The sequence below is a fragment of the Leucoraja erinacea genome, chromosome 33 (assembly GCF_028641065.1).
Source record: "Leucoraja erinacea ecotype New England chromosome 33, Leri_hhj_1, whole genome shotgun sequence".
In the NCBI taxonomy this organism is placed as follows: Eukaryota; Metazoa; Chordata; class Chondrichthyes; order Rajiformes; family Rajidae; genus Leucoraja; species Leucoraja erinaceus.
Window position 1 is genome coordinate 1259513 of NC_073409.1, and position 285488 is coordinate 1545000.

Here is a 285488-nt window from a genome sequence, read left to right on the forward strand (position 1 = left end):
TACAGTGACATTGGAACCAAATGGATGAATGTTTAGACATTGCATTCTCTCTTTCTTTCCTAAAATCACATCTTTCTGATCAATTATGCGGGAAGGAACTGTAGATGCTGGTTTGCTGATGCACCAAAGATAGTCAAGTCAAGTCAAGTCAAGTTTATTTGATAGACACAAAATGCTGGGGTAACTCAGTGGGACAGGCAGCATCTCTGGAGAGAAGGAATGCGTGCGTTTCTGGTCGAGACCCTTCATCAGACTGAGAGGCAGGGGACAGGAAAACTAGAGATATGGAAGGGTAAGGTGTGAAAATGACAGAGCTGGCTAGGAGGACGTTACATAACCTCTGCTGCCTCAAACGCAAGAAGATGATGATAGATCAAAGCAGACGATGATCAAGGAAATGTTCCTCGTTGGCTGTGGGGAAGGTGACAACGAGGTGTACAGTCAGTAATATTGAATCAGGAGGATAGTGAAACTAGTCGGGGAACTAGGATGGGGGAGCGATGGAGAGAGAGGGAAAGCAAGGGTCACTTGAAGTTAGAGAAATCAATATTCATACCGCTGGGTCACAATAGATCAATATGTATTTGATCCATAATGTTCCCAATATTTTTATCACCAATTTCATTTTATTCATCAAGTGACAATACAATTTATACATGTATAAAGATTTAATACATACATGTGCATATAAATGTGTATTTTATATGTACACACAAATACATGTATTTATATATTAGATCTGAAGAAGGATCCCGACCCAAAAAGTCACCCATCCTTTTTGCTCCAGAGATGCTGCCAGCCCCACTGTTACTGCAGACTTTGTGTCTACCTTTGGTATAAACCAGCATTTTTTGTTTCTACAGACTGAATACAATTTGTTGACTAACAATGAATCATCTGTAAATATTTTAACACTTGAGAGAGTTGCTCCTGATAACTTCCATGATGTTTTATGGTTTACAAACTATTGAGAAACACTTTAAAGTTTTTTGTAACGACTGCTTGGTAATGGAGGACTTAGAATGCAAACTCTGGCATACACAAGTCTTTCATAGGCATGAATATTTGTACATGAATATTTTAGTATGAATATTTTTTAGTGAGGACCCGAGGTGTAGAAATATTTCATGAACTGAAGCTGACAGACTAACATTGTGTTCATATGCTGGGCCCTTCTTACGGATTGCATTTTTGTTTCTGAACATGAACATTTCTTCATTTATTAAGAGCAAGAAATGTATTGAAGCTGTGGAAAATGCACACCTTTATGAAATTTCCAATAACAATAATGTCAGTAAATGATAGATGGACACAGAATGCTGGAGTAACTCAGCGGGACAGGCAGCATCTTTGGAGAGAAGGAATGGGTGATGTTTCGGGTCGAGACCCTTCTTCAATAAATGGTACGTTTCTACATGAGATACAAAGCTGGTTCGAGGAGCATGCTGTACAATATCTCAGCGTTATAGACTGCCCTTTAGATACAAACCTATTTATTCTGGCAAAGGCTCATTGACTTGAAATGTTAACTCTATTTCTCTTCCCACAGATGCGGTCTGGCCTGCCATGTGTTTCCAGCATTTTCTGTTTATAAGCTGCTAGTAGCAATTACATTCTGGACTAACCAGGGGATTGAGCACATGTATGGTGATATTCTGACTGAGCTGTGAGCAAAACAAGTATTTCGCTGGATCTTGCTTGGGTAGGAGATTGCGACCTTCACGTGGTCCACCCTGTTTTGACGAATGCAATCAACCCAGCATGCACCATCAAATAAGATCAAATAGAACAGGTTGTCCTACAACTTTAGGCTGTGCACGCCACACACAAGAAGAAGACTGTACCTTGGTACCCGTGATAATGAAGAGACCATTATCTATTCACCACCTAAGAGCAACAGTGATGTGTGTGTGCAGATCAGTGTTGGTGTAGGTCAGTATATGTACAGGAATGTGTACAGGTGTGTGTGTGTACAGGTGTATACAGGTGTGTTTATAGGTATGTATGTACAGGTGTATGTAATGGTGTGTGTGGGTGTTCAGGCATGTACAGGTGTGTGTGTGTGTGTGTACAGGTGTGTTTATAGGTATGTATGTACAGGTGTATGTAATGGTGTGTGTGTGTTCAGGCATGTACAGGTGTGTGTGTGTATGTGTATGTAAAGGTATGTATGTACAGGTGTACGTAAAGGTGTGTGTGTGTTCAGGCATGTACAGGTATGTGTGTGTGTGTACAGGTGTGCACCCTGCTTCAAATAAAGTTGAGGTAACGTTAGCAGGAAATAAAACACCTGTAAGCATTAAAATCACAGCTCAAATTCAATCTCAAAATAAAATTGTACTTTAAATGTCGGTTTACTGTGCTGGTGGCGTTTAGACAATAGACAATAGATGCAGGAGTAGGCCATTCGGCCCTTCGAGCCAGCACCGCCATTCAATGTGATCATGGCTGATCATCCCCAATCAGTACCCCGTTCCTGCCTTCTCCCCATATCCCCTGACTCCGCTATTTTCAAGAGCCCTATGTAGCTCTCTCTTGAAAGCATCCAGAGAGCCGGCCTCCACCGCCCTCCTGAGGCAGAGAATTCCACAGACTCACAACTCTCTGTGAGAAAAAGTATTTCCTTGTCTCCGTTCTAAATGGCTTACTCCTTATTCTTAAACTGTGGCCCCTGGTGTATGTAAAGGTGTCAGGCTAACTGGTCTATGATTCTGTTTTCTCTCTCACGCATTTCTTAAAAAGTGGGATAACATTAGCTACCCTCCATTCCACAGGAACTGATCTTGAGTCAATAGAACATTGGAAAATTATCACCAATGCATCCACAATTTCTAGAGCCACTTCCTTAAGTACCCTGGGATGCAGACCATCAGGCTCTGGGGATTTATTAGCCTTCAGTCCCATCAGTCTATCCTTCCTAATGTGGATTTCCTTCAGTTCCTCTTTCACCCCAGATCCTCTGGCCACTACTATATCAGGAAGTTCAGGGACGGTCCGTGTCTGAAGGGTTTCGGCCCGAAACGTTGCCTATTTCCTTCGCTCCATAGATGCTGCTGCACCCGCTGAGTTTCTCCAGCTTTTTTTTTTTTTTTTGTGTACCTACTATATCAGGAAGATTGTTTGTGTCCTCCTTAGTGAAGACGGATCCAAAGTACCTGTTCAACTCACCTGCCATTTCCTTGTTCCCCATAATAAATCCACCTTTTTCGGTCTTCAAGGGTCCAACTTTGGTCTTAACTAATTTTTTCCACTTCACATACACAAAGAAGCTTTAACTATCCTGCTTTATATTCTTGGCTACCTTACCTTCGTCTTTTCTTCCCGTATTGTCTTTTTGGTTATCTTGTGTTGTCCTTTAAACATTACCCAATCCTCTTGCTTCCCGCTCGTCTTTGCTACGTTGTCCTTCTTCGCTCCTTTAATTTTTATATTCATTTCATTTGGTGAGCCTCCCTGGACTTTTATGATTCATTTAAGGCGAATATCTCTGTTATCTTTGTTTGGAGGCGCACTTGTATCTCTGGAGCTCTCCTGGTGCGGGCGGGGGGAGTATTTGTGGGACTGGGAGCTGCTGCGGGAGAGACATTGTCCGGGGGGAGGAGATGCGGCGGTCGGGACTCAGCCCCGGTGCCGGAGGAGAGCGGGTGGGGTCGATGGAGTGGCGGAGCTCCACGCCTTACTGGCGGGGCTATGAGTCGTCGGAGCCCGTGTCAGCCAGCAACCCGGCCCGTGTCAGCCCCAACCCGGCCCGTGTCAGCCCCAGTCCGGCCCGCGTTAGCCCCAGTCCGGCCCGCATCAGCCCCAGTCCGGCCCGCATTAGCCCCAGTCCGGCCCGCATTAGCCCCAGTCCGGCCCGCATCAGCCGGCTGCAGGAGATGCAGCAGCTGCGGGCACTGAATGACCGCCTGGCCGCCTGCATCGGGCACAGTTGCGGGCTGGAGACGGAGCGGCGGGAGTTGCGGCGGCGACTGGCCCACAGCGCCGAGCGGGAGGGAACCCGCAGCCTCCTGGAGCAGCAGCTGGCGGACTGGCGGGGACAGCGCGAAGCCGCGGCTGCGGAGCGGGCCCGTATACAGCTGGAACTGGGCAGCGTGCGGGAGGAGAACCGCCTGCTGCGGGACAGGTAGCACACACTGTGGGACAGGTAGCACACACTGTGGGACAGGTAGCACACACTGTGGGACAGGTAGCACACACTGTGGGACAGGTAGCACACACTGTGGGACAGGTAGCACACACTGTGGGACAGGTAGCACACACTGTGGGACAGGTAGCACACACTGTGGGACAGGTAGCACACACTGTGGGACAGGTAGCACACACTGTGGGACAGGTAGCACACACTGTGGGACAGGTAGCACACACTGTGCGACAGGTAGCACACACTGTGGCACAGGTAGCACACACTGTGGGACAGTGGGACAGGTAGCACACACTGTGGGACAGGTAGCACACACTGTGGGACAGGTAGCACACACTGTGGGACAGGTAGCACACACTGTGGGACAGGTAGCACACACTGTGGGACAGGTAGCACACACTGTGGGACAGGTAGCACACACTGTGGGACAGGTAGCACACACTGTGGGACAGGTAGCACACACTGTGGGACAGGTAGCACACACTGCGGGACAGGTAGCACACACTGTGGGCTAGGTAGCACACAGCTCAGGGACAGGTAGCACACACTGTGGGACAGGTAGCACACACTGTGGGACAGGTAGCACACACTGTGGGACAGGTAGCACACACTGTGGGACAGGTAGCACACACTGTGGGACAGGTAGCACACACTGTGGGACAGGTAGCACACACTGTGGGACAGGTAGCACACACTGTGGGACAGGTAGCACACACTGTGGGACAGGTAGCACACACTGTGGGACAGGTAGCACACACTGTGGGACAGGTAGCACACACCGCGGGCCAGGTAGCACACACTGTGGGCCAGGTAGCACACACTGCGGGCCAGGTACCGCGGCCGGAGGTAGCCCACTGTGGGACACACACACTGTGGGACAGGTGTCTCACACACTGCCACTCCACACACTGTGGGAGTCCACTCTCCACCACTGTGGGATAGCACACAGTCTAGCCCACACTGTGGGACAGGTAGCACACACTGTGGGACCACACTGGTGGGACCCACACTCTGGGACCCCCTGTGGGATCCCCCAACCCTGTGGGACAGGTCTCTCCCCCATCCCAATCCTGCCTCCAACCCCCTAAATCCTCTCCCCAAATCCCATCCCCCCGACCTCTCTCCAACTTCCCTTCTCCCATTTCCTATCCCCCCCATAAATCCCAACTCCCCCACCCAATCCCATTATCCCCATCCCTTCCACTCCCATTTTCCCCATGATCCCATTTCCTCACTCCACTTGTTTTCACATGAAATTAAAAAAATTGAGTAGATATCTAATTGTGGATCAATGATGGTGAGATCTTGGTCTTGTGAACTAATCAAACGTTATATTGAGATTCAGTTCAGTTTATTGTCATGTGTACCGAGGTACAGTGAAAAGCTTTTGTTGCATGCTAACCAGTCAATGGAGAGACAATCCATGTTTACAATCGACCAGCCACAGTGTACAGGTGCATGATGAAGGGAATGACGGGATAATGTCTAGTGCAAGATAAAGCCAGTAAAGTCCGATCAAAGAAATTCCGAGGATCTCCGATGAGATAGATAGAAGCTCGGGACAGCTCTCTAGCTGTTGGTAGGACCATTGACCCTTAAGTGACATCAGGGGACATCATGTTGAAGAAGGAACTGCAGATGCTGGAAAATCGCTGGTAGACAAAAGTGCTGGAGAAACTCTCCAACTCTCAAACTGAAGGAAATAGGCAACGTTTCGGGCTGAAGAAGGGTTTCGGCCCGAAACGTTGCCTATTTCCTTCGCTCCATAGATGCTGCTGCGCCCGCTGAGTTTCTCCAGCACTTTTGTCTACTGTCAGCAGACATCATGTTCCACAGAAGGGCAGGGGAGGTAAGATTTAGTGTAAAATAAGTTGCTGTGTTTGTTAACTCCTTTTCAGAAACTAATAATTATCTTTAAGGTATAGCAAATATTCGTCTGAATGCCTTATCAAGTAGAAAATTTTATCGGATGTTGCCTAGCGGAGAATTATCTGTACAACTATATTGGTCTGTGGTCTTTCACACAGAGAGTACAAATCTATGTTGGTCTGCCGCAGAAGGTCTTTTCACCACAGTTCATTGGCTGGTGATCTAAGAGGAAATCTGTGGCCCTTGCCACAGAAGGTAGTTGGAGAGAAGGCCACAGTTGATTGGATGATCAGCCATGATTATTGAGGCGGGGCAGGCTCGAAGGGCCGAATGGCCCTACTCCTGCACCTGGCTTTTTTTAAAGGGATCAGGGGGTTTATGGAAGGAAGCACAGAACCAAAGTGCCTATACTGAGTTTCATGATCAGCAACTTGATCATATTGAGAATAAGAAAAAGAAGTGATAGCGGTAGCAGATGCTCGATAGGGCCGAAAAACGAGCCTACTCCTGCACCATTATTTATAGTCTTGACTAAATCCCGAAGTTTCTTTTTTACAATGTGTTCAGGATTCCAAAAAACGACGATCCCATCATGAATTGGTCTGATCCTATGTTTCTAGGTGTGATCAGGACCTGATCCCATCACGACCTGACTACTCTCTATCTTAATGGAGAACCCCGGACTATCTGTAATCGGATTTTACTGGACTTTATCTTGTACTAAACGTTATTCCCTTTATCTTGGATCCATCCACTGTGGACAGTTTGATTTTAATCATTTTTCCGCTGACTGACAATAGACAATAGGTGCCGTAGTAGGCCCGGCCCTTCGAGCCCGCACCTCCAGTCAATGTGATCATGACTGGTTAGCAGGCAACAAAAAGCTTTTCACTGTACCTTGGTACACGTGACAATAATAAGCTAAACTGAAATTTGGCTTGTGTAAGTTTAATAATTGGGTCATGAAAAATGTATTTATGAATAGAATGGGTGGTGGTTTTTCTTGGATGCTAAGATGTGAGTGGTTTTGCACATTAGCCAGGACCATAATGAATTAAGTTGTACATGGTCCTTTCAAAACATGGTTTTAAATGGCATTCCCCCCTTTGGTTTATTTTCTTAAAACTTCCAAACACCCGCCAATTCCATAAATGATCAGTCGCCTTCATATGCAATTTCTTACTAATGTTCTAATTATCACTTGTCAAAGCTACAGTATTTTTTCTAGAAATGTATGTTGATTTATAGCATGCTCTGCAGAGAATATTGTGTTCTTCTTTCAATTACACCTCACTATTTCACCTCTCACTTGTTGAAGAACTGACAGTGTTTTCTCTGAATATCTTCAAGGCTAACACACATTTGCCATCTGTTTTGCATTGAGCGTGTTAAGATCTTTGCTGTCAAAAATAACTTGGATCATGTGAAGATTGAGTTATTGTTTTCCATGGAATAAATCCACTGTCATTAATACAGTGTTAGTTACAGTTGGAAAACTGAACGTAATGAAACATTGTATTATAATGTAATAAAGAGGAACCTTAGATACTGGTTTGTACCAAAGATAGGCACAACATTCTGGAGTAACTCAGCAGGTCAGGCAGCATCACTGAAGAAGGGTCTTGACCCAAAATGTCACCTATCCATTTTCTCCAGAGATGCTGCCTGACCCGCAGAAACTCTGGTGAAAAAGGATGGGTGAATTCCGTCTGAATTCTTCAGACTGAAGAAGGGTCCCGACCCGAAACGTCACCCATCCTTTTTCTCCAGAAATGATGCCCTTCTCGCTGAGTTACTCCAGCCCTTTGTGTTTATCAGTAAAAAAATCTGTTCTTATAAAGCCAATCTTAAAGCTGCTCTTGACAAAGTAGTTTCTTGTATTTCATTTAAACTGGTTGCAGACTTTTTGTGCATATTCATCACAAGGGTAACCTAGCTCGGACAAAACTCTGATTATTAATAACCACTTTCTGCTATTTGCACATCAGTTTATTCATGTGTGTATATATTTATATTATGGTATATGGACACATTTTGTAGTAAATGCCTACTATTTTCTGTGTGCTTAAGCAAAGCAAGAATTTCATTGTCCTATACAGGGCCACATGACAATAAACTCACTTGAACTTGAACTTGAGTGATAATGACACTGACATTAATGATTATACAAATCACCAAAGTCTATCGAGTTATAAAGTAAATTGCTGTTGGCAGTAATATCATTTTTTCAGAGCAAATTACCTTTGTCTTGGACGTAGAGATTTTTGTTGTGATTTTTATAAACAAACTTTTATTTCTTCTCATCTCTGGTTACCGTTTAAACTTGCAGTAAGTCAGTGACTTGCAGCAGGAGTGAAGTTTATCTTCAAGCTTGGTTTAAGGATACAGCTCGGAAACAGCCCCTTTGGCCCACCAAGCCCACACCGACCAGTGATCCCCGCACACTAACATTGCCCTATAAGGGAGTGTAGGCTATAACTAACTTACCATTGCAGTTTCCACTCCAGAGTCCAGTTCATCTCAGTGCACTCCTTGGCTCACAGCTGCCACGTGCAGATGTGCAAATACAGAGGTTGAGCTCTTAAGTCATCGTCAACTTCCTCACCAATCCGTACAAAAACATGGACTTTTCAGAAAACATCTGGAAGGCACAGGTCTTCCAAATGCAGCCAGATGTGTTTTTTCTCATATTCAGCCAGAGATCGTGTTTTATGTAGAGTTGCTGCCTCACAGCGCCCAAGACCTGGGTTCGATCCTGACTACGGGTGCTGTCTGTACGGAGTTTGTACGTTCTCATAAGGTCATAAGGGATAGGAGTAGACTGAGGCCATTTGGCCCATCGGCCCATCAAGTCTACTCCGCCATTCATACTCCGCCTAACCCCATTCTCCTACCTCCTCCCCATAACTTCACACCTGTACTAATCAAGAATCTATCTATCTCCCCGTGACCTGCGTGGGGGTCACTCTGGGACCATGTAGGTGTTTTCTCTCACATTTGCAGGTGAATTGGCTTCTGTACATTACCCTGCGAGTGTTGGATAGAACATTTAGACAGACTGATTCCTGGGATGTCAGGACTGTCTTATGAAGAAAGACTGGATAGACTTGGTTTATACTCTCTAGAATTTAGAAGATTGAGAGGGGATCTTATAGAAACTTACAAAATTCTTAAGGGGTTGGACAGGCTAGATGCAGGAAGATTGTTCCCGATGTTGGGGAAGTCCAGGACTAGGGGTCACAGCTTTAGGATAAAGGGGAAATCCTTTAAAACCGAGATGAGAAGAACTTTTTTCACGCAGAGAGTTATGAATCTCTGGAACTCTCTGCCACAGAGGGTAGTTGAGGCCAGTTCATTGGCTATATTTAAGAGGGAGTTAGATGTGGCCCTTGTGGCTAAGGGGATCAGGGGGTATGGAGAGAAGGCAGGTACGGGATACTGAGTTGGATGATAGGCGTGATCATATTGAATGGTGGTGCAGGCTCGAAGGGCCGAATGGCCTACTCCTGCACCTAATTTCTATGTTTCTATTTATACCAAGCCAATTTCCCTACAACCTGGATGTCTTTGGATTGTGGGAGGAAAGTGAAGGTCTTGAATAAAACAAACACACAGGTCACGGGGAACGTACAAACTCCATACAGACAAGCACTCGTAGTCGGGATCAAACCTGGGTCTCTGGCGCTGTGAGGCAGAAGTTCGCCCGCTACGCCACCGTGCCGCCCTGATGTAGAGTTGCTGAATGTGGAAAGACTTTATTATTTGTGAGGTTGTTGCTGTAACTATTTGTTTTTTCTAGACATCTTTCAATTTCACATCTGGTTTTTATTTTTAAAAACCTCATTTCATTAATGGTTTAAATGGCTTCGTACACGGGCAACTAATTCAGCTATATTTTTTAAATATTTGATTATCTTTGGTTTGAAATAACAGATTTGTTTTAGTAATTGTAACACGCTGTCTATGTGGTCCAGCAGTTTGTTTTCTGAAGCCAACATGTCTCCGCAGTGTAACAAGTTCAGGAAAGTTGGTGGCATTGTAAATATAATCAGAGGAATTTATAATGTGGAAGGAATGCTTACAGGAAACATTTGCATGATAAATTAATCTAGATATCACTGGCTGGTCCCATATTTGCCAAATCATCAGCATAGTTGCTGCTAGGATCTTGCTCTCAGTTTAACTATAAACACCAGAAGTATAAATTGAAACTTAATACATCTCGTGAATGTTCATAAATTAATCTCCAGTCTCTCATTCGGGACTTGGTCATTGGCAGCATTGTCTCTTCAGAACGCTTGATTCAGCCATTGAGTTGGAAAGAACACCAGGCATTTTGTAGTTGTTGGCGTAAGAAGCTATGGGGCATTTAGTGTCAATGTAAAGATTTTAAAATAGCTTCACACAGATACATTTTGCAGGTTAAAACTATTTACTTATAATATATTACTAGACTAAGTGGGACCCGTTGGGTCCCATGTTCACACGGGAGGGCTGGTCCCCCAACGCAATATTCTACCTCTCCACCAATTCCAATGGCCAGTGGGGGGGGGGGCTTTCTGGGGCGCTAGTATGGGTGTTGTGGGCCGAAGGGACTGTTTTCCAGAGGGCTAGTATGGACATTGTGGGCCGAATGGATTCTTGGGCTGGCAGCTCAGTCACTCAGGCCTGGTGGGCTGGCAGCTCAGAATCTGCCAGAAACTCTGCCCACAATAGGTGAGAGACTCTGTGGGACATTTCGAGGCGACTCAAGACCCATCTTCAAAACAAAGTCTGTTCTTTGTGTTAGCCCTTTTATAAATGAACACACAAAATGAACTGCAGATGCTGGTTCACACACACACACACATTATATATCTTCTTCTTGCGTATGGCTTGCACAGCTTAAAGTTGTAGGACAACTTGTTCTATTTGATCTTATTTGATTGTGCACGCCAGGTTGATTGCATTCGTTGAAACAGGGCGGACCACATGAAGGTTACAATCTCCCACCCCAACATTATACATAAACATTGCCCAAAGTCTATGTCGATCGGAACTCATTTGGAAGTGACAGTGTTCAATAGCCTGATCGCTGTAGGGAAGAAGAAGCCATTTGCCTTCTTCCCAATGGCAGAAGTGAATGGGCGCAGGGCCAGGGTGGTGTGGCCCAGAATGTTGAGGTATTGCTGCCTCAACAACTGGTCTATTGGTGTTTAGTGAGGTTCTACTTTCAGCAGTGCAGGGCAGGGTACCATCAGGAGCTGCCAGAGCAGAAGCGTGGAATTATGAGAAGGGATTGTATAAACTGGAAAAGAAGAGGGAGCAGGCTTCAGCTGTAGTTTCAATTACTGCTGCCTGCTGTTTTATTTTAATCAAATTGTGAAGAGCCCTTTGCTTCAAATGCTTTTGCCACAGACCCTTCCAAAAGCAGCATGTGTGTTTTCATATCAAATTAATTTTTAAAGAGTGTCCGATATCTAGTTTGAGTGGGGAAAGTTGAAGTGAAAATCAAATAAACTGAAAGTAATATTATATTCTTTCAGAACTGCAGCAAAGAAGTCTGAGTTGGAATCTGCTTTAACCCTGTTGAGAGACCGTGAATTGGCGCTGAATTACAACAAGACACAGCTAACCACATCACTGGGTGAGAAGAGGCATTTGGAGAGTGAACTGCTCGAAGTCCAAGCTCAGCTGGCTAATGTAGGCACTCTATGTCGGCCACAATCGTCCCCATCCTTGTCACAAGGAACGAACACTCAGAGCGGCGTGTCTTTTCTATTTTAACCTAGGCTAATGCAATCGTCCATGACACCAAAACACAGCTGCAGGATGAAATGTTACGGAGATGTGAGTTGGAAAACAAAACGCAAGCATTGCAGGTGCAGTTAGATTTCCAGAAAAGTCTCCACGAGAAGGTATGTACTGAAATCACGGGGAATCCCAAATACGTCATAGTGCAGAGATGGTAGAACAAATAGCGCAGGGAACAAGCTCTTTAGACCACAGTGTGGGTGGCACACATCATGCCGTTCAACTAATCTCCTCGACACCTGATCCATATCCCTCCATTCCTTGCATATCCATGTGACCGTCTAAAACCATCTTGTCTGGCACAGCAGGAGAGTTGTTGCTTTATAGCACCAGAGACCCCGGTTCAATCCTGACCAAAGGTGCTGTCTGTACGGAGTTTGCACGTTCTCCCTGTGACTGCGTGGGTTTTCTCCGGGTGCACCGGCTCCCTTCCATATTCCAAAGCGTGCAATTTTGTAGGTTAATTGGCTTCTGTCAATTGTACATTGTCCCTAGTGTGTGTAGGACAGTGTTAGTGTGTGGGGATCGCTGGTATGGTCTGATTTCTTCTGTTTGAAATACATTGAAAGAAAGGCATTGACCACAATAAACTATCTGAGAATCTTGCAGAAAACAGTAGAATGTGTTGGTGAAATATTGAACTTTATAATTGTAACCTGTGCCAATACGCAGAGATGGACTTGATGTCCTTCCCAAATAATTGTGTTAGATGTGAGCGGCACATCGAACACAATAATGAGGTGTGATTATCCTTCAATGCACAGGATTCATTTATAATTTAAAGCATGTAATACCCAGAAGGTTATGCCGAGTGTTGAAAGAAATGACTTCAGTGGAATGTAGTTCTCTTTACCCAGAGCCCAGAACAGCTGAGATGCTGCGTGATTTCCACAGCCGATAGACGGAATGACACATCCCACTGGGAGGCCTGCGTTCTTGTCACATTGGTCGCTCTTTAGTGTGGTTTAGTTTAGAGATACGGCGTGGAAACAGGCCCTTCGGCCCCACCGAGTCCATGCCGACCAGCGATCACACACACGCACACACACTACAAACACACACACGTACACACACACACACACACACAAACACACACACACAAACACACACACACACCACACACACACCAAACACACACACACACACACACACACACACACACACACACACACACACACACACACACACACACACGCACAAACACACACACACACACACACACCCCCACACACACCACCCACACACACACACACACACACACACACACACACACACACACACACACACCACACACACACACACACACACACACACACACACACACACACACACACACACACACACACACACACACACACACACACACACACACACACACACACACACACACACACACACACACACACACACGCACACACACACACACACACACACACACACACACCACACGCACGTACGCGCACACACACACACACACACACACACACACACACGCCCATGCACACACACACACACACACACACACACACCCACACACACACACACACACACACACACACAGACAAATAGTCAGTGTAATCTTCTCAGTAAATAATCCTTCTGACCATATTAAACATTGGTAGGACTGTATATTAGAAGAAAATTATTAGTCAAGGGAAATGTTCTCCCATGAGCGACAGACACTGGTGGGACTATAATGTTTTAAACAAATGCTGAATGAATACTCTACGTTCCTTTGTTGAGAGGTAGAGGTTAGGATACCATTAGTACAAGCAAGCATCAATGTCTACTGGGGGAGGTTACATACAAATAAGATTGTGTGTGATTATTAACCTTTATCTCCTCATTAACCCTTTCAAAACCAGTGCCCGTCCTGCCAGGGCCACCTTCAGGACCCCTCTCAGTGTCAGAGACCCAGGTTCGATCCTGACTACGGGTGCTGTCTGTGCGGAGTTTGAACGTTCTCCACGTGACCTGCGTACAATCCGTACAGACAGCCCTCGTTAGTCAGGATCGACCCTGGGTCCCTGGCATGGTGAGGCAGCAACTCTAATGCTGCCCCACCGTTGTGGTTTTATGCTCAGTTTAAATATGTACATCCCGCAGTTGAATTAACCAGCTGATTGGCTAATTTGTGACGTTTGCAGGAAATGACTGAAGTCAAGAGAAAGCACGAGGTGAGACGTGAAGAAACTGAGATTGTCCGTCAGGTGGAAAATGAGAGGCAGCTGAGCGAAGTTCTTCAGAAACTGAGGGGAGATCAGTCTGAGCAAATCAAACAGTACAGGGAACAACTGGAGAGAAGCTTCCACACCAAGGTAAAGTACCGTCCCAAAATGTGTGAAGATGGACACAAAATGCTGGAGTAACTCAGCGGGACAGGCTCTGCATCCCTGGAGAGAAGGAATGGGTGATGTTTCAGGTCGAGACTCTTCTCCAGACTGAGAGTCAGGGGAGAGGGAGATATTGGCCAGCATAGAGTGGATGTGGGGAGGATGTTTCCACCAGTGGGAGTCTTGGACCAGAGGGCACAGCTCGGAATAAAAGGACTTACCTTTGGAAAGGAGATGAGGAGGGTGGTGAATCTGTGGAATTCAATTGATATTTTTAAAGCATTGATAGATTATTGATTAGCACAGATGTCAAGGGTTATGGAGGGGGGGCAGGAGAATGGGGTTAGGAGGGAAAGATTGATCAGCCATGATTGAATGGCACAGTAGACTTGATGGGCTGAATGGCCTAATTCTGCTCTTATAACTTATGATGGTATAAATGATTGCCTTGTGATTTTCACTGGGGTGACGCCAGCATGGTAACATATAAACAATTAGACAGAAGTTTCCAGAGAATTTATACCATGCATAAATATAGAACAGTGAGTGCAGCTTTGCCAGGGACTATCACTTGGTCACCGGCTGTATCTGAAACTCAACACCCTGCCTCTCTCTACAAGGGATGATCATTGTCAACGTTATAATACATTTTAAAAATAGCTTTTTATGTTGGGAACTCTCTCTATCGCGGGGCCACCCTGAGCACCTTCCCCAAATTCCTCAGGCAAGGTTGCTCATCCTGCCTTGATCGGGGCTCATGGTGTTTATGGAGTCAGGGTGGCGGGGCTGCAGGGAACTGCAGATGCTGGAATCTTGACCAAGATAAACACACAGTGCTTGAGGATTAAAAACAGGTCAGGCAACGTTCAACATTTGTACAACCGAATGGACAAGGTTCATAGCAAGGAACTGGTACCATTTTGGAGAAACACCTTTCAAAATAGGGTGATAAAAGTTATGGTGCCTGGAAGGTGCTGCCAGGGGTGGTAACGGCCCTGTTATAACCCTGTCACTTTAGGGATTACAGAATTATGATAATTTTTTTTTTTTTTTATTTTTTAAATGATACTGCCTGTAAGGGAAATTCATTTCGTTGTCTCAAATTGAGACAATGACAATAAATTTGAATACAATACAAGAATACAATACAATATTATGAAATAATCAAATTTATCACCTGGTTACATCTCCGGGCTTATAATCACTGGAATTTAGAAGGATGAGAGGAGATCTCATAGGAACATATAAAATTGGACAGGCTAAATGCAGGAAAAATGTTCCCGATGTTGTGGGAGTCCACAACCAGGGGTCACAGTTTAAGAATAAGGGGTAGGCCATGTAGGACTGAGATGAGGGAAAAAAATTTCACCCGGAGAGTTGTGAATCTGTGGAATTCTCTGCCACAGAAGGCAGTGGAGGCCAATTCATTGGATGTTTTCAAGAGAGAGTTAGATTTAGCTCTTAGGGCTAACGGAATCAATGGATATGGGGAGAAAGCAGGAACAGGGTACTGATTTTGGATGATCAACGATGATCATATTGAATGGTGGTGCTAGCTCGAAGGGCCGAATGGCCTACTCCTGCACCTATTCTCTTTGTTACCATATTTCTATTGTTAGACAGGATTGTTTTTAATTTATTTAAAGGCTTTAAATGGATGAAGATCCATTTGGAGTAAGATTAATGTTAGTGCCGCAGTGTTTTTCTTGTTGAGTCCACACACTAGGTAACAAGTTGTTCAGCCAGAGTTGAACACACATCTCGGCATCTGCATACAATGGTGTCTGTCTTGTGCTTCTTGTGTGTGGTGGTGGTGGAAAGATTGGTGAAAACAGGGCCGCGACGTGAATGCTTTATACTCGACCCCGCCACTTTGTTAACTATTGTGGTTTGAAGATGGAGTGTCAGAGTCCGTTTAAAATTAAGATGAAGATTAATTTTCTGTGTTTTATGCCGTTAAATAATATGCTGAGATACTCTGTCTCTCCTGTCTATACGCCTCCCAGAACATATTGTCAATACTGGGGAGAGGTATTTGGTCGTATTTCAAGACTTTGTGCTGCTACTACTGTGCAGATCCACTTGCCTCATGCACTTAGGATTTCCATGTGGAAAGTTTGGCCGCTGTGTAATCCTCTCGTCTCGATCTGCGGTTTCCCACAATGGAAAGGAATTTATTTGGCACTCATCCACCAAGACTTGCATACCATAAGGATGAAGTTTTAAAAATTAATATGAAAGAAAAATGAGGAGCCCAGTACTTTCCAAGATCATTGTCTTGTATGCAACGTCACTTGATATCAATAATACAAAATCCTAGAAAAATGTTAATGCCTATAGTACCGTGAGCCATGGTCATTTATATGGTTGCTGAACTGATAATAAGGTGCTATTCTTAGCTCTTTCTGTCAGTTTAGCTATAATACTTAGTTGATTTATTTGGATCAGTTCTTTGGTGTGAACCATTGATCAGAATTATCTGGGCAACAAGAGGATGGCACGGTGGCGCAGCGGTAGACTTGCTGGTTTACAGCGCCAGAGACCCGGGTTCAATCCTGACTACGGGTGCTGTCTGTATGGAGTTTGTACGTTCTCAAATTGTAAATTGTCCCGAGTGTGTGTAGGATAATGTTAGTATGCAGGGATCGCTGGTCGGTGCGGACTCGATATGTGTTTTCACACTGTATCTCTAAACTAAACTCAGTTAAACACTGAAGATAGACACAAAATGCTGGAGTAACTCAGCGGGAAAGGCAGCATCTCTGGTGAGAAGGAATGGGTGACGTTTCGGGTCGAGATTCTTCTTCAGACCGATCCTTCTCCATCTGAAGACGAGTCTTGACCCGAAACGTCACCCGTTCCTTCTCGCCAGAGATGCTGCCTGTCCCACTGAGTTACTCCAGCATTTCGGTTTAAAGCAGCATCTGCAGTTCCTTCCCACTCAACTAAACATTGGAACACAGCTCATCAGGTTCAGGTATTTGACAACTTTCAGACATGTAAATTTCTCTAATACCTTTTTTAAACAAATTTGTGCTAATTCTTTTCAGCTGCTCACACATTCTTTTACCTGCTGCCCTCCGTTATTTTTCCTGAGTCTTGTATTAAGACAGACATAAAATATTTGTCTAATTTCTCAGCCATTTCCTTGTTCCCCAGAATAATCCCTCCTGTATGTCTGTCCGGGATATATATTAGCTGTCGTTAACCTTTATCCTTTCTGCATATCTACAGATGTTTGCTCATATACGGTGGGCCGAACGGCCTGTTTCCCTGCTGTATCTCTAAACTAAACTAAACGATTGTCTGTCCTCCTCTCTCTCTGTGACAGCTGGAAACTGCGCTGTTGTCTGCAGCCAAGGACAGTGACTTTGCCAGTGCTGCTAAGGAAGAAGCAGCAGAAGCTAAAGTGAGAACCCAGAGCCTGGTGTCTGAGCTCCAGCACTGCAGACGTCAGGTAACGTCTCCATTCATCTAACGGGGCTCATTCAAATGCTGCAAGTGTTCACTATCGGGGGCTGAAATCCAACCTCAGTCACGTGCACACAGTGTACAAGCGGAGGGAAGCGCAGGAAAATAAAGACGATGGAATATTGAGCAAAAAAAACTCAGCAGGTCAGGCAGCATTTGTGCAGGGAATGGACTCGAGTGTGGCATAACGGGAGGGTTGCTTCCTTTGATTTGTGTTCGATCCTGACTACGGGTGCTGTCTGTGTGGAGTTTGTACGTTCTCCCTGTGACCACGTGGGTTTTCTCCAGGAGCTCCGGTTTCCTCATCGTCCCAAAGACGTGCGAGTTTGTAGGTTAATTGGCCTCTGTAAATTGTCTCTATTGTGTCAGATGGTCGACACAGAGTCGGTGGGCCAAAGGGCCTAATTCTACCCTGTATATAGAAACATAGAAACATAGAAATTTGGTGCAGGAGTAGGCCATTCGGCCCTTCGAGCCTGCACCGCCATTCAATATGATCATGGCTGATCATCCAACTCAGTATCCCGTACCTGCCTTCTCTCCATACCCCCTGATCCCCTTAGCCACAAGGGCCACATCTAACTCTCTCTTAAATATAGCCAATGAACTGGCCTCAACTACCCTCTGTGGCAGAGAGTTCCAGAGATTCACCACTCTCTGCGTGAAAAAAGTTCTTCTCATCTCGGTTTTAAAGGATTTCCCCTTTATCCTTAAGCTGTGACCCCTTGTCCTGGACTTCCCTAACATCGGGAACAATCTTCCTGCATCTAGCCTGTCCAACCCCTTAAGAATTTTGTAAGTTTCTATAAGATCCCCTCTCAATCTCCTAAATTCTAGAGAGTATAATTTAGATATATCTAAACTAAACTAATGTGAAACTCCTGACGTTTCAGATTTCTGAGCTGAAGGCGAGTGTTCAGGACCGGGAGATGGTGTTGGATCGTGAGCGGGCCACTTGGCAGCAGAGAATGGTGGCCAAGGAAGAGGTGATTGGGGAAATACGCAAGAAGGCACAGGAGAAACTGGAGGAATACGAGCAACTGCTCGACGTGAAACTGGCCTTGGACCTGGAAATTAATGCTTACAGGAAGATGCTGGAGGGCGAGGAACAAAGGTATGTTTTGTAGAAATGAGGAATGCAGGCGATGCTTTAGCAAGGAAAGGCACAGAGTGCTGGAGTAACTCAGCGGGTCAGGCAGCATCTGTGGGGAACATGGATAGGTGACGTTTCACAGAGTGCTGGAGTAACTCAGCGGGTGCAGCAGCATCTATGGAGCTAAGGAAATAGGCAACGTTTCGGGCCGAAACCCGGAAGGGTTTCGGCCCGAAACGTTGCCTATTTCCAGAAGGATTTCGGCCCGAAACGTTGCCTATTTCCTTAACTCCATAGATGTTGCTGCACCATAACTCAGCGGGTCAGGCAGCATCTGTGGAGAACATGGATAGGTGACGTTTCACAGAGTGCTGGAGTAACTCAGCGGGTCAGGCAGAATCTGTGGAGAACATGGATAGGTGACGTTTCACAGAGTGCTGGAGTAACTCAGCGGGTGCAGGCAGCATCTGTGGAGCTAAGGAAATAGGTAACGTTTCGGGCCGAAACCCGGAAGGGTTTCGGCCCGAAATGTTGCCTATTTCCAGAAGGGTTTCGGCCTGAAACGTTGCCTATTTCCTTAACTCCATAGATGCTGCTGCACCATAACTCAGCGGGTCAGGCAGCATCTGTGGAGAACATGGATAGGTGACGTTTCACAGAGTGCTGGAGTAACTCAGCGGGTCAGGCAGCATCTGTGGAGAACATGGATAGGTGACGTTTCACAGAGTGCTGGAGTAACTCAGCGGGTCAGGCAGCATCTGTGGAGAACAGGATAGGTGACGTTCCAGGTCAGGACACGTCTACTGACTAAATGCAGTGAAGGAGTGGGGGGAAGAGAGATTGAAGAGTTATGTATGTTATGCTTTATTTGACTGCAACAAAGTTTTGCCACGATAATCTATCTTCACTTGAATAAATTTAATGGTCACTACTTTTCTCCATTGTCATGCCCCTCCTCTCTCCCAGCTTTCTTAGTCCCCCCCACACCCACAATCAGTCCCGACCTGAAACGTCACCTATCCATGTTCTCCACAGATGCTGCATGACCCGCTGAGTTACTCGAGCACTTTGCACCTTTGTTGTAAAGCAACATCTGCAGTTCCTCGTTTCCACTTTCTGCATTACATAGAAACATAGAAATTAGGTGAAGGAGTAGGCCATTCGGCCCTTCGAGCCTGCACCGCCATTCAATATGATCATGGCTGATCATCCAACTCAGTATCCCGTACCTGCCTTCTCTCCATACCCTCTGATCCCCTTAGCCACAAGGGCCACATCTAACTCCCTCTTAAATATAGCCAATGAACTGGCCTCGACTACCCTCTGTGGCAGAGAGTTCCAGAGATTCACCACTCTCTGTGTGAAAAAAGTTCTTCTCATCTCGGTTTTAAAGGATTTCCCCCTTATCCTTAAGCTGTGACCCCTTGTCCTGGACTTCCCCAACATCAGGAGCAATCTTCCTGCATCTAGCCTGTCCAACCCCTTAAGAATTTTGTAAGTTTCTATAAAATCCCCTCTCAATCTCCTAAATTCTAGAGAGTATAAACCGAGTCTATCCAGTCTTTCTTCATAAGACAGTCCTGACATCCCAGGAATCAGTCTGGTGAACCGTCTCTGCACTCCCTCTATGGCAATAATGTCCTTCCTAACATGCTGTCCCATCTTTGGCTCTTTCAGAGTTTTTGTTTGTAGGGCCTGGTTCCACGCTGTATCCCTAAAACTAAAGACTATTTTTTGTGGTCAATATATAAAATTGATCTCAAGTCGGTGCTGAGGGTGAGTTGAGGATGATTATGAATAATTTTAAAGCAAAGAAGAAAAGGTTTGGAAAGTATTAAACCGTATATGGTGGCCCAAACCAACACATGAGATGTGTGCGGGGTGATCTAGCATGGATAAGCAGCCTTTGGTGTCTATCTTCAGTGTAAACCAGCATCTGCAGTTCCTTCTAACACGGCTCAATATGCAACCGGTGGAGTGCGGAATTGTTCTGCTTGCATGCAGCATGAGAGATGCATGACGTGTATCTGCTTCTTTCCCACATGCCAGGCTTGACTTGACTCCACGCTCTTTGGTGCAGAGCGTGGTAGCTTTACCGAGCCACGTCTCCACCCCGTGTGGGAAGAAAAGAAAGTTGTTTGAAACGGAGATTGCTGCCTATAATTATGAAAAAAGGGAACACACACATTCGAAAGCAAAGGTCATTTTGGATGAAATTGACAATGAAGGAAAATTTGTCAAATTAAGGAATATTTCCAATAAGGTAAAGGTCTTTCATTGTTCCCGCAAACTACACATGTGCCCCATAACATCACCCTTCTCTGTACTAGAGACTCATCCTTGTAGTTCATGACTGTAGCTTTGTAGCGCCAGAGACCCGGGTTCGATCCTGACTGTGGGTGCTGTCTGTACAGAGTTTGTACGGGCTTTATACCGCGGGATTTCCCACACTCCGAAGACGTACAGGTTTGCTGATTAAGTGGCTTGGTATAAGTGTAAAATTGTGTGCGTAGGATAATGTTAATGTGCGGGGATCGCTGGTCAGGGCGTATACAATGGGCCAAAGGGCCTGTTTCCGTGCTGTATCTCTAAACTAAACTAAAAAGTTTGCTTCTGATTGAATTGATAGATTGATTGAAGGATTGATTTATTGAAAGATACAGCCTAGAAACAGGCCCATTGACCCATGAGTCCATGCCAACCACAAATCCTCCATTCACACATCCATTCTATGTTATCCCACTCTTACATCCACTCCCTAAGCACTAGGGCCAATTAACCTCCAAACCTGCATGTCTTTGAGTTCTGGGAGGAATCCAGAGAAAACCCACGCAGGTCACAGGGAGAACGTGCAAACTCTGCACAGACAGCACCCGAGATCAGGATCGATAACCGGGGTCTCTGGCGCTGTGAGTCCGCAACTATACCACTGCTTCACCCTGAATGATGAGTAAATGTGCAGCGGTGAAGAAATAAATCATCTTAATGTTGACCATCGAATGTAATATTTATAACTATCTATTTCTATAATCTAATTTGTCTCCGACCTGTTGAAATTCTTATTTTTGTCTTTGCTATCTCTTGGAGTTTTAATTTATTTTATTGTTATGTGTACTGAGGTGGATTGAAAAGCTTTTGTTGCCTGCTCAGTGGAAAGATTATACAGGTACATGATTACAATCAAACCATCCACAATGTATAGATACAGTATGGAATAACGTTGAGTGCCAGATACATTCCAGAAGTGTCCAACCAAAGATTGTCAGTCCAAAGGTCTCCAATGAGGTAGATAGTAGTTCTAGTTGTTGGTCGGATGGGCTTAGTTCCTTAGTGCACCTGCTGATTTTTTTTTTTTCTGACCATGTTCTAAAATGCATCAATATAGGTTTTTGGAAAGCTAATGTGTAAATGCAGGGAGTAGAGATATGGATCATGTACTGACACATCAGACCTGTGTAACTTGGTGTACGGCACACACATTGTGGGCTGAAGGTCCCGTTGCTGTGCCTTACTGTTCCATGTTGTGTGTATGTTGAGTGAGACCTGTTCTCCGGCCACCCCTATGCTCATTGACGAGGTCCATAACTAATACCATCTGAAACGTGGCCCATTTATAAAGCAACTAATGGTGATTAATGTTCTGCCAAATGCACAATTTGTAGGGTGGATTTCAGGAATACGGAATGTACTTGAGTGATGAGTTGGCCAATTTTTCTTTAAATTCTTGCTCATTACTTAATTCTTGGCCGTGCATGATGTCTCGGTCTATAATGGAATAGAAATCATTCTTTAAGCATGGCCAGATCAAGCACTTGTGTCATCTTACAAAGAGCAAAAATCAGCGCAAATGCAAATGTGTTTATTGTTCAATCTCCAAAGTAGGTCCATTTAGTCCACGGCAATCCTGCTCTCTGCCCCGTGTGTACATTGCCGTTCTTTGTTGAAGATCAGTGCTGTTTTGCACAAACACTGTATAGTGCTTGCTCCTCATAGTGCAGGTCTCTGTATGGAAGTAAGTAAATATGGAACCAGAATACGTCTAAACCAGACGTCTAAAACTAAAACGCCGGAGATCTTCAGCTGGTCAGACGGCGTCTTCTGTAGAGGGAAAGAGGGTTATTGTTTTAGGCTTGGTTCTGATGTCTGATCTGATGATTATTTCCAGCATTTTCTGTTTTTACTGGGGCATGCTTGTGTCTGGCGGTGAAGTAAGGTTAGGATTGGGTTTTCCTTGAGTATAGACACAAAAAGCTGGAGTAACTCAGCGGGTCAGACAGCATCTCTGGAGAAAAGGAATGAGCGATGTTTTGGATTGAGACCCTTCTTCAGACTTTGTCGATGATATATTGTAGGATAAAGAGTTGTAACAAACATTGCTTACTTCCCTTAATGACCTTCTCATCTACGACCAAATTAAATATTTGAGATGGACATTGCTCACAAACCAGACAGTAGGAACATTTTCAGGACGAGAATGTCTGAAGAAGGGTCTCAACCTGAAACGTCACATATTCCTTTTCTCCAGAGATGCTGTCTGACCCGCTGAGTTACTCCAGCTTTTTGTGTCTATCTTCAGTGAAAACCAGCATCTGCAGTTCCTTCCCACACATTGGGTTTTCCATGTTCATTTACCCCCTTGTCTCTCATTCATTCTCAGTGTTAAAGTAAGGTAAGTCAACTTGGATTGGGTGTGGCTATTGTGGCTATTGAGTTTGGATGCTAGCTAAGTTTGGACAGTCACCCTGTTTCTGCAAGGACTTCCATGGAGCTCCAGTTTCCTCTCATATCTCAAAGACAGGCTGGTTGTTAGGTAGATAACCTGGATAACTGACTGCTGTAAATGATCCCTCGTGTTAGTAAGTGACAGGACAATCAGGCTGGAGTTGATGGGCTCGTGACACTGAACAATTCAAAGGAGATGAAAGAGGAAGTGGAGGGGGAGAGGATAGGGATGATGGTCCACCAAGGCCTACTGGACTTTCCAGTTACCTTGGGTTTTAACTCCCATTCCCATTCCCAACTTGACCTTTCTGTCCTGGGCCTCCTCCATTGCCAGAGAGAGGACACACATAAATTGGAAGAATAGCATCTGTTGTCAACACAAATTTGTCCTGGACCCTTCTTTAGATGCGACTTCAGTCTGAAGAAAGATCCCAACCCCAAATGTCACCTATCCATGTTCTCCACAGATGCTGCCTGACCCGCTGAGTTATGGTGCAGCAGCATCTATGGAGCGAAGGAAATAGGCAACGTTTCGGGCCGAAACCCTTCTGGAAATAGGCAACGTTTCAGGCTGAAACCCGGAAGGGTTTCGGCCCGAAACGTTACCTATTTCCTTAGCTCCATAGATGCTGCTGCACCCGCTGAGTTACTCCAGCACTCTGTGAAACGTCACCTATCCATGTTCTCCACAGATGCTGCCTGACCCGCTGAGTTACTCCAGCACTCTGTGAAACGTCACCTATCCATGTTCTCCACAGATGCTGCCTGACCAGCTGAGTTACTCCAGCACTCCGTGAAACGTCACCTATCCATGTTCTCCACAGATGCTGCCTGACCCACTGAGTCTAGTTTAGTTTAGAGATACAGTGGCGAAATAGGCCCTTCAACCCATGAAATTGGCTCCGAATAGCGATCCCTGTACGCTAGCACTATCCTACACACACTCGGGACAATTTACACTTTTACCGAAGCCATTTAACCTACAAACCTGTACGTCTTTGGAGTGTGGAAGGAAACCGGAGCACCCGGAGAAAACGCAGCCACAGGGAGAACGTGCAAACTCCGTACAGACAGCACCCGTAGACGGGATCGAACCCAGGCCTGTGGCGCTCTGAGGCAGCAACTCTACCGCTGCGCCACCACGCCGATCTATTTGATAAAATTTGTTACTTTTTAAATACTTGACAAATAATTTGCTTCTTATATTTGTAGGATCAACCATTAAAAGGGTGGATAATAAGGAGAAAATTTAAAGATTTGACACAGATTGTGTACAGATTCCCTGCACATTTTACCCTTAAAGCCAAACAAAATGTGACTGTAAGTACGCACATGGAAATTGAGTAATTTAGAAATTTAGAAATTGAGTAATTTCATAAGGTCATAAGTGATAGGAACTGAATTAGGCCATTCAGCCCATCAAGTCTGCTCTGCCATTCAATCACGGCTGATCTATCTCCCCTCCTAACCCCATTCTCCTGCCTTCTCCCCACCTTTACTAATCTAATCAATTTGTGCTGATCAATTTGTGCATGATCCAATGATCGACAAGCAACTTACAAACTTACTACAACAGGAAGTTATAAAACCTTTGTTCCCAAACAGCACCTTTTGTGTTTAAATCCTTTTAGCGTTCGGCCATATCTTCCATCACTTATCCATTAGCCATCACTCCCTCCCCTTCACTTCCACCACATCCCTGTGTAAAGATAAATAACTATGGCCATGAATGCAATCATAGTTTGTACATGTTGTCCCGTCAACCCCACAGAGTTGCCTTGAATGAGCCCTGGATGTAATATTGGAAAAGCTGCCAGCTGAACAACTAATAGGACACAGAGTGCTGGAGTAACTCAGTGGGTCAGGCCATGAATGCAATCATAGTTTGTACATGTTGTCCCGTCAACCCAATAGAGAGCCCTGGATGTAATATTGGAAAAGCTGCCAGCTGAACAACTAATAGGACACAGAGTGCTGGAGTAACTCAGCGGGTCAGGTAGCATCTGTGGAGAACATGGATAGGTGACGTTTCACAGAGTGCTGGAGTAACTCAGCGGGTCAGGTAGCATCTGTGGATAGAACAGAGTGGATAGGGGACGTTGTGGAGACAGATAGTGACTGAGTGCTGGAGTAACTCAGCGGGTCAGGCAGCATCAGGGAGAACATGGATAGGTGACGTTTCACAGAGTGCTGGAGTAACTCAGCGGGTCAGGCAGCATCTGTGGAGAACATGGATAGGTGACATTTGGGGTTGGGACCTTTCTTCAGACTGAAGTCGCATCTGAAGAAGGGTCCCGACCTGAAACGTTACCCATCCATATTCTCCAGAGAAGCTGCCTGACCCGCTGAGTTACTCCAGCATATTGTGCATATATAGATATATATTTTATATTATATCACTTGCCAGTATTTGTCCTGTCTCCACCTCTTTTCCAGTTTTCTTCCCTTTACTATAATCAGTGTGAAGTAGGATCCTGACCCAAAACATCACCAATCCATTCCTACCAACTTACAAAATTCTTAAGGGGTTGGACAGGCTAGATGCAGGAAGATTGTTCCCGATGTTGGGGAAGTCCAGGACAAGGGGTCACAGCTTAAGGATAAGGTGGAAATCCTTTAAAACCGAGATGAGAAAAACTTTTTTCACACAGAGAGCGGTGAATCTCTGGAACTCTCTGCCACAGAGGGTAGTTGAGGCCAGTTAATTGGCTATATTTAAGAGGGAGTTAGATGTGGCCCTTGTGGCTAAGGGGATCAGAGGGTATGGAGAGAAGGCAGGTACGGGATACTGAGTTGGATGATCAGTCATGATCATAATGAATGGCGGTGCAGGCTCGAAGGGCCGAATGGCCTACTCCTGCACCTAATTTCTATGTTTCTATACCACAGTTGCTGAGTTCCTCCAGCACTCTGTGTTTTACTCAAGATTCCAGCATCTGCAGTTCCTTGCGGCCCATTGTAATATATTTTGTGTGCCGAGTCTTGATGAAACATCATTGAATGTAACTATGATCTTGTCCAGATCTGGGCTGCAAATCACGATGGTGCCTCGAGCTCTTCAGTAGACTTGGTGTGTAAGGAACAGAGATCGTGGGGAAGTGGAGATGTGAGACTGGTCCTTCTCAACGCCACTGGAGTGGTGAGTCCACAAACTGTCCCACTGCATGTTGATGTAAATGCCAGATATTAATATGTGCGCTGTAACTAAACAGTAACTCAGTTGACATCTACTATACTGTCACGTGTACCGAGGTACAGTGAAAAGCTTTTGTTGCGTACTATCCAACCCATTTATTACAATCAACCCATTTACAATGTATAGATACATGATAGGGGAAGGGAAGGCCAACAACGTCTGATCAAGGGTTGTCCAAGGGTCCAATAAGGTAGATAGTAAGTAGTCCATCTTAAGTACTGAGAGTTGTGCTGTCCCATTTTAAAGCCCACTTTGTCAATCACTAAATTTAGTGTGGCATAACACTCACTGAGTGTCCCAACAGACTTATCATTTTTGTTGGCATTTTAATGGGGGTCATAAAATGTTTGACAGACTCCTTTACAAATGTAATTGCTGTAGTGAAGTGCGTGAAGGTTTTGTTGAGGACATATCAATGCAGTTGTCCTGAGTCAATTCTTTAACAAATGTTCTTCTTGGTTCCTGTTTTGTTTTTTTACTGGTGGTGAGATTGTGAGGGACTCGGTGTAACTTTGAGGTAGTTGTTACACGAGGCATTAATCATACTGGAGAAATCTAGTCAAAAGTTTCATGTGAAAAAGCTACTTTTAATCAGCACGCTATCTCACAGCTTGTTAAAAGGAGAAGCCCGAGATATCATCAGGCATTTATTTTGGTGTGGGATGTGGGAAGGAGATATCTTTTACCAAGTATGAACAAGAAGTTGTCTGTGGAATTCTCTGCCTCAGTGGAGGCTGGTTCTCTGGATGCTTTCAAAGAGAAAGCTAGATAGGGCTCTTAAAAATCAGGGGATATGGGGAGAAGGCAGGAACGGGGCACTGATTGGGGATGATCAGCCACGATCACATTGAATGGCGGTGCTGGCTCGAGGGGCCGAATGGCCTACTCCTGCACCTATTGTCTATTGTCTATAAGTTCTTGCTTTCCAAAATGCTGGAAACTAATGTCTAAAGCAGCTGGAAAATAACAATTGAATTTGTGCAGAAGGTACAGTTTACATCATGTTACTATTTTCTAAAAATTGCCATAATTGATTGACTTAGTTTAAAATAAACCCTGGTAAATTCGACCTGACTTAGTTGGATATTCAAAGCAATAATGCCTCGTTTGAAGAGATAGATGAGTTTTTACCTTCTGTAGAACAGAGGAAGGCTATTAATTTGAATCTTGAATCCTGCAATATTTTCTGGTTGGTTTTTGTGTACCATTTTTGTGTTCCACATTTAACACACGACATGCACAATTTTTTTCCATATATTTATGAATTGGTTAAGCATACTGAAGCACATGACAGCAACACTGTCAAATACAATTCAAGTAGTATTTGAATTCAAGTACACTACTTGTATCAAGTAGACTATTAGGTCAACTGACCAGAGAGGTTGCTCAAGAAAGTAAGTTTTGATACAAAATCATTTTGCTGGGGCCAAGTTTAATGTTTATTGGATAACTTGTACAAGAAGCCTGTTTTATTTACTAGGGTCATTAAGTCATGGAAAAAAATATTTGTTAAGGTTGCGAATTTCTACAAAGAGAAACAAATGTTTGAGAAGTTATGCAGTTCCTAATATGTAATTCCTTTGCATAATTTGATGTCTGAGAATAAATATTGTGGTGTATGAATGAATTGCTCAAGGCCAGAGTTAAATATTTTAAACTAAAATTACGTTATAAATCTGCCGTGACAGGCAGCTATCGATGGAAATAAGCCTCCCGTCCACCTATGAATATGAAACAGAGGAATTCCTGTAGAATAATTTAACAAAATGGTGAAATCAGCATAATAACATATTGAGGGAGCCCCATCAGTCTTGTCATGGTTCTGATGATTGCAAGGATTTTGGCCGAGGATCCCTTTTGCAACTAACGCTGATGTTGATTCTACAGGAGATGTCTACTTGGACTGCCGTGCAAATGCCTGGAACATTGGATGGGAAATCTAGGGACGAGGGGTCTGATGGTCCTGTTGAGGGCACAAGTGGACTTGAATATAGTGCAACGGTATGAATATTCAAAACCTCATCACGTGTTGGAAAAAATGCACGCCTAAAGCGCCCTGAGAATATATTTCTATGCAAACCAAATGGAATAATGCGTCGAATGCGTGTGCAAAATAGATTAGTTATCAACCACCATTTTAGTGTCTAATGCAATGGAAACAAGCAATTGATCCAAAACATTATTTCTATTTGGGAGTAAAACTGAGCAATAAATAGACTTGGCATCACAAGGTGTTTGTGTCATTTGCACAGAGTTAGTCTTCAAGTCAACTTCCCAGGGCAAATGACTGCATTGTGGGGGGGTGGGGGGGGCGGTGACCAGTGGCTGCGATAGATGCAGAGGTTTACTAGATTGGTGCCAAGAAGAGGAATTTCAACGGGAGAGACTGGAAACGGAGCTGTACAAAATCATGAAGTGTTTTAATAATGCAAAGTTTCCATCTCGACTACGGGTGCTGTCTGTACGGAGTTTGTACGTTCTCCCCGTGAACTGCATGGGTTTTCTCCGGGTGCACCGGTTTCCCTGGCTTCTGTAAATTGTCACTAGTGTGTAGAATGGATAGATAGTAGCACCTTCCAGAATAAAATAAAGAAATATAGGAAGATTGGATCAATCTGCAGGGGGAAAGGTGGATTCTCAGATACCACTTGTGATCACCATCTCGTCTTGGACTTCACATGGAGCGCGGGACCGATGTTACGACACCTGTCTCCCAACCCTGACCTAAGGGCAAACTCAGCAAGCAGCTCAATAAAGGACACAGTGCTGGAGTAACTCAGCGGGTCAGGCAGCATCTGTGGAGAACATGGATAGGTGACGTTTCACAGAGTGCTGGAATAACTCAGCAGGTCAGGCAGCATCTGTGGAGAACATGGATAGGTGACGTTTCACAGAGTGCTGGAGTAACTCAGTGGGTCAAGCAGCATCTGTGGAGAACATGGATAGGTGACGTTTCACAGAGTGCTGGAGTAACCCAGCGGGTCAGGCAGCATCTGTGGAGAACATGGATAGGTGACGTTTCACAGAGTGCTGGAGTACCTCAGCGGGTCAGGCTGCATCTGTGGAGAACATGGATAGGTGACGTTTCACAGAGTGCTGGAGTAACTCAGTGGGTCAGGCAGCATCTGTGGAGAACATGGATAGGTGACGTTTCACAGAGTGCTGGAGTAACTCAGCGGGTCAGGCTGCATCTGTGGAGAACATGGATAGGTGACGTTTCACAGAGTGCTGGAGTAACTCAGTGGGTCAGGCTGCATCTCTGGAGAACATGGATAGGTCACGTTTCACAGAGTGCTGGAGTAACTCAGTGGGTCAGGCAGCATCTCTGGAGAACATGGATAGATGATGTTTTGTGTCGAGACCCTTCTTCAAACTCCTTCAGTTACTCCAGCGTTTTGCTGCCTGACCCACTGAGTTACTCCAGCATTTTGCATCTCTGCTTGGTAAACCGGCATCTGCAGTTCCTTGTTTCCGCAAGAGTGCTTCCACCCAGTGCTGTAAGCCGCCCAAGTTGAATCTGAAATTCTTGAAAGGTTGAGAGTTTTTTTATTTTTGCAGCAGCAGCAACAGATCCATGACAGGGGGGGGGGGGGGGGGGGGGGGGGGGGGGGGGGGGGGGGGTGAAAGTCTGCTTTCATTCCATGGATTTCTTGTTTCTACTGAAGCTTGACTACTTGGCTTGGAAGTCACACTCTCACCTTTGATCGAGAAGGTAGGTGAGGTGTGAACAACTGCAGCAGTGATTAAACAAGGAAGCTGATCTGGTGTATGAGCACATTGTACATTATTTCTGGCAAGCCTGCCGGGGCTGCAATCACTGGTGGAAATAATACAAATGGTGGAGAGAAGACATGGTTCCATAATGAGTAACGCTAACTAGTAACAAATGATGGATTTGCGTTGCCTGATGTCCTGTTCACCAGTTGTATAAACATCCTATTCAATAGATTCTGCCACATTTCCATGTTTAGACTATGATTTAGGTGAAGGAGTTTATTCAGAAATCTGATTTCATTTTGTAATAGTTTATATAACATGGCCCATTTCTTCTCCTGTCTGAGGACAACAGTGGTTTTTTATTTGATTTGTCTCCCTTTCAGTTTTACTTCTGATGATCTTGGCAGAGAGCAAGCTGCCATTCTGGACTCCAGCTGTATTCATCTCCTGCATGTTTGCTGGCTGTTCAGGCACCTAGACTCCAACAGGTCTCTGTTGTGTCTTCCCAATGATCAAAGTGGCTTGTAGCCCGGACTTCCAGACTCTGAAGGGAGCCAAGGAGCCTAGTGTACATGTGAATGACACAGGTTGACTGCCGTTTATATCATGTTTGAGATGTCCTTTTCACACCTTCCCCTTCCATATCTCTAGACTCCCTCTCCCCTGACTCTCAGTCTGAAGAAGGGTCTCGACATGAAACGTCACCCAATCCTTCTCTCCAGAGATGTTGTCTGACCCACAGAGTTACTCCAGCTTTTTGTATCTATCTTTGTTTTAGACCAACATCAGCTGTTCCTTCCTACACATGTTGTCTGACCCACTGAGTCACTCCAGCATTTTGTGTCTTCGCCGTAAACCAGCATCTGCAATTCCTTCCTACCCATGGAGACAGGCTTTATTGTCTTTGATCTTAGTACATTCACTGTGATTCGCCATGATCACATTGAATGGCGGTGCTGGTTCGCAGGGCCGAATTGACCAACTCCTGCACCTATTGTCTATTGTCCATTGTCATTCCTTCCAGGATCTCTAAACTCATCCTCTCTCCTCTTCATTCCACCCACATGTCTAGCCCATCCTTGTTGCCATTCAAGGCTTGTATTGATGTTCTGCCCTCTCTGTGGGCCTGCCTGGGTTCAGGTCAGCCGGAGGTCCAGTCTCTTTAGTTGAGATGTTCAAGATCTGGCCCAGGCTTGCAAAAATATATAGTCGCTGTTTAAAATGATGTGGGAGATTTTCCCGGTCTCCTTGCCAACATTCCACGGGAGTGAACATTCCTAAAATTGTCACCTGGACATTTCTCATTGGCGTTTGCGAAACCTTGGCTTCAGCAATCGCCTGCATTACGACATTTCAAAAGTATTTCCTTGGTCTTGGAGCACTGGTGAAATCCTGAATATTTGAAAGCCACAACTTAAATGGAAACTAAAACGTCAGTAAGCCTCCTGTTCTTTGCACTGTTCTGCATTGTGGGCACTTTTACAACTCATCATCTGTGTGGTTTTGGTTAAAAACAAACTTCCCATGAGTAGAATTGTTCTGGCGGAGGAGGAGGCCATTCAGCCCATCGAGTCCATGGCAGCTCCTCATAGTGCAGACTTACTTGGGAGATTGCAACCTTCACGTGGTCCGCCCTGTTTCGACTAATGCAATCAACTCGGCGTGCACAAACCGGAAGATCAAATAGAACAAGTTGTCCTACAACTTTAGGCTGTGCAAACGCCACGTGAAAGAAGACGACTGTCCCCTCCAGCTCTGCCAGAGATTCTCATTCCCAAGCCCATCTGGTTCATTTGTGGGAAAGCCCCGATTGATACAAATACCACCACTCCTGGCTAGCGAACAGGTCAACACTGGTCTCTGATGTTAAAAATAACTCTTTAGCTCAGCCAACTAAAGCTTTTTATTATTTGTACCTCGTGACAATAAACTACACTGAACTGGTCCTTGAATCATCAATAGGAACATCTTCCCTGCATTCGGATAGTTTAAATAAGTCCAAGTATTTATGGTTAGAATGAAAGACCACCTTTTAATCAGCTTAAATAATCACAGTGTTTTGAGATAAGAAGAAGGCCAGCATTTATAAATTTGTTACATTTGTGGTAAATATGATTTCAGTTACTCATCTTTCTTTGTATTAAAGGAATCTTCCACACTGTTCTGAGCCAAATCTGTTATCATCATTTCTTCCACATTGATTCTAATTCTCTGATAAGATCATCCCAGCCAAGATCATCTCTTGCCACGGCACTGCTTAATCATAATCATAATCAACCTTTATTGTCATCTTGCAAGCAACAGTTGTACAGTGCAAAATGAAAAGACGTTTCCCAGTGAATAGCGGAGCATCGCACGTGAAATTTAAAACATTTCACACATAATAACACTAAAAACAATCCAGTCCCTGATGGAACAGTATAAATAGTTAAAAGCAGATAAAAACACAATGTTAAAATACAATAAACCACTCATAAAAAATGTCCGGGGCAGCTGATTTGAGTGGCCAGTGCCAGTTATTAAAGTGTCCGTGCCAGCCGCAGAATCAAGTGACTGTGAGTACAGAGTGACTGTTTAGCAGCCTCACAGCCTGTGGTAGGAAGCTGTTTAGCAGTCTTGTAGTCCGGGCTTTGTTGCTGCGATATCTCTTGCCTGATGGCAGGAGATCCAGGTGTATGTGGAGGGGGTGCAGTTTGTCCTTAGCAATTCTCTGAGCTTTTTTCAGACAGCGGCTCTGGAACAGTTCTTGTACCGAGGGTAGGGAGACGCCAATGATCCTCTCTGCTTATTAATAAAGCTACAAAATCTCTCTTTATTTTTGCCTGTTCTCTCTAAATATGAACTCTCTTTGAGTGAGGCAGCATCTGTGGAGAAGAGGAGTAGGTCGAGACCCTGCTCCTTTTCTCCACAGATGCTGCCTCACCTGCTGAGTTTCTCCAGCATTTTTTGTCTACTTTCAATTTTTCCAGCATCTGCAGTTCTTTCTTAAACTTCCGTTGAGTAGTCTCTTTGGCAAGGAAATGGGAGCCATGAGGGGAAATACAGGAAGATTAAAACACAGCAATTGGAAGGCGAGAAAAATAGGAAGCAAAATGAATACAAGCAAAGACGTGGCAAGATGCATCTTCTAAACGCTTGGAGCATTCGCAACAAGCTGGAATAACTACTGACATACACAAAGGGCAATAGTTTGACAAAATGACCATAGCAGAAATATGGTTGAGAGTGGGCACAGCTGGGAGAGGGGGACTCGATGAAAGGTAGTTTAGATAGAATGGGCAAAAATGAGAAAGGAAAATTTGTAGCATTAACAATAAAGAGGGGGGGGGGGGGGGGGGGGGGGGGAATGCAGTGGTAAGAAATAATCTTGGCTAGGATGATCTTATCGTAGAATTAGAATCAATTTGGATCTGAAGAAATAGCACATGGCCAAACCACTCAGGAATTACATAAAAACATAGAATATAGGTGCAGGAGTAGGTCATTCGGCCCTTCGAACCAGCACCACCATTCAATGTGATCATGGCTGATCATCCAGAATCAGAAACCTGTTCCTGTTTTCTCCCCATATCCCTTGATTCCGTTAGCCCCAAGAGCTAATTATAACTCTCTCTTGAAAACACCCAGTGAATTGGCCTCCACTGAATCCTGTGGCAGAGAATTCCACAGATTCACAACTCTCTGGGTGAAAAAGGTTTTCCTCATCTCAGCCCTAAATGGCCGACCCCTTATTCTTGAACTGTGACCCCCTGGTTCTGGACTCTCAATTATTTTGGGGATATCAAACAGTTGTAATATTGGGCATGGCAAAGATCAGGTAATTGGAAATCAGTGGGACCATGAATATGGTATTGATGGGGGAAAGATGTGGACTGAACACTTTAAATGAACAACAATGAAAATATGAATGTTGAATATAATATATGAATATTGAAAATAATAAGTTTTAAAATCAATATATTGAGGAACAAAGCAGGAAAAAGGCAATAATTCTGTTTAACACAATAAGAATGGCAAAATAGAATTTCATTTACCTATATAATTCCATCAGAAACTGGAGTCTTAATCCTAAATAAAATAAACCACATGGAGATGAAGGAAGAGGAGGTGGTGAGTGACAGTGGAAATGGATTGAACTATTTGACAGTTGGCAGCATCTTAAGAAATAATGCATCAATTGCAAAAACAAACTTCCCCAAATGAGTTAAAGATGGTATTAAATGAAAGGAAGAGGTTGATAGAATTGCCTGAAATGTTTGCAATTCTGAGTAATGGGAGCACGTTGGAACTCAGCGAAGAGGGACCAAGAGTTTGATCTTGGTAGAATATGGGAGTTCATTGGACAGACGTTGGTGGGTGGTGCAGCGGTAGAGTTGCTGCCTCACAACGCCAGAGGCCCGGGTTCCATCCTGACTACAGGTGCTGTCTGTACGGAGTTTGCAGGTTCTCCCCATGACTTGTATACTCTGGAGTTTAGAAGGATGAGAGGGCATCTTATTGAAACATATAAGATTATTAAGGGTTTGGACACGCTAGAGGCAGGAAACATGTTCCGGATGTTGGGGGAGTCCAGAATCAGGGGCCACAGTTTAAGAATAAGGGGTAAGCCATTTAGAACGGAGACAAGGAAACACTTTTTCACACAGAGAGTTGTGAGTCTGTGGAATTCTCTGCCTCAGAGGGCGGTGGAGGCCTGTTCTCTGGATACTTTCAAGAGAGAGCTAGATAGGGCTCTTAAAGATAGCGGAGTCAGGGGATATGGGGAGAAGGCAGGAACGGGGTACTGATTGGGGATGATCAGCCATGATCACATTGAATGGCGATGCTGGCTCGAAGGGCCAAGTGGCCTACTCCTGCACCTATTGTCTATTGTGACTGTGTGGGCTTTCTCCGGGTGCTCCGGTTTCCTCCCACACTCCAAAGACATGCGGGCTTGTTGGTAAAACAGTAAATTGTCCCTAGTGTGTTAGAATCTTGCTCGTGTGCGGGGTGATGGCACGGACTCGGTGGGCCGAAGAGCCTGTTTGTATGCTGTACCTCTAAAACTAAATTAAAGTAAACCATTGAATGACAACGCTCTACTTGGTTTCCAGAGTCATGCTGGGAATGAAGACTCGGGGTGCACCATAATGTGACGTCAGAGAAGAATCCTCCAGCAGATGAACATAATAGTGACAAGTTCACTTTAATGATTATTGACTGACTTGGAATGCTGAAATATTCCTTACAGCAGAAATGCATTTGAATTTAAAAACTGCTTATTACAAGTCGCACTTTAAGTGAAATAATCATATCATCAGATGGTTTTTGTTGATTCCACGCCCTACAATGGTAAATAGCCACTGTTCTTCATGCACCTTTTGAAAATGCATGGACTCAGTAATTGAAGGTAGACACAAAATGCTGGAGTAACTCAGCGGGACAGGCAGCATCTCTGGAGAGAAGGAATGGGCCGAGACCTTCCCCGAAACGTCACACTTTCCTTCTCTCCAGAGATGCTGCCTGTCCTGCTGGGTTACTCCAGAATTTTGTGTCTATCTTCAGTTTAAATCAGCATCTGCAGTTCCTTCCAACATGACTCAGTAGTTGAGTTAGCTAGGGTGTGAATAAAAATGAAGGTTTCACATTCTACTTAAAATAAAATCTATTTAATTTATACTTCAATTACTAATTTTGAAGAGGTCTTGTTTATTTATGAAGATAACAGCAGTGTGTTTTGGATACCTTGATTTGAAACTTCATAAATCCAATGTTGGTTCAATTACATTGAAAACTTGGAATGGAATCAACTCTACACCAATCTAAATTATTTCTGATTAATATAAACTGTCAATCTTTTCATTTCGAAAACGAGAGAAATTGATATTTCCAAATAACTCCGCGTCAGTGTGATGTCCTCTGTAAAGAGCTCACTGCCCCATGGAATTTGTTGAAACACTGCAGTTTTCTTTACTTAATTCATTTAGGCATCTGTGTAAATAAATATGATATATGTGTATTAAAATGTTAATTGCTTTGGCAGAAACATGATAAACTCTGGAGAAATTATGCAGAAACTCTCAACATTTAATAGAAGTGTCCTTTAAAAGTGTTGTCCCACTATTTTACATTTGTTTCAGATATTTAGAAATTGTTTTAGATGTGTACAGCTCATTCGAAGATAAACACAAAATGCTGGAGTAACTCAGTGGGTACATGTAGCATCTCTGAGACGGGGGAATTAGGGTCCAGACCCTTCAATCAGTCTGAAGAAAGGCCTCAACACGAAACGTTACCCATTCCTTCTAACCAGAGATGTTGCCTGTCCCGCTGAGTTACTCCAGCATTTTGTGCCTGTCTTCAGTGCAAACTGGCATCTGCAATCCCTTCCAACACAGTCCTGTGCAATTCATTCTTTTGTTAAAATTATTTATCTCATGTTAAAGTCAAGATTTATTAAATTGCGATTATTTTTTTCCAATGTCGTTTTTTTTTCAGATATCAATGCTAGAATGAGAACTTGGGCTGTGGGGCTAACAAACACTGTATGGTAGGTAGTGTAAACCCCTTGTGAAGTCTCCTTCTGAAATCCATTCCATTGAGGTAGATTTTGGAGACAGACACACTTCAGTAAAGCTCCACTTAGCTTGTTACAATGGGAATAAATGTGTAAACGCTAGTGTTTTAATTTTCACCCTGTTCTCACGTTGGTCTGCTCATCTGCTAACTATTACCGACCAAAATCTCAAACTTTTTTACTTCTTTTTCCCCCCCTCCCAATGATGTGTCTGGGTTGTACGAATTCATTTTTACTGCTGTTCTGATTTAAGGTTAGAATCTAATATTTCGATGCACCTATTGTTCCTGCGAATAAATCATGTAAATTGCATTTTTAAAGTCTATTCACCTAGCGACAACTCATGAATAAATGCAGACTTGAAACGTAAAGTAACGGTTGTATCTGTTACCCTGTGCACGCACATCATGTTAGCCGGCGTATACACGTACCTCAAAATTAGTGGGGAGAAATCAACTGAGTTGCTTCGACAACTTTGTTGATCATTGCCAATCTGAGGGGATATGGTTTTTTTTCTTTCTTGCTTGATCTCAATCACCAATTTAGCACAACCACTTTAGAATTGTGTGCCAAGCTCGAACGAGAGACGTATTCCACAGAGAACTGAAAGGTACAGCACAGGAACAGGCCCTTCGGCTCACGATGTCTGCGTTACATATACTGCCAAGGTACACAAATCTCCTCTGCCTCCACACAGTCCATGTCTCCCCTTTCCCTGCATCTTGCCATAATTAGATTCATGTATTTTCTACAGGCCCAACATTTCTCATGGATCATTGTCAATACTGACTGCCAGAGTAGAATCTAAACTTAATAACAAGTCATTGTTCAAAATATTTCATAACTCAACAGCATGTTATTCACTCTCTTAAAGGGGAACCACGGTTCTGAAAAACCGGCTAATTGTTTTTTTTTTTAGTTTCGTGATACAGTGTGGAAAGAGGCCCTTCGGCCCACTGAGTCCATGCCAACCAGTAATCACCTGTCCACCAGCTCTATCCTACACACTAGGGACAATTTACAGAAGCTAATTATATTGCAAACCTGCACGTCTTTGGAATGTGGGAGGAAACCGGAGCACCCGGAGAAAACCCACGCAGGTCACAGGGAGAACGTGCAAACCCCGTACAGACAGCGCCCGTAGTCGGGATCGAACCCGGGTCTCCAGCGCTGCATTCGCTGTAAAGCAGCAACTCTACCGCTGCGCTACTGTGACGGCCCACATTTTATCCCTATGTTTGACTAGGTTTCTTGTTTGAAGATTCAAGGTCTTCTGATTAAACCAGGGTTACTGTCTTCCTAGTGGGTTTAAGATCAGAAAACAATTCTTAGTTTAAATGTCATCTATTTTTCTTTTTTTTTTCTCGCTTCCTTGCAATATTTTTTTAATTGTCAACCGGTCATTTGACCCCTGACCTCTCCACTCCCTCCCCTACAAGGATGCCCTTGGATTAAAAGATAATGAACAGAAAATAACTTCCTCACAGTCACACACGTACTCACACACATACACACACGTGTATATATATATACTCACGCACCCACACACACATGTACATACACACTCACATGCATGTACACACACTTGTACATGCACACACACACGTACTCACACACGCACACACGTGTATATATATATATACTCACTTACCCACACACGCACATACACACATACACATGCACACACGTGTATATATATACTCACGCACCCACACACACACGTACATACATACACACTCACACACACTTGTACATACACTCACACGCACGTACACACACAGGTACATACACACTCATATGCACATACACATATGTACATATACACTCACGCACCCACACACACATACGAGCTCACATGCATGCACACACACACGTACATACACAATCACGCACGTACACACATATACATACACTCACACGCATGCACACCCGAACATACATGCACACACACGTACATACACACACACACACACACACACACACACACACACACACACACACACACACACACACACACATACAAACACATAAACACACACTGCTGGAATTCAGAAAACTGTCCTTTAGCTATTAAAGTAAATTTACTGAAAAAACACGTCTGTTTATTGTGCAAAGGAAATAAAAAGCACCAACTTTTCCCAATAAAAGCCTATTTCTATAGAACACAGGAACAGCCCCACAATGTCCATGCCAAACATGGGGCCAAGTACAACCACCCTCCTCTGCCGCAAGTGCTGCAAGTTCCACCAACCACACATATCCATGTGTCTGTTTAAAAGCCACAAATGACACTGTGATCTTCATATGCTAAACCACTCATATTTTATTCATTACTCGCAGGTCTCAGACACACCAAGGCCATCCACATTTGTCCAGCCTCTCCTTAAAGCTCATAGCTTCTACTCCATAGAAGGAAACAGTGAATGGAGGATGGTTATATAGAGATGATGGGCATTGGTTCAAACTCATTCATTCATAACTTGGTTGGTTGATTGATGGGGGAATTGCTTTAGTGCCTCCTGTTGGGGAACGTTCAATGGGGCAAGTATTTACACAGAGGGTGGGGTGGGGGGGCATGGAACACACTGCCAGTGGTGGTGGATGATAGTGGGGCAAAAGACTTGTACCTGAGGTGGAGCGGGGTCTAAAAGATTGGTCCCTCAACACCTCCAGATAAAGGCACAGCAGTGGACTTATTAGGAGAGATACCTGGATCGTGAGCTGTACCATAAAGTAAGATCACGTATGGCATGGCAGCTGCATGCTGCGGACAGGAAAGCACTACAACGGGTGGTGAAAACCGCGCAGCACATCAACGTGTGCCCGCTGCCAGGATGCCTCTCCACCGAAAAACGGGGTCTGAGACAGGCTGGGAAGATCATCAAAGACCCCTCACACCCCAACCATGGACTGTTTGCCCTCCTCCCATCAGGGAGGCGGTACAGGAGCCTCAGGTCACGTACCAGCAGGATGAGGAAAAGCTTCTATAACAACACAATCACACTGCTGAACTCGGAGTCCCGACGATAGATTTCTCTGGTCCCTCCGTCCCCCTTTGTTTAATCATTCTGTATTTCCTGATTATTCTGTATCTTCTCTCTTTCTATTTGGGGGTTTTCTTGTTTTTTTTCTCTTCAAGTAAAACTACAACGGCCTGTCGCAAAATTGCATTTCGTTGTAATGATACTTGTATTTGTGCGATGACATTAAAGTTGAATTGAATTGAATTGAATTGAATTGAATTGAATTGGAGGAATAGAGAGATATGGATCATGAGCAGGTAAATAAGATCAGTTTGGCATGGCTTCATGTGTAGGAAAGAACTGCAGACGCTGGTTTAAATGGAAGGTAGACACAAAATGCTGGAGTAACTCAGCGGGTGAGACAGTATCTCTGGAGAGAAGGAATGGGCGACATTTCAGGTCAAGACCCTTCAGTCTGATTGGGGGGGATGGGGCACCAGTAAACAGTGGTGCAGTAGAGTTGCTGCTTCACAGCTTCAGAGACCCGGGTTCCACTACGACCATGGGCGCTGTCTGCGCGGAGCCTGCACGTTCTCTCCATGACCTGCGTGGGTTTTCCCCAGAGATGCTGCCTGACCCATTGAGTCACTCTAGGGCTTTTGGGAAAGGAGGGGGGAGGGGAGAGAGGGGAGAGAGGGGAGGGAGAGGGGAGAGAGGGGAGGGGAGAGAAGAGGGCATACATTAAATTACTTTTAATGTCGGAAAGCCTACAGTTTATCCCTATGATCTAAACCTGCACCATGTCAGCTATAGATGGAATATTTGGATTCAAGAATTTGTTTTCCAGTCTAAACATTGACTTGAATTTGAAAATTTCACTCTTTAAATTCCCGTGCTATTAAAAATAACTGTATTTCACACTTTCCACTTAAAATTCACAAAATATTGAGCTGTTCCACATTTATTTTATTCTTTAACAAGGGTATCAATTTCAACATCTGTACTCAAAATTTTAACAGGCAGTAAAATCAACATGTTTATTATTTTATCAAACTGTTGCACTCGAAAAAAACTGAAACCAAAATTACAATGAAAGATTAAACATTGTGTTAGATGTTCTCTCAGTTTATATTAAAATAATATTTTGAGCCTCTGTATGATTTATCAAACTAAGTATAGTTAGGGTTTTTAATTTTTGTGGTGATATTTACCAATGTTTTTTCTCGTTGTTTACAAGTGTCGTACTTTGCAATAACGCCGTGGTTTAGTGGCATTCTGACCATTGCTAAACCTACAACAGATAATGAATCAAATGCAGCAAGATTCACCTTAAACAGATGCCGTCTAACAGAGAGAGAGTTGCGAGTGGTCATTTTAATTCCCACTATGAGAAAGAAGCTTTTATACCTGACAGCTCAGGTAATTAGCCCTGACAAGTAGCACAAGAACTCTCAAGAAGGACAACTGAACAAAAGGTAGAAAGAAGTATTAGTTTACCACCAGTTTTAATATTCATCTTTGTTTGTTTGCTTGCTGTTATATGATAATGCTGAATAGTCTGCAGTCAGGTGGCAGAATATTTAAGAAGGAGCAGTATTCATGAAAAGGTCATGGTATTTAATTGCTTGTTCAACCTTATTAACCCATTTTTGCATTATTATTTGCTGTAACTTGGAAGATTGGTCCCTCTTCCAGCTGCAGAAGATTCAAGACAGTTCCTTCTGAAGTCAGACAATGGTCTCTTTGGAAACAATAATGCTTGTGTTTGGGGCTAAAAGGTTCGGACGGTTGTTCACCACCACTTGTGAACGTGGAATTAGCAATTTAACTTTCTGATTGGTCCGCCTCCACTCCTTCAACAGCCGCATGTGATATCGGAACGAAGCCTGCAGACAAAATAAAGATGGTGAGATTGCAAGTTAACATATAACATATATAACAATTACAGCACGGAAACAGGCCATCTCGGCCCTACAAGTCCGTGCCAAACAACTTTTTTCCCTTAGTCCCACCTGCCTGCACTCATACCATAACCCTCCATTCCCTTCTCATCCATATGCCTATCCAATTTATTTTTAAATGATACCAACGAGCCTGCCTCCACCACTTCCACTGGAAGCTCATTCCACACAGCTACCACTCTCTGAGTAAAGAAGTTCCCCCTCATTTTACCCCTAAACATCTGTCCCTTAATTCTGAAGTCATGTCCTCTTGTTTGAATCTTCCCTATTCTCAAAGGGAAAAAGCTTGTCCACATCAACTCTGTCTATCCCTCTCATCATTTTAAAGACCTCTATCAAGTCCCCCCTTAACCTTCTGCGCTCCAGAGAATAAAGACCTAACTTATTCAACCTATCTCTGTAACTTAGTTGTTGAAACCCAGGTAACATTCTAGTAAATCTCCTCTGTACTCTCTCTATTTTGTTGACATCCTTCCTATAATTAGGCGACCAAACCTGTACACCATACTCCAGATTTGGTCTCACCAATGCCTTGTACAATTTTAACATTACATCCCAACTTCTATACTCAACAAGTTTGCCGCTTGTTATCTGCATATTATCTGTTTACTGGACCTCTGTCAACTTCCACTTTGCAACTTTCCTTTAGTTTGAGATATACAGTGTGGAAACAGGCCATTCGGCCCACTCTGCCCCTGCCATCACCCGTACACTCGTTCCACCCTACACACAATTTACAGAAGCCAATTAACCTACAAACCTGCACGACTTTGCGAGTGTGGGAGGAAACTGAAGCGCCCGGAGAAAACCCACGGTGAGAACGTACAAACTCCGTACAGACAGCGCCCGTAGTCAGGATCGCACCAAGGTCACTGGCGCTGTAAGGCAGTAACTCTACCGCTGCGCCACTGTGCTGCCTCTAAAACTTAAGTCAAACTTGGTATTTGAAAATCGCTGTAAGATTGGCCAATGCTTTCCTCCAAACTAGATCTCATCTCATGTCAATGAGAGGTGGTGAAAGATGGTGATTTTGACAAAGACAATATGAGAATGCAACTACAGATTTTATAACTGGTGGCACAATAGCGGCTATGGTAGAGTTGCTGCCTCACCGCGCCAGTGACCTGGGTTCGATCCCGACCTCGGGTTCTGTCTGTGTGGAGTTTGCACGTTCTCCCTGTGACCCTGTGGGTTTTCTCTGGGTGACCTCCCCCACCTCAAAGATGTGCGGATTTATAAATTAATTGGCCCTCTATAAATTGCAAGGTGTGGATGAAAAAGTGGAATAACATAGAACTAGTGTGAATGGGTGATCGCTGGTCGGCATGGACTCGGTGGGCTGAAGGGCCTGTTCCTATGCTATATCTCTATACAGGTCCACCACTGATTTTCCGGCACTCTTGGTTCCAGAGCCTTGACCGCAGGGGGTCAAATTCCACCGGCCGATCAGCCGCAGAAGTCCCGATGAGGTGCAGATTCGCCCAGTCTCAGGGACACGTTCCCGGAGAGACTTCCAGGGGGGGAATTTTGTCCGGTTTAAAGGAGGTGCCGGAAAATCAGTGGTGGACGTGGACACCAAATGAAATACATTTGGCAAGTGTACAGGTGCAACTTGCGTACATACCGTTGTCCAGAGAATGTAAATGGTGATTAGCACAGCAGAAAGAATGAGAAGTCCCACTGCTTCTATACTGCTGTTGAAGTAAAAATGGTCAACGGTTCCATGGACACAGAGCCAGCCCGACAAAGTGGCTAATGGTGTGATGAAGAGAAAACAGATGATATCTCCACACAGCATCTTCCTCTTGTGTTGTAGTGCAGGGTCCTTCAGCCACTGGAAAACACACACACACACACAAGCAGGTTAAAGCATTTCAATAAAGTCACCAAGTGCTGGAGTAACTCAGTGGGTCAGGCAGCATCTGTGGAGAACATGGATAGGTGACGTTTCACAGAGTGCTGGAGTAACTCAGCGGGTGCAGCAGCATCTATGGAGCTAAGGAAATAGGTAACGTTTCGGGCTGAAACCCGGAAGGGTTTCGGCCCGAAACGTTGCCTATTTCCAGAAGGGTTTTCGGCCCGAAACGTTGCCTATTTCCTTAGCTCCATAGATGCTGCTGCACCATAACTCAGTGGGTCAGGCAGCATCTCTGGAGCACATGGATAGGTGACGTTTCACAGAGTGCTGGAGTAACTCTGTGGGTCAGGCAGCATCTGTGGAGAACATGGATAGGTGACGTTTCACAGAGTGCTGGAGTAACTCAGTGGGTCAGGCAGCATCTCTGGAGAACATGGATAGGTGACGTTTCGGTTCGAGACCCTTCTTCAGAATCAAAAGAGTCAAAACGTCACCCATTCCTTTTCTCCAGAGATGCTGCCTGTCCCGCTGAGTTACTCCAGCATTTTGTGTCTATCTTCGGTGTAAACCAGCATCTGCAGCTACTACCTATGCTAAGTATCTCTCGAGACATGGACCATGTGGATCAGGTCCCTTTTGCAGACCGCACAGTGATTGGTGTAGAGCTGCCAGAGACGCGGGTTTGATCCTGATCTCAGATGCTGTCTGTGTGGAGTTTACACGTTCTCCCTGTGGCCGTGTGGGTTTCCTCTGGGTGCTCCGATTTCCTCCCGTATGGGTTTGCAGGTTAATTGGCCTGGTATAAATGTAAATCGTCCTTAGTGTGTGTAGGATAGTGTTAAAGCCCTGTCCCACAGTACGAGTTCATTCCAAGAGCTCTCCCGAGTTTAAAAAAATTCAAACTCGTGGTAAGCACGGAAAATGAACGTAGCGGGTACGTCGGAGCTCAGGGACGTCTCTTAGCGCTAACGAACGCGGGAAGACTCGCTAACGGCAGGTAAGCACGGGAAGACTCGTGAAGATTTTTCACCGTGTTGAAAAATGTCCACGAGAGCCCCGAGTACCGACGAGTGGCCATTACCGTAAATCGCCGAGTTGGAATCAGGGCAAACTCGGGAGAACTCTTGGAATGAACTCGTACCGTGGGACAGGGGTTTAAATGTGCGGGGATCGCTGGTCGGCACGGATGCGGTGGGCCGAAGGGCCTGTTTCCGCGATGTATCTAAACCAAACTAATGTAAACAGATAGCAGTGCCTGAGCCACTGATTGGGATAATCATGTGGTGGAGATTAGGTCACAGTCTTGAGCTGGATCATGTGAATCCCAGGTCAACCACCTCTACACTGGGATTACACTCACCTGCTGCCAGGAGATTCAACTGGCATGTGATAGTGGGATCGATGTTGTATCTCAAAACACAGAACCCTTTCCAGTCTGAAGAGTGGTCTCGACCCGAAATATCACCTATCCACGTCCTCCAGAGACGCTGCCTGTCCTGCTGAGTTACTCCAGCACTTTGTGTCTATCTTCAGTTTAAACGCATCTGCAGTTCCTTCCTACACATCTGTGGTATTTTTCTTTGCTGACTTGACACACAGTGAGTGGACACTACACCACGTGTGAGGCTTTACCTATGATATGCTACCATGTGATAGAATTTTATTTATCCCAGGAGGGAAATTGATACCTTTGTGTGAAGATGCTTAGGTAGCAATTCTCTCACGATTGAAGCTGGAGTGTTCATCTCCCTCAGTCGGGGCTACAGTGTGTGTATTACCTCTAAGAGTGGTCTTGACATCCGTTCCAGAGTAAACTCGAAGTGGCATAGTTCACAGTGACTGGAGCACGATGCAGCCAGCCACTGCTCCAGGCAGCTGCGGTGAACAGTGCCCAAAGTCCCTGAACATTCACACGGAGAGAGCAGGCACTCCTTGTCGCCAGGGTCATGGCAAATTCTGCAGATGGGAATATCACTGTGCAGAATTAAAAAGAAAAAGGCTCATAGTCATACAGTGTGGAAACAGGCCCTTATGCCCAACTTGCCCACACCGACCAACATGTCCCATCTACACTTGTCCCACCCGCCTGCGTTTGGCCCATAGCCCTCAAAACCTTCCTATCCATGTACCTGTCCAAATGTTTCTTAACTACCTGCCTCAACTACCTCCTCTGGCAGCTCGCTCCATACACCCACCACCCTCTGTGTAAAACTATTACCCCTCAGGTTCCTATTAAATATTTCCCCCCTCAACTTAAACCCATGTCCTCTTGTTCTCGATTCCCTTGCTCTGGGCAAGGGACTCTGTGGGTCTACACTTCTCACCCCTCTTCAAGTAAAATCAATGGCTTACATTTTACGGGCATCTGCCTAGAACATTGAATACCTTGCACTGACCATGTACAAAGTAGGTGTGGTGAATTGAAAGCCAATTTGACAAGCCAACCTCTCATCCGCTGACTGGAAAGAACAGTAATTAAATTGAGGTGTAAAACAAGGTGGGCACCAGGGCTGGTTTAGGATTCTGGTGCGAATAATTTGTTGGCACCACTCGGACATGAGGCGTAATGGGCCTGTTCCACTTGCCGATTGTTTAGGCAACTGTCGCGACTGTCATAGACGTAGCAGGTCGCCGACCTACATCATCCTGGCGACAACCTACCACAGCCCCTACGTCAGGAGAAGTCACGCTACGCTCAATGGCGTCAAACCCACTGTCGCCAAAAAATTTTCAACGTTGAAAATTTAATGGCGACCAGAAAGACGCTCTGACTTTTTGCGCGACTGAGGAGCCAACTCCCCGCGACCACCCGCGAACATGTGGCGACAAACTAGTTGCCTGTAGTTGCCTAAAAAATCGCCTTAGTGGGACAGGTCCATAAGAACCGATGGGAAGATGAAGGGGTTTATAAAAAACTGACTTAAAATGTGTTGTTGAATGGGCTCGCCCCGCCTTACCTCTCTGAGCTGCTCCACCCATACGCTCCTGCCCGGTGCCTCAGGTCAGCTGGTCAGCTGCTCCTGGAGGTACCAAGGTCTAAGCGGAAGCTCAGAGGGGATAGAGCCTTCTCTGTTGCTGCTCCGGCACTCTGGAACACCTTGCCGCTGCACATCAGACAGGCCCCTTCACTGTCCATCTTCAAATCCAATCTAAAAACTCTTTTTTATTCTCTGGCTTTCGACACTGGCTGAGACATTGCTCCTGTTTTTAGTGCTTTTAATGTCTTTTAATTGTTACTGTTTTATAGTCCTTTGTTTTACGGTTTTTAATGGTTTGTAATAACTTCTTGTCCATGAGTTCTCATGTACAGCACTTTGTGGCAACTGCAGTTGTTTAAAGTGCTTCATAAATACAGTTATTATTATTATTATTATTATTACATGATGGAAGCCGACATCAAGGGGATATTTTAGAAATACATTTAAAATATTTGTTTCCACCAACAGCTGGCGACACTTGTGGACTGCCCATGCTACAGGCAAAACAAAAGCATTTCACTGTACCTCGATACATATGACAATAAAGTCACTTTCATTCATTGATTCATTCAAAATGTTGCAGACTGGCCAAAAGGACTTTAAATATCTGCACAACATTCCTGAGGAGGGATGGATTATCTGAACCATTGTGCAGGAAGGAACTGCAGATGCTGGTTTAAACCGAAGATAGATACAAAATGCTGGAGTAACTCAGTGGAACAGGCAGCATCTCTGGAGAGAGGGAATGGGTGACTTTTCGGGGTCAAGACCCTTCTTCAGACCTTTCATACCGTCTGAAGAAGGGTCTGGACCCGAAACATCATCCATTCCTTCTCTCCAGAGATGCTGCCTGTCCCACTGAGTTACTCCAGCTTTTTGTATCCATCTAAGGCATTGTGGCAACATTGAACCTTGTGTACAAGACAAACTGGAAATTATTTGGGGATTTAAGTTCAGATGACCTGGTGAATTAAGTTAAAGCTGCCGATTAGAAGGATCCAAACAAAAGGTCACGGTAAATGTAGAAACGAAGAACTGCAGATGCTGGTTTCAGTGGGCTGCAGGGCCTGTTTCCACGCTGTATCCCGAAACTAAACAAAATTAAACTCGTTATTCCCTTATCCTGTATCTGTACACTGCAAGTGGCTAGATTGTAATCATGTACAGTCTTTCCGCTGACTGGATAGCACGCAACAAAAAGCTTTTCCCTGTCCCTCGGTACACGGGACAATAAAACTCACCTAGATTAGAAACATAGAAACATAGAAATTAGGTGCAAGAGTAGGCCATTCGGCCCTTCGAGCCTGCACGCCATTCAATATGATCATGGCTGATCATCCAACTCAGTATCCTGTACCTGCCTTCTCTCCATACCCCCTGATCCCCTTAGCCACAAGGGCCACATCTAACTCCCTCTTAAATATAGCCAATGAACTGGCCTCAACTACCCTCTGTGGCAGAGAGTTCCAGAGATTCACCACTCTCTGCGTGAAAAAAGTTCTTCTCATCTCGGTTTTAAAGGATTTCCCCTTTATCCTTAAGCTGTGACCCCTTGTCCTGGACTTCCCTAACATCGGGAACAATCTTCCTGCATCTAGCCTGTCCAACCCCTTAAAAATTTTGTAAGTTTCTAACCAAGATTAAACCAAGTTCTCTGATTGTTAGGAACACAAACATTGTCTGTGCGATTTGTACAGCTTTAGATGACATAATAATCTCGATCATTCTTACTACATGCGGAGAGTATTTGATGACTATACAAACTAACCTGGACGTGCTGCTGGTTCTGAGAATGGATGATGAAGGCTGGCCATTGCTGTATGTCACCTCCATCACATACTGCTGTTTTGATGCATTCTCTGGCAACTCGTCGGCAGAAGCAGCAATTGCTGCATTGTTGCACGCATTGTTCAAAGGATTCTCTGCAGCGGCCTGCAAGTTATCAATCTTCATGGCAACCATGCCAGCATCATGTTGTCAAATTAATATTTATGCACTCATATTCCAAATGTAGACCGTGTGAAGTCATCAACACAGCATCCACCTTACAGGAGGGGAAAAACAGAAATAACTTGTTTAGTGGATTCTAAATGTGTAATTTGAACCATACTACTAAATAAAACAGCATTTTCAACATTATTTCAGCACATTTCATAGGTTCTAGCATCAGAATTAGGCCATTCGGCCCATCAAGTCTACTCCGCCATTCAATCATGGTTGATCTATCTTTCCCTCTCAACCCCATTCTCCTGCCTTCTCCCCATAACCCCTGACACCCGCACTAATCAAGAACCTATCTATCTGGGATGGATGAGTTTAGTTTAGTTTAGCTTGTTTAGTTTCAGTTCAGTTTAGTTTATTGTCACGTGTACCGAGGTACAGTGAAAAGCTTTTTTGTTGCGTGCTAACCAGTCAGGGAAAAGACAATACAAGTTACAATCGAGCCGTCCACAGTGTACAGATACTGGATAAAGGGAATAATGTTGAATGCAGGATGAAGTCTAGTGCAGTCCAACTAAATATAATTCAAAGGTCTCCAGCGACGTGGGTGGGAGGTCACGACTGCTCTCTAGCTGGTGAGAGGACGGTTCAGTTGCCCGTCCCTGAATCTAGAGGTATGTGCTTTCAAACCCCTGTACCTCTTGCACATTGGGCTCTCCAAACCGCGGAGTGTGTTTGACCGTGCCGCGCTGGAATTTGGATCATCCTAACGAGAGGGCCTGTACATCCGGCCGTCTGTAGCAGCGATTACAGAGTGTTTAAGGCCCCGACCACGGATGAACGGGGGAGGAGAACTGACTGAACTTTGTTGGCTTCCACCACAGTGAGGAATGCTGTGGTGGATGTTTGTGTTGAACTCTATTGTGTATCGTGTGCTCATTTTTAAAGTGTATCGCTGCTGGCAAATTCATTTCACTGCCCCTTCGTTGGTGCATTGGATGAATAAATTTGACTTTGACCTTTTGACTTTGACATGAGAGGGGAGAAGAGGGAGTGACCGGGGCGAGACTGGTCCTTGTGTTCATAAGTTCATAAATTACAGGAGCTGAATTAGGCCATTCGGCCCTTCAAGTCTACTCCGCCATTCAATCATGCTTGATCTATCTTTCCCCCTTCACCATCATTCTCGTGCCTTGGCCTCAGAACCCCTGGCGCCTGTACTACTCATGGGTGTTGGTCTGAAGAGCCTGTTTCCATGCTGCATGATTCCTATGTATTTATGAAGCTAATCTGCCTCCTATTTATAGTAATGCCCTGATCCTAGCGACAGTCAATAGAAATGTGCTGCGAGATTTGTAGGAAGGAACTGCAGATGCTGGTTTGAACCAGAGATAGACACAAAATGCTGGAGTAACTCAGCGGGACAGGCAGCATCTGTGGAGAGAAGGAATGGGTGACGTTTCGGGTCGAGACCCTTCTTCAATCTGACGCCGGGGGAGAGATAGATACATAGATAAGCAAGTATAAAGGTGTGAAAACAGGGCAAAGGGAATGGAGATCCAGGACAATGTAGAATAAGTAAGTAAGTTTATTGGCCAAGTATTCACATACAAGGGATTTGCCTTGGTGCTCCGCCCACAAGTAACAACATGACATACAGTGACAGTTACGAATGACTCAGAAAACACTAAACATTAATAATAATAAAATATTATTATAGATCATTGTTAGTTGGGAGAAGGTTACAAAAAAGCAAACAGATAGAATGTAGTCGGAGACAGTAAGACTGGTCGGAGAACTGGGAAGGGGGAGGGATGGAGAGAGAAGGAAAGACAGGGTTACTCGAAGTTAGAGAAGTCAATATTCATACCACTGGGGTGTAAACTACCCAAGCGAAATATGAGGTGCTGTTCCTCCAATTTGTGCTGGGCCTCCCTCACTGTGACAATGGAGGAGGCCCAGGATAGAAAGGTCAGATTGGGAATGGGAGGGGGAGTTAAAATGCTGAGCAACTGTGAGATCAGGTAGGTTAATGCGGACTGAGCGGAGGTGTTCAGCAAAACAATCGCCAAGCCTGCGCTTGGTCTGGCCGATGTATATTGCTGATATTTGTGCTTGGTTTCTGAAGGGTAGATGCAGCATGACTGAGCAGATGTGTTTCATTCTCCTCGATTCAGGACCAGTTGAATCATCCTACCTCAACCAGAGAGCAGTGCTGAACTATCTACCTCATTGGTCACCCTCGGACTATGCTCGATCGGACTTGCACTAAACGTTATTTCTCTATCATCTGTACACTGTGAATGGCTCGATTGTAATCATGTATTGTCTTTCTGCTGACTGGTTAGCACGCAACAAAAAGCTTTTCACTGTACCTCGGTACACGGGACAATAAACTAAACTGAACTGAATTCTCCTCAAATGAGTTCCAATCAGTTCCCTGTTGTGGGTAGGTGTCAAAGTGCCAACCAAATGTTTGGTGATTCAGTCTGAAAATTACACTTGCATTTGTAAATGGACTGATTAATATTAAAGTGAAATCCTTGTGACATTTGTGGAGCCTGGAGACATGATTTTGAAAGCACTGGAGAGAGAGCTTGTGCATTACACCCCCAGCTCCCAACTTCAGAAAGGAGTTCTGAACAAGTCCAAAGAAGGGTCTCGACCCGAAACTTTCTCTCCAGAGATGCTGCCTGTGCCGCTGAGCTACTCCAGCTTCTTGTGTCTACCTACACACAGGATAAACATCCTCACTAAAAATGGTTCAAATACAAGAGGGTGCAACAATCATCAAATGTAATAGAAAACACACAGACCTCTGAAGCACCTTATAAAATAATCCAAAACTCTGTTTCTCCACACGCAACCCAACAATATTCCGAGGCACTTTAGTGAGGGATGTACTGTCATTTCTAAATCTAAATGAGCTGGATCTTTGTCCGGGAGTTAGAACATCATCTGGTCAATACACCAGCGACAGACAGACAGACAGACAGACAGACAGACAGACAGACAGACAGAGAGAGAGAGAGAGAGAGAGAGAGAGACACACACACAGAGTGACAGGTAGGCAGACAGCCGGAGAGAAAGACAGACAGACAGATAGACAGAGAGAGACACACACACACACAGGGGGAGAGAGAGACACACAGACAGAGAGAGAGACAGAGAGAGATAGACAGAGAGAGAGAAGACAGACAGAGAGAGAGACAGATAGACAGAGAGAGAGAGAGAGAGAGAGACAGACATGTGAATGTGCGCCGGTTGTGGTCGGCGCGTTTACAAATGAAGGCTTTCATCTTGAACCTTACCTGTTGCAACAGGATAGTTCCCCCGCTGTGGACGCTGTTTATTCAGTAACCGGCTGCAATCAGCATCGATGTCCACATGAGCCCAGGTCCAATGTCGGCTCCTTGATGTGTTAAATCTCGCCTTTCCCGTTGGTCCCGGGGCCCCGCGGCCGCTGTGTCTGTCTCGCTGCAACTTTGCTGACAATGTCTGCCTCTCCCGGGCTGCCGTCTGTCTGGGTGTCTGTCTGTCTGTCTACTGTCAGCCCCACACACACCAGCTGCGGGAATAATCCAATGATGTACAGAACAGCAACACAACAGATCAATGTGTGACACAGCTGGCTGTAAACAGCAGATAGAGGCAAACACTGTGTCATGTACCTGCTGCCAATGTTGTCCAGCCCACGCCGAGATAAAGGCCCGGGGAAAATAGAAACTGGGTCAGGATAAGTGTCACTGGTACAACCCTCCCCTCTGTCCTGACGTCTGATGCTTACACTCGCCTCGCTCAGTGCTGGCCTTGCTTGCAGCATGGGGCTGGGAGCAGTGTCGCTGCCTTCCCATTGCAAAGCCCCAGGTCTCCCACACCCACAAACCTCACACTCACAGCTTTCCACACCTGCCCTTCTGAATGGACACAACACACTGGAGCAACTCAGCGGGACAGGCAGCATCTCAGATTCAGATTCAGATTCAATTTTAATTGTCATTGTCAGTGTACAGTACAGAGACAACAAAATGCATTTAGCATCTCTGGACAGAAGGGGTGGCTGACGTTTCGGGTCGAGACCCTTCCTTCTTCAGACTGAGAGTCAGGGGAGATACAGAGATAAGGAAGCGTGAGGTGTGAGAACGAGACATCAAAGTGGATTGAAGATTCCAGGAATAGGAGGAGGTAACAACAAATATAATCTGGGACAGTCAGGCTGGTGGGAGAACTGGGAAGGGGGAGGGATGGAGAGAGAGAGGGAAAACAAGGGGTTACTTGAAGTTAGAGAAGTTAATATTGATACCGCTGGGGTGTAAGATGGACAAGGGTCTCAGTTCAGTTTAGTTTATTGTCACGTGTCCCGAGGTACAGTGAAAAGCTTTTTGTTGTGTGTTATCCATCTCTGTACATTCACCATCTATATCTCTCGTTTCCCTTTCCCCTGACTCTCAGTCTGAAGAAGGGTCTCAACACAAAACGTCACCCATTCCTTCTCTCCGCAGATGCTGCCTGACCCGCTGAGTTACTCCAGCACTGTGTGAAACGTCACCTATCCATGTTCTCCACAGATGCTGCCTGACCCGCTGAGTTACTCCAGCACTCTGTGAAACGTCACCTATCCATGTTCTCCACAGATGCTGCCTGACCCGCTGAGTTACTCCAGCACTCTGTGAAACGTCCCCTATCCATGTTCTCCACAGATGCTGCCTGACCCGCTGAGTTACTCCAGCACTCTGTGAAACGTCACCTTCCTTTAACGTTCAGTGTTTTCATTTTTGTCATGTTTTTTTTGGTGTAAGTTTAGTTTATTGTCACGAGTACAGAGGTGGCGTGAAAAACCTTCTGTGGCGAGCTATCCAGTCAGCTGAAAGACTATACAAGTTACAATCAAGACGTCCACAGTGGACAGATACAGGATAAAGGGAATAACGTTCAGTAAAGTACCTTAAGTCCGATTAAAGATAGTCCGAGGATCTCCAATCAGGTAGATAGGAGATCAGGACCGCTGTCTAGTTGGTGATGGAATGGTTCAGTTGCCTAGTAACAGCACTACTGTGCTGACTATATATAGAAGATAGAACAGTACAAGTATGTAGGTTAATTAGCTCCTGTAAATTGTCCCTAGTGTGTGCGATAGAACTAGTGTACGGGTGAGTGCTGGTTGGCGCGGACTCGGTGGACACGAGGGCCTGTTTACGCCCTGTATCCACAGGGGCCGGGAACGCATTGCCAGGGGTGGTGGTTGAGGCAGAGATGATAGTGGCGTTTAAGAGTGGAAGTGTACAGAAATAGTGGGATATGGATCATATGCAGGCAGATGAGATCAGTTCAGTTAGGCATCATGTTGGGCACAAACATTGTGGACTGAATAATAATTCCTGTGTTGTACTCTCCTATGTCCAAAGTTGCTGTAAGCGATTCATCCCCAATCATTGAACCTTACTGAGCAATGCAAGGCCTAGATGTGGAGAGGATGTTTCCACTAGTGGGAGAGTCTAGGACCAGAGAGAACAGCCTCCGAATAAAAGGATGTACCTTTAGAAAGGAGGAGGAAATACTTTAGCCATTGGGAACATGTTTCCTGCCCCTAGTTTGTCCAAACACTTAATACACTTATATGTTTCAATAAGATATCCTCTCATCCTTCTAAACTCCAATGGTAGATCTGTAACTCCATCCGATTCCCCCAGTTCCATTGTGATGATGTGCAGCCTGCCTCATTACATCATGGACACTGGATGCCAATGATCCCATTATCTGATGGGTGACAGCAGAATGGGGAAGGTTACCCAACACCACACACTACTAAATTAATCATGTGTATATATATATATCACCGTCCACACTCCAGAAATAAACAGGATCACTTCACAGCCAATAAATCGTTTACGGTTCACAGTTTTCTTTAGAGAGACAGCGTGGAAAGAAGTTCCTTGACCCACTGAGTCCACGCTGACCATGGATCACCTGATCAAATGATGTCACCCCATTATCACACACTGGGTACACAATAGCAGGCGATTTACAGAAGGTTAACCTACAAACCCCACGGCCTACAGAATTAAGGGACAGAAGTTTATATAATATGAGGGGGAACTTCTTTACCAGAGATAAACAGGTGTGGAATGAGCAGCCAATGGAATGGTGGAGGCAGGTTCATTGGTATCATTTAAAGAGACAGCGTGGATAGAATATCCTTGACCCAGGGAGTTGGAGGGTTATGGTATGAGTGCAGGCAGCTGGGACTAAGGGGAAAAAAAAAAAAATTGTTCGGCATGGACTTGTAGGGCCGAGATGGCCTGTTTCCGTGCTGTAATTGTTATATGGTTATATGGTTATGTGGGAGGAAACCGGAGCACCCGGAGGAAACTTGTGAAATCACAGGGAGAACGTGCAAACTCCGCACAGACAGTACCCGAGGTCAGGATGGAACCCGGGTCTCTGGTGCTCTTACACACTTGCATCAGTCAAGTTATACAGAGGAGGAAGTTCAGCATGTCCCCAACAACTCTCACCAACTTCTTCAGATGTGCCGGAGTAAGCATTTTATTGGGATGCATCAGTTTGGGAACAGCTCCATCCTAGACCGTGAGAAATCACAGCAAATTGTAGATGCAGCCCAGACCATCACACAAACCAATCTCCCTTCCATTGACTCCATCTACACCTCATGCTGCCTCGGCAAGGCCAGCAGCATCATCAAGGACCAGTCGCACCCCGGCCATTCCCTCTTCTCCCCTCTCCCATCAGGCAAGAGGGACAGAATCAGGCAACTGAACCATCCTATAAACAACTAGGGAGCAGTCCTGAGCTCCAATCTACCTCATTGGAGATCCTTGAACTATCTTTAATCAGACTTTACCTTGCACTAAATGTAATTCTCTTTATCCTGTATCTGTACACAGTGGACGGCTCGATTGTAATCATGTATAGTCTTTCCGCTGACTGGTTAGCACGCAATAGCTTTTGACTGTGCCACAGTACACGTGACAATAAACTAATCTGAACTGTTTCAATGCTGGTACACAAAAATGCTGGAGAAACTCAGCGGGTGCAGCAGCATCTATGGAGCGAAGGAAATAGGCGACGTTTCGGGCCAAAACCCTTCTTCAGACTGATGGGGGGTGGGGGGGGAGAAGGAAGGAAAAAGGGAGGAGGAGGAGCCCGAGGGCAGGGGGGATGGAAGGGTGGGAGGAGACAGCTCGAGGGTTAAGGAAGGGGAGGAGACAGCAAGGGCTAGCAAAATTGGGAGAATTCAACGTTCATGCCAACCGGGCGCAAGCAACCCAGGCGGAATATGAGGTGCTGTTTCAATGCTGTATCTCTAAACTAAACACAATTAAACTAAACTAAACTATCTTCTTCCACTGAAGTGTCTGCACGGACTTGGGGCTAATTTTAAGCTAAAACTGCCTGACTCTGGGATTAGTGCGTTAAACCTTGCCTTTAAATGCCACAGTGCTCAAAATAAAACAGAGTTGTCACGAATATTTCAACCTGATAATCATGAGTTGAGATATTAATAGTAGATCTCTGTGCTGATGCGGTGATCCCGGGGGGCGGGGTGAAGGGGTGCCTCGATGTGCGTCTGTCTCAGCGTCACCCACAGGCCTCTGTTGCCATGGCACCCGATCACATTATGTCAGACACATCTGAGTTCCGTGTCAGAATTCTCTCCCCAAAGCTTGCCTTGTTCAGCCCGAGCCACAGTATCATGGTCACAAACTGCTTGAGTGATTTTTAAACATTCATGGCAGATATTCGAAAAAAATGTGAATGTTCTATAAATTAGTTTAGTTTCCTTCAGAGATTCGGCCTGGAAACAGGCCCTTCGGCCCATCAAGTCCGCCCCAACCAGCAATCACCCCGTGCACCAGTCCTATCCTACACACTAGGGACAATTTATAGAACGCAATGAACCCACAAACCTGCAAATCTTCAGAATGTGGGAGAGAATCAGGGCACCCGGAGAAAACCCATGGAGAAAACGTGCACACTCCGTACAGACAGCACCCATAGTCAGGATCGAACCCGGGTCTCTGGCGCTGTAAGACAGCAACTCTACCGCTGCACCACAACCCAAATTAAATACCTGGAGTGATACAGCATGGACACAGGCCCTTTGGCCCAACTCGCTCTTGCCTACCAAGGTGCCCCTTCTGCACTAGTCCCACCTGCCAGCATTGGTCCATACCTCTCTACACCTTTCTTATCCACGTACATGCCCACATATCTGAGGCAATGAATCCCAAAGATTCACCACCGTCAAGAATCTATCAATCTCCGCCTTAAAAATACTTGCCCTCTGCAGCATAGGCTCACTCAAAGAGTCGCCCCAGTCTGGTGCCACCTTGCAACTTTCAACTCACTGACCAATCTAATCTTGGCCGAAGGAGATATGAAACTTTGTATTCCCCTACTATAAAGTGTAGGGTCCAGTTGGCACGGTGGCGCAGCGGTAGAGTTGCTGCCTCGCAGTGCCAGAGACCCGGGTTCGATCCTGACTGCGCTGTCTGGACTGAGTTTGTGCGTTCTACCTGTGACTGCGTGGGTTTTCTCCGGGCGCTCCGGCTTCATCCCACACTCCCAACACGTTGGTCTGCACCAGCGAGCGTTCCTTGACCACCGCACGGTCTGGTGACACGGCGACCATTGTAGCCCCTGGGGACAGCGCTCCCTTCACCGCTACCGACAGGGCGCAAGCTGGGAGTGGCAGCGGCAGCTCTGTCCGCTACATCTGAGATCCGTTGTAAAGGGGCACGTTAAAAGAAGAGCTGTTAATCCCATCACTTTATCTCACTTCAAGAAGCAAATGATTTAAATTTTCCTTTGGCATTGATGATTAACCAACAATATGTGTAGTTTAACACACAATGCTGGAGTAACTCAGCGGGACAGGCAGCATCTCTGGAGTCTGAAGAAGGGTCTTGACCCGAATATTCACTTAGTCCTTCTCTCCAGAGATGCTGCCTGACTTGCTGAGTTACTCCAGCTTTTTGTGTCTATCTCTCTGGAGAACATGGATGGGTGATGTTTCAGAATGAGACCCTTCTTCAGACCTGAAAGACTAAAATGACTTGGTTTTGGAAGAGGTATCCAATTTACTGGGGAGCTGGATAGGGAATATTACAAATTTAGTATATGGCATGATAAAATCCAGACACTTCTTCAACTTATGTAGTATTAAATAACACAGAGAATGTTGTGGTGGCTCTAACCCAGCTAACTGTCTTCCTAATAGCAGAAAAAATTAATGTAATCCAATTGGCTACAATATCAGAATGAGCTAATGTTGATAGAAATATATAATGAAAAAAAATGAAAGGCCCAGTGTACATATTATAAAGCATTCCATTCTTCACAAGGTGTCTAGTTTCCTGCCAAAAATACTGAACAAGTCTCAACATCTAATTACTGTCCTGAGCGCTGGGGTGAAGTTCCCATTGAACACACGATCCCAACATTGTTCTCCTGAAACTGATTTTCAGGACCATAGCAACATAGAAAATAGGTGCAGGAGTAGGCCATTCGGCCCATTCGAGCCAGCACCGCCATTCAATATGATTATGGCTGATAATCCATAATCAGTACCCCGTTCCTGCTTTCTCCCCATCTCCCTTGATTCTGTTAGCCCTAAGAGCTAAATCTAACCCTCTCTAGAATACATCCAGTGAATTGGCCTCCACTGTCTTCTGTGGCAGAGAATTCCACAGATTCACAACTCTCGGGGTGAAAATGTTTTTCCTCATCTCAGTCCTAAATTGACCACCCCTTATTCTTAAACTGTGACCCCTGGTTCTGGACTCCCCCAACACTGCAGCATTTTTAGTAAATATTAGTTTAGTTTAGAGATACAGCGCAGAAACAGGCCCTTCGGCCCACCGAGTCCGCACTGACCAGCCATCTCCGCACTTTAACACTATCCTACAGACACTGGGGACAATTTTTACATTTACCAGGCCAACTAATGTACAAACCTGTACGTCTTTGGAGTGTGGGAGGAAACCGAAGGTCTCGGAGAAAACCCACGCAGGTCACGGGGAGAAGGTACAAACTCCGTATAGACAGCACCCGTTGTCGGGATCGAACCCCGGACCCGAGTCTCTGGCGCTGTGAGGCAGCAACTCTACCGCCGCGCCACCGTGCCACCTAATCTTTTACAGAGTAATACATCAAAAGACATTGGGAATGAGATTGAGATAACTAAAATCTGAAAGAATACCTAGGTTTATTGTTTTGCATGTTTGAACTATCCCTGAAAGAATACAAAACCCTTATTTTATTTGAACCATATGAGTTGGGTTTTTTTGCAAAGGAATACATGCCAAGCAAAAAACACAAGTAAAACAATATATATTTTGTAGAATCAGAAAATTAGAAAACACATTTACTTTGCTCAGATGATGCACTGCTCAAGCCAAGAAATTTTCAAGAAAATTCAAGAATGATTATATGTAACTCAGAGCACCTGGAAATGGAAAAAATAAGCCTCTTCTATTACTGTCTGCTCTGTTCTCAAGCAAAAGAGTTCAATGGTTCTTTTATAATCACATGTGCCAAGGTACAGTGAAATTTGTTTTTTGCACACAGATCAGTAAGATTATTGCCATACATAAGTACAATCCCCAGTTAAGTACAGAAAACAGCCCACTGGGTCCGCACACAAGTGTCGCCAGGTTTTGGGGCCATTTTCAAAGTCAAAGTTTTGATTCAAAAATCAAGAGCTTGGAAAAATAAAAACCCATGAGTTGCAGAGATTTATTTTATACTCGACCGAGTGGGAGCCGTTGGGCCCTGCTTCCTCAACGCAATATTCCACCACTCACCCGTTTCCCCCAACACAATATTCCACCACTCACCCATAGCCCCGACGGGAGGCCTGGTCCCCCAATGCAATCCGTGCCCTGACATAAGTTCCACGACTTCCCTGCCTCTCCCCAGCACTGGACTTTAAAAAAACAAATCAATTTGCACTTCTCCTGCCTCCCCCAACGCTTCCAATTTCAAGCTCCTCCACTTCCCCTGGCCCCTCCCCGTCCTGTTCAATCACTTCCTGCCAGGACCAGAATAAATGTTCTATGATGGCAACATTGTTGTAAATGTCGGGTAGAGGACTGTGAGATCCCATTGTGACGTCATAGCTATAATTGCCAGCACTGAAGTGTTGAAGTGATTATCAAAGTGGATTTAGTAAATTTAAAAATGTGATAACTTGTGAAATATAACATCAATCAGAACCAAACTTGATACCAACAACCACAGGTCAATGGTGAGTAAGGTGGTGGAAAAAGTGTTGCGCTATTGTGTACCGTTTTGGCATAGTTCCATGAGATTGTACACACACAGACAGACAGACCTCCAAACAAGATGAGAGTTTTAGTTATAGATAGATAAATGAATGGGGTATTTACATTAATGAGTCGAAAAAACAAATAAACAAGGTAAGAATGAAGCTGGGAAAAATGGACCTTTCCCACTTCATTACTGGTATTGCCTCAACACCATCGAAGGGATCTACAATAAGATGTTTCAGATACAACAGGCAGCAAAGACCCACACCATCCTGGCCACGCTCTCATCTCACTGTTACCATCGGGAGCAGATACAGGAGCCTGAGAACCGTGATCGCCAGGTTCAAGAACAGCTTCTTCCCAACTACCACCAGGCCTTGAACTAATGTCCATGACCCAACCTCAGCACAAACCACCATGGACTTTACACCATTCAACTTGTCCATCATACTTTGGCTTGCACTGCCATTGCCTGAATATAGACACAAATAACTGGAGTATCTCAGCGGGACAGGCAGCATCTCTGGAAGGAAGGAATAGGTGACGTTTTGGGTCTAGACACTTTATCAGACTGTCTTTGCTTGGTTTGTTGGAACACTGATCCACCACCAGGGGTCAATGTCTCAAAGGCCTGCTGTAACTATTGTCTAAAATAATTCACCGCTGGAATTGTCCAAGTGCTTAATTCTAGTGCTGCTCTGTTGAAGAATTGTCACTGAGTAGACATTAATATATTATCACTGTACCTACTGCTGAATGATTCTGGCTCCTAGAACAGTTTCAGGGAAACGAGATAGAGCTTTTTATAGAAAGAATTTTTATAGAATCTTATAGAAACTTACAAAATTCTTAAGGGGTTGGACAGGCTAGATGCAGGAAGATTGTTCCCGATGTTGGGGAAGTCCAGAACAAGGGGTCACAGTTTAAGGTTAAGGGGGAAATCTTTTAGGACCGAGATGAAGAAAACATTTTTCACACAGAGAGTGGTGAATCCCTGGAATTCTCTGCCACAGAAGGTAGTTGAGGCCACAGTTCGTTGGCTATATTTAAGAGGGAGTTAGATGTGGCCCTTGTGGCTAAAGGGATCAGGGGGTATGGAGAGAAGGCAGGTACGGGATACTGAGTTGGATGATCAGCCATGATCATATTGAATGGCGGTGCAGGCTCGAAGGGCCGAATGGCCTACTAATGCACCTATTTTCTATGTTTTTTGTCTATGAATTCCTATTTGTTATATTTATAGATTATATGTTTAGTTTAGTTTTGGGATATAATTTGGAAATAAGGAGAGGGTGGTCAGGTTTTGGAATTCTCTATCCTGAAGGTCTGTAGAGGCTCGACTATTCATTCAAGAGTCAGATCGATAGATTAGTGATATTCAAGATATCGAGAGAGCGGGGGAGTGAAGGAGAATGTTGTTTCAGTAAAACGATCAGTTCTGAGTTTGTTGAATAAGGGAACAGACTCAACCATTGAAAAACCTGTTCCTGTTCCTCTCCTCCTCTCCCCGCACACTTCCCTCGACTCCCCACGCCACCCTGCTCCTCTCCCCTTCACCACCTGATCTATATGCTCATCACACACCTCCCCCGGGTTCGGTGGGCTTGTTTCCGCGCTGTATCTCTAAACTCCAGCTCCTATGTTCTTACTCTTAAAGCTGAACCCTAAGATTTAGAGCCAGCCTCTTGTTGAATGGGTGGGGGAGCAGATCAATATATCTATTGGGGAGGCTTGATCAAGAAGTTGGTGCCATGCATCCTCTGGTGGCCACTTGCAGAACTGCAGCTCAGTGTCCATATATTGATCAGCCAGCCTGTGCCTTTCTGAAGCATGGCACTGGTGTGGGACGTCGGGTTGGTGCTCTTTGTTTGAGGAAATGGATGGGTGACGTTTCGGGCGAGACCCTTCTTCAGTCTGAGAGTGAGGGGAGGAGGGAAACTAGAGATAAGGAAGGGTAAGATGTGAAAAGGACATATCAAATCAGGCATTGTTCAAGGAACTGTAGATTGGTTCATGGGGAAGGTAACAATGAGGCATTCAAACAGTAAAATTAGTCAGGAGGATGGTGAAACTAATCGGAGAACTAGGGTGGGGGAGGGACGGAGATGAGGGGAAAAGTAAATGGGCTGTCCCACTGTACGAGGTAATTCTGGAGTTCTCCCGAGTTTCCCCTGATTCGAACTCGGAGAATGACGGTAATAGCCGCTCGTAGGTACTCAGGGCTCTCGTGGACATTTTTTACTGTGCTGAAAAAAACTTCACGAGTTACCGCGTTTCCCGAGTACCTGCCGTTAGCGTTACGAACCGCTACGAGACATCCACGAGCACCGACGTACTTGCTACGTACATTCTACGTACTTACCATGAGTTTGATTTTTTTTTTTCCAAACTCGGGGGAGCTCTTCAATTACCTCGTACAGTGAGGCAGGTCCCTTAAGGGTTACTTGAAGTTAGAGAAATATAAAGAGGGTACATAAGATAGGGTACAGAAATATAAATAGGGTACAGCTTCCAAAATACTATTACCCTGCTCAACTCACAGGCCCAACGCTAGCAATCTTTTATACCCTTTTATCTGTATGGGGAAGTCCAGAACAAGAGGTCACAGTTTAAGGATAAGGGGGAAATCTTTTAGGACCAAGATGAGGAAAACATTTTTTTTCACACACAGAGAGTGGTGAATCTGTGGAATTCTCTGCCACAGAAGGTAGTTGAGGCCAGTTCATTGGCTATATTTAAGAGGGAGTTACATGTGGCCCTTGTGGCTAAAGGGATCAGGGGGTATGGAGAGAAGGCAGGGATGGGATACTAATTTGGATGATCAGCCATGATCATATTGAATGGCGGTGCAGGCTCGAAGGGCCAAATGGCCTACTCCTGCACCCATTTTCTATGTTTCTATATATTTATCTGCCCATGTACTAGATTAATTTACCCACATTGTACATATTGTTTTAACCAGTATTTTATTACTTTGCACTCTGATTAGATGCTAAACTGCATTTCGTTGTAGCTGTACTCGTATTTGTGCAATGACTATAAAGTTGAATCTAATCTTGAGTTCTAAAGTTCTAAAGAATCTAAAGTTGAACAAAGACTGGATAGACTTGGTTTATACTCTCTAGAATTTAGGAGATTGAGAGGGGATCTTATAGAAACTTACAAAATTCTTAAGGGGTTGGACAGGCTAGATGCAGGAAGATTGCTCCCGATGTTGGGGAAGTCCAGGACAAGGGGTCGGTCACAGCTTAAGGATAAGGGGGAAATCCTTTAAAACCGAGATGAGAAGAACTTTTTTCACACAGAGAGTGGTGAATCTCTGGAACTCTCTGCCACAGAGGGTAGTTGAGGCCACAGTTCATTGGCTATATTTAAGAGGGAGTTAGATGTGGCCCTTGTGGCTAAGGGGATCAGGGGGTATGGAGAGAAGGCAGGGATGGGATACTGAGTTGGATGATCAGCCATGATCATATTGAATGGTGGTGCAGGCTCGAAGGGCCGAATGGCCTACTCCTGCACCTAATTTCTATGTTTCTAATCTAAAAAAGATGCAAACATATCATTGATAATGGTGTCCAACAATGAGAGCTAACACGGGTTAAATTGCAGTTTTTACACACATTTATTATGGCATCTGTGCAAAACAATAAATTACACTGCCAAATAAAATGGCTCAAGAACAGGTCAGAATCTTAAAACGTTAATAACAGTTCATTATAACCACAATAATTAAACTGTATCAAGAATATTCTTATTACAGCTAAATAGAAATTTTCCCCGCACTGTAAAACAGCAACAAAAGATTCAGAGCGCAAGTTAAAGTTAAATAGTTACAGCCGTATACTTAGAAACTGTGTTTAAGAAGGAACTGCAGATGCTGGAAAAATCGAAGGTAGACAAAAGTGCTGGAGAAACTCAGTGGGTGCAGCAGCATCTATGGAGCGAAGGAAATAGGCACGAAACCCAAAGGGTTTCGACCCGAAACGTTACCTATTTCCTTTGGGTTTCGGCCCGAAACGTTGCCTATTTCCTTCGCTCCATAGATGCTGCTGCACCCGCTGAGTTTCTCCAGCACTTTTGTCCACTTATGCCCCTGTCCCACTTAGGAAACCTGAATGGAAACCTCTGGAGACTTTGCGCCACACCCAAGGTTTCCGTGCTGTTCCCGGAGGTTGCAGGAGGTTGCAGGTAGTGGAAGCAGGTAGGGAGACTGACGAAAACCTCCGGGAACCGCACGGAAACCTTGGGTGGGGCGCAAAGTCTCCAGAGGTTTCCATTCAGGTTTCCCAAGTGGGACAGGGGCATTAGAAACTGCTGGCAGAAATAGGTAAGATTTGCAATTACTCTTGTAGCAAAAAGACATAAACATCTTCAGTACAAATGGAACATGTAAAAAAATAAATAGACAAATAGAAGACGTACAAAAAGTCAATCGAAGAGCAAGGCTTTCACGGAATGCCACACTGATGAAATGTCTGTGTCCTGTATCCGGGCATTTACAAAACTGGGTCGGTTTCACTGTGGCAATGGGACAATCACTTGCACATAATTAATGGGGAAGAAACCGGATTCGCCGCTCGACATGCCCTCAAACCAGTTTTCATCAATCTGATTTGTAAGAGTGATGATGTCACCTTCCTTGAATCCAAGTTCTCCTTCATTCTCAGGGTCAAAGTCATAGACAGCTTTACAGCAGGGCTGGTCCACTTGTGTCGAGGAAGCTGTGTGCAATAGAGAAGAACGTTAGTTACTTCCTGCGTCAAGGTTATCTAGAATTATGAGAGGCAGAAACGTGGTAGACAGTCAGAATCTTTTTCCTCGGGTGGGAATTCAATTCAATTCAATTCAACTTTAATGTCATCACACAAATACAAGTATCAGTTCGACGAAATGCAGTTTTGCGTCATCGTATTTGTACATAAAGGGCACAAAATATAAGAGGCAGAGGGAATAATCAAAATACTTAATGGGGGTTTGTGGGACCAGAGAAATTTTCGTCGGGACTACGACACAGCAACATTGTGTGTCACACACACAACATTTCCCACTGGGATGGGGCCTGGAACGCATTGCCTGTAAAGGGTAGCTGGGAGGCAGATAGGTTAATGTGGGTTTGCGAGGCTAGTTTTTTTAGGCACACACACAGTGCACGGGCAACGGAGGCTGGTTCCACACACACACACACACGCCGTCAGCGATGGCAGCCTCGCCTACGGTCTGTCTGTCTTTTCTGTTATATTTGGTGTTTTAAAAAGTTTGGGTCAATGTTCTCTGGGTTGTTTTATGTGGGGGTGGTGGGGGGGAGTGGGTCTTGGGCCATAGCCTTGCCCTTTACAATACGATACGATAGACCTTTATTTATCCCAGGAGGGAAATTAATCATTAGTGATGGACATTTCAATCTCTTACCTTGCCGGAGATGCGATTGTTTCCCGGATCGTATCTCCGGTCGTTCTGCAGCCGAACATGATGGAGCTGGCGGCCTTGCACGGAACTGACTTTGAGCCCCACCGCGGCGCTGTAGACTTGCCATCAGAGCCTGCGACCCCTTGCCTGGGATCAACGCTAAATCCACGGCCTGCGGATTTCAAATCGAGAAGCTCGCAGTCTCGGGTAGAGACTGATGTCGGGAAGCTCCAAAGCTGCAGGAGGTTCGACTAGCCCCGACCCGGGGTCCGATCGCCCGGCACAGGGGAGCTAAGATCCCCCCTGATGCGGGGGAACAGGCCCTTCGGCCCAACTTGCCCACACCGGCCAATATGGCCCAGTTACACTGGTCACAGAGTGAGACAGGGTGGGAACAGGCCCTTCTGCCCAACCTGCCCACACCAGCCAACATGTCCCAGCTACACTAGTCCCACCTGCCTGCATTTGGTCCATATCCCTCCAAACCTGTCATATCCATGTACCTATCTAACTGTTCATCTAAGGCAGTGGCTCACATCTTTGTTGGCATATGTACACGCATACACAAACAAAATACTGTATGTGGTATGTTTCTTTGTTAGGTTCCCAAACATGGGCTCAACAAATGGATCTGTTATTTATGACCTCTTCATGTCCCCTGGTAAAGCCCCAAATGACCCCCCCGACGCCCAGGTTAAGAACCATTGGTCTAAGGGTGGGGAGGGTTTTTGGGGAGAGGAGGTGGTGGTGATTTTCAAACATGCTGAAAAGAGGAGTGCATCACACACACACACACACACACACTGGTTTAGGAAAGCTACTCACAATGTGAACAGGTACGCCTTAACCTGCGTACAATCCTGAATGGGGAAGGTTTAGCTAAATTATAACCGAAAGGGAAACAAGGACTGACACCTGCAGGCTAGTGCAGGTACTCCATGAACCAACGCACAAGCTAAACATGCAACCATGGCGAACTAAATAAAAGTACAAGTCCAAAATATACATTATATTAACATTAAGACCATCAATTGGTGATATAATAGTATAGAATATCAGAAATTCTGATGGTCTTTTCAGGATCAGATCTGCAGGTTTTATACAGGTGATTCTGGAAAATTATTGAGATTTTTCCATGTATATTACTGTATATACATCACTTTTAGTTTGGAGATGCAGCATGGAAACAGGCCCTTCTGCCCACTGGGTCCATGCTGACCAGTGATCACCCGTACACCACACCTGCCCACTCTACACCCGGGACTATTTATAGAAGCCAATTAACCTACAAACGCACACGTCTTTGGGATGTGGGAGGAAACCGGAGCACCCGGAGAAAACCCACGCGGTCACAGGGAGAACGTGCAAACTCCGCACAGACAGCACCTGTAGTCAGGATCGAACCCGGGTCTCTGGCGCTGTGAGGCAGCAACTCTACAGGTGCCGCCCATTTTTGGTTTTGTGCTACCTCCATTTTACTCTGACCAAAGACCACTGAAGTTTGCGTATAATTCTACAAGTTTCATTCTAATATTCACGTAAGTATTCTTACCAGATGACTTGAAGGAGGAATTGTACGAAAGACCATTGAGTTGTGGGTTGTCGATAGGTTCAAAGGATGAGGCAACTGCAGGCTTAGGTTTGAAGTCACGTTTCGGACGGCTGCAGACTATGCTGATCCTTTAAGAAAAACATACAAGGGTTTTATGATCGGCCTGACTTCTGACTTAGCTTAGAATAGCACCCTTCCACCAATCCCCTGTCTTTTGCGGGTGTCAGTTCTAGATCCACACCATCAAGTCACTATGCATCTTCATCTGCTGAATCAGCCTAACATGAGGGACTTTGCCGAATGCCTTAACAAAGCCCTGTAGGCAACGTTTACCGCCCTTCTCCATCAATCAACTTGTCATCTCCTCAAAAAGACAAAGCCACTCTGACACTCCAGTGTCATCATCTTTGACACCCTTCCTAATCAGGAACCCATCAATCTGTGTTTTATACATACCCTGTGAAGAAAAGAACTGCAGATGCTGGTTTAAATCGAAGTTAAAGGGTCTCGACCCGAAACGTCACCCATTCCTTGTCTCCAGAGATGCTGCCTGGCCCACTGAGTTACTCCAGTATTTTGTGTATATCTTCTATTACAATTACCTGATGCCTTGGCCTCCACAGCTGCCTGTAGCAATGAATTTCACAGATTCTCCACCCTCTGGCTAAAGAAATTCCTCTTCATCTCCTTTCTGAACGTACGTCCTTTTATTTTGAGGCTGTGCTCTCTGGTTCTAGACTCTCCCCAGTTTATCTCTTTTGTATTCTTGTCTCACCGGTTAATTTCAAAATGCCCATGGAGCAGACTTGAATCCTAGACCCCAGCGCCCGGCCACCCCCCGTCCCGTGATTACATGCATGCACGGTTTGGAACTGCACCTGCTCTGTAGTGTTTCATGAAGCTGCTCCAGGATTGTAGTGGATTCTTTGTGGTAACTCAGAGTGGCTTCCACTAGAGCAAGGAGCTGACTGATTTGCTCTACCTGTAGGTAAAAGGAAATTTCTTTAGCAAGATGACTAGTCTAAACAATATTTAAAGCATGTCTGTGGTTAAATTTGGAAGGGAGTGAGTAAGGATACTGACAGAGATTTGCTTCCTAAAAGCTTTTTAGTCGCAGCCTTTATTGCACTCAGGAATTCAGTACAAATTAAATCACAGGACTAGTTTGCAGCCAAACAATCTGCATATCGCTCACCTGCAGGTGCAACATATTCCAATTTCTCTTGATCTATGCAAGCTGCAATTCAAAATAGCCAAAAAACAGGCTTTTTAAACAAAAAAATTGCAAAGAAATTGATGTATTGTCTAAAATATATTTAATCTTGACTTGTCATTTTATGTATTAAAAATCTATATATGATAATCCTTAGTTCAAAAATAATTCTTGACAGAAATTATCAGTCCTTAGCACTAAATCTTCTTGCCTTTGCTGAAATACGTTCTGACTTTATTCTGCGTGCGTTAAGGGCCTGTCCCACGAGCATGCGACCTGCAAGCGGCGAGCGCGACCAAACCGAAGCGGGGGCCGCGCGGAGGTCGAGTGAGTGACGTGAAGTTCGAGCGAAGTCCGCAGGAATTTCGCGCGTGCCCGTCGAGGCGGCTGCGGGCCGGCAGGCTGTTGCCGCGCGGAATTTTTGAACACGGTCAGTGTTTCGGAGCCCCGCGCGATGTCGGGACCAGCTCCGCACAACTCCATACGGCTCCGGCGATCGAAGTGGGACTGGCCCCGTGAGACCGTACGGCTCAAGCGACCACGTTAGGTCGCGCTCGCCGCATGCAGTCGCATGCTGGTGGGACAGGCCCTTAAGATTAAGAGACTGAGTTAAATATGGGTGCAATTTATGGGCTTTGGGTTGGTCGGGGGAATGAGTTCTGATTAGCCAAGCACTCACGTCATTTTCCAGAAAGTTGAACATGCTGATCTCAGCGAGTTCCTTGGACTCCTCAAACTTGTCCACCGCTTGTCTGATCTCCTCATCGGGAATTTTACCGTGCCGTTTCTTTTTGTAATCGTAATCTAGGCGGCGGCCCTCCAGCTTTCTTAAATGATGCTTCGTCAAGACAAGAACACGTTAAGTAGGAATCCTCCATTTGTTGAATAATATATACTTAGACAAAATGTTTCAACTTGGACATGCTCATTGGATTCATTGTTGAGAAGTGGAACAATATTTTCCATTCCATGTTCTCTTCTATTCCAATGAAAGGTTATTGATCTGAAACATCATTTGTTTTTCGCTCGATAAAGATCTTTCCTGACCTACTGAGCATTTCATCGTGTCGTACAGCACAACAAAGGCCCTTAGCCCATCTTGTCTAGCATGCCCCATCTAAGGTAGTCTCATTTCACACATTTGGCCCAAATCTTTCCTATCCACGTAACTGTCAAATTGTCTTTCATATGTTGACATTTTTGCCTGCCTCAACTACCTCCTCTAGCAGCTCATTCCATACCCCCTCCAGAGTTCACAGGTTTGTAAGTTATAGGGGCCGAATTAGGCCATTCAGCCCATCAAGTCTACTCTGCTATTCAATGGTGGTTGATCTATCTTTCCTTCTCATCCCATTCTCCTGCCTTCTCCCCATAATCCTTGACACTGGAGACATGACACCTGAGTGGAAAAGTTGCCTCTCAGGTTCCCGTTGAATCTTTTCCCTCTCACCTTAAACCAACGTCTTCTGGTTCTTGAGTAAAATACACTGAGCATTCACCGTATAAATTCTCCTCGTGATTTTAGACACCTCTATAAGATCACCCCTCACCATCATGCCCTCCAAGAAATAAAGTCCTAGCCTGCTCAACCTCTCCCTGTATCACAGACTCTCGAGTCCTGGCAACATCCTCATAAACCTGCTTTTGCATTTCCAACATGTTCTGTTTCATTTCAGATTTGTAACATGTGCAGTTTTTTTTGTCTGGGTTAGTCCTGTCTGTGCCGGTTTTTTTTTGTGTCTAAACTCGGAGATTGTTTGGCAGCCACAAAGCTTTGGTGAACATGGTTTGATCCTCAGGTAATGATTGTGTGGGATTTAATAGTCCCTGTAATCTCGGACTGAACTCTAACACTAAAGGGCCTGTCCCACCTGGTGATTTTTTTCAGCGACTGCTGGCATCATCGACTGATGTATCAGGTCACCGAAACATTCGCGGAGTGATGACGTTTGACGTGCGGTGATTTTTCAAGTGTCGCAACTTATCTTTTGTCGCGGCTGGACTTTGAAATGTTCAAAATCGTTTGGCGACATTGATATGATGCTGGCAGTCGCCGAAAAAATCCCCAAGTGGGACAGGCCCTTTAATGGAAACCCAATGCATTATGCTCCCACATCACATCACAAATTCCTCCCAGTATATATGTGGCAAGGAATTCAAAGTGCATGAGAGACAGAATATGAGGGAATGAATGAATGATACTTTATACTTTAATGTATTTTTTTATAAGTTAAACTGAATATGCTGCAGGTCTATTAGACTTTAGAGATATAGCGCAGAAACATGCCCTGCTTGGACATGATAGATCATTTGGACTTTCCCTGTCCACTCTTTGGCAACTCAGACCGGGTTCGATCCCAACTACGGGCGCTGTCTGTACGGAGTTTGCACGTTCTTCCCGTGACCTGCGTGGGTTTTCTCAGAGATCTTCGGTTTCCTCCCACACTCCAAAGACGTGCAGGTTTGTAGTTAATTGGTTTGTAGGTTAATTGGCTTGGTATAATTGTAAATAATCCCTCGTGTGTGTGTGTGTGGGGAAATCGCTGGTCGGTGCGGACTCGGTGGGCTAAAGGACATGTTTACTCACTGTAGCTGTAAACTATAGAAAGTAAAAAACAGCATTTATGTTCGTGGGGAAAGATACTCACTCCAATTTCTTTTAAGTCTTTTTCTTGTAAAATTTGCAGCGGATCAATAAAATTCTGCTTTACGTCGATATCTAGGGAATCCTTCACTTCCCCCATTTGTTTCAGCGCTTCACCAACATCGACCAGAGCCGGCCCTTGAAAAATCACACACGGAACACAATCAGCATGCACAGAGGGGTTTATACAGACCACCCTTCAGAGAGAGGCTAAACGCAAATTGGAGGAACTGCATCTCATATTTCGCTTGGGGCAGCTTACAGCCCAGTGGTATGAATATTGATTTCTCTCTCTTCAAGTAACCCCGGCATTCCCTCTCTCTCTATCCCTCTCCCACCCAAGTTGCACCAGCTTCTCGTTTTCACCCAACAAACAGCCTGTTTCGTTTATCATCGTTATTTTCTGCATATCTTTCATTCAATCTCCCCACATCACCGTCTATATATCTCGTTTGCCTTATCCCTAACCAGTCTGAAGAACTGTCGAAACGAAACGTCACCCATTCCTTCTCTCCAGAGATTCTGCCTGTCCCACTGAGTTACTCCAGTATTTTGTGTCTATCTTCAAATTCATTCATTGTATTGTCTGAATACAATAATCATGAAAGTATTTTCATTGTAAAAACTCAAATTATACGCACTAGATCACAATTGGAAAAATGGTGGTAAAAATGAATTGAGAATCTTCTCTATATTGCAGGAAAATTTGAACTGTATAAACTCATTGAAGTCATTTAGATCACGCCTAAAGCAAAAGTGAAATGCAGGTTGTTTAGGAAGGAATTACCTTCCCCTAGCTAACAATCGATATATTTTCCTTTGATGTCTTGTTTTCACACCTCATCCTTCCATATCTCTAGTCTCCCTTTACCCTGACTCTCAGTCTGAAGAAGGGTCTCGACCCAAAACATTACCAATTCCTTCCCTCCAGAGTTGCTGCCTGTCCCGCTGAGTTACTCCAGCATTCTGCGTCTATCTTCGGTGAAATGCAGGTGGATTGATTTAAATTTGAATCACATTATCAACTTAACTAGAATTAAAATGAAATGAAAAAGAAAAATATATATCGCACAAAACGTTACCAATCTACGCACCAAAATTGGAATCATCTCCGAGGTCCTTTCCATTTCTCAGCATACATTCTCCCAACAAGCCTTCAGGCTGCGGGTAGCCCGTGGTTTTAACTTGTCCTCGGATCTTTGACACAGTGTTGAGCATCCCTAACTTGGCTCTGTAGGCTTCCAGATGACATGATGCATTTAAAATACTTCAATGTACACACACACACATATGTATGTATACACACACACATACACGCACACACATATATGTATATACACACATATATGTATACACACACACACACACATATATGTATACACACACACATATATGTATACACACACATATATGTATACACACACACATATATGTATACACACATATATATGTATACATGTATACACACATATATGTATACACACACACACACACACACACACATATATATACACACACACACATACATATATGTACACACACACACATATATGTATACACACACACACACACATATGTATATACACACACATATATGTATACACACACACATATATGCACACACACATATATGCACACACACACACCCATATATATGTATATACACAAATATATGTATACACACACACATGTATGTATACACACACAAACACATATGTATGTACACACACACATACACACACATACACGTATATATACACACACACATATATATATACACACACACACACACATATATATACACACACACACACATATATGTATACACACACAAACACACACACACACACACACACACACACACACAATTATGAGAGCCACAGCCAGACATGAACACAGTTTTTATCCACGAGTAGTTGCTCTACTCAACAGCCAAAACCCTGTAGCCTCCCTTTGATCTGGTATTTTGTTGGTTCACATTCTTGATCAATGGCGTTTTATCATTAATGTTTTATTATTATTAATGTTTAGTGCTTTCTGAGTCATTCGTAACTGTCACTGTATGTCATGTTGTCACTTGTGGGTGGAGCACCAAGGCAAATTCCTTGTATGTGAATACTTGGCCAATAAACGTACTTACTTGCATAGTGTAGACAATCAGAACCTTTATCCCAGGATGGACATACGCAACTCTAGATGGCACAGTTATAAGGTGCCTTTGTGAGGCCTTTGACAGTGGCGAGGTCAGTACCTCTACATTAATGGAACCTAGCAAAGGTTGGCATCTTTTGCCTTCAATATGCCTTGTTCTCTAGCATTAACAAAAGTCCTGGTCTCACTGAAAAGCATATAAACTAGAAATGGCAATGGAAAGTGAGATGCCGTTCATGGCACAGTTTCATACCTGGATTCGGTTGCAAGTACTCAGTTGTTTTAGACAGAACATCAGCCACAGCTTTACTCGTAGCGTCTATTTTCTTAAATAAGAAAGAAAAAAGTGGTTATTAAACTAAAATAAACACTATATCCTCAAGAAGGGTCTCAACCCGAAACGTCATCCCATTCCTTCTCTCCAGAGATGCTGCCTGTCCCGCTGAGGTACTCCAGCTTTTTGTGTCTATCTTTGGTTTAAACCAGCATCTGGCAGTTCCTTCCTACTCAAAATTGGCCTGACTGTTCTAGTGAAGTGCTTTGGACATTTCTCTTGACTAAAGGCGATATAGTGCAAGATGTTGCTAATGTTGGTTTAGGGTGGAGGGGGAAAGATTTAATGGGAACCTGATGTTTACATTGAGGGGGGGGGGGGGGGGGGGGGGGGGTGGGACACGATGATTTAATAAAGAACCTGAGGGGAACTTTTTCCTTACACAAAGGGTGGTTGGTATATGGAATGAGCTGCCAGAGTAGGTGATCATGTTGGCCGGTGTGGGCAAGTTGGGCTGAAGGGCCTGTTTCCACACTGTATAACTCTGTGTCTTTATTTGGAAATTAAATTGCACTGCACAATTTGGTAACAAGTATTTAAATAAATATATAATAATAACCTTCCACCTTCTGGAACTGAAAATAATTTAGTCTGTTCTTAAATATAAAAACAAGGTATTTATAAATGAAAAATGAGCTAAATCTAACTCTCACTTGATCATTGGTCGGTGCGGACTCGATGGGCAGAAGGGCCTGTTTCCGTGTTTTATTTCTATAACTTGCTAATCCTTTGTCTCAAACCTGGTGTGTGCCATGGTTAATCACGGGCCTGAAGTATTTTATTGAACCATTTGCCAGAATCTTTTCACAGCAGTTCGTTCACATACCCGTTCCATCTCCACAAAATCATTGTCTAGTTTTGTTCCTTCAGCTCCACCCATTTTCTCGCTGACAAACTGCAAGACAAAGCGTTAAAACCAACGTCACATTCCGACAAGACGTACTTGAATGCAACTAAAACTCATTGTTGAACATAGGCTGGCAACATTTTTCTTTTCACATATTCTGTTGTGCTGAGGCAAGTTAGAATTTCATTGTTCTGTTTCCAGACGCATGATAATAAAATACTCTTGAATCTGTTAACAAATAAATGCTTACTACAAGCAGATATTAATACATTAGGAATGTGCAGGAAGGTGGAGTAACTCAGCAGGGCAGGCAGCATCTCCGGAGAGAAGGAATCGGTGACGTAGAAGGGACTCGACCCGAAACGTCACCCATTCCTTCTCTCCAGAGTTGCTGCCTGTCCCGCTGAGTTACTCCAGCTTTTTGTCCCTATCTTTAATACAGAAGGAAAATCCCTACTAACAAGGAGGAATGGTCGACCTGTAACCAGCTCCAGAAACCTTGGGAAGAGAAGCTGCCAGAAGCAATTACAGATTATTATCAAAATGTCACTCTCCACTGGTCCAATTTTCCCAAAGCTAGTCAACGCTGGTCTTCAACATAGTTGAAGGAGGTCTTCAACATGACACTTTTACAAACTCTCCTAAACTCGCCAATTAGGTCGCCGCAGTAAGACAGGATCTTAACTGAAGCCAATTCTGAAGAAGGGTTTTGGCCCGAAACGTTGCCTATTTCCTTCGCTCCATAGATGTTGCTGCACCCGCTGAGTTTCTCCAGCATTTTTGTCTACCTTCGATTTTCCAGCATCTGCAGTTCCATCTTAAATAATTTCAATATTCCTGGCCAGGGAGGTTTTTATGCTTGAGTTGGGAAAAGCTGATTCTAAAACCACAGGGCTAATTCCCTTGCTGGTAATCTTCCCAAATGACAATACTGAACCACTTTTGGCAACCAAATATCTTGCAGCCACGCATTTACAGAACGGATCCAGTTGCAGCAAGACCAGGGTTAGCCAGGCTGCAGTTAGTTAGTCCAAGTGTTCCTGCCATCTGGCCAGCCTGGTTCACTCCTTGAGCCAACACAAAGGTTCAACAGTGGGCCATCTTGTCACTTGGACATGCAACAACATCTGCAGATGCTCTGCTCGAGATCACACAAGGATATGGTTCAATTGGGTGACCTGACTGTAACCGGAACACCTTATTTCTGTCTCCTTTCCCGTCACAACCTTCCACAAGCAAAGACTCGACCCCTTGCGTGAAATATTGGCGAGGCCACGCTGGGCGTATTGTGTCACCCTGCTATAGGAAAGATGTTTTCTTTAGAATATTCTTGTTTAGAATCAAGGGGAGGTCATTTAAGACTGAGGTGAGAAAAAACATTTTCACCCAGAGAGTTGTGAATTTATGGAATTCCCTGCCACAGAGGGCAGTGGAGGCCAAGTCACTGGATGGATTTAAGAGAGAGTTAGATAGAGCTCTAGGGACTAGTGGAGTCAAGGATATATGGGGAGAAGGCAGGCACAGGTTATTGATTGGGGATGATCAGCCATGATCACAATGAATGGCGATGCTGGCTCGAAGGGCCGAATGGCCTCTTCCTGCACCTATTTTCTATGTTTCTATGTTGTCAAGCTGGAAATGGTGGTGAGACGATTTATAAGGATGTTACCAGGACTTGAGGGCCTGAGCTATGGGGAGAGGTTGAGCAGGCTGGGACTCTATTCCCAGGATTGCGTTTTTGAAGTTGCACTCAAAGTCTCCTCTCATTCTTCTAAACTGCAGCAGACACGTGCTTAGCTTGGGCTAAGTTACAGAAGCCAATTTGACTATAAACCTGAACGTTTTGGAGCATGGAGGGGGAAGCCAGACCACCTGGAGAAAACCCACGCGGGTCACGGGAAGCACATACAACCTTCGTACAGACAGCACCCGTAGTCAGGATCGAACCCGGGTCTCTGGCGCCGTGAGGCAGCAGCTCTACCACTGCGCTACCGTGCCGCCCCAGGAGTTACGCTCATGATTCCAACTATTGACTTTGGATATCGTGCCTGAGAAGGATTTGCTTGTCATTGGCGGAGTAGTGGCGACTGTTACCACACACTCTGTTGACACTAGGGTTACTTCATTCATCATCCCTTGTTTTTAGAGAAGAAAAATGCACCATTTGAAATGAAAAGGCCAGCTTGTCTGTGGTGAGGTATTTCACGCTGATTTGAGAAGTCGGAGAATGAATCAACTGCAGCTGCCTTGGCAGTGGGAAGAGATGCCAGGACCAAAGTCAGGATCAATCAATTCTGGTGGGGAATCTTTGATATTCTTTTGTTTCATGCAAGTTCAGCATTTTTAAATGTTCCCTGGAACAGAGCTGAGATTTTATTAGAACCAGAAGAAGAGGTTCTGGCAGGGAGCAGACACCTTGAAGATGGTATTGCAGCGCAGCGGGTGTCGTGCTACCGAGTGCTATTAATCGGCAACTCCCGGTGAACGAGATGGAGAGAGAGAAAATGTCAGAGCTACTCCAAGTGTCCGTGTGGAGTCTCACAAATACTGACGAGAATAATGAAATTATCTCCCTCACAGGAGTTACCTTTTTCTTTCTTAAAATTCCATCTTTCTGATCAATTGTGTAGGAAAGAAATGTAGTTGCTGGATTACGCCTGAGATAGACACAAAATGCTGATTAACACCATCCTGGATAACACTATCTGTGGAGAACATGGATAGGTGACGTTTCACAGAGTGCTGGAGTAACTCAGCGGGGCAGGCAGCATCTGTGGAGAACATGGATAGGTGACGTTTCACAGAGTGCTGGAGTAACTCAACGGGTGCAGCAGCATCTATGGAGCTAAGGAAATAGGTAACGTTTCGGGCCGAAACCCGGAAGGGTTTCGGCCCGAAACGTTGCCTATTTCCAGAAGGGTTTCGGCCCGAAACGTTGCCCATTTCCTTCACTCCATAGATGCTGCTGCACCATAACTCAGCGGGTCAGGCAGCATCTCTGGAGAACATGGATAGGTGACGTTTCACAGAGTGCTGGAGTAACTCAGTGGGTCAGGCAGCATCTGTGGAGAACATGGATAGCTGATGTTTCACAGAGTGCTGGAGTAACTCAGCGGGTCAGGCAGCATCTGTGGAGAACATGGATAGGTGACCTTTCACAGAGTGCTGGAATAACTCAGCAGGTCAGGCAGCATCTGTGGAGAACATGGATAGGTGATGTTTCACAGAGTGCTGGAGTAACTCAGCGGGTCAGGCAGCATCTGTGGAGAACATGGATAGGTGACGTTTCACAGAGTGCTGGAGTAACTCAGCGGGTCAGGCAGCATCTCTGGGGAACATGGATAGGTGATGTTTCGGGTCGGGACCCTTCTTCAGACTGCAGATCTTTTCGATGCTGCCTGAGTTAGTCTGGCACATCACGTGTACCGAGGTACAGTGAAAAGCTTTCATTGCGTGCTCTCCAGTCAGCGGAAAGACAATACATGATTACCACCGAGCCATTCACAGCGTTTAAGAGTGTGGAGCGATTGTAATATGTGATTGGAGATCTGCATCTGTGGCTAGCACGCAAATAGTCGCGGGGTTGGGCATCATGTGGGAAGCAAGATGAGTAATGGGGAGGGCAGGACAATGGGGTTGAGAGGGAAAGATAGATCAGCTATGGTTCAATGGCGGAGTGGACGATGGGCCGAATGGCCAAATTCTGCTCCTAGAACTTATGAACAAGGAGGGACCCAGCAGGAGAGGACACCTAGAACAAAGAGGAGCCAACATGACTCTAACGAGTAATTTTGTAACGTGGTCTGTGCCTGAAACATGGCGACTCTTTCTGTACGCTGAGTACTGTCCGCAAACACATAGACTCTCACTGTACCGAGGTACATGTGACTATAATGTGTCATCGGATCATCATCTCTGTCATGAAATGGCTAAACAACTGATCTCTCTATTTGACTGAAAATTAAAATAATGTTTAAATGAAGATTGCTTTGTTCGTTAACATTGTCTGTGATTAATCCCTGCCCATGTCAATGCTTTTTTTGTATTTCTATCAATGAGTCATCATTTGCTTTTTCTTTTAAAAACTGACACAGCGAAATATTGTTAACTCCTTGTTTCAATTCAGTACGTTTGGCCTTCGTTGATAAGGCATCTGGATATGCAACAACCTTCCTTGGAATTGGAACCCATGATAAGAAGCAGAATAAAGCTTGTGTGTGGGAAGGAACTGCAGATGCTGGTTTAAACCAAAGATAGACACAAAATGCTGGAGTCACTCAGCGGGTCAGGCAGCATCTCTGGGGAGATGGAATGGGTGACGTTTCGGGTCGAGACCCTTCTTCAGACTGAGAGTCGGGGAAGGAGAAACGAGGGATATATATAGAGAGAGATATAGAACAAATAAATGAAAGGTATGCTGTCTGGAATAAAGAACGTTAGTTATGCAATGTCCAATCATGCCGTTCAACAACTTGAAACCTACATGTCTAAATGTATACACACACACATATATGTATACACACACACACACATATGTATACACACACACATATATATATACACACATATATGTATACACACACACACACATATATGTATACACACACACACATATGTATATACACACACATATATGTATACACACACATATATGTATACACACACACACACATATATGTATACACACACACATATATGTATACACACACACATATATGTATACACACACACACATATATGTATACACACACACATATGTATACACACACACATATGTATACACACACACACATATGTATACACACACACATATATGTATACACACACACATATATGTATACACACACACACATATATGTATATACACACACACATACACACACACACACACACACACACACACACACACACACTAAATTAAATATATTTATTGTTCTATTACACCACTTTGGAAAGTCATGATATGCAGCAACTGTTTTTTTAAATATTCAGTTGTTTACACTGCTGTGTAGTCTCGCATGTCCATAGGAGCAGAATTGGGCCATTCAGCCCATCGTGTCTACTCTACTCATCAATCACGGCTGATTGAATAGTCTCTTTTTTGCAACATCTAAATGCAGTTGAAGCATAAAAAAATTATTGCAATTATTGTACGTTTAGTTCAGTGGCTGATTCCATGATAAGCATTTAAAACAATGATGCCCACTCTGTCTTTCCGAACTGCGTACAGAGCTGTTACGACATTTCTTGTCAAAGCTTGCCACTATAAAGGGCTGCTGTTGATATTCGACTAGATGTTGTTGCAGGCTCTGGCGGCAAGGTGTCACCATCAGCTCATTCTGACTTCCCGATCAGTACACACAACAGATTCATCTTCATAGCTGTCGGCAATACTGGGGGCTACTTATTAATTGGCTCTGAACCGATCGTGTTGTACAGAATCAGCTTTGGGGCAACTGTTCAAATTGGGTGATAACAAAAAGATTTCAATGGAAAACTCACACTCCTGCTCGAGATACATTTACTTGCACAGTATGTTAATAACAAAAATGAAAGAGTCAAATGAAAAATGTTGCTTTATGTTGGTTAGCTTCCTGGAGATAATTTTCCATCTATTCAACGGATATAACAGCATGTAGAAACAGAGAACTGCAGAAGCCGGTGAATGCACAAAAGGACATGCTTTATTCACATTGCATATCTGGCAACAAGCATTCAGTACAAAGGTTCAAAGATAGCTACAATCCCACATAAATGTAGAGATTTCTTTTCAAGTTTCTTTTAATCAAAAACCTATTCCCTCCGTGCCCCCCAACCCCCCCCTCGCTTTTCTCCATTGAGGTCTCCATTCACTGGTCTAACTTTGCGATTTGCACTTTTACTGAAAAGCAGGATTCATCGGTTGAAAGAACAGATAAACTGCTCCGAGAACTGATCTTAAAGATCCTCAATTGCTTGTTAATTAAGAGGGAGACACAGAGGACTGCGGATGTTGAAATGTTGAGCAGAATTCACAAAGTTGTAGTAACTCTGCGGGTCAGGCAGTATCGTTTAGGAAACAGATCTGAGGAAAGCATCCTTGCAGAGTTTGGAAAAGGAAAGACTAGGATCCACACAACTGTCTTCATCGAGGGGACGGTGAAGGAGGGAGTCAAAAGCTTCAAATTCCTGTGTGCATATCTCTGAAGGTTTGTTCTGGACACCCAGCATATGTGCGTCAATTGGCTTCTGTAAATTGTCCCTAATGTTGGATTAGCGCTAGTGTGTGGGGGTGATCGTTGGTGACAGAGGGCCTGCTCCAAGCTGGATCTCGAAAGTAAAGTCTGAAGTCTAAAAGGAATACTTGAATGAATGAATACTTTGTCACACGTGCCTACTCAATGTATACAAATAGTTGCCCATAAAGGGCACTTACAAAGTTACAGAGTGTCCGCACCAGCTCCTCCTTTGTTCTCCCCCCCTTCCCCCTCCTCACGGCTGCCCCCCCCCACAGCCGGGTCAGTAACACAACTAGTCTGAAAAAAGGTCTCGACCTGAAACGTCACCCATTCCTTCTCTCCAGAGAAGCTGCCCGTCCCGCTGAGTCACTCCAGAATCTTGTGTCTAACACAACCGTGATGGAGTTGAAGTCCCGAGTGACAATAGGTGCAGGAGGAGGCCATTCGGCCCTTCGAGCCAGCACCGCCATTCAATGTGATCATGGCTGATCATCCACAATCAGTACCCCGTTCCTGCCTTCTCCCCATATCCCCTGACTCCGCTATCTTTAAGAGCCCTATCTAGCTCTCTCTTGAAAGTATCCAGAGAACAGGCCTCCACCGCCCTCTGAGGCAGAGAATTCCACAGACTCACAACTCTCTGTGAGAAAAAGTGTTTCCTCGTCTCCGTTCTAAATGGCTTACCCCTTATTCTTAAACTGTGTGGCCCCTGGTTCTGGACTCCCCCAACATCGGGAACATGTTTCCTGCCTCTAGCGTGTCCAAACCCTTAATAATCTTATATGTTTCAATAAGATCCCCTCTCATCCTTCTACACTCCAGAGTGTACAAGCCCAGCCGCTCCATTCTCTCAGCAAAGAGAAGGGTGCACAGCGATAGATGCGATACGACACACATTGAAGGAGTAACCCTCAAGAGGCTGGACGGAGCTGGAATCCCCAGCCACACTGACTGTAAACACATCCCAATCAGCACCACCAGAAATTCACCAACTTGCACTGATGGCAAGTTGATTAAAACAACCAATTGGATTAAAATAATAAAATAAAGATGTGTAAAGTGAATATATACACCACGTTCTTGCATGCCCAGGATATCTCAGAAGATACAGATTTGTATTCCTAGAGTGCTGAGTTTGATGTTTTTTTTCACACTCCTTGCCTCTCATACTTTCAGCTGGCAGCTGATTGGGTTTCTGTTGCTAATAGGTGTTTGCTCTGCATTAAAATGTTGGGGATGCGTTTACCACCCAGCCTCATGCATCCCCTGGGAGTGAGTTTAACTGTGGATCTCTGCACAACATCACCTGAACATCTGCTAGACGAGGCCTTTGCCAGGGTAGAACTGATGCAGCTGCTCTTTGATCAGAATTCCTTGCTGTCACAAGAAAATCAGCTTCTATCATTTGTACAAAGCCCGTGATTATTGATTGAGCAGTCGGTGTCTTCCAGTTACGTACTCCGGGTGGCTAACAATTTTGTACATCAGTCAGAGAGAGTTACATATAGCTCTTAGAGCTAACGGAATCAAGGGATCAAGTAGGAACGGGGTACTGATTTTAGCTGGTAGACTCAAAATGCTGGAGAAACTCAGCGGGTCAGGCAGCATCTATGGGGAGAAGGAATTGACGATGTTTCGGGCCTCGACCCGAAACATCACATAGATGCTGCCTCATCTGCTGAGTTTCTCCAGCATTTTGTGTCTACCTTCGATTTTACCAGCATCTGCAGTTCTTTTTTAAACTACTGATTTTAGCTGATCAGAAAAAGGTACGACTCTTTGGGTGAGTACTGATGACTATAGAGGAGTCATCCCATGACAATCAAGGAATATGGGGAAAAAGCAGGAACGGGGTACTGATTGTGGATGATCTGCCATGATCATATTGAATGGCGGTGCTGGCTCGAAGTTGCAGAATGGCCTACTCCTGCATCTATTGTCTATGTTTCTATCTGCAGTTCCTTGTGTCTTGCAAAAGTCTAGGTTGATAATCAGCTGTGTGTGTGTGCCTGGATGCATGAACGATTAAGTACATGGAACAGATCCAAGCAAAGAATCACAAAAACATACAACAAACACAGGCTTGATTTATAGCGCTGAACTAAAACCTCGTATCAATTTACAGAGATAATGTCCACAGCCCCACAGCAAGTGCCATTAATCCCAACACTGCAGCAGATCATCGCAGAGGCCAGCTCCCCCTCAAGAATAAAACACCAGCAAGCAACCAGAACAATCACAGCAGCAATTATTTCAATGCTGAGCGATCTAGGAAAGCAATGAAACGGCTAATCAGTGCAGTAAAAAGCTCAGCTTGAGGGAGCGGGGAGATTGAGAAATGAAGAGTTTGTTTGGAAAGGCTGGGAATTCACGTGATACGATTCATCTCAGGTCAATGATGCTCTAGTTGGGGGCTTGGCTGAGTCCACTTTGACAGCCAGAAAACTTTGATTAGCATTGTAACATTGGCATTGGAGACATCCCCAGCGGGCATTTTATGTACATAATAATCAGGCACAATGTGACAACGAAACACAAGACTTGGGCGATCAGAAGCTTCATTGAAGGTGGAGATTTGAAGGAGAAATCAAAAATTAGAATAACCTAAAACTTTGCTGAGAGCTTTGGATAGATATCCCACAAACGAGGAGCTCCAGCTTCCTCTTGAGATGAAGGATGGACTTGGTCGCTGATGGTGGAGTAAAGGAAACGGAGGTGAATAAACTGTGGAGGAATAAAATGAGGAAAAATGTCTTTAGTCTGAGGATGGTGAATCTGTGGAATTCATTGCCACAGAAGGCTGTGGAGGCCGTCATTGGCTATTAATTCCAAAAGCCACAGAGTGCTGGAGTAACTCAGCGGGTGCAGCAGCATCTGTGGAGAACATGGATAGGTGACGTTTCACAGAGTGCTGGAGTAACTCAGCGGGTGCAGCAGCATCTGTGGAGCTAAGGAAATAGGTAACGTTTCGGCCCGAAACCCTTCAGGGTTTCGGCCCGAAACGTTACCTATTTCCAGAAGGGTTTCGGCCCGAAACGTGCCTATTTCCTTAGCTCCATAGATGCTGCTGCACCATAACTCAGTGGGTCAGGCAGCATCTGTGGAGAACACGGATAGGTGACGTTTCACAGAGTGCTGGAGTAACTCAGCGGGTCAGGCAGCATCTGCGGAGAACACGGATAGGTGACGCTTCACAGAGTGCTGGAGTAACTCAGCGGGTCAGGCAGCATCTATGGAGAACATGGATAGGTGACGTTGGATAGGTGACGTTTCAGGTCAAGACCCTTCCTCAGTCTGTGCGTTCAGCAGCATATGCAGTTCTTTGTTTCTACAATAATTCTGAAACCTATAATTAGAGTAAAAAGCATATTGCTCTTGTTCTAAGACTGAATTTTTTCCCGTATTTTTCTTTGGTAGTCCTCAATATATCAGGTTGCCTGTTACAGACTAATATTGCTCAGGAAAAAACAAATGGAACGCTGTTAATGACCCAAAACGTCACCCATTCCTTCTCTCCAGAGATGCTGCCTGTCACGCTGAGTTACTCCACCATGTTGTGTCTATCTTTATGCCCCTGTCCCACTTAGGAAACCTGAACGGGAACCTCTGGAGACTTTGCGCCCCACCCAAGGTTTCCGTGCGGTTCCCGGAGGTTGCAGGTGGTTGCCGGAGGTTGCAGGTAGTGGAAGCAGGTAGGGAGACTGACAAAAACCTCTGGGAACCGCACGGAAACCTTGGGTGGGGCGCAAAGTCTCCAGAGGTTTCCTTCCAGGTTTCCTAAGTGGGACAGGGGCATTAGTGAATTCCTGGTTCTGATGTTCTGAAGAAGGGTCTTGACCCACAAAGTCACCTATCCCTTCTCTCAAGAGATGCTGCCTGTCCCGCAGATTTACCACAGCACTTTGTGTCTATCTTCAGATTAGAATATGCGTTTTGGTCAGAACTTTGTTAAGATATTCATAAATGATGCAACAAAAACAAAACATTCCGCTGCATCAGAATGCCACTTGAACAAAGGCCTTGTCATTGTGGAAACAGTACCCGCACAAATCACTGGCACGAGGACAGATGGGTCTGTGTCTTTGAAGAGAGGATGATTCATTCTTGCACTAGGCAGCAACGTGTTACTGAAGGACTGCACAGCGCGACCTTGGGTCTCATCACCAGCTACATTCATTTGCTAAAACCATTACTTCATAAACGTGGGCAGTGAATGGCAGTGTAAACGCGGCGATTACTGTCATTACATCTGGAAAATAGGAATAGCACTTTAGAATTTAAGGAATTGATAGCGAATGGAAACGCTACAAAAATAATGATGGGAATTATTCGTGGAGAAAAAACCAATATCTTGTCAACCAGTCTCCAGCAGGTTTGAAGAAGGGCCCCGACCCGAATTGTCACCCATTCCTTCTCCCCAGAGATGCTGCCTGTCCCGCTGAGTTACTCCAGCATTTATTGTCTATCTCCAGCAAGTCCAACCATGGAAACATCTTATACAACGCTAGGACCATAGACACATGTATCTCAAGAATTTGAGGTGGCACAGTGGTAGAGTTGCTGCCTCACAGGGCGGGAATCCAGAGTTTGATCCCGACTACGGGCTGTATGTTCTCCCTGTGACCGCGTGGGTTTTCTCCGGGTGCTCTGGTTCATGAAGATAGACACAAAATGCTGGAGTGACTCTTCATAAGAGTCTGAAGAAGAGTCTCGACCCATTCCCTGCCTGTGTCCCGCTGAGACACTCCAGCATTTTGTATCTATCCGGTTTAAACCAGCATCTGCAGTTCCTTCCTACACTCTGTAGAAGATGCAACAGATCCCACAGCTTTTGTTCATGTGTCGGACTGATGTTCTTGGCCTTTGGGGCATTTGCCTCACGCTGTGACCTAAGCACAACTCTGCAGAATAAGGTGAAGTAATGAATCCTAAATTATGCTTCGAACCAAGTTTTATTACCATGAAAAATACGCAGATTATTTCATTATTGATCTACGAAAAATAAGGTAACATTTCCATTCAATTTTCGAAGGTCACAGGACAGCGACATCACTGATAGCAAACTAGTGCATTCAGGACTCCTTGTTTCCGAAAAGTAGCACAAAATAATTGAAACTAATTTTACCAAAAGATAAATCCATGGCTTTATAATTTTCTTAGAATATGACAACAGAATCTCAAATCGTTACAGTACAACATGAAGCTGTTCGGCCTGTCGAGTCTATACACAGAGTTAGTCAGCTAGCTCCTTATCTCTGCACTCTATGAGTGGCCATATAGTCTAGTTCAGTTTAGAGATACAGCTCAGAAACAGGCCCTTCGGCCCAGAATGTCCATGCTGACTATCGATCACCTGTTCACATCTGTTCTTTGCAGTGGAGAGATACGTTTTTTTGGCCTTCCATCACAGCGATGTGATGGATGTTTATGTAAAATGTAAATTATGTTGTGTCTGGGGTCTATTTGTTTGTAATGTATGGCTGCAGAAACGGCATTTCGTTTGGACCTCAAGGGGTCCAAATGACAATTAAATTGAATTAAATTAAATTATTTAAATTCTTTGTTAACCCACTTTCTCACCCACTCCATATAACCATATAACAATTACAGCACGGAAACAGGCCATCTTGGCCCTTCTAGTCCGTGCCGAACACGTATTCTCCCCTAGTCCCATACACCTGCGTTCAGACCATAACCCTCCATTCCTTTCCCGTCCATATAACTATCCAATTTATTTTTAAATGATAAAAACGAACCTGCCTCCACCACCTTCACTGGAAGCTCATTCCACACAGCCACCACTCTCTGAGTAAAGAAGTTCCCCCTCATGTTACCCCTAAACTTCAGTCCCTTAATTCTCAAGTCATGTCCCCTTGTTTGAATCTTCCCTACTCTCAGTGGGAAAAGCTTGTCCACATCAACTCTGTCTATCCCTCTCATCATTTTAAAGACCTCTATCAAGTCCCCCCTTAACCTTCTGCGCTCCAAAGAATAAAGCCCTAACTTGTTCAACCTTTCTCTGTAACTTAGTTGCTGAAACCCAGGCAACATTCTAGTAAATCTCCTCTGTACTCTCTCTATTTTGTTGACATCCTTCCTATAATTAGGCGACCAAAATTGTACACCATACTCCAGAATTGGCCTCACCAATGCCTTGTACAATTTTAACATTACATCCCAACTTCTATACTCAATGCTCTGATTTATAAAGGCCAGCACACCAAAAGCTTTCTTTACCACCCTATCTACACTCCCTACACATTAGAGGCAATTTTACACCAGAGGCCAATTTATTTTCAAACCCGCCAGTCTTTGGGAAGTGGGAGGAAACCGGAGCACCTTGAACAAACCCACGTGGTCACAGGGCGAACGTACAAACTCCGTATAGACAACACCCATAGACAGGATCGAACCCAGGTCTCTGACAACAGACAAACCTGCACACGGGGTTTGTACGTTCTCCCTGTGACCGCGTGGGTTTTCTCCAGGTGCTCCGGTTTCCTCCTACATTCGAAAGATGCGCAGGTTTGTAGGTTAATTGCAAATTGTGATCTGCCCCTTGTGTGTGGAGGGATAGTTCTAGTACACGTTGGTCGGCATGGACTCGATGGGTCGAAGGGCCTGTTTCTGCACTGTATCTCTAATATAAACTAAACTGTGTCGTTACTGTGCACAAATGTAAATGTACCTGGTAACCACGTGGAAACAAGCCATGGCTTTCCACCTGACAACATTGCTGCTGAACTGCTGATTATTTCTTATCTCTACTGGAGTGCACAGGAAAACAAAACCACGGGAATGACCAGAGATTTCTTGACAGGAAGAATGGAGCAGTTGATCTATCCACCCACATCCAGCGACTAACTCCACCAGCCTTAGACTAGTGCCTGCGGCTTCAAACAGGCGGCATGATTAACGTCCAGACCAACATCGACCCAGATGTCCAGGGAAGGCGATGGCGAGAGGCCCAGCAGCAGCCTGGAGCTCGCCTGGATCCGGTACCGCTCAGAAGACCTGGAGCGTAGACTAGATTTGGAAAGTGGAGCCAAAACCTGGCGCATCGTACACAGGATCAGTGGATTATTTCTGTGCACTTTGCTAATCGGGGATAGATATGGCAATATTCTGGATAGGTGACGTTTCACAGAGTGCTGGAGTAACTCAGCGGGTCAGGCAGCATCTGTGGAGAACATGGATAGGTGACGTTTCACAGAGTGCTGGAGTAACTCAGCGGGTCAGGCAGCATCTTTGGAGAACATGGATAGGTGACGTTTCACAGAGTGCTGGAGTAACTCAGCGGGTCAGGCAGCATCTTTGGAGAACATGGATAGGTGACGTTTCACAGAGTGCTGGAGTAACTCAGCGGGTCAGGCAGAATCTCCTGCAGCGCCGGAGACCTGAGTTCAATCCTGACTACGGGTGCTGTCTGTAGGGAGTTTGCACGTTCTCCTCGTGCCCTGCGTGGGTTTTCTCCGGGTGTTCCGGTTTCCTCCCACACTCCAAAGACGTGCAGGTCTGTAGGTTAATTGGCTTGGTAAATGTAAAAAATTGGCCCTGGTGTGTGCAGGATAGTGTTAGTGTGCGGGGATCGCTGGTCAGCACGGATCCAGTGGGCCGAAGGGCCTGTTTGCGCGCTGCAACTCTGAGCTAAACCATGGTCTGCAACATGACCTAGAATACCACCAACCCAGTGCAGATAGTCTTCAGTTCCTGAGATAAATTCCTTTCTCAAACGACTCCAGTTCCCAACACCTGTTAAATATCATCTCAGCCTATTTTAACGTCAGTGTCATATTTGATGTCAAGTTGAGTATACAGAAGGTATATTCATGCTATTTCTCTGACCATTAGTTTCCTCCTGTGTTGCATTGCCCAGTCACAGTTTAAGAATAAGGGGTCGGCCATTTAGGACTGAGATGAGGAAAAACTTTTTCACCCAGAGAGTTACGAATCTGTAGAAATCTCTGCCACAGAAGGCAGTGCAGGCCAATTCACTGGATATTTTCAAGAGAGAGCTCTTAGGGCTAACGGAATCAAGGGGTATGGGAAGAAAGCAGGAACTGGGTATTGATTCTGGATGATCAGCCATGATCATATCGAATGGCGGTGCTGGCTCGAAGGGCCGAATGGCTGATTTATGCCTTAATGACCTCACACAAAATATCAGAAAAGAGCATTGAGTAAATCTTAGAGGGGGAAGACTTTAATCATAATTGTTTGACCTTTGAAGCTGATTCATTATAAAGTCGTCAGGGCAATTTCCAAGGCAACTGATATTTTGTGGGATGTGACGATATTAAGCAGGGATGTATATTTTAATATGGAAGTCAGGAAGCAGAAGTAGACACAAAATGCTGGAGTAACTCAGCGGGTCAGGCAGCATCTCTGGAGAGAAGGAATGGGCGACATTTCGGGTCGAGACCCTTAATGCTGCAGTTATGCCCCTGTTCCACTTAGAAAACCTGAACGGAAACCTCTGGAGACTTTGTGCCCCACCCAAGGTTTCCGTGCGGTTCCCGGAGCTTTTTGTCAGTCTCCCTACCTGCTTCCACTACCTGCAACCTCTGGCAACCACCTACAACCTCTGGGAACCGCACGGAAACCTGGGTAGGGCGCAAAGTCTCCAGAGGTTTCCGTTCAGGTTTCCTAAGTGGGACAAGGGCATAACTCAGCGGGTGAGGCAGCATCTCTGGAGAGAAGGAATGAACAACATTGCCCATTCCTCCTCTCCAAAGATGCTGCCTCACCCACTGAATTACCCCAGCATTATGTGTCTACCTTTGATTTAAGCCAGCATCTGCAGTTCTTTCATATACCAAAGTCAGCTTGGTGTACGTTTAAAGAGAATGATTAATGGTGAACATTATGAAGGCAGAATACCAACTAAAATCTTCAACAGGAAGTGTAAATACATAGAAAAGGTTCAAAAGTTCAACAGAAGAAGTAGACAAAAGGAAGTGGTTGATAAAATATGCCAGGGAGGGTGTGAGTGACAGCTGCTTATCGCCACAATGTGGTGGCGATGGGTGGATCAATGTTTTTTGCCAATGTTTGGGTTTACTGAATTGTTTAAATATTATATTCGAGTCTTAACACAGTTTGTGTGAAATTCTGCAGCGTAGCCTGATAAACAATGTGAGAATTACTGAGCAAACAGATATTTGCAACACAATCCTTGAAAATATAAGCAAGGAACTGAGGAATTATTTACCATTTATATTTGAGAGAATAGGATACTGATTTTTGAAGGAAAAAATTCAATAAAGCTACACATATAAGATGTATAGGTTTGTAGGTTATTTGGCTTGGTATAATTGTAAATTGTCCCTCGTGTGTGTGGGATAGTACTCGTCTGTGGGGATTGCTGGTCGGTGTGGACTCGGTGGGCCGAAGGGCCTGTTTCCGTGCTATACCCTGTGCAATAGGGAACTACCCAGTAGGATTCTTGGATGAAACTGTCTCAAGACCAAGGCATCTTTTGGCTCACACAGGCCATTCAGGCCATTTTGCTTCTGCTAGCCCCTTGAAAGAAGTTAGTCTGGACCCGTAACATTCCCACTGGCATGCACACTCGATACCTTCTCCTAGTTTTATCCAATTGCATTTAACCGATTCCTAGACAATTCACTTCCCCTCCACATGGTCCACTCCAGATCATCACAGCTCACAGGTTCAAGTTGCAAGTTGGTACCGTCATTCACCTGGCACTTCTTCCAACCTCAAATACATTTATTTAGTTTAGTTTCGTTTAGAGATACTGAGCAGAAACATGTCGTTCGGCCCACCGAGTCCGCACCGACCAGCGATCCACGCACACTAACACGATCCCACACATACACTTGGCACAATTTTACAATTATACCAAGCCAATTAACCTACAAGCCCGTACGTCTTTGGAGTGTGGGGGGAAACCGAATGCCTCGGAGAAAGCCCACACTGTCACAGGGAGAACGTACAAAGTCCGTACAGACAGCGCCCATAGTCGGGATCGGACCTGGGTCTCTGGCGCTGTGAGGCAACAACTGTACCACTGCGACACCAAGACGCCGACTAATGGCTTTGTTTATTTATTGGTTTGTTTGTGTTTTGAATTAATGATATTTTTCAGCGTGTGGATGTTGCTGGCAAGGGCCCGTGTCCATGTCCTTCCCTAGTTGCCCTTGAGAGGGACGGGGGTGGCAAGTTGCCCTATTCAAGCAGGGCAGCCCATCTGTTGCGAGGGCGCTCCAAGGTTTATGCCCAGTGTGGCGTTCGCAGATCGGGATGCCAAATAACATGCATGGGAAACATAGAAACATAAAAATTAGGTGCAGGAGTAGAGGCCATTCGGCCCTTCGAGCCTGCACCGCCATTCAATATGATCATGGCTGATCATCCAACTCAGTATCCCGTACCTGCCTTCTCTCCATACCCTCTGATCCCCTTAGCCACAAGGGCCACATCTAACTCCCTCTTAAATATACCCAATGAACTGGCCTCAACTACCCTCTGTGGCAGAGAGTTCCAGAGACTCACCACTCTCTGTGTGAAAAAAGTTCTTCTCATCTCGGTTTTAAAGGATTTCCCCCTTATCCTTAAGCTGTGACCCCTTGTCCTGGACTTCCCCAACATCGGGAGCAATCTTCCTGCATCTAGCCTGTCCAACCCCTTAAGAATTTTGTAAGTTTCTATAAGAATATCCAGGTGAGATTCCACACCACCTGCTCACAATGTTTCACCCGGGGAACACCGTAACGCTGGTCCAGTGATGACTTTGACGAATACTTCACGAAGCAAGGAGCATCCTGGAGGTCTGCACGCTGGTTTTAAATAACTGCAAACAAATAATAATCGGAAGGAACTGCAGACTCTGGGTCCAGCTGTAGATGCTGGAGTAATTCAGCGGGACAGGCAGTATCTCTGGAGAGAAGGAATGGGTGATGTTTTTGGGTCGGTTTGGTTTATACATTTGCAGACGATGGAATAATTGGTGGCGATGGCTGTAGTAACGATGTCTGTCAAAGGATGCAGCAGGAAATAGATTGGTTACCGATATAGATAGTGAAATGGTAGATGGAATTTGATCCGGGCAAATGTGAAGTGTTGCTCGTTGGAGGCCAAATGTATGGGGAAGGTATACAGGACACCAAACTGCGTTGATGTAACACAGTAATGTTCAGATCCATGGAACTAGCAACACACTTACTTCAGTTTAGTTTATTGTCACGTGTACCGAGGTACAGTAAAACACTTTTGTCAGTCAGTGGAAAGACAATACATGATTACAATCGATCCATTTACAGTGTATAGATACTTGTAAATAGAGTGGTAAATTCTGCTCGCCTTCATCAGTCAGGACATTGAGTATGAAAGATGCAATGTCATGCTTACTTTAGTTTAGTTTCAAGAAACAAGCACGTCAACAGGCCCTTCGGCCCACCGAGTCCGTACCGACCAGCGATCCCCGTACACTAACACTACCCTACACACACTAGGGACAATTTACACACACACCAAGCCTATTAACCTACAAACCTGCACGTCTTTGGACTGTGGGAGGAAACCGAAGATCTTGGAGAAAACCCGCGCAGGTCACAGGGAGAACGTGCAAACTCCGTACAGACAGCACCCATAGTCAGGATCGAACCAGTGTTTCTGGTGTTGCAAGTGCGTTAAGGCAGCAACTCTACTGCTGCACCACCACGACGGCCCATGTTGTAGCTCTATAAAACTTTGGTTAGTTCTGATCATCACATTATAGGAAAGGTGGATGTTCACATCCACTCCCTGCACACTAGGGCCAATTTACAGAGGCCAATTAACCTACAAACCTGCACGTCTTTGGGATGCGGGAGGAAACTGGAGCACCCGGAGAAAACCCACAGTGAGTATGTTCAAGCTCCACACAGACCGCACCCGAGGTCAGGATCGAACCTGGGTCCCAGCCGCTGTGAGGCACCAAACTTTACTGCTGCATCTCTGCACCTCCCCTACTTGCCTTTCATTTTCCTCCCAATTTATTTCCCACCCATGTTCAGCACATACATTGTGGGCCGAAGGGCCTGTTGCTATGCTGTACTGTTCGAGGTCCACACTTGCCTCCTATTTGAAACACATTAGTTATTCATAGCAGGATTGAGGAATGCAAACTAAAACTCCAATATCTCACTGCCCTTGAACTAAAGAACTGCCAACCATTCAATTGTATATAAAGAAAAAACATTGCAAACTCATCATATTTTTCAATAGAAAGGTGGCCTTTGTAAAAGAAGCCTATTCTGATATATGTAAAAAAACCCACAAAGGGGTGGCTTGTGGCTTATGAAGATGTAATACATGTTCATTAAAGTGTAGAAACAGGCCCTTCGGCCCAACTTTCCCACAGCGACCAGCATGCCCCATCTACATTATCAAAAGGAATTGGTGTAGAATTAGGCCATTCGGCCCATCAAGTCCTCCATTCAATCATGGCTAATCTAACTCTCCCTCCTTACCCCATTCTCCTGTCTTCTCCCCATAACCTTTGACAACTGTACTAATCAAGAATCTATCTATCTCTGCCTTAAAAATATCCACCGACTTGGCCTCCACAGCTGTCTGTGGCAATGAATTCCACAGATTCCACAGAAATCTCTCTCCATCTCCCTCCTCAAAGAACATCCTTTAATTCTGAGGCTGTGACCTCTGGTCCTAGACTCTCCCACTAATGGAAACATCCTCTCCACATCCACTCAATCCAAGCCTTTCACTATTCTGTATTTTTCAAGGTACATACATTTAGTTGTCACATGTACCAGTTGGTACAGTGAAATATGTGGTCACCATACAGCTATAGAAATAAAAGAACACAACACACGATAGGCTCCAACGCTGCTGATATCTCCTGGACAGACAACACGACAGCGGTCATCAAGAAGGCTCAGCAGCGGCTGCACTTCCTGAGGGTCCTCAGGAAGCACAACCTGGACTCTAACCTGCTGCTGACCTTCTACCGCTCGTCCATCGAGAGCCTGCTGACATACTGCATTACATCACGGTATGGCAGCTGCACCATGGCAGACAGGGAGAGGCTTCAGAGGGTAACTAGGACAGCGCAGAAGATCATTGGTTGCCCTCTACCCTCCCTGATGGATATCTACACCTCCCGCTGCCTTAGCAGGGCAAAGAATATCATCAAAGACAGCTCCCATCCTGCGTTTGGACTGTTCGACCTGCTGCCCTCTGGAAGGCGCTATAGGTGCATCAAATCTAGGACAAATAGACTCAGGAATAGTTGTTTTCCGAAAATTATAACTACTCTAAATTCAAACATGCACTGACTTCACAGCCCAACACCCGGACTTCCATCTGTATATATGTATATAACGCCGCAGAATTGTGCACCTATCCCCCCCCCCCTTCTCCCTTTTGTTTTTGTTTTCTGTTTCTTGTTTTTTGTACTAAATTATATGTATGCACTGAGTACAAGCAGCTTTTAATTTCATTGTACATGTATAGTGACAATAAATGGCATATCATATCTATATCTATAAACATCCCCACACAGCAGAATCACATTTTCCCACTGTGAGGGAAGGCACCAAAGTCAGTCTCTTCCTCTAATGTTCCCCAATGTTCACCCGTGGTCGGGGCCTCCCGAGCCCTCCGCAGTCGCCGCTACGGGCGGCCCGGTGTTCAGGCCCACTCGCGGGGATGATGGGACTCCGACATCGGAACGGGAGAACAATTTCATCGGCTTGGACCTCTGAATCGGCCACTTCCTACCGGAGTACGCGGCTCCCGGAGTCCACAAGCCGCGCCGGGCGGAGATTCACGCTGGCGGCCCTCGGCATAGAGATCCCAGGACTCCGCGATGTTGAAGTCAGCGCCGCCCGTGCTGGGAGCTCTACGAACCACAGCTCCGTGATGTTGATGCTGCAGGCCCAACACTCAATTAGGTCCTCCCTCATCCTTCTAAACTCCAGCGAGTACAGGCCCAGTGCCGACAAACGCTCATCATAGGTTAACCCACTCACTCCTGGGATCATTCTTGTAGACCTCTTCCATGCCGACCTGCCTGCATTTGGCCCAGATCCCTCCAAGACTTTTGTATCCATGTACCTGTCCAAATGTCTCTAAAACGTTGGGATATTATTGACAGAAACATTCCCGATCAGGGCTCAGTTCCCATGGTAATTGATGCATTACATTGATCACAACAACATTAACTTCACTGCTTCAAAAATTCTCCATCCACACTTTTGACTAATTTTGCTTTACCTACCAGTAATATTACTTGAGCCTCTTTCAGACAGCTTGTCATGTCCTCTCCTTTAACTATTGAACAAGTCCAAATACAACAGCGAGAACGGAGAACGTTTGCAGCAAATTCCTGATTTTAAAATCCATCAATCGGTCTCAACTAAACCAATGGAGCAGCTTTTGACCCATCCTTCATGCATAAGATTTATGTTTCAATCTGTGTGTGTGGCAGTGTGTGTGTGTGTGTGGCAGTGTGTATGTGTGTGTGTGTGTGTGTGTGTGTATGTGGTTATGTGTGTATGTGTGCATATGTATGTATGTGTGTATGTGCGTGTGTATGTGCGTGTGCATGTCAACGTGTGTGTGCATGTGTATGTGCGTGTGTACAGTGCATTCAGAAAGTATTCCGACCCCTTCACTTTTTCCACATTTTGTTACATTACAGCCCTATTTTAAAATGGATTAAATTCACTTTTTGTAATCGTCAATCTACACACAATATCCCAGAATGAAGAAGCAAAAACAGGTGTTTAGGATTTTTTGCAAAGTAATTAAAAATAAATAACTGAAATATCACATTTACATAAGTATTCAGACCCTTTGCTATGACACTCAAAATTGAGCTTAGGTTCATCCTGTTTCCACTGATTATCCTTGAGATGTTTCTACAACTTGATTGGAGTCCACCAGTGGTAAATTAAATTGATTGGACATGATTTGGAAAGGCAACACCTGTCTATATAGGGTGATTTCACCAAAGGTCAAATGAGCGTAGATCCCCCCTCACGTGACCGAAAATTTTAACTGGAGGACATATGTCAGATCGGTACATGTAAGTGAATGGGGAAACACGCACTTTCCCACCCGTTAAAAACATGGAATACGGCCGATTTTTGAGCTGAAATTTTCTGTGCTAGTCGGGGTGACCGTGAAGCACAGCGACCTAAATTTTCAGGCAAAAAAAAAGATAGAAAGTGAGGTAATTACAAGAGGGAACTGAAGGTAGAAAGCAGCGGAAGTGAACAGCTGACATTTGCCGTGGAGATTTTAAGATCCAAAATATCGGGAATTATCGCGTTTACGCGCTGAATTTCATCAAAAGTAAGTTAATAATGCCTTACTTTTGATGAAATTCAGCGCGTAAACGCGATAATTCAGGATATTTTGGATCTTTAAATCTCCACGGCAAATGTCAGCTGTTCACTTCCGCTGTTTTTCACCTTCAGTTCCCTCTTGTAATTACCTCACTTTCTATCTCTTTTTTTGCCTGAAAATTTAGGTCGCTGTGCTTCACGGTCACCCCGACTAGCACAGAAAATTTCAGCTAAAAAATCGGCCGTTTTCCATGTTTTTAACGGGTGGGAAAGTGCGTGTTTCCCCATTCACTTACATGTACCGATCTGACATATGTCCTCCAGTTAAAATTTTCGGTCACGTGAGGGGGGATCTACGCTCATTTGACATTTGGTGAAATCACCCTATAAGGTCCCACAGTTGACAGTGCATGTCAGAGCAAAAACCAAGCCATGAAGACGAAGGAATTATCCTCAGACCTAACATAACGGGTGCACACATGTTACACGTGAGCAGTGCGCTGCACGGCGCATGGACTCGCACAGTAAATGCAGGAGCAAGAAGCTGGAACTTTGGCCTGCATGGGGAGTGGCGGACATGACAATGCACATGGGCTCCCACATGGGCAAGGCTCCAATCCCCCCACCCCCAGGCAAGACTCCTCCCCCCCGGGCAAGGCTCCTCCCCCCCCGGGCAAGGCTCCTCCCCCCCCGGCAAGGCTCCTCCCCCCCGGGCAAGGCCCCCCCCCCCCGGGCAAGGCTCCTCCCCCCCGGACAAGGCTCCTCCCCCCCCAGGACAAGGCCCCTCCTCCCCGGGCAAGGCTCCTCCTTCCCTCCGCCCTCACGGCCACATGAAGCCAGGACCCCGGGGACAGGGCTGTATCGATTTACAGTTATATGAAGTCATTTGGAATTTGGAGGAAAAAATATGAGTTCTCAGCGAAGTAAATGCTTGCGTGTTGGTTTGTTCTCATTCCCCGGCCGTGGAACAGTTACCGGGGGCAGAGCCGTGGACGGAGCGCTGCTCCCCCTCCCCTCCCCCCCCTCCCCACCACCACCCCCCCTCCCCTCCCCTTCTCCCCCTCCTCCCTCCCCTCTCCTCTCCTCTCCTCTCCTCCCCTCCCCTCCACTCCCCCCCCCCTCTCCCTCTCCTCTCCCCCCCCTCCCCTCCCCCCCCTCCCTCCCCCCCCCTCCCTCTCCCCCCCCTCCCCTACCCCTCTCCCCTTCTCCCTACTCTCCCTCCTCTCTCTCCCCCCCCCCCCCCCCCTCCCTGCCCTATTCGTGTGCGGGCGTCTCCTACCTGGCTGGCTTTATGGAATTGCTTCTTGAAGCCGGCCACCGACATGCTGATCTGCTGGCGAGCGGGGAGGGGGGGAGGGAGCCTCGGTGTCCCCTTGGGGCGGCTGCAAGATGGACCATCAATGGACCGCGGCCGCGGCGCCGCCTGCTCAGGGCAGCGAGCCCGCTGGATACAGTCACACTGGATACAGTGACTCGCTACAGTGGCGGGCTGTCACCGACACATTGTATCACTCGCTCACTGGCCGCTGCCGCTGTCACTCCGACTCACACACACACGACATCCCACCCCCCTGGCGTAAAGACGCCCCTATTACTCCCTCCCTCTCCCCCTCCCCCTCTCTATTCCCCCCCCCCCCTCTCCTCCCTCCCCCCCCTCTCCCTCCCCCCTCTCTCCCTCCCTCTCTCTCCCCCTCTCCCCCCCCTCCCCCCCTTCTTCTCTCCCCCCTCTCTCCCCCTCCCTCTCCCTCCCTCTGCCCCCTTCCTAACCTCCCCCCCTCCTCCTCCTCCTCCCCCCCCCTTCTCCCCCCCCCCCTCCTCCTCCTCCCCCCTCCTTCCCCCCTCGCCCCCCCTCCTCTCCCCTCCTCTCTCTGTCTCCCTCCCCTCCCCCTCCTCCCCCTGCCCCCCTCCCCCCCCCCCTCCTCTCCCCCCCTCCCTCCCCCCCCCCTCCTTCTCCTCCTCCTCTCCCTCCCTCCTCCTCCCTCCCCCCTCTCTCCTCCCTCTCCCTCTCCCTCCTCCCATTCTCTCTCCCTACTCTCCTCACTCAACTCCACCCTCAACTCTCCACTCCACCCTCCCCATTTCCCCCCTCCCCGCTCTCCTCCTATCCCACCCACAATCCCTTCCTTCCCCCTCATCCCCCTCCATGGAGAACCATGTGGGGGTTAATGAGGAAAACATACCTTGGTGAAAGATGGGATGTGGTCAGGTGAAGCAGGTAAGACCCATGTCTCTACATAACAGAGCAGGAAGTCAGTTCTCTCGGGTAGATGAGTCTAGCTTTAAGTTAATCTTGAGTCAAAATGCTGGAGTAACTCAGCTGGACAGGCAGCATCTCTGGATAGAAAGAAAGGGTGACATTTGTGGGAGAGAAGGGCCAAATGGCCTCCTGTACCTATTTTATATGTTTCAATCATGGCTGATTTATCTTTCCTCCTAACCTCATTCCCCTGCCTTCTCCCCATAACCACTGACGCCTGCACTGATCAAGAATCAAGGACCAGCTCTTCTAAGCGGAGTAGAGTGTTGGGAGAGTTAATTTAGCTTGTATTCAATAGTTTGGACATTTGCCAGGAGTATTACTGAGGAGGGGAAGGGGGGAGGGGGACACTTGAAACTGTGCTGTTTTAGTTAATGAGGCAGTGAACTGAACCTGTGTCAGTCCTCTCTGAGATTCCATTTGCTCTGCTCAAAAGAAGAAGTGGAGAGTTTTCTTTTGTATCCCGGCGAACATTCATCCCTCGACCAACAGTTGGAAGAGCTGACCTGGTGATATATATTGTCTCCGTTGTGGTGTGTTGGTCTCCCACTACATTACAGGCACGTAGCAAGTAGTCGCCTGTAAAAATGTTTGGGGGAGTGAAGGAGGTCGAGAGACCGTCCCTGCATATGCAAGGCTTTCTCTATTCCCTAGTAACAGGAAAGCAGTCTGTGCTTGGTGATTCATCATTCCAGCCCCCACTAACAGTGGCTTCAATTCTCACCGAAGTGCTGGGGTAACTCAGCGGGACAGGCAGCATCTCTCGATGGAAGGAATGGGTGACGATTCGAGTCGAGAGGGTCTCATCCCGAAACGTCACACACTCCTTCTCTCCAGAGATGCTGCCTGTCCCGCTGAGTTACTCCAGCACATTGTGTCTTATATCTTCATTGTGAACTTACATTTGCAGTTCCTTCCGATACACTACCTTTCTCACTCTCCACTTTGCCTCTGGTTATTTCACTGCCTTATATCCTGAGCTATTAATTGACTGATGCCGAGAGAGGTTGATTACTTTTTGTGATGGATGGATATTAAGTGTACTCATTGGTAAACAACCTTAATTTAGTTTAAGTTTAGTTTAGAGATACAACAAGGAATCAGGCCCTTCGGCCCACCGAGTCCGTGCCGACCACCGCTCCCCACGCACTAACACTATCCTACACACACTAGGGACAATTTACAATTATACCAAGCCAATTAACCTACAAACCTGTACATCTTTGGAGTGTGGGAGGAAACCGGAGCACCCAGAGAAAACCCACGCGGTCACAGGGAGAACATACAAACGCCATACAGACAGCAGGATCGAACCCGGGTCTCTGGCGCTGTGAGGCAGCAACTCAACCCTTGTGCCATCCTCAAATTTTATCGTCAAATGCCCTGAAGTTCTTACTCAGCAGCAGCACAACAGATATGTTAACGCAGAACTCTGTAAACACCATCATAAACGACTGTAAGTGGTGGAACTCAGTACATATACATCCATTGAACGACGTGTGTGTGTGTGTGTGTGTGTGTGTGTGTGTGTGTGTGTGTGTGTGTGTGTGTGTGTGTGTGTGTGTGTGTGTGTGTGTGTGTGTGTGTGTGTGTGTGTGTGTGTGTGTGTGTGTGTGTGTGTGTGTGTGTGTGTGTGTGTGTGTGTGTGTGTGTGTGTGTGTGTGTGTGTGTGTGTGTGTGTGTGTGTGTGTGTGTGTGTGTGTGTGTGTGTGTGTGTGTGTGTGTGTGTCCCCCAAGGTTCCTTCATGTCTTGAAATGCTTTTTCAAGGCCGAGGGATAATGTAAGCTATCTCAGCACTTCAATCATCTCATTCCCTTGCAAATGCCTGTTACTTAAAGAAGGCACCTGCTTTATGATACGATAGAATTTTATTTATCCCAGGAGGGAAATTGATCTGCCAACAGTCATAGAAACACAAAAAATACTTGAAACATGAAATTAAAGTGACGAGTGGAAAGGATTGTGGATGTGTAAAGATTGGGGGGGTCAGGGTTGTACCCCACAACAGAGGGGGGAGGAGTTGTACAGTTTGATAGCCACAGGGAAGAACTGTAGCACCTTCCAATAGCAGAGCCACGTTTAGGCTATGCTGCAGCTCAAAGCACTTGTAAATCTTACTTAAAGCTACAAGTGTTGGATATTTTAAGGGATTTAAAATTCACTTCCCCGATGTTTATTTTTTCACTTAACTTTGCATTCTAGTGCTGGGGTTTGTTAACATGTGATCTCAAATTACTGCACTTCAAGGTGACTGAACGCATAGAGAAGGGTGCAAAGTAGTTAGCATCTTATCTTGGGTGCAGCAGCATCTATGGAGCGAAGGAAATAGGCAACGTTTCAGCCCGAAACCCTTCCGGGTTTCAGCCCGAAACGTCGCCTATTTCCTTCAAGGGTTTCATCCCGAAACGTTGCCTATTTCCCTCGCTCCATAGATGCTGCTGCACCCGCTGAGTTTCTCCAGCATTTATGTCTACCTTCGATTTTCCAGCATCTGCAGTTCCTTCTTAAACACTAGCATCTTATCTTGTTCACTGTACCAGCATTCTGCAAGTTGTTATCAAGTTGTGTGACCTTTTGCTGTCCGTGGTTGGGTGAGAATACACTGTTCCTCTTAAGTTGACGCACACATTCGACACACTGAGAGAATCTAGTCTTCTACACTTGTGTCGTATGACACAGAAAATCTGCTCGTTGGTCAAGGACATTTGATATAACTGAAACAAGTTAACTTAATCGTGTATAAAATAATTTGTTGGATGACTTGAAGCCAGCATTGCATCTTGAGTTTGAGGTTTTTGAGATTAGCTTATTGTCCCGTGTACCGAGGTACAATGCAAAGCTAGTCACAAAATGTTGGAGTAACTCAGCGGGACAGTCTAAAGAAGGCCCTCGGCCCGAAACATCACCCATTCCTTCTCTCCAGAGATGCTGCCTGTCCCGCTGAGTCACTCCAGCATTTTGTGTCTTTCTTCAGTGTAATCCAGCATCTGCAGTTCCTTTTTCACACATACAGTGAAAAGCTTTTGTTGTGTGCTAACCAGTCATTGGTGCTGTGCTCTAAGTATTTTCTCATTAAAATCTCTCTGATGGATTGTAATCTGCGATAGTGATTTGATTGCTTTTTGTTGTCAAAGTGATGAATTAGAATTCTGTATTTGGTCTTTTTATTTAGGATGAAAGGAAGGAAGAAAGATGGGGCAAGATCAGAGAATGTGTAAGTATACTTCAGGAACATTGCCGGGAAAAATTCCTAGTACTGTGTCTATGCTTGTCAGTAGTTGCAATGAATATAAATGTTTTCACAATGTGTATAAAACCATGTGAGGAATAGATCGGGTAGACGCACAGTCTCCTGACCAGAGGACATAGGTTTAAGGTGAAGGGGGAGTGATTTAATAGGAATCTGTGGGGTAACTTTTTCACACAAAGGGTGGTGGGTGTATGGAGCGAGCTGCCGGAGGAGGTAGTTGAGGCAGGGACTATCCCAACATTTAAGAAATATTTAAATAGGTACATGGATAGGACAGGTTTGGGGGGGGGATATGGGAAAATGCAGGCAGGTGGGACTAGTGTAGATGTGACATGTAGGTCAGTGTGGGCATGTTGGGCAGAGGGACCTGTTTCCACGCTGTATCTCTAACCTAAACAAAACTAAACTAAACGGAACTAAATGTTTTTTTTGCATAAAGTGCAACCTGCAGCAGACTGTAAATGTGAGTCTATTAAAAAATGTTTACACTGAGATTGATTGACTTTCGTTGATAATAATTTCTAGTCGTAGAGATCAAACCTTTGTAAGTCATTTTCAATTCTGGCCGACAGTCACATATAGTTTATTGAGAGTGCGATCATTTTTAGAAACCACATATTTTTATTTAAAGCATCCCTCAAGCTCTCTGAAAAAGCTTGCAGGAAACCCGATATTAGAGAATATTTATGAAGTCATTCTTTCCACTGATGGACTTCGTAAAAACACTTGTGTTTTTTGTTTGCATGGCGAATGAGGCAGAACCGAATCTCGGTCCCCCTGGGGGTGCTGTTTTTGACACAATACAACTTTATGAAGAAGTCAAAGTAGAAAATGCAACACAGAAACAAGCCACAAAGCCCAATCATTCTAAGCCAGCCAACAATGAACCAGAGACAGACACAAAAAGCTGGAGTAACTCAGCAGGACAGGCAGAGGAGAAGAAATGGTGGCGTTCCTTGAGCATTGTCTGCTTTGATCAATTGTTTTCACACCTTACATTCTCTTTGTACCCTTCCATATCTCCAGTTTCCCTCTCCCCTGACTCTCAGTCTGAATAAGGGCCTCGACCCAAAACATCACTCATTTCTTCTCTCCAGAGATGCTGCCTGTCCCGCTGAGTTACTCCAGCTTTTTGTGTCTATCTTTGGTGAGAACTAGCATCGATAGTTCCTTCCTACACACTCTAAGCCAGTGTATAACCACCACATGCATGTCTTCACCACCCCCCCTCATCTAACCCATTAGAACCATTTATTCATCTGATGCTCTATTAAATCCTTTAAAGTATTCTTTTCAGTTATTCTCCAAGGTAGTAATATATTTCTCATATTAGTTTCTGAGGCACAAAGTTTTACTTGAATATCCTATTTGATATTTTGGTGACAATTTCCTTCTGATGGCCTGAAGTTTTACTCTTCCCTAAAAGTCTAAAACCTTGAGTCTTAGTCCAGTCACAGCGCATGGAAAAATGCCCTTCTGCCCAGCATGCCCACGCCAACCAAGATGCCCCATCTACTCTAATCCCACCTGCCATATCCTTCTAAACCTGTCCTACCCATGTAGTGGTACCCAGAGTGGTGAATCTCTGGAACTCTCTGCCACAGAAGGTAGTTGAGGCCACAGTTCGTTGGCTATATTTAAGAGGGAGTTAGATGTGGCCCTTGTGGCTAAAGAGATCAGAGTATATGGAAAAAAGGCAGGTACAGGATACTGAGTTGGATGATCAACCATGATCATATTGAATGGCGGTGCAGGCTCGAAGGGCCGAATGGCCTACTCCTGCACCTATTTTCTATGTTTCTATGTTTCTATGTACCTGTCCTCTCCATATACCTGCCCTCTCCATATACCTGCCCTCTCCATATACCTGTTCTATCCATGTACCTGTCCTATCCATCCATGTACCTGTCCTATCCATGTACCTGTCCTATCCATGTACCTGTCCTATCCATGTACCTGTCCTATCCATGTACCTGTCCTATCCATGTACCTGTCCTATCCATGTACCTGTCCTATCCATGTACCTGTCCTCTTCATATACCTGCCCCCTCCATGTACCTGTCCCATCCATGTACCTGTCCCCTCCATGTACCTGTCCCCTCCATGTACCTGTCCCCTCCATGTACCTGTCCCATCCATGTACCTGTCCCATCCATGTGCCTGTCCCATCCATGTGCCTGTCCCATCCATGTGCCTGTCCCATCCATGTGCCTGTCCCATCCATGTACCTGTCCCATCCATGTACCTGTCCCATCCATGTGCCTGTCCCATCCATGTACCTGTCCCATCCATGTACCCGTCCTATCCATGCACCCGTCCTATCCATGCACCCGTCCTATCCATGTGCCTATCCCATCCATGTACCTGTCCCATCCATGTACCCGTCCTATCCATGTACCCGTCCTATCCATGCACCTGTCCTATCCATGCACCTGTCCTATCCATGCACCCGTCCTATCCATGTACCTGTCCTATCCATGTACCTGTCCTATCCATGTACCTGTCCTATCCATGTACCTGTCCTATCCAAAAGTAAATTTTGCCCCAAACGTATGATGAGTGTTAGAGTCTGTAACCATCGATGGGCAAGACACAATGGTCAACCTGAGGACTACCTTCAGCAACAGATTGTATCCACCAAGATGCAGCACAGAAAGCCACAGGAGATCCTTTTTCCCTGTGGCTATCAAACTGTACAACTCCTCCCCCTTCTGTCGTGGGGGGTAGACTGATTTCCCTCCCCCCCCAATTCTGACCAGCGATCCCCGCACATCAACAATAGGGATGATTTACAATGTTACCAATGCCAATTAACATACAAACCAGCACGTCTTTGGAGTGAGGGAGGAAAAGCGGAGCTCTCGGAGAAAACCCACGCAGTCACAGGGAGAAGGTACAAACTCCGTACAGACAGCAACCGTAGTCGGGATCCAAACCGGGTCTCTGGCGCTGTGAGGCAGCAACTCTACCGCTGCGCCACGGTGATGACTCTTCTGCCTGATTGGATAATGAAGTGATCCTGATTTTTAATAAGTGCAACTTAGAAGACAGTATCGTTCTTCAGAATTCTAGTTCTTTTGATGGAGGTAAATGAAGGGACTGAGCGTTCAGTAGTGGTGACGAAGGTGACACATTGCCCCTTGATCCTCCTCTGCAGTGTGAACTTCACCGATGAATCATGAACCAAAGGGTAGCTGGGACATTCCGTTTCTTGAAAACAAAAGAACAATTACCACCTACAGCAGGACAATATCTCTGCAATTTCTCTACAATGAGTGGGTTTATGAACTCATTGCATGTTGCGGGTGCTATTTTAAGCTTCCTTTCGAGATGAATTGCAATTAGTGACAATTACAACAGGAGAAGCCAATTGTTACAAACCTATCCACTGCAGCAATTCAGCTGTATAGGAAGGAACTGCAGATGCTGGTTTAATCCGAAGATAGACACTAAAAAGCTGGAGTAACTCTGTGGGACAAGCAGCATCTCTGGAGAGAAGGAGTGGACGACGTTTCGGGTCTAAAGAAGGGTCTCGACCCGAAACGTCACCCATTCCTTCTCTCCAGAGATGCTGCCTGTGTCATTGTCACTCCAGCTTTTTGTGTGTATCTGCAGTAATTCAGCTGTAAGTTGTTTTTTTTTGCATTGTCAGCTTTGCTTACACCTCATTGACAGCACAGTCACATTGAAGTTGACAAGACATAGGCAGCATTCAGACATATGTGCTTTATGCAATATAACAGCAGCCTATTCTGCACTTTGCAATGTTTCATAAGCAGCAGTTCCTCTTTGATGGGAGCTAACAGCGTGAGGCTTCTACCCAAGTTCTCATTTCTGGAAAGGAAGTGGTTTATTTTAGATAGACACAAAAAGCTGGAGTAACTCAGCGGGACAGGCAGCATCTCTGGAGAGAAGGAATGGGTGACGTTTCGGGTCGAGGCCCTCCTTCAGACCTCTCCAACTTTTCGTGTCTCATCTTTGGTTTGGGTGTCCTGGTTTTGATACTGTTTTTAAGCTGATATCACCACCTGCTGGTTTTGTGTGAAGTTCCACATTTCTAGCAATCGCGTGTTACACAACTCTGGCCCATCTCTACCCCCCCTGCACACTACAAACTCCTTATTCCCAGCGCAGTTTACCCTTTGCATATAAATCTGAGAACAAGCTTCCTTTCATCTCTGGAAATTAATGCTTCAACTGAAAGTAAACAAAAAATGCTGGAGAAACTCAGCGGGTGAGGCAGCATCTCGGGAGAAAAGGAATAGGCGATGTTTTGGGTTGAGACCCTTCTTCAGACTGATGTCGAGGGGGTGGGGGTGAGAAAAAAGAAAGGAAGAGGCGGGGACAGTAATCTTTGTGGGAGAGCTGGGAAGGGGAAGGAAAGGAGGGAGAAAGCAGGGACTACCTGAAATTAGAGAAGTCAATGTTCATACCGCTGGGGTGGAAACTACCCAAGCATAATATGAGGTGTTGTTCCTCCAATTTGTGCTGGTCGTCACTCTGACTGTTATTTTATTCCATTCTGAATGTTCTTTCCAGACATACAACACTTAAACAATGTTTAAAAAAAAAACAATATGTAAGGTAAAAATGCTGGAGTAACTCAACGGGCCAGGCAGCATCTGTGGAGAGAAGGATTAGGTAAAAACAATGGGTAAACAATTATAGGTACAAAACAATGCTTGCCATATTGACAGATATAGCGGCACGATGGCGCAGCAGTAGAGTTGCTGCCTTACAGCGCTTGCAGCGCTGGGTTTGATCCCGACTACTGGTGCTGTCTGTGCAGAGTTTGTACGTTTTCCCTGTGACCGCGCGGGTTTTTTCCGATATCTTTGGTTTCCTCTCACACGTCAAAGACGTGCAGGTTTGTAGGTTAATTGGCTTGGGTTTGTATACTTGGTATCAGTGTAAATTGTCCCTAGTGTGTGTAGGCTTGTGTTAATGTGCGGGGATCGCTGGTCGGTACGGACTCGGTGGGCCGAAGGGCCTGTTTCCGCGATGTATCTCTAAACTAAAGTAAACTAAATATTGACTTGAATGTCAAGATATCTTCTTTAAATCTTTTTTTTTTTATGTTATTATGCCAATACACTTCCTAGCATGATGTCAATATGATTAAGAGGGCTTTTTTAATTTTCTGGGTCTTTTAAGAAAGATGTGGATTCCCACGCAGGTACTGTTTCAAAGAGGAATGAGTTACACAGGGGATGGTGGACTATTTAAGTTGTGTGTCTGCCTGACATGTGTCTACTGATAAAGTCCACTCACACAGTTCCTCTTCCTCTCTCCACACCTTCACTGCCCCTGGGCACACATGGTCCCACTGGCCATTATTTCCTTGATGATTCAGGTTCCTCCCACATAAATGTCAGGGCTGAGGGAGAGGCCTGATTAGTGAATACAACTCCATTTCAATGGCCACATTGGGCCCAACAATGCCCCACATCAATGCCTCAATGCTTGCCACTATTTTTCTCTGAGAACGGTATTGCGAAATGTCACCTGATCCGGTTCTCAGCAGTAGAGTGTGCAGAGGGTAGAGTTACGCTTGCAGCGCCAGGGTTGGTCCGAACCTACCACGGGTGCTGTCTGTGCAGAGTTTGTACGCTCTCCCTGTGACCCCGTGAGTTTTCTCCGGGAGCTCTGGTTTCCTCCCACACTCCAAAGACATGCAGGTTTGTAGGTTATATGGCTAGGTATAATTGTAAATTGTCCCTAGTGTGTAGGGTAGTGCTAGTATAGAGGTGATTGCTGGTCGGCATGGACTCGATGGGCCGAAAGGTCTGCTTCCACACTGCATCTCCAAACTAAAACCAAAACCAAATTTAAACTAAGATGTTGCCTGACCTGTTGAGTTACCCCGGCACTTTGTATCTTTTTATGTATTAACCAGCATCTGCAGTTCCTTGATTAGACTATATTCTGTTCCCATCCTTTGTGTACATTCTAATTATAACTTTTTTTCTTCCTCGCACATCAACTCTTCCCTAAATATCACCACAACCGACACCCAAAACTCTGTTTGATGTATTTAGTTCAGTTTAGAGATACAACGTGATAACAGGCCCATCGGCCCACCGAGTCCACATCGACCAGCGATCCCCACACACTAACATTATCCAACACACACTGGGGAACATTTAAAAAATGTTTTTACCGCAGCCAATTAAACTACAAACCGGTCTGTCTTTGGAGTGCGGAAGGAAACCGGAGAACCCGGAGAAAACCCACGTAGTCACGGGGAGAGAACGTGCAAACTCCGTACAGACAGCACCCGTCGTCAGGATTGAACCCGGGTCTCTGGCGCTGTGAGGCAGCAACTCTACCACCGTGCCACCCTAATATATGCTGTTGAATTTTGTTCACTTATCACACTTGTCTTGCAGCCACTTTAGTGTGTCTGCCCTTTAGTGTTTCAAAGTAGAACTCCTCACGCTTGTGTTCATTTATTTATAGTTCATGCCCCACTGCTCTGTAAGTCTTCATAATCTTGTTCAGCCCTTTGGCATTTTCCCCCTGAAGTATCAATTTCTTTAACTCTGCCTTTATATATTTCTCCCATCACCACATCTTCCGTTGCCTCGAACCCTGTGTTTTGATTTTCCAACTTTCTTCTTTCTTGCCTCCAGCTCTGAATTTCAAATTCATCCATTTTCTGCACCATTTGAAATATCAAGAGACTCAAAGTTCACAAGCTCAGCTATTTTTTTAAAGTCCGGTCAATGTTGTCATGTTGATAAAAGTGACGCCAATTTTACTCCCAATAAGCTCCGGTGACTAGATTTACATCAGGGGCAGATTGATGTAGAATTGAGGAACTGTAGATAGTGGTCTACAAAAAGAGACACAGTGTGTGTAAACTTTGAAAAATTGCTCAATTCATTATTGTACGTCTGCACATCTTTGGAGTGTGGGAGGAAAACGAAGATCTTGGAGAAAAACCCCCCGGAGTTTGTATGTAGAGAACAGACAAACTCCATACAGACAGCACCCGTAGTCGGGATTGAACCCAGGTCTCTGGCGCTGTGAGTACTGTAAGGCAACAACTCTACGCCACCATGGCAATAAATGAAACTAAATAATTCCCATACAATTCTGTTGATAATCCATGAAGAGGATATATAGCCAGTGGATTAAAGTAATCCAGTAATTTGATCTGCCTGGATATTACTAACTCCTTAGTAACAAGGCAGAGATTTATGGAATTAGCGTCTGAGTAGTTAAATTGATTCAAAGAACAGATGAAGGGGGGGGGGGGGGGGAAGAAAACCAGTGAGTAATCCTCAAAATGCTTTGTTCAGACTGATAGTCTGAAAGAGGGCCGAAGGGGCTGTTACTGCATTGGACTATGTTAAAAAGGACCATTGATATTTCTAGGGTTTGTGAAATAAATTAAAAAATTAAATTCCACCAAGGATAACAATTAAGTTTGGAATTGAATAATTAATTATATGTAAAGAAAGATAAACTGAAAAACATATCATTGTTTTTCTGCCGATCCATGTTCTGGACCAGACTGTGGATCCACCTGCAGAGGGAGACAAATGCTGCTTATAAATTGAAATGAGACCTTCGACCAACACGGTCAATTGTTGCATAATGTTGGGAATAACAATGAGACCGTAACAATCACAATCAGAGCGGCATGGTGGTTCGGTGGTAGTGTTGCTGTCTTACAGTGAATGCAGTGCCAGAGAGCTGGGTTCGATCCCGACTATGGGTGCTGTCTGTACAGAGTTTGTACGTTTTCCCCGTGACCTGCGTAGGTTTTTTTCAAGATCTTTGATTTCCTCCCACACTCCAAAGACGTGCGGGTTTGTAGGTTAATTGGCTTGGTATAAATGTAAATTGCCCCTAGTGTATGTAGGATAGTGTTAATGTGTGGGGATCGCTGGCCAGCACGGACTCAGTGGGCTGAAGGGCCTGTTTCCACGTTGAACCTCTGAACTCAACTGAAGCTAAACCTATGAAGGAATATTTCTGGGAAATGTCACACAACCAACCATAAATATGAAAGTGAGACTTTAACTGAGCCATATGAGGCCAAAATCTGCAGGATCTGAACAACCTATTATTCAAACTAAAAAAGAACAGATTTGATTTTTTGTGGAAGAAACAAAATTAAACAGCAAAAATGTATCAAAATATAATGTAACAAATGATCATGTTGGTCGGTGGGAAATAAAACTGGTGTAATAGATAATGTACAGAGGAACCTCCACATTATTGCATATAATGGTGAAACAAACAAACTCCAGTCGATTCATTATTTTAAAGTTTTTTACACAGAAGGATGACGTTTTGGGTTGAGACCTTTCTTCAGACTTTTATTCCTCTTCTCATGGCTGTTCATGCAGCAGAGTCTGTAAATACTTCCATGTAGCGTAACTGAAGAATTTTATATAAAGTGGAGTCCTTGGAAGAAGAGAAAACTTTGTAGTGCTGAGCAAAGTTCTCTCGGGATAAGAAATTATCCAAGTGAAAATATGTGTGGCAGCATTTGTAATTGTGGCAGCATTGGGCTCACTGTGTCCGTGGAACAACAGAACAACATTTACAGCCAAAACAGAGGGAATTATGCGTAAATAGAATCACCATCCAATCAGTTGTAACTGCAGTACTGGTGGCGTGCCCAGTGCTGGTCATTAAGATGCAAGGAAAACTTGCACATGCCGCAAAAAGAACTAAGAAAGAATAACAATGCTGATCTTCAGCAGAAATTCACAGGGAAAAAATCTGAACATTATTTTAGCATCACATTTATTTAGATAACGAATAACCCAAAATGGCCAAAAGGGGGGGGGGCGCACAGTGGAGCAACGGTAGAGTCGCTGCCTCACAGCGCCAGAGACACGGGTTCCATCCTCACTACGGGTGCAGTCTGTACGGAGTTTGTACATTCTCCCCGTTGTACGAAAACCTACGCAGGTCACGGGGAGAACGTACAAACTCTGTACAGATAGTGCCCGTAGTCGGGATCGAACCCGGGTCTCCAGTGCTGCATTTTGCTGTAAGGCAACAACTCTACTGCTGCGCCACCGTGACCATATGGGAAAGGGAGGCAGATGGAGCTAGTGTAGATGGGGCACCTTGGTTGGCATGGACAAGTTGGGCCGAAGGGCCTCTTTCCACGCTGTATGACTATGCCCATGGCTCAATGATCTGATTTCATTTTGGCCTGTGGTCTATCAGTGGTTGGAGTATGTTGGTATTGTCATTTGCTGGATATGTGAGACTGGCTGGATGAAGCTCTGGTCCCAATATTGTCCAATAACATCAATGGACAACAAATGCTGACTCTACTGACCAATTTATTCTTTTAAAAATTAAAAAAAGCTTTGCTAAAAAAGCAAATGGAACAAAAGTTAATCAACCATAACATAAATTGATTACAGGAAACAGGAGAATTGACAAATAGTGTTTGGTGTTCTCAGTTTACAGTTCAGCATTTGCCACAGTTTACTGAAAATTAATTTAGAAAAGTCATTGAGATATTGCTAAAATTATTATATTAAGACTGACAACATAGTCAACATTCAGTACAAATACAATATATCATTGAGTGTCTTGTTTTTAAATAATCAAACAAATCTGCATAAAAATATATAATGGACTGTGAACCAGGACTATAAATTTGGGTAAAGTAATCCATGTTTTAATCAATTGTTGGGAAAAAGAGGGACATGCATCTTGTTGTTTACTTATTATTAAAACTAGTATTAGAAACATATAGAAAGCAATCCTGGGAGCAATACAAATCATGAATGTCTGATGTAATTATAATCTACATTGGAAATTCACTCAGCATTCTGCACTAAGCATGCAATAAAACTTACTGCATTTGCTTCAGATGTGAGTTAGAGGAGAATGAAACAGAACTGCACAGACTAAGGTGGCTAACTGCAACAGTATTTGCTGTTTGCACAGATTGAAATGTGCACATAATTGCTGCAGACATTAAGAACGGCATTACATTGACATTTAGACATGGGCACTAATGCTATTTTAATGAGCTTTCATGGAGTTTCAGCAAACTATCTGACATTTATTTATATTAGTGGGATTGACAGCATTTCAAGGACATGATATATATTGTAGTCTCTGGATTGGATTATTTGGATTGATAATAAATAATAATTTTGCAGCAACATTAATGATTTCTTACAAGTGATAATGTATTGTTGACACCATAGAATATTCTAATCTAACTTAACATTGATGCATCTGCAGAATTAAGTAGGTTTGGAAAAAAATATATTTCAAAGGTACATAAGTAAATAACGTGTTTTTAATTTCCAAATGTTGTGTTCCTTTTCAGTAGCAGTACAACATGATAATATTTATAAACAAATATAAATTATTTTTAAAAGCCTTTTACTATTTAAATGTGTTTTAGAAGGAGATTGTGGGACTAGTGTAGCTGGGACATGTTGGCCGGTGTGGGCAAGTTGGGCTGAAGGGCCTGTTTCCATGCTGTATCACTCTATGACTAGTGTAGCTGGGACATGTTGGCCGGTGTGGGCAAGTTGGGCTGAAGGGCCTGTTTCCATGCTGTATCACTCTATGACTAGTGTAGCTGGGACATGTTGGCCGGTGTGGGCAAGTTGGGCTGAAGGGCCTGTTTCCACACTGTATCACTCTATAACTCTATGACTCAAATGTGAACAGTTTTACTAGAATCCATAAAATATATTTCAAGTCACCATGTGCAAAATAGATTTATTTTTGTAAACTATTCTTCCTTCTGCTTTAAGTTTTGTCAAATTGCAGGGACTGTCCCCACCTTTTAGCATTCTCTGTTCATGTATCCCTAATCACCAGTCCAATTAGCCAATACATCGGTCAACATAATGAAGGGCAATTAACCTGTTGGAGAAGTCAAACCATCAGAGTCAAACCATGACCCCACCCTCTGCTTCCTATAACAATATTAGCCAGAACATGGATAGGTGATGTTTCAGCTCGGGACCCTACTTCAGACCGGGTCTCAATCTGAAACATCATCTAGACAAATTCTCCAGAGGTGCTGCCTGACCCGCTGAGTTACTCCAGCACTCCAGCACCTTGTGTCTTTCTTTGGTATAAACCAGCATCTGTAGTTCATTTTTATTTACATTTGGTTCCATTTAATATTCCCTGCTTCATTGGTGGTACTGGCCTGCTCTAGATGTGTCGCACAATTTTGTCCTTTACCCATTCCACCACCATCAATAGCTCATCAACAAACCATCAAACACATCGTGAATGAGTTCACATTTCTTAAACTCCTGCTGTCCTTCTGAAAATGAGGCACCCAGATTATATTAAATAAAGTAGAAAATGTTGGGCAGAAGGGACTTCAACCTGACCCATAAACTTGGTTTCACTTTTCATAGATGCTGCCTCTCCTCCTAGTTTTCCCGGCATTTTCTGTTCTTATTTCAATTTTTGTTTTTGGTGATTTTTCATTTCCTGACATAATCTTGTCATTTCCAAAATCTGAGGCTGGACAGTAATATGGATGGTGTGAGAAAGTAAAGCAGTGTGTTTTTAGACAATAGACAATAGGTGCAGGAGTAGGCCATTCGGCCCTTCGAGCCAGCACCGCCATTTAATGTGATCATAGCTGATCATCCACAATCAGTACCCCGTTCCTGCCTTCTCCCCATATCCCCTGACTCCGCTATCTTTAAGAACCCTATCTAGCTCTCTCTTGAAAGTATCCAGAGAACCGGCCTCCACCATCCTCTGAGGCAGAGAATTCCACAGACTCACAACTCTCTGTGAGGAAAAGTGTTTCCTCGTCTCCGTTCTGTGTCTCAGGCCTCCACAGTGGTGGACATGTAGTGGGTCAATTGTCCTGGCTGTTGAGTGAAATGTTCCAGTCTCCCAATGAGAGATTTGGCATAAAGAGTCATCAAAAGCCAGCTGAGCTCTGAACTGAATGTTATTGCTTGGCCTTTGCCAGATAAAGTCAAGACCTGCTTCTTGCAAGAATGCTGACATAGCAGGAAGATATTGCAGTGGGATTGTGGCACTTGTGTTTCAGGACCTCAACAAACCAACCTAACACACGCTACTAAACCCAAACTGAAGTGGTCATGCCAAAAGAATGTATGTGAGGGTGGGTAATCATACCCAGACTCAGGCAAAGTACACAACTGACATTGATCTCGAATAGTCCAGTCATCTCAAATCCACCATCACCAAGTTTTTGATATAGGAAGAGATGAGCTTGTCATTATCTGTAATGTTCCCATCTGCTCTTAATCTGTTCCTGTTGTTGTAGACGTGTACACTGAACCTGCCGTCTACACATTCTACCTCGTTTTTCCGACATCTTTGCATCTTGTCGCTGCTTCATGTTAGATTTCTCAGGAATGACTTTCATTGTTTATTTCCATCGTGTCCCTTGCTAAAGTGATGCCACCAGATTGTCTCCAGAAACCTCAACAAGTCTCAATAAGCCTGGGATTTGCTCTCATTTACCCCCTCCTCCCCACCACCACCCTCTTTACCCAAAACAATTGAATGTAATTGTAGAGGATGGTACACCGCACTAAACCTATAATGCTAAGCTTGAAACAAGATCTACCACATTCAATCTTCAAAACATCCCCAATAATACCTTGGAGGTAGACACAAAATGGTCTAATGCTGGAGTAACTCAGCGGGACAGGCAGCGGCTCTGGAGAGAAGGAATAGGCGACGTTTCAGGTCGAGACCCTTCTTCAGACTGATCTCGGAGTGGTTCTGCGGAAGGGTCTCAACCCGAAACATCACCCCTTCCTTCTCTCCAGAGACTGTTGTGCATAGTTACTCCAGCAGTTTGTGTCTGTCTTCCCAACAATATCTCCTTGCATTTTAACTTGTCAGCCTTCAATGTACGATGCACTAAATAATGTAATGACAGTCTCACAAAGCAGCCTCTGCAACATCCAATTACCGAGCTTATCTCTGAATGCCAAGACAACAAGCAAACAGTTTTTGTAGTGATTTTGAATCTACATCTGAAGCGGCAAGGTCCAGGTTTCTAACGTTCAAAGCTGGGGCTGGACTGTATGTTCAGCATGACCACAATTCCAGCTTCTATGAAATATTGGTTGTTGCAGCCATCAACAACATGATAGGTATTAAGCAGTGCCACATGTTTGGTTTTATGCACCACAGCCAAGATTGTGCACTGCATAGTATAGCTGGCAGCTCATCAAGAACCTTCTACAATGATGCTCATGCCAAGAAGACTGACTGTACAATCCAACATATAAGGTTAGTGCGTTAACCTTTGCTGCTTGAAGTCATTTTGCGCAAACCAAAAGCCAAGATATGATCTCAGGCTGTTTCAAGGTATGGTCAGTGTTAAGGCTGACTGGACTGATGGCTTTACACGTCTTAGAACTGCAAAGTAGTGCTTCTAGGTTAAGGATCATTAGTTTAGTTTAATCCCCAGTGAAAATATTTTGTTGCATATTAAGCAGTCAGTGGAAAAAAGACTATACATGATTACAATCGAGCCGTCCACAGTGTACAGATACAGGATAAGGGAATAACGTGAACATTAGTGCAAGATAGAGCCGGCATAAAGATAATCCTAGGGCTTCCATTGATGTAGATAGTAGTTCAGGACTGCTCTCTGGTTGGTGGTTGGATGGTGCAGTTGCCTGATAACGGATGGGAAGAAAACGCTCTAGTCAAGTGGGCTGGAGTGAGCTCTTCATTCTTGATGGCTAGAATGATCTCTCCAGCTTCTGGAAGCTACAGCTCCAGCATTCTGTAAAGTCCACAACCCCTCTTACTACATATGTTCCTATTAACTCTAGTCCTCATCTGGCATCTGCTGCCATTAACGTGGATCTGCCCAGACTCAAACAAGTCATGGAGAACATTTGTGCTGATGAAGTTGGTCTTAATATTGACGAGGCTTCCTTGGGATTTGCCTCCCCTGACCCAACTACTCTTACAATTGGGGGTTGATATATTACACTGAGTAATCCTTGGACAAGTAGTGAATTAATATCCTACCTTTTTATCTATGTTATTACATGATCATGGAATAATATGTCCTGTTTTTCAGATGTGATGAAATATTACATTTGTGGGTATATTTCATAAAGAATTCACAGGTGTGCTTTCGTTTGGAGCTATTCAATGTTGTGCCCATGCTATATTTCTAATCAAACCTAAAATAATATTGGTAATTCCATTAATTAAGATATGGGCGGCCCAGTGGCGCAACGGTAGAGTTGCTGCCTTACAGGGTCAAAGACCCGAGTTTGATCCCGACCAAGGGTGCTGTCTGTGTGGAGTTTGTACGTTGTCTCTGTGACCTTGTGGGTTTTCTCCGCGTTCTCTAGTTACCTCGCACATTCCAAAGACATGTGGGTTTATAGATTAATTGGCTTCGGTTAAATTGTAAATTGTCCCTAAGGCTATTAAAGATAGTGGAGTCAGGGGATATGGGGAGAAGGCAGGAATGGGGTACTGATTGGGGATGATCAGCCATGATCACATTGAATGGTGGTGCTGGCTGGAAGGGCCGAATGGCCTACTCCTGCACCTATTGTCTATTGTCTGTAGGATAGTGTTAGTGTGGATGATCGCTGGTTGGCATGGATGTGTTGGGCCAAAGGGCCTGTATCCATGCTGTATCTCTAAACTAAGCTAACTAAAGTTGTGGCAGTTTTGATGACCTTTGATAATGGTTGGATCTCATTGGAGAAGATGTGCCTGGTTGTGAGTTATCCATTCTGTCTCTCAGCCACAGGGCTGCCAAGCTCTGCATTCTGGAATTGGATTTACTCAAAACACATTGGCAGCAAGGAACCTCACTCATTGGCAACGTGTGTTTGGAAACATAGCACAGCCTGTCTTGTGGATGAGTCCAGCCTGGTGTTATGTTCTGAACAAGGTACTAAGTATTTGCCTGTGATTTATGCTGTATCGGCAAGAACACTGGGCAACTGGGCCATCTCACGGAGAGACATTTTGGGAACATTCCAAAAACGTGCTCTGGCATCTTGAGAATATCTTTCAGATGAGATGTTGCATCGAGGTTCAGTCGGCTATCTCAGATAAAATATCCACTGTCTATGTTGTGAGGAAAAGTAATAATGCCACCAATATTGTTGTGGCCAAACGTCATGTCTCAGGCAACACCACTAAAGCAAAGAATCTGGTTATCGTCATGTTGCTGTTTGTGGATGCATTGTTGAATGCTTGTTGATGGCCACATTTCCAACCTTTTAACAAGGGCCAACCATCAAAAGTGGTCAAGTAGCTGCAAATCTCTTTGAGGTTCAGATGCTCCATGGTTATGAAGGGGCCTTGAAGCGCAGGATCATTCTTTCTCATTGTAAATTGTGCATGGGATGGCCTTGCTTCTGAATCACACCAACCAACCCCCCTTCCGTTGACTCCAACTTCACCTCATGCTGCCTAGGCAAGGCCAGCAGCATCATCAAGGACCAGTCTCACCCCATCCACTCCCTCTTCTCCCCTCTCCCATCAGACAAGGGGTACAGAAGTGTGAAAACACACACCTCCAAATTCAAGGTACAAATTCAACTTGGTTTGTTTCAACAACTAAGTTACAGAGATAGGTTGAATAAGTTAGGTCTTTATTCTCTGGAGCACAGAAGGTTAAGGGGGGGACTTGATAGAGGTCTTTAAAATGATGAGAGGGATAGACAGAGTTGATGTGGACAAGCTTTTCCCTTTGAGAATAGGGAAGATTCAAACAAGAGGACATGACTTCAGAATTAAGGGACAGAAGTTTAGGGGTAACATGAGGGGGAACTTCTTTGCTCAGAGAGTGGTGGCGGTGTGGAATGAGCTTCCAGTGGAAGTGGTGGAGGCAGGTTCGTTGGTATCATTTAAAAATAAATTGGATAGGTATATGGATGAGAAGGGAATGGAGGGTTATGGTATGAGTGCAGGCAGGTGGGACTAAGGGAAAAAAGTTGTTCGGCACGGACTTGTAGGGCCGAGATGGCCTGTTTCTGTGCTGTAATTGTTATATGGTTATATGGTTAAGGTAAGTTTCTTTCCAGCTGTTATCAGACAACTGAACCATCCTACCACAACTAGAGAGCAGTGTGAGCTAAGCTATTATTTACCTCATTGAAGACCCTCAGATCGGACTTTATTAGACTTAAATCTTATTCCCTTTTACCTGTATCTGTAAACTGTGGACGGCTCAATTGTGATCATGTATAGTCTTCCTGCTGGCTGGTTAGCATGCAACAAAAGGCTTTTCACTGTACCTTGGTACACATGACAATAAACTGAACCCCGTCTGATTCCATATATCCATTATCCCCCCCCCTTCTCCACCGCCCCTTACCATCTACCATCCTGTATCCCACCCCCTTACATACCGCTATTATCTGCCCATCTTTCCTGTTCCCCCTCATCCCTGATGCAGGGTTTGGACACAAGACATCCTACACCTTGTGTCTCCACACGTGCTGTTTGATGAGATGAGTTCTTCCTGCCAGTGGCAGACTTGGTCTAAAAATATTGGTTGCCAGGAGACAAAGGGGGCCCACTTCATCAGGGGTCCACTTGCCATCGGGCATGCTGACATCCTGGCCAGTCCGCCGCTGCTGCTGTTCTAAAGCCCAGTCCGTGCTGTCTGGTACATGCACCTGCTTTAGACGCATGTCAGATTCCCGTAACGTTGACTGATTGTGGAAGATATTTCTCTCCCCATGCACACATGCGACCAGAATGATAATGAGGACCAAGGATGCATTCCTGGAAATTCTGATACTGACAATAAAATTGGGAGTGACATGATGCGATGGAATAAAGGAATTGGTTTAATGTGTGGTCAGTCAGCGTAGAGGTTTTAAACAAACTACATGTGCTGGAGTTTGAGATCTAATCAGATACTGATGTATTTGCTCAGCTTTCATCTGCAGCTTAAACAAAGGTTGGCTGGTATTCAAGGAGGTGGGAATCGAGGGATGTGGGGAAAGGCAGGAGCGGGGTACAGATTGTGGATGATCACATTGAATGGCGGTGCTGGATCGAAGGGCCGAATGGCCTACTCCCGTACCGATTGTCTATGTTTCTAAGCATTTAAGAGTCATGGATTTCCCACACAATGTGCAACTGAGGAGCAGTGCATTGGATGTAGGAACCAAATAGTCTGATCACATCATACTACTTAGCTTGTGAGGCAGCATCTATGGAGCGAAGGAATAGGCAACGTTTCGGTCGAGACCCTTCATCTGAAGAAGGGTCTCGACCTGAAACGTCGCCTATTCCTTCGCTCCATAGATGCTGCCTCACCCACTGTGTTTCTCCAGCATTTTTGTCTACCTTCGATTTTTCCAGCATCTGCAGTTCTTTCTCAAACATACTACGTAGCTTAGTTTATTATTATTGTCACCGAGGTACAGTGAAAAGCATTTGTTTCCGTGCTAACCAGTCAAAGAAAAGACTCAAGCCATCCACAGTGCACGTCTAATAGACGTACAACATTTAGTTAGCATGCAACCAAAGCTTTTCACTGTACCTCTTACAGTAAACTGAACTGATTAGTGCAACCTCTATGTTGTGTTACTTTGTGTTAAATAATTGTTAATTTCTTTTTTAACCTTACTTTATGATCAATAGATTTATTTTGCTGCCTAGTAGGTCTGGCTTCTCTCTCTGAACTTCCCAAACTCCCATTTTCCACTTTATTGAGGACTGTGTTTACAAAGCTGTTGAGCTGCAAATAAGTTCAAGTTCAAGAGAGTTTATTGTCATGTGTCCCTGATAGGACAATGAAATTCTTGCTTTGCTTCAGCACACAGAATATAGTAGGCATTGACTACAAAACAGATCAGTGTGTCCATATACCATAATATAAATATATGCACACATGAATAAATAAACTGATAAAGTGCAAATAAATAACAGATAATGGGCTATTAGTGTTCAGAGTTTTGTCCGAGCCAAGTTTAATAGCCTGATGGCTGTGGGGAAGTAGCTATTCCTGAACCTGGTTGTTGCAGTCTTCAGGCTCCTGTACCTTCAACCTGAAGGTAGCAGGGAGATGAGTGTGTGGCCAGGATGGTGTGGGTCCTTGATGATACTGCCAGCCTTTTTGAGGCAGCGACTGCGATAGATCCCCTCGATGGAAGGGAGGTCAGAGCCGATGATGGACTGGGCAGTGTCATAAGAATGTCATCGTTCCGTTTTGGGATACACGACAATAAAACACTCTATTCTAATTTGACTCTTTGAAGATTCAGCGAGACTTTCAACTAGGTCAGTCAATATAGTTTAATGATTGACTAATTCTCACATTTAGTCTTGCCCAGATTTGAGTTTCATCAATCTTAACCAATCTATTGATTGGAGAGAGGGTTGAGTTTGTTGGCCCAGCCCGCTGGTATAATTAATGGTGTATCGATTACCAATCAGGATGTTAATAGGGATGTGCCACAAATTATACCCTCTTTCCTATTCGTGATTATGCTGGTGGATGAATTAGTTTAAATATAGAAAGAAATTAAAGGAATAGGAGAGAAATAAAACAATGTAAAGCGCGAAGCAACTGGGGATTTGAAATAAAATGTGTCGCAGACCTGATGATCATTTGTGAGTTCTGATGAAGTTTCTTCATCCACCATCTCTGACCATTTTAAACCCATCAGTCCCACTGGTCCATGTGAGCCCCATATCCTTTCTAGCCTGATGAAAAATGTCCACGAGTAAAAACGGTTGTGAATTAGGTCGTGAAAGTGGGACACACCCTTTAGAATTCAAGCAATCCTGATTGGCAAATAGCTCCATATAACCATTTAACAATTACAGCACGGAAACAGGCCATCTCGGCCCTACAAGTCCGTGCCGAACAAATTTTTTTTCCCCTTAGTCCCACCTGCCTGCACTCATACCATAACCCTCCATTCCCTTCTCATCCATATGCCCATCCAATTTATTTTTAAATGGTACCAATGAACCTGCCTCCACCACTTCCACTGGAAGTTCATTCCACACCGCTACCACTCTCTGAGTAAAGAAGTTCCCCCTCATATTACCCCTAAACTTCTGTCCCGTAAACCACTCTGGCACACATACGCAGCGGAAATCAATATGGAGAGAGATGAAACAGAACATAGATCGTGTAGAGGGAGGATTTGAAGTTAGTTCTGTAAATGAAGACTGTTTCACATCCAATGATATTTTCAGAATGATCAGCAAAATACAATGTTTTATTTAAAACTATGCCCCTGAATTGGTGTGATTGTAAGCACACTTGTTACTCATCGGCTACTAGAAATGCAAACACGTTTAACTATGTTTAAAGCGAAATTCCAAGGCGTTATTACGTTAGAAGTTGTACAGATTTCAGCAGAGACGGTAAATCAGCGTCAGGATTTGCAGGGAAGTGAGGAACTGGAGTCCATGACACCAGCCCTGGAAGATCAATGTGCTTCACAACTTCACCCTTTGTTAACTGACAGAGTACTTTAAAGATACCTTCAATAAAGCTTCTTTGGGGCTTACACTGTGTTCACAGGATCAAACAGTTTTGGGTAAATTGGTCCCATCTGGAGTTGAAAGGGATTCTTGCAGAGTTCCAGAGGTGACACTTGATAATTCTTTGTAATCTGATGACCTGGATGCCACTGAAGCTCTTCTTCCCACATGTCAGCTCCAAAACATCTCTAGTGAACACAGACTTTTGATAACGGATGCATATTTATTTATTTAAAATACTTTGCCAGAATATAAGAGCTGCACTGTAATCTCATGTGTGGACTATCTCTGAAAGAAGAGGAGAAGTCGTTACAAATGTTGTAAACGACTCTGGCACACATACGCAGCGGAAATCAATACGGAGAGAGATGAAACAGAACATGGATCGTGCAGAGGGAGGATTTGAAGTTAGTTCTGTAAATGAAGACTGAATGAATATTGATTGAAATCACTCCAATAGTTTGAGTTTAGTTTGAGTTCAGTTTATTGTCACGTGTACCGAGGTACAGTGAAAAGCTTTTAATGCGTGCTATCCAGTCAGCAGAAAGTCAACAATACAATCGAGCCATCGACAGTGTACAGCTACATGATAAAGGGAATAACTTGAATAATGCTTAGTGCAAGATAAAGTCCAGTAAAGTCCTATCAAAGATAGTCCAAAGAGGTTGTTTGGCACCTCCATTTAACCCATCACTAATAATTCGATAGAGTGCTGGAGTAACTCAGCAGGCCAGGCAGCATCTCTAGAGAAAAGGAATAGGTGATGTTTTGGGTTGAGACCCTTCTTCAGACTGAGAGTCAGGGAAGAGGGAATTGAGAGATATGAAAAAATGAATGAAAGGTGTGACAGGCTTTGATTTGTCCTTTTGCAAACCTTTCATTCATTTGTTTATTTGTACCATATCATATCTCTCGTGTCCCTCTCCCTGACTCTGTAAACCAGCATCTGCAGTTCCTTCTTCCACTGATAATTTGATAATCTAAGAAAATAAGTAATCAATTTGTATGTCCTCAGAATTCCGTTTGAAAAATTATTGACAAGTTGTCTACTAGGCAGGTCGGGCAGCCAGAGACCATGTCCAACAAGTTCACAAGTTATAGGAGTAGAATTAGGCCATTCGGCCCATCGAGTCTACTCTTCAATTCAATCAAGGCTGATCTCTGCCTCCTAATCCCATTTTCCTGCCTTCTTCCCATAACTCTTGACACCCTTTCTAATCAAGAATTTGTCTGCCTCTGCCTAAAATGATTTACTGACTTGGCCTCCACAGCCCTCTGTGGCAATGAGTTCCACAGATTAACTACCCTCTGACTAAAGAAGTTCCTCCTTTCTAAAAGAGGGCCCTGTAATTCTGAGGCTGTGACCTCTGGTCCAAGACTCTCCCACATGTGGAAACATCCTTTCTATGCCTTTCATTATTCTGTAAGTTTCAATGAGGTCCCCCCTCAACCTTCTAAACTCCAGCAAGTACAGGCCCAGTGCTGTCAAACACTCATCATATTCTGGCCCATTAATTCCTGGAATTATTCATGTAAACCTCCTCTGGACCCTCTCCAGAGCCAGCACATCCTTCCTCAGATATGGGGCCCAAATCTGCTCACAATGCTGACTGGCGCTTCTAGAGCCTCAGCATTACATCTCTCCATAGTATATATCAATGATGAAAGATAGACTCAAAGTGCTGGAGTAACTCAGCGGGTCAGACAAGCGTTAGATAAGGCAGTCAAACTCACTGCTCTTCGTTAACAGAGCCATGGGATGTGTGTGTGTGTACACTCTCACAGGAAGGCAGGGTCTGAGTTTAATACCCAATGCAAAAGACCTTTGTCAATATTGCATTTGCTCGTTATTGATTGCACGTAAGTGTCAAAGTGGATTATCTACTCACGCTGTCGAGTGGAGTGGAGCTCATGACTTTTTTACTTGGGGTTGAGAGAGTTTTCAGCTGGGACAAGCTGACAGCTTGATCATCCAGTTCTCAGAAGCTGCAGTTAAATTAATTTCATATTCAAGGCGACTTTATTTTACCTACACTGTAAAGGAAGTGAGATAGTCCATCTAATTTCAGAGTCAACATATTTCTGTGACAGTTGCAAGGCAGGAGATGTATCAAGTAACAGTAACCATTTATCACATTGATTCTCTGGTCATTGCAAGATCGTATTGTCCGCTCATGAATGAGTTGCCTTGAAAAATGGGAGGAGAATCCTTAATAAACTACACATATTGTGAGGTGGAAGTTGAATGCGGATCAGCTCAGGCATGAATAACGTGTAGAAAGAAACTGCAGATGCTGGTTTATACCGAAGATAGACACAGTGGTGTCAGTAGCATCAGGGCGGCACGGTGGCGCTGCGGTAGAGTTGCTGCCTTACAGCGCCAGAGACCCGGGTTAGATTCTTACTTTGGGCGCTGTCTGTACGGAGTTTACACGTTCTTCCTGTGACCTGCGTGGGTTTTCTCTGAGGTCTTCGGTTTCCTCCCACACTCCAAAGACGTACAGGTTTGTAGGTCAATTACAAAATTCTTAAGGGGTTGGACAGGCTAGATGCAGGAAGATGTTCCCGATGTTAGGGAAATTGTCCCCAAGGGGTCACAGCTTAGGATAAGGGGGAAATCCTTGAAAACAGGGATGCGAAGAACTTTTTTCACACAGAGAGTGGTGAATCTCTGGAACTCTATGCCACAGAGGGTAGTCGAGGCCAGTTCATTGGCTATATTTAAGATGGAGTTAGATGTGGCCATTGTGGCTAAGGGGATCCAGGGGTATGGAGAGAAGGCAGGTACGGGATTCTGAGTTGGATGATCAGCCATGATCATATTGAATGGCGGTGCAGGCTCGAAGGGCCGAATGGCCTACTCCTGCACCTAATTTCTATGTTTCTATGTTTCTAATTGGCTTGGTGTAAATGTAAATTGTCCTTAGTGTGTGTAGGATAGTGTTAATATCCTACACTAGAATTCTAACACCAAGGGATTGTTGGTCGGTGCGGACTCGGTAGGCTGATGGGCCTGTTTCCGTGCTGTATCTTAAACTAAGTATGTAAGAAAGAACTGCAGATTCTGGTTTAAATTGAAGGTAGACACAAAATGCTGGAGTAACTCAGCGGGTGAGGCAGCATCTCTGGAGAGAAGGAATGTTTTGGGTCGAGGTCCTTCTTCAGACTGATGTCAAGGGAGGGGGTGGGACAAAGGTAGAATGTAGGCGGGGACAGTAAGACTAGTGGGAGAACTGGGAAGGGGAAGGGGTAATGGAGAGAGAAAGCAAGGGCTATCTGAAGTTAGAGAAGTCAATGTTCATACCGCTGGGGTGTAAACTACCCAAGTGAAATATGAGGTGCTGTTCCCATGCTTTCTCACTCCATCTCTCTCCCCACAATGTGTGCAGTTGCTGACTCTCAGACTGAAAGTAGAGGGGAGGGAAGTGGATGTAATAAAGGCCAGAACAAAGCAGGGCCAGCGATAGATGACCAACGATGTATTCATTTGGGGGGATCAGTATTTATTTCCTTGAAGGAACTGGTTGGGCTTTTAGGGCATTCGGGCAGTTTTCATGGTCAATTGCTTTTGTGCCCTGCCATCAACTATGCATAAAAGCAATACACTGTGACTAATTTAAATCTGAAATTAAAAATATGAAATGCTAATTGACGATCAGCCAGAGTCAAGCGGTGCTTAATAAAGGCTTCAGTCATGGCCTTGAGTAAATGCTTCAGTCAACAACTTCTCAGTTCACATCTTTTCTAATCCCTGTTCCAATTCTAACCACAGCCACCATCGCCCTTCTGAACCCAACTCTGGGCTTCTCCACGTAAACAACTGCAGATGCTGGTTAATGCACAAAAAAAGTGCTGGAGTAACTCAGCGGGTCAGGCAATCTGTGGAGAACATGGATAGGTGACGTTTCACAGAGTGCTGGGTAACTCAGCGGGTCAGGCAGCATCTGTGGAGAACATGGATAGGTGACGTTTCACAGAGTGCTGGAGTAACTCAGCGGGTCAGGCAGCATCTGTGGATAACATGGATAGGTGACGTTTCACAGAGTGCTGGAGTAACTCAGCGGGTCAGGCAGCATCTATGGAGCTAAGGAAATAGGCAACGTTTCAGGCCGAAACCCTTAAGGGTTTCGGCCCGAAACGTTGCCTATTTCCAGAAGGGTTTCGGCCCGATACGTTGCCTATTTCCTTAGCTCCATAGATGCTGCTGCACCATAACTCAGTGGGTCAGGCAGCATCTGTGGAGAACATGGTTAGGTGACGTTTCATGGAGTGCTGGAGTAACTCAGCGGGTCAGGCAGCATCTGTGGAGAACATGGATAGGTGACGTTTCATGGAGTGCTGGAGTAACTCAGTGGGAGTAACTCAGCAGCAGCATCTCTGGAGAACATAGAAAATAGGTGCAGGAGGAGGCCATTCAGCCCTTCGAGCCAGCACCACCAACGTAAACAACGTAAATCTATTATGATCACTAGTTCCAAGAGTTTCTACCCAATTTTAATTGTGAGGTTACTAATTAATTGTCTCATCACACATAATGAAAGTTGAAATTGCCTGTTCCTTGGGTGAGTCCACAATATGTTGTTCTTTGAAACTGCTTCAACTGTTCATTATTTCTCCATTAACAATCTGTCTAGCAACCGCTGTTCAGGAGAATTTAGACTAGTCCCACCAATATTATCTACGTCTTGTTATCTCCATTCACGGTGATTTTACATCCTCAATTTCTGAGCCAAGATCATTTCTCACCACTCACCACTAATGACATCCTTTTCTTAATGCATTATCTAGCCCTCTTTTTTTGCATGACATCTTTCTCCGCTACTGTTAATAAAATAAACAGATATCTGAGAACAAACATATTTCACAGTCTTGCATTATTTAAGTTTAATTCAGTTTATTTACTGACACATGCCCAAAGTACGGTGAAAAGCATTTGTTTGCATCCGATCCAGTCAAAGAAAATAAAATATTGTACTTGGAATAATGAAAGTAGACAAAAATGCTGGAGAAACTCAGCGGGTGAGGCAGCATCTATGGAGAGGAGTAGGCGACGTTTCGGGTCGAGACCCTGCAGTCCCTGAATCTGGAGGTGTGTGTGTTCACACTTCTGCACCACAAATTCCCATGCTAATACCTTACTATATTAATTTATTTGAGGTACACAGAATTAGGGGTGGCAGGGTGGCGCAGCGGTAGAGTTGCTGCCTTATAGCGCCAGAGACCCGGGTTCAATCCCGACTACGGGTGCTGCCTGTACGGAGTTTGCACGTTCTCACCATGCCGCCCTCTTTGATCTTGGATTGCTGTGAATCAAATAAGAAAGATTACCCTAAATCAGGGGTGGGGAAATCTAGGCCATTAAGTGCGGCCTTTTGAATGAATCCAAATTTTGTAGAACAAATCCTTTTATTAATATATTTTTGTTCGTCATTTATTATTTTAATTTGAATCTTAAAATGAACGTATTTAAAATACCAAAGAGTCTAAGAAGTTTCAACGGGATAATCCTCCCCGACTGACGACCACAATTCAAACATTAGTAATTCATGAGGGCTACACACCACCTGTTATGTTCATGATTTAGTTCTAATGTGACTCTAGACTCCAGAAATCAGTCACAACAAAGACATTAAAAGGTTAATTAACTTTGGAATTAACAGTTTTTTTTTCATTTTCTTGAAGTTAGTACATAGCAGTTAGATTTTTACAAAATAATGTACATTTTGAAGTATATCTAATTGAAGTTTCTTGAATGCGGCCTTATTAGATTACAGCTAACTTAATGCGGCATTCCAACATGAAAAGGTTCCCCACCCCTGCCCTAAATCCTTCTGGAAACATCAGCAGCACATAATTTTGTGGGCAATTATTTAATCTGTTGGGGCTTTTTTCGGAGTTTTACAGGTGCAATGATTGTTCTCTGTAAAGTCCTAAGTCACTTAGTTTTAGTGCACACAAAATGCTGGAGTAACTCGGATAGAAGGACATTTCTTTTTCTCCAGAGATGCTGCCTGTCCCGCTGAGTTACTCCAGCATTTTGTGTCTATCTTCGGTGTAAATCAGCATCTGCAGTTCCTACCTACATACTTAGTTTTGGTTTCCAATCACTGCTGAGTGTACTGTATATATTCCTGCACGGTTGCGCAGCGGTAGAGTTGCTGCCTTACAGCGCCAGAAAACCTGTCTGTCTGTATGGAGTTTGACTCGACCCGAAATGTCACCTATTCCTTCTCTCCAGAGGTGCAGCCTGTCCCGCCGGTGAGTTACTCCAGCTTTTTCTGCCTCTCAGGAGCTTGTATGTTCCCCCCGTGACTTGCGAGGGTTTTCTCCAAGATCTTTGGTTTTCTACTACACTCTAAAGACGCACAGGTTTGTAGGTTAATTGGCCTGGTATAGAGGTAAATTGTCCTTAGTGTGTGTAGGATAGTGTTAGTATCTGGGGGTCGCTGGTCGGCGTGAAGGGCCTGTTTCCGCGCTGTATCTCTAAACTAAACAGATAGGGGTGCCTGAGCCACTGATTGCATTGGGATAGTCATGTGGTGGAGATTAGGTCACAGTCTTGAGCTGGATCATGTGAATCCCAGGTCAACCAGTGACTAATAGTGTCTCTGGCAGCGGTAAGCACCTCTCCACTGGGATTACAGGCTCTGCTGCCAGGAGATTCAACTGCCACAGATGTAAAATCACTCAGCCATTAAAAGCATGTCAAACATGACACTTGCTGAGGCATGAACAGGATCAATAAGCATAAATCCAAGTTATTCTGCTGAACACAACATTGGCAGAACAAACAGACCTAAAATGATTGCAACTGTTACTGGTTTTGACCACCTTGCAAATGCTTCAGATGGTGCAAAGAGTTTTCTGAGGCATGTTACAATCAATGCAATAAGCACGGAGGATTCAATTTGTCAAATGTGTTCATTCAAATTAATTTCCTGTGGAGAGATTAATTAATCTTATGGATTTGTGATCATTTTCTATTAGTGCATAAGTAAGCATAAACTGGAACTAACAATTAGCAACTGTAAAATATTTGTATACCTGGAGTTACCCTGAGCACATTCATATTTAGTTTAGTTTTTAATTTAGAGATACAGAATGGAAGCAGGCCCTTCGGCCCATCGAGTCTGCACCGTCCAGCGATCACCCGTACACCAGTTCTATCCCACACAATAGGGACAATTTTACAGAAGCCAATTAACCTACAAACCTACACGTCTTTGGGATGTGGGAGGAAACCGGAGCAACCGGAGAAAACCCACGCAGGTCACGGGGAGAACGTACAAACTCCATACAGACAGCACCCATAGTCGGGATTGAACCCAGGTCTCTGGCGCTGTGAGGCAGCAACTCTACCGCTGCACCACCATGCCACCCCTAATTCTGCGGTGTACTTCAAATAAATAAATATAGTGATGTATGAGCATGGAAATTTCTTGTACTAATAATATCTGCGGAGACATTACAGGGTGATGCCTGTCTGGTCGTGAGTAGTCTCCCAAGGTGTCGGACCTTTTTCTGGTCGCCGCTGGATTTTCAACATGTTGAACATTTTCGGAGACCTGCTGCGACTATGACAGGTGTCGGCAAGTTGCCGAAAAAAATCACGTAAGTGGGACAGGCCCTTAACATTACTGAAATTGTGGTATTGTTGTTAGAAACTGGAAGCATTGGAGATTAGTATACAAACTTAAAGCACAAGGCATTGGGGGTTTGTTCAGTATTGATGTGGATAGAGAACTGGCTGGCAAACAGGAAGCAAAGAGTAGGAGTAAACGGGTCCTTTTCACAATGGCAGGCAGTGACTAGTGGGGTACCGCAAGGCTCAGTGCTGGGACCCCAGCTATTTACAATATATTTTAATGATCTGGATGAGGGAATTGAAGGCAATATCTCCAAGTTTGCGGATGACACTAAGCTGGGGGGCAGTGTTAGCTGCGAGGAGGATGCTAGGAGACTGCAAGGTGACTTGGATAGGCTGGGTGAGTGGGCAAATGTTTGGCAGATGCAGTATAATGTGGATAAATGTGAGGTTATCCATTTTGGTGGCAAAAACGGGAAAGCAGACTATTATCTAAATGGTGGCCAATTGGGAAAGGGGAGATGCAGCGAGACCTGGGTGTCATGGTACACCAGTCATTGAAGGTAGGCATGCAGGTGCAGCAGGCAGTAAAGAAAGCGAATGGTATTTTAGCTTTCATTGCAAAAGGATTTGAGTATAGGAGCAGGGAGGTTCTACTGCAGTTGTACAGGGTCTTGGTGAAACCACACCTGGAGTATTGCGTACAGTTTTGGTCTCCAAATCTGAGGAAGGACATTATTGCCATAGAGGGAGTGCAGAGAATGTTCACCAGACTGATTCCTGGGATGACAGGACTGTCTCATGAAGAAAGACTGGATAGACTTGGTTTATACTCTCTAGAATTTAGGAGATTGAGAGGGGATCATAGAAACTTACAAAATTCTTAAGGGGTTGGACAGGCTAGATGCAGGAAGATTGTTCCCGATGTTAGGGAAGTCCAGGACAAGGGGTCACAGCTTAAGGATTAGGGGGAAATCCTTTAAAACCGAGATGAGAAGAACTTTTTTCACACAGAGTGGTGAATCTCTGGAATTCTCTGCCACAGAGGGTAGTTGAGGCCACAGTTCATTGGCTATATTTAAGAGGGAGTTAGATGTGGCCCTTGTGGCTAAGGGGATCAGAGGGTATGGAAGAAGGCAGGTACGGGATACTGAGTTGGATGATCAGCCATGATCATATTGAATGGCGGTGCAGGCTCGAAGGGCCGAATGGCCTACTCCTGCACCTAATTTCTATGTTTCTATGTTAACTCTAAACAAAATTAGCGCATGGCAATGCTGCACGATCTTTCTACTCCTGAATATAACAGAAAAGATATTTCACTTTTTTCCACCAAGAAACACAAATCCTGCATTTTGCTTTCATCTTCAAACTGCAAGTCCTCCAGGTTATGAACACAACTCTGCAGGTAGGGGAATGGGAATTGATTCCGGCAGTTCCTGCTAGGAGCATCGATGGTCCCAACAGAGTCAATGGACTTGAATGGATGCACACATTGCAACCTAAAGGGGAATCTTTCATACTCCAGTAGGCATCAGAGAGGGAATTGGAGATTAAATTAAACATATCGAGCTTCTTCATTCAATTAAACATGTCGAGCGTCATCATGCAGAACCACTGTTCAAATAGTTCTTTTTTTTTTTAATTCCTTGATCTCTCCTCAGTAGGTGGATATTCTATTCTCATCAAAGGCCCCTGGCTTTAGTGAATCGCTAAAACCCAGAAGTTCACAGTCTCAAGCCAAAGTTTTCAAAAGATCCGTTAACAAAGCATTGTGGAAGAAGGGCAATATTTCCAGGCATTGGTTAAGGGGATGTTGCAGGAAGGAACTGCAGATGCTGGTTTACACCGAAGATAGACACAAAATGCTGGAGTAACTCAGCGGGACAGGCAGCATCTCTGGAGAAAAGGAATAGGTGGTGTTTCGGGTCGAGACTCTTCTTCAGACAGAGAGTCAGAGGAGAGGGAAAGGCATGATATAAACGGAGAGGTGTAGAACAAATGAATGAAAGATGTACAAAATAGTAATGATGATAAATGAAATAGGCCATTGTTTGCCATAGCCTAGGTGAAAGGGAGTATGGACCCTCTCTCTCTATCCCTCCCCCACCCAAGTTGTACCAGCTTCAAAGTCGTCTTGTCAAGTTTCATTGTCTGTATTCTTTCTGGCCAAGGTGCAAAGTTCTTTAATATTTAATTAGCCAGGTCATATTTTGCCAGCAGTTAGTGAAAGGCTCTGGTCATCTCCCTTCTCACTAATACATGCATTCATAACTCCTGGCTCTGTGTGTTTCAGCACTGAGTCACTGACCATGCTGGAGATTAGATGTTGACACACGTGGCCTCTCCATTCCACACTGGTGCCACTGCTAAACAGTGATACTGTAGCCTGGATTTTTCCTGAAGAGGAAATTCCTCCCTCGCACTCTGCCTGTCAAAACCCCAGTGAAAAAAGGATGCAAAATGGTGGAGTAACTCAGCGGGTCAGGCAGCATCTCTGGAGAACATGGATAGGTGGTGTTTTGGGTTGGAACCCTTCTTCTGACTTCAATTAAGTGCCCTCTTGCTCTTCTACAATCTAGCACATACTGGTCTAGTCTGTGCAGCCTTTCTTCATAAGGCAACCTGCCAATTTGTGATCTTGGAATGCCTTCGAAAAGGAGAGAAGATATAGCAGAGAGTAAATGACCAATCTGTGGTTCATGATCTTTCAAACACTTAGAAAGATTTCCTTCTAGGGAAAGATAGAATTGTGAGCCCATTCGTGTTTAAGGTTTCAAAAAGCAAGCTAGACAAATGGGGCTGTGATATAGCATCATAGACTGACACAACTTGGAAACAGGCCCTTGGGCCCAACTTACCCAAACTGGCCAACATGCCCCATCTACACGTCCCATCTGGCCCGTATCCCTTCAAACCTGTCCCATCCATGTGTAGCAGATGAGAGAACGCAGGATTTAGAGATCGGGTTGGTTGTTGGTGGAGTAGATATGTGGAACGGTAGAGTAGCCGCGGTGAAGAGTCGGGTTCAACACAGACAGAGACATTTGAAACGGAGCCTTGAACTGAGTCCATTGATGCATTTCAGTGAGCACATTGCCAGAGCATTCGGGAGAGCAATAGATAATGAGGATTTACTGAGCATTGCAATACTGGAAAGTGCTTTTGATGGAACTGGCACCTTGATTGGCCACCATGGCCGCTTGCAAGGCAACTGCAAATGCACTCGAGATATAATTTATTGGCTGCTAAGTGTTTTGGACCATTAAATGCAATTGTCCTTGCTCATTAGAAGTGTATTTAATGACATAAATTGTATCAACCATCACAATGTATCATTTTGACTGACGATGACTCCTACTATTTGTTTATTCTTTGTTCATAGTGGTTTTTGCTCAACTAATGTCAATTTAATCATGGAATTCCACAAAGTAACAAAATATAAACAGGTAAATTTGTAAGAAACAGATTTAATTTATAACAGTTTAGTTTATTGTCACGTGTACCGAGGTCTGATGATCAGCCATGAACATATTGAATGGAGTTGCAGGCTCGAAGGGCCGAATGGCCTACTCCTGCACCTAATTTCTATGTACAGTAAAAAGCTTTTGTTGCGTGCTAACCAGTCAGCGGAAAGACAATACGTGATTACAATACATGATGCAATGATTTTCAAGAGAGAGTTAGATTTAGCTCTTAGGGTAAAGCAATCAAGGGATATGGGGAAAAAGCAGGAACGGGGTACTGATTTTAGATGATCAGCCATGATCATATTGATTGGCGGTGCTGGCTCAATGGGCCGAATGGCCTGCACATATTTTTCTATGTTTCTAAGAGCCCTCCACAGTGTTATACAGAGTGGAGCAATTGTAAACTGTGATTGCAAATCCACTTCTACACTGAGCACACAAATAGTGGCCTGGGTTGGGCACCGTCTTGGATAGAAGCCCCATGGAAGAAGTAGATCTCCACTGGGACTTCTGAACAATTGGATGTCAGCTTATCAGAGTCTTACTGTAATTCAAAACCAGGAGGCTTCATAGATCGAGCTGTATTTTTAATGTAACTTAAATATGTCTGAAGAAGGGTCTCGACCTGAAACGTCACGCATTCCTTCTCTCCAGAAGATGCTGCCTGTCCCGCTGAGTTACACCAACTTTCTGTGTCCATCCTCGGTTTAAACCAGCATCTGCAGTTCCTTCCTACGCATGAAATATATTAAGGAGTGCTTTGAGTACCAGTTCATTGGCTATATTTAAGAGAGAGTTAGATGTGGCCCTTGTGGCTAAAGGGATCAGGGGGTATGGAGAGAAGGCAGGTACGGGATACTGAGTTGGATGATCAGCCATGATCATATTGAATGGCGGTGCAGGCTCGAAGGGCCAAATGGCCTACTCCTGCACCTATTGTCTATGTTTCTACAAGTTTCACACCTCACTGACCCTCACCACACTATACCCTTTGCTGATAAAATCGTGTATCAATACAATACGGTTTTATTTGTCACATTGCACATAAAGTGCAAGTGAAATGAATTTGCCAGCAGCGGTACAATGATAAAGAACACACAAAAACACAATAAACATTTAACACAAACATCCACCACAGCATTCATCACTGTGGTGGAAGGCACAGAAATGTGGCCAGTCCTCCTCCATTTTCCCCCATGGTCGGGACCACAAAGGGCCCTTCGCTGCAGGCGTCCTTTGAAACACTGAGCAGAGAAATAAAGCAATAGAAATGTATCAATGACAGAAGTGGATGGAGATGTAGGGCCACTTCTGTGTTGCAACACTTGTCGCCAGGCAGAGTTACACAGTTAAGTCAATTAATACACTTACATCTGCCCAGGAATATATCCAAACAGACATCTATACACAAAGGGATATATCAACATGATCAAACACACACACAGAACCTTTTTTAATTTAATTATAGTCCTTGTTATTTATTGATTAGGAATAGTGTAGCATCACTCTGTTCTTCCATCACATCCATTACTTGCTTAGTCGCTCTGACAATTCTTTCTGGTATTATAGATTGAGACGTGATGTCAGAAACTCAATACGATCGAACTCACTCAAGGTGCAGCAAAGATAATGGCAACCAATTAGATTTCTGCATAATTACAATCCCTCCACATTCGTAGTCGACATTACGAAATAAAACGTTACTTCGTGTGAGAGATAGACGCTAGATGCTGCAGTAACTCAGCGGTTCAGGCAGCTTCTCGGTCTGAAACCCGAAACGTCACCTATTCCTTCTCTCCACGCTTATTGGCAGCGCTGTAAGTTAAGTCCACATTCAGCAGGACCTGGAGAGCCTGGTTGGGCAATCGTATGGGCGATCGTTTCGCCCAACACCTCCGCTTGGTCCGCAAGAACCTACCTGACCTCCCAGTGGCTCAGCACGTCAACTCCCCCTCCCATTCCCCGTCTGACCTCTCTGTCCTGGGTCTCCTCCATGGCCAGAGTGAGCAACACCAGAAATTGGAGGAACAGCACCTCATATTCCGCTTGGGGAGTCTGCATCCTGCGGGCATGAACATTGAATTCTCCCAATTTTGTTAGCCCTTGCTGTCTCCTCCCCTTCCTCAGCCCTCGGGCTCCTCCTCCTCCTTTTTCCTTCCTTCTCCCCGCCACCCCCTAGTCTGAATAAGGGTTTCTGCCCGAAACGTTACTTATTTCCTTCGCTCCATAGTTGCTGCTGCACCCGCTGAGTTTCTCCAACATTTTTGTGTACCTTGGACCTGGAGAGCCAGCCTGACCCTTGTGCTGAGGACTATGGAGTGGGCTCGAAGCCACAACTCTGCAATTCTGCCTCAGCCCTGTCTCCCATCCATCTATGTCCATAAGTGATAGGAGTAGAATGAGGCCATTCAGCCCATCAGATCTACTGTGCCATTCAATCATTGCTGATCCATCCTTCCCTCTCAACCCCATTCTCCTGCCTTCTCCCCTTGACCCCATGACACCTGCACTAAGTCCGTTTGTAGTTGTAGTTTAGTTTGGAGATGCAGCATAGAAACAGGTCCTTTGACCCACCAAATCCACGGCAACCATCGATCGCCCTAGTTCTATGTTATCCCACTTTTGCATCCACTCCATACACAAAAGCCAATTAACCTACAAACCCGCACGTCTTTTGGAGTGTGGGAGGAAACCGGAGCACCCGGAGAAAACCCACGTGGTCACAGGGAGAACATGCAAACTCTGTACAGACAGCACCCGAGGTCGGGATTGAACCCAGGTCTCTGGCATTGGAAGGCAGCAGCTTCCTCCATCTTCACATCGATCACAGCGCTGACACAAACCATCTAGAACATTTGTGTACAGTTTCTGTAAACATTGGGGAATCTGTGACCATCTTCCATTTCCTATTTCCTATTTCAAATTGAAATGAAGCTGGCAAGTGCCAGTGTCTGAAGAAGGGTTTCGGCCCGAAACGTCACCTATTTCCTTTGCTCCATAGATGCTGCTGCTCCATAGATAGGCACCCGCTGAGTTTCTCCAGCATTTTTGTCTACCTTCGATTTTCCAGCATCTGCAGTTCCTTCTTGAACACAAGTGCCTGAACCGACTGATCTTGCCGCAGCAAATAAAACAATGTTTGTCCTTGCTTGGTTTCCCAAGGCCGCGCTACTTGATATAATTGATCCACACCTCACCGTCATCAATTCAGCAGAGAGATCATCAACAATCATGCCCGAGGCATCGTACCACAAGCTGAGCACCAGCCCGACAATCAAGAAAAGCGTCCAACTTAAAAATTGATCATGTTTAGATATACAACCTGAAAACAGGCCCCACTGCCCACCGAGTCCACGCCGACCAGCGATCATCTGTTCACACGCTCTGAAGAAGGGTCTCAACCCAAAATATCAACCACCCTCCTCCCCAGAGTTGCTGCCTGTCCCTCTGAGTTACTTCAGCTTTTTGTGTCTATCTTCGGTTTAAACCAACACACCACTTTCTCATTCACTCTTTACACACTAGGGGGCAATTTGCAGAGACTACTACATTTGCAAAACTGTACTGGCAGCTTCTGGTGACAATTCATGTGCATGCACCTGGTGTGTTGCTGGCTGCGGGCATGCACCAACTGACCAACGCATTGTTGCACACAGTATCGCACCAAGCCACCAGGCAGCGATGACAGCAGCTGCAACTCTGTGCAACATATGTCGGCACCAGGTAGGATGTTCTTTGCCCGAAGTAAGAATGAGGCTGGATGGCGCAAGTGTCTTGAGAATTATCTACAACAAAATGCATAAATGGAAAATGATGAGCAGGAAATCCCAGACCCTTGCTGCAGGAGTTTCAAGAGGCTCATTTACTGGTAGAGCATTTAATTAGAAAAGCTAATGAAATGTGTATTGTAGAGGAATTGAATGCAAAATAAGGAGATCATGCTTCAGTTACAGAGTGTGTGGATCAGACCACAGCTAGTGTACATAATTAGCCTTCTTATTTAATGAAGAATGCTTGATGTGTTGGAAAGTTAATTAGACTAGGAATGGAAGATTGTTAGACTAGAATGGATGAGCTGTCTCATGGGGAAAGATGGGGCAGGTGAGGCTTGCAACCAATGACCTTTAGAAGGCTAATGGCCCTGTCCCACTTGTGCGACTTTTTCGGCGACTGCCGGCACCCGTCATAGGTCGGCAAAAATGTTCAACATGTTGAAAATCCAGCGGCGAGCAGAAAGACGTTACGACTCTTTGGGCAACTGAGGAGACGACTCACAACCATACAGGCGACATGTCGCGGGGTGAAGCCTGTATGGTCGTGAGTAGTCGCCCAAAGAGTCGCACCTTGTTCTGGTCGCCGCTGGATCTTCAACACGTTGAAAATTACCTCAGCCATGGTGACGGAGCAGTAGAGTTGCTGCCTCACAGCGCCAGAGAACCGGGTTCGATCCTGACTACGGATGCTGTCTGTGTGGAGTTTGTACGTTCGCCCTGTGACCGCGTGGGTTTTCTCCGGTTTCCTCCCACGTACCAAAGACGTACGGATTTGTAGGTTAGTTGGTTTCTGCAAATTATCCCAAGTGTGTAGGATAGAATTTGTGCTGGTCAGCATTCACTCAGCGGGCCGAAGGGCCTGTTTCCATGCTGTATCTCTGAACCAGAATGGAAAGCTGAGTTGCAGTGCAATCAGATCAGCCATTTGCAAAAGCAATTTATTATGTTTGTCTTGAGGAGCATGTTGTATATAAGTTGCTTGTTCGTTCTGTCCATTCATATCACAGGTAGACTCAAGCAGTCTCCTCGCTGCTCGTTTTGCAAAACCAGTTATGAACGGCGGGATAATGGTGCAATGCACCTCACGCTGCCTCGGCAAGGCCAACAGCATAATCACGGACCAGTCACACACATGGCCACTCCCTCTCCCATCAGGCAAGAGGTACAGAAGTGTGAAAACGCACACCTCCAGATTTAGCGACAGTTATCAGGCAACCGAACCATCCTACCACAACCAGAGAGCAATCCTGAACTACTATCTACCTCATTGGTGACCATCGGACATTGCAGTCTTTACCTTGCACTTGTCATGTATCTGTACATTGTATATGGCTCAATTGTAATCATGTATTGTCCTTCCGCTGACTGGTTAGCACGCAACAAAAGCTTTTCACTACCTCGGTACACTTGACAATAAACTAAACTGAAACTGATGGGAGTTGAGGCCAAATTGTGAAATATCTCAGTGTGAAATTCAAAGGAAATATTGAAAGTCGGAGGTAATTGGAAACACTTCATAACATTGGTTGGTGTTTAAGGAGCGATCTGCAGAAATGGTCGGTTGTAAACAATAAATCTCTCTTAAGTAATCTCATGCTTCACATAGAAGTACAGAATGTTCACTGCGAAACGACAAAGACTCTGTGGAGAGTGACAGCGGCAAAAACACAAATAAAATCACTGGAGATTGTTACCACATATATCAGTCTCGGAGGAATTCAGCGTACAAACTGTCACAGCAGCAGTTACAACGCTTTCATCTAACTCCTCATATGGGACGTACCTTTAGAAAGGAGATGAGGAGGCATTTCTTTAGTCAGAGGGTGGTGAATCTGTGGAATTCATTGCCACAGATAGCTGTGGAGGCCAACGCATTGGGTATTTGTAAGAAAGCAGAGATAGATTGATTCTCAATTTGTACGGGTGTCAGGGGTTATATGGGGAGAATGCAGGTGAATGGGGCTAGGAGGGAGAGATAGATCGGCCATGATTGAATGGAGTAGACTTGATGGGCCGAGTGGCCTAATTCTGCCCCTATCATGTATGAATTTATGAGGTCAGGGAGTAATTAGTAGAAGCAGATTAAGATTTATTGGAACATGTAAGCACTTCTCCCTGCCTCATCGCAACTTACGCATGAAGTGCCCACATTGACCGACAGGAAGGAATAAAGAAAATCATAGCAGAAATATTCTATTTCTTTAGCCAGAGGGTGGTGAATCTGTGGAATTCATTGCCATAGACAGTTGTGGAGGTCAAGGCATTGTGTACTTCTAAAGCAGAGATTGATAGGGTTCGGATTAAGCTGAAGGAGGGTCTCGACCCGAAACGTCACCTATTCCTGTCTCCAGAGATGCTGCCTGACCCATTGGGTTACTCCAGTTTTTTGTGTCTATCATTCATTGACAGGTCTTGATTAGTAGACGTGTTAAAGTTTCGAGGAGAAGGCAAGAGAATGGAGTTGAGGATTATGGTAGCCACCAAGGCAGAGGTTTTTTTTAAATATATTTTAAAACTGACATTCCAAAGACGTGCAGGTTTGTAGGTTATTTGGCTTCTGTAAATTATCCCTAGAATTAGTGTACAGCTGATCGCTGGTCAGTGCAGACTCGGTGGACTGAAGGGCCTGTTTCCACACTGTGTCTATAAACTAAACTAAACCAAGCTGTGCTGGGATAGCTGATTTAACCAAACTTAAAATTAAAGAGACCATTTCCGGACATCAGACCTCAGGAAATATATGTTGAACCTTGAGGTCACAGCATTGACCTATGACCAGAGTCATAGCTACAAACTCAGCATCAAATTATCAATGTTAGATTCATAAGCTTCATTTGATCGATTTTGTGGGGATTCTGAGGCCGTCTATGAGTCAATAGAAAGAATTCATTTGGGGGCCTGTGACTAAAAACCAGAGTGAGGCCTCACAGATATGAAATTAGAAAATGTTTCCATTAGTAAAGGTGACACAAGGTTGAAATTCCTTTCTATAAAAGCCATTGGTGTAGGTCAACTATTAATTTTGAATGTACAGTAAAATCAATGTTTTTGTTAGCCAGAGACACCATGAGTCAAAGAGCCACCGTGATTTCATAAAATGTAGTGTATTTTTAACACAGCGATGTGATGAAAGCATGGGTCGACTGGGCTGGTATTCACTGGAATTTAGAAGGATGAGAGGGACTCGTATAGAAACATATAAAATTCTTAAACTATTGGACAGGCTAGATATGGGAAAAATGTTCCCGATGTTGGGGGAGCCCAGAAGTTTAAGAATAAGGGGTTGGCCAGTTAGGATTGAGATGAGGAAAGACCTCCTCACCCAGAGAGTTGTGAATCTGTGGAACTCTCTGCCACAGAAGGCAGTGGAGGACAATTCACTGGATGGATTCATGAGAGAGTTAGATTTAGCTCTTAGGGCTAATGGAATCAAAGGAAATGGGGAAAAAAAGCAGGAATGGGGTACTGAGTTTAGATGATCAGCCATGATCATATTGAATGGCCGAATGGCCTACTCCTGCACCTATTGTCTATGTTTCTGTGAATGTGGATTTCCAGCTAATGCCGAGCATCCTGAAGTACTCTCACGACACATGTTCATCTGATTAGCTACCAAATGAAGCAATCTCTTGTGAAGAAGCAAGTTTCAAGTCCAATTCCAGTGAATTCAAAATTAATATACATTACAAATATATTCAGTAAACATATTGTGGCACGAATAATAGGAGAAGATACCAATTTAAATAAAGATCAAAATGTTTGGAATTAATTCTTTGCAAACTGGATTAAGATGATCAAGTAATGTGCCATTATTTAACAAGCATTAAGATACGGGTAATAGACAAGAAATGAGACTCCGACTAATAGCTAATATGACCAATGCCATGAAGTTGGTCTCCTTTCAACGCGACTTGAGATGTGATGCAAAAGTACCGTAAAGATTGCTGATTTCAGTTCATGACGCGGATAGATCTACATCTCCGAATACAGATTTGAAAAATTCTCTTTTAAGGGGCCTTCTCTTCTATTTCTACTTTCCACTTTCTCTCAGCAGCCTTGATTTTATATATACACACTTCACGGGATCACTCTCTACCATCTATTTTTCCACTTGATTCCCTTTCTATTGTTTATAAATTTTCTTGTCAAGGCTTACTTCCTTCTTATAACAAAACTAGAGGTTGTACATAGAATGGATTACGGTATTACATAGTTGGCAAGGCCTTAGGTTCCACTGTACTGTTTGTGCTGTATTAACTTCTAATAAAATAAACAAAAACAAAAAAAAAAAGAAAAAAACATATTGTGGCACTGCGACTTGGTTTCAGTCATAAATGTTTGGAATTAATTCTTTGCAAACTGGATTAAAATGATCAAGTAATGTGCCATTATTTAACAAGCATTAAGATACGGGTAATGACAAGCAAATAGATCTTTGCTAATACTCTTGCCATGAAATATCCCCTGCAACGCGACTTGAGATAAGAAAAAGTATGAAATGCTCGTGTTTTTAAGCCTAAGGCCACTTTTCAAATCTTTTCAAAGTCTTTTTGAAGTCTCGTATCCATCCTCGAGCAGCCTTGAGGTATCGCCGCTGGGATCAGAGCCACAAACACTGAGCTTCTGATTCATCTGCCGGAGTATAAATCACAAACAAGGCAGCCTGAAATGTCAAAGGTGACTGTGAGTCAGGGAAGAGTTGTGCAAGGCCTGGCACAACATATGTACATTTCTTGCAATAAATTAATACAGAGATAACTTGACAAATCACAACCAACATTGTTTTTTTAACGACTGCCATGCTTTTGAGAGGGAATATAGATTTTTTTAATTTTTGTAAAACATTCTGTGTTCTAGGAATGCTATCAGTGGCTCAATTCCCTTCATTATACGACATGCCTGATATAAATATTTTAATCTTTTCAGCTTCTTTTCCTGCTCATGTATTTTGAATTTTTCCCTGTCCCTGTTCCTTGTGTTCCTGCCCCCCTCTCCATCCATCAGCAAGCCGCTGGTCCCTGATACTAAGCCTCATCAGCATCTATATTTTAATAGCTTACAACCCAATGTATGAACATTGAATTCTCCAATTCCTGATATCCCCGCAAAACACACACCCCCCCCCCCACCAATACCCCCCCCCCCCCTTTCTCCAGTTCCCTTGTCCCCACCTGGATTCAGACATTTCACCCCTACCACCAGAAACTCCCTATAATGTCCTGCCCAGAGCTGCTTACAATCCGCTGAGTTACTCCAAAACTCTCAAACATTTCTTATCCATTTCTCCTTAGATTCCAACCAGCTGAGTTGCCTGAAGAAGGGTCTCGTCCCGAAACATCATCCATTCCTTCTCCCTGGAGATGCTGCCTGCACCCACTGAGTTACTCCAGCACTCTGTGAAACGTCACCTATCCATGTTCTCCACAGATGCTGCCTGACCCGCTGAGTTACTCCAGCACTCTGTGAAACGTCACCTATCCATGTTCTCCACAGATGCTGCCTGACCCACTGAGTTATGGTGCAGCAGCATCTATGGAGCTAAGGAAATAGGCAACGTTTCGGGCCGAAACCCTTCTGGAAATAGGCAACGTTTCGGGCCGAAACCCGGAAGGGTTTCGACCCGAAACGTTACCTATTTCCTTAGCTCCATAGATGCTGCCTGCACCCGCTGAGTTACTCCAGCACTCTGTGAAACGTCACCTATCCATGTTCTCCACAGATGCTGTCAGACCCGCTGAGTTACTCCAGCACTCTGTGAAACGTCACCTATCCATGTTCTCCACCGATGCTGCCTGACCCGCTGAGTTACTCCAGTACTCTGTGTCCTTTTTTGTATTAACCGGCATCTGCAGTTCTTTGTTTCTATATTTTGAACCTGTCCTATCCGGTGGCGACAATTTGTAGCGGAGTGTTTTCTCAGATGAAGTGTGGGGAGTGTCTCAGAGGTCTGGCATGGGAACACAGGGTCATTTCAGAGATATAACTGGGTTTGGGGGAATGGTTTGGCAGTTTTTGTGTGTCTGGGAGTTTCTATTCATGGCATTGCAAGAAGCAATTGATCTGAAAACAGCCTGCGAATATATGTGTTAAATTGCAGCATTGTTGATGCCACTGGCAGTTGTATCTAACTGCATTGACAACCACTGGAGTCATGTCTCCATCAACATCTGAATTTTTCTTTCAAAGGTACTTTTAATAAGGTTAGAACCGGTTTTCCTGTGGAGACAAAGACTTTGTTTAGGTTAGAGATACAGTGTGGAAACAGGCCCTTTGGCCCATCGAGTCCATGCCGACCAGCGATCCCCACACACTAGCTCTATCCTACACATGGATGACAATTTATAGAAGTCTATTAACCTACAAACCTGTACATTTTTGGGATGTTGAAAGAAACCAGAGTACCCGGAGAAAACCCACGAGGTCACAGGGAGAACATAAAACTCTGTACAGATCTGTGGTCAGGATTGAACCCTGGTTTCTGGCACCAGAGTTCCCCCTGTATCTGTGTGGGTTTTCTCCAGACGCTGTGGTTTCCTCCTATATCCCAAAGACATGCAGATTTGTAGGTTAATTGGCTTCTGTAAATTGTCCCGATTATGTTGTATGTGGAAGTGGGAGAAGATAGAACTGGTGTACGGGTGATCGCTGGTTGGCATGGCCTCGGTGGGCTGAAGGGCCTGTTTCCATGCTGCCTCTCTAAACTAAAGTAAAAGTGAGCACTGTGACCATTCCATGCTGCGTCTCTAAACTAAATGTAAATGGCCAGTTAGTGATGGTAGGCATGAGCACAATGTGCTGAAGGGCCAGTTACCATCCTCTATGAAACATTGAAACATAGAAAATAGGTGCTGGAGTAGGCCATTCGGCCCTTCGATCCAGCATCGCCATTCAATATGATCACGGCTGATCATCCAGAATCAGTACCCCGTTCCTGCTTTCTCCCCATATCCCTTGATTCCGTTAGCCCTAAGAGCCAAATCTAATTCTCTCTTGAAAACATCCAGTGAACTGGCCTCCACTGCCTTCTGTGGCAGAGTAACGTCAGGAGAATGGGGTTAGGAGGGAGAGATAGATCAGCCATGATTGGATGGCGAAGTAGACTTGATGGGCCGAATGGCCTAACTCTGCTCCTATCACTTATGACCTGTTGATCAGAATTCACAACGCTATGAGGATCTATGATGTTTGGTTGATGTGTGCGGGTCCCATACTGAACTGGCTGGTCCATACTGGAAAAGCACACAGCACCACATCCAATACTGACGTCCATTGTATGTTTCATGGTGAACCAGTATTTTGTTTTTGTGTTGAATTACTGTCCTTTTATGTTATGTTATTCATCTGCCTGTTTCACGCCAGAGGGAGTACTCTCTTCATCTCTATATTGATCAACACTCAATACATTTTTCAGGCTGCAAATCTTGGGAAAAGATTTTTGTTTTCCTACTGTTGGCTTGGGAGGTGGAAGCGAGGGAACACTGCCAGAGGCATTACATCGACTGCTTACACAACTACCCTGCTGCCCCATGGAGAGAGGCTGTAATACAGGTCCTCTCTCTCCAAGATTACTAGCTAGCTTTGTATCACAGTGCAGCGGTTATGATGATACGGAGTGAGCTGATCACATTGCAGTCTGTAGACTTTAGAGGTACAGCATAGAAACAGGCCCTTCGGCCCAACCTGCCCATACTGGCCAACTTGTCCCATCTACATTAGTCCCACCTGCCTGCTTTTGATCCATATCCTAATAAACCAGTCTGATTCATAAATCTGTACGTCTTTGGAGGGTGGGAGGGAATTGGAGCATCTGGAGGAAACCCACGCGGTCACGGGGAGAACGTGCAAACTCCGTACAGACAGCACCCATATTCAGGATCACACCCGGGTCTCTGGCGCTGTGAGGCAGCAACTCTACCGCTGCACCACCGTGCCGACCAACACAGTCAGCACAAAACATTATTCTCCAAGGATATCACATCAAGAAATGCGTTGCTTCTCCCCAACAGGCCTCGATACAGTGAGGAGTGTACTGTGTATAGTGTACAGTCTTGGTTCCTGGTGTGCTACAAAAAGTTGTGAGCAGTCCAGTCCATCACCGGCTTTGACCTCCCCACCATCGAAGGGATCTATCGTAGTCGCTGCATCAAAAAGGCAGCCAACATCATCAAGGACCCACACCATCCTGGCCACACGCTCATTTCACCATTGCAATCAGGAAGAAGGTTCAGGAGCCTGGAAGCTGTAACGTCCAGGTTCAGGAATGTCCAGCTGGAATCCAGCGTTGAGCTTGACGAACTGCCATTAACTTGACGAAAGGCAGAGGAGGCTCAAGGGGCCAGATGGTCGTTTGTGCTTCTAATTTATATGCATGTATCCTGATAGACATGACGTACAGTTGTATGGGACTGGTGGGACATTAGTGAATCGCCCCCTGGTGGGCATCTTTTTGTTGTCCATTTTACCAATTAGTAGTTCAGCCCACAGTTAAAATCCTCTTCCCAAATTACCCTGAGGATGTGAAAACAATTCTGCGCTGACACTCCCGCCTTCGTTTATTTCAAACAAAAGGCAAACTTGTATTGGTGAATTAATTGGAAATAATGTCTTTGTGTTTCTTCTCTTACTGAGTAATAAAAAGCACAAAATACTGGAAACATTGAAGTTATTTGTTAGCATCTGCGATTATATGTTTAAGGGTGAACAGAAAACATGGAAGTAATTCTATTAGTCCAGATCCAGGAAGTCCAGATCCAGGGAGTCCAGATCCAGGGAGTCCAGAACCAGGGGCCATAGTTTAAGAATAAGGGGCAAGCCATTTAGAACAGAGATGAGGAAAAACGTTTTCACACAGAGAGCATTCTGAACATTAATAGCCCAATGCACATTATCAGTTTATTTATTTTTGTGTGTATATATATATTCAATGGTATATGGACACACTGATCTGTTCTGTATTTATGCCTACTATATTCTGTTGTGCTGAAGCAAAGCTAGAATTTCATTGTCCTATCTGGGACACATAACAATAAACTCTCTTGAATCTTGAGTGTGTGGAATCTTGTGAGTGTGTGGAATTCTCTGCTTCAGAGGGCGGTGGAGGCTGGTTCTCTGGATGCTTTCAAGAGAGAGCTAGATAGGGTTCTTAGGGATAGCGGACTTAAGGGATATGGAGAGAAGACAGGAACGGGGTACTGATTGTGGATGATCAGCCACGATCACATTGAATGGCGGTGCTGGCTCGAAGGGCTGAATGGCCTCTACTCCTGCACCGATTGTCTATTGTCTATTGTCTAATTGAATTGCATTCAAACAGCACCTTTCACAACACAAGAAAGGAGGTTTTAGTTTACAAATGCAGCGTGGAAAGTGGCTCCACACCGAACACTGATCACCCGTTCTCATTAGTTTAGTTTAGTTTATTGTCACGTGTGTCGAGGTACCATGAAAAGCTTTTGTTGCGTGCTATCCAGTCAGCGGAAAGACCATACATGATTACAATCGAGCCGCCCACAGTGTACAGATACATGATAAAGGGAATAACGCTTAGTGCAAGGTAAAGTACGATTAAAGATAGACCTGGGGTCTCCAGTGAGGTAGATAGTAGCTCAGGATGGCTCTCTCGTTGTTGGTTGGATGGTTCAGTTGCCTGATAACAGCACCTTTGTGGATGTTAATTTGTGTTTATTGTGTGTTTTGTTATTTATTATTATATGTAAGACTGCAGGCAACAAAATTTCGTTCAGACCGAAAGGTCTGAATGACAATAAAGGAATCCAATCCAATCCAATCCAATAGACTGTTCTGTGCCTTGCATATCATTGAACTAAGATCAGGTGCAATTTTTTTTTTAATAATAATTTCTGGCAGTGTGTACCAGCTGCAAATTTGGGTGGTGCAGTAACTGGTGAAAATAGATCGAGACAATTTGGAAGGTAGACAAAAATGCTGGAGAAACTCAGCGGGAGAGGCAGCATCTATGGAGCGAAGGAAATAGGTGACGTTTCGGGTTGAGTCTGTGACTGTATGCATGTAAATAGATTTATTTATGACTGTGTGTATGTAAATAGATTTATTTATTGAAATCATATTCTATGTCGCTCTTCCAGGGAGATGCTAGCTGCATTTTGTTGTCTCTGTACTGTACACTGACAATGACAATTAAAGTTGAATCTGAATCTGAATCTGAGATCCTTCTTCAGACTGAATGACTGGACAATTTGGATCTGTGTTCACCCTTTACCTGGTAATTGTGTCCAAAAGGTTTCTACTATTAGACACCAGTTGAATTATTTTTTTTGCAACACATTCCGGTGGGATCTGACCATTTGTTCTGGAGAAGAAGATTAAAGATTTTGATTCAGATATGGATTTTTTTTTTAATGTTGCAGGATTGATTGGCAGTTGTCCTAGTGAGAGTGATGCATTTTTTATTCCTGCAGTGCTCGTGAATCACCGGTGGATAACTTGAAAGTACCGATGGTGGGTGTCTAGCGAGCTGAAGTGTTTCCAAGCCATTCGAGATTCCATTCCAGCACAAAGGTGAATTGTCATGTAATATTTATCAGTGGCGTGCTGCATTGAATGTTAACACAGAGAACCAAAGTTACTGCTGCTCCCACTCTGCAATGAATATCCTAAACTTCCCACCAATCTATTTGTTCTCAATCACATTCAGGTACCTGTTCAAAGAAAAACCTCACTTTAAATTGTTTAAGAAGGAACTGCAGATGCTGAAAAATCGAAGGTAGACAAAAATGCTGGAGAAACTCAGCGGGTGAAGCAGCATCAATGGAGCGAAGGAATAGGTGACGTTTCGGGTCGAGACCCGGAAGGGTCTCGACCCGAAACGTCACCTATTCCTTCGCTCCGTTGATGCTGCCTCACCCTTAAGGATCTCGACCCGAAACGTCACCTATTTCCTTCTCTCCATAGATGCTGCCTCACCGGCTGAGTTTCTCCAGCATTTTTGTCTCCCCTGACTTTAAATTACAACTTTACCCTCGAGTGGGAGAGTCTAGGACCAGAGGACACAGCCTCAGAATTAAAGGATGTTCCTTTAGCAAAGAGATGAGGAGGAATTTCTTTAGTTGGAGGGTGGTGGAATCTGTGGAATTCTTTGCCACAGAAGGCTGTGGAGGCCAAGTCAGTGGATATTTTTAATGCAGAGATGGATAGATTCTTGAATAGTGCGGGTGTCAGGGGTTATGGGGAGAAGGCAGGAGAATGGGGTCAGGAGGGAGAGATAGATCAGGTGTGATGTTCATCAGAGGTTGTGAGCTAGCTTGTACACAGCAGAATTTTGGGCCAACTCATAGAAACATAGACAGTAGGTGCAGGAGTAGGCCATTCTGTCCTTCGAGCCAGCACCGCCATTCAATATGATCATCCCCAATCAGTAACCCGTTCCTGCTTTCTCCCCATATCCCTTGATTCCGTTAGCCCTAAGAGCTAAATCTAACTCTCTCTTGAAAACATCCAGTTAATTGGCCTCCACTGCCTTCTGTGGCAGAGAATTCCACAGATTCATAGGTCTCTGGGTGAAGATGTTTTTCTTCATCACCGGGAGTATTGCGTACAGTTTTGGTCTCCTAATCTGAGGAAGGACATCCTTGCCATAGATGGAGTACAGAGAAGGTTCACCAGACTGATTCTTGGGATGTCAGGACTTTCATATGAAGAAAGACTGGATAGACTCGGCTTGTACTCGCTAGAATTTAGAAGATTGAGGGGGGATCTTATAGAAACTTACAAAATTCTTAAGGGGTTGGACAGGCTAGATGCAGGAAGATTGTTGGGGAAGTCCAGAACAAGGGGTCACAGTTTATGGATAAAGGGGAAATCTTTTAGGACGGAGATGAGGAAAACATTTTTCACACAGAGAGTGGTGAATCTCTGGAATTCTCTGCCACTGAAGGTAGTCGAGGCCAGTTCATTGGCTATATTTAAGAGGGAGTTAGGTGTGGCTCTTGTGGCTAAAGGTGATCAGGGGGTATGGAGAGAAGGCAGGGATGGGATACTGAGTTGGATGATCAGCCATGATCATATTGAATGGCGGTGCAGACTCGAAGGGCCGAATGGCCTACTCCTGCACCTATTTTCTATTTTTCTATGTTTCATTTTAGTCCTAAATGGCCGACCCGTTATTCTTAAACTGTGCCTTACGTTAACAACGAGAAACAGCTTTGGAATAGTCATCCATAGGTTTAGTTTATTGTCACGTGTACTGAGGTACAGTGAAAAGCTTTTTGTTGCATGCTATCCAGTCAGCAGAAAGACAAAACATGATTACATTCAAGGCAAGATTCCAGCATCTATAGTTCCTTCTGTTCCTAAGGATTTATTTTGTAGGTTCCATCTAATAATAACCTACCAGGTCATGGGTAACACTAAATTTAAAATACATTGCTCACAATCTCCCATGAGCTTGATCTCGTGTGTTTAATGTGAACAAAGTAACTCCTCTGAAAGATGCCTTTTAATCCATGTGATAATGTGGTGGAGAAGGCAAGTCACACTAAGACAGCTAACAACACAATAAAGCTACACATAATCCTTTCCAATGATGAAGATTTGCTTCTAAAGGTTAGCTTTCTGACCACAAGCGCCCTCACATGTCTCAATTGGAAGATAAAAGTCACATAGCATGGCCCTAACTTTCTGCCATTCAGTTCCCCAGGATAAACCACTATTGGCAAAGTAGGAGATGACTTTCAAAGGTTCATTTATTTATTTATACATATCCCCCGGTTTCGCCAGTCTTCTGACTAATGGCTTTGAAACGGGTCCACCTGCGATCTTTGTCTACAGATGCTCTTAAACAAGCATAGGTACACATAGATACATAGATACATAGACAATGGGTGCAGGAGTAGGCCATTCGGCCCCTCAAGCCAGCACCGCCATTCAATGTGATCCACAATCCGTACCCCCGTTCCTGCCTTCTCCCCACACCCCTAGACTCCGCTAGCCCTAAGAGCTCTATCTAACTCTCTTTTGAATGCATCTAGTGAATCGGCCTCCACTGCCTTCTGAGGCAGAGAATTCCACAGATTCACAATATAGGAGTAGACTTCTCAGCCCTTCAAGCCTGTTCCAGTTTCAATAAGATGATAGTTGATCTTATTGTAACTTCAACTCCACCCTCTCAACTCTCATCCCCATCTTCCAACCTACCTCATTGGACACTGCACTTTTACTCTGGAACTGTTAGGCTACAAAAAAACTATATTCCACTATATTCTAGTGTTTTACACCTCGCTCTGCCCACGATATACTTGCACATGGCCCTGAATGTATTCAGTGCAATATTATCTTGAGTGGCTTGGATAGCATTCACACAAAATATTTTAATTATACACCAGTACAAACTACAATAATAGGCCAACGCCAATACTGTCACATGAAATGCACAGCCCTCCGTTCAAATATTCCCCTGACCCACCCAATCCCAACCCCTCTGAATTATCCTTCTGCTCAGATTCCAACCATCTTGACCTCTCTACTCCCCTTACTCATCCCAATCTCACCCCCTCTGAAACACCGCACTTTGCACAGAGCTGAAGAAGGGTCCTGGCCCGAAACGTCACCTATCCATGTTCTGACCTGCTCAGTTACTCCAGTACTCTGTCCTTTTTTGCAAACAAGCATCTGCAGTTCTGTGCAGGTCTTTGTTACTACCTGTTACCAATGCCCACAGTAACCTTTCACCCTCTTCCTTATCCATTGCTATTGTAAAATATTCAAAGACTCTGCTTCAAGCTCCCCTTGAGCAGAGGGATTCAAAGACTCACAACTCTAAGGCAAGTGAAAGATTGATTACCCGGGGTTCCTGAGCAGGGCAGCAATGATGGTTTCCTGATGTTTTTCTTCTTTCCACTGATGCAGCAACATTAGCCTGGGACTTATTGTCTCGAGTTGCCATGCCATGCAAAACTTTACAGATAATTTCAAGAAGTTTTGCAAATGGTGCTTTGATTAAGTTTAGTTTAAGTTTAGTTTAGTTCAGAGATACAGCGAGGAAACAGGCCCTTCGGCCCACTGAGTCCGATCCCTGCTACCCTACGCACAGTAGGGACAATTTACAATGATACCAAGCCAATTAACCTACAAACCTGTACGTCTTTGGAGTGTGGGAGAAAACCAAAGATCATGGAGGAAACCAAAGCAGGTCACGGGGAGAACGTGCAAACTCCGTACAGACAGCACCCATAGTCAGGATCAAACCCAGGTCTCTGGCGCTGTGAGGCAGCAACTCTACCGCTGCGCCACCGTCTTCAAGCTTTTTTTCATACAGAGACAAGGGAAAGGGAAATGTAAAATATACATTACAGGGTGTTGCTGATCTACCCCCCTCTCCCTGACCTCACATAAATAATATTGAGATCATCAAAGATTATTCTGTACATTTAACGAGGAAAAGTTTGTTCGTGGACAGATCCCAGCTACTTGCAATCACCAACTGCATCTTTCCGTCTAAACCGTCTTCCCCCACCTGGTTTGCCAGGTGAGGGGGGCTGTGGACCCCCAGCAGGACCAACAACAAGACCTGTCAAAGGGCGCATGAGCTTCTAGCGAGCCAACGGCCACCCACACTTCAGTAGAAGTTGCGATCACTGTCCTACACAGCATTGTAAGGCATGAAGAAGAACATGAAATGTAATTCTTCCCTCTCCTTGCTCCTCAAAAGAGAAGTTGTTATGTCGTTATGCAAATGAAAAATACTCTCAGACTCTAATGGAAATATCAACAAACTTGAAATTGTTGGAGGGTTATTCTTTTCTTTTTGAGTTAAGTGTTTGAGCTCAGTAATTTATGTGGCAGGGAAGTTGTAACTCCATGCCAGAACTATGAACTCATTAGAGAAAATAAAGGCTGATGCCACGAGATGTGTTGTAAGGTTGCATTTCGTTATCCTGAACATGCGCCAGAGGTAGGTAGTTAATGTCTGCTGCAGGCTTTGGTATCACAGTGCATTAGGAGCTTCTGCAGTGAACACGGCAACTCCACAATGCGTAGGAAGGAACTGCAGACGATGGTTTAAACCGAAGATAGACACAAAAAGCTGGAGTAACTCAGCGGGCCAGGCTGCATCTCTGGAGAGAAGGAATGGGTGACGTTTCGGGTCGAGACCCTTCTTCAGACTGAGAGTGTTCTGTAGTCAATGCCTACTATATTCTGTGTGCTGAAGCAAAGCAGGAATTTCATTGTCCTATCAGGGACACATGACAATAAACTTGAACTTGAGTCAGGGCAAAGGGAAACGAGAGATATTGATGGTGAATGTTTAGAGATATAGAACAAATGAATGAAAGATGTGCAAAAATTTGATTGGATAACACACACCAAAATGCTTTTCACTGTGCCTTGGGACTCGTGCCAATAAACTAAACTGAACTGAGACCCTTGTCCATCTTACACCCCAGCGGTATGAATATTGACTTCTCTAACTTCAAGTAACCCTTTGTTTTCCCTCTCTCTCTCCAACCCCTTGTTGTCCCTCTCTCTTCCCAGGTCTCCCACCAGTCTGACTGTCCCAGATTACATTTTATCTCCGGACAAAAAAGCTGGAGAAACTCAGCGGGTGAGGCAGCATCTATGGAGAGAAGGAATAGGTGACGTTTCGGGTCGAGATCCTTAAGGGTGAGGCAGCATCAACGGAGCGAAGGAATAGGTGACGTTTCGGGTCGAGACCCTTCCGGGTCTCGACCCGAAACGTCACCTATTCCTTCGCTCCATTGATGCTGCCTCACCCGCTGAGTTTCTCCAGCATTTTTGTCTACCTTCGATTTTCCAGCATCTGCAGTTCCTTCTTAAACAATTTAAAGTGAGGTTTTTCTTTGAACAGGTACCTGAATGTGATTGCGAACAAATAGATTGGTTCTATGAAGGAATCTATGGACCAGAAACGTTGCCTATTCCTTCTCTCCATAGATGCTGCCTCACCCACTGAGTTTCTCCAGCTTTTTTGTCCTTCCATTTTTTCCAGTATCTGCAGTTCTTTCTTAAACATTTTATCTCTGTTTGCTTTGTTATTACCTTCTCCGAGCTAACAATGATCTATTCTATTTCCTCCAGCCCCTTTGATATCTCGTTCTCCCACCTTACACTTCCTTATCTCTGTATCTCCCCTCTCCTCTGACTCTCAGTCTGAAGAAGGGTCTCGACCCGAAACGTCACCTATCCCTTCTCTCCAGAGATGCTGCCTGTCCCGCTGAGTTGCTCCAGCATTTTGTGTCTCACACCACAATGCATGAGGCTTGCAAGATTCTCCGCAGTTTGTACATCAGACGTTGTCTATTGCTAACTCCTCAAGCAGGGCTATTCAAACTGACCAACATCTTTGGAACATCAATGGCCCATTTTTCTTTAGGAATAATTTAACCAGCATGAGCTATTGGCTGCTCTGTGCTGTGCTGCCTGCTGTTCATGCTGAGTTTAATTACCATATTTCTGTTCCCATTTATTGTTTTTTTGACAGCCTAATCAAGAGACTTGTTCAACATATTTAAGGAAACAAAGGAGTTTACCAGATATAATCAGGTACAATTATAATTGAAATTACATCACTCATGTTCACTTAATGAGCACTCGATTCCAGATGTGTAGTGCAACATCAAAGGCACCTTCTACTGAATGCAGCAGATGGACACAGTTGCCTGCTACACGAGGCAAAGAAACATGTACTTGTGCATTACATCAGGCAGAACCTTTCCCCACTAGAGGACGTAGCTATTACGTCGGGGGGGGGGGGGGGGGGGGGAGGTTGAATGGAGGAGTGGGGGCAAGTTGTTTTACCACAGAGGGTGGTGTGGGCCAGGGACACATGGTGTTGGAGATGGTAATGCAGGGACTAGAGAGATATGGACCATATGGAGATTGGTTTAACTTGGCATCACGTTTGGCCCAAACATCGTGATACTGGACTGTCCTCTATTCTGTGTGTTTGTTCATGGTTTACTGAAGAGTAAAAAAACTAAGAAACACAGTGTTCGGAATCAGTGCATCTCCTCAAATAACCAGGACTTTTCAAGTCAAGTCACTTTTGTAGGTAACTAGACTGTTTCTACACTTCAAGGTTCACAAACGATATCTGCCCATTGAATCTGAAGAAGGTGCCAATCTTAAATATTGCATAGAAACATAGAAAAATAGGTGCAGGAGTAGGCCATTCAGCCCTTCGAGCCTGCACCGCCATTCAATGTGATCATGGTTGATCATCCACAATCAGTACCCCGTTCCTGCCTTCTCCGCAAATGATACCCATCCATTCCCTCCACAGACGCTGCCTGACCCACTAATTTAATCAGGCACATTGTGTTTTGGCCATTGAATCTGTTGGCTAAGGTATTATTAACATTCCCAGAGGTTGCATCAGTTTTCAAAAAATACTGTGGGATCTTTACTTGTTCATAAGTGATAGGAGCAGAATTAGGCTATTTGGCCCTTCAAGTCTACTCCACCATTCAATCATGGCTGATCTATCTCTCCCTCTCAACCCCATTCTCCTGCCTTCTCCCCATAACACCTGACACCCGTACTAATCAGGAATCTATCTATCGCTGAGCAGTACGGTGGCATAGCAGTAGACCTACTGCCTTACAGTACCAGAGACGCAGGTTCGATCCTGACCACGGGTGCTGTCTGCACGGAGTTTGTACGTTCTGCGTGGGTTTTCTCAGAGATCTCCGGTTTCCTCCCGCACGCCAAAGACGTGCAGGTATGTAGGATAATCGGATCCGTATCAGTGTGTAAAACAAAATTAAAAAATTGTCCCTAGTATGTGCAGGATCACGTTAAGGTGCAGGGATCGCTGGTCGGTGCAGACTCGGCTGTTTCGGCTCTGTATCTCTAAACTAAACTAAGCAGTTTCACGATGCACAGAATCTCTGCTCTGTCACGCATGAACAGCCTAGCTCACCTGCGTACAATATGGGCACAGAGTCTGGCACACACACACACACACACTCTCAACCACGTTTCACAGTCTCTTCCCGTGACTCTGTCTCTCTTTCTCTTTCTCTCCCCTTAATTTTTTTGACATTGACATTGTACATAGAATGGTGCTTTTGGCAATATTTTGATTAAAAAAACATGAGTTGATATATCATCCAAAGATGACGTGAAGATCGAAGTTACAAGCTTTTGAAGATCATGCCTAAAACATTTGATAAAATAAGTACACCTTGATAATTGATAATGGTAGATGCTGGAAATCTGAAATACACAACAAAAACAAGGAAACATATTTTTTTCTAACAAGTTGCTTTTCAAATGTTGTCGACCAATTATCACATGAAAAACCCACAGGTTTTTGGCAGGTTAGTTGATGCTGGCTATCTCAGGGAAAGTATCTTGTAATCAAAAGCATATTGTTTCAAAAGCACGCAGGAATATAAAGCATAATGCAGGTATCAAAAACAGTACGTTTGAATGCAAGAATTGGAAAGTAAATCGAAAAAGGGAAAAGTTGTCTCTTACCTGTTGTGGCACACCTGGCCGCCACCTGACATCTTCCTTCAGTCAGAGGAGCTGGCCACGGAGAGTGCTCTGAGTGAAGTATGATGATTGCCAGTCTTTGCTCAGCCCTTACCTCACGGTGTTGCAATGTTCTCTAAACCTGACCCAGAAACGCTGACATCTGCCAAAACCGCACAGCTGGAATTGAGCAGGAGACGGGGGGCACCAGAGCTGATGCTTTTGTGATTGGAAAAGAAGCATCTTAATGGTAGACAAAAGTGCTGGAGAAACTCAGCGGGTGCAGCAGCATCTATGGAGCGAAGGAAATAGGCAACGTTTTGGGCCGAAACGTTGCCCATTTCCTTCGCTCCATAGATGCTGCTGCACCCGCTGAGTTTCTCCAGCTTTTTTGTGTAACCTTCGATTCTCCAGCATCTGCAGTTCCTTCTTAAACACAGGTTTGTAGGTTAATTGGTTGCAGTAAATTGTAAATTGTCCTTTGTATATGGAATAATACGAGGTGATCACTGTTTGCCGCGGACTCAAATGGTAGAAGGACTTGTTTCAAGGGCTATTTTACCTGTTCCTGGGGCTATTTTGCATGTTTCTAGTGTTATTTTGCATGTTTCTAGTGCTATTTTGCATGTTCCTAGGGCTATTTTGCATGTTCGTAGGGCTATTTTGCATGTTCCTAGGGCAATTTTGCATGTTTCTAGGGCTATTTTGCATGTTCCTAGGGCTATTTTGCATGTTCCTAGGGCTATTTTGCATGTTCCTAAGGCTATTTTGCATGTTCCTAGGGCTATTTTATTTTGCATGTTTCTAGGGCTATTTTGCATGTTCCTAGGGCTATATTTTGCATGTTCCTAGGGTTATTTTGTTCATGTTCCTAGGGCTATTTTGCATGTTCCTAGGGCTATTTTGCATGTTTCTAGGGCTATTTTGCATGTTCCTAGGGCTATTTTGCATGTTCCTAGGGCTATTTTGCATGTTCCTAGGGCTATTTTGCATGTTTCTAGGGCTATTTTGCATGTTCCTAGGGCTATTTTGCATGTTCCTAGGGCTATTTTGCATGTTCCTATGGCTATTTTGCATGTTCCTATGGCTATTTTGCATGTTCCTATGGCTATTTTGCATGTTCCTAGGGCTATTTTGCATGTTCCTATGGCTATTTTGCATGTTCCTAGGGCTATTTTGCATGTTCCTAGGGCTATTTTGCATGTTCCTAGGGCTATTTTGCATGTTCCTAGGGCTATTTTGCATGTTCCTAGGGCTATTTTGCATGTTCCTAGGGCTATTTTGCATGTTCCTAGGGCTATTTTGCCTGTTCCTAGGGCTATTTTGCATGTTCCTAGGGCTATTTTGCATGTTCCTAGGGCTATTTTGCATGTTCCTAGGGCTATTTTGCATGTTTCTAGGGCTATTTTGCATGTTCCCTAGGGCTATTTTGCATGTTCCTAGGGTTATTTTACGTTTCTAGGGCTATTTTGCATGTTCCTAGGGCTATTTTGTATGTTCCTAGGGCTATTTTGCATGTTCCTAGGGCTATTTTGCATGTTCCTAGGGCTATTTTGCATGTTCCTAGGGCTATTTTGCATGTTCCTAGGGCTATTTTGCATGTTCCTAGGGCTATTTTGCATGTTCCTAGGGCTATTTTGCATGTTCCTAGGGCTATTTTGCATGTTCCTAGGGCTATTTTGCATGTTCCTAGGGCTATTTTGCATGTTCCTAGGGCTATTTTGCATGTTCCTAGGGCTATTTTGCATGTTTCTAGGGCTATTTTGCATGTTCCTAGGGCTATTTTGCATGTTCCTAGGGCTATTTTGCATGTTCCTAGGGCTATTTTGCATGTTCCTAGGGCTATTTTGCATGTTCCTAGGGCTATTTTGCATGTTCCTAGGGCTATTTTGCATGTTCCTAGGGCTATTTTGCATGTTCCTTGGGCTATTTTGCATGTTCCTTGGGCTATTTTGCATGTTCCTAGGGCTATTTTGCATGTTCCTAGGGCTATTTTGCATGTTCCTAGGGCTATTTTGCATGTTCCTCGGGCTATTTTGCATGTTCCTCGGGCTATTTTGCATGTTCCTAGGGCTATTTTGCATGTTCCTAGGGCTATTTTGCATGTTCCTAGGGCTATTTTGCATGTTCCTAGGGCTATTTTGCATGTTCCTAGGGCTATTTTGCATGTTCCTAGGGCTATTTTGCATGTTCCTAGGGCTATTTTGCATGTTCCTAGGGCTATTTTGCATGTTCCTATTTTGCATGTTTCTAGGGCTATTTTGCATGTTCCTAGGGCTATTTTGCATGTTTCTTGGTCTTGGTTGCATCCAGCAATAAATTATGTTTCACACAACCAATTGATTGTTGCCTAAACACATGGCCTCATGAATTTCCATCCAGCAAAGAACTAACAACAGTAACTTGTTGAAAGACTATACTTCCAAAGGCAATGGGGGTAAGAGCGAAGAGCCTTTAGAAATCTATCAAGCTATTGGGAATGTGGATGGAAGGAATGGGTGACACGTTACACAGAGTTGGCAGAAGAAGTTGAAACAGGAGGGAACAAGAGCTTCATCATTCCTCAGCATGGTGCAACATTCAGACAGATATGTACACCTGGGGAATGTTAAGGAGAGGCCTCTGAAGCAGAAGAATGTGTTGGCTTGTACTTGGCCTGTGTACCATCTCAAAGCCTATTCTCTGATTCCTTACAAACCTGCCTTTGATTTTCAAATGGAAATAACCGGGTTTCTCTATTTAACTATTTCAAGGCAACCATTTGGAGTATTACATGCAGTTCTGGTCACCGCCATTACAGGGAAGGTGTGGAGGCTTTGGAGGGAGGGGGGGGGGGAGGTTTACCAGAATGTTGCCTGGATTAGAGGGTTTCAGCTACAGGAGAAGTTGAACTTGGATTGGTTTTCACACAGAGAGTGATGAGTCTCTGGAACTCTCTGCCACAGAAGGTAGTTGAGGCCACGGTTCATTGGCTATATTTAAGAGGGATTTAGATGTGGCCCTTGTAGCTAAAGGGATCAGGGGGTATGGAGAGAAGGCAGGTACAGGATACTGAGTTGGATGATCAGCCATGATCATATTGAATGGCGGTGCAGGTTCGAAGGGCCGAATGGCCTACTCCTGCACCTATTTTCTATGTATCTATGCTTCTATGTTCTCTCTGGAACGTCAGAGGTTGATGGAAGGCCTGATAGAAGAATATAAAATGATGGGGGGCATAGATAGGGTAGACAGTCAGAACCTTTTTAATTGGTTGGAGATGTCCAACACTAGGGGGCATAGTTGTAAGATGAGAGGGGGAGAGTTTGAAGAAGATGTGCAGGACTATTTATTTTTTTCCACAGTGAGTGGTCAGGGCCTTAAACACACTGCCAGGGGTGGTGGTGGAGTCAGATGTACGATAGTGGTGTTTGAAAGGCTTTTAGATAGGCACATAGAATTGCAGGGAATGGAGGGATATGGATCTAGTGCAGGCTGATGAGATCAGTTTAACATCAACATCATGTTCGGCACAGATATTGTTGGTCACGGGGCCTGTACTGTTCTATGCTCCATGCTCAAGGATATAGCTGTATTAAAACTCTATCTCTTAGTACACACACCAGCAAGCTTGATAGATTTCTAACGGCCCTTCACTCTTTTCCCATTCACTTTGGAAGCATGAATGAATGAATGAATAAGTTTATTGGCCAAGTATTCACATACAAGGAATTTGCCTTGGTGCTCCGCCCACAACTGACAACGTGACATGCAGTGACAGTTAAGAATGATACATAAAACATTAATTATAAAACATTATGGATTAAACATGTGAATTAGATAAAATACCAGAGCACAAGGAGGCTACAGACTTTTGGTTATTGAGTAGAGCAACTACTCGTGGAAAAAAGCTGTTTTTATGTCTGGCTGTGGCAGCTTTGACAGTCCGGAGTCGCCTTCCAGAGGGAAGTGATTCAAAGAGTTTTGTGGCCAGAGTGCGAGGGGTCAGAGATGATCTTGCCCACTCGCTTCCTGGCCCTTCCCGCCATACGGTTCGTCAATGGAGGGAAGGTTGCAGCCAATAATCTTCTCAGCTGATCGGACGATTCGCTGCAGCCTCCAGGTGTCGTGCTTGGTGGCTGAGCCAAACCAGACCATGATGGAGAAGGTGAGGACTGACTCTACGATGGCCGTGTAGAATTGGACCATCATTGCCAGTGGCAGATTGTGCTTCCTCAGCTGCCGCAGGAAGTACATCCTCTGTGGAGTCGATGGTAGCCCCCCACTTAGGGTCCTTGGAGATGATGGTTCCCAGGAACTTAAAAGACTCCGCAGATGTGACTGTGGTGTTGTTGATGGTGAGTGGGGTGAGGGGAGGGGGAGCTCTCCCATAGTCTACAATCAATTCCAAGCACAGTCTGTTAACAACTTTTGTAAGACATGGATTAAGATTCGCTCGATTTCCTGAGTGCTTCTGGTAAATATATAGAGTTCACAGCTTCTGCATATTGATGATACGTAACTTCTTCATTAGTTGGCTTTTGCAAGTTTTCACATGGGAAAAGTTCAAAATGATTGGATTTGGGGTTGATGTTGCTTGGAACACTTGTCAACGCTGGCAGCTGCAGTATGTTGCAGCATGAAATAAATATTGATCATCCGATGGTGAGAGTTTTTCCAGTGAATGGAAATATTATTAATGTGTATGTGTCACTTCCCTCGTCAATCTGTGCATCACCAGGTTTACAAAACCAAAGAAGAATATTTTTCATTGAAGAATATATGAGTCTGAAGAAGGGTCTCGACCCGAAACGTCACCCCTTCCTTCTCCCCGTACATGCTGCCTGTCCCACTGAGTTACTGCAGCATACTACAAGCCGATGGGGCCGCTGCGAGTCGGCTGCCCTGTTATTTCGACTTTTCGACTTTTTTTTGTTTTTAGATGTGTCTAAATGTTAGTTTAGGTGTCTCTTGGTGTGTCTTGTGTGGGAGGGGGGGCGGGAAAAGGGGGAAGCCGCTTTTCGGTCACCTTCTCGACGGAGAGGTGACTTTTTCCGTGTCCCCTCCCTCGCGGCCCAACAGCTTGGATTGGAGCGGCCTTTCCCGGAGTCGGGCCCAGAGCCCCATCAGCATTGAACTTTTCCATCGCAGAGCTGGCGAGCCCTTGCTGGGGAGGAGTGCTCCGATCGCTGGCCTGGTTCAAGTTCAAGTTCAAGTGAGTTTATTGTCATGTGTCCCTGATAGGACAATGAAATTCTTACTTTGCTTCAGCACACAGAACATAATAGGCATTTACTACAAAACAGATCAGTGTGTCCATATACCATTATATAAATATACACACACATGAATAAATAAACTGATGAAGTGCAAATAACAGATAATGGGTTATTAATAATCAGAGTTTTGTCCGAGCCAGGTTTAATAACCTGATAGCTGTGGGGAAGTAGCTATTCCTGAACTTAGTTGTTGCAGTCTTCAGTCTCCTGTACCTTCTACCTGAAGGTAGCAGGGAGAAGAGTGTGTGTGGCTCATGACTTTGGCATCATGGGACTGTGGTCTGCGGAGCTTCTAGCCGTGGGCGTGGAATTATCATCTGGGATCCCTTGTCGGTGATTGCCGGAGATGAGCTGCAACCCCTTGTATAAAACAATGTTGGAAAAACAGAAGTAAATAAGTTTATTCCTTTTTAATTGAGAGTTGTGAAGCATGTTTTCACGCAAGCCCATATCAGGCAGGGTGCAGATAGGAAACGAGACACTGTTGGATTTTCTGGCACATCAGATTGAATAAAGGCATCAGTGAGATACGGTTGTCAGTATTGACTAACGACCATGGAGCGAGTGAATGAATGCAGATGATTAAAGTTGCATTAGCACGAACACAGCTTGATATTTTTACTGAAGCAAATCTCACAAAACTTAAATGTTGTGTATGAATTATTGAATTTGTGTATCGACATTTTCATGGCTGGCTTAAACCTGATGCCCAGTTACTGGTGAGGGAAAATGTAAAAACTAAAGCTCTGGACTATTCTATAGTCTGCTAGTATTATTAACCAGAGATAAATACTAGAGGAAAGCTAGAAATATGAAATAGCATTAGTCCAGAGCTCACTAGTTATTGACAGCGGTTGAAACAATTAGTTTGGGGTGGCACGGTGGTGCAGCGGTAGAGTTGCTGCCTCACAGCGCCAGAGACCCAGGTTCAATCCCGACTACAGGTGCTGTCTGTACGGAGTTTGTACATTCTCTCTGTGACCATGTGGGTTTTCTCCGGGTGCTCCGGTTTCCTCCCACACTCCAAAGACATACAGGTTTGTAATTGGCTTTGGTAAACATTGTGAATTGTCCCTAGTGTGTAGGATAGTGCTCGTGTACGGGGCAAGCGCAGGTCTGAACGCTCGTGGTCGGCCGAAGGACCTGTTTTGTGTTGTATCTCTAAAGTCTAATGGAAAAATGGAAATGTCAGTGATCAGCCATAGAAACTGCAGGAAATCCCAGACTTCGAACTCCCAGAATTAGACACAGCACAGAAACAGGCCCTTCGGCCCACCGAGTCTGTACCGACCAGCGATCCCCGTACAGGAGCACTATTCAACATGCAGGTTAATTGGCTGGTCCCTAGTGTAAGTCTTTGGAGTGTGGAAGGGAACCGGAGCAATCGGAGAAAACCCACGCGGTCACAGGTAGAACGTGCAAACTCCGCACAGACAGCACCCGTGGTCAGGATGGAACCCGGGTCTCTGGCGCTGTGAGGCAGCAACTCTCCCGGTGCACCACCGTGCCGACTGGTTTGTTGAAATGACAGTTGTGGAGTTTAACGTTGCTCTCCTGTAGCTCTGCCAAATTGTACTTTAATCACTTCTCACATTTATCTTTCAACCCCCGAACCCATACAAGGCGCGCCCCTGGCGTTTCAGTGCATGCACCACGTCTAGAGCTGCCACTGTCTGGCGATCCGCATGTTCTGTGTAGGTCATTGCATCCCGGATGACATTCTCAAGGAAAACCTGCAAAACCCCACGCTCTTCCTGGTAGGTTGGGCCAGAAATACGCTTGACCCCACCTCGTCGAGCCAAACGGCGAATGGCAGGTTTGGTGATGCCTCGAAGGTTGTCACAGAGGTCTTTACTGTGCCGCCTTGCGCCACGCTCGCCCAGTCTCCTCTCTCCATGCCCTCTCACTGCCATGATACCAAGGAAGAAAATGAAAGCGCTGCCTCTGTCCCAACACCTCGCCCCGTTAAAGGCAAAGTCAAGTGGCTTTTATGACATACTAGGATTAATACAGAAACACAGCGCGCGTCACAACTAGCTTTTCAAATCAGTTTGCAAATCAAGCAAAGTGTCACATGCCCAACAAGAAAATAATGGCAATTTTAATTCAACGGCAGAATTGCTGCTCCCGGATGAAGAAGAATATTTTTTTATACGATTCACCCTCAGAATGCCCCGAGATGAAAGAAGGAAAGGCTTTCATGACCTCTATATGCCCGAAAGCACTTTCAAGCTCTGAAATGTAGGGAATACTGTGACCAATTTGCACACAGCTGGGTCCAACAAACAGCAGAAGGACCAAGGCATCAACGTGGGGCTGCGGAGCGCTGTCTTTTTACTTCTGAATTCCAAAGTTTTAATGAATTACGCATGGAAATAACATCATCGAGCAGTCACGAGTCGAGAGTGTTTTATCGTCTTCTGCACCAAAACGCAACAATGGAATTCTTACCTGCAGCAACACCACAGCCGTCGATAAACACTCAAATAGAAGTTTAATAAATTAAAAACTCAACACAATGCCTGTCCATGTTCTCCAGAGATGCTGCTTGACCCACTGAGTTACTCCAACACTTTTATTTTTGGACAAATCACTATATCCATTTGCAGATTATTTTCAATTGAGTTTTGGGGTTATTTTACACCTTCCTTAGAATGCATATATATGGGGGCTTATTTTAAAATCTCACCCATCATATGATAAGGAAGTCTCATTGTTGGCTTGGCTCATGTTACATTCTATAGTGTGGTGTTTATCTTATTGGTGTGGCTGCATGGCAACTCATATTTCACTGCACCAATTGGTGTATGTGACAATAGATGTAACTTGAACTTGGATGTAAGACTATTTTTGTGTTGAAGTCTAGAGGATTGGGGAGCATTGGAATCAAAACTTTTTTTAAATCTCACGATCCTGATAAAAAATAATCAACACTCACAGAACATGTAATATTTTGAAATGATGCAATTGGCCTTTGATTCAGAACGGAGCAGATAATTATTTCATCTTGCTGTACATAAGACTATTTAATCGTTTGCAAAACGACTGTGAAATTGTGCCTGGATGGTGTTCCGGGCTCCTGTGCACTGCATGGGGTCGAATTATTATCGTGTTTTCTTGTAGGGATCAGTGACGATTAGTCTCGTAACCAATTTAATTTCCAGCAAGTGAGGCAATTCTCTGATGAAAAGTAAAAAGTCCTCCTGTCATTTATTCAGCCACTATTTCTTGCCATTTCTTTGATGCAGAATTTATTTTTAGCATGAGCTAACAGAACTAAAGTTGTATTCACTATTAGTTGACCAATTTGCTCTCAGATCTCACAGTAAAAGGAACTGAATTAACAGAAGAGATTCAGCAAGATGTTACCTGGACTGATGGGCTTTGGATGTAGGAAGAGGTTGGATAGGCGGGGACTTTCATGTTTGTAGCATTGGTGTCCTTCTTAAGGGGTACAAGATCGTGCAGGGAATGGATATAGTGAATACTCACAGTTTATATATTCCCGAGTAGAAAACTCTGAAATAGACAATAGGTGCAGGAGTAGGCCATTCGGCCCTTCGAGCCAGCACCGCTGTTCACTGTGATCATGGCTGATCATTCACAATTAGTACCCCATTCCTGCCTTCTCCCCATATCCCTTGACTCCGCTTTCTTTAAGAGCCCATCAATTCTGCTCCGCCATTCAATCATGGCTGATCAATCTCTCCCTCCTAACCCCATTCTCCTGCCTTCTCCCCATAACTCCTGACACCCGTACTAATCAAGAATCTATCTATCTCTGCCTTAAATATAATAATAATAATAATAATAATTTTATTTATAGAGCACTTTAAAAACAAACATAGTTGCAACAAAGTGTTGTACATCAATTGCTCATTGACAAAAAAAAGTTAATACACACCAAAAATACCAATCAAAAGAAATAGTAGGAAAAGACATGTAAAATAAAGAAACATCAAAAACACCAAAAACAGAAGCAAAGTCTCAGGCACGGTCAAAATATATCCACTGACTTGACCTCCACAGCCGTTTGTGGGAAAGAATTCCACAGATTCACCACCCTCTGACTGAAGAAGTTCCTCCTCATCTCCTCCCTAAAAGAACGTCCTTTTATTCTGAGGCTGTGACCTCTAGTCCTAGACTCTCCCACTGGTGGAAACATCCTCTCCACGTCCACTCTTTCCAGGTCTTTCACTATTCTGTATGTTTCAACGAGATCCCCCCTCATTCTTCTAAGTTCCAGCGAGTACAGGCCCAGTGCCGACAAATGCTTTCAATCACAACACTGACCACACACGTCAAAAATAAATAATGACCCATGATCGAGCATTAATTTAAGGTCATTGCTGGCCCTGCATAAAGTGCAAGCTCTGGTTTTATTACAATTACTCCTCCGTTCTCTTGCTCCATTAATTAAATAAGTGGAAAATGACTGAAAAGTGAATCCACTGTGTGCATTCCACACTGGCAGCTCGACACTGTGTCGGGGCCACGGCTGTGAGGGAGGTCCATTTGAAATCCATATCGCTTTTGCCTTCTTGTCCTCTTTTTATGAAGAGCTTTAGTGACTGATGTTATACAGTCATACAGCGTGTAAACAGGCCCTTCGGACAAAACTTGCCCATGCTGGCCACCATGTCCCAGCTACACTAGTCCCACCTGCCCACGTTTGGTCCATATCCCCCCAAACCTGTCCTATTTATGCACCTATCTATGTCCTATCCGAGACCCGGGTTCATAGACAGTAGACAATAGACAATAGGTGCAGGAGTAGGCCATTCGGCCCTTCGAGCCAGCACCGCCATTCAATGTGATCATGGCTAATCATCCCCAATCAGTACCCCGTTCCTGCCTTCTCCCCATATCCCCTGACTCCGCTATCTTTAAGAGCCCTATCTAGCTCTCTCTTGAAAGTATCCAGAGAACCTGCCTCCACTGCCCTCTGAGGCAGAGAATTCCACAGACTCACAACCCTCTGTGAGAAAAAGTGTTTCCTCGTCTCTATTCTAAATGGCTTACCCCATATTCTTAAACTGTGGCCCCTGGTTCTGGACTCCCCCAACATCGGGAACATGTTTCTTGCCTCTAGCGTGTCCAAACCCTTAATAATCTTATATGTTTCAATAAGATATCCTCTCATCCTTCTAAAGTCCAGATTCGATCCTGACCACGGTTGCTGTCTGTACAGAGTTTGTACGTTTACCCTGTGACCATGTGGGTTTTCCTCGGATGTTCCGGTTTCCTCCCACATTCTAAAGACATGCAGGTTTTTCAGTCCCTAGTGTTTGTGGGATAGAACTAGTGTACAGGGTCATTGCTGGTCGGTGTGAACTCGGTGGGCTGAAGGGCCTGTTTCCATGCTGTATATCTAAACTAAGCCATCAAAATAATATACCATCTTGAACCTCGTGGTACAAGATCAGTTTCAGTTTCCGTTTAGTTTATTGTCACGTGTACCAAGGAACAGTGAAAAGCTTTTGTTGCGTGCTAACCAGTCAGCAGAAAGACAATGCATGATTACAATAGAGCCATTTACAGTGTATAGATACATGATAAGGGAATAACGTTTAATGCAAGGTAAAGCCAGCAAAGTCCAATCAAGGATAGTCCGAGGGTCACCAATGAGGTAGATTGTACTGGAGAAACTCAGCGGGTGAGGCAGCATCTATGGAGCGAAGGAAATAGCCAACCTCAAGGGTTTCAGCCCAAAACGTTGCCTCTTTCCTTCGCTCCATAGATGCTGCCTCACCCGCTGAGTTTCACCAGCATTTTTGTCTACCTTCGATTTTTCCAGCATCTGCAGTTCCTTCTTGAACAATAGATAGCACTGGAGTTCAGCACACTGCTCTCTAGTTGTGGTAGGGTGGTTCAGTTGCCTGATAACCGCTGGGAAAAAACTGGAGATGTGCGTTTTCATACTTCAATACCCTTATTTCTGTTCTGTTAGTTACCTGTGTAGTCCTGTTGAAGTCTGCTTGTCAGTCTGGCTCAGTATCACCTGCCTTTCAGGTTGGCTGCACATCTCCTCTGATGTACAGTCCATGACACGGCTACCAGGCATGGCCTTTAATCAGGGAGATGAGGATTCAAGAGTACAGCGCTTGTCAGCGACTGAATGAAGTCAGCAGTTAACAGCTGTGGGCACAAGTCAGATGGAATGAGCAATTCGCAGCTAACGCCACAGGCAGGGGAATCATTGGCAAAATTGCTAAACACTCGAGTAAACTCGAGATGTAAGGGGACTGGTATTTGTGTGGCTGTGTGATATTAAAACAGATGAGTGCAGTGTTCCCCTGTCTTAGCATTGTTGCTGGTCATGTGCATTGTGCAGGACCATCCACAAACTGTGGGCACTCCCAGAGCTGCGGGTTGCTCCTGTGCTGTCTTTTACCCAGTTTCAACTTTACTGTATTTTTCCCAGATCTAATCTATAAGAAGGCAAATGTAATGCCAGAATTCATTCTGAGAGCACAATACAAAAACTAGCATGTAAGGCTAAGGCTTTATAAGATACTAGTCAGACAGAATCTGGAGTATTGTGAGCAGTTTTGCATGCCCTATCTGAGGAAGGAAATGCTGGCATTAGAGAGGGTCAAGAGGAGGTGTACGTGAATGATCCCAGGGATGAGTGGGTTAGCGTATGATGAGCGATTGACGGCACCGGGCATGTACACGCTGGAGTTTTTGAAGGATGAGGGGGGATCTCATTGTGACATGACTGAATAGTGAAAGGCCTGGATAGAGTGGATGTGGAGAGGATGTTGCCACTAGTGGGAGAGTCTCGGGCCAGATGGTCGTACCTTTAGAATGGAGATGAGGAGGAATTTCTTCAGCCAGAGGGTGGTGAATCTGTGGAATTCATTGCCACAGACGGCAGTGGAGGCAAACTATTGGGTATTTTTCCAGGTAGAGATTGACAGGGTCTTGATTAGTAAAGGGCCTGTCCCACGGGCATGCGACCTGCATGCGGCGAGTGCAACCAAACCGGAAGCGGAGGTCGTGCGGAGGTCGAGTGAGTGACGTGAATTACACGTGGTTGGCGGGAAGTTCGCGCGTGACGTAGAGCATCAAGACGCTGCGTACAGCATCAAGACGCTGCGTACGGCATCGAGACGCTGCGCACGCGCCCGTCGAGGCGGTGCGTACGGTGTTGAGGCGGCTGCGGGCCGGCAGGCCGTTGCCGCGCAGAATATTTGAACACGGTCAGTTTTTCGGAGCCCCACGCGATGTCGGGACCAGCTCCGCACAACTCCATACGGCTCCGGCGATCGAAGTGGGACCGGCCCCGCGAGGCCGTACGGCTCAAGTGACCACGTTAGGTCGCGCTCGCCGCATGCAGTCACATGCTCGTGGGACAGGCCCTTTAGAGCGTCAGACATTACTGGGAGGAGAGGTTTGAGTGGAAAAGTAGATCAGCCATGATCGAATGGCAGTGCAGACTCAACTTGCCATATGGCCTGATTCAGATCCTGTATCTTAAGGTAAGAGCACAATGCAAAAACTCCTTGCAACCTTATATTGACACCTGCCTGAACTCAATACTGAACAAACTAACTTCCAGGGGCTGGCATTTCTTTATTTATTGCAAACAAGGACATCTTGCAAATGCAGAAAAAATTGGAGCAGGATTATGCTGATAAAGCTGATAAATTTGTAATTTCCAAAAAGCAACTAAACTCCAGGAAAGCTGTAATTCTTAAAACCAATCTTGAATTTTTCACCACATTGTACCCAGCTACTAGATGAAATCTCTTCGAAATGTTTATCCCACATTATAACAGCAATCACACTAGTTACAACATTAAACGCTTAGCGGCATGGTGGTGCAGCGGTAGAGTTGCTGCCTTATGGCACCAGAGACCCGGGTTTGACCCTGACTACGGGTGCTGTCTGTACAGAGTTTGCACGTTCTCCCCGTGACCTGCATGGATTTTCTCCAAGATCTTCGGTTTCCTCCCACACTCCAAAGATGCGCAGGTTTTTATGTTAATTGGTTTGGTGTAAATGTAAACATTGACCCTAGTGTGTGTAATGTGTGGGGAATCGCGGGGACTGTTTCCATGCTGTAATTCTAAACTAAACTAAACTAAGATGTTAAAGGTTTTGGAATTTTCTAAGGATCTCAAAGTTTAGGGAGAGAAGTTCAATATATAAAAGAAAACTAACTAGTGTGAAATCTCCAACTTTAGGCAACTAACCATCAACACTTCTTCCTCCTGCCTCTCTTCCCTGCATCCCAACTATTTCTCCCACTATTCTCCCATTCCCTTCCACCTGTATCCTCTCCTCTGGCTTCACATTCCGTGTCTCCTCTCGCCCTGCCTCACACACATTTTCTGATTCTCATAGAAACATAGAAACATAGAAATTAGGTGCAGGAGCAGGCCATTCGGCCCTTCGAGCCTGCACCGCCATTCAATATGATCATGGCTGATCATCCAACTCAGTATCCCGTACCTGCCTTCTCTCCATACCCCCTGATCCCCTTAGCCACAAGGGCCACATCTAACTCCCTCTTAAATATAGCCAATGGACTGGCCTCAACTACCTTCTGTGGCAGAGAGTTCCAGAGATTCACCACTCTCTGTGAAAAAAGTTCTTCTCATCTCGGTTTTAAAGGATTTCCCCCTTATCCTTAAGCTGTGACCCCCCTTGTCCTGGACTTCCCTAACATCGGGAACAATCTTCCTGCATCTAGCCTGTCCAACCCCTTAAGAATTTTGTAAGTTTCTATAAGATCCCCCCTCAATCTTCTAAATTCTAGAGAGTATAAACCAAGTCTATCCAGTCTTTCTTCATAAGGCTCTCTGCTTTCATCTCTGCTTTCCAATCGAAACCCCCCCTCACCTGTATCCACCTATCACTTGCTTGGATAGACACAAAATACTGGAACAGGCAGCATCTCCGGAGGGAAGGAATGAGCGATGTTTCGGATCGAGAGTCTGAAGTAAGGACTCGACCCAAAAAGTCACCCATTCCTTCTCTCCAGCGATGCTGCCTGTCCCGCTGAGTTACTCCAGCATTTTGTGTCTATCTTCAGTGTAAACCAGCATCTGCAGTTCCTTCCTACACTCTCCACCCTCATCTCTGGTTCCCGGTCTACGGGGGTGGGAAGGGGCCGGGCTTGGCCGCTCCCTCTCCCGGTTTCCATGGCAGGCGAGACGAGGCAAGCCTGGTGCCGGGGAACGGCCGGGACTCGCCGGGAAAGTGATCGGCAAGGTCACCCTCAGGGGAATGTTCAAATGACAGTGCAAGAGATTGGCCACAACCTGCATCAGTAACGATGCAACAAAAACAGAATGTGAGCAGTTTAATAAATGAACGTAAACTGCAGCGGGGCACAGCACAGCACACTTAAACATTCACCCTCTCACAGCCCAGAGAGCTCCTTTCCCAAGAGTCACATTTCATCTGGAATTATAAAGCTGTCAGCTCATTCCTAGTAAAGTACAAGAAACTGCTGCTGATGGAGGTTTTTAAACACTGGTGTTTTTATTCTAATTTACCCGTTGGGACATGGTCACCGTGTGCAAGGTCAGCATTGATTGTTCTCCCAAACTATCCGCGGGGAGACGGAGTGTGGTGTTAATGCACGCTGCAGTCTCCACAATGAAGGCACGTCCACATTGTTGTGTGTCAATAGACAATAGGTGCAGGAGTAGAGGCCATTCGGCCCTTCCAGCCAACATCGCCATTCAATGTGATCATGGCTGATCATCCCCAATCAGTACCCCGTTCCTGCCTTCTCCCCATATCCCCTGACTCCGCTATCTTTAAGAGCCCTATCTAGCTCTCTCTTGAAAACATCCAGAGAACCGGCCTCCACCGCCCCCTGAGGCAGAGAATTCCACAGATTCAAGATTCAAGAGAGTTTATTGTCATGTGTCCCTGATAGGACAATGAAATTGTTGCTTTGCTTCAGCACAACAGAACATAGTAGGCATTGACTACAAAACAGATCAGTGTGTCTATATACCATAATATAAATATATACACTCATGCATAAATAAACTGAGCAAATAACAGATAATGGGCTATTAATGTTCAGAGTTTTGTCCTGGCCAAGTTTAATAGCCTGGTGGCTGTGGGGAAGTAGCTATTCCTGAACCTGGTTGTTGCAGTCCACAGAATTCCACAGACTCACAACTCTCGGTGTGAAAAAAAGATGAGGAACATTACCATTTTGCCGCCCACCCTTCTGATGTTGAGATTCATTCCACACCAAGCTAGCAAGGCAGTGATGGAGGGCAGTGCCTGAGGGAGGGGAGAAGTGGCTGGACCTTGGCTGCCCCTGCCCCTAAGCTATTGCTGGCAGTCAGTCACCATCTGCCAGACTTCCCACCACTTGCCGGGAGAGCTCTTGCCCAGGAAGCTGGAGCAGTTGGCGTGATGGCATTCTAATATGGGCTGTGAATTTACCATACGATACGATAGAACTTTATTTATCCCAAGAGGGAAACTGATCTGCCAATAGCCATAAAAAAAAACAGATCAGCGATGATTGGATTGCAGAGTAGCAATGAAACCTCTGTCCGATAATGCTCCTGTTCAATGCTTTGTCTTTGATCCTTTACAAAAACCCATTGTGAGAACTAAGTGCGCGTTCTTGCTGTAAAATCTAAATACAGTGTGTGGCACATTAACCACACGTCAGCCTTGGAGAGCCCGACATTTGGCATCTTCTTCAGTTTCAGGGTATGAGTTGCAACGGCTGGTCATTAATTTACACTGGAGAACACATCGTTGGTTCCTTTAAGTTCTCAAACGCTGTTGAGAACTCGTAAACCACGTATTTATAGCCTTCTCGTGAGAATACAATAAAAAATGTTCTCAATAATCTACCTCTGGCCCATTGCAATTCGAACACTGCTCTCAGGTTTCTTCAGCCAGTCTGAAGAAGGGTTTCGGCCCGAAACGTTGCCTATTTCCTTCGCTCCATTGATGCTGCTGCACCCGCTGAGTTTCTCCAGCATTTTTGTGTACCTTCTTCAACCAATGGTTTGTTTGAACTAAATCATCCTGCAAACTCAATCTCATAGACTATTATATCCTGAATATACAACACGTTGAGCTTCTATTTTTACAGAGTGTTGAACAACTTGGATTGGATTCTCTAGAACGCCGCAGGTTGAGGGGAGACCAAAGATAGACACAGAATGCTGGAGTAACTCAGCGGGACAGGCAGCATCTCTGGAGAGAAGGAATGGGTGATGTTTCGGGTCGAGACCTGATAGAAGTGTGTAAAATTATGAGATAAGGTAGACAGTTGTAGGGTGGAATTGTCATAGACTAGTGGGCATAACTTTGAGGTGAGAGGGGCAAAGATTAAAGGAGATGTGCGTGGGACGTGTTTTACACAGAAGGTGGCGAGTGCCTAGATTGTGCTCACAGGGGTGGTGGTGGAGGCAGATGCCATTGTGGTATTTAAGAAACATTTAGATAGGCACATGGATATGCAGGGAATGGGGAGATATGCCTGCAGAGGAGAATAGTTTACCTTAGTTTCTCTTGGCTTTGTGTTCAACACAGACATTGTGGACCAAAGGCCTGCTACTGGTACTGTTCTAGATATAGATATTACCTTATTGTCACTATACTGTACAGTGAAACTGAAAGCTGCTTTACTCAGTGCATACATACAATTTAGCACAAAAAACAAGAAATAGAAAAAACAAAAAACAGAAGGGAGATGGGGGGGGGGAATAGGTGCACAAATTCTGCGGCGCTACATACATATATACATATATACAGATGGAAGTCCGTGTTGGGCGGTGTAGTCAGTGCATGTGTGAATTTGACTTTATAGTAGATATAATTCTCGGAAAGCAACTATTCCTGAGTCTGTTTGTCCTGGATTTGATGCACCTATAGCGCCTTCCAGAGGGCAGCAGGTCGAACAGTCCAAACGCAGGATGGGAGCTGTCTATGTGATAGCTGCTGCCTCATGGACCCAGGTTCGATCCCGACTACGGGCACTGTCTGAATGGAGACTGTACCTTCTCCCCATGACCCGCGTGGGTTTTCTCCGGGTGCTCCAGTTTCCTCCCACATTCCAAAGACGTACCGGTTTGTAGGTTAATTATGCTATGGTATATTTGTAAATTGTCCCTATTGTAAGTGTGCAGGGATCACCGGTTTGCACAGACTGGGTAGACCAAAGCGCCTGTTTTCGTGCTGTAACTATACACTAAACAATACACGGGCATATTGTTGGGCTAAAGAAAGGATTTGGCATGACAAATCTTGGACTTGATGGCTGCACTGTTTTGTAATGCTAAGAAGACATTTTGTAATAAATCCATCATAACGGCATCAATAAAGGGCCTGTCCCACTTACATGATTTTTTTGGTGACTTGCCGGCACCCGTCATAGTCGCAGCAGGTTGCCGAAAAATTTCAACATGTTGAAAATCCAGCGGTGACCCAGAAAAAGGTGCGACTCTTTGGGCGACTACTCTCAACCATACAGTCGTCACCCCGTGACATGTCGACACGTGAGTAGTCGCCCAAAAGTTGTACCTTTTTCTGGTCGCCGCTGGATTTTCAAAATGTTGAAAACTTTCAGAGACTTCAGGGGCAAGTCGCCGAAAAAATTGCGTAAGTGGGACAGGCCCTTTAACTATTGGTGGGACCATTTTACATGGAAACTTTAAGTGAAGAATCAAATTCCTTTTTGAATAATTTCTTTTTACAGCAAGACGAAGGTTTAACATTTCAGCGCTGTGTTCTGGTGCAGCTTTTAATAGCTCTTTTAAACTTACAATGAAATCAAAGTTGATATAATATGGAATGCTGCTGGAACTAATATCTTGTGAAAAGTCCTGTTTTTTTGTTTGGAAAACAAACCATGCTCCATGTAAAAAAAAAAACTTGTCCGGTACATTTCATGTAAAACTTTGCCTCAATCACCTTAAAGTTATGCTCTCTAGTCCTTGATCTATCCACCCTGGGAAAATGGTTCTGACTGTCTACCCTATCTTTATGCCCCTCATAATTGTATTAGCAAGTCCATTCATCCTTCACAAAATTCCCATCTCAGGAGTGTTTTATTGTCACGTGCGCTGAAATGGAACAATTAAATGTGTTACTTGCGGCAGCACACCAGATACTGTGTGTAAACATAGTACTCTTGATATGCTTTGAAAGTCGAGACAACAGAACTCTGTTCTTGATGCCAAAAGTGCTTTGATTTACAGGAAGTGAACTCTGTTTAAAGTGTGGAGTTGAATGTAATGAGGGAAACACTGTAAGCTAATTAGATACACATTGATCTCACTGTGATAATGACCAGCTAATCTGTCAGTCGGGAGGGAAATATTGGCCAGAAAACCAGGCAGAGGAAACCAGATCTTTTACATGCATCTGAAATAATCAATTGGTTCATAGGGCTATACTGTATGAAAACAGGCCCTTCGGCCCAACTTTCCCATGCTGGCCAAAATGCCCCATCTATATTGGTTCCACCTTCCCATATTTGGCCCATTTCATTTATCCATGTACCTGTCCAAGTGTCTTTCGAATGTTGTGATGTACTTGCGCCAATAACCTCTGCCAGCACGTTCCATATATCAACCACCCTTTTGGAAAAACATGCCCCTCAAGTTCCTATTAAATCTTTCTCCTCTCACCTTAAACCTATGTTCTCTTGTTCTTGATCCTCCTATTCTGGTTAAAGACTCTGTGCATTCATCCTATCTATTCCCCTCATGATCCAACACCCCTCTAGAAGATCACCCCCTCAGTCTCGTACGCTCCAAGAAATAACGTCCTCGCCTGCCCAACTTTTTTAATTTAATCTTATTTATATAGTACATTTTTAGTCAACTTGCATTGACCCCAAAGTGCTTCACATAATTACATTACATTTACACACAGGCAAAGGTGGGTGAAGTGTCTTGCCCCAAGGACACAACGACAGTATGCACTCCAAGCGGGATTCGAACCGGCTACCTTCCGGTCGCCAGCCGAACACTTAGCCCATTGCGCCATCTGTCGTCTCCCCATAGTTCTGGCCTACACATCCTCGTAAATCTTTGCACTCTTTCCAGCTTAACAAAACCCTTCCCTTAGCAGGGTGACCAAAACTGAACACAATACTCCACATGCAGCCTCGGCAATTTCTTGTGCAACTCTAACATAACATCCCAACTTCTACACTCAAAGCCCTGACTGATGAAGGCCAATGTACCAAAAACCCTATCCAGATGTGACACCACTTTCAAGTAACTATATACCTGCACTCCTAGATCCCTCTACTCTACAACAACCCTACACTGTGTTGGTCCTGCCTAGGGATTTGGCCTTTTGCATACCGTCCATTAAATCGTACCATGTCCATCTTCATATCTCTAGTCTCCCTCTCCCCTGACTCTCAGTCTGAAGAAGAGTCTCGACTGGAAACGTCACCCATTCCTTCTTTCCTGAGATGTTGCTTGTCCCGCTGAGTTTCCCTGGCATTTTGTGTCTATCTTCGGATTAAACCAGCATCTGCAGTTCGCTGCTAAATTCTACGTGAAAAATAATTTGTTGTTTTAAGTAACTATTTGTTATAATTTGTGGGGGGTTTATTTTCCTTTAATTTTTCCTCGGGCAGCAACTGTAACGTGAATGAGATCTCGACCCCAAAATGTCAACAATTATTTCCCCCTCTACCCCAATCCCCACAGATGCTGCCTGACCCCTGAGTTTCCCCAGCAGTTTGTAGTTTGGTCCAGATTCCAGCATCAGCAGTCTCTTGTGCATCCACATATTGATTGAAGCATTAGTGATCACTCCAGTTGAAGTCACGCCATGAAGTGTTTTATATCCATTTTACAGAGAGCACTGTCTCTACTTATTGTCTTACTGGGAAAATGACACATGTAACAAATAGCCCAGCAGGGTTGCTTTGGGAGTCACAAGCGTTTATTGTGCGTTGGTCTCTGCTTCAGAAGATATGAGCATGTGCACTAGGATTGTACATAACCAGGATGCCTTGAATTGTCTCTTTATACTTGTCCCTTATGGTGAAAACAGATGCCTGGCCTCAAATTCAAGGTGCAGCACGGTGGCGCAGCGGTAGAGTTGCTGCCTCACAGCGCCAGAGAGCCAGTCACCGGTCAGTACGGACTCGGTGGGCCGAAGGGCCTGTTTTGGAGGCGGTATCTCTAAGGTCTAAAGTGCCAGAATATTTCTGTCTTAGTTTCAGATCTCTTTATCATGTAGACCCTTCTCTTTTAAACTGGAGCTGCTACCAGATAGCAACTATTGAAATATTAAAGAGAAGCATCTCTAGTGTATATAATTTACCGTGTGTTACCATGTACATACGAGAAGCACGACAGCCCTGGGTCCGAGCACGGACTACATGCTTTGACTAACGAGGTTGACTCAGACAAAACAGCAATACCACGAGTTCTCTTCACAAAAGATGGAACATGATATACCTTGTGGGAATTGTGTAAGCTTGTGTTGCCCAAAAAAAGTTTAACTGCAAATTGGGCAATTAATGAGTCCCTTGCAGACGTGGTCATGTACGGCCCTGGGGGATCTGGCAGTGTTTAGAAAATATCTTTGACATTGCCATCACAACTCCTACCAGGCAATGGGTATCTGGGACCCTAGTGTTAGACTTTCCTCCTCTGATCACTGATACACATGTTGGTGAGGTACTAAGTTTCACTCTGGGAGATGAGCCAACTGATCAGACACAGCTCTTGGCCTTGTTTCCCAGTCAGCTAAGCTAATCACAATCAAAGGTGGTGAGGAAGTGTGTGCAACAGGACTGTGGCTTTGTTCGACTAGTATATTAGATGGAGATGTGTTATTTGTAAATGGTTAAATGATTCAATGGTCCTTTATTGTCACGTGTACCGAGGTACAGTCAAACGCTTGTTTGTTACATGCTATCATTCAGGATAGTTTGATCTTTATTTTTGCTCAGCCTTCTTCTTGTCGAGTCCACACACAAGATTAGACGTTGTTCAGCTAGAGCTGCATACAATGGTGTCCGTCTTGTTGCTTCTTGTGCATGGTGGTGGAAAGACTGGTGGAAACAGGGCCACGATGTGAACACTCTACCCCATTTGTGCTCAGTGATTTGCCGAGAGTTTCTGTACTGTTTGTGTTCTGCATTCTACCAGAGTGGACAGTGTGTGTGGGCATGGTGATAAGACCAACAGCTAAGACCCATCTCAACGTTAAGAAAATGCCACCTGAACTTAGTGCAAGAGTTGCCCAATGCAGTTCACAATCAAATATGTTGACAATGGTTCGATGGGGCTTTATATATGTCACAAATGCAACTGCACCGTGACATTATTTTTGCATATATTACACATGTTGGTGCTGCCATTTGTGGCGCCGTTATACAAAGTCCAAGGTCCAGTCGACCTGCTCGCTCAATGTACTGGAGCAGTTCAGGTAAACCGTTGTCCCTCTCCTCATCTCTCCTCTCCTCTCCTCTCCTCTCCTCCTCTCCTCTCCTCTACTCATCTCTCCTCTCCTCCCCTCATCTCCCCTCTCCTCTCCTCCCCTCCTCCCCCCTCTCCTCACCACTCCTCTCCCCTACCCATCTCCTCCTCCCCTCTCCTCTCCTCTCCTCTCCTCTCCTCCTCCTCCCCCTCCGCCTCCCTCTCCTCTCCTCTCCCTCCCCTCCCCTCCCCTCCCCTCCCCTCCCCTCCTCTCCCCTCCCCTCCCCTCCTCCCCTCCCCTCCCCTCCCCTCCCCTCCCCTCCCCTCCCCTCTCCTCTCCTCTCCTCTCCTCTCCTCTCCTCTCCTCTCCTCCCTTCTCCTCTCCTCCCATCTCCTCCCCTCCCCCTCCCATCTCCTCTCCTCCTCTCCTCTTCACTTCACTCCTCTTCACTCCTCTCCACTCCTCTCCACTCCTCTCCTCTCCTTTCCTTTCCTCTCCCGGCCATCTTTGTGTCCCTCTGCGAGCCCTTGCTCCTTGCATTCGACATTTCCAGCTTCTCCCCCGATTACACTGTGCAACGAGCCTTTGGGTGGGTTACTGGTCCCACTGACCGATGAGCCTTCGGACAGATAACTGGTGACGACAACCGACAAGCCTTGGGGCGATGTCCCGCTGAACGAGCCTTCCAGATGTCAAGGAGCAGTTTGGAAAATTCTTCAATGCGTCTCATTTGCTTGCATTTATTTATAATTAAAATGGTTTACAGATACGAGAAGTTGGAATGACTTTTAACAGACTTCACCCCATTCCAAGTGGAAACTGATTGTAAAGGGGGTGGCTGGTAATAAAAACTCAAGTGGCACATAACGAGCTGTACATAACCTTGACCATGTCGACACACAATGAATGGAACTGTTGATTCTTGGCCCTTGAGTATATGTTCCCCTTGAACTTGCAATTTCTTTGAAGAAGTCAACCAAAAAAAATGTTAGCAGTTGTGCCTGAATAAATAAATAGGTACCAGCTCATGGTGCGTTAATCGACCCTGTGTTTTTTGCGTATACATCACACCATTCTATCTTGTGAAAGCGATCAAACATCTAACATTTTATTTCCCTTCTTTCAAATTTAAAACGGATGCAGTTTATGAGACGTTTTGTATCGTTTTTTGATACAAATTTCTGCAAAGTTATTTATTGAGGTTTGCATTTCAACCTGAATAGCGACTCACGATTAAACATCAAGTCGGGCTTCAGAAACCTAACGTCTTGCAATAAGACTTCTCAAGTAAACTTTCAAAGACTTCACGCAAGGTTTGCAACATTCCACTGTCGGCAAGAGTTGGGATTTTTTTGCAGTTTTGAGGCCCACGTCAAACCTGTCAGAGGATTCAAACCGTTCCCTCCGAAGAAAGTTTAAATAAACGAGAATCGTCACAGAACACTACTTGTTATTTTCAACAACTCTATCTGAAATTTGTATTATTTTACAGCTTCAGGTTCAACTACAGGAACCGTTCAAAGAAACTGAACATTCAATTCTGTTGTCAGTACAACACTGACCAATCCATTGTATTCTCACTGCAGTAACTATGAAGGCTGGAAAAATCTATCCATCTTAACAGCTGTCACCAAATTCCTGGAGGAACATATTTGAAGAGGTCACCCCAGTGGAATTCTTGTAAATGATGTACTGATTTCAGCTTGTACGAGGGAGTGGTTTGGCATTGTAACATCGTCACTTAGCACAGTTTTTGTAGCTTTTTGTGTTCATCATTATAGAGCCGCTATAATCACTGGGGAAGGATCTCGACCCGAAACGTCGCCTATCCCTTCTCTCCAAAGTTGCTACCTGTCCCACTGAGTTACTCCAGCATTTTGCATCTACTCCAGAACCAGTGTTATGAGTCGCATTGAAGGATAACAGCTGCTGGTTTACAATCATAATTACTTCATCTGAGACCATATGCAGGAATTAACCTGCAGAAGATTGATTTTTGTTTTGTTTTGATGTTACTGCCTTCAAGGAAAGACCACTGACATAGGGTGGGTTACAAGATTCCAGGATGCAATTATCAAGTCTGCCCAGAATCCCGATCCCAAGATATCAAAGGCTCTCTTCAACAAAGGCAATTGAACTTAGACACAACCTCTTTTAGAAGCACAGTCGTGTGTGGGCAATGATTTTAAATAACGGTAGTGGTTAGCATGCACAGGTTTCACTGCAAAAATAACAAAGGCCTGGTGAGTAAAACAAAATATGTATCTTCAGAACATTTTGCATTCTTTAGAGTCTTATTATTGACTGTGATGATTAATTGTGGAAATTGAGTTACCTGAAATAGGTTCATAAGTTCTAGGAGCTGAATTAGGCCATTCGGCCCATCAAGTCTACTCCGTCATTCAATCATGGCTGATCTATCTCTCCCTCTCAACCCCATTCTCCTGCCTTCTCCCCATAAGCACTGACACCCGTACTAATCAAGAATCTGTCAATCTTTGCTTTATAAATACGCATTGACTTGGGATCATTGTAGTCTGTGGCAAAAAATCCACAGATTCACCACCCTCTGACTGAAGGAATTCCATCACATCTTTCTAAAGGTACAACCTTTTATTCTGAGGCTCTGGCTTCTGGTCCTAGACTGTCTCACTTGTGGAAACATCATCTTCACATCTCTTGAAGTTGAGTACATCTCCAGAGGCACAAGGCTCCTGATCAATTTGTGCAGAGAGTGGGAACTACAATATTTTATGATCGACACAAGAAGCTCAGCGGTTCAGGCAGCATCTCTGCAGAGAAGGAATAGGTGACGTTTCGGAATGGGTGACGTTTCGGGTTGAAACATCACCCACTCCTTCTCTCCAGAGATGCTGCCTGTCCCACTGAGTAACTCCAGCATTTTGTGTCTATCTTCGGTCTAAACCAGCATCTGCAGTTCCTTCCTGCACACAATATTTTATGTCCCATTCTTCAAAAGTCTGTCACAAGAATAACAAAAGAAAAAATACAGTTCGCTCCTGCTTCTCGTGAGCTCAAAGATGTTTTCAGCTGAGGGGAAAGTAGTCTTGAGATCAAGTAACTGCTATAATACAAGAAACATTTTAAAATCGGCAACAGCCATCAAAGCCTAGATGTGGTGAGACTTCCCAGCACTCCTGGAAGTTTGCATTTACAAGCTATGGGTTGGGCTGGAAAGTGTAAAATACATTCTCCATGAATTACACTCCACATGAGGCTGGAGGGATGCTCTTACAGAAGTGTGCAAAATCATGATGAGATCAAGGGTTGGGGAATCGAGAACCAGAGGCCATGGGTTTGAGATGAGAGGGACGATTCAACCGGGTAACCACGGAAGGTGGTGGGTGTATGGAACGAGCTGCCAGAGGAGGTAGTTGAGGCTGGGACTATAACAACATTTGGGCAGGTGCATGGATAGGAAAGGTTTAGAGGGATGTGGGTGAATGGGACTAGTGTTGATGGGACATCTTGGTCCCCATGATGAATTGGGCCCTTTGATGACTCTATTGCCCCTGTTCCACTTAGGAAACTTGAACGGAAACCTCTGGAGACTTTGTGCCCCACCCAAGGTTTCCGTGCGGTTCCTGGAGGTTGCAGGTGGTTGCAGGTAGTGGAAGCAGGTAGGGAGACTGACGAAAACCTCCGGGAACTGCACGGAAACCTTGGGTGGGGCACAAAGTCTCCAGGGGTTTCCGTTCAGGTTTCCTAAGTGGGACAGGGGCATTAAACTCTATGCATTTCTCCCCCAAAAGGAATCCCGATTAATAGCAATTGTTCCATGATTGCTTCATGCAGAAATCTTTGTTTGAAATAAATTATTTTTCAGAAGTTTACTTTAGAGCAGTGGTGCCCAACCTTTTTTTGGCCATGCCCCACCTAATCACCTCTAAAATCCTGATGCCCCCCCCCCCCATGTGGTGATATATAATTCTTATCATTTAAAAAGTGAACTCCGTTTCAGCTGAAGAAGCTTAAAACGCCAATACTTTGGATTACGTAATAACTACACAATAAAGACCTTTTTTACCCAAAAAAAATTATTTACTCAAAATAACATCTGAAACATAAATTACATATGTTTACCTGATGGAAAATCCAAAAAAATAAAAATCGAAAATTTGGACCCAGACCTCCTCAGCCGCTCTCAATTGCCCCCCTTAAAAATCAAATTGCCCCCCTGTGGGGCGTACGCTCCACGTTGGGAACCACTGCTTTAGAGATACAGTGCGTAAACAGGCCCTTCGGCCCACCGAGTCTGTGCCAACCAGCGATCCCAGCGCACCAACACTATCCAACAAACACTAGGGACAATTTACAATTCTGCCAAGCCAATTAACCAACAAACCTGCACGTCTTCAGAGTGTGGGAGGAAACCAAGGCACCCGGAGAAAACCCACGCGGTCACAGGGCGAACATACAAACTCCATACAGACAGCACCCGTAGTCAGGATCGAACCCAGGCCTCTGGCGCTGTGAGGCAGCAACTCTACCGCTGCACCACCGTGCCGCCAGTGGCTACAATCACCAGCCATTGTAACTTAAATCTCACTGTTTTCCTATAGTTATTTTCCATGTTGTGTATCTCTGCCCTTTTGCAGAATATGGAGTTTCTATTCGAATCTCTTTCCCCTGCTGTCATGCGGTCTTGCTGCTCCCTAAGTGCATTGCCCATGACCTTGCTGAGGAGATGCTTGCACCATCAATTGTGTCGAAGAGTCAAAGGGCCAGATGTGATTCACGAGACAGGTCTTTCCTGCTGCCACTGTCAGATGTCGACACACTGTGTGCAGTAGAGTGGACATCAAAGATATTTGGCCTCAAGCCATTTGGTGTGAAGGGAAGCCTCTGTTCTCCTTCCAGGTGTTCTCCAGGTTCTGCCGAGGCTGGTAAGTGCTTCCTGTCTTGAGGATAAATCTGGAGACACTGCCATACTTGCAGCTGGACCGAAGCTGTTGTGTGAATGAAGTCTGTGATAGTCGTGTGCCCAAGGTCATGCAGCAGTTCAGGGCTGGCCTGACCCTTCTTGCAAGGATGTTGTTCAGAGTCATTAAGGGTCTTTGTCGCTCCACATTTGACGATGTCAGTTTACAGCACTGGTAAAAAGTGCTCAATAACAGATTGAATTGAGATGGTATCTGTCGGATAAAATCTTGGTTAGTACAAATGTCAGGGGTTATGGGGACAAGGCAGGAGAATGGGGTTAGGAGAGAGAGAACAGCCGTGATTGAATGGCAGAGTAGACTTGATGGGCCAAATGGCCTAATTCTGCTCCTATCCTTTATGACCTTATGACCTATTAAATATTTCCGCCCTGTACTTGAACCAATGTCCTCTGGTCCTCCATTCCCCTACTCTGGGCAAGAGACTCTGGTGCGTCTACTGAGTCTATTCCTCTCATGATTTTGTACACCTCTACAGCATCAGTCCGGATGACCTTAGGAAGGAACTGCAGATGCTGGCTTACACCAATGATAGGTACAAAAATACAGGAGCAACTCAGCGGGTCAGGCAGCATCTCTGGAGAAAAGGAATAGGTGATGTTTTGGGTCGAAACCCTTCTTTAGACCAACTGCAGTCTGTAAAAGGGGTCTCCACCCAAAACGGCGCCTATTCCTTTTCTCTAGAGATGTTGCCTGACCCGCTGAGTCATTCCTGCATTTTGTGTCTATCTTTTGAATGTGTATGCTATGTTAATGAGGTGCCCTGAACCTTTCAAATGATTGCATTCCAGTACAATGTTTCAGCCGCTTTAGGAGACAGCTGACAAACATCTTGGCCAAGAGTGAGGGCTTAACTAAAGTCTTGAAGGAGCGTGAGAGGAGGTTACGGACTGGGATTGAAGGAAGGTGAGGCCGTGTTTGTCATTCGTGAAGCAAAGTTGTGAAAGTGTATCAATGGTACTTTGTTGCCTCATGTGCCTCAGTGAAATCTTTTGTTTTGCATTAAATTCATTACAATCATACTACAGGGGTATATAAGTACATTGAGGCAGATCACAAGCCTAGCAGGCCATACACTCTATACATGCATCAAACGGAACGACATTTAGAGTCTTATCCCCAAAACTATCTCCATTTCAGCAGTGGTGAACACCATGGGACCGTCTACATGTCATTCTGCAGCAGAAGACACAACGTTCTGGAGTAACTCAGCGGGCCATGCAGAAACATCCTGACCTGAAACGTCACCAATCCATGTTCTCCAGCGATGCTGCCTGACCCCTTGAGTTACTCCAACACTTAGGCCCCTGTCCCACTTAGGAAACCTGAGCGGAAACCTCTGGAGACTTTGCGCCCCACCCAAGGTTTCTGTGTGGTTTCTGGAGGTTGCAGGTGGTTGCCGGAGGTTGCAGGTAGTGGAAGCAGGTAGGGAGACTGACAAAAACCTCCGGGAACCGCACGGAAACCTTGGGTGGAGCGCAAAGTCTCCAGAGGTTTCCGTTCAGGTTTCCTAAGTGGGACAGGGGCATTAATGTCTCAGTTTTATTACTGTGTTGCCCCTTTACATATGCACGTTCTTCACTTGTTTCCTGATGAACCTCCTTGAGCTAAAAGGCTTGTGTGTTCATTGGCACATTGGAGGGAATTTTAACCAAACTGGGTGGGTGAGAAACCCACAGACTTTGTAACACCCCACCCAATGATGAGTCTTTGCTGACCTCAATGGAGAGGAGAAAGGTGGGCTGTGAAACGTGTTCTGTTTGCAGAATCATTTGTTTCATCACTGCAATGTTGGCAAAGCGATGGATTAATTTAGAATTCTCTTTCTCGTTTAGAACTGGGCTTGTATTAGTTTTGTGTGTGTGTGGGGTAAAGTTCTTGCACAATACTTGAGTGAATTTTATCTAAAACTTGATTGCTAAAGGACGATTTGTGTGTGTTCCGTGTGTGTGTGTGTGTGTGTGTGTGTGTGTGTGTGTGTGTGTGTGTGTGTGTGTGTGTGTGTGTGTGTGTGTGTGTGTGTGTGTGTGTGTGTGTGTGTGTGTGTGTCCGTATCTGTGTGTGTGCATGCGTGTGTGTGTGTGTGTTTGCTCCGTGTGTGTGTGTGTGTGTGTGTGTGTGTGTGTGTGTGTGTGTGTGTGTGTGTGTGCGTGCGTGCGTGCGTGCGTGTGTGCGTGTGTGTGTGTGTGTGTGAGTGTGTGTGTGTGTGTGTGTGTGTGTGTGTGTGTGTGATATATGAAAAATGCATGGCATTATTGGGCTGACAGTCATTGTTCAATACACAATGCCTGATGGCTAATCCCTCTCATAATCATAATCATAGTTTATTAGCCAAGTATGTTTTGCAGCATACAAGGAATTTCATTTGCCATACAGTCATACCAATAAAAAGCAACAAAACACACAAAATACACTTCCACCACATAAACATCCACCACAGTGACTCCTCCACATTCCTCACTGTGATAGAAGGCAGAAATAAAGTTCAGTCTATGCCCTTCTTTGCTCTCCCACGGTCCGGGGCCTCGAGCCTTCGTTGACGGGTCGTTCGGCTCCCGCAACCGGCGGTTGAGCCCTCTGCATCGGGGTGATCAAGCTCCCACATCGGGGGGATCTCAGTTCCCCACGCCAGGCGATTCGACCCTGGGTTGGTCGAACTTCTTGTGCCTTGGAGCTTCCCGAAATCAGTCTCTACCCGAGACTGCGAGCTCCTCGATGTTGGAATCCACGGGCCGCGGTTGGAGAGTCAATCCCAGGCAAGGGATGGCAGGCTCCGAAGGTAAATCCACGGCCCTGCGGTGGGGCTCCAAGCCAGTCTCGAGCGAGGCCGCCATCTCTATGATGCTGGATAAACGTTCCCAATGTTGGGCGAGTCCAGAACCAGGGGCCACAGTCTTAGAATAAAGGGGAGGCCATTTAAGATTGAGGTGAGAAAAAACTTATTCACCCAGAGAGTTGTGAATTTGTAGAAATCCCTGCCACAGAGGGCAAATCACTGGATGGATTTAAGAGAGAGTTAGATAGAGCTCTAGGGGCTAGTGGAGTCAAGGGATATGGGGAGAAGGCAGGCACGGGTTATTGATTTTGGACGATCAGCCATGATCACAATGAATGGCGGTGCTGGCTCGAAGGGCCGAATGGCCTCCTCCGGCACCTATTTTCTATGTTTGGCCGCAGAGCGACCAGCGATACGATCCGGAAAACAATCGCATTCTCCGGCAAGGTAAGAGATTGAAAAAAGTTTCCCCCCCCCCCACATAAAACAAACCAGAGAACATTAGCACAAACATTTTAAAACACACAAAAAATAACAAACAAGAGGAACAGACAGGCAGACAAGGCAGCCATCGCTGACGGTGACACCCTGTGGATGATACTTTATTAAGAATTATTCAAAATTATCTCCATTTCTACGAAGGCAAGATATAAGGTTGGTGACGTGAAGGGTAATTTATTTCACACAGAGCAGTTGGAACTTGCCAATTGAGGAGGTGGTGGTGGTGGAAGCAGGTACGCTGGAAACAGGGAGGGTACATCTAAACCAAGCACATGCATCATCACCAAGGCACTTCAGGCAATGGGTTGAATGCAGATAAATGGGATTGGTATGTACGCTCACTTCAGTTTAGTTTATTGTCTCATGTACCGAGGTACAGTGAAAAGCTTTTGTTGCATGCTAACCAGTCAGCTGAAAGACAATACGTGATTACAATCGAGCCATTTACAGAGTACATATACATGATAAAGGGAATAATGTTTAGTGCAAGGAAAGCCAGCAAAGTCTGGGCAAGGATAGTCTGAGGGTTCGATCCTGACTACGGGCGCTGTCTCTACAGAGTTTGTATGTTCACCCCGTGACTGCGTGGGTTTTCGCCGGGTGCTCTGGTTTCCTCCCACACTCCAACCTTCAACGACATGCAGGTTTGTGGGTTAATTGGCTTCTGTAATTTGTCCCTAGTGTGTAGAGAGACACGGTGTGCCAACGGGCATGTTTCCGCGCTAAATGTACAACTGGATGGACATGGTAGGCAGTGGTTGGGTGATGTATAGATAGATATGCCATTTATTGTCACTATACATGTACAGTGAAACTGAAAGCTGCTCGTACTCAGTGCATACATACAATTTAGCACAAAAAACAAGAAACAGAAAAACAAAAACAGAAGGGAGAAGGGGGGGGGGGGGGGGGATAGGTGCACAATTCTGCGGCGCTACATACATATATACATATATACAGATGGAAGTCCGGGTGTTGGGCTGTGAAGTCAGTGCATGTGTGAATTTGAATTAAGAGTAGTTATAATTCTCGGAAAGCAACTATTTCTGAGTCTATTTGTCCTGGATTTGATGCACCTGTAGCGCCTTCCAGAGGGCAGCAGGTCGAACAGTCCAAACGCAGGATGGGAGCTGTCTTTGATGATCTTCTTTGCCACATTGATCTTATGTGGCTGCTCTATCACTGAATCAACTTCCAGAATGATTTGCAGAGCTTAATACCAGAGTTTTAATGACTAGCACAGGCCTTTGCCTGACTCAGGCAGCTGGGATGTGTAGATTTGTATGTTCATAGGTTCTAGTAGCAGAATTAGGCCATTTGGCCCATCAAGTTATCTTTCCCACTAGTGGAAGCATCCTCTCCACATCCACTCTATCCAGGCCCTTCATTATTTGGTAAGTTTCAATGATGTGTGTATTTTGTCAACAAAATAGAGAGAGTACAGAGGAGATTTACTAGAATGTTGCCTGGGTTTCAACAACTAAGTTACAGAGATAGGTTGAATAAGTTAGGTTTTTATTCTCTGGAGCGCAGAAGGTTAGGGGGGGACTTGATAGAGGTCTTTAAAATGTTGAGAGGGATAGACAGAGTTGATGTGGACAAGCTTTTCCCTTTGAGAATAGGGAAGATTCAAACGAGAGGACATGACTTCAGAATTAAGGGACAGAAGTTTAGGGGTAACATGAGGGGGAACTTCTTTACTCAGAGAGTGGTAGCGGTGTGGAATGAGCTTCCAGTGGAAGTGGTGGAGGCAGGTTCATTGGTATCATTTAAAAATAAATTGGATAGGCATATGGATGAGAAGGGAATGGAGGGTTATGGTATGAGTGCAGGCAGGTGGGACTAAGAGGAAAAAAAGTTGTTCGGCACGGACTTGTAGGGCCGAGATGGCCTGTTTCCGTGCTGTAATTGTTATATGGTTATATGGTTATATGTTCCCCCTCATCCTGATGGGGTATGTTAGTTGGCATGGGCAAGTTGGGCCGAAGGGCCTGTGTTTGTGCTGTGTGGCTCTATAAGGTAGCGGACAGCCTGCTGCCTTTGCTACTGGGTCCAGGCTGCTGGGTGTGAGCGGAGGCTTGTACCTGTCACTGTCTATGATGAAAGAGCTGACACACACCACACCTGTAGACCTGCAGGCAAGCAATCTGCTGCCGGCCACACCTCTGCTCTCCTGCACGACAACTAGCTGCTAATGTACCGCAGCTCCTTGCCGCGGGGAGACAGGCAGCTACTGACGGCTGGTATCTCTGTGTCTGGTGAAGGCACGAGTCAGCCTGGTACAAATGATATCTCGCTGGCCTGAGATCACAGTCATTCAATGGAACGTGGTGACACTCTGCTCCAGAAAGTGAGCTAGTGACTACACAAATGTTATTCCTTCACACATTGCCATCGTGTGTTGTCTTTCCGCTGACTGGTTAGCGCGTAATAAAAGCTTTTCACTGTACCTCAGTCCGATCAAGGATAGTCCGAGTGTTTCAGAAGGAACTGCAGATGCTGGAAAAATCTAAAGTAGACAAAAAATGCTGGAGAAACTCAGCGGGTGAGGCAGCATCTATGGAGAAAAGGAGTAGGCAACGTTTCGGGTCGAGACACTTCTTCAGACTGATGTCGGGGGGGAGAAAAAGAAAGGAAGAGGCGGAGACAGTATGCTTTGTGGGAGAGCTGGGAAGGAGGGAGAAAGCAAGGACTACTTGAAATTAGAGAACTCGATGTTCATACCGCTGGGGTGTAAAGGATCATCTGAGGGTCACCAATGAGGTAGATAGTAGTTCAGGACTTCTCTCTGATTGTGGCAGGATGGCATTCTGGTTGTTTGGACAGAAGATGGGAAATTATATTAAATCTGGAGAAATGTGAGTGAATGCTTCGGAAAGAACGCAATGGGACAAGGGACACATGGCAATAAACTACAGTGAACTGCAGCATGGTGTCCTGTTGGTCTCTGTGTGTGAAGGTGTTGAGCTGCCCCCATGTGGCAGGGTGCAGATGCCCAGTTGGGTCACATGAGATCACATGGATCAGCTCAGACTTTCTGTGGTCAGTGCAAAACGCTGGAGTAACTCAGCGGGTCAGGCAGCATCTGTGGAGAACATGGATAGGTGACGTTTCACAGAGTGCTGGAGTAACTCAGCGGGTCAGGCAGCATCTGTGGAGAACATGGATAGGTGACGTTTCACAGAGTGCTGGAGTAACTCAGCGGGGGTCAGGCAGCATCTGTGGAGAACATGGATAGGTGACGTTTCACAGAGTGCTGGTGTAACTCAGCGGGTCAGGCAGCATCTGTGGAGAACATGGATAGGTGACGTTTCACAGAGTGCTGGAGTAACTCAGCGGGTCAGGCAGCATCTGTGGAGAACATGGAACATGGATAGGTGACGTTTCACAGAGTGCTGGAGTAACTCAGTGGGTCAGGCCCTTCACATTGCTTAATCATGTTTTTTAACCGAGTTTAAAACTAGAGAAGAAGAAGGTTGCAGTTTAGTTTAGAGATACAGATACAGTGCAGAATCAGGCCCTTCAGCCCAATGAGTCTGTGCCGACCAACAATTCCCGCACACTAACACTATCCTAAACACACGAGCATTGCCACTTTCATTTCACTGCACATCTCGTATGTGTATGTGACAAATAAACTTGACTTGACTTGACTTGACACTAGGGATAATTTACAATTGTAACAAGCCAATTAGCCTACAAACCTGTACGTCTTTGGAGTGTGGGAGGAAACCGGAGCACCTGGAGAAAACCCATGCAGGTCACGGGGAGAACGTACAAACTCCGTACATTTGTGCCATAGAATTAATAGTCTTATAACATGACAACTCCATGGGGTGGAAGATTGCAACCTTCACGTGGTCCACCCTGTTTCGACTAATGCACTCAACCCGATGTGCACAAACAAAATAGAACAAGTTGACCTGCAACTTTAGGCTGTGCACGCCATACACAAGAAGAAGACAAGTCCGTGAACATTCATATCTGTTAAACAAACCACTGCTTTAACAACCTGGCATTGGCCAACTGCTGGCAAGAGTACTTGAAGATTAGGACCTCCTTAGCCTCATTGTTCCACAAATTACACTGAGCCACAAGTGAAGCAAGCCGCCCTCGATCCCGGGAGGATGCTGTGGAGACTATTTCCCTAGAACACAAGACACTGCCCAGGAATTGCTGGTCAACAAAAGCAGAGCAAATTAATAAACAGCGCAAAATACAGCAAATGCTATAAACATCTGAATGAAGTAGTCAGCAGACCACGCAGCAGTTTTAGTTGCTTGGACAATAATAGTACTTCATTTAGTATTCACTCTCAATGATCTCGAATGAAACTATTTTAACAAAAGCACAATTTAGTGTAACTGAGCATTGCTTTAGTTGTAGGTAGACAAAAATGCTGGAGAAACTCAGCGGGTGAGGCAGCATCTATCGAGTGAAGGGTCTTGACCCGAAACGTCACTCATTCCTTCTCTCCATAGCTACTGCCTCACCCGCTGTGTTTCTCCAGCATTTTTGTCTACCTTCGATTTTTCCAGCATTTGCAGTCCCTTCGTTGGCATTGCTTGATTTGTTGTTACTATTTAGTAGTGTTCTTTCATTGATTTCTATTGACTCGATATAGAGCATTACTTTTCAAAACGTGTCACGGAAGCACAGCTGATAGAGCCACTACCTAGAGACCTGTGTTCAATCTGTCATTGCCTTTTGCATGTTCTCCCTAAGACCAAGTGGACTTCCTCCAGCTGCTCCAGTTCCCCAGTCCAAACGCAGATAGGTTTATTTTATTAGAAACACAGTGTGGAAACAGGCCTTCTGACCCATTGAGTCCACACTGACCATTGGTCACCAATACATTAGAGGGCCATAAACTTCAAATAAGTTCACCTTAAACTTGTGCCCTCTAGTTCTTGATTCGCCAACCCTGATGGAAAGACAAGGTGCGTTCATCCTATCTCCGCCCCTCATGATTTTATACACTTCTTTAAAGATCACTTCTGGAGGTCACGGTGGCACAGCAGTAAAGTTCCTGCCTTACAGCGAATGCAGCGCCGGAGACCCGGGTTCGATCCCGACTACGGGCGCTGTCTGTACGGAGTTTGTACGTTCTCCCGTGACCTGCGCGGGTTTTCTTCGGTTTCCTCCCACACTCCAAAGACGTGCAGGTTTGTAGGTTAATTGGCTTGGTAAATGTAAAACATTGTCCCTAGTGGGTGTAGGATGGTGTTAATGTGCGGGGATCGCTGGTCGGCGCGGACCCGGTGGGCCGAAGGGCCTGTTTCCGCGCTGTATCTCTAAACTAAACTAAACTAAGAGTTAATAAGGATCAGAGGGGAAACGTTTCCACGTTGAGAGTTGTACGTATGTTGAGTAAGTTACCAGAGAAAGTGCGTGAGGCAGGTACACTAACATCTAAAAGATTTCCCCAGGTGCCTGGACACAGGCATGTTTTGGAGAGGAATGAGGTCAAATGCGGGCAGTTGGGACAAAGCTTTGAGCATCTTTATCAGCATTGAAGGACTTGTTTCTGTGCAAAACCGTTTCACTGAACCTTGATACACGTGACAATAAACTGAACTGTACTGTTTGACTGTGTGACAAACTTTCTAAAACCAACAATCGTGAGCCCATTACTTAGATGGAAGGGCGAGGATCATCTCTCTCAATGCTTGGGTCAGATTTCTTCACATTGATTTTGTGCAAACAGATTTTCAGCACTTTTTGGTCTTCATTGAACAGCAGCTGAATGTGTTCGCCTGCTGCTGGCTCAGTGACTGACTCAAGGCTGCGGTGATCAAGGGCAGCATATGAATTGTCGCAGACACAGCTGCCTTTCTCAGTACTGGCACTAACATAATTTCCCAATGTTTATCATGAAAAATCTCATTTATTGCAAAGCTGTTAGGATTAACAAGAACAGAAATTGGTCATTCAGCCCCTTGAGACCTCAGTAATGCAATTAAAACCATGGTTCACTGCACTTTTATATCCATTTCCTGCCTTTGATTCATATTTATGCTTATCTAATATGTATCTAAGTGCTTATGTACCAGTGATACTTGTACCAAACTGCATACACAAATGAATTTCACTATACCCCTGTACATGTGACAATGAAGTGCCAGACCATGTTGCATGTTGATAGTGTATATTAAATATTATACAATAATTTGACATGTGTATGTATGTATGTATGTATGTATGTATGTATACGAGCGAGTATATGTGTATATATATATATATGTGTGTGTGGATAGACGCAAAAAACTGGAGTAACTCAGCGGGACAGGCAGCATCTGTGGATAGAAGGGATGGGTGACGTTTTGAATCAAGACCCTTCTATAGACTGTGAAGTCCATATATGTGTATATTTATGTATGTGTGTGTATGTATATATGTGTGTGTATATTTTTGTATGTATATATATATATATATGTGTGTGTTGTGTGTGTGTATGTATATATATATATGTGTGTGTGTATGTATATATGTGTGTATATTTATATATGTGTATATATATATGTGTGTGTTTTAATGTATATATATCTGTATATTTATGTATGGTATATATATATATATATATTTGTGTACGTATAAATGTTTGTACTGTATGTGTATGTGTAAATGTATAAATATATGTGTGTGTGTGTGTGTCTCCTCAACCCATACTGTGCATCTCTGGGCCCCATACCAATATCGCAATGATTTTTGTCTTTTTGAATAATAGTTTCACTTCTCAGTAAACTGTGAAATCTCCTGTGTTCTTTGTGTGTAATAAATTCCTCTTTAATCTGCAGCTTCTCAGCCACATGCCTGGCCGTGTCTTGCCGCCTCCTTCTCTCCTACTCATTTTTAACTGAGGACAACATGACTCTTCTTCACTTGCTATGTTTAACAATTTCCTGCCTACTCCGGGATTAATATTCGCCACAAGATTAGAAAGTGGCCGGTACTTTAATCCCTACTTTATTTTCAAAAACGATGTGTCAATTGATAAAAGCAAAACAAGAACAGGAACAAACAGTCAAATCAATTTGTCTGAACCGTCTATTTCAATTACCGACAAAGGATCAAAATATCAAATGATAGACACAAAGTGCTGGAGTAACTCAGCGGGACAGGCAGCATCTCTGGAGAGAAGGAATGGGCGACGTTTCGGGTCGAGACCCTTCTTCAGACTGACGTCATGGGAGAAGAGATGGATAGATAAGGAAGTGTGAAGGTGTGAAAACAGGGCAAAGGGAATGGAGATCCAGGAGAATGTAGAATCGCAATGGAACAGACGAAATGTGAATGAAGGAACTGCAGATGTTGGTTTAAACCAAAGATAGGCTGGAGTAACTCAGCAGGACAGGCAGCAAAAAGAACAAACTCATGAATGTGAGAAACGAAAATCAAACACTGTCACTGCCCAGTCTGTTGAAGATGCTGGCGTTGTGTTCCCAGGCAGTGAATGCCAGATGCTACATGTTCAGCATGACATAAGCAGTTGCTTCTTTCCATGACTGATGAACGGTTAGGGTGGAACTATTGGCAGAGGGACAGGGGCCAATAAATGTGAACTTCTCTATTGGTATAAATTAATAATGTTGCAACTATCTGACCGTGTCATTAGAGTGAGCAAACGGGGAAGATGTTTTTCTTTGAACACTGCTGTGAACGAGAGTGGGAAGGTGGGAGCTGTGAGGTCCTTTTGATATTTTGTCCAAATTTAAATAGATGATAATGCTAGTTTATCATACATCATGGAAACAGGAACTTTAGCCCAACTTGCCCAAACATCATGTCCCATCTACACTATTTCCACTTGCCTGCATTCAGCCCGTACCCCTATCCTGTACCTGTCTAAATGTATCTTAAAGGGGCTGTCCCATTTGGGCAACCTAATTGGCGAGTTTAGAAGAGTTTGAAAAAGTGTCATGTTGAAGACCTCCTTCCACCTCCTTCGACTATGTTGAAGACCAGCTTCGACTAGCTACGACTAACTTCGGAAAAATTGGACACCGAATAGTGGAGAGTGAAGACGACCTCCTTCGACCTCCCTTCGACTATGATGAAGACTATCTACAACTACATTCGACTATCCTCGATTACTTACGACTAACATGCCGACCTACTACGACTAAACCTACGAGTAAAAAAAGTATCGATTTTTTCCATGGTGACATTTTTTTACTCTCGGGCATTGTTTAACATATTGAAAAAAACGCGGCGACCTAGCTGAGGCCTCGAGCACGTGGGGACTACTCTCGAGCATGAAGGAGTCTGATGGGGATGGTTTGTGTGATGGACTGGGCTGCGTCCACAATTCTCTGCCAAAATCGCTGTGGGCCTGAGAAATGTTTGGTACATGAACATTTATAGGAAACAGGTTATCTATAATTCATCCAAAGTTTATTTTTCCCTCAAATGCAGATTTTTTTTTGAAAGCCAAGAATTCAAATTTTTTTTAAAAATACTTTATATATCATCCTGTGGTTCATCTCTTAAAATGAGCGATAAATGCTGTTTGAGATTAGAAATTGGATGCATTATTGATCCTTTGCAGAAAGTCAGTCTCTCCACATCACTGACACATCATGACACCCTCCTGTAGAAGGGCCTCCACCCGAAACGTCATCCATTCCTTCTCTCCGGAGATGTTGCCTGTCCCGCTGAGTTACTCCAGCACTTTATGTCTATCGTGTGTAAACCAGCATCCGCTGTTCCTTCTGACACACGCGCCTGTTGTTAATGTAATGTCGAGACTGTATCTAAATGCTTTTTTGTGGGGAATATATAGGATGCGTAAAGCATGAGACAACCCAAGTGCCCGGGGATTCTGCATTAAAACTAATAGCTTTATTCTTAAGGTTTTGATCACAGCTTATTAATTTTGTTTGAGCTGTTCAAAGGAAAGTGTTTCCAGACAGGGTTTAACTCTGCTTGGAAATGACATTTTGAGAAGGAGCCCCGCCGGTTGTACTTGTCGTAGCACAGGGGTTGCTTCATAGGCAATTGTGGCTCTGATCAACTGAGTCACACAGAGTTAACTGCACAGGATGCAGGGCAGGCATCTGGAGAAACCTGTGGGTGTGTCGTGTCAGTGGCAGCTCCGAGCACGGTACCAGCCCGTACAAGGTTGCTACCGCCCTCTTCATTTATCATTCCTTCATATTTTGTGCTGGCAAGATAGCAACTGTGGCTAACACTAAAAAAAATAACCAAGATCTGCGGTTTGCACAAAGATGTATGATTCATGGTATTAGCTTGAGGATTAGTTCCAGAAATACACAGGTCATTTACCAGAAAGCACTTTAGAGAAGATATCTAGTCATTATATACCGTTTAAACATAACTACACTCAGAATTCAGTTTTTTTTTTGTTTCTTGGTTGTAAGTGTAAGATAACTGAAAATGCCTCCAATATGTTAAAGCATTCGCAATACACTCTAACATTTCTTAAATATTTTGGACATGTTTATATCCTTTTGTACATAATTCTGTTTGCCATCTACTGATTGGGATTGGCACCGCATGATGTTAGACGTTTGATCTTGCTTACAGCTGTAGATCATCATGTATTTGACACTACTGACTTTGCAGTGTTTCAGCCGGGGTAATCCTTTGTATGTACAGTCATGTCATTGTACATCAGTGGGATCAAATTCTTGACCTCTCTTTTTTAAAAGCTCCACGAATAAAAGTTACATTTGGAAATACACTGAAAGAAGCAGCTCTTAGAAGTGCCAAGACGTTACAACTACCTCAGCAGTTTTTTTTCTGTGCAGGCTGAGATTTTATTGAATTACTGTGAAATGTGACACAGCTGGCAAGTGCAATAAGAGGCCATCAATTTTCTGCCTGCCATTACTAAAGAAGCCTGGTCTCACAGACCAGGGTAAGTCCCCATCTCTCGGTTTTGGTGTGATCGGCACTGTGCATTGCTGGCTGCAGATGTCATTTGCTTCCCCTCTTGCTGGATTCAATCTGGATGTGAATCCATAGACTTCAGTGTGGTGCTGGTTTACATCAATGCTCCCACTCCTGATATGCTGCTGACCTTTGCAACAGAAGTCTAACCCCAGGATTGTCTCTGCAGTCTGTTAGCTGGAGAAAACAAACTCAGGGCCTGTATACAAAGACAGGGATGTAATGCTGAGGCTCTATAAGGCGCTGGTCAGGCCGCATTTGGAGTATTGTGAGCAATTTTGGGCACCATATCTGAGGAAGGATGTGCCGGCTCTGGAGAGGGTCCAGAGGAGGTTTACAAGAACGATCCCAGGAATTAGTGGGTTAACCTATGATGAGCGTTTGTCGGCACTGGGCCTGTACTCGCTGGAGTTTGGAAGAATGAGGGGGGACCTCATTGAAATACACAGGATAGTGAAAGGCTTGGATAGAGTGGATGTGGAGAGGATGTTTCCACTTGTGGGAGAGTTTCAGACTAGAGGTCACAGCCTCAGAATTAAAGGACATTCTTTCAGGAAGGAGATGAGGAGACACTTCTTTAGTCAGAGGGTGGTGAATCTGTGGGATTCTTTGCCACAGAAGGCAGTGGAGGCCAAGTCAGTGGATATTTCTAAGGCATAGATAGATAGATTTTTGATTAGTACGGGTCTCAGAGGTTATGGGGGGAAGGCAGGAGAATGTGGTTAGGAGGGAGAGATAGATCAGCCATGATTGAATGGCAGAGTGGACGATGGGCCGAATGGCCTAATTCTACACCTATCACTTATGAAAAATAAAAAAGTGTATTGTCTTGATGAGAGACCAAAAATTGAAGGGCATTTTCTGAAAGAACTAGTATAATGGACTGGTGGACACAAAATGCTGGAGTAACTCAGCGGGACAGGCAGCATCTCTGGGGAGAAGGAACGGGTGACGTTTCGGGTCAAGACCCTTCTTCAGACTCAGAATAAAGGACTTGAGTTCAATTTGCCAAAATTGCTATTAATAATTAAGACAAAATCTGCAACATGGCAAACTATGTTATTTTATTATTAATAACAAATAATAATGTCTGAAGAAGGGTTTCGGCCCGAAACGTTGCCTATTTCCTTCGCTCCATAGATGCTGCTGCACCCGCTGAGTTTCTCCAGCTTTTTTGTGTACCAATAATAATTCATTCATTCATTGTATTCGTTTTTTAGTTGAGAGATACAGTCTGAAAACAGGCCCTTCGGCCCACCGAGTCCATGCCGACCATCGATCACCCTGTTCACACTAGTTCTGTGTTATCCCACACTTTCACATCCTACACACTAGGAGCAATTGACAGAGGCCAATTAACCTACAAACCTGTATGTCTTTGGAGTGTTGGAGGAAACAAGAGCACCTGGAGAAAACCCACACGGTCACGGGGAGAGCGTACAGACTCCGCAAAGACAGCACTAAACCCAGGTCTCTGGTGCTGTGAGGCCCTGCGCCACCATGCCGACCCTTCATTAATTTATTATTTTCCTCTGGTACAAACAAATTCTGGAAATAGAGTGATGGAAGATTGGAGTAAAACTGCAGGCGACACAAATAGGCAAATAACTTACAAAATTCTTAAAGGGTTGGACAGGCTAGATGCAGGAAGATTGTTCCCGATGTTGGAGAAGTCCAGAACTAGGGGACACAGTTTAAGGATAAGAGGGAAGTCTTTTAGGACCGAGATGAGAAAATCATTTTTTGCACAGAGTGGTGAATCTGTGGAATTCTCTGCCACAAAAGGTAGTTGAGGCCACAGTTCGTTGGCTATATTTAAGAGGGAGTTAGATGTGGCCCTTGTGGCTAAAGGGATCAGGGGGTATGGAGAGAAGGCAGGGATGGGATACTGAGTTGGATGATCAGCCATGATCATATCGAATGGCGGTGCAGGCTCGAAGGGCTGAATGGCCTACTCCTGCACCTATTTTCTATGTTTCTATGTTGACTGTGAAGCTGGAAGATCTATATGTGAGCTTCATTTTACAGAATCATTTGAATAGATACTTGTAATGTCATTAACATAGGTTCAAGCATGTTAGGAGCGCATTGCGGAGAGTACTGTCACTGTCTGGAACATTGGGCAGCAAAGTCTGTGAACTGTCTAGCTGATCCAGTTGCATCTGTCTAATCTGCGGTGATCCCGTCTTGTCATTTTGCAATCGCATGATTTATAATAAAAGATATTAACTTTAAAATGTTATTCATGCTGCACTGCGGTGAATTAATTGTTGAGATACAGGAGCAGCAATACATTTTTGTATCCCGCATTCCTGCTGAAATACTTAACTATTAATGCAAAAGTTGTGTCAGAGAAATGAGTGTACCATTTGCATGGAATTATCTCCACTTGACAGATGCTGTGTCAGGACACTAGTATTCCTGCGGAGATTGGAACAAGAACCAAGCTATTTGTCACAGAGATTCAACAGAGTATTTGATCAGTTTTTGCACACTTTGATAATAATTATCTTGCCCGGGGGACACAGGCAAGCTAATCAATACAATTATCAATAGCGCTAAGAGTTATTGAAATATGTGATGAATCGGCAGCTTATTTTAGGATTGCACTGACAAATATTCAAACTCATTAAGTCTTGTTGTAGGCAGCCTGGCTGCTTTCAAATTGGAAAATGTGTCTGGTCTCTTCAAAGGGTTTTGGGTGTAGAAGCTCCCGAAGTGAGCAAATTAACACTGATCAGTTGCATAGATAGCAGAAAACTAGCAGAAAACTAGAAGACAACAGCCGCACTGAAAATAGATTGCAGTTGCGTTTTTGCAAGTGTCGTGAGCATTTTATTTTCTAGAATTTCTGCAAAAATTAGATACAAGGAACTGCAGATGGCCATTTGCACAAAAAGGTACAAAGTGCTGGAGTAACTCAGCGGGTCAGGTCAGGGCAAACCAGGCAGCATGACTGGAGAACATGGATAGGTGACGTTTGGGTCGGGACTCTTCGAAGAGTTCTCTAATGGCCTGACCCACTGATTTACTCCAACATTTTGTGTCCTTTTTTGCTGCGAAAATGGCTGTGTTACAATTCAAAACAGGAGATGCTGAAGAACTCGGTGGGTCAGCTCCCATGTGTGGAGGGAATGGACAGGCAACGTTTCGGGTTGGGATCCGTCTTCAGTCCGAAGAAGGAATAGAGTTGATGTTTCGTGTCGAGAACCTTCTTCAGACTTTTTCCCTCCACAGATGCTGCCTGACCTGCTGAGTTCCTCCAGCACTTTGCGTTTTGCTCAGGGTGGCAGCATCTGCAGTTCCTTGCGTCTCTGTTCAGTAAGTGTGTGTGGTAATGGAGGATGAGAACCATCATGTCCAGATTTAAGAGCAACTTCTTCCCCTCAGGTTCATCAACCTGGAACAAACCATGGTCTCCACGGCCGATACCTGTCCCGCTGAGTTACTCCAGCATTTTGTGTCTACCTTCGATATAAACAACTTTATTGGTATAATTGCTTCTAATTTGCCTATCGAGCTGCAGCAAGTAAGAATTTCCTCACTGTAATTAATTTCTTGTGCACATGACAAATAAATACTTCTTCTCTCAATTGAATAACTTGATTCCCAAAAGGGTTTCCAGAATACCCTTGGGTAAATTACGACAATACTCTGTAAGGTGTGTGTCTGGAATTGCATATGGCGATCTAAGCTGAGCTATACACAATTACAAGACAACTTCGACTTTTACTTTGGGTGTAATAGCTATTAGCCTTTCTGCTGATTTCCTCGGACTTTGTGTGATGCTTTAATGATCTATTTGTATATATCTCTACAAATTGCTTCTGTATTAAACCAGACAGTACTTCAATTTGGCAATAGTTCAGCAGGCGTAAGGAGTTTCCTTCTTTTAATATAAATGGTTTGTTAGAGAATGAAATTACTTAATGACAAAACAACATTGGCAGCAGAATCCATAATGTTTCTCAAAGAAGAAAAAGACAACCTGTAAAAAAAATAAAGTGTCGCAGTGGCACAGGTAGTAGAGCTGCTGCCTCATAGCGACAGAGACTTGGGTTCAATGCATTACCCACATGCACGCTTTCCTTGCGACTGTATGTCTTCCAGTTTCCTCCTACCCAGAGAGAGACACAATTTGACCAGGTTAATTGGGCCCTCGTGAGTTGGGGCATGATAGACCCTGGAGGAAGAAGGGCCTCGACTCGGAAAGGTCATCTAGTCCTTCGCTCCATAAATGCTGCCTCACCCGCTGAGTTTCTCCAGCATTTTTGTCGACCCTGGAGGAAGCTATTGGGAAAAATAATTGAATTGCACCAAATGTGGGCTTGGGAGCCAGCACACAGTGGATGGGTGAAGGGCTTTTCCCGTGCTGTGTAGTTTAGAGATACAGTGCGTCAACAGGCCCTTCGGCCCACCGGGTCCATGCTGACCAGTGATCACCTGTACACTAGCTCTACGCTACACACTAGCGAAAATTCACGGAAGCCAATTAACTTGCAAACCTGCACGTCTTTGGAATGTGGGAGGAAACCGGAGCACCAGGAGAAAACCCACGTGGTCACAGGGAGAACGTGCAAACTCTGCACAGACGGCACCCGTATTCAGGCAACTGAACCATCCTATCAGCAACTAGAGAGCGGTCCTGAGCTGCCATCATTGGAGACCTTCGGACTATCTTTAATCAGGTTTTACTGGACTTTATCTTGCACTGTATGTTGTTGCCTTTATCCCATACTGTGTACGGCTCGATTGTATTCATGCATAGACTGGATAGCATGCAACGATAAAAAGCTTTCCACTGTACCACGGTCCACCTGACAATGAACTGAACTAAACTAGACTAGACATCTACAGCCTCAGGAGGAAGGTAGAGTGAATAAAATGGAACAGCTGAATGAGAGCAAGCACACAGTCAACGGGTGAAGGGCCTGGTTCCATGCTGTACGGTAAGGATAGATGTGTCCAAAATGTATCATCTTGCCTAGACACAGTGAACCAAGCACTTGGCTCTCAATGTTTGCATTCTATAAAGCAATGATGTCCATACACACAACAGTCACATATAACCAACCAGTCTGATTGAGTTCATTGTGATGAAACAATGAGGGGGCAAGAACTACTCAGGCTGTAGAACTACCCATTGAGTTGGGGCAAGTACTACAACAGCATAGAAACATAGAAAATATGTGCAGGAGTGGGCCATTCAGCCATTCGACCCAATATGCCATTTAATATGATCATAATATGCCATATGCCACCGCCATTTAATATGATCATATCTGATCATCTAAAATCTGTACCCCGTTCCTGCATTTATCCCCATACAGTATATCCAGAGAGTTGTGAATCTGTGGAATTCTCTGCCACAGAAGGCAGTGGAGGCCAATTCACTGGATGTATTCAAGAGAGAGTTGGATTGAACTCTTAGTGCTAACGGAACCATGGGCTATGGGGAGAAAGCAGGAACGGGGTACTGATTCTGGATGATCAGCCATGATCATATTGAATAACGGTGCTGGCTCGAAGGGCCAAATGGCCTACTCTTGCACCTACTGTCTATGTTTCTACGTTTCTAACCCACACTCTGAAAATTAATCAGCAAGGTAGGTACGCTTGAAGTTTCCCGACCCTTTGGCAGAGAGACGGAGACAGAGTGATGTCTGCCTCTCCAAGCCCAGCGGAAGGACCTGCGATATTTCACTCTTCAAAGCAAACCATTTATTCAGGAGGTCATGGCTCTGGGCTCCAGGTGAGGGAGATTTATCTTTGGCCCCTGGCAGAGGCAGCACAAGCACAGACTTGGGAGGGTTGTGACCAGCGTGGTGATACAAGGTGCTACTGAATGTATATGTGTAATGATGACAGTACCTTGTGAAACAACAGCTGAAGCCACAAAGCTATCCCCTCTATGAATTGACAGGTGGGTGTGTTACTGTAGCCAGCAGGGTCACTGTTTGGCAGTGGTCACAGGGAGAAGATACAAACTCCACACAAACACCCGGAGTCAGGATCGAACCTGGGTCTCTAGCGCTATAAGGCAGCAACTCTACCGTTGCGCCACTGTGCTGCCCCTTACCCGGCCTTTGGATAGCCTGGGTTCTGCGCTTGTTGGAGAAGAAGGAAGGGAGAAGGCAAAGTACAGAGACTCTTGCCCATCAGACAGGTAGATGGTCCGGTCAGTCAGAGAATAAGGAATGCACCTGTTTCCACTTTTCATGGGTGACTGATGGTCAGCAGAGATGTGGGGCAGAAGGGCCTCTCTCCATGCCGTATACTATAAAAGCCCATTCATGGTTCCCTTTTGACTCTTTCCATCCATTGTTGTTGGTCAACGCAGTGTCATAGAAACATAGAAAAAATAGAAAATAGTTGCAAGAGCAGGCCATTCGGCCCATCAAGCCAGTACCGTCATTCAATAAGATCATGGCTGATTATCCAAAATCACTAACCCATTCCTGCTTTCTCCCCATATTCCTTGATTCCATTCGCCCTAAGAGCTATATCTAACTCAATGTGAGTACATTTACAAACTGAATACCAATGTTAATTTAACACTTGAAGCCATATTTAATGTACACATGTACACCTCCAGATTCAGGGACAGTTTTTTCCCAACTGTTATCAGGCAACTGAACCATCCTATCACCAACTAGGGAGCAGCCCTGAGCTATTATCTTTCTGCTGGCTGGTTAGCGCGCAACAAAAGTCTTTCATTGTACCTCGGTACATATGACAATAAACTAAACTAAATCTTGCCATTCAGCTCATTGACACCTGGACTGGAGATGCAAGCAATCCAAAACAAAAATGAACATACTCAGCAATTGGGGCATCACGGTGGTGCAGCGGTAGAGTTGCTGCCTTACAATGGCAGAGGCCCAGGTTCGATCCTGACTACGGGTGCTATCTGTGATGACTTTGTACGTTTATCCCTGAGGCCGCATGGGTTTTCTCCAGGCGCTCCGGTTTCATCCCACACTCCAAACATGTACAAGTTTGTAGGTTCATTGGGTTTTGTAAATTGTCTCCTGGTGCGTAGGATAGTGCTGGTACACGGGGAGATGGCTGGTCGGCGCAGACTCAGTGGGAAAAATGGTCTCTGTCCGCTCTGTATCTCTAAAGTCTGTGGACAAATCAGTTGTGATTACTCACCTTCCACCTCAATTAGCATCAGTTAATCCCCCGAGCCCCACCCAAACATGGACATTCCCTTCATCCTCTTCAACCCTCCACATCTCTGCCCATTACAACAAGCTTGCTGGATAATGTTTCTAACTCTGATGAAAGGTCAACGACTATGTTTCTCTCTCCACGATGGCTATTGCATATTTCTGGCGTTTTTTTGTATTTTGTACAGACTCCCAGCATCTGCAGTTATATATTTTTCTTTTTGTTTCCCGACCCAAATCGAATTTTGCTCCAACTGAGGAGACCAATCCTCACCTCTGTTACGTGTGTCTCTCCTGAGTTCAATGAAGGGAGAGACTTGGTTGTTTTTCTCGCCCGACTTGCCGACCCAGCCTGCTAATGCAATACCGGGAGAACATCAGGCTCACCAAAAATTTCAGGGAATGGGAGGAGGTAATGATAATATTTTCCAAAACTCTGATTGAGGACATTCTTGTGAAGTTGAATGTTTTCATACAGGAAGCTAAACACCCTTTTGCACCCCATTAGCAGTGTGATGCTTGGCTAAACCAGAAACCATCAGTAATTCTCAGCAGGTTTAGAACTTAACAACATAAGAACTAGAAGCACAAGAAGACATTCGCCCACTTTTGCTGCTCCATTGTTCAATGAAAACATCTCATCTTTAATCTCAGTGACATATGGGGCAGTTTATTCCCAGCTGGTATCAGGCAACTGAAGCATCCTATCAACATCTAAAGAATGGTCCTGAGCTACCATCTACCTCATTAGAGACACTCGGACAATCTTTAGTCACACTTTTCTGGACTTTGTCTTGCACTAAACATGATTCCCTTTATCCTGTAGCCTGTGGATGACTCGGTGGTAGTCATATACAGTCTTTCCGCTGACTGGTTAGCACGCAACAAAAGCTTTTGCAGTGACTAGCAGTGACTAGTGGGGTACCGCAAGGCTCAGTGCTGGGACCCCAGCTATTTACAATATATATTAATGATTTGGACGAGGGAATTGAATGCAACATCTCCAACTTTGCGGATGACACAAAGCTGGGGGGCAGTGTTAGCTGTGAGGAGGATGCTAGGAGACTGCAAGGTGACTTGGATAGGCTGGGTGAGTGGGCAAATGCATGGCAGATGCAGTATAATGTGGATAAATGTGAGGTTATCCACTTGGTGGCAAAAACAGGAAAGTAGACTATTATCTGAATGGTGGCCGATTAGGAAAAGGGGAGATGCAACGAGACCTGGGTATCATGGTACACCAGTCATTAAAAGTAGGCATGCAGGTGCAGCAGGCAGTGAAGAAAGCGAATGGTATGTTAGCATTCATAGCAAAAGGATTTGAGTATAGGAGCAGGGAGGTTCTACTGCAGTTGTACAGGGTCTTGGTGAGACCACACCTGGAGTATTACGTACAGTTTTGGTCTCCTAATCTGAGGAAATACATTCTTGCCATAGAGGGAGTACAGAGAAGTTTCACCAGACTGATTCCTGGGATGTCAGGACTTTCATATGAAGAAAGACTGGATAGACTCGGCTTGTACTCGCTAGAATTTAGAAGATTGAGGGGGGATCTTATAGAAACTTACAAGATTCTTAAGGGGTTGGACAGGCTAGATGCAGGAAGATTATTCCCGATGTTGGGGAAGTCCAGAACAAGGGGTCACAGCTTAAGGATAAGGGGGAAATCTTTTAGGACCGAGATGAGAAAAACATTTTTTTTCACAGAGAGTGGTGAATCTGTGGAATTCTCTGCCACAGAAGGTAGTTGAGGCCAGTTCATTGGCTATATTTAAGAGGGAGTTAGATGTGGCCCTTGTGGCTAAAGGGATCAGAGGGTATGGAGAGAAGGCAGGTACAGGATATCCGAGTTGGATGATCAGCCATGATCATATTGAATGGCGGTGCAGGCTCGAAGGGCCGAATGGCCTACTCCTGCACCTAATTTTCTATGTTTCTATGTTTTCACTGTACCTTGGTACATGTGACAAAAAACTGAACACACATGTACTAACTCCTTCTGATTTCGTTAAAATCCCAAAATCTATTAATCTCTTGAATATACTCATCGCTTAAAACTCCATGTCCCTCTTGAGCAGAGAATTCCAAAGTTTCAAACCTCCAGGTGAAGACATTTCCCTTGATCTCCATCCCTTGAGTCAGTGGTTCAAGACAGGCAGGGGGAATATAACCCACATCACTGTGCCAAACCCAGTGTGTATGTTGTGTGGATCTCCTCTCATTTGTTCTAAGATCAAGCAAGAATAATCAGAGTTTGCTTAATCTCCCCTCAAAAGACAACATTCCAGAATCAATTTGGTGAGCCTTTTGAACACCCTGTACCAGAGGCATCAACTTCCTTGGGACTGTGACCAGACCTGCATACAATATTCCAGGTGCGATCAGATTATCAGCAATTATACAATGCCCCATATGTCTTTATTCTCAATGCCAGTGACCTGGAGAGCATTTAGTGCATCTTTCAGAAAGATTCTTTCATGGTTATGCTTTGTATGTGTCAGGAAGTTACGAGGTTGTGCCTGAAACATGATGTGCTCTATAAACAGCTGAGTGCTGTGTTGTGTGAAGTGGATGAATGTAGGAGCAAAGATGAATCTCACTGAGCCCATCAGGATGGAATGTAACAAGTCAACGGTTCTCGTCCAATTCACAACCTTGTACAGAAACTCAGGAAAAGCTTCCAATGATATACAAACCCGTGGCAGTGAATCTGTTACTAGTTGCTGGACACAATCTGGTGACATCAATGCAATGGGATTCAGAAGGTACACAAAAATGCTTGAGAAACTCAGCGGGTGCAGCAGCATCTATGGAGCGAAGGAAATAGGCAACGTTTCGGGCCGAAACCCATCTTCCTTCGCTCCATAGATGCTGCTGCACCCGCTGAGTCTCTCCAGCATTTTTTGTGTACCTTCGGTTTTCCAGCATCTGCAGTTCCTTCTTAAACACTTTGTCTACTCCACTGGGAAATCTCCTCAAGATATGCCTACTTTGAAGAAGTTCTCCTCCTCTCTCCGGAGACAGGAAGAGGAGGAGAGAGAGTAGAAGTATATAGTGCAGAGTGGTGCTGATTCTCTGAAGTTCTGATGAATTAGACGAGGTTTCCTCATTTACCATTGACTGTGATTCTTTTAAATTAAAATGGTGCTGATCACATGAATTGAAATCTAAGTATAGGAAGTGATTTGTTTTGCCTATGTGAGCAAAAACATATTTCCTACTTTGAGCATGCCTGTGGCTACTTATTGGCTCCGAAAGCTGCTGTACTCTGCATATCTTTGCATGATGAAACAGCTGCCTTTATTGTACACCCACCAACACTCCTGAAGTTATGAAAAGCTACCAAGAGTGCAGTTGCAGCCACTGTTTATGGATCAGATTCCTTCTTCTCCAGAGTCGCTCATTTTCTTGGGACAAAATGGTGATGCCCCCTCAGGTTACATTTTGTTCATCGTTAACTTTCTCAAATGACGGTGACTTTGATTGGACCTGGAGCATGCGTTACATTGAGCACAGTCATACGGTGTGGAAACAGGCCCTTCGGCCCGCATTGCCCACACTGACCATCTCCACTTCCCTGCATTTGACCCATATCCCTCTAAACCTGTCCTATCCATGTACTTGTCCAATTCCTTCTTAATGGTTGAAATAGTCCCTGCCTCAGCTACCACCTCCGGCAGTTCTTTCCATACACCCAAAACCCTTCATGTTAAAAAAATGTTACGCCTCAGGTTCCTATTAAATCTTTCCCCCCTCACCTTGAGCCTATGTCCTCTGATTCTCGATTTCCCCTACACTGGGCAAGAGACTCTGTGCATCCGTCCGATCTATTCCAATCATGGGGAAAATTTTCCATTTATCTTCCATATATCTTTTTTTGAATGTAAGTTGATTAACAAAATGAACTGCGCTGTATTGACAAATGAAAGCCTACAAATCCGCTGCTAATTTGAACAACCAAATGTGCAAGTTGTCCAATGATTAAGAAAGAACTGCAAATGCTGGAGAAATCGAAGGTAGACAAAAGTGCTGGAGGAACTCAGCGGGTGCAGCAGCATCTATGGAGCGAAGGAATAGGCGACGTTTCGAGCCGAGACCCTTCTTCAGACTGATGTTGGGGTGGGGTGGGGCAGGATGAAGAAAGGAAGAGGCGGAGACAGTGGGCTGTGAGAGAGCTGGGAAGGGGAGGGGAAGGAGGGAGAAAGCAGGGACTACCTGAAATTGGAGAAGTCAATGTTCATACCGCTGGGGTGTAAACTACCCAAGCGAAATATGAGGTGCTGCTGCTCCTCCAATTTGCAGTGGGACTCACTCCGGCCATGGAGGATGCCCAGGACAGAAAGGTCTGTGCGCGAATGGGAGGGGGAGTTGAAGTTCTGGACCACCGGGAGATCAGGTTGGTTAATGCAAAATTGTCCAATGAAATCAGATGTATTAACTTCCAATTGCAATGTATTTCGCTTTAAGTTCATAAGTACTAGGAGCAGAATTAGGCCATTCGGCCCATCAAGTCTACTCCGCCATTTAGTCATGGCTGATCTATCTTTCCCTCCTAACCCCATTCTCCTGCCTTCTCCCCATAAACCCTGACACCCTGACAATCTTATTAAAAAATAAAATTAGGATCAATTACTTTAGTGGTGCTTTCTGAATAATTTCAACCATTTCATTTGCTTTGTTTTAAAAAGCAGTTGTATAAGGGTGAGATCAGCACCACCTCTTAAATTAGTAATGGAACATGGACCACAGGCAGGGTTACACTGTGTTTGTAATGTCCAGGCCCCTGTGAATCACTGGTGATACCAGAGTACATGATCTGTAAGTCAGGCCACAGAGTCCTTGCTTTGTGACTGCACCAGAACTCCCTCATCCATGGTTTCCAGCATGCGTGGGGGAACGCAGCGCAGCGGAGTTTAGTTTAGTTTAGAGATACAGCATGGAAACAGGGCCTTCGACCCACCGAGTCCACGCTAACCTGTGATCACCCCGCGCATTAACTCTATCGTATTTACTCGGTACAATTTACAACTTTACCAAGACAATTAACCTAAAAACCTGCACGTCTTTGGAGTGTGGGGGGAAACCGGAGCACCTGGAGAAAACCCACGTGGTCACTATTTTTGCTTGAAGGATGAGAGGATATCTTATTGAAACTTATAAGATTGTTAAGGGTTTGGACACACTAGAGGCAGGAAACATGTTCCCGATGTTGGAGGAGTCCAGAACCAGGGGCCACAGTTTAAGAATAAGGGGTAAGCCTTTTAGAACGGAGACGAGGAAACACTTTTTCTCACAGAGAGTTGTGAGTCTGTGGAATTCTCTGCCTCAGAAGGCGGTGGAGGCCGGTTCTCTGGATACTTTCAAGAGAGTGCTAGATAGGGCTCTTAAAGATAGCGGAGTCAGGGGATATGGGGAAAAGGCAGGAACGGGGTACTGGTTGGGGATGATCAGCCATGATCACATTGAATGGCGGTGCTGGCTCGAAGGGCCAAATGGCCTACTCCTGCACCTGTTGTCTATTGTTTATTGTCTATTGCCACAGGGAGAACATGCAAACTCCACACAGACAGAAACGGAGGTCAAGATCGAATCGAGTCTCTGGTTTAGTGAGGCAGAAACTCTACCCGCTGATCCACCGTGACGCAGTAAGTAGTGTTAATGGAATTAAAGTCATTAATAGAATGTTGCGGATTACCTTAATGCTGTTCATGAGAATAAAACATCAAGGTTAAGATATTTCAGTGCAAAGTTCACAGAGTGTAATTTTCCCCGGCAGAACTGTGTTGAATCTGACAGTGTTGTTTCAGGGCAGTGTCCAAATATGTCGCAGGTTCTCATCATTTATCAACCAAAAGGACACACTATACACTGGCCGAATGAATGGTGCATTGACAGGATTTATTGGGAGAATACTTTGAGGCTGGTGAAGGTGTGTGCCCACAGAGGGCATGTTCTTTGTCGAAGGGACCACAGAATGTTTCCAGAGCTGCAGCCAAGGGATGTTGCCAAGGTTCCTGAAAGGTGAAGAGTGCAGTGTATGGATCCCGGAACTGTCAGGAAGCTGCGAAGCCCAGGTGCCCACAAGAGCTGCTCATCTGCACTCAATGAACAGTAGATGAAGTGTGTAGCAAAGAACCGCAGATGTCGTTTTTAATCGAAGATAGGGACATGACTTCAGAATTAAGGGACAGAAGTTTAGGGTAATATGAGGGGGAACTTCTTTACGCAGAGAGTGGTGGCGGTGTGGAATGAGCTCCCAGTGGAAGTGGTGGAGGCAGGTTCATTGGTATCATTTAAAAATAAATTGGATAGGCATATGGATGATAAGGGAATGGAGGGTTATGGTATGAGTGCAGGCAGGTGGGACTAAGGGGAAAAAAAAATTTGTTCGGCATGGACTTGTAGGGCCGAGATGGCCTGTTTCCGTGCTGTAATTGTTATATGGTTATATGACAAAATGCTGGAGTAACTCAGCGGGACAGGCAGCATCTCTGGAGAGAAGGAATGGGTGACGTTTCGTGTCGAGACCCTTCTTCAGTAGATTAAGTCGTATAAAATCAAGAGTTTAAAGGTGAAGCCACAAGGAGTGGTTGGGCAAACGTGGATTGTTTTTAGTTTAGAGGCACTGTGTGGAAACAGGCCCTTCGGCCCACCGAGTCTGTGCCGACCAGCGATCCCCGTACATTAACACCATCCTACACACACTAAGGACAATTTACACTTATACCAAGCCAATTCGCCGACAAATCTGTGTATCTGTGGAGTGTGGGAGGAAACAGAAGATCTCAGAGTGAATCCACACAGTCACGGGGAGAACATAAAAACCCTGTGCAGACAGCACCCGTAGTTGGGATCAAATCCGGGCCTCGCTGCACCAGAGATCCGGGTTCAATCCTGACCATGAGTGCTGTCTGAATTGACGGAGTTTGTACCTTTTCCCCGTGACCTGCGTGGGTTTTCTCTGAGATCTTCGGTTTCCTCCCACACCCCAAAGACGTACAGGTTTGCAGGTTAATTGGCTCGGTGTAAATGTAAATTGCCCCCAGTTCGGCGTTGTATCTCTAAACTAAACTAAACTAAGCTAGACTAGGAAGGCAGGAGGCGTGAGTTGGCTTTGGCAGATCGGGAAATCGCATTAGAAAGATATAAAAGCAAACAAGCAATGACTAGTTTTTAAAGAATGAATGCATGATTTAGGTGTAAGGCAGAAATCCAACAGCAAAAGTGGTCCCGCTGTGGCTATCGAGAGTTGTGGGGGATCGTGATAGATCAAAGGACAAACTTACAGCACTGCCAAAAACAGCAGGACATTGGGAACACGGGGGAAGCTTCAGGCTTGAGCAAACTTAGATGGAGGCATTGATAAGGAGCATTAGGGATAATCTTATAGAGGTGTATAAATTAATGAGAGGAATACATTGGGTTGATGCACAGAGTCTCTTGCCCAGAGTAGGGGAATCGAGGACCAGAGGACATAGGTTTAAGATGAAGGAGAAAAGATTTAATAGGAAGCTGAGGGGTAACTTTTTCACACAAAGGGTGGTGGGTGTATGGAACGAGCTGCCAGAGGAGGTAGTTGAGGCTGGGACTATCCCAACATTTAAGGAACAGCTAGACAGGTACATGGATAGGACAGGTTTGGAGGGATATGGATCAAACAGGTGGGAGTAGTGTAGCTGGGACATGTTGGGTCGGTGTGGGCATGTTGGGTCGAAGGGCCTGTTCCCATACTGTGTCACACTGTGACTCTATAAGGTAATCAGAATGCAAGAGTAGGCAAGCAAGAAACAAAATTAGATTGTAAGAGCTTCTGTAAATATGTCAAAAGGAAAAACAATGATTAAAAGTTCATGTGGTCCCATACAGGCTGATACAGATGGAATTTAATTGGGGGAATAACAAAATGGTGGGAAAATTAAACACATATACAGGTCCACCACTGATTTTCCAGCACCTTCTGTTCTAGAACCTTTCTGGATTATCTGTGTTGCCGGAGCAGCAGAGGTCACGGCCTCTGAGAGGAGTCCAACGGTTCGGGAACGTTCCACCTTGGCCATCGAGGGGCCGAGATACTGCCCGCAAAGCCGGCCTCGGAGTCGGCCATGGGGACGGGTCTGCCGACTCTGGCCAGGCCGCAGCTCCAGACCCCGGGCCACAGGGGGGCAACGTTGACCAGCCGATCGGCCGCGGAAGTCCCAATGAGGTCGTGACCGGCCACCTCGCCCGGCCTAGGGGACACATTTCTGGGGGAACATGTGGGGGGGGGGGGGGGATTTCAAATTCACTCATATAGGTTTATCCGGATAAAGGGAGGTTGCCGGACCACCAGTTGCTGGGAAATCCATCTCTTTTTACGGAAAAAGAAACTGATAATCTCCAAGAAATAACACATGATTGGAGTAAATGAGTGTCTGAAAGAAATTAGCATCAGTTACAAGGCATCGGCGAGACCGTGTTTGAAGTATTGCGTGCAGTTCTGGACGTCTTGATAGAGCAAGGGTGGCTTTAAACTGGAAAGGGTGCGGAAAAGATTCATTGGGATTTTCCAGACGTTGGAGTTATGGGGTTGGCTGTGCAAATTGGGACTGTTTTTTCCAGCAGTGAAGGTTGTCGGGCAGTGAACAGGTAGAGGAATATAAAATAATGAGAGGCAGAGATAAGATGCATGGTTACTTGGAGAATAACAATGAAACTTGGCAGAGGGAGTACAGCTTCATGAAGGGAACGTCATGTTTGATGTATCTGGTGGAATGTTTGTGCTTCAGTATGGGGAAGAGTGAATCAGTTGACTATATTTGGGGTTTCAGACAGCTTTCAAGAAGATGTCATGCTAGATTATTAAACAATGTTGGGGAGGCAATGAACTGCTGCACATTGTGGAATGGTTCATGCACAGGAAACAACAGGAACAAAGTTAGTTTTTGTGCCAATAGACATTGACTAATGGGTACAATCAGGATTAGTGTTGCAAGTGGTGAGATAACAGATCACACATGATCTTTCTGAATTATGGAGTGAAGGGCAGACTGAATAACCTATTCCTGCTCCTTCTTTCATACTAATACTTACTTTATTAGCCAAGTATGTTTTGCAACATACAAGGAATTTGATTCTCGTTTCACCTTCCCCTGACTCTCAGTCCGAAGAAGGGTCTCGACCCAAAACGACACCCATTCCTTCTCTCCAGAGATGCTGACTGACCCGCTGAGTTACCCCAGCACTTTGTGTCTATATTTTCCTGTACCTTTAAGCTGTACCTCGGTGGAGGCAGATTCTCTGGATGCTTTTAAAAGAGAGCTAGACAGGGCTCTTAAAAATAGCGGAGTCAGGGGATATGGGGAGAAGGCAGGAACGGGGTACTGATTGGGGATGATCAGCCATGATCACATTGAATGGCGGTGCTGGCTCAAAGGGCCGAATGGCCACATGAACTAGTCTGAACTAGTCTAGATTACCCCAAACTAAACTACTCTGTACTAAACTAAACTAAAACATCTTCAGTATAAACCAGCATCTGCAGTTCCTTGTTTCTACTACAAACTGAGTGCCTGACTCCCCAAGTTAATTAGTGCATTTTATTTTTTAATCTTTAGTCATCTTTTTGTAACACAGAAATTCAATAAATTGAACATCCAGTGTTTAACTTTACCAAGGTTCTGTTTCAGACAATGTACAGGCCCACTCCGTCAGAAAAACCACCACTGTCACTCCAGTGAGCACTTTGCAACTTTACGCTGCTGATCGCAGCCAGCATTGTACATGGTTTCCATGTAGATCTTGCGGGCTCCTTTGCCGAGTCAACTGCAGTCAGTTAGATTTGCAAAAGGCCATCTTTGCGTATTTCGAACACCATTTTTTTGTGTCTGCAGGCGATACAAAGTTGATCTGACAGCGTTGTCTACCTCCTGTATTTAGTGGTCTGTATTTTTAATCATGTTGCCACGCAGCTGATGTGACGTGACTAAGTGTTCCCTGCCCTGTTTTGAAATCTCTTTGCTGCTAACCTTCTCTGCCTAAACCCTCTGAGATTTGTGCAGTCCTGATTGTGGCCTCATCATGTCCCCGATGTTCACTAGTCTGCCTCTTGTGAATGTCTAAACATTGAGCCACTCTGGAATTCCATCTCTAAACATCCCAGCTTCTTTCATTCCCTGCTCCTTTAAGGCATCGTGTGAAACCCACCTCTTTGACAAAGTGTTTGATCGCGGGTCACACCATGTTGCTCTGTAAAGTGCCTGAGGACAACTTCGCCGTGTCAAAGCCACTAGATAAATTCACTCTGTTGTTGTTGTTGGTTTTGCTTATTTTGTGTTCTCTTTGTTCCTTATTCAGACATCAGTGTTGCCAAACATCAGATATCACTTTGCCTTTAATAAAGTCATACTATTGTCACACCAGACAACTTTATCAGCGTTGGTTCATATTAAAATAACACAGACTTTAAACAAGCTGCATTCATGCCAGTTGATACATTTCCTGGGATGTGTCACATTAATCTTTATACCTTTATAACAATAAACCCTGCCTAACACTTTTTTTTTAAATTCCGCGGGGAAAGTGAATATATTGTTTTTTTAACAGAAAATTATTAGTACTGAATTTTAAAAGAAGCACAAATGTTTGAATGGGACAAACGATAATATCGCGACAGGGTTTCTGAAATCTCACAGCCTCACAAGATGCACATTCACCGTTTGAAGAAGGGTCTCGATCCGAAACGTCACGTCAAGAGTCAAGAGTGTTTGATTGACATGTGTCCCAGATAGAACAATGACATTCTTACTTGCAGCAGAACAACAGAATATGTAAATGTATTGCTCTGTAAACAATATATTAAACAAGAATAAAGTTCAGTGTGTGTAAAAGTTCAGCCAGAGATGGCGCCTGGATTGCTGAATTTCTCCAGCTTTTTGTGTCTGTCTTCAATGTAAACCAGCATCTGCCGTTCCTCATACACATTCTCAATATCAACAGTTTAAACCACAGGGCTTTTAGCCTGATGTACACTTTGTCTGAATGAACTAATCACAGATGATATGGGCCCAATTTGTTGCTGTGCATCTCACACATTGATGCATGATGGGTGTTGTAGTTTGCAGCCTTACATGAAGATAAATCATTTACTACAAACTGTCTTGTGTAACAGTAACACACAGAAACACACAAGTGTTGGCATTGTTGTATACTCCATTTAGTGAGACTGGTTGTACAAGAGCCAACTCTTAAAGTACGTACTTTCACTGTGGATTTTAGACGTAAGATGTGTCTGACATTGTTATCATGCTTCCTCATCAGTTTGATTACTGACTGAGTATAAACTTGGCTTCTGCACGGACCCTACATAACGTGCGACCTCGCTGCATAGTTGCAATAACTAGGTGTGTACACACACATTAGGCATAGACCGTCGCCATCAGCCTTTCATGAGGTCATTATGTATCAGCTTTTGTTTTGGAACTATTTAAAAGGCTTCTGACGGAGGGGAAGGTTTTAGTGAAGCATCTTTAGGAGAGTGAGATTACAGTTGAAGTTACAAAGATGCCGTTTTAACTTTAGGCAGTTTTGTCGTGGAAAGAACCAATTGTATGGCCAGTAACATGCGTGAATACAAACGCATTTTTGCACAGTTCAGTAATGAGTGACAGTGTTACGGTTTGTTTGTCAGAATGGAATGATGTATCAGGTCCCTTAGCTCCTTTATAGTTTAACCAGCCTTGACTTGCACTGCGGTGACACACATCTGCTGACTGGAAGGATCTGCGCGTTAAGCTTCAGGCTGACTGGTGGGCCATGCTTAAAAGACTTTTGGCATGTGCTGGTGCCTGCATTTTTCACCCTTGACTGAAAGCATATGCTCTACACAATTGAGACAGTGTTAGTGTGCTGGTCCTCCGCAGTTCCCTACACATCTGGCAGTGCTTGGCCCTGTTTCCAGGTGAATCATCTCTCCTGGGAGAGTGACTTGCAGCTCCGTGGCATCTGCAGGGAATGGCGTGACTGTCAGGAAGTGTCTGGATACCTCCGAGGGTGATTTTTGTCTACACATGCTTTTCCAATTTCATCAGACATTTGCAGTACATTCTAAGTGACACGGTTTAATCAGCCATAAGTGAGCCAGAGGCCAGTTGATAGAAATCGTCTCTGACCCTGAAAGCTTCATGTCATATGCACAAAAAGGCAATTAGGAGTTGAGATCAAGTTTTGCTGCGGCAGACTTAACGCTCTGGAGAGAAGAAGATATTAATTGCTGAAAGTTGACCAAAGGATCAAACATTTTACTTTCTAACTCGCCCTTCTACGTGCAAAAAACTAAGTGTTTTTACTCAAACAAAGTGTTCTTTTTTTTTGTCAAGAATTTAATTAAAAGAAAATACTGGTAGATTGTTGTGGAAGAATTAACATGCTGAAGTAACGCATGTGAAGCAGACTAGATACAAATCGTCACTGTTCCAAACCCCGTCCCAGCTTCAATTGAGTAACCATTAACTTTATGGGATGATTTTAATCCAGATTTGTGAAAGTTAATCGGTGTGGACTTTAGCAGCAAAATGTAAATGTTTGCTCATTAACCAGGGCGGCACGGTGGCGCAGCGGTAGAGTTACTGCCTCACAGCACCAGAGACCAGGGTTCGATCCTGACTACGGGTGCTTGTCCGTATATTCTCCTCGTGACTTGCGTGGGTTTTCTCAAAGATCTTCGGTTTCCTCCCACGATCCAAAGATGCTTCAAAAAGGTTTGTAGGTGAATTGGCTTGGTAAAATCGCAAATGGTCCCTAGTGTGTGTAGCGTAGTGTTAATGTGCGGGGATCGCTGGTCGGCGCGGACTCGGTGGACTGAAGGGCGTGTTTCCACACTGCTACATCTCTAAACTAAACTAAACTTAAACAAGTCACTGATGGGCAGTCTACTTTTCTCCTCTGCAGCAAATGTTAACGGTAATAAAAGGACAGAACAAGGTGTTCATGAATAACATTTCTATGCCACACTATTTTTAACCGAGCTTGCTTACAGCTGTGAATGGTTGTGCGTGTGTTGGCACCACTACTAAGCGCTACAGGTCATTTTAAATAGGACTTGGACCAAATAACATGTGGTTTCACTGTGGATCTAGTGTCTGCGTTTGCACTCCTTGCATGAAAATGAGCTTCCAGTCGAACACTGGTGTTGTGTCGGCCTGCAGCCCTTACGAGAGGTTGACACAGGCCGGGTTGGCACAGGGTCTTCTAGCCTTTGTCTATATCGGACCGAGATCCTTCCGACAGCTGGCTTTAGCTAGTACAGCAACTGGAACAGCATTCAGTGGCCAATTAACCAACCAGCACATTGTTGGAACATAAAACAGTACAGCACAGGAACAGGCCCTTTGGCCCACTTCCATGTACTACGTTAAACAGCTCGGGCAAAGGCGGAGATTTCATAGATATGTCAGTCGACATGTTTTTTGAGATTTTAATTTCCTGTTCATGCAAAGTTAGAGACTGAAAAACAGTTAAACTTTATCCAAATGGATCTTTTCTGGAATTTCAAAGTGCAAATTTGCTCTTAGTGCTGACTTATTCAGACTAATCTCTGCTGATACTTTGCCTTAAGTCAGTTTAGGATTTACTGTGCTACTCGTAGCGTTATCATGGCTCCACCCTGGCCTGGCGTGGTTTCTCTCTGCACATTTGCAGGTTCTCCTCGCGACTGCCTGGGTTTCGTCCTCCAAGGTGTTCTGCTTTCCTTCCAGTTGTCAAAGACCAGAGGGCATAGCTTGAAGGTCAGAGGGGCAAAGTTGAATGGAGAGGTGTTGCAAACAATGGAATGTTGGTGCCTGGAACGCGTTGCCAGGGGTGTGGTGGTGGTGGAGGCAGATACGATAGTGGCGTTGAAGAGGCTTTTAGATAGGAACATGGATATGCAGGGAATGGAGGGATATGGATCACGTGCAGGCAGAGGGGATTAGTTTAACTTGGCATTGTGGTTTCAACCCGAAATGTCACCCGTTCCTTCTCCCCAGTTGCCTGTCCCGCTGAGTCACTCCAGCTTTTTGTGTCTATCTACAGTATCATACAGAGTTTGTACGTTCTCCCTGTGGCAGCGTGGGTTTTCTCCGGGTGCTCCGGTTTACTCCCACACTCCAAAGACGTGCAGGTTTTGTAGGTTAATTGGCTTCTGTAAATTGTAAATTGTCCCAAGTGTGTAGGGTAGTGCTCGTGTACGGGATGGTCGCTGGTTGGCACGGACTCGGTGGGCTGAAGGGCCTGTTTCCACACTGTATCTCTAACTAAACTAAACTATCAAACTTCCGAATTGGCCATGCAGACTGATGTAAAAGTGTTGTGACAATTTGTCAGTGTGTAGCAGGTGGCTCTCCCAGTATTCTTGAGTTATACAGAACAGAAAGAGGTCATTTGGCCTAATTTGCCGACCAACCTCCCCATCTACACCAGCCCACCTACCTGTATTTGGCCCATATCCCTCCAAACCTTAGTAGTATTGAACCAATGAACCCAAAGTGATCAACTATTCATTTGTCGCCAGGACTAATTGCGGTACAGTGCTCAAACTCCAAATGGGTTCATGTATTGCTTCTGTTTCAAGAATGAGGTCTAAGTCTTGACACCATTTTTCAATGTGGAGTAGTTAGTTCTCCCACTATTCTTGAGTGGTAGAGTCACAGCACATAAACAGGCCCTTCGGCCCAACCTTTGTGTGGGAGGCAATACTGTGTGCTGGAATCAACAGAGGATGTGAAAATCTGGACTGTAAACATGAGCCACTGAGAACTGGCAATAACCCCAGAACCAATGATGTGTTGGAAGAGGATTTGAAATCCTGGGGCAATGAGTTCAATGATGTGATTATATATTTACCTATCCCACAATGGATACATTTGAATATCAAGATATGAATTTAACAAGAACAGCATTAATTGCTGCCTCGGCAAGGCCAGCAGCATAATCAAGGACCAGTCTCACCCCAGTCACTCCCTCTTCTCCCCTCTCCTCTCTCCCATCAGACAAGAGGTACAGAAATGTGAAAACGCACAGCTCCAGATTCAGGGACAGTTTCTTCCCAGCTGTTATTAGGCAACTGAACCATGCTATGGACAACTAGAGAGCGGTCCTGAGGTCCCATCTACCTCATTGGAGACCCTCGGACTATCTCTAATCAGACTTTACCTTGCACTAAACGTGACTCCCTTCATCATGTATCTGTACACCATGGTGGGCTGGAATGTCATAATGTATAGTCCTTCCTGCTGACTGGTTAGCATGGGACAAAAATGTTTCACTGCACCTTTTACACGTGGTAATAAAATAAACTAAACTAAACTAAAGCCCAGATACCTGTGAAGTGATGGTGAGCCGACTTGTTCAACTGTATTCCCACTGCCTCATAGACCCATTAGATTTGTACTCTGTGGTGATGAAAGAATGCTGCTGCATTTCTAAGTAAAGAGAGTGCGTGACTTGGCAGGGAACCTGTGGAAGGGATTTTCCAACGTGTGTTTTTAACATTTATACCTTGTTCATAATTTGGGCATCTTTGGGAAGACCAGCATTTATTGCTCATCCCCAAGCCGTCAATGCCAATTGAATGGTTTGTGAGGCTTTTTCACCAGAGACAACCACAGTGATGTGTCTGGAGCTATATACTGCCAGAAAAAATACATCAGCGACTCATGCAGACCATCGATCTCTGGAGACCCATGGAACAGGGGGTGAGAGGGAAGATAGATCAGCCATGATTGAATGGCGGAGTAGACTTGATGGGCTGAATGGCCTAATTCTGCTCCTATCACTTATGAACTTATAACATGAACTTATGATAGGTGACGTTTCAGTTCTTCACACGGGATTGTGGGGGGGGGGGAGGGGGGAAAGACTGGAAGAGAGGAGGGGCAGGCAGGACAAAGAGTGGCAGCTGATAGGTGAATGGAGGCGAGGGGGCCTCTTGATAGGCAGGTGGTTGGATAATGTCCAGAGGTGAAAGAACGGAAGGAAGGAGACAACAGAATTGACGAGTTGCGAAGTGTAGGTGGAGCTAGAGAGGAAGGGTGGGAGGGGAGGGGAGGGGAGGGGAGGGGAGGGGAGGGGAGGAGAGGAGAGGGGAGGGGTGGGGAGGGGAGAGGGGATGGGAGAGGAGGGGAGGGGAGGAGAGGGGAGGAGGGGAGAGGGGAGGGGAGAGGGGGGGAGAGGGGAGGAGAGGAGGGGAGGGGGGAGGAGGGGGGAGGAGAGGGGAGGGAGGGGAGGGAGGAGAGGGGAGGGGGAGGGGAGGGGGGGGGGGTAGGGAGGGGAGGAGGGGGGGAGGGAGGGGGAGGGGGGGGGGGGGAGGGGAGCTAGAGAGGAGGGGAGGGGAGGGGAGGGGAGGGGAGGGGAGGGGAGGGGAGGGGGAGGAGAGGAGATAGAGGGGAGGAGAGAGGGGGGGAGAGGAGGGGAGGGGAGGAATAGGTGAGAATCCATGTGTGGCACGGGATGGAGGGTGGGAAGGAAGGGGGGTATGGGGGGAGAGAGAAGGGGGGGATGTAGTTGAAATGACCCAAAATTGGAGATGTCCATAGCCAATCCTGGATGGTGATGGCAACTCTCCCATGAAGGGCTTTAACTGGCTGGAGGGAGTTTTATGGCAATCCAGGGATTTGTTTCAATCACCGTTTTTACTAAAGACTTTATTAAATCCCAGATTGCTCATTGGATTTCATTTGAACATGAGTGGCTGGAATGTTAGCCCAGACCCAGAAGCAGTAACATCACAGTCAATTCCCTAGGTCCTTGTTGACCCAGAGTTGCTAACTTCATCCAAAACTATTCTGCTGCCAATGGGTAAGCAGAATAAGGAATTGAGGAACCAGGTAAAAGGAGTGTTGAACAACCCGGGTTCGATCCTGACCTCAGGTGCTGTCTGCGTGGAGTTTGCACGTTCTCTGTGTGACCACATGGGTTTCCTCCGGGTGCTCCGGTTTCCTCCCACATTCCAAAGACGGGCGGGTTTGTTGGTTAATTGGCCTCCTGTAAATTGCTCCCTTGTGTGTGAGAGTGGGATAGCATGGAACTAGTGTGAGTGAGTGGCCGGCGTGGATCCGGTGTGCCAAAGGGCCTGTTTCCAATAAACTAAACTAAAATAAACAGCATTTAAACCATGTTTTCCATAATATCTCCATTCGCCCCATTGCTAGATATTGGTGAATAAATCCGAATAGAAAACTGTGCCTCAATGTATGGAGAAGGCAGGAACGGGGTACAGATTGGGGATGATCAGCCATGATCACATTGAATGGCGGTGCTGGCTCGAAGGGCCGAATGGACTACTCCTGCACCTATTGTCTATTGTCTATTGCATGCATATAATAAGATAAACACTTTATACATTTGTCCATTTTCGAAGGCAAAACAATTTGCTTTGTCAGTCTATAATTCCCAATTTGACAAGTACGGCAATTATCTTACTGATCTGTGTTCAGAAGAATAATTCCACTCTACCTTGGAACATGCGTAGATGAACCATTGAAAAATTAATAGGGATATGCTGAATTCCCTAAACATTGCTTCAACATTTGTATTGGAACTACAATGGAGAAATGTTACTCTTACCCAAAATCATAATAAATGTTGCTACTCTCCAGTGTTAATATATGCAAGCAGTTGAACAGATTAAGAGTATTTTGTTGCGATGACAATGCGTGTAATAAACTTGTAGTAGTTAGTATCACAGAGCAAGACTAGGTCCCTCTTTCTCGCCCCCTTCATTAGGATGCTGTTGATGGGAGCTGTCGTTTGACAGCTGGGAGGCCCAGAGCTCAAAGTCCATCCACCTGGTTTGGCAGCATCATGTTCTGGGCTCCCAGTACACAGAGCTTGCTCCAACCCTTTGATGTAGGAGCGGAGGCTTGACAAAGCCAGTGACAGGTTTGTCCAGGGGGGCTGTGGAGTAACATCAGAGAACATGAAAGTAGGTTACAATAATTAATCATCAATCACAAAAAATACATTTGATTCAGTGCCCGCTTCGTTGTAGGTGCGAGTACTAATTTAAGATTAGTGCAAACATTATTGCTGCCGTACATGTTAAACCCTTAACAAGTGGTGATTTCTATATTTAGTGAGAATTGGAGGAGTGTTTCTCTTCCCCCCCCCCCCCCCCCCCCCCCCCCCCCCCCCCCCCCCCCCCCCCCCCCCCCCCCACACACATTCTCACATCTCTGATGGATGGAATAATATAAAAAAGGCATTTTTGACAATGTTTCAGTAGCTGCATGTGCTGGAGCAAGATGACCAAATAGCAAGGCAATCTCTAACTGTTCTCTTTGCAGATCAGGCAGCCACGGTGGCGCAGCGGTAGAGTTGCTGCCTTACAGCGAATGCAGCACCAGAGACCCGGGTTCGATCCCGACTACGGGCGCTGTCTGTACGGAGTATGTACGTTCTCCCGTGATCTGCGTGGGTTTTCTCCGAGACCTTCGATTTCCTCCAGAGACGTGCAGGTTTGTAGGTTAATTGGCTTGGTAAATGTAAACATTGACCCTAGTGTGTGTAGGATAGTGTTAGTGTGCGGGGATCGCTGGTTGGCGCGGACCCGGTGGGCCGAAGGGCCTGTTTCCGCGCTGTATCTCTAAACTAAAAAAACAAAACTAAAAGGTTCTTTTTCTCACTTTTAAGCCAATCATTGGAATTCTAACGTGCAAGGTCCAACAATCCCTGTCAATCTCTGCCACTTAGATCTCGACCCCCCTGCTGTAAAAAATTGATAATAGATGGGTATAAAACGTGTGACCTGTCTTTCAATGAATAGATGCCCTGGCACTGTGAACTATTTCACAATACACGTGACAATAATGAACCTGACATTCCTGAGGTACAGTGAAAAGCTTTGATCTGCTTGCTATCTAATCAAGCAGATAATATAGCGGGTCAGACAGCATCTCTGGAGAAAAGGAATAGGTGACATTTTGGGTTGAGACCGTTCTTCAGAAGAAGGGTCTCAACCCAAAAAGGCCCCTGTTCCTTTTCACCAGAGATGCTGCCTGTCCCGCTGAGTTACTCCACAATTTTGGGCCTGTTCTTCTGGTGCTCCTGTTTCCTCCCACACTCCAAAGATGTGCAGGTTTGTAGGTTAATTGAATTCAGTAAAATTGTAAATTGTCCCTAGCGTGTGGGATAGTGTTAGTGTATGGGGCAGTTGGCATGGACCTTAGGGCCTGTTTTCACACAGCTCTGAATCTCTGAAATATACCGCAAAAAAAACCTACTGAAATCCATCAGCTTTTATACATTACAAGGTATGAATGGTTGAATTAAGTTTATTGGCCAAGTATTCACATACAAGGAATTTGTCTTGGTGCTCCACCCGCAAGTGACAACATGACATACAGAGACAGTGAACTATGGACTATCTTGGTTGCATAACCCGCCAGCTTTTTTGCACCAATATTGAAGTTATTAATTAGTTTATTTTTATGTTTATCACATGTTATCTATGAGTATTCTGTCCCACCGTGTTTGTGCCGACTACAATCGGACGCTCGCAAGCACAATCAGAATTTACAGAAGCCAATTAACCTACAAACCTGCACGTCTTTGGAGTGTGGGAGGAAACCGGAGCACCCGGAGAAAACCCACGTGGTCACAGGCAGAACGTACAAGATCTGTACAGACAGCACCCGTAGTCAAGATCGAACCCGGGTCTCTGGCGCTGTGAGGAAGCAACTCTACCGCTGTGCCACCGTGCTGTACACGTCTTTGGGATGAGTTCAGCTTCTTTGGAACTGTGAATGAGATAATACTTTTTACCACACAGCAGAAGGAGACAGGGCAAAATAGCGAGCTGTTCAGAGAGCCTATGTGTTAAAATGCTTTGAGTTCTCATGTATAAGGAAATGGTTGCTTTACAGTCCATTCAGGCCAATTTATTCAACTGCTAGAAAGCTTGGAAATTTAAAAAAATGTATTTTACCTTGAAATATTTCACTACTTTGTTGCAAAAGCATCTTTTATATATTTACTTGAGATCCGTTTACAGGAGTGTGTTGATTGGGTATGTTAATTTTATTACTAGCCTTGAATACTCAGCCAGTAATGCGTGTTGTAGTAACACTCTCCGTCAGTTAATGAAGCATAGACCTGTAATAAATGGAGACATTCACCAGTCCAACTTTAGAATATGCAATATCGTCAGTGAAATATCTGAGCAGTGAGTTCAAACAGAGCGGCTTTCCTTTGAAGTTTGTCATGCCAGTTAAAAGCTGTACGTTCTGGAGAGATGGCAGTGTGTTTTGGGTGCCCCGACCTACAATGGAGGAAGCACTGCAATGAAAATTGAGCATAAAGGGCCCTTCCCACTTAGGCTATTTGTAGTGTGACTGCCAGCGACGGTCATAGTCATAGAAGATCGCCGGAGAAACGGCAACTGGACCCCCCCTTCGACATAAAATGTGAAATAGAATCATTACTTTAACAACAAAAAAAACCCGAAGTCAGTACTGGCGACAACCTACGTTAACCTGGTGACAACCACAACAGCACCTGCATCAGAAGTCACGCTACGCTCATTAGCGTCAAACACACTGTTGCCGACTGGCTCCGAAAATGTTCAACATGTTGAAAATCCAGCGGTGACCAGAAAGACGTTACGACTCTTTGGGCGACTGAGGAATCCCCTGTAGTCATCTACAAAATAGCCTAAGTGGGACAGGGCCTTTACTAGCCTTACAAACTTTGCTTTAGAACATATATCCTTTCTCAGCATGGACGAATGCTGCTCATTCTCAATGAGTTGGAAGGAGAGCACTTGGATTTCTTGAAGGCATCTGATAAGGTACCCCATAGAAATATGCAGGGGATTCTGGATATGGGGGTAATATATTAGCTTGGAAAGTGTTTAGAGTTTAGAGGTACAGTGGGATAAGAGATACAATAGGCACTTCAGCCCACCGAGTTCGTGCCAACCAGTGATACACTAACACTATCCTACACACTGGGGACAATTGTCCATTTTTACTGGAGCCAATTAACCTACAAGCCTGCACGTCTTTGGAGTGTGGGAGGAAACTGGAGCACCTGGGGAAAACCCAAGTTGTCACAGGGAGAACGTGCAAACTCCGTACAGACAGCACCCGCAGACAGGATCGGACCTTTGCAAAAATTGGAAGAGAAAGTGATTGGTGTTTTTATTGCAAGGGGAGTTGAGTACAAAGAAGGGAAGCCTTATTGCGACTGAGGACGGCTTCAGTTGAGGACACTCTTGGGCTAGGTTGCATGGTCAGTACACAGTTAAGGAGGGAAGGTCCATTAGATTGGGATGATGCCGGAGAGGAAGTGATTGTCTAGTGAAGAAGCATTGAGCAGGTTGGACCTGTACTATTGCAAGAATGAAAGATGAAGGGAGTGGAATGTGTAAAATTCCAAAATGGGTCCGGACAGGGTTGTTCTGGGAGAATGGGATTTTTTTGTGGGGGGGTGGGGTTTGGGTGGAAGAGGGGGTGCAGGGGATGGTGGGAGACATTGGATAGGTGGCGTTTCACAGAGTGCTGGAGTAACTCAGTGGGTCAGGCAGCATCTGTGGAGAACATGGATAGGTGGCGTTTCACAGAGTGCTGGAGTAACTCAGCGGGTCAGGCAGCATCTGTGGAGAACATGGATAGGTGACGTTTCACAGAGTGCTGGAGTAACTCAACGGGTCAGGCAGCATCTATGGAGAACATGGAGAACATTCCGGGTAGGCCCGAAACGTTGCCTATTTCCTTAGCTCCATAGATGCTGCTGCACCATAACTCAGCGGGTCAGGCAGCATCTGTGGAGAGCATGGATAGGTGACGTTTCACAGAGTGCTGGAGTAACTCAGCGGGTCAGGCAGCATCTGTGGAGAACATGGATAGGTGATGTTTCATAGAGTGCTGGAGTAACTCAGCGGGTCAGGCAGCATCTGCGGAGAACATGGATAGGTGACGTTTCACAGAGTGCTGGAGTAACTCAGCGGGTCAGGCATCATCTGTGGAGAACATGGATAGGTGACGTTTCACAGAGTGCTGGAGTAACTCAGCGGGTCAGGCAGCATCTGTGGAGAACATGGATAGGTGACGTTTCACAGAGTGCTGGAGTAACTCAGCGGGTCAGGCAGCATCTGTGGAGAACATGGATAGGTGACGTTTCGGGTCGAGATCCTTCTTCAGACTGGATGGAACAATCAAATCCCACAAAATTTTATTAGCTGATCACATGTAAAATACTTTTATGATTTGATATTTTATCAAAATTGCGATTGGATTTTAAGACAGACACGGTCTTCGTTTTGAAGTAAATTTTAACGTGAAGCTTTTGATAAATTCCAGACATTCTACATATGTATCCTTGAGCAGTGGTGTGAAAATGCATGAAGGTGGAGGAAGACTATAGTCACAATGAAGCAGGGCGGCAGCTGAATGGAGAGAAAGGAGAGAAAGGCTTGCGTTTGTACAGTCTTTCAATCTCCAGATGTCCTGACGCACACATTCAGTGGGTTAGGAACAGCATGAAAGAGAACGACAATTGCCTCTTTAAAAGTTTTAGAAAAATTTGTCTCAGGATGATATTTATAATAAATCAGTAAAAGGTATTTGACAATAGCTGAATTTGACAAATGATTTTAAATGTGAGTGGGTGAGAACACATGGCCTCTTGAACCTTGCTACTGAAGGTTGTCCATTATAAGAAGAGAAATCTAAGAGACAAATTCCTGGTTCTGTACACTGCTTTTATGATATAAAAAAAAGGAAAAATACTTTCACATTACTTAGAGATCCAGAGTTGAGCATATCTTGATTTTTTTTGCATTGAATATAAACAAATAATGCATCAATGCCAAATGTTTAGGGAGTAACAATGTTTCTCTGTGGAACTTGAAACAGTAAATAGCAAGAGATTCGAGTAAGTTATTGTTGATAGTGAGTGTCCACATCAGTAGTTTATATTCTGAATCCCTTGATGATAAAACACAAATCTTCTCTGATACATCTGAATATTACCTTCTCAAAGAACTGCTGTCAGGATCCATGGAGGATTCCTCCCACAGAAGTTGTGTTTGGATTTTATTTAAACAATGTTCATATTGTTGCACAGTGGGCCAGACAACATCAGTGGAGGTTGAGGCCCTTCACAAAGGCCTGACTCACCACTGTCCACTTCCCTCCACAGATGCTGCCTGACCTACTGAGTACCTTCAACAGAAGGCCAAGTGGAGACCAAGTCAGTGGCGAATTTTAAGGCAGAGATAGATGGATTATTGATTAGTAGAGGGTGCCACCGTTATTGGAGAAACATAGAAACATAGAAAATAGGTGCAGGAGTAGAGGCCATTCGGCCCTTCGAGCCTGCACCGCCATTCAATATGATCATGGCTGATCATCCAACTTAGTATCCTGTACCTGCCTTCTCTCCATACCCCCTGATCCCTTTAGTCACAAGGGCCACATCTAATTCCCTCTTAAATATAGCCAATGAATTGGCCTCAACTACCTTCTGTGGCAGAGAATTCCAGAGATTCACCACTCTCTGTGTGAAAAATGTTTTCCTCATCTCGGTCCTAAAGGTTTTCCCCCTTATCTTTAAACTGTGACCCCTTGTTCTGGACTTCCCCAACATCGGGAACAATCTTCCTGCATCTAGCCTGTCCAACCCCTTAAGAATTGTGTAAGTAGGCAGGAGAAGGCAGGAGAATGGGGTTAGAAGGGAGAGATAGATCAGCCATGATTGAATGGTGGAGTAGACTCGATGGGCCGAATGGCCTATTTCTACTCCTATTCCTTATGACCTTATGAACTGCTGTCTGTGAGTTTTGCTACAAACTCCAACGTCTACCACCTCCTGTGTCATCTGATCATTTCAGCATCTTGGAAACACTCACACATTGTTTTATTGGTGTTTACGAGTATTTTTTCTTAGATAGAGAGGATGAGAGTCTAGGACTAGAGGTCACAGCCACAGAATTAAAGGCTGTTCTTTTAAGAAGGAGATGAGGAGGAACTTCTTTAGTCAGAGGGTGGTGAATCAGTGGAATTCTTTGCCACAGACAGCTGTAGAGGCCAAATCAGTGGATATTTTCAAGGCAGAGATAGATATATTTCCTGGTTCAAATAATGTCATTTAGTTTAGAGATACAGCATGGAAACAGGCCCTTCGGCCCACCAAGTCCACACCAACTAGTGATCCCAATACACTAATTCTATCCTACATACTAGGGACAATTTTTACCAAAATCCAATTAATCAACAACCCTCTGAAATAGGTACAAAAACAAACCTGTTGGCCGGGAGCACTCGGAGAGAATCATGGTCTGGAGAGAAAACTCCATATCGGAGGATCGAACTTGGTCTCCAAATGGTGACATTTTGCGGGGAGTCGAGACCCTTCTGGGATGTCAGACCTACAAACCTGTACACTCTTAGAATTTAGTGATTGAGAGGGGAATAACGGGGGTTGGACAGGCACTTGATGAGAGGAATCCACATGGGGGAAATCACAGGGATGAGAAGAACTTTTTTCACACGTCTCTGCCACAACTCCAGTATCGAAGAGCGTGGCCATAGTCTAAAGGATCGAACCTGTAGGGCAGGTCTCTGGCAGCCATGATCATATGAATGGCGGTGCAGGCTTGAGGCAGGCCTACTCCTGCACCTAATCTACCGAACCTGGGTCTGCACTGCGAGGCACACTGTGGCACATACATAGTTTCTTACTGTCTTATATGGTTCCATGGTAGGAGACCAAATCATATCTTGTTTATTCTCAATCTGTAAAAAATGGTTCCAGTTATTCCAGTATTGTTCCTTTTGTCTTCAACGTTTTTTCCCAATACATTTGCCCTCCGTTTGCGACATTGAATAGTTGAATAATCCACGATTCTATACTTTTAAGAACACAATAAAAGGTGCAGGATTGGGCCACTCAGCCCCCTGAGCCATTCAGTCTGATCCTAGCTGATCTGCCCACAGGCACATTTTTCTCTTTCATGCCTGTTCTTTATAGCCTTCAATTCCCTAATCTTGCAAAAAATGTATCTATCTCCAGATCAAAAATCTCTACTAATGTAGGCTCCATAACCCTCCAGGGTAGAGAGTTGTAGAGATTCAGCCCTCTCTGTGAGAAGTTACTGCACACCTCGGTTTTAAGAGATCAGCTCAGTGTGTGTGCTGTATTTTGTTGAGCTTGTCTAGGTTATTCTGCAGTTTGTCTCCTGGTTTGGGGGGAAATGCCCCGAGCCAGTCATAAGGGAGTGTGTGGGTTGATCCAAGGAACTGCAATATGCAAAGTACCCCAATCTCAATCTTCTGCCGTCTGATGAGCAATTTTAAGAGCATTAGTTCTGAAAGGGTAAGCAAGAAGAAATGCTTGCAGGCAGACCCTTTCAATAATGTATTGGGCAGCGCTTTTAACATGACAGCAAGCCACTGTAAGGTGATACTGACGAGCTATGTTTCCCTGAGGTGAAACATGCTGACTCTGAAGAGGATTGTGACCATCATGGACAGAATCGGAGACGGACTTTGTTCTTTAGAGCTAGCACAATGCTGCAATTGCACAAGGAATTATACATCCTACTGACTGTCAGATACGACTGACCAAACTCCTGAGCAATGATATTCAATTTAATGCTTAACGGAATGGATTAGACGTGCCAACTTCAGCAGCTAATTCTTTTTCTATCTGGCATCAAGTTTCCATTTTAATATCAAAGATGGATTGTTCTGCGATCCCGTCATGTTTAAGTTGCTCATTTTACCCCTTGAGATCTTTTGGGTTGGGATCGAACCTTCAATGTTATATCTTACACTGAATGTTGAAAGGGCAGCACGGTGGCGCAGCGGTAGAATTGCTGCCTTGCAGCCCCGGGTTCGATCCTGACTACGGGTGCTGTGTTTACGGCGTTTGTACGTTCTCCCCGTGACCTGCGTGGGTTTTCTCCTGGTGCTCCGGTTTCCCCCCACACTCCAAAGACGTACAGGTTTGTAGGTTAATTGGAAATTGTCCCTAGGGTGTGTAGGGTAGTGTTAGTGTGTGGGGATTGCAGATTCGGTGGGATGAAGGGCCTGTTTCCACGCTGTATCTCTAAACTAAACTAAATTAAAATAACTTTATCCTTTATCTGTACACTGTGGACAGCTTGATTGTAATCATGTACAGTCTTTAAAGTCTGAAGAATTTGTCCCGACCTGAAACGTTACTTATCTATTTTGTCCAGAGATGCTGCCTGTCCCGCTGATTTACTCCAGCATTTTGGGGTGTCTATCTTTAGTCCTTTCTTTGACTGGGTATCACATACAAAAAGCTTTTCACTGTACCTCGACACACATGACAATTTTAACCAAAACTAAACTCCAATTATTTGGCATTTTCGTGACTTTGACGCCAGACTAGAACATTATTTTGGATGATTAGATATTATTCAGGTTTAGACTCCAACATACTGTTACTATATTTCTTTGTTGTATCATTTTTTCTACGGAACCAGACGGGTTTTGGATGAACCCAAGATCATCACTTGCCAAACCACCAGTTTACTGGATATTGGAGTTTTACTCTCGAAAGAAACTAATAGATTGGGAACATGAACAGTTAGTTTCCTGCATGGCACGGCATGGCATGAACGTACACAGTGTACCAGCAAGCACCTCCTTTCCTCTGCCCATTAGCCTAAGCATTGTTGCTAAATGCGATGGTTCAGATGTACCTTACGTTATTAACAGAGTAGACACAAAATGCTGGAGTAACTCAGCGGAACAGGCAGCATCTCTGGATAAAATAAATGGGTGATGTTTCAGGTCGAGAACCTTCTCTCAGTCTGAAGAAGTGTCTCGATCCTGAAACGCCACCCATTCCTTCTATCCAGAGATGCTACCTGTCCCGCTGAGTTACTCCAGCGTTTTGTGGTCCATCTTCAGTGTAAACCAGCGTCTGCAGTTCCTTTCTACACATTATTAACAGAGTGGTGACTTAGATTAAAAATGATCTGTTTAAGTATTGGATGGTTAGTTCAATAGATTGTCATATCGAGAAAGTCTTCAAGTTCAAAGTGCTGGAGTAACTCAGCGGGTCAGGCAGCATCTATGGAGCTAAGGAAATAGGCAACGTTTGCCTATTGCAAACATTGCCTATTTCCAGAAGGGTTTCGGCCCGAAACGTTGCCTATTTCCTTTGCTCCGTAGATGCTGCTGCACCATAACTCAGCGGGTCAGGCAGCATCTGTGGAGGACATGGATAGGTGACGTTTCGCAGAGTGCTGGAGTAACTCAGCGGGTCAGGCAGCATCTGTGGAGAACATGGATAGGTGACGTTTCGCAGAGTGCTGGAGTAACTCAGCGGGTCAGGCAGCATCTGTGGAGAACATGGATAGGTGATGTTTCACAGAGTGCTGGAGTAACTCAGTGGGTCAGGCAGCATCTGTGGAGAACATGGATAGGTGACGTTTCGGGCAGGGACCCTTTTCCCATTCCAGGATCACGTTGATTTCTTCGATACTCTGAGGAAGAAGATCGATACACTCTTAATGCAAGGGCTAGTTTCAATTATTTCAGGTGTCCTTCCTCAGGTATAGAAGCTAGCAGAGCATTTGTGTCGTCTATAATTTGCTTATTTGGATCAGCTGTTTATGAAGTATGTTTTTATTATGTTTCAGAAACCAGCAGAGCTCATTTCATGGTCGAAGTGACGATACACTCATGTGGAAATCTGTTAAAATGCATAGCATGCTCAAAGGTGAAGGTATTTCTCTGGATTTCACTCTCTGATTGTAGACTCGACTGTTAAAATGTCCTTGTAATATCGATTCAACATAGGTAAGAGCGAATATAAATTTAAAGTCAAACACCTTCTCTTGCCATTCTTGGGCACATAGAAACATAGAAATTAGGTGCAGGAGTAGGCCTTTCGGCCCTTCGAGCCTGCACCGCCATTCAATATGATCATGGCTGATCATCCAACTCAGTATCCCGTACCTGCCTTCTCTCCATACCCCCTGATCCCCTTAGCCACAAGGGCCACATCTAACTCCCTCTTAAATATAGACATTTCTGCCTATACTTTCTCTTATAAAGAACCAATGTTCAATCTCTGTTTCCCAAGGAATTACAAAACCCTTCCCTTTCAGGTCACTAAAGACCCAGTGTGTTTGCACAGGGGTTAAATGTACACACACTCCTCATGTGGAACATGTATTATTGTTTCAACTGTTTGGATGGGAATTAGCGACAGACATCACAGTAACAAGTGTGAAGCAATGTAATGGGAACAACAATGCAAATTACATTGCAAGGTGATTTTCAACTTTAATTTGGTGGCATGCGTGGGGAATAATAAGAGGTGTGTGTGCAGAATGATGCGGTGTGCTGTGTCCTGTGTGACAGCATGTGAAAGAATGCCAGTGATTATTTCTGTGATTCCAATTCTGCCTTCAACAGACTGGTGTAACATACTGCGATGTCAAACCTCATTTTATTCCTTCTGAAGTCGGGCGTGTCATCTCTCAGTGAAAGATTCCAGAAACATCCCCACCTCTCGGGCTGTAAAGTTAGTCTCGGTGCCGTGACCTCTGACCTGCGCTGGTTGGCTTGCCAGGGTAGATGTCAGCACTGTTTATGCTCAGGGAGACTGATGATGTCCAGGTGGTTTGCTTAGAGTCCTGTGTTATTGACCAGCATGACCGACCTCTAACCTAACAGTGCAGTGCCTTGGTACCGATGTACACTCCTATGTCTGCAGTGGTTATGAGAGTCACAAGTAAACCAGCTGCAATTCCATAGACGTTAACTTTCCCATTTGCAAATTCTTAAAATCTATCAATTGTTGCTTGAATTTGGGGCACATATTATTATTAAACGTAAAACGCTAGAGTAACTCAGCGGGTCAGTCAGCATCTCTGGAGAGAAGGAATAGGTGAAGATAGACACAAAAAGCTGGAGTAACTCAGCAGGACAGGCAGCATCTCTGGAGAGAAGGGATGGGTGATGTTTCAGGTCGAGACCCTTGTTGAGCCAACCTCTTTGTGTCTATGGTTTAAATATTTCCATTTGTTCGTGAAGAAGGGTCTCGACCCGAAACATCACCCATTCCTTCTCTCCAGAGATACTGCCTGTCCCGCTGAATTACTCCAGCTTCTTGTGTCTATCTTCAATTTAAACCAGCATCTGCAGTTCCATGCTGCACATAATATTAATTTGATATCAAGTAAAAACATTCCTATTTGTGTTTGAAAGAACATGGCCCTGTGAGACTGTAAGATGTTTTCAACTCTCCAGTAAAATGCTTTTAGCTTTGTGTGACATTGTAAAATTCAGAATACGCCAGAAAGGTAAATAACAGATTAAGTCGGAGCATTGAGATACTTTACCTTGCACTAAAGAGAGAGATTGAAGACAAATTCAAGATGTTTTTAACTGTGTAAATTGGTGCATGTTACTCCTTGAAGGTGTGCATGTTGACACGTTGATATTTACACCACTACAGTGCAGGTTTCCATTGAAGTTCCATCCATTGTGAAGTTGGTATGTCAAAATAGAACTTGGTCACCAGCCACATCTTCACTGAGTCACCAAACCTCACAGGGGGACAGTGTTGCATTTTATTATTTACTGGACGGGCAGCCAGTTTGAGAGGCAGAATAGCTCCTGGATAGGAGGCAAGCTGGAGAGAGGGTGGATGGATAGTCGGTGAGAGTGATTTTAGTTTAAGAAAGAACTGCAGACGCTGGAAAAATCAAAGGTGGACAAAAATGCTGGAGAAACTCAGCGGGTGAGGCAGCATCTATGGAGCGAAGGAATAACGTTTAGTGCAAGGTTCAATTAAAGATAGTCCGAGGGTCTTCAGTCAGGTAGATAGTAGCTCTCTAGTTGGTGATAGGATGGTTCAGTTGCCTGATAACAGCTGTGAAGAAACAGTCCCTGAAGGATTTGTGACTGTGTACATATATACATACAATTTTTTTCCCTCTTGTTTATAATGTTGTTTACAGTGTACTATGTTTACATATTGTGTTGTGCTGCCGCAAGTAAGAATGTCATTGTTCTATCTGGGACTTGACAATAAAGCACTCTTGACTCTTGGCTCTTCTCTGCAGAATCAGATCCTCTTCCTCTCTTCAGCTAACAGATGTTCTATTCCCTGTGGACATCAATGCTGGAGATGTGAGGATGTCCATTCAATATATGAGCCCATTCTCCTAATGTCTCCATTAGACATTAGTTGATGTAATGTGGTTTAAACCCGTCATCTTCTCCATTGTCAGCTTTCTATTTGGAAATATTTCAATAATATACTCTATTCATAAAACTACTTACAGGAAATGTGCTACAATCAATACCCATCTTTCTTTGTGTTCACTGTGCAACCAAATCTATGTAGTTGTCAGGCCATCAAACTAGTGCAGACCGCTGCACAGTAACGGCATTCGTGTTACCACAAGCCATGGTGTTGCTGACACGTGGTGGACCTCCAGTGTAACGCGGTGTGTGTCGGTGAATGTGCCGCTATTGCCGGTGGCGGGGTGTGTGCGGAGGGGTGATTAACGCACATTGAGGTCACTGCAAATGTTTTGAGGGGTAGGACCAAAGTCTAGGGTCTTGTAACCTCTCGAGCCCAAGGGGATTGGGTCCTGTGTATGAAACCTTTAGGGCAGCATGGTGGCACAGCTGTTAGGGCCGTTGCCCCACAGCGCCAGAGACCCTGGTTCGATCCCACCCTCGGGTGCCGTCTGTGTGGAGTTTGCACGTTCTACCTGTGACCACCTGGGTTTCCTCAGGGTTTTTTCCGGGTTCCTCCCACATCCCAAAGACTTGCGGGTTTGTAGGGAAATTGCCCCTAGTGTGTCGGGAGAGGATGGGAACATGGGATAGAGTAGAACTAGTCGGAACGGGTGTTATAAATGTTGGTGTCCATGATAGGACCTTTTGGCATGACGGTGCAGCAGGTAGTGCTGCTGGCAACCGTGCCATTAACCCAGGATCAATGCTGACGTTGGCTGTTGTCTGTGCTGAGTTTACACATGTTTCTTGCCGTTGCAAACCATGATCCAAAGGCAAACTGGCTGATTAATTTACCCCCGCTCGTTAGTGTGTGTAAATGGCAAAAAAAAATAATTAAAGGGGGAGGTGAGATAGAATAGGTTGTAGACGTTGAGGGAATTAAGGAGAGTGGGAACAGGTCTAATGGGATTGGGACCACTGGAAACCCACGGAACAGATGGGCTGAATGGCCTCTGCCTGCTATACCAGTCAGTATTGGTGGTGACCTTCCATTGCTGCATTGGAAGATAATCCAGAGATGTTACCTCTCCATTCCCTCCGTTGATGTTGCCTGACCTGCTGAGTTACGCCAGCATGTTTTGCTCAAGATTCCAGCGTTCACAGTTCCTTGTGTCTCCAGACTCCAATGTCCCGTCGCAAATTGTTTTTACAGAATTCGTTTCATTTCAGAATTAGATCCTATCACTGCGGCAATTTTCAGTGGCCAATTAGTCTACCGACACGCATGTCATTGAGATGTGCAAGGGTACTGAAGTCACAGGGTCATACACCACGGAATAGGCTTTTCAGCCCAACTCATCCAGGCAGACCAAGATGCCCCATCTACGCTAGTTCCACCTGTGCGTGTTTGGCCCACACCCCTCTAAACCTTTCCTACCTATGTACCTCATAGAGTCCTGGAGTGATGCATTGTGGAAGCAGGTCTTACAGCCCAACTTGACCACACCGGCCAACATGTCCCAGCTACACTAGTCCCACCTGCCCGCATTTGGTCCTTATCCCTCCTTCTTCTTCTTGTTCTTCTTGGTTTCTTGGTCCTCCAAAATATTCCAAATGGAATTTAAACTGTGGAGGTGGTGAAGGGAGGGCTTAAGCCAGAAAGGGTTATTGGGAAGAAAGAGCTACTTTAAATTTAGTTTCATCTGGTTGGGTAACTATAGACATATAAACCTGTCTGTCCATGTACCTATCTAAATGTTTCTTAAATGTTGGGATAGTCCCAGTCTCAACTACCTCCTCTGGCAGCTTGTTCCATTCACCCACCACCCTTTGTGTGAAAAAGTTACCCCTCAGATTCCTATTAAATCTTTTCCCCTTCACCTTAAACCTATGTCCTCTGGTCCTCGATTCGCCTACTCTGGGCAAGAGACTCTGTGCATCTACCCGATCTATTCCTCTCATGTCATGACGTACCTGTTGAAGTATTCTTCTTATCGAGTCCACACACAAGAGTAGAAGCTGTTCGGCCAGAACTGAACACACATCTCGGCACCTGCAAACCATGTCTGTCTTGACACTTCTTGTGTGTGGTGGTGGAACGATTGGTGGAAACAGGGCCGCAAGCTGAATGCTCTATCTTTGACTGTTATAGTACTGAAGTGCTTAGTCACAGGCAGAACGTACATACTCCATACAAACAGTGCCCTGATCGGGATTGATCCTGGGTCGCAGGCGATGTGAGATAGTGGCACTACCCGCTGCAACTTCAGTTTCCCGGTATGGAGTTGCACAAATCATTCGTGCAGAAAACGTTGTGTACAGTGGGAAACCTGATAGCGGTTATGAATTCATTTGTGAATTGTTCAGCCTGGTTTGAACATGAGAATGAGCGCATCCTCCTTCCTTGGCAAATACACTATATCCTCAACGTTATGTTACTGAAATCAAATTACGCGTTAATTCATTTCAAGCAAAGAATTGACATTTGGGCTGCTGGATGCCCAGTTTAATTCGACATTTTTAGACAAAATATGACTGAATCATCAACTGCAAACTATTGGAAAATCAATAATTCACATCTGCTCTGATCTGAGGTCAATAGAAGACATGCTTCCCGATGTGCAGGACAAAGCTCAGAGATCCCCTTCACTCCAGATGTCAGAGACTGGATGTTTTAGCTATACAGCGTGCACAGTCAAGATGCCGATATCAGATTCCTTTGATGCAAATAGTATCAATCCTTAATCCAACGAAGCGATGGTTTGTATTCCTTTTTTTCATGCATCTTTTGGCTGTGAAATGTCTGGGTGAATAATGTCAAGGGGCGGCCCGTGTGGGTTTCCAACCAGGTATTCCAGTTTCCTCCCACATCATCAAGACGTGCAGGATTGTGGGTTAATTGGCCTCTGTAAATTATCCCTGGTGTGCAGGGAGTGGATGAGAAAGTGGAATCACGTGGAATTAGTGTGAATGGGTGATCGGTGGTTGGGGTGGACGCGGTGGGCCAAAGGCCTGGTTTCCCTGTTGTACCTGTCCATTCAGGGAGTGACCAGGGTGAGACTGGTCCTTGATTATGCTGGTGCTCTTGCCGAGGCAGTGTGAAGTTGGTTACTGTGGAGTGAGAGGACAGAGAAAACAGTTAATATCCTTTTAGTTTAGAGATACAGCGTGGAAACAGGCCCTTCGGCCCAACGAGTCCACGTCGACCAGCGATCCCTGCACACTAATACTATCCTACACACACCAGGGTCAATTTACAATTATACTGAGCCAATTAACCTACAAAGCTGTACATCTTTGGCATGCAGGAGGAAATTGTCTCTACTATTTATTTCATTCCCCTTACATGTTTTTCCTCTACTTGCTAAATTTTTGTAAGGTGTCCTTGAGACTCTTGAAAGGCGCCCATAAATAAAATGTATTATTATTTATTATTATCCCGGAGAAAACCCATGCCGTTTACGGGGAGAACGTACAAACTCTGTACCGACAACACCCCTAGTCAGGATCGAACCTGCGTCTCCTGCACTGAAAGTGCAACTCTACCTACCGCCGTGACCACCATGCAGCCCCATCGCTGCCTTAAATTGCATTAGTTAACAAGACTGTTGGCAACTCAATTACCAAAGTCCCTCACCGTTTAATGCCATTTTCACTTGTATGGATTGCATTTCATTTCATTTTAGAAAAGATAATTTGAACAATCCTGTAAGAAACTGCACTGTTATTGAATATTTGGGGATTTTGATTATTAGATACTGACCTCCCATGTTCGGTTGCACTGTTGCAGGCAGAGCCAATTGTATTTCTAAAGGACTGAGGGGGAATTCAAATGAACTAGGAGGATCTGACGTGGCCCTTGTTCATCATTGACAGCAAGTTGTTTCACAGGACGTATGTTTCAAAATGGCCCAAATCCTTTCAATGTACTCATTTAAAAAAAGAAAAGAAAAAAGTCACATTTACAAAAGTCATAAAGTCATAGAATACAGAAACAGGCCTTTCTGCCCATCTTGTCCATGCTGAACAAGTTGGCAAACTGGGCTAGTCCCATCTGCGTGCATTTGGCCACATCTCCCTCTAAACCCTTCATTTCCATGTAGCTGTCTCAATTTAAGTTCCTTGGAACTATCATCTCCAGGACCCTTAAATGGGAGGCCACCATCGACTCCACAGTCAAAAAGGCCCAACAGAGGATGTACTTCCTGCAGCAGCTGAGAAAACACTATCTGCCACAGGCAGTGATGGTTCTGCTTTATTCTGCCATCATAGAGTCTGTCCTCACCTTCTCCATCATGGTCTGGTTTGGCTCAGCCACCAAGCACGACATCCGGAGGCTGCAGCTCATTGTTCGATCAGCTGAGAAGATTGTTGGCTGCAACCTTCCCTCCATTGACGAACTGTACACTGCAAGGGCCAGGAAGCGAGTGGGTAAGATCATCTCTGACCCCTCTCACCCTGGCCACAAACTCTTTGAATCACTTCCCTCTGGAAGGCAACTCCGGACTGTCAAAGCCTCCACAGCCAGACATAACTTTTTTCCACGAGTAGTGGCTCTACTCAATAACCAAAAGTCTGTAGCCTCCTTCTGCTCCAGTATTTAATTTAATTCTTCACATGTTTAAATTATGTTTTTTTCTTAATTGTCTACTGCATATTGTGTTGTTACTTATGAGCAGAGCACCAAGGCAAATTATTTGTACGTATACGTACTTGACTACGTATTGAGGAAAAACATTTTCACCCAGAGAGTTGTGAATCTGTGGAATTCTCTGCCACAGAAAGCAGTGGAGGCCAATTCACTGGATGTTTTCAAGAGAGAGTTAGATAGAGCTCCAACAGAATCAAGGGATATTGGGGGAAAGCAGGAACGGGGTATTGATTTTAGATGATCAGCCATGAGCATATTGAATGGCGGTGCTGGCTCAAAGGACTGAATGGCCTACTCCTGCACCTATTTTCTATGTTTTCTATGTTTCTCTGTTTCTATGCACTTGGACTAGTTCTGAGATGCTTATTTAATATGTATCTAAGTATTATGTATAGTGATACTTGTACTGAATTAAATAAGAAAACGAATTGCACTGTACCTCGGTACATGTGGCAATGTAGTATCACACCACACCATGTTTGAATCCTAAGATGAAAATTCTGTAACTCTGAATCCCAGATTCAGAGATGTGCTTCTTGCAATTTGAATAAGGATATCTAATCTGTACATCAGAGTGCTGCGATTAAAGTTTGCACAAGAACCCGTATCTTTCAGACTTTTACCAAATGTCAGAGATATGAATAGGAAGTTGCCGCCCTTTTTTCTATTCCCCAGGGTATTAGTATTTGTATTATTTAATAAGAAATGGAAAAAATATCACCTCTCCATTATGGTGTCTCTGCAAGTCTCAATGCCGTGTTAAAGATCTTTGTGATGAATATCATCCCAGAAAGCAGGAATTTGCTGTGGCCAGGCCTAATTACTAAGGGGCTATCTCTCATGACTGGAATAGTATGTCAGATGCATCTGTTGTATGTCCAAGGGCTGGACTAATGTGAAAGAACTATTAGAGAGATGGCTTTCTGACTCAAGAAAAAGGTATGCTTTTCAAAGGTATGTGTTCTCAATTGCAGACTATACTAGTGCCCCAGTCTGGTTATCTTTAATGCTGTGAAGTTTTATAATGTGTATATTATAGGTGTGTGTGTGTGTGTGTGTGTGTGTGTGTGGGTGTGTTTGTGTGTGTGTGTGTGTGTGTGTGTGTGTGTGTGTGTGTGTGTGTGTGTGTGTGTGTGTGGCAGGCGTGGGTGTGTGTGTGTGTGTGTGTGTGTGTGTGTGTTCGTGTGTGTGTGTGTGTGTGTGTGTGTGTGTGTGTGTGTTCGTGTGTGTGTGTGTGTTCGTGTGTGCGTGTGTGTGTGCGTTCGTGTGTTTTGTGCGTGTGTGTGTGTGTGTGTGCGCGCATGTGTGTGTGTGTGTGTGTGTGTGTGTGTGCGTGAGTGAGTGCGCGTGTGTGTGTGTGTGTGTGTGTGTGTGTGTGTGTGTGTGTGCGTGTGTGTGCGCGTGTGTGTGTGTGTGTGTGTGTGTGTGTGTGTGTGTGTTTGTTGTGTGAGGGTGTGTGTCAGTATGTGTGTGTGTGTGCGTGCGCGCGCGCGCGCGTGTGTGTGTGTGTGTATTATAACTATAATATATATATATATTCCAGCTTTTTTTCCCATTTTGGTTTAGAAGTGAATGTCTAAAGTTTTATTTTTTCAACTGTACATCAGGGGAACAGTTTTGAACAGAACAAAAAGTTCTGATATAAAAAACAGTAATTTTTGTTTATAATTAATACATACAATCAATCTTGGCATATTTATTATCTATATATAACTAAAAGTCTCATCTTGAACACTTCCTGTCTGCGCTGTTAATTGATTTTCGAAAAAAAGCTGCACTATATCGCTTTGATTTTTGGCCACCTTACTCACAGTCCTCCTCCGCTGAGGCAGCCCCAAGGATTTTTCCCATCGATGAAAAATCAAAAAGTTATGATCAGCTGATTGGTCCTATTGCCTGTCAATCCTTCTCTCTCACCTGTTTTGGGCAGAATTTATGGCAGTTTCTGAGCTGCCAGCCCACCAGGCCTGGCCTGAGTGACTGAGCCACCAGCCCAAGAATCCATTCGGCCCACATAGTCCATACCAGCCCTCTGAAAACCAGTCCCTTCAGCCCACAACACCCATACTAGCGCTCCAGAAAGCACCCCACCCCCCATTGGCCACCAATATTGGAATTGGTGGAGAGGTGGAATATTGCATGTGTGTATGTGTGATGTGTGTGTGTGTGTGTGTGTGTGTGTGTGTGTGTGTGTGTGTGTGTGTGATGCTGGGACCTAATGTACCCCACTTAGTCTAGTGTATATATATATATATATATGTTATTTTCCCTTAATCAAGAGAAAATAAATGTAATATGTATATATGGATTCAGAGTGTTTGTGAAAACTAGATTACAATCACACAATTCATTACATTTAGTCTGCAAAAATTCATTTGTCAAATTGGTATTTTTCAATTGCTTCTTGCTTTAATACATGCATCATTCGGCTAAGGAAGTTTAGTTCCTGGCTCACAATTGCCATGGGTGCTTTTGAATGTGCTTTTTCTTCTGATTAAACTTGTTAATAAATTTCAGCATCGCTTCCCGCCTGTCCGCTGTGTGTGGATGGCTCAGAGAACGGGAAGTGTTTCCAGACAACGGGATCTGCTCTGTGCTTCAGGCTATCATTGGGCCCCACAGCTTTCTTGTGGTGAAATCCAATGTATCATGTGCTGAGTTCTCCTTACAGAGAAGCTTGTTCGACTACGCAACTGGCATGGATAAATGAACTCCCATGGACAAAAAATATACGTGATGCAGTTTTTAGAAAAATAACTATCCGGCAATTTTTAAAATGACCCAACACTTGAAACTACTGCCATGCCTCAATTCATTTGCTAGCTGCAAGGAATGTTGGTGCAAATGAGACCTTAGTTAAATATTTTATTACGATACTGAAAGCATTATAATTCACTAATGTATAATCAGTATCGACACTCTCTTTGGTAATAAGATGAAAGCATCACAGGCTGATATTTCCGTACCAATATTCAGCCCAGTTATCCTTTGACCTTCAAGGAGGAACTGCAGATGCTGGTTTACACCAAAGATAGACACAATATGCTGGAGTAACTCAGCAGTTCAGGCAGCATATCTGAAGAGAAGGAATAGGTGACCTTTCAGGTCGAGACCCTTCAAGAAGGTCCTCCTCCCTGACTATCGCAACGTTTAATAAACAGTTAGACAGGTACATGGATAGGACAAGTTTGGAGGGATATGGACCAAACGCAGGCAGGTGGGACTAGTGTAGCTGGGACATGTTAGCCGGTGTGGGCGTTGGACCAAAGGGCCTGTTTTGATACTGTATCACTCTACGACTCTATGACTCTAAGGGTCTCGACCCGAAACATCACCTATTCATTTTCTCCAGAGACACAGCCTGACCCGCTGAGTTACTCCAGCATTTGTGTCAACCCTTTGACCAAATACTTGGGGAACACTGTTGGTGGAAGATACTTTGAACCAAGTTCTGGGAGCCGAATTAGGCCATTCGGCCCATCAAGTCTACTCCGCCATTCAATCATGGCTGATCGGCCTTTCCCACTCAACCGCATTCTCCTGCCTTCTCCCCATAACCCCTGACACTCGTACTGATCAAGAAATCAAGTTTGTTTTTGCTCTAGAGTCTAACATCTGCAGTCCACTCCTCCATTGCTGTTGAGTGACTTTACAAGATCTCCAGTTGATATCTTGTCTCCCCTGAGCATGATGGAAGGGACAACATGGCAAAGTGCCCGTGACTATCTTTTATCTTGGGACTGCTGACTTGTACAACCCAATAATTATTCTGCTGATAACCACTCTGTGAATAGGTTTAATTAATTTGGCCACTTAATGATGACCTGAATTGCAGTTCCTTAACCGTTAGACCCAGCTTAAACTCATTGTAAAAGTTGACGGACCAGTCCATTACAATGAGGATTATTTTTCGACATGAAAGTAAGACAAAATCAAAATTATCAGCTTAGTTTAGTTTAGAGATACAGCGCAGAAACAGACCCTTCATCCCACCGAGTCCGAACCGACCAGCGATCCCCGCACACCAACTCTATCCTGCACACACTAGGGACAATTTACATGTACACCAAGCCAATTAACCTACAAACCGGTACGTTTGTGGAATGTGGGAGGAAACCAAAGATCCCGGAGAAAACCCACGCAGTCACAGGGAGAACGTACAAACTCCATATAGACAGCACCCGTAGTCGGGATCGAACCCGGGTCTCCGGCGATGCAAGTGCTGTAGGACAGCAACTCTACCGCTGCGCCACCATGCCTGCCCCGTTACTCAACCCAACTTGCCCACAACAACCAACGTCCCATCTACACTAGTCCCACCTGCCTGCATTTGACCCATATCCCTCTAAACCTATCCTATCCATGTACCTGTCCCAATGTTTCTTAAACGTTGCGATAGTCCCTGCCACAACTACCTCCTCCGGCAGCTCATTCCATACATCCACCACCCTTTGTGTAAAAAAGTTACCCCTCGAGTTCTTATTAAATCTTTCCCCCCTCATCTTAAACCTATGCCCTCCTGTTCTCAATTCCCCAACCCTGGGCAAGAGACTATGTGCGTTTACCCGATCTATTCCCCTCATGATTTTGTACACCTCACTCACATCACCCCTCACCCTCCTGCGCTCCAAGGACTAGCGTCCCAGCCTGCCCAATCTCTCAATATACCTCAGACCCTCACGTTCTGGCAACATCCTGGTAAATCGTTGCTGGAGAGACAAGGATGAATGTGTGCTCTTAATCTAATTTATTTCCCAGAGGCATGAAACATTTCTCCATGTCTGATACTGGCGGCAGGAATGACAAAGAATGCAAAAAAAAACAGAAAGAGCAGTTGTTGGGTTCTTAATATTCCAACTGCAGCATGAATATATAATGTCCAGAGTTAAAAACCAGTGGGATGTATCGAGAGTATCCCTTGGTTCCATGGTTGATAGGTCAGTGCCAGTATCACCAACTAGAGAGTGGCCCTGAGCTACCATCCACCTCATTGGAGACCCTCAGACTATCTTTAATCAGACTTTACTTTAAGACTTTAGAGATACAGTGTAAAGTCAGGTCCTTCAACCCACTGAGTCTGCGCCAACCAGCCATCACCCTATTTACTAGCACTATCCTACACTAGGGACTATTTACAATTTTACCAAAGCCAATTAACTTACAAACCTGTACATCTTTGGAGTGTGGGAGGAAACCGGAGCATCCGGAGAAAACCTTATGCAGTCACACGGGGAATGTACAGACTCCGTACAGACTTTCCTGGACTTTGTCATGCACCACATGTCATCCCCTTCCTTCATCCTGTATCTGTGCACTGTGGACATCTTGATTGCAACCATGTTTTGTCTTTCTGCTGACTGGATAGCATGCAACAAAAAGCTTTTCACAGTACCACAGGACACGTGGCAATAAACTCAGCTCAACTCTTTGCTGGGTTTCTGTGCTGTAGTCAGGCAACTTCAGTGGAAGTGCATCGATTACAATGCACCAATAACAATCGATAAATAAAACTGCAGTTTTTATCCCCAGATATTTTGGGTAATTCTTCATCCGTCTGAACTTGCCGAACAGGCGGCCAGCTGGAAAAAAAGTTTAGTTTAGTTTAGAGATACATAGAAACATAGAAACATAGAAATTAGGTGCAGGAGTAGGCCATTCGGCCCTTTGAGCCTGCACTGCCATTCAATATGATCATGGCTGATCATCCAACTCAGTATCCGTACCTGCCTTCTCTCCATACCCCCGATCCCCATAGCCAGAAGAGCCACATCTAACTCCCTCTTAAATATAGCCAATGAACTGGCCTCAACTACCCTCTGTGGCAGAGAGTTCCAGAGATTCACCACTCTCTGTGTGAAAAACAGCGTGGAATACACCGTGGAAACAGGCCCTATGGCGCACCGAGTCCGTGCCGACCAGCTATCCCCACACATTAATACTATCCTACACACACTGGGGATAATTTACAATTTTACAGAAGCCAATTAACCTACAAACCTGGACGTCTTTGGAGTGTGGGAGGAAACCGGAGCACCCGGAGAAACCCCACGCAGGTCACGGGGAGAACGTGCAAACTCTGCATAGGCAGCACGCAGTCAGAATTGAGCATGGGTCTCTGGCACTGTAAGGCAGCAACTCTACCGCTGCACCAGCATGCCTGTGCAAGTTGGCTACAGGCACAAAGCTTTCCTCTGGATCGCTGCTATGTGACACTGTCACCAAAGTAACATGTTGTTGCATAAATAATATGATTCTGGCGTGTATGGCTGTGAACTCAACATGTGTCGGCAAGTGCAAATATCAGGGGAAATACTCATGAACAAGGTTCAGACTGCTGATAAACACAAACCTTTCTCCATCAAGATGTGTGAGGAAGAGATGGGAGGGTGGAGTGGAGGTTGCAGAGAGAAAGAGAGAGGGAGGTGGGATTTATGCTATGACTTGTGTGAAAGGAAGGAAATGCTATGTGTTCACAGTGGATAGAGCTTTGGAGGGTGACGAGTGGTAGTGTAATGGGTAATGTCAATGGTAGGGAGGTTGGTTTGTGTGGTGGTCTGGCCGTTCGGCCCGTTGAGTCCGTGCCGACCAGCATACTATCACTATCCTACACACACTAGAGACAATTTACAATTATACCAAGCCAATTAACCCACAAACCTGCAAGTCTTTGGAGTGTGGGCGGCAACAGGAGCACCCGGAGAAAACCCACAGGGTCACGGGGAGAACGTGCAAACTCCGTACAGACAGCACAGGGGCAACACTGACTCTTCATTCTTCCCCGCAGAAATAAAATAAACATTCCCACCGCCAGCAGCTTTTATATAAATACAGATTAATGCAGATCAAGTGAAATAATTATTTATAAGAAACACGCGCACGCATGCACACCTATACACACACACACCTATACACACACACACACCTATACACACACTCCTACACACACACCACCTACACTCATACACCTATATACATGCACACACCTATACACACACTCCTACACACACACCTATACACACACACCTACACACACACACCTATACACACACACCTATACACACACACCTATACACACACACACCTATACACACACACTCTACACATACACACACACCTACACACACACACCTATACACACACACACCTATACACACACTCCACACACACACATACACCTATACACACACTCCTACACACACACACCTATACACACACACACCTATACACACACTCCTACACACACACTCCTACACTCATATATACATGCACACACCTATACACACACACACCTATACACATACACCTATACACACACTCCTATACACACACTCCTATACACACACACACCTACACACACACACACCTATACACACACACACACACACACACACACACACACACTATACACACACACACACACACACCTATACACACACACACACACACCTATACACACACACACTCCTATACACACAGCCACACACACCTGTACACACACTCCTACACACACAAACACTCCTATACATGCACTCCTACACACACGCTCCTACACTCATACACCTATATACATGCACACACCTCTATATGTGCACACCTATGCACATACACCTATACCAACACACGTGAACACACCAATACATACACAAATACACATACCTATATACACACACACCTATACACACACACCTATACACACACACACCTATACACACACATACCTATACACACTAAACACCTGAATGAATGAATACTTTAATGTCACATGTAACAAGTCAGTGACCACATAGCCAAGGTGTACAAAGAGTCGCCACACAAAGCACGCTGACAGTTACAAAGTATCTATAGCTACACACTTCGACACACACGCACACCTATATACACACATACCTGTACACACCTCTGCACAACAATGGTGCACCATTGTGTCTAGTGGTTCCGGTATTCCAGCAAGGACATAGTGGGCTGAAGGGCCTGGGGCTGTGTTGTTCCATGTTCTGTGTTCAGTGGTGGGAGGATTGACTGGGGAATGCACAGAACCCAGTAACCAGGCCTCGTTTTCTGTGCGTATGCAGAAATGAGAAACCGTGTTGGGAACAAGGTGGAAGCAACATCCATGCCAACACTCATTAAACTCCAGGCTCACAAGCTTGCCTTCCAGTTGGCAACAAGAGAAGAACATGTTCTGCTCCTTGTCAGTAGGGAGAGGTGACAGATTTGGACCCATGCTTTCAGGGGCTAAACAATTTCATCTGCTTCCTTCCCTTCCCAGTCCCGACCCCCTTTGTGAAAGTGGACCCCTTTTTGTATTTACACAGAAGGCAAACATGAACTTTGCATCTGAGAGGAGGTTCGCCCCAGGAATTCTGACATATTTGACAAGAAATAACAAACACTGCACCAGCTTTGTGAATCAAATGGTTTTTTTCTTCCCTCCGTTCCATCGTGTTAGCTCCAGTCAGGGCTTTTTTTTTTGTTTACGGAGGTTAATGCAGAACAGTTTATTATTGGAGCGGACTTTATGATTTCCTACAAAATATTTCGCATCAGGTGAATTTATTGCCATGTTGCCGATCAATGTTACACCTGGAGAATTGAAACTTTCCCAGAATCTTGTTGGGGCAGAAACAGAACATGGTTCAGAATGAGTAAATGAAGCACGGTGCTGGTTTTATTTATTTTTTATTTAAGGGCTTAGACTGATTCCCCTTGACTGTACAACTTTCCCCTTGAGATGCTCTCAAAATGAAAGGCATTGATTTTTGTGTGTGTGTGTGTGTGTGTGTGTGTATGTATGCAGACAACTTTGTGACCATATGAACAAGTACAAGCTGCAGTCTCTCAGCCACTTTGAATCCACATGTTTCGCTCTCGTCTTGTAACCTTCCTTTTTTTTTTAAAGAAATGAAGACAAAACAATTGTCAATGCAGCCCGTGACCTGGATAGAGTGACCTGCAGAACCCAAGGTATTCCACCCGTTCCAGATGCCATGTGGTATCTCAGTCTGTGTCTCTGCAGATTCCCATCCCATTGATAACAACGCTGCTGATTTCTTCCTCCTGTTGCTATCCATTGGCGCAACTAGAAATTGATCTGCTGCTTGGCATGCAGTTAATTATATTGACTTCATCACAGCTGGGTTCTCTTGAGCCTGTAGGTATAATGTGGAAAGACATGCAGCTGAAGCCTGCCGCATTTTAACTCTCTTGCTGCTAGATTTAAGAAAAACAATGTTGTGAACTGTGCTCCTTATTTAGAAGATAGACACAAAGTTAGAGTGTAGAACGAGAGGTCGCAGCCTCAGAATTAAAGGATGTTCTTTTCGGATAGGAGATAAGGAGAAATTTCTTTAGTCAACGGGTGGTGAATCTGTTGAATTCTTTGGCACAGCCGGCTGTGGAGGCCAAGTCAGTGGATATATTTAAGGCAGAGATAGATAAATTATTTAAGAAGTCTGAAGAAGGGTTTCGGCCAGAAACGTTGCCTATCTCCTTCATTCAATAGATGCTGCTGCACCCGCTGAGTTTCTCCAGCATTTTTGTCTACCTCAGATAAATTATTGATTATTACAGGTGTCTGAGGTTAAGGGGAGAAGACAGGTGAATGGGATTAGGAGGGAGAGATAGATCAGCCATGGCCGAATGATGGAGTAGACCTGATGGGCCAAATGGCCTAATGCTACTATTCCTTATGACCTTATGACCTGAAAATGCTGGAGTAACTCAGCGGGACAGGCAGCAACTCTGGAGAGAAGAAATGGGTGACATACTTAGAAATGAATTGAGTGCAAAGTGTAAGTTGGATTTAAAGTAAATTTAAAATATATATTTAGTTTAGAGACACAGCATGGAAACAGGCCCTTCGGCCCACCACCAAAACCACATGTGAATGGTTTAGTTTTTATTCGTGTAGAAAGGAACTGCAGATGCTGGTTTATACCAAAGGTAGGCTGGAGTAACTCAGTGGGTCAAGCAGCAACTCAGAAGAAAATGAATGGGTAGCGTTTCAGGTCGAGACTGGAAATAGAGGGGAGAGAACTGGAGGTAAGAAGGGGAGTGACTATAGATGGTTCTATTCCTTAGTTTAATTTAGTTTAGCCTTTCTTTAGTTTAGTATAGAGATACAGCGTGGAACCAGGCCCTTCGGCCCATCAAGTCCACGCCGACCATCGATCATACTAGTTCTATGTCATCCCACTTTCTCATCCACTCCCTGCACACTGGGGCAATTTAAAGAGACCAATTAATCTACAACCCCGCTCGACTTTGGGATGTGGGTGTAAAACTCCACACAGACAGCATCCGAGGCCAGGATTGAACCTGGTCTGAGGCGTTGAGGCAGCAGCAGCTCCCACTGGAGTACAAGTATGGAGTGTATATGGAGTACAATCGACAGAAGCGTAGTCTCCTTCATGCTTTGACTAAAGGAATAAGTAGGTTTACAACGGGCACCCGATTTCAGTAGTTCCATAATAACAGGTCTTACCTTAGAAACATAGAAACATAGAAATTAGGTGCAGGAGTAGGCCATTCAGCCCTTCGAGCCTGCACCGCCATTCAATATGATCATGGCTGATCATACCTTGTTGTTAATCTGGGTGACTTTTGTGTGAACTGGGAACTGGGTGCTCTAGTTCCGGTAAATTAGCCATGATGTTAGCAGCAGCTTGTCTATGGTCTTCATGCATTGAAACAAAACTTGGCAGATCTCAGGATTTCACATCAATAATATATATTTTTTAATAAATGCATGATGTTAGATAGTATTTAGCCCTCAACCACCAACTTGAGTTTGAGTATTGGCCTTGTCACCTGGACCAGACACTCTGCTTGGCCACAAACTAGCTTCTACTCTGAGATCCTGGCCCAGTGGTTAAGGTCGCAGCCAACAAGGTAATGCATAGAGTTGCCGCATGAACCATAAAGGTGCAATCATTTATCTCCTGAATGAGGGGGCGTTACACCCCAGTCTCATTCTGCCCTTGTTTGCCACAAATTCATCTTACAGGATTGAGTATAGGAGTTGGGAGGTTACGTTATAGTTGCATAAGACATTGGTGAGTATTTAGAGCATTGCGTTGATTTTGCCATGTTGAGATTTTGGGGGAACAGACAGATTCAGATGTTTTATAGTACAGAAGAAATGCATGTAGCATCTCCCTGGAAGAGCGCCATAGCAAAGGATTGGAATAAATAATAATAAGTGTCCGGGGGGGGGTGGTGATTGGCAGTCACCGAGGTACATTGTTGAGTATGACGAGGGGAAGAAGCTGTTCTGAGCTAACGGAGAAGTAGCGCCTCCCGGATGAGGAGGGGTGAGAGCAGCCCTTGGACTTCTAGCGCCCTCCGCAGACCTTGCTTTGGGCGCAGAGGAGATGAGGGAGGATTCGATGATCTTATAGTAGGCTGGACTACAAAGGATGAGGGATCATGAGGTGAAAAATCATAGATTGGGGTAGATGCTCAGAGTCTCGTGAGTGGAGTAATCAAGTAAGTAAGTAAATTTATTGGCCAAGTATTCACATACAAGGAATTTGCCTTGGTGCTCCGCCCACAGGTAACAACATGACATACAGTGACAGTTACGAATGACTCAGAAAACACTAAATATTAATAATAATAAAACATTAATGATAAAACACCATTGATCAAGCATGTGAACCAACAAAATACCAGATCAAAGGGAGGCTACAGATTTTTGGCTGTTGAGTAGAGCAACTACTTGTGGATAAAAACGGTTTTTATGTCTGGCTGTGGCAGCTTTGACAGTCCAGAGTCGCCTTCCAGAGGGAAGTGATTCAAAGAGTTTGTGGCCAGGGTGAGAGGGGTCAGAGATGATCTTGCCCACTCGCTTCCTGGCCCTTGCAGTGTACAGTTCATCAATGGAGGGAAGGTTGCAGCCAATAACCTTCCCTGCTGATCGAACGATTCGCTGCAACCTCCGGGTGTCGTGCTTGGTGGCTGAGCCAAACCAGACCATGATGGAGAAGGTGAGAACAGACTCTACGATGGCCATGTAGAATTGGACCATCATTGCCTGTGGCAGATTGTGCTTCCTCAGCTGCCGTAGGAAGTACATCCTCTGTTGTGTCTTTTTGACAGTGGAGTCGATGGTAGCCCCCTACTTAAGGTCCTTGGAGATGATGGTTCCCAGGAACTTAAAAGACTCCACCTGTGGTGTTGTTGATGGTGAGTGGGGTGAGAGAACCAGAGGACATAGGTTTAAAATGAAGGGGGGAGATTTAATAGGAATCTAAGGGTATTTTCCATGCAAAGGATGGCGGGTGTATGGAACGAGCTGCCAGAAGAGGTAGTTGCTGATTTAAACCGAAGATAGACACAAAGTGCTGGAGTAACTCAGCGGGTCAGGCAGCATCTCTGGAGAAAAGGAATAGGTGACGTTTCAGGTTCATAAGATCATGTGATAGGAGCAGAATTAGGCCATTCGGCCCATCAAGTCTGCTCCGCCATTCAATCATGGCTGATCTATCTCTCCCTCCTAACCCCATTCTCCTGCCTTCTCCCCATGAAGGTTGAGACCCTTCATGAGCCGCTGAGTTACTCCAACACTTTGTGTCTATGTTCGGTGTAAACCAGCACCTGCAGTGAGTAAATACTGTTTCTTTTCCATTTGACATTTCACCTGACCAGGTGATTAGATGTACAAATGGTTACGGCCTTGCAAACAAAGCATCTGTGATCACCTCGGCTTTTTGCCTGCTCTCTCTACACCACTTTCACAAAGCATGGATCTGCCAACAGTAAGTGATCCCTGCCATTTGATACAGTAGTCTGAACAGAAAAATTTGCAGAGTACTGCCAGATTTCTTTCCCTGACATTCTCAACCAGGTCAGATAAGCCATTGTGTAGGAAGGAACTGCAGATGCTGGTTTAAACCAAAGATAGGCACAAAAAGCTGGAGTAGCTCAGCGGGACAGGCAGCATCTCTGGAGAAAAGGAATAGGTGACGTTTCGGGTCGAGACCCTTCTTCAGACGGAGAGTCAGGGGAAAGGGAAACAAGAGATATAGAAACATAGAAACATAGAAACATAGAAATTAGGTGCAGGAGTAGGCCATTCGGCCCTTCGAGCCTGCACCGCCGTTCAATATGATCATGGCTGATCATCCAACTCAGTATCCCGTACCTGCCTTCTCTCCATACCCTCTGATTCCCTTAGCCACAAGGGCCACATCTAACTCCCTCTTAAATATAGCCAATGAACTGGCCTCGACTACCCTCTGCGGCAGAGAGTTCCAGAGATTCACCACTCTCTGTGTGAAAAAGGTTCTTCTCATCTCGGTTTTAAATGATTTCCCCCTTATCCTTAAGCTGTGACCCCTTGTCCTTGACTTCCCCAACATCGGGAGCAATCTTCCTGCATCTAGCCTGTCCAACCCCTTAAGAATTTTGTAAGTTTCTATAAGATCCCCTCTCAATCTCCTAAATAGAGAGTGATGTAGAGAGATATGGAACAAATGAATGATTGATATGTAAAAAAGTTAGGATGATGAAGGAAACAGGCCATTGTTAGCTGTGGGCAAGGTGAAATCGAGTACAATGAGACTCAACGAGACAACTTTGAAACCAGGTACACATTTTTGTGTGCACCCGCTGAGTTTCTCCAGCATTTTTGTGAGTCTGAGGACGGGTTTCAGCCTGAAACGTTGCCTATCTCCTTCGCTCCATAGATGCTGCTGCACCCGCTGAGTTTCTCCAGCATTTTTGTGTACCTTCGAGTTTCCAGCATCTGCAGTTCCTTCTTAAAAACTTTGAAACCAGTACAATTTGGGTGGGGGAGAGATGAAGAGGAAGGGAATGCAAGGGTTACTGGAAGTTAGGGAAATCAAAATATGGTATTGTTGTTAAGGTGAGTATTATAGGCACACTTTCTGCAGGGTAGAGTCACTGCATGTACCCACATAGGTACATCTCTTGATGTATTCAAGAGAGTTAGATTTAGGTACTGATTGTGGATGATCAGCCATGATCATATTGAATGGCGGTGCTGGCATGAAGGGCCGAATGGTCTCCTGCACCTATGATTCCATGTTTCTATGTTTCTATTTGCTTTGACATCCATGCATGTTAAAACATTCACCTAAATAAAAAAAAGGGCGACAAATATTTCACTGTCCAATTAAAGAAGTAAACGGAGTTGCCAATCCTTGTCATATCTATTTTGACACAATTCAGTGAATTAGTGATGAGATTTTTTTTCCATATATTTATTTAACTGTACCTGGTCCTCTGCTTTTTTGTAGTTTAAAAAAATCTTTAGCCTCCTCTTCCTAAAGTTCTAACTAATTATTGATAAATTGTCCCGCTGTAAACAAAAAGTTATGTTTAAGTAAGTCAGCGGAATATGAACCCGAGGAAGTGTCATCTGTACCAGGGAATGGGGCTGTTTACAAGGGGACAGGCAGCATCTCTGGAGCGAAAGAGTGGAGACCCTTTGTGTCTGAAGAAGGGTCTCAACCCGAAACGTCACCCGTTCCTTCTCTCCAGAGATGCTGCCTGTCCCGCTGAGTTACTGCAGCTTTTTGTGTCTCTCTTCAGTTTAAACCAGCATCTGCAGCTCCGTCCTTCACAACCACACTGGGATGTTATTCTCACAGACGCTGGGGTACAATATGTTCCGCCTGCGTTTCGTGGGATGCCGAGGCAGCCAAGAGTGTCTGCGATTCTTTTTGATCAGATCTGTGTGAAAGATGAGTGTTGTGCCTGGTTCAGGCAGCTGCCGGGGGAACGGCCCTGTGAGTGTGACTGGCGGGACATGCTCACAGCGCAGCGAGCTGGCTGGGGGCAGTGAGGTGAGAGGTAGCTCTGGAGGTGACTGGGACAATTGTGGAGTGGACCGAGTGGGAGGGTCTCAGTCCAGCCCCCGGGAGGTGTCGGGGGGAAGGAAGGAGGGAGGGAGGGGGAGGTACAGAGAGAGTGAGGGGAGAGGGGAGGAGGCAGAAAGAGAGGGGGAGAGGGGGGTAGAGGGGGAGGGGGAGGGAGAGAGAGTGGGGGGGGAGAGAAAGGGAGGGGGAGAGGAAGGGAGGAAAAAAACCCGAAGCCGAGGCTCCGACACCAGAAGGACACGTCGCTGACTACTTGTACAGACAGGCAGAACCGATGCTAATCTGTTTAACCCGACGAGATATGGGCGAGTGGCTGGTCGGGGAGACGAGGACTGGTGGCCACTGACAATGACGGAGGTAAGTCATTTGCCGCAAACTCTCTTGGTAAGAAGTGACTGTGTCCGAAGTTGCGAGTGAAGTGCCGGGGCGGCTGTGGGAATGAATACTGCTCACGCTAGCTAATCCCATTGTGGTGCGGGCTCGTTTAAACTGGACACTTGCTTATGAACCGCTGGGCGTGAGAGCCGCTGCTATAGGCGCGTGTGTGGAGTGAGTTGGCGGCTTTCATTAAAATAATTTCAATAAAAATTATAATCCTCGCCTGCAGGTCGGGAACTCGAATTGGCAGAGGCGGCGGTGGGCTCTGTCACTTGTGTGTCCCCGTGTGCCGGCTTTATTTGTCATTGTGTGGCACTGCCCAGCCGAGAAACTTCACACTTTTGTCCTGCCTCCATTGTACGGGAGGCCTTTGGGGCAAGATGTTCTTTCTGTGTGTGTGTGTGTATATGTATACGTGCGTGTCTGTGCGTGTAAGTGTGTGTATAGGTGTGTGTGTGTGTGTATGTGTGTGTGCGTGTAAGTGTGTATATAGGTGTGTGTGTGTGTGTCTGTGTATATGTCTACGTGTGTAAGTGTGTATATAGGTGTGTGTGTGTCTATGTGTGTATATATAAGAGTGTGTTTATATTAATATATATATATATATATACGTGTGTGTGTACGTGTGTGTGTATATGTGTGTGTGTATATATATGTGTTATACGTTGTGTGTATATACGTGTGTGTGTGTGTATATATATATGTGTGTGTGTGTATGCGTATACTGTGTGTGTGTGTGTATACGTGTGTGTATATATACGCGCGTGTGTGTATAGATGTGTATTTTCTTATACATCTGTACAGATGTGTCTTTTCTGGCCGACTAGCGGGACAGCCAGCTTCATTAGCTGCGATGATAGCGCATGAGGAGCGTAGCCTGCTGTCCCCGGCAGCCTCGCCTCAGCACAGCGCTGTCCCTGGCCCACGGACGCGCCAGATGTGACAAGATCATCAAGAGTCTGGGAAGAAGGGGATCTGATATTAATCAGCACATTGCTCGCAGCGAACTTTCTGATGCGCTGTGCAATAACACGTTTATTCCCATTGATCCGCGCCCACTGTGGCCACATCACTACTACAGCTGGGTGCTTTACTAAATATTTGCTTTTCAACCTTCTCCAGCGGCAGCGACAAGTCACTGTACAGAACGCATGTGACAAGCGAAGATAGACACAAAGTGCTGGAGTAACTCAGCGGGACACGCAGCATCTCTGGAGAGAAGGAATGGGGGTCGTAGGGGGTCGAGACCCCTCGAGATCAGTCTGAAATAGCGTGTCGACCCCGAAACATCACCCATTCCTTCTCTCCAGAGACGCTGCCTGTCCCGCTGAGTTACTCCAGCATTTTGTGTCTGCCTTCAGTATGAACCAGCATCTGCAGTTCCTTCCTACCTTGCATTGAATATTTTATTTTGTAGCATTTGCTAGTTATCGCCTTTTATTTAAACCTCCCTCTTGGATTGAGGGTGAAGTTTGGCCGTCAGTCCACCAGCAACAACACACCAGATTCGCCAGTAACTCCACGCTGCCTGTAACTACTGTTACCCGCTCAAGGTGTTTAATTCACAAAGTTTAACTTCTGGCTGGAAGCTCGAGTTTTAATTACGTTGAAAAATAAAATCTCGTAATAGTCCTCTTGCCTTTTAAAAAAAAATAATTGCAGGTCGAGCTAAAAGTGTTAAACTTTTATTTAGCGTGCAACTTTGAACCGCCATCTGTTCCTTCAAAACTGTTGCATCTGTTATACCTGCAGCTCTAATTTAATTTAATATGCATAGTTTTACGGCCCTACTTAAATAAATGGATCGCAGCTAAGCCAGAGCGCGGTATTACAGATGTAGGTTCAGGTGTAAAGAGCCCCGTTGGTTGAATGCTATTAAATGATATTGTTAAAGGCATTTTTGCAGGAGTTGATGGAGAGAGCTGCCCTTTGATACAAGGGAGAGTAAATGTCTGTAGGGTTCCACACTGGTATCTCTCTACTGCACGCCTGACAATTAGCAGGCTATAAAATTATGAAACAATTAAAATACTCCCAAACACAAACTGTAGTGTGATGGATTAATTAAATAGCAAATATATGAACTTGCATCATTGCGAAACCCAATAAAGGAATTACTCAGACTGCAACACTAGATAGAATATTGTTTTAAATGTTGCAAACCATTATTACCAATAAAATCCAATGGAATTGAGAACAAGATTTTTTAATGCTGTCTTTAAATCATAATTTCAAAACATGTCCTTGATCATATTCATTGTAATAGTCCAGAGAAATCAAATGTTTCCTCTTATCCATTTGATTCCTTCACACCCCTAAGATTTATCCAATGTATTAACTGTGAAATGGCTAAAAATCAAAGGCAACTGATGATTGAGGCGGGTTGTAGACTGTAGTTTGAACCATGATCAAAGTTACTTTAAAAAGATCGTGGGCCTTAAGAGAAAGCAGAATGTTTGGTGTGGTTTTTAAAACGAGCCACGGATGAGGAGCCAATTACCTGTAAATGTGCCGTTTCTACAGTTGCAACGTTGCACTGAAACGGCAAATCAATAAAAAAAGAAGTGAGAAGCTGCAAATGAAAGGGAGCGAAAATATAAAATTCTTCACAGAATACGTGCCGCACATAGGCTGCAGCCCCGTTTAATTCTTCTACACGTCTCATATTCAGTTATAAACTCTTTGCAAAAATTGTGGACAATTTGGAACGATGTGTGAGAAACCACTTTGACAGTTGTACATGATCTCAGTGAAAAGACATAATGTCATTAGAGAGGAAGAATGGGATAAAAAAAACATTGTTAAAATCTAAGATCATCAATCTACCTTGATGATGCATTATTCAGATTTAGTGTCTATATTTTCTATTAAAATGTAATGTTAAATTTGATTTATTTTTTAGAATAGAGGATATAATATACACATCCAAATGTGTTCCATATCAATAGATACGACATTTATTATGGGAAGAGGTAACATTCCTATTGGATGTTTAGCACACACTTTCAAAATAGTTTCTTAACATTATATTAAATGTGCATTTGCAGGTAGCCTTGCCATGTTTGTTCCTTTGCCATTATTACTGTTATTTTCCCATCTGCTCTTACTTTTCCCTTATTGCTATTACATTGATCTTTCCGCGTAAAATCGCCACGCTAACTGTTTTTGCCTCTGACCTACAGTGAGCTGGCTGTGATTCACAAGCTGCTACTTATTGTGGTGAATCACATCTTGCAAGATAACATATGTTTGAGGCAAGGTTACATAGCTTTGTTTTGTAAACCACTGATTTACTGTATCAACTAGGGCACCTTGCTCCAGTATAACCTATAGCAATAACTATCAACATTAAGCCTCCTTACTACTGGAGCCCATGTAGACCAGCTGCCCAGTGCATGATGTTTTACATTGAAGAATTTAGCTTAACTAGGCTTGAAACTAAATGGTTTTGCACCCTCAAGAACACACTGTGGCCAGCAGAATTGCAGGCAGTAATTCTACTGAAGGTTGTGAACATAATAAATCTCGGATAGATTGCTTCCTGTCCTCTTAACTCTCTATATACCCACACTAATTACATCTCTTTTTAAAGAGGAGACACAAGGAACTGCAGATGCAGGAACCTTGGGTAAAATGCCGTGTGCTGGAGTAACTCAGCAGGTCAGGCAGTATCTGTTGGAGGTATTTTTTGAACAAAAGGTGACTTTGTACTTTAGGTGCATTTGTCACTGCAAGAGAACATATTTGGACGACAGTGTTAGCAGCACAAGAACTCATCTTGGCCAGGTGTAAAAAACATCATCAGTTAAGTTTTAGTTTATTGTCACGTGTACCGAGGTACAGTGCAAAGCTTTTGTTGCGTGCTGTTGCTCAGGTGTAGGGTCAAGCTCCCTCTCACCTGCCCCAGGGATGAGGTCAGAATACAATGGATTTTACAATGCTGGCTGATGTTCCATCCACTTTATCAGCCAGCTACACCGCGGGCCTCTTTCATCCGGCATCTTTGCTAACTCTCACTTTAGATACTGTGACCTACAATGACTTGAGATTGCACAAGTACACACTATGCAGGATCTGGCAGCTTTTACACCTTCAGATTGGTCTGGCATTTAAGTTAGATCACAGAGATGTCTTCCCATGTTCTTTGAAATGGACACCTCCTTCAAGCATTTGTAAATATTTCAATGCTAACAGGGGCTGTTATTGTGTGTGAGCGTGTGTGAGTGTGTGTGTGTGTGTGTGTGTGTGTGTGTGTGTGTGTGTGTGTGTGTGTGTGTGTGTGTGTGTGTGTGTGTGTGTGTGTGTGTGTGTGTGTGAATATGTGTGTGTGTGTGAATGTGCGTGTGTGAGTGCGCGTGTGTGTGTGTGCGTGTGTGTGTGTGTGTGTGTGAGTGTGAATGTGTGTGGGAATATGTGTGTGCGAATATGTGTGTGTGACTATATGTGTTGAGTGTATGTGTGTGCGTGCATGTGTGCATGTGTGCATGTGTGTGTGTGTGTGTGTGTGTGTGTGTGTGTGAGAATGTGCGTGTACGTGTGTGCGTGTGTGCGTGTGTGTGTGTGCGTGTGTGTGTGTGTGTGTGTGTGTGTGTGTGAGTGTGTGTGTGTGTGTGTGTGTGTGTGAGAATGCATGTGTGATTGCGTGTGTGAGCGTGTGTGTGTGTGCACGTGTGTGTGCGCGTGTGTGTGATAGAGCTCTTAAAGATAGTGGAATCAAGGGATATGGGGAGAAGGCAGGAATGAGGAACTAATTGTGGATGATCAGCCATGAACACATTGAATGGCAGTGCTGGCTCAAAGGGCCGAATGGCCTACTCCTGCACCTATTGTTTATTGTCTATTGTGTGTGTGTGTGTGTGTGTATGAGCATGTGCATGTGTATGTGCAACAGCATTTGTTTCTTGTTTATTATATTTCCAGTGTTAGTGGTGATAATTATATTTACAGTGTATTATGTTTACATATTCTGTTGTGCTGCTACATTGTGTTCATTGTTCTATCTGGAACACATGACAACACCCTTGACTTGATTCAAACTGCATTGGAAATCTACTATATTCTATATCCGTTTTCCATAGTGTTGTACAGCACAGAGACTAGCCCTTATGCTCACCATATCCACACCGACCTTTTTACCCATCGACACTAAGCCCATTTGCCAGCATTCGGGCCAAATTTTGTGCTTCACCATTTTAAGTGTTGGTCTAAATTCCACTTAAACAGTAACACCCCCTGTGGAAGAACATTTCCATTATCAACCACTCCTTGCATATACAACGTACCCCTCAAAGATCCCATTTAAATCTCCTACCTCTCACCCTAAAACAATGCTCTTGTTTCTGATACCACTCTGAAAGCAAGGTTTTGATTATATTCAAAAGGACACAGAGTGCTGGAGTCTCTCAGCTGGAGGCAGTGCCTCTGGAGAACGTGGAGAGGTGACGTTTCGGGTCGGAACCCTTCTTCAGACTCCGTATCTCTGCTTGTTTTACTTGTTTCTTTCTCTTAAATCATGCGAGTTTTAAAGCTTGCACATTCTGAATAATTTTTGCTTTGCTCGGGAATTTTACTCCTCAGCGTTTGGATGTACTTCGAATACTTTGTTTCCTGCCAATGTATCAATCTTTGTGGAGGTGTCTATTTCAAAGCTGCTGCAAAGTTAAAAGACCTAAACAGCATTTGAATTATCATTTAATGCAGACCAATGATCTCCAGAAATGACATTCTTCTGCACGAGAACCTCTTTTAATTGAAGGCACTTCATTAGCTTGTGATGTAATCGTTTCAAAATCCCTTTTGTTTAAAATATTGCTATGACTAAATGAGTTAGGATTGCCTCAAATTATTCCTAGTGCGTTGCGCAAAGTGAAGGCTAGAACGCTGTGTGCTTGAAAATTATAATGAATTGCTTGTGTTCAGAACCTAGTTACTTTAAGCTGAAAATCCGTTGCAGAAAATGAATTGCCCGCTCTTAACTCCCATTTAAAGAAAAGACCATGCCGCAGGTGAATAACTGCACACTGTGCCTGGTTAGATGTCAAGTTACTAAAGCATCCTTTAAATAGTTTACAGACCAACACCACGGTTTAATGGATCATGGATTTAGGGAGTGATTCTCATTCCCACACTGACCTTTCTGTCCTGGGCCTCCTCCATTGTCAGTGTGAGGTCAAACGCAAATTGGAGGAATAGCACCTCATATTTCGCCTGGGAATCTCACACCTCAGCGGTATGTGTGTTGGTTTCTCTAACTTCAAGTAAACCTTGCATCCCCTCTCTCTCCGTCCCTCCCCCACCCACGTCGGTGTACTAGTTTCACTGTCGCCCTGGTTAGTTTCATTGTCTGTAACTAGTTTTCACCAAGCCCACAGCTAACAATGGCCTCTCCGTTAATTTTTTGCATATCTTTCATCCATTTTTTCTATTACACCGTCTATTTCTCTCGTTTCCCTTTCCCTTGACTCTCAGATGAAGGATCTCGATCCAAAACATCACCTGTTCTTTTTCTCCTGAGATGCTTGCTTAGTTAGTTAGTTTAGTTTATTGTCACATGTTCCGAGGTACAGTGAAAAGCTTCTGTTGCGTGTTAAGAAGCCAGCGGAAAGACAATACATGATTACAATCGAGCCATTCACAATGTACAGATACACGATAAGGGAATAACCTTTAGTGCAAGATAAGGCCAGTAAAATTCAATCAAACTTTAATGTCAGATCGGCAGAATTACTCCAGCTTTTTGTGTCTATCTTCGGTTTAAACTAGCTTCTGCAGTTCCTTCTCACACACATGATTTATTCCACTCGTTACAAATTTACAATGCTGGATTACATTTTCTAAAATTACCCTGGACTAGCGGTGGTATTGTGTTCTTTTTATTAATTCTGGTTTGGCAACTGTTTCAGAACCCAACACAGATCTTTCATGGTGTATTTACAAGTTGGTAGACAGACTTTTATTTTTTTTTTACATTACATTTAAATTCTAAATTGAATACATGTTTACTGCCTAAGCAGTTCAAGCCCATTATGTTCACTTAATATTTCTTCATGAGAACTATCCTTTCTCTGAAGGTACAAATACATCAATCAACATAATATGATGCAATAATTATTGTTAAATAAGTTTGTAATATTGTCTGGGGTGTGAACATACTTCAGTTGTATGGGTCGTAATATTATTAATATCCTTTTAACTGTGTATGAATATTTTGATAGCCTTTATATTCCACCAGGAATGTATAGGCAAGTTTCTATCAGCCCCACGTCCCGGCCCATCCTATAGTCCATTACAAACTCTGGCTGGAAGTTTTCATTCGATTATAAACTGTCTCTTCCAACTGCCTCGTGTATCGCACTTTAGCACTGTAAACCCGGGCAATAATGTACCGTTGGTGGCGAAGGAGGGTGGTGTCTGTTATTGCCAATTGGCTGCTGTAACCGAGAAATGAGGGTGAAATTTAACTTGAGGCGCAGAGGGAAGACACAGCACGGGGGGGGGGGGGGGGGGGGGTAAAGCCAGTGGGAATTCACGGAGCAGCAGAGACCCCTGTCCCACACGCTGTGCGCCGGGAATGAGCCCGATCTCTCTGTTCCCATAACCGGAGGCTCCTGCTGCGCGGTGCCAGCTCACCGGGTAACTGTTGGATGTGGGGGCTGGTGTAGCGGGAATCGATAACCAAAATTCACTATCTAGAGAGCATAGAAAATAGGTACAGCAGTAGGCCATTCAGCCCTTCGAGCCAGCACCGCCATTCAGTATGATCATGGCTGATCATCTAAAATCAGTATCCCGTTCCTGCTTTTGAACGGCGTTCCCCGTTCTCCCCCCCCATACCCCTTGATTCCGTTAGCCCTAAGAGCTAAATCTAACCCTCTCTTGAAAACATCCAGTGAATTGGCCTCAACTGCCTCCTGTGGCAGGGAATTGCATTGTATTGCGACAGTTATTGCGAGGGTTTACTTGTATTAATATAAATATGAGATAGTGTTCAAGAAGTTATTATATTTTAAACATCTGAGGATCTACACCCTCACTCCCCAGCTTTGATTGCAATGATGTCCAATATTTGGGAATTCCATAGTATTGTCTATCAGGAGTGGGTGGGATCATGTGCTGGCGTTCCTCAGGACTGGTGAACAAATTACTTGAGGTCGGGCTGCACTGCGCACTCCAGGAAAACCCAAGTGATCCCTGCCCCCAGTGCCAAAGCACCCAAACTATTCTGATCCAATGGCCAGTGTCAGGGCATGTGGATATCAGTGCCGTGCTGAAGGTATCGCAGCCAACTGCTCAATTGTAGATAAATTCTCCTTCTTCAGGCCCTGTGGTTTCTTGCTCATGTTTGTCAAACAACAGTTCACAAGCTTTGTTCCCACTGATTAATTAATGCTTGACTCAGCCTGTTAACCCTGCAGGTTCCCACCCGGGTCGTCAGGAACTGAGGATTGTTTGAGAAAGAATTGCAGATGCTGGAAAAATCAAAGGTAGACAAAAATGCTGGAGAGACTCAGTGGGTGAGGCAGCATCTATGGAGCGAAGGTTTCTCCCTCCTTCCCCTCCCCTTCCCAGCTCTCCCACAGTCTACTGTCTCCTCCTCTTCCTTTCTTCTTCCCCCCCCCCCACCACCTGCACATCAGTCAGAAGAAGGGTCTCAACCCGAAACGTCACCTATTCCTTCACTTCATAGATGCTGCCTCGCCCGCTGAGTTTCTCCAGCATTTTTGTCTACCTAGGAACTGAGGACTAATCTCTTGACAACGCTACGTAAAACTGGGATGGTGGATTGTCAGACATTTAAAAATAATTTCTTAAACACTTTCAAATATTAAGTGATGTAGCTATTAAGATGCAATGGGCCAGGCAGTTGGAAAGTTAGTTCAGTTTATTGTCATGTATACCAAGGTACAGTGAAAAGCTTTTGTTGTGTGCTAACCAGTCAGCGGAAAGACAATGTGTAGAAAGCAACTGCAGATGCTGCTTTAAACTGAAGATAGACACAAAAACTGGAATGACTTAGCGGGACAGGCAGCATCTCTAGAGAGAAGGAATGGGTGACGTGAAGAAGGGTCTCGACCCGAAACGTCACCCATTCCTTCTCTCCAGAGATGCTGCTTGTCCCGCTGAGTTACTCTAGCTTTTTGTGTCTTATCAGTGGAAAGACAATACATGATTACATTTGTTCCAGTCGCAGTGTGCAGATACATGATGGAAGTGACAGTTTCCATTGAATGAAAACTTCAAAGATCCAATCGGCCAGACTTCATGCCCAAACCTGGGACAGGCCAGGCCGGTCAATGATGGAAACTTGCCCTTGCATTCTAAATGGTCCAGAGGAGGCAGATCATGACACCCCATCCCAAGCGAACGTGTGAGGAAGAAGACTCCCTTTGCGTTAGCTCGGGTTTGTTGCTTGTTGGTTCAAGTGCTACCATTGTATTATAATCCTGTTAGCTTGCATTTATCTGACTGATGTTTATATGTGTGAAAGACTAATTTGTAAACCACTTCACTGTGAAATCGAAACAAGTCACATTTTTGTTTGCCTGATATAATGTTCACACACACACACACACACACACACACTCCAACATGGACACGCCCCATTAACCCCTATCCTAAGGCACAGTGGCCGAGACATTCAAGGGCAGCACAAAAGGCATGTTAAAGGCACAAGGCAAGGGGGCAGCTGCCTTTATGGCAAGCAGTGCCCTGGCAGTAAACCTCATGAAACCCAGACAGCAATGGAGGCCAACTGCAAGCGTTGCCACTTTTTATTTCACTGCACATCTCGTATATGTATGTGACGAATAAAATTGACTTGACAATTCACTGGATGTACTGTATTCAAGAGAGAGTTAGATTTAGCTCTTTGGGCTAATGGAATCAAGGGATATGGGGGAAAAAAACAGGAATGGGGTACTGATTCTGGATGATCAGCCATGATCAGATTGAATGGCGATGCTGGCTCGAAGGGCTGAATGGCCTACTCCTGCACCTATTTTCTATGTTTCAAGGTATTGTGAGTGACTGCATTGGCATTGCACGGGCTATGGGCACAAGGACCTCATTGAAACATACAGAATAGTGAAAGGCTTGGGGGGAGAGGATGTGGAGAGGATGTGTCCACTAGTGGGAGAATCTAGGACCAGAGGTCACAGCCTCAGAATTAAAGGAGCACTTTTAGGAAGGAAATGAGGAGGAGTTTGTACGTTCTCCCCGTGACCTGCGTGGGTTTTCTCCGAGATCTTCGGTTTCTTCCCACACTCCAAAGACGTACAGGTTTGTAGGTTAATTGGCTTGGTGTATGTGTAAATTGTCCCCAGTGTGTGTAGGATCGTGTTAATGAGCGGGGATCGCTGGTCGGTGCGGACTCGGTGGGCCGAAGGGCCTGTTTCTGCGCTGTATCTCTAAACTAAACTAAATCCCTGCAGAACAGTCTCAATACAAAATGATGCCAACCTCTGGCTAAAGAGGCAAAACAGGGGCAGCATCTGCAGTTCCTTGTGTCTCTACTTGGAGGATCTGGATGTCAGAAGATCAATGTCTTAGTTTTCACAGCAGTCGACCAGATATAGCTGGGCTGCTACAATTCCTGCCGCCGTGCATGTCTCGGTATTCTGGTTTGGGGTTTTTCCATGTGATGGAACCTTGCTGTTTGCAAGTCCCGAATGCACAAACACTTGTCATCACTCCATGTGTCTGGGGACTTCCAACCACATGTGTGTCGCACACATGGAGAATCTGGAATACATTTTACAAGTTGTACGAACTGCATTTTTAGTATTACAAGCCAAATGAGCCCCAAATATGTTGACGTTTAAATGCCTCGTTTATGAATCAATCAGCATTGAACTCTGCTTAAGATGGGCACAAAAAGCTGGAGTAACTCAGCAGGGCAGGCAGCATCTCTGGAGGAAAGGAAGGGGTGACGTTTTGGGTTGAGACCCTTCTTCAGATCTGAAACGTCACCCATTCCTTCGCTCCAGAGATGCTGTCCATCCCGCTGAGTTACTCCAGCTTTTTGTGTCCATCTTCGGTTTAAACCAGCATCTGCAGTTCCTTCCTACTGAAATCTACTTTTCCTATTGTGTGTGTGTGTGTGTGTCTAACCCTAGACACCCAAGCCCAGTAGTAAATTAGTTTGTAAGTTATCTGCAGTTGCGTTTGATGATTCCAAGCTTTGTCAGTGGCCAGGTCACTTCTCCAAGGTCCCATCAAGGAGTTAAGGTGACTGAGCTGTCTTCAAGAGGGCTCCAGGGGGGTATTGAGCTGCCTGTAGAAAATATTCAATTACTCCAACTGGGATAAAGATCATGTGGTAAACACCTTTGCATCGCAACTGAAGATCAGCGTGCAATCATCTCAAACCGCAAGGGAACCCCAGTCTTATTGCCATTTGCCCTCTCGTCCACATTAACAGCTCAACTACATCTCTTGTGAACTGGAGCACGAGTAAACTACTGCCTTTCTCTGGTAAACTAAGATTGATTACGATAAGTTGCTGCATGGAGATCGTTCAGGATCCTCACCATACTGTTCAAGAAGGAACTGCAGACGCTAGAAAATCGAAGACGCAACAAAAATGCTGGAGAAACTCAGCGGGTGCGGCAACTGGGCTTCCTAAAAGAACATCCTTTAATTCTGAGGCTGTGACCTTTAGTCCTAGACTCTCCCACTGGTGGAAACATCCTCTCCACGTCCACTCTATCCAAGGCCCTTTCACTATTCAGTACGCTCCCTTTTGAAGTTTGTGTGTTAAGCAGACAGCCCAGTTTGTGAAACTCTTCTCATCGCCCCAAGTAATCTTCGCTGAACAGAAACATGCACTAACGCTGAGAAGAGTTGTATGGCTGGTGATGGATTGAATGTCGCTCTTGTTAGAAATCAAAAAAAGGCAAGGTTTTTGGTAATGCTTTATGGGACTTTGTGTCTGGTCTGTATGGTGATTACTTCAAAATTGTTACAACATGGCCAAAAGCAGCAAGTCCAGATGGTACACAGACATTATCGGAACCACGCTCCCGTTCTCTACCGTCTATTGTTACGGAATGTGCACATCTTCGAGCTTTTTTATGTCTGGCAAAATTATTTTCATTTAATGAAATTATTCACGGTCAAAGAGTAAGTATGAAGTTGGACATTTCCACACTGATTAACTATGGCAGCGTATTGATCATGCAAGTATTAAGACTGAGGAGGAACTGGAGGGTTTCAGCAGGTTATAGTAGCAGTCAGTGTTATTTCCTTCTAATCACCCAGTCATGCAGTAAAGTCAGAATCGCCTGTGCAAATGGTCACCTTACTGATCACAGCAATCTTCCGTCTGAAGAAGGGTCTCGACCCAAAACGTCATCCATTTCTTCTCTTCAGAGATGCTGCGTGTCCTGCTGAGTTACTCCAGCGTTTTGTGTCTGTAGCAATCTTCTGTGTGGAAATGTACCTTGTATTTAAGGCAGAAAAAAATGCTGGAGAAACTCAGCGGGTGAGGCAGCATCTATGGAGCGAAGGAACTAGGCGACGTTTCGGGTCGAGACCCTCCTTCAGAGAAGGAAAGAAGGATCCTGTCCTAAAATGTCACCTGCCCGACCCACTGAGTTACTCCAGCACTTTGTGTCTTATTGTGTAAACCAGCATCCACATGTCCTTGTTTCCACACCATGAAAATTATATTTTGCTTCGGAAGTGATTTGTCAAGATAGTTGCCCGGTAGACGGTGGAGATTCTTCAAAGGTTTGCTATTGGTGTTCTAATGGTTGTATGCATAGTCAGAACTTCATATTGGAAATATCTCAATGTAAAGGAAAGTGAGATATCTTGTGTGTTAGCACATTATAAGTAATTTAGCTAATCCATCATTATCAATTGCTACAAGAAATTTTAATTCATTTTGCCTTTTAATAGACTTAACCATGTCTTCTAAGAGATTTGGTCACTCCAATGCCAACCTTTCAACTACTAATGTGCTTTGAAACATTCAAGAAATGATGCATTTTCTCCTTAAATTGCTGATACTGGAAACATTAGCATTGGAGAGCTCTTTGGAATTGTGTGTAATTAATGCAGAGAGAAAAAAGCTTCTGCTGTTTAAAGTACAGAAAATATTGGGCCAAATATAAGTTTCCTTCGTAAATAATTCAATGGTTTGATTGACAACCACGTGCATATACATCAACCCCGATCAAGGCAGGGAAGACCACTAGAAAATGTATGTGCAATCTATCCAATAATACAGATATGAAAGACGGCAGATGCTGCAATCCTCAGCTAAATACAAACTGCTGACAGAACTCGTAAGACTATAAGACATCGGAGTAGAATTAGGGCATTCGACCCATCGAGTCTACTCCGCCATTCGATCACCATCTCCAGCACCCATCACCCGCTGTGAGTGGAAATTCCTGAGATGCTCAGTTTTAAATGATTGCCTCTTTGTCTTACATAGAAACATAGAAATTAGGTGCAGGAGTAGACCATTCGGCCCTTCGAGCCCTTACAACTGTACTCCTTCTGATTCGAGTTCATAAGTTATAGAAGCAGCATTAGGCCATTCGGCCCATCAAATCTACTCTGCCATTCAATCACGGCTGATCTATCTTTCCCTCTCAACCCCATTGATTAGAACGCAGAACAATAAAGCATAAAGAATCCTGTCTGTCGCGGGCATGTCCTTTCTCTTGCAGAAGCTAATCGCACAGAGGAGATTAGTTTAACCAGCCATCATGTTCAGCATGGACATTGTGGGCTGAAGGGCCAATTCCTGTGCTGTACTGTTCGATGTCCAATGTGGTGAGCGGTAGATTTCACTTTCCCACTAACCTGTGCATCTGTCACCACAGCAGCTCCTGAAACAGTAATTCACGCCTTTATTTCATCTCGGCTGGATTACTGTAACGCGCTCTACACTGGAGTCTCACGAGCTTCGTTGGCTCGTCTCCAGTTGGTCCAAAATGCTGCCGCTCGCCTTTTAACCGGAACTCGAAAGAGGGAGCACATTACGCCAATTTTGGCCTCCCTTCACTGGCTCCCAGTGCACTTTCGAGTTCATTTTTAAATTCTTTTATTTGTTTTTAAATCATTGAATGGCCTCGCCCCGCCTTACCTCTCTGAGCTGCTCCACCTATATGCTCCTGCCCGGTGCCTCAGGTCAGCGGATCAGCTGCTCCTTGAGGTACCAAGGTCTAAGCGGAAACTCAGAGGGGATAGAGCCTTTTCTGTTGCTGCCCCGGCACTCTGGAACACCTTGCCGCTGCAGATCAGACAGGCCCCTTCACTGTCCATCTTTAAATCCTCCCTAAAAACTCACTTTTATTCACTGGCTTTCGACACTGGCTGAGACATTGTTCCTGTTTTAGTGCTTTTAATGTCTTTTAATTTTTTACTGTTTTTATAGTCCTGTCGTCTTAATGGTTTTTAGTAGTTTGTAATAACTTTTTGTTGATTTCCCATGTACAGCACTTTGTGGTAACTGATGTTGTCTAAAAGCGCTTTATAAATAAAGTTATTATTATTATTATTATTATTGATCACTCACGGGATTCAATGGTTTCAACTTGCACAGCAAGCAATCTCTGCCACAACTTTATACAACTATATACTGACTTCATTAGCACAGCGGTAGAGTTGCTGCCTTACGGTGCTAGAGGCCGAGGTTAGATCTGGGCTACGGATGCTGTCTGTACGGAGTTTATACGTTCTCCCTGCGACCATATGGTTTTCTCTGGATGCTCCGGTTTCCTCCCACATCCCAAAGACGCGCAGGTTTGTACGTTAATTGGCATCGATAAAGATTGTAAATTGTCCTTGGTGTGTGTAGGATAGTTTAGTGTGCGGGGATCGCTGGCCGGCCCAGACTCAATGGGCCAAAGGGCCTGTTTCCGCACTGTATATCTAAACTAAACTAAACAACTTATTCGGTATTAGTAGGGGATTGTTGTCGGGATACTTGTGAAATGATTTTCCTTTCTTGTACATTCTAACAATTTGCAAATATTGCTTTGGAAACGAGTGCCAGCCTTGAAATAAATGGTGGCGCAAATTTGATGCCACTATTTCATAAAATAACACGTTTTATTGCCAATTGTGATGTTTACACTAACCTTACAAGTTAGCTGTTAACCTTTGTAGGTGTTTAGTTAATTTGTTATTGAGTTAGAATGACGTGCCTGTGGCTTGAAAAATAGTTGTATTTTAGTCATTAGATCTTACTGCATCCATTTAGGGAAAGAAAATGTGAAAGATTTCCTTTAAAAGTGCAATCAGAAGTTGGAACCATAACTCATTTCAGGTCACCTCGGGTTTGTTACTGAGCTGCATAGGTTGGAATTGGTATTCGAATACAATAGGAATTAAAAATGTTACCATATGCTCAGAGTTCTTTATATGTTGCTGCATTTGTTTCCTTCAGTCCATTTCCACCCTGGAGTATAACTTGTAGAGTGTTGCAATAGTGAGTGTAGTGGAGAGACCTGTGATGTTTAAAACTGGGGTTAACATAGATCAAAGTCACAGGACACCATTGAGATGCAACAGTTAGCACTACTACATCCAGGGATCTGGGTTTGATCCTGACCTTTGGTGCTGCCTCTGTGGAGTTTGCACGTTCCCACTCCCTGGTTTCCTCACAATTTCCGCCCACTTCCCAAGCACGTGCTGGCACAAGGGAACTGCAGCTGCTGAAATCTTGAGTAAAGCACAAAGTGCTGGAGTAACTCAGCGGGTCAGGCAGCATGTATGGGGAATGTGGATAGGGAACATTTCAGGGTAGGATCCTTCTTCAAAGATCTGAAACGTCACCTCTCTACATTCTCCAGAGATGCTGCCTGACTTGCTGAGTTCTGTGTGCTGGAATCTGTGTTTTCTCCAGAGATGCGTTGTTCCCCGTAAATTGCCCCAGTGGGAGAAGGCAGGAGAATGGGTTAGAGAGAGAGAGATAGATCAGCCATGATTGGATGACGGAGTAGACTTGATGGGCTGAATCCCATCAGGGAAGAGGCATGGGGGTGTGAAAACGCACACCTCCAGATGCAGGGACAGTTTCTTCCCAGCTGTTATCAGGCAACTGAACCATCCTACCACAACCAGTGAGCAGTGCTGAACTACTATCTACTTCATTGGTGACCCTCGGACTACCTTTGATCTGACTTTGCTGGCTATCGTGCATTAAACATTATCCCCTTATCCTGTATCTGTACACTATGAATGGCTCGATTGTAATCAGGCATTATCTGTCTGCTGACTGGTTAGCATGCAACAAAAGCTTTTCACTGTACCTCGGTACACGTGACAATAAACTAAACTGAAATTGAATAGCCTAATTCTGCTACTTTGATGTATAAACTTATGAGCATGCCATGTTGGTGGTGATGTTAGCTTGTGTGAGCATTGAATGGTTGATAGATGAATGTAGAGCAAGTCTTAGTTTTTTTAGTTTTAGAGTTACACCACAGAAACAGGCCCTTCGGCCCACCTAGCCCGCACCGACCAGCGATCCGCGCACATTAACGCTATCCTACACAGACTAGGGACAATTTACATTTACCAAGCCAATTAGCCTACAAACCTGTACGTCTTTGGAGTGTGAGGAGAAAATCCACGCAGGCCATGGGGAGAATTTACAAACTCCATACAGACAGCAGCCATAGTTAGGATTGAACCCGGGTCCCGGGCGCTGCAAGGCAGACACTCTACCGCTGCGCCACCGCGCCACCCACGTGAATTAAGTGAATGACGACATCGACTAGTGTTAACATTTTGTATCTCAACACTTCAGCCTTTCTCAGGGTAAATTCAGGAAGGGTCACCACCAGATTGGTCATCAGCTCCTGCGTTTAGTTGCTGCCTGATCTCTTTGGACTGTTACTACAATTCTACGATTATTTGCTGCTTTCTGTACTTATTTGCAAACATCCACAGGGACTGCTGCGCCAGATGCTGAATGAGTGTTTCCTTGCCTCAAGACTTCTGTACAAACCCATTGATCTCAGACAAGGGAGCATTGATAGACATCACAGGGCAGATACTTGGGAGGTAGACACAAAACGCTGGAGAAACTCAGCGGGTGAGGCAGCATCTACGGAGAGAAGGAATTGGCGACGTTTCGGGTCGAGACCCTTCTTCAGGGGACGGGGTAGGACAAAGAAAGAATGTAGGTGGGGACAGTGGGACTGGTGGGAGAATTGGGAAGGAGGGGGGGGGGAGGTTGAATGAAGAGAGAGAGCAAGGGCTATCTGAAGTTAGAGAAGTCAATATTCATACCACTGGAGTGTAAACTACCCAAGCTAAATATGAGGTGCTGTTCCTCCAGTTTGCGCTGGGCCTCACTCTGACAATGGAGGAGGCCCAGGACAGAAAGGTCAGATTGGGAATGGGAGGGGGAGGTGAAGTGCTGGACCACCAGGAGATCAGGTAGGTTAAGACGGACTGTGCGGAGGTGTTCAGCGAAACGATCGCCGAGCCTGCGATTGGTCTCGCCGATGTAGAGAAGTTGACACCTGGAACAGCGGATACAGTAGATGAGGTTGGGGGAGGTGCAGGTGAGGTACATGGAGGTGTATATGAAAAATAAAAACAGGACTGGATCAGGAACCACTTCTGGTTTGCCTCACCGATCAAAATGATCATGCTGGATCTCCAAATGCAAGCAATGTTGGTGATGAATCTCCTGCAACTACAAGTGAAAGAGTTATTTTCTTTCCAAGGTAGATAAAAATGCTGGAGAAACTCCGTGGGTGAGGCAGCATCAATGGAGATAAGGACGTCACCTATTCCTTCGCTCCATAGATGCCGCCTCACCCACTGAGTTTCTCCGGCATTTTTATCTACATTCGATTTTTCCAGCATCTGCAGTTCCTTCTTAATCATTTATTTTATTTCCACACCTTTTCAATAGTTGACGGACTGAATATGGGTGTTAATTGTGGCCATGTGGAATTGGAGCACACGTTGACGTTATTGGGGCAAGCACGAAAGACGGAGCCAAACAAGTCCAACTCGGTCTCGGTCAACAAGATGATTGGATAATAACCCTGTATCCCCTGAGTGAAGAGCAGCACTTGCTTCCACATCCATCCTGAATAATATTCTATCCTTCATGTCACCAGTTGTCATAACAGCAGTGCTCAATATTTGCATACACAGGGAACATAGAATAGTACAGCACAGGAACAAGCCCTGTGGCACACATTGTGCCGAACATGAGTCCCACACCAACTCCTATCTGCCTTCACGTGACTCATATCCCTCTGTGACGGAAGGAATTGCAGATACTGGTTTAACCCGAAGATAGACACAAAATGCTGGTGCAACTCGGCGGGACAGGCAGCGTCTCTGGAGAGAAGGAATGAGTGACGTTTCAGGTCGAGACCCTTCTTCAGACTCATATCCCTCTATTCCCTGTACATTCATGTGACTATCTGAAGGTCTCTTAAATGCCACCGTTATTTCTGCTGTGTGAACACACTTACAGTTCAGGATCTCTCACCATGTCCTTCTCGTCGTGAGAAGGCATTGTATTTTGAGGTCATTTGGAGGGTTGACCACTACATCGCTAGACCATCTGACCACCAGAGGGAGTTGATATCTGGAGAATGGCAACATCTCTTAAAGAAGTCTCTGCTAACAAGTATTGCACCACAGATTCATATAGTGCGAAAACAGGCCCTTCAGCCCAACATGCCCACACCCACCAACACAAATCCCACCTGCCTGCATTTGGCCCATGTCCCTCTAAACCTATCCTATCCATGTACCTGTCTAAATGCTGCTAAAACATTTCAATTGCATCTGCCTCAACTTTCTCCTCCGGCAGCTCGTTCAATACACCTACCACCCTTTGTGTAAAAAAAGTCACATCTCAGGTTCCTATTAAATCTTTCCCCCTTCACCGTAGACCTATGATTCCTACTCTGGCCAAGAGTTCAGTGTGTTTACCCAATCTATTCATTTCATGATTTTATACACATCTAAAAGATCCCCCTCATCCTCCAGCGCTCCAAGGAATAGAGTCCCAGCCTGTTCAACCCCCATAGCTCAGGCACTCAAGTCTTGGCAACATCTTCGTAAATCTTCCCTGAACCTTTCCAGCTTGACAACATCTTTCCTATAACATAGTGCCCAAAACTAAACACAATGCTCTAAATATGGCCTCGCCAACATCTTATACAACTACAACATGACCTCCCAAGGTAGACACAAGATGCCGGAGTAACTCAGCGGGACAGGCAGCATCTCTGGAGCGAATGAATGGGTGACATTTCTGGTCAAGGCCCTTCTCCGGAGTTGCTTGCAAATGAACACCAGCAGCGATAGCCAGTTGGTTTAAATCTTATCAGCAGATTAGTTTCCAAGTAGAATTAAGCCATCAGTGTTAAATGACCCAGAGCTGAACGCTGTGATCTGGGAACTGTAATTTAGTTTATTAGAGCTCTGATGTTCCTGAAAAGGTTCAAGAGCATTAGCAGCGGCCTGAGATTGTATTAATTTGCCACAGTAATTAATCGCAGAGGTGCAGATACCATCCGGAATATTCTAGGGCAGCCATTATGAATCCAAATTGCAAAATTGGTTAATTCAAAAGCAACAATAAAAGTTAATGGAGTAGAAATTCATCCCGTGTTGGAGGTTTGATGTCGTGGATGTTGAACATTGCTTCAGAGATTCAGTTTTGTTGCGTTCCATTGAATTAAATGTCCAAAATGGAGCTCAACGTGAATAATAATCCATTGAAAGGGAAATGAAATTACAGGTCCATTTAAGGTGAAGAATGAAACCACGTGGCTGATATAGTGGAGAGAAAGGAGGCAGCATCAGGCTGGTCAGTGTCTCTGGAAAGGTGGCTCAAGAGTTCAGTTTAGTTTTTTGTCATGTGTACCGAGGTACAGTGAAAAGCTTTTGTTGCGTGCTATCCAGTTAGCGGAAAGACAATACATGATTACCATCGAGCTATTTACAGTGTACAGATACACGATATGGGATAAACATTTCGTGTAAGGTAAAGCCACACAGTCCGAGGGTCACCAATGAGGTAGATAGTAGTTCAGCACTGCTCTCTGGTTGTGGTAGGATGGTTCAGTTGCCTGATAACAGCCGGGAAGAAACTGTCCCTGAATCTGGAGGTGTGCGTTTTCACACTTCTGTACCTTTTGCCCGATGGGAGAGGGGAGAAGAGGGAGTGGCCAGGGTGTGGCATCCTTGATGATGCTGCTGGCCTTGCCGAGGCAGCGTGAAGTGTAGATGGAGTTAATGGAAGGGAGGTTGGTTAGTGTGACGGTCTGGACTGCGACCACAAATTGGGCTTTAGCTCATTGAGGAGCTTTTGTGCTACATTTATGAAGAAGACCCAATTGGGCTGCTTTGACTTCACCTCCAGTCTAGAGACTGAATGGATGTAGAGGGGGAGTGATGTCCCAGGGAGGATCAGGTACCTTGTAGTTGCACTAATGTACATGTTACAATGGGTGAACAGTGCTAAATGTACAACTGCTATCTGCTTTAGTGTTGCTGATCGTATGATGCCAGGCAAGAATGGTATGTGTGTGAGTATGTGGGAGTATCTGTGTATGACATCTGAAGAAGGGTCTCGACCCGAAACGTCACCCATACCTACTCTCCAGAGATGCTGCCTGACCAGCTGAGTTACTCCAGCATTCTGTGTCTATCTTTGGTTTAAACCAGTCTCTGCAGTTCCTTCCTACACATGAGTATGTGTGTGAATGGATGTCTATGTATTTAAGATGTAGACCACTCGTGGATGTGGTTCAATGGGTGGGTGGGTGTAGAGTGGGGGGTGCTCTTAATGCTGGCTATATGGTGCAGCTCATGTACCTATTTGTATATGTGTGTATGTGAGTGGGCATGTGTATATGAAGTAGACCACTAATGTGTGTGTGGAGGTTGATTTAGGGCATGTTTAGTTTAGTTTAGTTTAGTTTAGTTTAGTTTAGTTTAGTTTAGTTTAGTTTAGAGATATTGCACAGAAACAGGCCCTTCAGCCCACCTAGTCTGCGCCGACCAGCGATCACCTCACACTACCGCTATCCTACACATACTAAAGGACAATTTACAATTATACTAAGCCAATTAACCTACAAATCTGCACGCCTTTGGAGTGTGAGAGGAAACCAGAGCACCCGGAGTAAACCCACTCGGGTCACGGGGAGAACGTGCAAACTCCGCACAGAAAGCACCCGTAGTCAGGATCGTACCCGGGTCTCTGCTGCTGCGAGGCAGCAACTCTACCACTGCTCCATCGTGCCGTGTGTGTGTGTGTGTGAGGATATGTGTTCTCATGACATGCATCATGCAAAAGTGAACAATACTCGGCTGCGATCTGGATACAAGCTGTTGACATGTGTATGCGGCATGTCAGATGTAATTGTGTATTTAACGTGGAACGCCAATAATCTGCACGGCCCAGCAATCTCTGATATTAATATTAAACATCAAAGAGTTTACTAGATTGTGAACCTTAGATGGGGGACAATTAGTTGCTCAATGTGCCAGACTCCTGCAATTCAGTCATTTTATTCACAATCGAACATAAATATCTATTACTATATCTGGACGTATTCAAGAGAGAGTTAGATTTAGCTCTTGGGGCTAACAGAATCAAGGGGAATGGAGAAAAAGCAGGAACGGGGTACTGATTTTGGACGATCAGCCATGACAATATTGAATGGTGGTGCTGGCTCAAAGGGCTGAATGGCCTACTCCTGCGCCTATTTTTCTTTGTTTTGCTGTGTCTTCTTCATATGCTCATCAAACGTCATCTTCTCGGCAGCTACAGAAATGACGACTCCTGCACCTATTTCCTATTTCTATGCTATATTTCCATTACAAGAAAATAATTATTTGTAATTGTCTCAAAACACCAAAAAGAAGAGTGAATGACCCTGGGCCAACAGCTGCAACTGTTAACACTTAGATTTTAACTTGACTCCTGGTGTTGTTTTAAAGTCTGTGCGACTTTCTGTGTTGCAAAACCATCTGTACCTCTTCCAGAAAAAAAATCAAAAAATCTTTGGCTTGTAATCGTAGTGTGTTTAAAAAACGCACCAATTGAAGTGGTGAATACAAAGTGATTTGTAAAGATGAAGTTACTGTAGATGGCTTGTCATATTGTTAAAAGCGAATGTGTCTAAACAGTATTACGGAATGAATGGTATTTACTGCCAGAGTTGCTGTTTCAGCTCCACCAGCCCCATGTCAATGTTTGAGCCCCTTGTGATTCTCCTCCCAGTATTTCATCTTTCACTGTATCAAACCATTTCAAGAATGAGTTAGATTTAGTTCTTAGGGCTAAAGGAATCATAGAAACATAGAAACATAGAAATTAGGTGCAGGAGTAGGCCATTCGGCCCTTCAAGCCTGCACCGCCATTCAATATGATTATGGCTGATCATCCAACTCAGTATCCCGTACCTGCCTTCTCTCCATACCCTCTGATCCCCTTAACCACAAGGGCCACATCTAACTCCCTCTTAAATATAGCCAATGAACTGGCCTCGACTACCCTCTGTGGCAGAGAGTTCAAGGGAATCAAGGGATATGGGGAAAAAGCAGGAACGGGGTACTGATTTTAGATGATCAGCCATGATCACATTGAATGGTGGTGCTGGCTCGAAGGGCTGAATGGCCTACTCCTGCATCTGTTTTGCTATGTTTTTCCATGTCTTCCTCATGTGCTCATTAAGGTTCATCTTAGCAGCTACAGAAATGATCTTCTGGCGTCAGTCACTTCCATGTTCCACCCACTCTGGGGAAAGATGTTTTATTACCCACTTCCCTGGTAGGTTTATATCTGGAATCACCAAAGGTTATGGCACTGGTGGAGACCATTCCGCCCATTGTACTATGCTAGCCAAAAATGCACTGACACTGGTTCTGTTTCCCAAGCTCTCAGTCTGCAGCCTTGTAGGTAACGTCACTATAACTTGCATGGTAAATCAGTGCAGGGTGACACAGTGGCACAGCTGGTTGAGTTACTGCCTCACTGCATCAGAGATCCGGGTTTGATCCTGACTGCACCTGCTGTCTGTGTGGAGTTTGCGGGATCTCCCTGTGACCGCGTGGCTTTCCTCTGGGTCCTCCCACACCCCAAAGGCTTGCAGGTCTGTAGGCGAATTGGACTCTGTAAAGTGTGTCGGGGAGTGGGTGAGAAAGTGGGATAGTATGGAACACTTGTGAACGGGGGTGATCGGTTGTCGGCATGGACTCCGTGGGCCGAAGGGCCTGTTTCACAAAACTAAAAGTACAAGATACTAAATAAGTGAAGAGAGGAATAAGCATCTTTATCCAGTTTTCATGTTGTTAGTGATTTCCTGTGGCCTCTCCGAGGTTTAAAAAGCTTCTCACATTTAACGAGATATTTACACTTCTGCTTAGAAGAGGCTGCAGAAAAATTTGGTCTGAATTGGATTGTTCCCCAAGACTGGAGAATTATTGCAAGATAATGGCGAGGTTGTGATTTTATTTTTTTGCAGCAGAGTTCAGACCGTTTAAGTGGAGAAGGAGATGATGAAAGGAGCAGAGGAAGATTGAGGAAAGACTATTTCCATCCCAGGAGAATGCCCCTAGTTATTAACCCCTCTGCCAAGAGGAAAGTGTCTTTCATGTCCACCCTGTCTAGACTGCTCGTTATTCTATTCACCTCCATTTAGTCTCTCCTTAGCGTCCTTTACATCCTGTGTTTCAACAAATAATGGTAAGATTCATATGATTCTTCCTAAATACCTCCCCCCCCCCCAAGGATTTGTAGATGCATTCCAAGTCCCATCTGTTTCTCTGCTCAATTTAATGTCCTACTTATTATAAGGTCAATAGACAATAGTACAGGAGTAGGCCATTCGGCCCTTTGAGCCAGCACCGCCATTCAATGTGATTATGGGTGATCATCCCCAATCAGTACCCCGTTCCTGCCTTCTCCCCATATCCCCAGGTCGGGATCCTTCTTCAGACTGAAAATAGGCAGTGGGGGGCGGTGAAGAGCTGGAAGCGAGAAAAGACCAGAACCCATTGAGGCTGGCCACAAATGTCCCCAGGCAGGGTGGTGCCTGAGGTCCATTGGTGGCAAAGGAAGGTGTGATCTCAAGAGGGAAACAATGTGGAGATCTATGGAACTGGTAAAATACTGGGGTTGGGGAAGAGATGGAGGGAGGTGGGGAGTGTAAGGAGAAGTTATTTAAAATGAGAGAAGTCCATGTTCATACCGCTGGGGTGTAAGCTACCCAAGCAAAATCTGAGGTGATGTTCCTCAAATTTGTGTGTGGCCTCCTCTACATTATAGTAACTGTCTGTTTCACTGATGCCGGTTGGGGTATTAATATTGGCTGGTTGTCATGGAAGGAAGCTCATCCTAATTTCATTTGCACTACTTGATCTTTAACATTCACAGGGGAAGGAAAATGAGAGGGTTTCCCAAAGGCAACAGCTCCAGTGCTGTTCTGGTCTGAAAGGTCAATGTAAAGGTGACTTCACATGTTATCGTGCAGAGTGAGGAAGAAAGGATGGGGAGACTGGGCTTATATTCACTGGAATTTAGAAGGATGAGAGGTGCTCTTATTGAAACATATAAAATTCTTAAGGAATTAGACAGGCTAGAGGCAGGAAAATGGTCCCAATGTTGGGGGAGTCCAGAACCAGGGGTCACTGTGTAAGAATAAGGGGTAGGCCATTTAGGACTGAGATGAGAAAAAACGTTTTCACCCAGAGAGTTGTGAATCTGTGGAACTCTCTGCCACAGAAGGCAGTGGAGGCCGATTCACTGGATGTTTTCAAGAGAGAGTTAGATTTAGCTCTTAGGGCTAATGGAATCGAGGGATATGGGGAGAAAGCAGGAACAGGGTACTGATTTTGGATGATCAGCCATGATCATATTGAATGGCGGTGCTGGCACAAATGGCCGAATGACCTACTCCTGCACCTATTTTCTGTGTTTCAAACACAAATTGGAGGAACAGTACCTCATTGTGATTGAATCTAGAGTGGAACTTGAACCCTCAACGTCCTGACTGACAAGCAAGTGTTATTGACCGCATCTCAATTTGACCTTTGTAGCAGATGCCTACAATGTAAGTGGATTTTGTGCATCTTTCTAAAAGAATTGCTACTCAATGTTTTATTTTGCTTTGGACGAGGAGCGCAAATATTGCAAGAGGCAATATGATCAACTGGAGATCAGAAGGTGCAACCGCAGCCATTGACCTGCTTGTAGCCTGAGAACTGATCTCCAGGAGTGTCACGGTAGATGCTACAGATTAGATACATACCATGATTCAAGCAGCAAATTGCCAAAAATCATCACAACTCTCCACATCAACTTTCTTGGCCCCCAGTCAACAATCTATTTTTTTCATACATCTAACACTCATTTATTTCACTTAACTCTCTTTACTCTTCAACTTAAATTTGAGTTTATAAAACCATTTTAGACTCTTTAATTTGTTTAGTTTAGTAAAGTATGGTGGTTTTCCTGGACACTGATTAAACGAGAAAACTGATCACAACATGATTCTTAAATTCGTTTATAATTCATAGGAGCAGAATATGAGCCATGTTGTCCATCGAGTCATCATTCAATGGCCAAACTATCTTTCCCTCTCAACCCTATTCTCCTGCCTTCTCCCCACAACTCCCCGCATCCTTACTAATCAATTTTAAATGTTTTATTAAATCGTTGAAAATGATGGACGCACTTCATATCTCTGTCCCCCATGCAGCTGGCAAACTCCTCTTTACTAACCAAGATCCTGCCAATCTCCATTTAAAAAATATGACACAATATGATAGAACTTTATTTATCTCAGGAGGGAAAATACCCAATGATTTGACCTTCACAGTTGTGGGTGGCAATGGATTCCACAGATTCACCACCCTATGGCTAAAGACTTAATGGACCCCACAGGAAAACAGTGGATACAAAGTCAGCAATGAAAAGAAGAACCAGGAGCTACGTGGCCTCTCAAACCTACTCCTACCCTTGACAATATCATCATGACTGATCTGATCTTGGCCTCAACTACAATATATTGCATGGTCCCCAAGTCACCTGAGGTCCAAAAATCTATCATCTCTTGAATATGTTCAATACTTTAGTCTACACTGCTCTGTTGGGTGGAAATCTCAAAGCACGTAGTGCCCATTGTACAAAGAAAGATGAAAACATTGTTTCTCCATCCATCTCCATCAATAAATCATTCCTTAACATCATAAGCATAAGTGGTAGGAGTAGAATTAGGCCATTTGGCCCATCAAGTCTACTGCACCATCCAATCATGGCTGATCTATCTCTCCCTCCTAATCCGGTTCTCCTGCCTACTCCCCATAACCTCTGACACCCGTACAAATCAAGAATCTATCTATCTCTGCCTTAAATACATCCAATGACACAGCTTTCCGTGGCAAAGAATTCCACAGATTCACCACCCTCTGACTAAAGAAATTCCTCCTCATCTCCTTCCTAAAGGAATGTCCTTTAATTCTGAGGCTATGACCTCTAATCCTAGACTCTCCCACTAGTGGAAACATCCTCTCCACAACCACTCTATCCAAGCCTTTCACTATTCTGTACGTTTCAATGAGGTCCCCCCTCAACCAGCGAATGAATATAGGCCCAGTGCCGATAAATGCTCAAGTCCCTCAGTTCTAGATTCACTCACGAGGAAAAACATCCTCATGGGATCTCCTCTCTCGTCTCCCCATTAAGATTGCTCAGTTGAGCATCAGCCATTAGAGCATACAGTTGGAACTTAACACTAGATTTGGGTTACATGGTCTTAGTGAAGCATCTTAGCCAAGTAAGCCATTTGCTGGGAAATATCCAGGCCATTATGCTTCCAAAACACCTTGGGGCCAAACAAGACTACTATGAGTTTCAGTAAACTTATCCACATGTGAGTGATGTCCAGCAGTCATTTCAGAACAATAAACTTCACAAAGGACTTTTTTTTATAAAGAGATTTTACAGATTGTAACATGGGAATTATTCTTGGTCTCTGGCTGCTTTTGCTTGTCGGCAGTTGCTTAGATCGTTAAGTCTCGAATTAAAGCTGCCAAAATGTATATAAATGTCACAGTAACTGGAAAAAAGGAGTTACAAGGGAGGAAGAACAGAGTGATCTTCCCAGGAGTAGGAGTGAAATAGTGGAACTAATTTGGACGAAGCCCTTGGTGAAATAGCAATCTACGCCTCCTGCTACTCCCAGCATATGTCTGGAAAATAGACACAAAAAGCTGGAGTAACTCAGCAGGACAGGCAGCATCTCTGGAGAAGGGTCTCGACCCAAAATGTCACCTATTCCTTCTATCCAGAGATATTGCCTGTCCCGCTGAGTTACTCCAGCATTTTGTGTCCATCCTCAGTTTAAACCAGTGTCTGCAGTTCCTTCCTACACATATATGTAAGGATGTGTCACGTTGACAAAAAAGTTATTGGTGTTTTTTAATCAAATCCAAATGTTATTTTGTTTCAGTTTCAGTTTAGTTTATTGTCACGTGTACTGAGGTACGGTGAAAAGCTTTTGTTGCGTGCTAACCACTCAGCAGAAAGACAATACACCCTGATACATCATGCAGCTCACACAGTTTCACCGAGCACAACTATGGATATTGGGACAGATGAGAAGGGCTCTTATCCGCAGATCTTGTGGCCAAGTGCAGTCATTCAGCCATTCTAGAGCTGTCCAAAAGGCAGGAGATAATACTAAATTCCGCAATAATTCTCACTCACACATCAAAGCCTTTTCAGGAAGCTGAACAAATCTTAGCACAAGAAGTCACGTAAAAAATAATGCCGGCTGTGCTTTCCAATTTAATGAAAGGGCTTGAATCTCTGACAATCACCTACACAGATACCCCTGGGAATCACAACGGATATTAACTGCAGCAGTACAAAGCATTCTGCATTGAATGTGTAGGAAGGAACTGCAGATGCTGGTTTACACTGAAGATAGACGCAAAATGCTGGAGTAACTCAGCGGGACAGGTAGCATCTGTGGAGAACATGGATAGGTGACGTTTCACAGAGTGCTGGAGTAACTCAGCGGGTCAGGCAGCATCTGTGGAGAACATGGATAGGTGACGTTTCACAGAGTGCTGGAGTAACTCAGCGGGTCAGGCAGCATCTCTGGAGAAATAGGATGGGTGATGTTTCGGGTCGGAACCCTCCTTCTGACCGAAAGAAAGCACTTTGTGTATATCTTTGGTATAAACCAGCATCAGCAGTTCCTTGTTTTCTACAACTGATCTGTGAGCTGATCTTATTTCCACACCTGGACTTATGAATCTTCTCTTAATTTCAATGATCTGTGAATTCCAATGTTGGTTTCATGAAAGCTGTTTTGTTCAAGTGGTTTGGATCAGTCACAGGATTTTATTGCAGAAAGTGGCCTTGATTTGCAAACAGGAGACTGCTTTGAAATGTCGCTGGTGTTCTGCTCAGGAATGCAGACTACACTGGACTAAGAATATTGCACCATTTCACTCTGCAATTAGAGACTTTCAGGGCAATATTTAATAACCTAAATCATAATTTCATGGCCTTTCCCCAACCTTTTTCAATGATAGTTGTTTATGGAGGTGATCGCTGGTTAGCATGGACTCAGTGGGCTGGAGCTCTTTTCCACACTATATGTTTAAAGTCTAAAGTATAATAGTGATTCTCACTAGTTTGTACGTTCTCTCTGTGACTACTTGCTCTGGTCTGCACAGACTGGGTGGGCCTGTTTCCATACTGTATAGTCATAGAATGATATAGTATGGATACAGGCCCTTCGGCCCAACTTGCCCACACCAGCCAACATGCCCCAGCTACACTAGTCCCACCTGCCCACATTTGATCCATATCCCTCCAAACCTTTTCCCCCTCACCTTATGCCGATGTCCTCTGGTCCTCAATTCGCCTGCTCTGGGCAAGAGACTCTGAGCATCTACCTGATCTATTCCTCTCATATAACCATATAACCATATAACAATTACAGCACGGAAGCAGGCCATCTCGGCCCTACAAGTCCGTGCCGAACAAATTTTTTTCCCCTTAGTCCCACCTGCCTGCACTCGTACCATAACCCTCCATTCCCTTCTCATCCATATGCCTATCCAATTTATTTTTAAATGATACCAATGAACCTGCCTCCACCACTTCCACTGGGAGCTCATTCCACACCGCCACCACTCTCTGCGTAAAGAAGTTCCCCCTCATATTACCCCTAAACTTCTGTCCCTTAATTCTGAAGTCATGTCCTCTTGTTTGAATCTTCCCTATTCTCAAAGGGAAGTCTAAAGTCATGAAGTTTGGAGCCCAAGGCCAATAGGTCATGAGGAAGTTTGGGCAGCTTGCTGGGCTGTTGAGGGATGTCTGAGAGGAGATGGCACTGCCTGCATTTCATTCCTCACTCGTGTGAATGGCCCTGCTGGATGGGAGACCCTCTGCTGTTGGGCCCATGGCTTTGCCATATGCCAGTGACAGTTCCCAACAGAGGCAGAAGTGCGAGCATGTCTAGCTAATGGATACCTCCACGTTGCTTGGGCAATCTTCCACTAAGCTCTGCGCAGGGTTTCTAATCTTCCTTGTGGTTTCACTGCTCTACCTGCCTCCTGTTAAAAATGTGGCCTCCTGTGCCCCAGCAGATGGTTCTGTATTCAACCACCAATGATAATCCTCCTCCAATAGCTGGTAGTTCATCAACTGATGTTTTTTTTCTGGTCACCGCAGTCTACATGTTATCTATGAGCACAGGGGGCTGAGGGGTGACCTTATGGAGGTGTATAAATCATGAAGGCCATAGATGAGGTGAGCAGCCACAGTCTGGTATGCGAGTCAAAAACTGGTTCAAAATGTGACAAGCTATAGGAGCAGAATTCGTCTACTCCGCCATTCAATCACGGCTGATCCATCTTTCCTTCTCAACCCCATTCACCTGCCTTCTCCCCATAACCCCTGGCACCCGTCCTAATCAAGAATCTGTCAATCTCTGCCTTAAAAATATCTATTGACTTGGCCGCCACAGAGAGCATCGTTTTACGGGGAGACTAGACAAGGGATCTGAGAGGCAACTTTTTCACACTTGAGGATGGTACATATATGGAGTAAGCTGCCAGATGACACTTTAATTCTCCTTCCCATTCCCACACAGACTTTTCTGCTAGGTCTCCTCCATTGTCAGAGTGAGGCCAAACGCTAATTGGAGGAACAGCATCTCATATTTTGCTTGGGCAGCTTACAGCCCAGTGGTATGAATATTGATTTCTCTAACTTCAAGGAACCCCAGCATTCCCCCTCTCTCTCTATCCCTCTCCCACCCAAGTCACACCAGCTTCTCGTTTTCACCCAACAAACAGCTAACAATGTTTAAGAAGGAACTGCAGATGCTGGAGAATCGAAGGTTACACAAAAAAGCTGGAGAAACTCAGCGGGTGCAGCAGCATCTATGGAGCGAAGGAAATAGGCAACGTTTCGGGCCGAAACCCTTCTTCAGACTGCTAACAATGGCCTGCTTCCTTTATCATCGTTACTTTTTTGCATATCTTTCATTCATTGTTCTTTATCTTTCTATATCACTGCCTATATCTCTCGTTTCCTTTATCCCTGACCAGTCTGAAGAAGGGTCTCGACCCGAAACGTCACCCATTGCTTCTCTCCAGAGATGCTGGCTGTCCCGCTGAGTTACTCCAGCATTTTGTGTCTGTCAAAATCTAGTTTTGTTTAGTTCAGTTTCATTTTATTATTGGCACTTTTACCGTGATATTGTGAAAAGCTTCTTTGTGTGCTGTCCAGTAAAAAATATAGACCACACATAAATACAATCATGCCGTGCAGTGTACAGATAAAGTGTACAACATTTAGTGCAAAATATAACATTGACATTCGATAAAGGGTAATATTCGATAAAATAACTTAGTCAATTCCAGGAATAGTTTCGTTCAGACCGTAAGGTCTGAATGACAATAAAGGATCTATCTATCTATCTATCTATGAATTGTCAGGCTGAATTGGCTAAGTTATTTTTTAAAGTAAGCAGGCGGGTCAGGCAGCATCTCTGGAGAACAAGGATAGTCAGATGAAGGGTATCAAATCAAAACATCACCTATCCATGTTCTCCAGAGATGCTGCCTGACCCGCTGAATTACTCCATGAATTACTCCACTTATTTCATAAACCAGCATCTGCAGTTCCTTGTGTCTCCATTAATACATGAGAGTTGAGTGTGCATGCCAAGGTATATTGCCAGCATTTGATCAGTTACTCCAGCACTTTGTCTTTTAACACATTTTCCTGGGCTCTGTTAAAGTGTATTGACCAAAGTAATCACCCTCCACGTGAAAACCCTGGACTCAGGGATTGTATACTCAGCTGCACTATTTGATATAATTAACAGTAATTTGGTTTTGGACAGCACTGTGACCCAGGGGTAAGTTGTGAAGCCACGGAAAGCAGACTTCTTAATAGCAAGTCGGTTGGCAATGATTTAATTGTGCTCCGTGACTGACTGCCACCAGAGCAGCAATCAGTACACCAGGAAACTTTGTTCGCAAGCACTTTAAGTGCGTTTGTTGTTGGCAGTGGGACGTTTTTGAACATTCCTCCCCCTGCAGACTGAGATGAAACAGCACAGCATAGTTGGAGGGAAAACAAGACAGACGTTGCTAACCTTGCCAGAAAGAGATACCATGGGATTACACGTCTGTAATCATGAAACACCCTCCTCACCAGTAAATCACATCAGAGTGAAATGGTGGCATGCACCGAAGATGCAAAACAGAACAGGCCCAGCTGACTGGCTTTTCAACTGCTGTGGAGGAGATGGCAGCTTGGAGGGGGAATAAATAACCCCACAGTGATTATAGTCGACGTGTATAGTTTTGGTCTGGTTTTTGTGCCATACAGGGCCACCTGGCAAATAATTCTATAAGTTTAACTTAATGTAGATTGATATTGAAAGAATGTGTAGGAAGGAACTGCAGATGCTGATTTACACTGAAGATCGACACAATATGCTGGAGTAACTCAGCGGGACAGGCAGCATCTCTGGAGAGAAGGAATGGGTGACGTTTCAAGTTGTGACCCTTCTTCATGGCTAGTCTGAAAAAGGGTCTCGACCCGAAACGTCACCCATTCCCTCACACCAGAGATGCTGCCTGTCCCGCTGAGTTACTCCAGCATTTTGTGTCGATCTTTGATATTGTAAATAGTTTAGTTTAGGTGTAGTTCAGTATAGAGATTCACCCCCGTTAGGGAAACAGGCTCTTTAGACCACCAAGACCATGCCGACCAGCGATAGCCCATACACTAGTTCTATCCGAACACCAGTGATAATTTACAGAAGCCAATTAACCTACAAACCTATGATGATTCTTTGTCTGCTCTTTCAGAAGAGGATCTATTGTATTCTTTATTTTACTGGATAGCATGCAGAACAAGTCCTTCACTGTACCTCTGTGCACGTCACAATACATAAACCCAACTATACAAAACAAAGTTGTGTCAGAGCTGCACAAAGCCCAGGTTTTGTGGCTATTTCTGGGTACCTTCACCTGAAAGATGGTCATGTCCAGAAATGGGAATTTTCTGAAGAGGTAACAAGTGGAGCCAATGAAGATGGCATCGTCTCTATAGATTTAATGGCCAGCATGGAGGCTCAGCGGTGGAGTTGCTGCCTTACAGCGCTTGCAGCGCCAGAGACCTGGGTTCGATCCCGACTACGGGTGCTGTCTGTACGGAGTTTGTACGTTCTCCCCGTGACCGCGTGGGTTTTCTCCGAGATCTTCGGTTTCCTCCCACACTCCGAACACGTGCAGGTTTGTAGGTTAATTGGCTTGGTGGTTGTGTAAATTGTCCCTAGTGTGTGTAGGATAGTGTTAGTGTGCTGGGATCGCTGGTCGGAGTGGACTCGGTGGTCCGAAAGGCCAGTTTCTGCGCTGTATCTATAAACTAAACTAAACAAAAAGTGAGATGTATTGCTAGTTCCACCAAAGAAAATAAAATATCAGGTAAATAAAAGGCCTTTGGATCCAAGACGCACTGAAAAGTTGGATCAATAATGGACTGAGCAGGAGAAAGCAAGGGGTAATGATCACTGACAGTTTAAAGGGCTGTCCCACTTACGTGATCTTTTTCGGCGACTTGCCGGCACCCGTCATAGTCACAGCAGGTCGCCAAAATCTTTCAACATGTTGAAAATCCAGTGGCGTCCAGAAAAAGGCACGACTCTTTGGGCGACTACTCACAAGCATCACCACAACCATACAGTCAAGTCAAGTCAAGTCAAAGTCAAGTTTATTTGTCACATACACATACGAGATGTGCAGTGAAATGAAAGTGGCAATGCTCGCGGACTTTTGTGCAAAAGACAAACAACAAAACAACCAAACAAATTATAAACACAATCATAACACACATATTCTTTTACATAATAAATAATGGAAGGAAAAACGTTCTGTAGAGTTAGTCCCTGGTGAGATAGGCGTTTACAGTCCGAATTGCCTCTGGGAAGATACTCCTTCTCAACCTCTCCGTTCTCACCGCATGGCAACGGAGGCGTTTGCCTGACCGTAGCAGCTGGAACAGTCCGTTGCAGGGGTGGAAGAGGTCTCTCATGATTTTGTTTGCTCTGGAGTTGCACCTCCTGTTGTATAGTTCCTGCAGGGGGGTGAGTGAAGTTCCCATAGTGCATTCGGCCGAACGCACTACTCTCTGCAGAGCCTTCTTGTCCTTGGCAGAGCAATTCCCAAACCAGATGGTAATGTTCCTGGACAAGATGCTTTCCACCGCCGCTGCGTAGAAGCACAGGAGGATCCTCGGAGACACTCTGAACAGGCGACATGCCATGGGGTGACGCCTGTAGTACTCGCCCAAAGAGGCGTCCCTTTTCATGGTCACCGCTGGATTTTCAACATGTTGAAAATTTCCAGCGACCTGCGGTAATTATGACGGGTTCCGGCTGTCGTTGAAAAAATCGCGTAAGTGGGACAAGCCCTTGAGTGACTGAGGTGGGAAGTTGTTTACATTGGGACTCAGCAATGTCGTACACATTTTTGAGATAGTTTAAGGAGGGACTAAAGTACATGTGTCATGATTGAGATGTTTGTCAATGATTCTATAAAAAATGGCAAAGTGGTCAATAGTTTAAAAAAATTCAAAAACAGCACGAAAGTATCAATATGTTGGATAGGTGGACACAACCTGGAAAAACTGCAACATTGCTCTATTCTGGGTTAAATTAATCGTCAACTATACAGCACGTTTGGGGGCAATTGCTGATTGTATTCTGAGCCCACTAGGGATGTTTTCTCTTGAGCAAACAAGTCTGGTGATTTATTTTAAATATATATATATCATTTTTGAAGGCTTCTGCAGAATACACAGGAAGAATCTTAAGCCCTTAACAAAGATGCTGCTTGTCCCGCTGAGTTACTCCAGCCTTTTATGTCGTATCTTTGGTTTAAACCAGCATCTGCAGTTCCTTCCAGCACATTTCATACATGTATAGCGTGTGCGAAGGAGGCTGGGTGAGGAATGGGATGATGGTTCTCTGGACGATCCAGATGAAGGTGATGGCTGGAGGCCCTGCAGCAGCCTGGGTCTCGCCTAGACCGGGCACCGCTACACAACATCCAGCACATGGACTGGAC

The 285488-nt window shown here is 44.7% G+C and overlaps 5 protein-coding genes and 1 long non-coding RNA gene across 11 annotated transcripts in view; 3 read left to right on the plus strand and 3 right to left on the minus strand.

Moving 5' to 3' along the window:
• Positions 1–3074: 3074 nt before the first annotated feature.
• Positions 3075–36948, plus strand: LOC129712529 (lamin-L(III)-like). 5 transcript variants are annotated; one of them, XM_055661004.1, is made up of 11 exons: positions 3075–4123; positions 11536–11692; positions 11782–11907; positions 13951–14121; positions 17468–17593; positions 18501–18721; positions 20750–20963; positions 24635–24742; positions 26445–26561; positions 28506–28619; positions 35429–36785. In XM_055661004.1, exons 1-11 carry the CDS (start codon positions 3603–3605, stop codon positions 35468–35470), a joined length of 1917 nt encoding a protein of 638 aa, XP_055516979.1. In that variant the 5' UTR covers positions 3075–3602; the 3' UTR covers positions 35471–36785. The 5 variants fall into 5 exon arrangements, with proteins under 5 accessions (XP_055516979.1, XP_055516982.1, XP_055516983.1 ...); XM_055661006.1 differs by lacking the exon at positions 35429–36785 and adding an exon at positions 36813–36948 and having other exon boundaries at positions 3076–4123; XM_055661007.1 differs by lacking the exon at positions 24635–24742.
• A 3851-nt stretch (positions 36949–40799) lies between these two features.
• Positions 40800–56154, minus strand: zgc:158785 (uncharacterized protein LOC791214 homolog). 2 transcript variants are annotated; one of them, XM_055661011.1, is made up of 6 exons: positions 56090–56154; positions 51904–52160; positions 48420–48695; positions 45452–45647; positions 43440–43649; positions 40800–41740 (listed from the first exon to the last, which is right to left on the minus strand). In XM_055661011.1, exons 3-6 carry the CDS (start codon positions 48611–48613, stop codon positions 41582–41584), a joined length of 759 nt encoding a protein of 252 aa, XP_055516986.1. In that variant the 5' UTR covers positions 48614–48695; positions 51904–52160; positions 56090–56154; the 3' UTR covers positions 40800–41581. The 2 variants fall into 2 exon arrangements, with proteins under 2 accessions (XP_055516986.1, XP_055516985.1); XM_055661010.1 differs by lacking the exon at positions 56090–56154 and having other exon boundaries at positions 51904–52453.
• Positions 56155–64143: 7989 nt separating this feature from the next.
• sh3gl3a (SH3-domain GRB2-like 3a) lies at positions 64144–97013 on the minus strand. The gene is made up of 9 exons (XM_055661012.1): positions 96842–97013; positions 74010–74078; positions 73103–73175; positions 71793–71936; positions 70703–70836; positions 68734–68892; positions 67720–67823; positions 66842–66969; positions 64144–64604 (listed from the first exon to the last, which is right to left on the minus strand). Exons 1-9 carry the CDS (start codon positions 96884–96886, stop codon positions 64399–64401), a joined length of 1062 nt encoding a protein of 353 aa, XP_055516987.1. The 5' UTR covers positions 96887–97013; the 3' UTR covers positions 64144–64398.
• Positions 97014–97702: 689 nt separating this feature from the next.
• Positions 97703–145893, plus strand: LOC129712532 (uncharacterized). The gene is made up of 3 exons (XR_008726072.1): positions 97703–97777; positions 100993–101034; positions 145799–145893. It is a non-coding gene; the product is annotated as an uncharacterized LOC129712532 (long non-coding RNA).
• Positions 145894–160629: 14736 nt separating this feature from the next.
• On the minus strand, positions 160630–161055 carry LOC129712533 (histone H4-like). Its single transcript, XM_055661013.1, has one exon. The coding sequence runs from the start codon at positions 161002–161004 to the stop codon at positions 160693–160695; it is 312 nt and encodes a 103-aa protein (XP_055516988.1). The 5' UTR covers positions 161005–161055; the 3' UTR covers positions 160630–160692.
• Positions 161056–251731: 90676 nt separating this feature from the next.
• The window catches only part of LOC129712496 (zinc finger protein basonuclin-1-like), a 75448-nt gene continuing 41691 nt past the window's right edge, over positions 251732–285488 (plus strand). The window contains exon 1 of the mRNA XM_055660960.1: positions 251732–251953. Coding sequence (XP_055516935.1) covers positions 251732–251953 — 222 coding nt within the window. The remainder of the gene's footprint in view (positions 251954–285488) is intronic.

Bases quoted from the DNA above. Each gene is read 5' to 3' on its own strand.
- LOC129712529 (XM_055661004.1), top strand. From the start codon at position 3,603: ATGCGGCGGTCGGGACTCAGCCCCGGTGCCGGAGGAGAGCGGGTGGGG. The intron at 24,743-26,444 runs GTAAGTACGCAC...GATCTTGTCCAG, and splicing joins AAGCCAAACAAAATGTGACT to ATCTGGGCTGCAAATCACGA. The intron at 28,620-35,428 runs GTATGAATATTC...CTTGGTTTCCAG, and splicing joins GACTTGAATATAGTGCAACG to AGTCATGCTGGGAATGAAGA.
- zgc:158785 (XM_055661011.1), bottom strand. From the start codon at position 48,613: ATGGTTGCCATGAAGATTGATAACTTGCAGGCCGCTGCAGAGAATCCT. The intron at 45,648-48,419 runs GTTAGTTTGTAT...AATTCTGCACAG, and splicing joins AGAACCAGCAGCACGTCCAG to TGATATTCCCATCTGCAGAA. The intron at 43,650-45,451 runs GTAATACACACA...TGTGTTTTCCAG, and splicing joins TGTCAAGACCACTCTTAGAG to TGGCTGAAGGACCCTGCACT.
- sh3gl3a (XM_055661012.1), bottom strand. From the start codon at position 96,886: ATGTCGGTGGCCGGCTTCAAGAAGCAATTCCATAAAGCCAGCCAG. The intron at 68,893-70,702 runs GTGAGTATCTTT...GTCTTGACGAAG, and splicing joins AAGACTTAAAAGAAATTGGA to CATCATTTAAGAAAGCTGGA. The intron at 64,605-66,841 runs GTAAGAATACTT...TATTGCACACAG, and splicing joins TTCCTCCTTCAAGTCATCTG to CTTCCTCGACACAAGTGGAC.
- LOC129712533 (XM_055661013.1), bottom strand. From the start codon at position 161,004: ATGGCAGTGAGAGGGCATGGAGAGAGGAGACTGGGCGAGCGTGGCGCA.